The sequence below is a fragment of the Triturus cristatus genome, chromosome 1_2, assembly GCF_964204655.1.
Source record: "Triturus cristatus chromosome 1_2, aTriCri1.1, whole genome shotgun sequence".
NCBI lineage: Eukaryota > Metazoa > Chordata > Amphibia > Caudata > Salamandridae > Triturus > Triturus cristatus.
The window spans coordinates 444174243-444462600 of NC_140580.1; the positions used below are offsets into that span (position 1 = coordinate 444174243).

Consider the following 288358-nt stretch of genomic DNA (forward strand, 5'->3'; position numbering starts at 1 on the left):
GCATGGCAAAGAAGGAACAGATGTCAGCAGGCCGAGGTAGCACCTGTATAGGCACCGCACATCAATTCCAGTGCAGATGGTGTCGACTTGGAGCCGATCTGTGCCACCTACCTGCAAGCAGAGGTACTGCTCAAGATTTTCTAGATCTAGTCTGATGCCCGAGGAATATTCTAAGGTAAGGAGTCTGTGGCTAGAAGTCTCCATCGGAGAATGTGTGGCAAAAATGCTTTAAATAAATCACAATTTTAAAGCATGATTAGCAATAATGCTGTGCAAATAGGCCAATGTGAAAAATAGCATGGCAGTTAGTGATCTTAAGTTGTCCTGTGTTAGAAGTGTGCAATTGGACCACCTCATTTTTAGGGGAATGTTTTTTAACTAAAAGTATTCCAATGTCCAGCAGTAAGTGGGAAGCTACTCGCATATGGCATGGAACAATTTGAGAGCTGGTGGAACTTTATGATTTACAAAGAGGGAAATGTGGAAATATGCATGGTAGTAGTGCATTATACAGGGGACAATGTGTTAATGTGCATGACAGTGTGTTGTTACATATATGGAAATGTGGAAACTGTCAAGGCAATGAGTTCTTTATATGATCTGGAAAGGTGAATAATGACATTGTGATGTATGCTTGACAGAGAAGAGTGGGGGCAATGTGTAAACTAAAATTGAAAAAATTACATTAAATCCTGGGCTAATGTGGAAACCATCATCATCAATGTATCTCATATTACTAATAACAGGCATTTGCAATGCAATAGGTCTCGCAGTTACGCAAGTGTGAGCTATTGGCATTGTAAATGGCTATGCCTTTTATTTTGGTTTTGGTTTTTAAAACCTAAATAAAAGACATTGTCATTTACAATGACAATAGCTTAAACTCGCGTAAATGCGAGACCTATTGCATTGCAGATGCTTGTTAATATTCTGTACAAGCGTGGTGGCAGAAAATGGGTAGTAAAACCAGAAAAACAGACATTTTAAGAGAGCAGAGTTAGAGTGTTGGTGGTGTTATGGAAGAGTCCATATAAAGTAACTAATCTCCACGTAAAACTTGGGAAATTCAGTTTTGCATATGAAAGTTGTTTTTCTACGTATTAAACACATTATAAATTGGGCTTATGCTAACCTAGGCTGTGTTTACACTGTCCTTCATTTTGCACCAATGTCACAATATATCATGTGATAACTGCTGCCGTTCTTCTTGTTCTAAATAAAGATTTGTGAGATTCACACTAACTAACAGTGAATGTCCCCAGAGGCTTTCCTTCACTGCACCTAACCAATGATGTTTCAACGGTCCCAGGCTATCGTTCTACAGTGTATCAATTTGAATGCTTGAATAAACCATGAAAATGACCGCAAACTCAATGTATTACTACCATGAGAGAAACTTTGAATGTATTCTGTAGTAAAATTTTTCTTCTTACTCGTTCCCTACTGTTGCATATCCTGAGAAACATGTACTCATGTAAAATGCATAGTTGGAAGTCCTATAAAAGGGCACTTGCATTTCTATGTATAGGATTCCTTATCCCACACCTTTAGAAGGTGTATCTATGCAGGATTTTACTTAGAACTGCAAGGGGTTTTCTGTACTTATGATGTGTATGCTTTGCTACTAAAATCTCTCTCAGCATGTTCTATGTAAACTACCTATTAATTATTTATAAAAAGCTTTAAAACGACAACCATTGTCTGTCATTCTTACAAGAATGTTTATCACCTGCGACTGTGCTTAATCAAGTCAACAAAAGTGACTGCTCCAGCCGGGGAGTACCTAAGACCATATTGGGACTACACCGCTCCCAGTCCTAGTCCTTGTCGTGCCCCGTGGGTTGGACTTTAGGATGTTTGTACGTCAAGACATATATCTATGTATTATAAATCGGAGCACAATTTTCATAATTGCCATTTGCTGATGGACGCACCAATTTTATGTCACCCTTCGTGTGCCCCCCCCCCCCCCCAAAAGAAAAACACATCTACAGGCACACCACTGATGCAAAACTGTCAAGAGGTCCCTAAATCTCCAGCATATTTTAGCTGTCCTATTGGAGTTTTAAGAATATACTTCACTTAAAATGCAAAAACAGAATTCAAACTGTTTTGGCTTATAAAAACGAATGACTTTCTGGTGCTTTCACACATGACTAAGAGTTACTTGGAAGATACATACATTTAGTAAAGGTGAGAGAGCATGGGCTAAAAGTATAGTCCTCGTGTGGCCAGAGTATTTCGATCTCGACTGACCCTTGTTCAGTCTTTTGGAAGCTAATGTAAATGTTTGTTGGTTTTTTATTAATTAGTCAAAAAAGAACCACATGGGTATTTATTTATTAGGTCTTTTAACGACGTGACAATAATAATTTTGGGTTGTAACAGTATTAAAAACCCTCCTTTTCACTCCAGTGTGCGACTGCACTAGGTGTTGATGGAAAACACATACCTATTTAGGGCAACGAAATATAAAAGTTCACCCCTGTAAATGAATGGGGGTTGCACTTGGGAATTCGTGATACTGATTGTTTACATGAATTGAAGGGCAGGTTCAGTTCCTAGCTGACTGGGGTACAATAGTGTATTTAAAAAAGCAAAGAAGGAATCGGAGCTACAGACTAAGCAGCAGCCCGAACATGTCAAAGATGACTTGGTTGACAGATAAAAACTGTGCTTGTCCCATGATCCTAGCTTCTGCAACACTGTATAAAAAGCATTTGCAATGCAATGGGACTCGCATTTATGCGAGACCTATTGCATTGCAAACAGGAGTGCGGGCGGGCGAGAAGGCACGGACTGCGGGAGGGGGGGGGATTACAGGAAGAAAGTAGTGTTCACAATCTAATCGAAGTAAAGCGGCCAGTAGCCATGGAAGGACACAAATGACGACATGGCCTTCATAAGGAGGGACTAACAAGCCTAAAGCCAATCTGAAGGCAGCATTTAAGATACAAGCCAATGTAAAAGATGGGTGGAGAGTGGGCGGACCTTCCACTCCATACTGAATACTGCATGCCTCTCAAAGCAAGCAGCGCATGCGCACTGCTGCTATAGGCTCGACCTAAAAATAATATCAGTTCCAAGTCTATTAATAATACCAATAATAATAAAGTCACTTTCTATAAATCGTTTTTTCTATACTGTGGCAAACATTTGACGTTTTTGCTATACTTCACTATTTCCCACATTGAACTATCAATGGAACGCATAGATTTTTAGTCATTATTAATGGGATGGATTTTAAGCATTATTTCACAACCTTTATTATCTTATGATGAATTATAGAATCTCCTGACTATATTTATGGGTATACCACCTGCCCACAGTAACCAGCATTTTGTTAAGATGGTTATTTCATGCTTAAAGCGTTTTTTCTATGTTGGTTTTCTATATTTATTATGAATATATCTTTGGATATTGTATTTTATTAGAGCAAAATAACGAAAATAATTGAAGTAAGAAAAATATATATATATATATGGCTCCCAGTTCGATATCAGTGGTATTGTGCATTTGTTTTATATGTATTGAAGGGGTGCTTGTAGATGAGAATTCGTTAGTCTCATTTTGAATGCAGAATCACTAAATGCAATATTTTGATATGGTGTAGCAATGAATGTATATGAAGCATCTTAATTAACGTTATTCTGTATCACTTGCAATATAACTGCAGAATATAGTGGATTGCATTAATCAGTCAAAATTGATATTTTGGAATTTGTTCATATAGAGAAATTTCAAAAAGCACAAAATGAACTTCAACTTACAGCCACAGGGTCGAATCCAGGATGGTGGTCTCATATTTGGCAGACACCTAATTTATTTAAACTAAGGAATTATGAAATCTAGTTTAGATTGCATTCATTGCTCACAGTAGGTATCTTTAGTATCATTCTGTGATTTCCTTAAATCTGAAATGTCCTTAATTGGAGTAGATCCCCAGACATCTCTCTTCTGCTTTAGTTTGACCTTATCCTCGCCTTGCCCTTCTGATTCGTTTTGGTGTCTGTCTGCTGCTGTTTATTTCCTGTTAGCTGCTTGTACTGTTTCAGACTCAGTAACTACTCCTTGTTTGTTTGTGCCGTGTGTCCTATCTGTACCGTCTCTGCTTAACTGCTCCTTTTTGCATCCTTTGTTCCTCCTACTGCTCTGTTTTGCATCTTAGTCTCTTCTGTCAGTTTTTGCCCACTAACTTCTTCTATCAATCAATTTTTCTCACCTTGCCGCTCCCCCTCAACTTTCCTGCTTTAGAGCTCCTCCCACTCGCCAAAGCGCCACTTAATGGAGGCTGCAGAGTGAACGCGCCAAAGGACGCTTCTGTGTCCATCTGCCCCTGGACCATGCCCTACGTCTGGCCCATGCCCAGTGCAAGGCCCACTGGATTAAATGACTACCTCAGCTACACCACTGACAAACCCCATCTGGTCAACCCTGGTGCCGCCACAAATGCTGTTGCCGAGCCGCTCTTCAGTCCATGGTGGGCCCCTTTGCCTGTTCAATTTGCCACTTCACATGCTTCCACTCACTTGCTCCCACTGCCCACACACACAGCACTGCTCATCTAGTCAGAACTCAAGACCCGCAATCACACAGCACCACACACCCACCCTGCACAATACTCACTCACATGCATGATTCCCAACACACGCTTACTTGATGAGCACTCCACCGAGATTTGGGACACACATCAGAAATACAAGGTCCGGCACTCAAGTGGATAGCTTCCTTCCTCTCTGGAAAAACACAACGAGTCAGGCTCACAATGTTCACATCAGAACTCAAGGAGCTCTTCTGTGGAGTCCAACAGGGATCATCACTCTGCTCCTCACTTTACAACATGTACATGACTTCTCTGGCCAACATCATCAGATACCACAGAATCAACATCATCTCCTACGATGAAAATACCCAGCTCATTTTTTTTCTCTCAGACACTACCGTCACCATCAAGAGAAACTTCAAACAATGCACGACCAGCTTGGCCAATTGGATGAAAGAAAACTGCCTCAAGCGCAACACCGACAAAACAGAAGTGCTGATCTTCGGGAATGAGAGCTCAACTTGGGACTCCATGTGGTGACTCACTAAACTCAGACCCACGCCTACCCCAACTGACCACTCTAGGAACTTAGGCCTCAACCTTGACACCAACCTCACCATGAAGACCCAGGTCAACGACCTCATCTCCTCATACTTTCACATTCTCTACATGTTATGCAAAATGTTCAAATAGACGTACCATCACGCAGGCCCTAATTACAAGCAGATTGGACTAAGGCAATGCTATACTGGCATCCCAACTCATCTTCTTCACAGACTTCAAACCATACAAATCGCCACCACCTACTCATCCTGGACCATCTGCTCCAATCCCACAACACACCACTGCTCAGAGAGTTCTACGAGCTCCCCATCTAAAAGTGCGGCCAGTTCAAACTTCTCAAACACGCATTCAAGTCACTACACAACACTGTACCCGCATACCTCAATAACTGGCTTAATTTCTAGCAATGTCCCAGGCAACTTTGCTCAGCATCTCTCTCACTCGTGCAGCCACCTCACATCCATAGAAGCACAACGGGGGGTATAACCACCTCCTACTAAGCCGTCAAATGCTCAAACAGCCTCCCCCCAACACATCAGGGCCTCATCCTCACTTCCTGAATCCTGCAATAAGCTGAAAACCTGGCTTTGCAATTTGTTTTCTTGCTGGACCATCGAGACTGCCTTTACTTAGGCAATGCATCCCCACATACTTACTCTCACCTATTCAGCACCTGGATGCCCTCATGGGTGACAAGCAGTGCTCTACAAATCCACCTTACATTACATTACAAATGTTTAGAAAGTATTTGCTGTTAGGAGTAATGGTACAACTTGTCAAATATTTTGAATTTTTTTATTTCACAGATAGTTACTATACAGAGTACACATACTTGAACACATAAGGGTAAAGAACTTATCACTAAAAGAGCTTATGAGAATAAACACTGTCCATCACTTTACATGTGGATACATATAAATAGTCAATTATAAATAGCTGTTTGGTCTTTCCTATAATTAGTTTCCAGTTCACAAATAATACACATTGCAGAAAACCATAGTGCTTCCTTATGTACAATAACTTAACATGAACAAAAATGAAGCAAGGTTTGAAAGATCTCTAGTGCCTACAGTTGAGGAGAAGGTTCTTTGGCAAATTAGGTTTCTTTCTGTGCTGCCCGCTTGGTTTTGCTGCTGCCTAGAAAGTGGAAGTAAAGGTGAAGTCCATCAACGGGGTGTACAATGGGGACAGTCTGCATTTTAGGAAAGTTGGCAGTAGCCAGTTCCCACCTTGCAGTGGTTACCAGTTCAATGGCAAGTAATTTGAGGATGACCTGGGCTAGCTCCTTGCCAATGCAGCTTCTGGCACCGCCTCCAAACGGGATGTAATTGAAGCGTCCTGCTCTGCCCTCATCTCTGTCTGGACCAAATCGGTCTGGGTCGAACATTTCGGGGTTCTGGAACACTTGTGCAGTCTCATGAGTGTCTCGTATACTGTACATCACGCTCCAGCCTTTTGGGACCTGATAACCCTACAGGAGAAAAATATGAATGATTAACATGTACGCATGTATGCATAAACAGCAATCATATACATAATCGTGATGAAAATAGCATCATGTGGCTTGTATATCATTCCACGATAGACATTAAAACAATAGCATCCTCTCAAACATTTCAGGTTTAAGACTCGAATTTTAAGTGAATATGTTAAGAAAATAATTTCAACCAAATCTCTGGGTCCCCTGAGGATCAGATATAACATGGAGTAAGAAGGGTTTCTTCAGTGAACATTGGTTTTAAGTACTTAGGCAGAGCTTTGTGGGCTGATCTATATGAAATATTCAGTGGTTTCCACCTTCTCCTCACACTGAAAGTGGAGGTTTTCACATCATGTAGTCCTCTGAGCTGCAACAGGAAGCTGGGCAAAAATGAATTTTTGCCACATCCTCAAACATCTATTCCTTCTAATATGCATAGAATAAAAGGTACCTGCTATAATTATGATTCTTATAATTTTGTAACCAAAAGAAGCCGTCTTTGAGTTCAGCTTGACAACGATTAATGTCACGGTAAATACTCATGTTTGGTTTTACAGCCCCACTGCTAGATCCCTGATGCAGAGCACAGCATTTTTGGATGAAGGGACAGCCCAACTTTTTTAGCATACTAATTGCTTGGAAAGTCCTCTTTCCAGAAGGTGTTAATAACCGGCAAGTAAGAGCATATGCTCTCCTGTTTCCCCTATTTACACTGTGGGCTTGCAATATAAATTTTCTTTAACTAAACAAAATTTGTAATTTTTGTTTTTGAACTTTTTGCCACAAGCATTTGATAACTAGATTCTATTTTGTGTGTAATTGTTAACCGTGCTCTACAATCTCTTTTTCATAATAACAACTAAACATACCTTCAGCTCCTTTGTACTCTTGTGTCCTTCGCCAATTACTTCAAAGTTAGAAAAGTGCCACTTCATGACTGGCATGTGAAATATTTGAAAGCAATTTAAAGTTCGGCTACAGGCATTAGTACACCCTCCTGATGTCTGGGACCATCGGTGTATCCAAAACCTGCACACTTAAGCCTTACGTTCTATTCTTTTTCACTGAGCTAAGAAGAACTGAATTGTTTGGCAGGCCCATTTGTTAAGTAATGTATAATTGAGAGCCTATATGTCTAGCGAATTTTCCCAATAATTTTTTTTTCGCACCTACTGTGCCTGTTTCACTCTTAATTTCTGGCTTCTACCTGTACGTGTGAATGTGGGTGGCCGTTACTGGTACTTACCATGTTGTCCGGACAGTATTGGCTTGCTAATTAAAACGAGCCCCTTGAGTAAAAAGCACCATTACCGTCACTGATGGCATCACTAATATGGCCAGTACAGACTGACGCCACCAATGTCAGGCGATATCAAATGTATGTGTATTTGCAGCCTCCTATCATGTCATGAATGAGAAGAGGACAATGCGTCCACCTACTACATGTCTGACTTTTATTTTTCACCAAGGTTTCTGGACACTGACTAGCTGTCGCTAGAGTTGTTTTTCACAAAAATGATGAGGATTCCAGAAATGGAATCAATATCAAGTGATTATTCTATTAACTCATAGCATGGGATGGTGGACTAACTTTTTAGGTCGAGCCTAGGCAGCGTTTGCGCTGTCTTCTTGAGACATGTTGTATACACTTTGTGGGCTTACGTTTCGTCTATTGCTTTTTATTTGTAAGTTTGATTGTCCTTTAAAAAGGCTTGCTTACTAGTGGTTAATCTTTTCTCTTTGTCCCTCCTTGTTGTCAGTTGTTTCCAACCACAGAGCAGCCCCTAACTACTGGTATATTTCCACTTTGATGCTTATGTGTGCGTGTCTGGGCACTATTTTCTTTGTTTCTTCCTAGTCTTTGTCAAAGCTTCCCTTTTAGTGGGTTCCTCGTGACAGCTTAAAGGCATTGTGAAGATTCTTTGTATTTTGTTTTTGTTACGTCGTAATGTGAGCGTGTGTTGGCAAAGCATTGTAAAAAAGCTTTGTTTCCTATCGATTACCATTCCTGTGAAGCTGCCTTAGCTCAAAGGCATCATGAATCTCCTTTGTATTTGTAAATCTCCGTTGTATTTTTTATTGTTACATCCTAATGTAAGCATGTGTTTGTGAAGCGTTAAAAAAGTATTTGATTCCTATCGATCACCATCTCGGTGAAACTGCCTTCACCCACCCCTCCCATACCCTCCCCAATCCCATTTTCATCCCCCACGCTCTCCCTGTTCCACCCATCCTCGTGTCTGTTTTTTCTCCCCCATCTACTTGAGCCCTTTTCTTGCACAGAGCATATAACCCCTTCCTGGCAAGTGGCAGACATTTCAGGGCCAGATTATCTGGCTGGCTTTCTTCCCTTCCCCCAGGGGAGGATCCTTCACATGCAGGAACTGGCAGGGCTTCATTTACATTTAATGGCCATTGCATCCCGCAGAAATGCAGTCACACCTCAACCTTGTGCTGGCCCTGCATCCTGTGCTGCCTGCCCACTGGCTTCAGAGAATTGTGCTTCTCGTTTTTTCTACACTCCTCGTATTCTTGGCACAGCCGCATTAACCCGTTCCCATCCTGCAGCTCCTCTTCCCAGACAATAATATCTCTCTTTGACTCATGAGCAACAGGGGAAAGTTAACTGTACATGAGGCCACTTCAGTGACACACATGGAAATAAACTCTTCGGCAAACTACAGAACTAGTGGAGATCACAAATAAAGCTCATACTCATTGTGACCTCACCGGAGTATGGCTGGATGCTCTTTTAATCATTGATCAAGCATAGTGCCATTGTGCTGATACAAGCTTAAAAAATCCCCTGCTCCTATTTGTTATTCACAGCGCTTGCTGCCACAGATCGGCAGCTTCGTAGCACTTGTGGAAACAAGGAGTGCTCGCTCAGAACCCCTCCAAGGCAGCATAGCTGCAAAGCTGTCATGTGGGCCAGCCCAGCCAGTATTTTTAGCTAACACTCAGCATGCTGGGATTTTCGGGAGGGAGCATACCTAGGATGAGGAAACCAAAACTACAAGTCCCAAAATCCAAATGTTCTTTTGGCTTAAAAGCCAAGACCATTCAAAGGTGTCACATAAACCTCTTGCAATATTGTGATTACTTACAGTACACTATCTAAACTCATTCTGAACCTGGGGGCACAGCACTGCTATTGGAATATATTACAAACTCAATTGACAACCTGGCTAAAGTACAAGTTACAAGTATGTTTCTCCACCACTCTCACCCCCTCCTATTGAGCAATTTATGATACAGAAAAACTGATAGCATTATACATTGATCTCTGGAGCGGAAGCATCGACCCAGTGAACTATCTTTCCCTTAGAGCCTGCATGCTCCAAATGCACTTCGTGGCACCAAAAAGCAGTAAGTGGCCATGGTACCCTGCCGATTCCATGGTACCAACATCGGGTTCCTTATCCTGTGTGACGCTAGTCACACAAGGTGTTGTGACTAAGACCACAAAGCTGACAACTTCCCCCAACTTTATCTACCTCTGGCATTGTTTTATGGCACTGGATGCAGACACTGAAGACAGATTTGGCTCCTGCGCTCATAAAGTCGGTCTATTGTAGTGCTCAGTTGTGCCAATCGTGGCATTTCAAGGCATAGAAACAGGAAATGCTCATCCCAGCTCCCCCATCTTTGCGCTCACAGATACAACTCACTACTTCCTCGTGTCACTTTAGTAAAAGACATCTCTCCTCCTGAATATCTGGCTGTAAACATTTCACCACATTACAAACTGCATCTTTCACTATGTTTATGTTTGCACTGAGAGGCTGGACACTGACAAAGCCAATAGGTATTTCTCTGTTTTCATGATGAAGATATGCATTGTTAGCTCGGTGTAGCCGCAGGATTAATTACTCCTGCACAATTGGTATCCTGTGTTCATCGCATACACAAAACACACTCTGTAAATAGCGTATCATGAGCTCAGTGCAGTCAGACAGAGACTGTAATCAGTGTATTATTTATAGGGTGCTCTTAGCACGGTCAGGCATAGGCCACACACACTGGAATAGCACACACGCACGCACACACACACACACACGCACGCAAACGCACACACACACACACCTCTTCAATCCGTGGCGGCAGAGCACCCAGGATAATGTGCTGCATAGCTACACACCTTTAAGGTCCACAAGCCGGGACCTATTGGCTATGCCAATGCTTGTTTTAGATTTGAAGTAGAAAAGCATTTCCTCCAGATTTCACACAATTGATCATGGGTCTTAAAGCCTAGGTATTTACATATAAGAACACTAGAGGGATCCTGTAAAAGATCAGATCTTAGATGCTATGCACATTGGTTTAAAAACAATACGTTTTAGCTACTGGGAGCAGTGGGATATAAATGCTCCTTTTTTCAGGTCTGAAGCATTTTGGATTCTTTACCTTCTAGAAATTGCTTTTTCTTAACAGCCAAATTTTTATTAATTTATTTCTGTATTCGATTTGTTAAATAGAGCACAGAACGCATTAAAGACCGACATATTGCTTTAATAAAAAAGAAAGGCACAAAGTGGTACAAGTATAAATTTGGAGACAGAGAGCTTTGCAGAGAAAAATGCAAAAATTATACAGCCAAGAACTAGACATAAGTAAAAACAGTAATTTTTACTGTTGCTTAGCACATATATGACTTTCCAAAGTTTCAGTCATAGACCAGACTCTGATTCATTTTTGTGGAGCAGTGTGGTCGGTGTGGGGAATGTTATTTTTAATGAGTTATAGTTATGTTATGTTCTGTTCTATATATTAAGTGCTCGCACACCAAAGGTTTCATGGTGCTAAAGAAGTGTGTTAGTGAGTGCTTAGGAAGATATGAGACAGTTCAGGGTATTGAACCAGGGATCAATAAGAAATGGCCTGTTTGAATAACCACAGTTGTATGGCTCTCCGGAAAGTAATAAAATCCGATTCAGTCCGAAAATGGACTGGAAGCAGTGCTTAATTTGCAAAACAATAAGTGCCAATGCCCTTGTCAGAAGTCCACTGAACCTTGCACCACCCATTGCCCCTGCCAGCGCTGCCAATGACACTACCAACACAACTACTAAACAGCACACTCTTACAAGTGTGAAAATTCAGCCAATGGCAGGCCCCCAAAGCGAGAACAATGACTTGGACAGCCTGAATTAGTCATTTTTAATGCATATTGAATTATTAAACAAGTGTTGTTGAGCTTATCTCTACATTAGACAGACAGCGCCACCATATGGCAGACGGTCGTTAATGCTAGTGTTGACAAGTAGGTGCAGAGGACCGGAAACACCAGCTCAAATTAAGCACTGACTGGAAGAGAGGTCCATTACATAGAAGCTAGCACTGAGAAACCCTATACTCCATACCTGTGTTTGTGAAACCTGGCTACTGCAAAAAGGTTTGCTGGGGAAGATTGGACTACCCACAGCAGAGTATTTCTGGTAATCATTTTAGCTACAAATTGGGAAGTCAGTCCATGCAGGGCCTTACAGCCCACACAACAGGTTTAAAAGACCAAGTTACTTACCTTCGGTAACGCCTTATCTGGTAGAGACTCTATCTAATCACAGATTCCTTACCTTAGAATAATCGCCAGGTGTCAGATTAGATCTGGCATTTTTTAATTAACAGCACTACTGCTGCACGCCGGTAGGTGGCGTCATTCAGCACCGCATGACATCATTGCGTCATTCATGCCAGAAGTGACATGCGCAGTGCCTATATAGACGCCACCCCAGCGTGCTGACATCACTTTCTTATTGTAACTTTCCACACCAGAAGCGTGGAGCCACGAAGAACATTGACCACTGATGCGTTAACTAGAGCCCTCAAAAAGGAAAACACCCCTTAACTCTGAAATCCATCAACAGAGCGGGGAGGATGGGTGGGTCAGTAACGAATCTGTGGCTAGACTCTGCCAGATAAAGTGTTACCGAAGATAAGTACCTTGTTCAACTGATAGAGACTTCTAGCCGCAGATTCCTTACCTTAGAATAGATAACCAAGCAATACTTCCCCGGAGGTGGGCCAGCCATACGGATTAAACTAGAAAGACCTCTAGGACCGAACGAGCCAAGTAACCGTCATGCCAGAACTGAGCAACCAGGCAGTAGTGCTTCGTGAACATGTGCAATGCAGTCCACATTGCTACCTGTCAGATATCCAGGTCAGGAACTCCGCAAGCTAACACAGTGGTCATAGCCTTCGCTCTGATAGAATGAGTTTGCAAGTCTTCAGGAGGTTACTTTTTGGTCAATGTGTAGCAGATCTTTATAAGGAGAACCATTTATTGTTTCGGCATTCTCTTCCCTTTCTTGCCTCTGAAGTAGCCCACGAAGAGTTGATCGTCCACTCGGAACTCTTTTGTGCAGTCAAGGTAGACCGACATCACTCTTTTTGGGTCCAGCCGATGGAGTCTCTCCTTCTTTAGAGGGGTGAAGCAGAGCATAAAAGGTAGGCAGAGTGAGGGACTAGCGTACATGAAAGGGAGTTACCACCTTCGGTAGGAAGAATGATTTAATGCGAAGGACCAGTTTGTCTGGATAGATGGTAAGGTACAGAGGATGTGCTGATAGTACCTGTAGCTCACTGATCCTCTGGGCAGATGCGATCGCCACTAAGAAGGCCATGTTTTTTATTGTGAGAAGCCTGAGTGGGCAGTTTTGTAGCGGCACACATTAAAAATGTGAAAACTAAATTAAGTTCTCACTGTGGCATACTGAAGGGTGCAGTTGGAAACGTGTTGGATGCCTTTCAAAAATCTATGTAGAATAGAGGATTTTGAACAGGGATGGCTGATCTGGCACCTGCAGAAATGCCGATATGGCAGAAAGATAGCCTTTTTAACATGCCCAAAGCAGAGCCCTGCTGGGCTAATGTAAGAATGAACAACAGAACCTGTTAAACAGGTGCAGAAAGAGGGTCAATCTGTCTGTCTGTACACCATGCTATGAACTTGCTCCAACGGCAGGAGTATACCGTTTTGGTGGAGGGAAGCCTGGCTGCCAAGATAACATTGCAGACTATAGGTGGAAGAGCAAAAGCTGTCAACTGTCACGGCTCAATCTCCATGCATGAAGGCAGAGTGTTTTCAGGTTTGGGTGCAGAACCCTGCCCTGCTGCTGCAACAAAAGATTCTCCCAAAGAGACAGCCTCATTGGAGGATCCATACTCCTGCTCAACAGTTTGTAATACCAGACTCTCCGTGCTCAATCCAGATCCACAAGAAGAACTTGGGTCCGGTTGTTCCCCATCTTCTTGGAACTCTGGACAGGCGTGTATTGGCAGAAAGGCATACAGTAGGCCTGTGCTCCACTCAAAAGTGTCTCCGAGCATGAGCAGCCGCAGAAACTCCAGTATGTAAAAATGCTGACACTCCAGTATGCAAAACTGCTGACATTGCACGTTCTCAACAAAGGCAAACAGATCTAACCAAGGCTCTCCCCTTTCTTGGCAGAGACCTTGTGCCACCTCCACATGGAGACACCATTCATGATCCGATAGAAATTGACAGCTGAATTGGTCTGCCCTGGTGTTCTGAGAGCCCATCAGGTGTTGAACCACCAGGGATTTGCACTGACATTCCAGCCATGTCCAGAGCCACAGTTCCTCTCGACTAAAGGTCCACCATCCTGCCCGCCCCGTTTGTTGTAATACCACATGGCAGTAGTGTTGTCCGGGAACACCTGAATCAGATTTCCACTGATTGAAAGAAGAAAGGCCTTCCATGCCATCCGGATTGAGCGGAGCTCCAACAGGTTGATGTGGAGTCCGGATTCCGCTGGAGACCAAAACCCTCTGATCTCCACCTTTCCCAGATGGCCACCCCAGCCCAGAAGTGACGCATCTGTCACTACAGTCAGCTATTGTTGGGAAAGGGAGAGGGGTCTGCCACGGACCGAATCATGATTCTTTAGCCATCAGTGTAGGTCTTTTGCAGTTCCCCAGAGAACTGGACCATGTCAGAGTGATTGCCCTGATGCTCTGTCCACTGGAACTTCAAGTCTCACGGCAGTGCCCTTGAATCCCAAGTGGCAGGTGTCACAAGAAGGATACAAGAAGCCCTGAGGCCCAACAGCCTCAGAGTCAGTCTCACCGAAATCCAGGATAGAGGCCGAAACATCAGTATTATAGCTTGAATATCCTGGACTCACCACTCTGGAGGATAAGCCCAAAATTGCACTGTGTCCAGAACAGCTGAAAGGCAGCATCTGAGAAGGAGTCAGGTGTGACCTCGGCATGATAATAGTGAACCCCAGTGAGGGCAGACAGTTCGTCGCAGCCTGAAAGTGGGAGACGACTGCCTGGGGCGAGCCCGCCTTCAACAGCCAATCGTGGAGAAAAGGAAAGACTGTAATTCCTGACCTCTGCAGATAAACTGCAACCACCACCATCACTTTCGCGAACACCTAAAGGGCGCTTGTGAGGCCAAAGGGGAACACGGAAAACTGAAAGTGTGCTTGGCCGACCCTGAACCACAGGTAACGTCTGTGGGCATTGCACACTAACCCCAGGTTCGCAGGGGAAGGGAACTAGAGGCTTGTTAGGGTAATAGGAGACGGCCTGCCTCCAACACAACTTAATACACACAAAAGGGGCCGCTCCTATTAGAATGACCCGGAGATAACTGAGTAGTGTTAAGTGACTGTGAGTGTGGACATCTCACTAAAAGTTACGGACTGGCCTCACACACCACCTGGTGTCATGCTTCATCATCGGCCAGTCCTCGCCCTCTAAAAACTTGGTTTGATAGAGGGCGGGCATGCACCTGACGACAGGGATGCACTTCTAACTAAGTGGGGCCCAAAGTGAATAAGTGAGATTAAAAGCCATTATAGTAACCTCATTCTCTATTTAATGATTTAGGAGACTATATGGTTTATAAAAACAAATGTGCGGCGCAATTGGGAAAAATTATTATCCCCTCGCCGTATAATCATTGGTCTGGAAATGGGTCGACATGTTTCTGCCTAACGTCAACAGAGGTACTCGGCATTCATCAGGACCTTAGTTTTATACCAAGAAACGGGCTCCACTCTTACCAAAGTTATGGTTAAATGGAATCAGCTGTGGAGGGACCGTGGTCACTCTCTGCTGTATATAAATGGGTCAGAAAAGTACCCTACAGCCTAAACTCCATATACTCCATGGGAGGGGGAGTAAAGGAGAACCCCTGTAGTCAAACTTTCATCAAGGTGCGTTCTCCACAGGATCACCTACTGTATACCGCACTCCTCCCTGGTCACCTTTACTCCCCCTCCCATGGAGTATATGGAGTTTAGGCTGTAGGGTAAGAGTGGAGCCCGTTTCTTGGTATAAAACTAAGGTCCTGATGAATGCCGAGTACCTCTGTTGACGTTAGGCAGAAACATGTCGACCCATTTCCAGACCAATGATTATACGGCGAGGGGATAATAATTTTTCCCAATTGCGCCGCACATTTGTTTTTATAAACCATATAGTCTCCTAAATCATTAAATAGAGAATGAGGTTACTATAATGGCTTTTAATCTCACTTATTCACTTTGGGCCCCACTTAGTTAGAAGTGCATCCCTGTCGTCAGGTGCATGCCCGCCCTCTATCAAACCAAGTTTTTAGAGGGCGAGGACTGGCCGATGATGAAGCATGACACCAGGTGGTGTGTGAGGCCAGTCCGTAACTTTTAGTGAGATGTCCACACTCACAGTCACTTAACACTACTCAGTTATCTCCGGGTCATTCTAATAGGAGCGGCCCCTTTTGTGTGTATTAACGTCTGTGGGCAGGCAGGACATGGTTGGGAAAATAAGCATTGTGTAAGTCCAGTGATACCATCCAGTCCCCGGTGTCCAAAACAGACAGGTCTTGATCAAATGTGAGTATTTAGAATTTCTCCTTTTTCAGAAAGAGATTGAGAAGGCACTGGTCTAGGATGGGATGAAGGCCTCAGTCCGTCTTGGCCACCAGAAAGTAGCGGGAATAGCAACCATGATCTACTTCTGATGCTAGCACCTTCTCTTTAGCTCCCATGGCCAAGAGAGCTAACACCTCCTGATGGAGCAAGGAGAGGTGGTCCTCCGTCAGCTTGTTTTTAGTAAGTGCCAGGCAAAGGGGAGAGTGTAGCCTCACTAGACAAACTGCAAAACCCAATTGTCAGATGTTATTGACCTCCAGTGGTACAGGTCATGGCATATCCTGCCGCCCACCCACTGGATGCCCTCAATGGTCGGAGAGCATACTCAAGGGGTTTGGAGGCTGTGGCTGCCAGGGAGGTGGTGGACTAGCTTTACCTCTGGCTGCCTCTCCCATGCAGTTTGTGGGAATCGTGTCATCGGCCACAAAAAGATTATGTGGTTTGCTGGCCAGGATGGCTGGGTGTGTAAAGACATGTTTGGAAGCCCCTCCCCTGGCCACAAAAGGGGCGGAAGGTGGACTGGGGTTGGCGAAGGGCCATGGAAAGGCCCAAGGACCTGGCCATAGCTCTGCTGTTGATAAAACTCTCTAATGCTGAGTCAACCTTCTCTCCAAACAACCAAGAGCCATCAAAGGGCATGTACATGAGCGATGCTTGGACATCAACACAGAAACCAGTGGCCAGGCAGTGCGTCTAAGGCACGCTTCCATGTTCATGAACGAAGCTTGGACATCACCTGAGTGGCCAGGCATAGCGTCTAAGAGCCACCGACAATTAAATTGCTCTGCCCAGTGAGTCGGTCGTGTCCAGCCAACATCATATGGTGAACTTGATTGCATCCCTCCCATCAGCAATTGCTGAGAGAGTATGGCTCGCGCCTCTTCCGAGACTATGGGCAGCACTTATGCAACTGAGTCCTAGATTGTATGGCAGTATCGCCCCAAAAGGCATGCGATGTTCAGTAAAAGCAGTGCCAGGCCATCAATAGAGAATATCCTCTTTCCAAAGGTATTCAGCCTTTTGGATTCCATATCCAGTGGAGTGCTAGAGAAAGCACCAGGGTTGACTTTGGAGGCGGAGGACTGGACCTCCAACCTCTACGGGTTGGGTGAGAAAACCAGGGTCCCCTGAGGTGGGGTGATGGCGGCGGGCAATTGTTCTATGCACAATAGCCTCTGTGCAGGGCTTGGACTAGGCCTTGAGTAGGATGTCAGTAAGAGCTTCACTGAATGCAGGTCACGGTTCGATATGGGCGAATCCCGGCTTAAGCACCTCCTTTAAGGCGTTCGTCTTGATTGCCACACTGAGGGTAGGGTAAGGTCTAGGACCTCAGCCGCCCTCCGCACCACCATTGTGAATAAGGCACTCACCTCTGTAGCCACGGTAGGGAGAGAGACCAAATCAGTGTCTGGGGAGGTGTCCAGTCAACTGGCGTCCACCAGATCTTCAAACCAGTAGTCCTCAGAATATTCTAAATGATATCCATAAGATTCTCAATCATCAACCAGGACTGTCATATGAATAAGGCACTGTCTCCAATATGGGGAGTCTGCCCCCGGTTCAACTCCATATCGGAATCGAGAATGATGATGGGGCAGTGCCACCGCTGAGCATCAGTTGCAGCGGCATTGGAGGGGGTGTCGGGGAAGGTCGAGGTCACTCGACTGGCGCCGCTCCATAAATGGATTCTTGGGACCTGACTGGTGCTGAGGGCGAACCCACCAGTAGAAGACCAGTAGGGGCCCTTCCCGGAATCTTAGGACCCTAGGGCCCTCCAGAGGGGTCAGCCCACCTAAAAATGAGGTACAGGGCCTCATAAAATTCTTTAAGCTGGGCGGGGGTCAATCTGGCTTCTAGAAATTCAGGAAGGCGCAAACATGGCCCAGGTGCAGGCTCCACAGCAGAGCAAGGCCCTGTGAGCTGATGGGCCTGCGACTCTTCCGAAGACTTGTGTGAGGAAGTTGAAGACCTCTTCAGCTTCTTCTTCTTGGGGTTCTTACCCGACTTCTCTGACTTTGGGTGGGATGAAGATCGTTGGGTCCGACTTCGTAAGCTGACCTGAGACCTTCCTCACGACCGAAACAAGGACCGTCGTGCAGTTGATCAACTACAGGGAGCGAGGAGCTTGAAGGACTGCTCCCTCAGCACCTTGGGGTGCAAGGTGCAGCAGTCCTCGTATATCTTGGCATTTTGGTCTCGCTCATGACACCAAGCACAGACCAAATGTGGGCCCATCAACCACTTGCCTTTCTGGTGGACATTCTTTACATCAGGAGACAAGATCTCAAAAATCTTTGACAAAAGGGTCAAAAACTGACTGGGGGTAGCTCTTCTCTGGATCTGCACTACCATGATTGCTTTGCATGAATCAAGCGAAAAGCAAGGGAGTAAATTCTTGGTAATCAACAGGAGAAAGATACATTTTGAGACACCAGAATTGATCTGGGGTTTCATAAACAGCTGTTGATCAACAAGTATTCACACACTCTTCACAGATTCCTTAGGGGTTGAGAGTGGTCCCATCTCCGCAGGCCAATAATAATGGGTCCATAGATCAGGATTCTTATTCATCACTACTATTTCTATCTTGTGTGTGTTCAATTTTAAGTAGTTGTTCCTCCTCCAAATACAGATGAATCTCATGACATCCTGGAACTTTTGTTGAGTGACGTTGTTGCCATCCAGGCAGAGCAAGATCTTTGAGTTATCTGCATGATTATTTAGCCTGCATCCTCTCACAACCATCTTTCTTATCAAAGGTCTGATATAAATGTCAAATAGATGAGAAGATAGCTCAGATCCCTGAAAGACTCTGCATCTCACAGGAGCTCTTTGTACGAGGAATGGGGAAAGTTGAACTGCTTAATTTATATCTTTTAAATGGGATTGCAACCCATACATAGCAAGTTATTCCTGCTGCCTGGACACATTTCAGCAAGATGTTATGATCTACTGTGTCAAATGCTGTGAACAAACCTAGCAACTCAAGGCCAGAAATTCATCCCTTATCTCAATCAGCTCTGACATTGTCAATTACGGACAATATACAAGTCCCAGTATTTTAGCCTGGGTGAAGCCCAGATTGTACAGGGTGTATATAGTTTGGGCCATGCAAATGTGTGCTAATGTCTTGTGCCACGTGCCATTCCTGTAGTTTTGCACAATAAGGCAATAAGGACATTTGGCGATAGTTTTTCAGAGTAGAGTGGTTATCACTAGGTTTTTTTTAATAAGGGGATCACGATAGCTCTTTTAGAGTCCTCAGACCCTTCACTGAGGATGAGAGAGGTTTTGACGATTCAGAGTAGGGGTTCCATAATTACTTCTGGTGGACATGGGTCGAGAGGAGACCCTGATTTAAACTTGGTTATTCATCTCTCCAAGAGCTCATTGTCAATAGGTTTGAACTCAGTGTTGTGCACCTAATACAGGTTATTATTAAGAGAGGCAACTAGTGTTTATGTACTTTTAGCAATGTTTTCTTTGATTGGGTTTCTTTTTATTTTATCAATAAAAACAGATTTCATTTGTTAAAGCGTACGTGCAAGAGTTTTAGAGGTTGATTAATCCTATCTGCAGTGAAGACTTGATGCATAATTTAAAAAAAAAAATGTCTTTGGAGGGTTTTTGAGCATCACAAACGTTTTTAGAATAAAGTTAACTGTTTGTAAAAGTTGATTTTTATACTGCGCCATACCTGGCTTTACTTCGTCCATCATAATTTCGATGCCCTTGCCTTACTATGCGTCTTAACTGTAGTATGGCCTTTACTAGTTGACGAGTGAACCAGACTGCCGAAGCCTCTCACTGAGTTACTCAGCTTCTTACTTTTGGTGCATGTAAATTGCCAGCCTCAGTTATCCACAGCAGGAATTCTTTTCAAGCCTTATCTGTAGACGTTCAAAGAAAGCTTTCCTTATGTACTCATAGCCGTTAGCGAATAGTTCTGAATTCGGAGTGACTCTTATGGGACAAATCCAGCGTGGCTTGTTCAAATTTAATAAGAGAGTGGTCTGACCATATATATGCGATATATCAATGTTGGCAATGTCACCGTTAAGTTTCCGAATCATGCTCAGTACATGGCCTTTGCAATGAGTTGGATTTTAGTGCGCTGGCGTAGTTGTAAGGAGTTCATTAGCTCCATAAACTCAAGCTCTGAGTCCCACGCTTGAATCATAAGCCTTATAGTTGGAGTCACAAATTACTTTACTAATCACTTAATTAATTTTAAGTGATTGATCATTAATGAGCCACTTGCTTCATAAAACTGGGTAGAAAAATCACGCATGAAATAAGGACGAATTATGGTGTCTACTATTAATTATTAACTAGATCCAAATTGAATAGTAACATATGATACCATAACATAACATAACCACACATGCAACATTACAGGAGAGGCCACCCCATGCAAGACTGTTAGCAGACATCACCTCAGTGCTTCAGGCAGGATTACATGCAGAAATGTAAAAAAAGGATTTATGAATTTAGATTGCCTTAATGTGTGTAAGAGATAACAACCTCAGCTTCAATGCCCATGGCAACCAACTATGCATGATTTATCACTCAAATATCAACTTTAGATATATTTTGGAAATTCAACCATTTTGCTTCAAACATAACATTAGGAGTTCTGAAAAATACACATTTTCACCACAAATTCTCACTTTTCCTTTTTTGTATACATATATTAATTCAACAAAGAAAAAGCTTTTAATTTAGTAGGCTGAATGCCCACAGGTGAACTACTTACTGATAGCTGGAGAGCTACCAGTAGCTCGTGAGCTACTCTTTGGAGAAGCTGATGTAAGCAAACGAGGGGGTGGAGGGAGGTGTAGCCAGCAGTGAGAGAGGCAGATGGAAGCAGCGTGATGGAAGATAAGCGAGCATGAAGCAAGGAAGACGGGGACTGAGGGAGGCAGGAGCCCAGGTTTGAGAAACAAAAAGACGGGAGCAATGGAGGCAAGTGTGAGACGACTTCTTGAAACGAAATGCAAAAGGTAATGGGGACAACATAACTTTCCACGAACCGCCATGGGTTTAATGGACCTTGAATAGTTAAGTAGCAACCCCGTATACTTGGGAAACTGGGTACTTAATCTAAACCTAAAGCATAGTGAGTCCCTTGGACAGATGTGGCCGGCACCAATCTGAGGTGGGGGCGGAGGCGGGAGGGGGGCGGACGCCAGAGGTAGAGGGGAGGACAGGGGAGGACGCAGGGGAAGCTGCTATGCATAAATTAAATTTAAAACGTACCTTTTCGCCACTTCCTCGCCCGTCTCTCCTCTGATGTCCTCCCTCACCCGGCCACAGGAAGCGCACCCAGGCTCACAGTCTGCCAATCACAACGCTGCCTTAGCAGCGTTGTGATTGGTCTGAGCGCTGTTTTTCTGCGCTCAGACGCTGACTGGAGGCCTGGGCATGTTCTCCACGTAGAACATGCGAAGTGCACAAGACTGCTCTGGGCGGCCCACGAGGGCTGACCAAACAGTCATTGCGCACTTTAGGAGGATGCTACCACTCTTCCCCTGCCCCCGCCCCCTCATGCAAATCTGTGGGCAGAGGTAGGAGAAAATAAAATTATAATAACGCGAGTTATTATCATTTTATTTTCTCTGTCTTTCTCTGCAAAAAAGCAGAGTGGCAACGCTACTCCGCCTTAGTGGAGGAGCCGCCACTGCCCTCGGAGAGAGCCATTAACCTATGTTGTTCTTGTTATTATCTTACCGCTGTTATTTGAAAACAGTAAGAATACATTTGTATGAATTTAATAAAATGTTTGTTTTTTTCTTTGGTATTGTGTTTTGCCAAGAGAGTAGAGGCTAATAGCTCTCTCTGCTTTGGGTTTAGATGGGTTAAATGGACAGCCTATCGATTCAATGCAAAGCATGACACACACATGAGAGTGAGTTGGGTGACACTGACCCTAAGTCTACTCTCTCATTGGAGGTCTATGTATGCAGTTATGAACTGTATGTAGTGTATAGACCTCCCACACAACTAAAGAAGTCTGTGGCAAGACCTAAAAAGGTTCAGAAGAACATTATGGTCTGGATATAGGTTCCCATTAGCCAAAGGATTACAGAAAAATTATTACCTCGCTAAACAGGCAAGGTAAAACAGCTTAGGCAGCCAGGAATGAGAAATGACCGTTAAAAAAATGATTTTACTTTTACTTTTTAATTAAGTGAAGTGAAAGGATCCATACTCTGAAGGAGTGCGGGATACTCATGGGAATAAACACTATTTCAATGGTCGACTATATATTTGATAATAATTATCTGCTGGAAAAGGCATGATCCATTTACAAAATCTGTAATGATAAAAACTGTTCTTAGAGACAGGAAAAATTTGGGTATCTAGACATGAAGTGATATTCACCATTACACCAAAATTTCTCTGTGCTTTCGCTATGAGAGGGCAAAGGCCCATTTTCGTGGGCGAAGGATCAGGGGCGCACACTGGAAAAACTATCAGTAGTACCTCAGTTTTATTAGAGTAATATTTAAAAGCATTTGTTTACATCTGCTACTATATCAGTTGCACAAATTAACAGATGGAAGTAGCAGATGTAGAAATAGTTGGTTCTTTTAAATGTATTAGGCTTTGTTTATAGTTTACAGAAATAAACAAGCACTGGTTAAGACAATAGGTCTGGTGTTGTCTGCCATACTTTTGGCTCAGTCAATGCTTGTTTTGTAATGTTATACACCAAGCCGCGCATACCCAGTGCATAGAGGCATGAGACAGGGATGCCCTTTGTCCCTTATAGTATTTGTTCTGGCTCTGGAACCACTAGCATTACAATTACGTAAGGGAGCGAAAGATTGGGGAATCCAAAAGTGGCATACAAGCCTTGTCGCTATATGCAGATGACATTATTGTATATGTAAAGGATCTCCCCGAGAACATAGCCCCCATAGCTAACACTTTTTCCCACTTGGAGAGAGTATCAGGACTGACTATCAGTGCCAATAATTCTTATGTGTATTTATTTCAAGACTACCAGCAGCTCTTGGATATAACGTTTGGTGACCAGACACTCCCAATAGCATGGCACACTTTTAAATATTTAGGGATCCAGATTTATAGGTCTGCCCTGAGCCTACTTGAAGGCAATCTCCAGAAAGTGATGACCTCCCTGAGATCCCAGGTTACATTCTGGACTTACCTCTTACCCACAGTAGCCGCTCGGATAGCAATATCCAAAATGGTGATGCTCCCGTGCATATTGTATTATTTTGTTAATCTCCCTGTCCTGATTCCCGCACACAATTACACAGCACTAGATACACTACCGATAGACTTGATATGGGGAAAGGGCCGGAGGAGGGTTGGACAGCCAAAATTACAACTCCCAACAAATAAAGGTGGTCTTGGGGCGCCAGACTTACGAGCATACTGCTTCGCCAGCCAGTTGCAATGGTTATCGTACTGGTTGGCAGGCAGAAACCTCCATGAAATAGGATACGATATCTCCGAAGTACCAAGAGGCACACTACAGACGCTTCTGTTGCCACCTGCGCGGGTCCCTCCTGATGTGCCTCTGCTGCTCCGCATTGCTCTCATGTATTGGAAACGCGCAATACACAAAACATACAGTACCATATGCACTGACTATACCACTTCAGGGTATTCCCACACCGAACGGCATAATGACGACTCGCAGAATATGAATGTGGGAGGAAGCGGGGGTAACAACAGTGAGTGCACTGTTCAGGGACGGAATGCGGCTTAATCACAAGGACTTTGTTCATGTGCAGGGACTCCCAAAATCACTGTTCCTACTTCTCGCACATGTGATGTGGTGGGCCAGAAAGCACTGGGCTCCAGACAATGTCGAACCACCAACACATGAACTGGTGCACGCCCTACACCTGATGGGTAATGGAAGACACTTAATTAGATGGTTGTATAGAGGAACACGTACGCATGCAGCGATATCTCTCAACCCATTAAGGAGTAAATGGGAGCAGGAGCTAAGTAAAGAACTACCAGACGAGGAGTGGGAGGAAATGTTGGCCTACCCTAAAAAAGTATCCAGAAACACAAGATTTAAATGTATACAATATATGATTCTGCATCGGGCGTATCTTACACTGCATAGGTTACATGAGATGTACCCACGCATTGCCCCGGGTGCATAGAACCAGATGCAACACTGACAAATATGATTTGGGCGTGCCCAACTCTATCAGAATACTGTACGGGAATAATTGGGGACATTAATCAAGTGATTGGGGGAACAAGACTTGGATCTAAGACCTTGATCTAAGTGCAGCCTTCGACACGGTCAGCCATGCCACTCTGCTGAACCGTCTGCATAACATCGGTGTCGGAGGCGACGCTCTAAAATGGCTGGAATCATTCCTGCATAACAGATCATTCCAGATCTTTGAGGGGGACATAACATCAGTCAGAAAACCCCTAGACTGTGGAGTACCACAGGGCTCCTCTCTGAGCCCTGTGCTCTTCAATGTCTATATGAAACCATTGGCTGGGCTCGTCGAACCATCAGGCATAAAAATTGTATCATATGCCGACGATACCCAGCTAGTGGTTTCACTGACGCAGGAAAGCACCGGCCACACCTCAGGAAACCTGATGAACTGCCTAGAGGATATAAAAAAGTGGATGACAGGCTCTTCATTAAAGCTGAATGGAGACAAAACGGAGCTCATGCTCCTAGGCACTGCTTCACCCACTTTACTCCCCTCCATGTGGCCTGGATGTTTGGGCACACCTCCCATCCCCAAAGAGAGTGTAAAAAGCCTGGGAGTATGGCTGGATAAAAACCTCTCCTTCTCCACCCAGGCCACTAAACTTTCCGCTATCTGTTTTGGCTTACTTAGAACACTAAGGAAGGTCCTCCCCCTCCTCCCAATGGAAGCAAAACAAGTGGCAGTTCAGGGCCTGATCCAGTCCCGGCTGGACTCAAATAACGCTCTGTATGTGGGGGCCCCAGAGCTGTCCATGCGAAAACTGCAGGTCGTCCAAAACTGCGCAGCCCGCACGTTGCTGCAGATTCCGAGGACGCAGTCTGCAAAACCTGCCCTGGTCGCCCTACACTGGCTCCCAGTAAAGCAGAGAGTGGCATTTAAGGCACTATGCATCGCCCATCGAGCTTTCTGGGGGTCTGGTCCAAGGATCCTTAACAAACTGGTTACTCAATACCATCCTAACAGAAACCTCCGATCTACGGAAGCCTTTCTAGCCGTAGTCCCAAGAGTGCGGAGAGCCAGGACCGGAGGAAGGATGTTCTCCTTAAACGCCGCGAAGATGTGGAACACACTCCCGCTACAAATCAGGTCCAATCCCAACTTACTCTCATTCCGAAAGCAGCTGAAAACTTACTTGTTTGCTAGATCCACCTAAGCTCGTTTCCATTACTCATCAGTTCTGTTTTTTTTTTACGCCTTAGCGCTTGGACGCCCATTGGGCAGCAACCGTGCTTTACAAATCACAATACAATACAATACAATACAATCTCTTGAAAGCTGTATGCTTGGGGATTACCGTAGGCCCAAATCACAGAAAGTACAGCAGAGATTCGCTGATTTGTTTCTGTTATCAACAAAACAACTCATAACGAGCCGTTGGAAGTCATCGACTCCACCCAGTATACATGCCTGGCGGGAAGATGTCATTAGATGGGGGAGGGCCGAGAGCGACTCTATACGCAGGGAAGAGTATAGAGGAAGGCTAAAGACACTATTTTCCCTGGAATGGAACGCACTACTGGAAGCTTTTAAGGCACTTGACATACAACCAGAGTAGGGGTATTCTTCATTTTTGTTTACATATAGCGCAACACAGGAAATTACCGTGAGATATTAGGATGCACGGTCAGAAAGTAAAGGCCTGTCCACAAAATTAATGCTGGGTGCAGCTTTGGTAGACTGCGCAGACTGTGTGTAAATGGACATACTCCATCTACGCTCTGATGTTCAGAATAGTACTTTCAAGTCCTAACTCTGATCTGAGCGCCCAAAATACACGAAGTATACATAATGTGTTACGAACATATCTATCCAAGTACCAAGGGGGTGGGTGCGGGAGTTTATTTCCTTTCTCTTTTATTTTATACAAGTAATTTGAAAGCAGTGTATATAGCACTTGACACTTGGGATGAAATGCACTGAGACATAATCATTATGTAAAGGTATATATTGTAACGTTCGTTATATGTAATGTAATAACATGAGTATCCTCACGAACTATGGGCCAGATTTATAAGCCCCGAGCGCCACTTTTGCGCCGCTGTTGCGTCACTTTTGTGACACAGCGGCGGCGCAAACCCAGCGCCATGCTGCGGGCTATTTACAACGTGACGCATCTAGGGAGATGCGTCACGTTGTAAAGCTTGCGCCACATGTGGGCGTACCTGTGCAGGGGGGGCGTTCTGGCGCAGGAACGCCTCCGAAAAGTGGCTGAGTGAAATCTACAAGATTTCACTCAGTCACATTTGAGCCCATGCTGCGTCAAAACCCTGCGCCTGCTTGAAGCAGGCGTAAGGATTGACGCAGCATTGTAACGATAGGGCACCCCCGAGCCTTGCTGGAGCTGCGTCGCTCTTGCGATGCAACTCCAGCAATGCGCCGCCTTACGCCTTCAGATGCGTCACGCATCTGTTTATCCTTGCGCCACGATGCGCTGCATTGTAAATGTGGCGCATCTGTGGTGGCGCAAGGGTAAACTTGCGTGACGCATATTTCCTGGCGCATCCATGCTGATTTGCAGGGATGCGCCAGGAAACATAGATCTGCCCCTATGTATGTATTAATCTTCGTGTTTCTTTCTTCTTAACTGCCAAATGTAATAAAATGTGTTTTTTAAAAATGCTTGTTTTGTAATTTTTTTTGTAAATCCATATTGTTTGGGGAGCTGCTGGACCCTCAAAATATGAAAAAATATTGGCTAAAAGCTAAAAAATAAAATTGGGTTTAAAAAGCACACATTGCCATAGAAGTTTCTGGTTTTAAAGGGAACTACTTTGTGTGCGGATGTATTTCATGTAAAAGAGAAGAATTCTGTCACTCGCAGCAAAGTTAGCCGGTGACTTAAGTGGGATAACCCATTGTCCCATGCAGTATGCCATAGAGGGATGGAATACAAATGTGAATGACACAACAAAAGATCAATGGAAACGTGGGCTGGCTGACAGCCCTTCTAAGTTTATCATATATGCATAATTTTAGTAAAATCAAAAGGTTTGGTCTTCCCATCACTGAAAAGAGTGACTTGTATTTATGCAAAAAGTTCACCAGTGGATTCATGTTGTCAATATGAAACATTGGTGTCAATACAGACCCCTCTGCATGCAACAGTTGATACATCCAGCTTGAATAAACTGATGTACTCTATGTGAATGAAAGCCCCTGGATTCCAGCCTGGGACAGGCAATCAAATTCAGGGGACGACTGAATGTGTTGAATGCTGCCAATAAATTAAGCAAAATCGCATATTGTCAATACTGCAGCCTTCACCTCCAGCCATTGGTCGTCAAGACCTGATAGGCCCTTCAGTTCAATGTTAATAGCAGGCTGGAAATTGGTTTGGAATGGGTCTAAAGTATTGTAGTCCTCAACATGAGTCTGAAAATGTGTTGTAGCTGCTGGTATCGGGGGCTTAAAAGGATAAGGCACCTGAAATATTTACCGAAAATTGTCCACATCTTTTGGGCCTAAAGCAGATTTTTCAAAAGAGGCTTCAGTACTATACTTCTATGATCCTGAGATACATTTCTAAGTAAAGTTAATCTATTGTACAATCAGTTTAAATCATTACAATACTACATATATCATATCATTATACTGTAAAACCAATACACAAAACGATTTCAAGTTCACTTAGAAATATTGGGATCATGTGACTGTATCAAACTAATAACAATCAATATAAATAAATAAAAATCAAGGTAATTGGGGGGTCAAAACCAGTTAAACACGCTTTAATCGCTTCATGACATTTCTGTACATTTAAGCATAAAAACATTGGTCTTAATTGCCTCGTCAGTATAGTCAGTTCTTTATGTAGTCACTTTATATGAATCATGGACTCCTCCGTCAAGGCATGAGCAATATTTAGAGTCCTATTCACCCTTTACTCTGCTGTATTGAAAGCCTCTAATTGAGAACAAGCAGAGCCTTAATCTAATTAATGTTCTCTTTTGTTTTAGGCTAACTGATGCATCAATATATTTTGTCTTGAGTTAATTTCAGTGGCCTTGATGGTATGTAATACATTTGAGTTTAAGCGATTCGGTGGCCCCAGCATTTATTGTATGAATATGGATTTATTTGTCACATTTGCCACATAATCCATCATCTGCTGCATAAAAAGCATATTTTAAACCTCAAAAAATGTTTCTAGCTCAAACAGATCAAAGTTACTAAAAGCACTGCGAAATGAGTGCACGTGCAGTCGAAGGCCCTTCTCAAAGGTTATCTGGTCATCTTTCAGTTGCTTATTTCTGTATTTGGCTGGTAGACTGGTACTTCTGAGGTGAAATCTTTGCCCAGGCAGTATTACCAAGTGATATTACAAAATAATGAAGTGATTCTATAAATAAATGTGCCGCATTATGCCACATAATTTGCTTTTCTTGCTGCATATTTTAGTCAATCCTGCCGCATAATTTGGTGCTTCCATGCCGCATATTTTCAGTGTCTCTGCACACCATCCATCACTGTCTCCTTATTTGCTAGATCTTCACGAAATTATATGAGTTTAGCTTGCATCACCAATAGTTATAGATTCATAAATTAGTTAAGAAGTAAGAGCTGGCTAGCTACCATGTTTGCGCATGGTAATGACTGAAAGCGCCTTAATTAGCTTTGCTAAGCATAATTCAATGCTAAATGAGTTGGATGACTAGGCAGTAGTAGTTTAGCGATTAAATAGTAGGAACATGATCGTGATAGCTTGTTTGAGTGATGGCTTAGGTGCTGTGAGTACATGTGTAATTTATTTTACTTCCTAATTGGTTTATGTCCTTATCATATGATTTCAATAGATTGATTGACTATATTATACAATTAGCTCTTCCTAAAAATAAAAATAAAAATCAAGTTGCTCTAAGTTAAATTGGGAGGCGTGATCATTCATGAATCGATAATGATATGTTAAAGAAATTATTTGCAAATAAGTCTAAAAAATATTCATTTGTCTAATGTCGCAGACAAAGAAGACCTAATTAAGAGTTTCCTCTTTCAAATCCGTTTTTCAGAATTTCTTTCTGCCAAACACGTAGAAAGATAATTTTTAATCTCCTTTTTTTGTAAAAGAGTGATGATCGGTCCCTCGGATTTAACACTTGTACGATATTTTGGACACATCTTCAAAATTAAATGTTATTTTTTTATATCAATGTACATTTAAAAGAGGGTTACTAAGTACGCTGTACTACCTTAATCCCAGACACGGTTCAGAAAATGTTTCTTTACTGTGACATACTGTGCAGTGCTCTATCAGTTGACTAAATGGGTACTCCAGTTGAGTCAAGGGCACCTATTTTGCCTTTTTAACTATTTCAGAACTTCTCTTGACATGGAGCATTACATCATGTTTTGGGCCAAGTGTAATAGTAAGTGGCTGAACTTGGTCTATTGCCCTAATTAATCAACTGGGTACAGAAGCATGGATAACAGACTAAACACGGGATGCGGAACTGGTGAAATCTCTCAAAAGATCTGCACCAGTTATAGGTTTAAATGAAGGTTCCTATTTTTACACTGCTGGTATGAAAAATGTAGTAATGTAGTCTCATTTAAATGCTCACAAGGTGAGTTTTCTATCAAATACAGATTCCACTATGCTAGTGACAATCAGGCACATGCATCAACCGTTTTTGCGACCGCAAAGGGTGCAATTCGCAAAAATCGGCCGTTTGCGCCCGCCAAAAGGGCTTTCGTGATGCATGAAAGTGTAAAGCACTCGCAATTTAAGAAATCTAAATTTTTTGCAATTCTTTAAATTGCGATTGTATTTAAGGAATCGCAATTTGCGATTGCTTAAATGCAATGCAATAACCACTTTTAAATAGCGATTTCGCTATTTGGGGCTGCAAATTACCGAGCAATTGAACTGGCCGGTAATTTGCAAAAACGTTGAAAAATGTTAGTGCATTTTTCAATGTTTCATGTTGCACACACACATGCCCTTGGGGCATGTGTGTGAGCAACAATGGTGCACATCATACTTCCAGGGGTGCAACAGGGTGTCCTTTTGACACCCTTGCACCCTTGAAATTGCATGCGCAATTTGCGAGTACCTCTTGGTACTTGCAAATTGTGCATGCAATTTCCCATTCATTCCTATGGGCCTGTAGGCTCATAGAAATGAATGGGGAGCCATTCCTTAATTGCGACTCGCAATTTGCGAGTCGCAATTAAGGAATGTTTAGGAATCGCTATTTTTATAGCAATTACTACATGCATAGGCTTTTGCGAGTCCTTAATGGTGATTCCTTAATAATCGCAATTAAGGACTCGCAAAATCATACCTTGATGCATGTGCCCCAATGTCCTTTTGTGAACACACCATCCATACTTCTATTTAAGCTTTGCTTCATTTTTCAGAGATGCAGTTTGCTTGTCTGCCCACTGTGGCAAAAACAAAAGTCTAAAGTTTGGTAAGTACCCGTCACACTCTCCTTGATGGACACTTTCGGGTGGTTCTTTATTAATATATCCACACCTTTCGTGATAACACTGTGGCTCATACAAACAAATTGTTGTACCCATTTCCTTGATTGAAATAGATCGATACACTGTTCCTCAGTCAAGTGAGTCTCTTGAAGGACAATAATGTGGACTGGGGAGTCCCTTAAATATTGAAGCAATCTTTTTTGCCTCCCTTTTCACCTGCAGACCGTTTATGTTCCATCATAGGATTCTTATGGGGGATACCATATCATAATTCTCCTCACCCCCTATGTCTTGATTATTGTAGCCGATCCCTTCATAGCTTGTGGTTTCTAACGGTTCTTAAACGGTGGTGTTTGAGGACTTTTATTTTGAGTATTTTCCCCAAATGCTCCCCACCCCGTCCTTTGTCTCCATCCCCACCCATCCTACCCTAGGAGAACCCCATGGCCTAAGCCTTCCTCATGGCCTAAGCCTTTGGAAACGCTACACCCAGGGTGTACACTCTATCAAAAAACAGAAATCGAAGTATGAGAGCCCACTAATTCTCTCTCTATGTATATATAAACAGAAATGTTCAGAAAGATTCCAGAATTACAGCAGTAAACGGTCAGACTAATCACCCAACTGTCTAGCTTCTGCTTGCTATTCTCGACTAACACTGTTTTGACTGATAACCCTGATCCGCTTATCAGCCTCCTTCTGTCCTCCAAAATTATACATCTTATTTCTGTTCACGACTTTGAGGGTAGCAGGGAATGTTAGCTGAACTGTGGCTCCTAACTTTCTTAGAGCATCTATCCTCTTACCCAGCTCCCACTGCCCATTAAGCATGATCCTAGAAAAATTTGACCTGATTTCAAAAACTACCCCATCTACTTTTAACGACTTCTGTTTCAGCACACTCGAAATAATGTCTTCCTTTAAAGTGTAGGTCTGAAAATTTACCAGAATCTTCCTGGGTTTGGTTTTATTAGGGGTTTTTCTGAAGGATCACAATGCACTCTTTGAATATCATTCAGGACAGCCTGTTCTACATGCTCAGGTTGTCCCCTCCTTTGATTAATCTTACCAAGATGGCTTTCAGATCCTTTCTATCCAGTCCTTCCAGGACATTTTAGATCCTCAGGTTATTCCTCCTTTGATTATTTTCCAAAGACTCTACTTTTGCCTGACATCCCTCTTTGTTTGCCTTCAAGAGACAGATGCTTTCTTTATTTGCCTTGACTGCAGACTGCAACTCTTTCACCACTCCCTCCAGGGTGGCAGTCCTACTTGCCAAGTCATCCATTTTTTTCTCTAAAATTTCACAATTTCCTCAAATCTCCTTTTGATTCACCTCTGAGACTTCAAATCTACTCATAATCTCTATAGAGAGGGCATGAATTATAGCTTCTATAGACTGGCTGCCACTGCCTTCCTGGTACTATAGAATTTGAGGTATCCGAATTCTCCTTAGGCCTAATCCTAGTTTTTTTGGAGGGGGGGATCTTGTTACAATGGGTCATATTGACAACTGCGTAGTTGCATTACCCTCATCAAAAGCTTCAGCCTCCAGAACTTGAAACCTGTTAGGGCTGGTATAGCTCAAAGAGACCACCAGGAGTCATGCTGTCAGCAACAGGGAGCTTATCCAATCCTCCCAATTTTGCCATTGCCTCCTGCAGTCTCCCCTGGGACCCTCTTTCACTGCACCTGACCGCCTCACTCAAAACAAGTGTCTTGGGTAACATTTTAAAATATGTGCGCAATGAGGGGGTAATCTTTACCTTTTGTGCTGGGTCGCTCACTCTTGAATGTTTCCCCCTCTCAGGATTAGATTTGGCACTGGGACCAGGCTTTTTAACAATGACCAGAGCTTTGGATGAGCTAAGCACGTTTTCTGGCTCCCCTGTGCTCGCTGCCTCCACCAATTTACATTGTGATGATGTTTTATTATATTGCCTTTAAAGGTGCTTCTTAGCGATTATTTGCCCTGTACTGTCCCTTACATCTATGGGCGCCACACTTTTGAGATTCAACTCCAAGTCCCCCTTGAATCTCTGCTCCCTTACTACACTGTTTTCCTCATTCCTTCTTGCAAAGAATAGGTCTGTACATTCTGCAACTGCTGCAGCCTCTACCTCTGGAGGCGTTTCCTCAATGGCTCTCCACTCGTAACTGTAACTTCCAAGTTTTGAAGTGACGCCTCCTCCTCCCTCCCTCAGAAGGAGATCCTAGCTGCAACTCTCCGCCCTCTGCGGAGCCTGAGTGTGGCCCTAGACCAGCACTCTCCCTCGAGACTTGCAGTGGCCACTGTGACTGCCACCGGTTTAAGCTGCATTGAGACCATAAATGAAATCAGAAAATGGCACAAGTACTCTTAACATGAGGTATGTGTTATAAATAGGCTGTCCGGTTTTAGGTTTAAACCTATAATAACTGATAAAACCCCACTGAAAGAGAAATAGCCATCACCAGTGAAAACATATAAACACTGAAAAAACACCTGCACAACCACTAACTAAATGCCATTCAAAGAGTGAAAAAAGAGAGCGAAAGAGTAATTTTTTTCTTTCTGCATCGGCCAATACAATGAACCATTGTTATACAAGCTAGCGGCAAGAAAGACTGGACTAACATTATTCTGTTTGAGTTTTTTTGTTTAGGGATGCCACTAAAATATTGTTTCTTCTTCCTTTCATTTTTTTCAGTTTTGTGGTCTTTGGTCTAAAGATGCAGGGTTTAGAAACATGTTTTAGGTCTTGTTGAATTATTTTATACACTGTAGAGAATCAGGAAATATCAAAATCGTATTTGATATTTTGGCTCCGTTTGGTTCTTTCACTGATTGGTATAATGGCATGGAATCTTTCCCAATATGTGTCATCACATTTACCCACAGAGAATGCGTAAAAATCATTGATGCATCAGCCCCCAGTTACTAGTGAGTCAGTATTGATAGTAGGTAAATTGCCAACACCTCAGGCTTTAAACATTCAATGCAAGGTATAGTGGCAAGTTTATGTGAAAAGAGTGTTATCACTAAGCATCTGGGATAGGAGTGAAAACATGGCACTAGACTTTTGGAAAACATGGAACACAGTGTCACTTGGAATGCTCTGCAAAAGGTTCTTTCCAAGTTCAACAAAGACTGGAGTGATATTGTTTGTATTTGCAGTGATTCAGCTACGTATATGAAAAAGTTGTGTGATGACCTGTCAAAATCGAAACCTGAGCTGAAGTTCTTCCCTGGAAGAGATCCTTGCCACTTGTTAGATAGTATACTGAAAACATATTTACAATCTTCAGAGTTAATGAAGAAAGCTATTACCTTTTTAGTCTATTCTTGTGCACTGTTTTGTGACGCACAGGAACTAAAACGCAAATATTTCACATTTTGTGCTTTGTGTGGCATCAATGAAAGTCATCCCAACTGTGTCACTTAGATGATGGTTCTCGGTCCAATGCTTTATTATCCATTTGGCAACCGTTTGCAGAATTTCTGTGAGTGATGATGCCAAAGGCAAGAAATGTGAGGATCTTTGGTCACATACTGATAGTGATGTGAAAAAAGTACACTCTACTGCATTCTTAGATTTTTACACGAAAACATAACTGCTGTAGTGGACATAATAAAAACATTTGAGTCTGAAAACACCCTTGTCTGCCAAGTGTTCAGCATCATTGGTGTAGATGTGAAACATCTCCTTGAGACGATTAGGCTGGGTGACACCTTTAGTGATTTTGGCACTGCAACATGTTCCATGTTAGAGTGCTTGCCACTTGGTAAGCACAGCAATGTTGAAGAGCAATTCAAGAACTTTTATTTAACAATGTATGAGAAATAGCTTGCAATGATGCATAGAAATGTCCCTTCACCAACCGTGGCATTTGAAGTCAATGAAACCTCACTGTTGTACTCTGTACAAGTTCTAGATCCCTTCCAGAGAGGGGAATTTCCTCCGTAGTTTCAAAAGTGCTGCCACATTTTTGATTGCTTCAATAACTCTGATGGCATGAGCGCCCAGTACAACGCAAATGTTGCAGAACCTACCCTGAGAATCGCAATCTTCAAGTGCACCAGTATTGGCATGGAAAGCTATGTAAATGGCCAGAGTTAAAAAAAAATTGTATACTGGTTGTTTTGGTATTGCCCATCTCAAGTGCCAATGTTGAGAGGGCCTTTTCACAGAAAAAAAGTTGACATTGGAAGGCAAGAGGGAGCGCACATGACCAAAGACTCACTGAATAAGTATTCTATGGTTTACTTTAATAATTAATTTGCAAACATTTATTTGGACCTCATATACACTATATGTACACTGTCTATATACCATGCGCTATCAGTCCAGCAAGCAAGCAATAATAAAAGCAAAATGTTCCATAAACACCGGAAAAACACTATTTATGTTGTTTTTAATGGTGTGAAAATGTGTAAGTACTGATAACCACTGTTTTTTTAAGGTATTGAAATCACTTGAAAACACTGAAAAAAACCCACCAGAATTTACCAAAAATAGAAACTGAAAACAGGAAAGCCTAGTTATAAAGGAGGTTTTTTTCCCAAAAATTTGAGTCGTCTTATCTCAACATGGGCTTCTCCTTAGTGCAAATGTGCTGGTCGCAATGTTCTCTCTAATCTAACACTGGCGGGGAGATGGGTCATTGCTAAACTGGCTGAGTCTGACCAATTTTATACAATTGTGGGTTATTATAACACCAATATAGATGGCATGAAACTACTTAAGGTTATGTTCTCAAATCTACTACATTATTCTGATCCCATTATATTGGCAGGTGATTTTAACGTTGTTTTAAATAACTTTTTAGACAGGTCCACGAGAAATAGATCAAGTACTAACAAAAAAATGTCACCATTGATTAAAACCATGATGAAGCAGTTGGGGCTGTGTAATGCATAGAGAGAGGGGGCAGGACAAAGATGAGGATTTACCAACAATAATATAAAATATGGCCATCAGTCAAGAACTGACCATTTTTTTTATTCACCAGAGTTTAAGGAAGCAGGTTCAAGACGTTCTTCATGTAGGGGCTCATATGTCAGACCATTCAGTAATCTTTCTGGTTCTGAATCCAGCCATTAGGGTGGTTTAGAAGAGGTGGACAATAGATCGTACACTTCTGCAAGATAAGGAGGCTGTAAAGGTACTCCAATCTGAAACAGAGGAGTTATTTTATATTAATCCAGGTTCAGCATCCTTAGACATGGTTTGGGTCAACGTTAAGGCTTTTTTAACGAGTCAAATTACCAGCTTACTCTCCTTCAAGAGGAAAGACTAGAATAAGGAGGTCAATGATTTGTGGAGGTAGAAGGAAAATTATATGTGAACTGCTTGAGGTTGATAATTTACAGCTTAAATATGAATATAAAAGATCTGGGGGTAGAAGAAATAGGATTTGGATATCACTGGTGAAGGGTTACAGCGTGAGGGTAGTGGAAGTAGAATGGTAGAATGATATGTATGAGTAACAGGAGTTAAAGCTTGCCCCATGATTACGCCTAACTGCTGCTCTTTGTACCTCGATTCCAGGTGTAAACTATGGTATAACAAGGAACCCGCTAACCACCCCTTGGGCGTGTCAGGTTTTTACTCTCTCTTCTTGAAGATAAGGGCCTCCACAAGGTTAAACCAGTGGCTGGGAAGGAAAAGGATTGCATGCCTGTGTGACTGGAGATAAAGAATTAGTGACTGTAGAATTGTATCTGTACTTTTTGATACTAATTTAACCTGGAGGTACCAGAAAGAACATGTGACAAAAGAGATAGCAGTGAATATACCTTTTTTGCCAAAGTTTAATCAAATGCTTGGAGGCCACTCAATCGAAACACTTATTAATGTATGCCATGCAAAGATAGTTTCTATTAGCCATTTATGAGGCTTCAATCTGTGGTTTAAATATTCTTTAAGGAGAGAACGTTGAAAGTAAGGATTTGAAGGAGTTGCTATCTTTGAGAAGTGTTTTGACAATTGAGGCAATAAGAATGGCACTGAATTTGCTACAACTGGAATATTACATTATATTTCAAATATTGGCTTTTTCGTTCGAGGGAAAGAAGGCAGCCATGATATTGCTTGTGGGACATTGATAATATGAAATTAGTAATAAGGTGCAATTTCCAACTATCAAGACCGTTTAAAAAATGCTGGTTGATATTCAGTTTGATGAAGAGATGTGCATCTATGGTTTTGTGGACATTGATTATTGCAGATACAAACAATGACTTTGTGAGTAAAGTCCAGGGGACCAGTTGTATTTGAGTGAGAAACTTCATGGTCTTCATATGTGTCTGCAAATCTGCGGGGGCGACAAATTTATTTGATAGGGATCCCCTTGTTAAAGAGACTAAGATAGTTTATGAAATTCATGTTCTCTCATTTACCAGTCCTTTACGTTTTGGGAGCTGGATGAGGGGTATATGAGCAAGAGAAGAAGAGCACAGTCGGTCAAACTAGATGGAAACAAATGAACATATGATGCTAGCTTGTCTAATGTCTTTTGGCATAAAAATAAAATTTTGAAAAATATATGTTAATGATGGATTTTGTACTTGTACATAAGTTATAAATGTTATGCTTGCCGCATGGTATGTGTTTTAGCAAATGACTTCTAGAAAGCAATGCATGATTGCTTGAATCAGACAATGGATTTTTTCATTCGATGTCATCATTTTAAAGACAATTGGACTAATTAACAATTATAACTGGACTAAATAAGACAGACTTTACACAAGCATCCAACTTAATTAAGATACTTGATTATAAAGATATATTTTACCAGTGCACTGTAATAGTCTGATTTTTGGGGTTGGCATGTCCAACAGCTTTTGTTCTGAACAAATACACATAGAGTTGCCTTTGAGACAAACGTCTTGAGAAACTGGTTGCTTTTTTTTTATTATTCACCAAACGTCTGCTGTTAACGCCATGCAGAACAGTATAGGGAATAAAGCTATAAGGTACAGACATAAGAGGTCCAGAAAGAGGCAGGTGGAAGAGATGTGTGGCACAAATAGTCTGCGCACATTTGTGCATATCTCTGTTTACATCTATTAGCACATTAGCCGCTTTGCTAATACTCATTTAACTCTCAAATGGTTTAACAAATGTTAGCTTAAGGTTGTCAGTTTAAAATCAGCAACAGTGTTTTATATTTAAGATCGTGGGCATGAATACCTTCAGTTCTTTTTTAGGGTTTATTTCTTGATACCTACAAATAGTAACTGTAAGTTGAACTCAAATCAACTTTTGAAATTCATCTCAATCGAAGACAATGGATGTATAATGTAGACACTACACAGTTGTAACTATGTGACTGGTGGAGCCCGCACAAAGTTCGTGCCCACAAGCATACAATTGTCAGAGCACCTCGTCTCGAACACAAGAGAGGTCAGCTGGCATGAGGTGAGATAATCGGTATTTACGCTGGACCATTTTCCTTGACATAGTAAGTACTTGACTTCTGAGCTGATCCTGACATCCAGATTGCCACACTGGATCAACTGGGTGTATACTGGCATTAAAGATAAATCGTACCGGTGCTATCAGAAAATGTAGCATTTGGATTAAGGACTATGGCTATCTCAATTTGTGACTATAGATCTAGTAACAAATAATTTCTTTCATATAAAGATGCCACACAGTATTGCAATGTTCCCACTAATAGAGGGTAAGCCGTAATATGCCATGTATAAGTGTGTGGCTACGGGAGCAGCCTACCCCTGCCAGATAATGAAGTAAAGAGTAGCCTTAAATAGGGTAAGCAAAGACACACTAGCATGCATGATGACTGCCACAATGCTGCATCTATGATAAGCATGTTGTGTTCGTATGTGTGATTTACAGTACCACCGTATCACGTATGCTGTGTAATTGAACGTTTTTTTCATGCTTCACCACCATCCCGGCATGTTGGATGGTATTTAATTGTCTAAACTTGTGTTTTTTTGGACCCTAGGTCTTAAAATTCAAATAAGGAAAGGTAGGAAATTGCAGTCTTTCCATTATATACATATTTATATTAACATACATTCATAGAATTAGAGTGAGGGATCCTCTTTGCCATGAAGAATGCCCCTGATCAGTTATCCGACTCTTAGAGCTGGCATAAACATGCTGGCACCTTCAACGGATGAAGGGACCATGGTACCCCTAAACATCCAGACATCCAGTAATTTGTTTCTTCACATTTTAATCATATCTGAGGTACTACATAATACAGGATATACATGTAGTATACCTTACAGCAGGGGTCTTCAAATTGATCGGGGGTAGTGGTGGGGGGGGCCAGGCTGTGGTCAAAAGAAGCATTGTGCTGATAGCAGTGCTTTGTTTAACTCTGAAAACAAATGACCAGTTGTCAGCAACTCTGTAATGGGCCATTTTGATAAGGTTTTACATAACTCCAATGTTTAAATAAGTCTAGACATGCTTAAACATTGCAAATTGAATAGAATAATTGTGAAAGATTCTGAAGGGGGGCAATGATTTTGTTTATACTGGGGGGGGAAGCAGCATTAAAAGGTTTGAAGACAACTGCCTTAAGGTATTTTTAATATAAACTTGATCCCAGAACTGGCCAGGAAAAGTATATATCTTAAGAACTTCCCCGTTAATATGGGTCGAATCTGCCTTGTAGTACCATCTTACCTGGGCAGGATGAGGTAGCCAATGATGAAGCTTGACCCATTACATGGGTGACACCACCTCATCCATAATCTTTTTTTGACCCAAATGGGGTCCAGTAACGTGGAGACAATGAGTTAGGAAAGGAATTACCAATTCCGTCAAAAGATTCACCGCACTCGTTGTGATTTATAATGGCTCTCAGAAGAAAGTTCAGTGTTTAATCCTCCCTATCTCTCAATGAGATATGATGAGACTTTTGGAGAAAAATCCCATCCAAAATAAAAACCCACAAGTGTTTCAAAGCATTAACACAAATTAAAAAGCTATTTCTCCAAGAACTTGAAATTACTTAAACATAATTTCAGCATCAATTGATTTTTTCCCAAATCAATTCAAATTAGTACACCACTAACCACATTTAAAAAAAAGCACCACGGGAATAGGGAGCAGTGGTGTGGGTGGCCAGGTATCCGCAAAGTTTGATGCATTTTCTTACCCTTGTATCTCGATTAGTAATAATGTGTTACTTTCAGCGGTATAGTGGGAACCCGTGGAGTCGATATGAATCAGTGGCAATTTGCTAAAAGATGTGATGCGAAGCCTTTTGGGAGTAGATAGCACAGGAAACAAAATGATGTGGAGAGGACAAGAGGTCTGCAGGCATTCACCAAGAACCTTTGGTAAAGAGGAGTGAACCTATCTGCCTTGCTGAGGTTACTGTGCTGTGCCTGATTTTACAGTGTCCTGATATGACCAGTGGTACGGGAAGCTAATGTGAAGGCTGAGGGTGCACAGTCCAACATTCCTGCAGGTTCTCATGGAGGAAATTAAAGGGAGGCACGTCTGACATAGGAGACAAGTAGCGCTTCTAAAGTGCAGTGATCAGGAATGACAGGAATTGCAGGGTAACCACTTTGAAGTGAAGGAGAAGAGCTACTGGACTCTGAGAAACAGAGAAGAAGAATATGAAGGTTAGCCCGATCTTTGGTCTAGGCAGTGACCCTTTTATTAAACCTCACAGTGACCACGAGTGGTGAAAAAGTGGAGGTGAAATTGAGATTTTAAAGGGAGAGAAGCCTGCTCCAAGAGGGTCCTAAGGGCGTGGGACAGAGAGACTACATGCAGATGGAAAGCTCTTGACCAGCCAGACGGGTGCTATTCAGGGGCGGCTCCTCCATTTGACCAGAGAAGCGTCGCCCCGTAACTCCCAGAGCTGAAAAATAAAATGGTAATACATTTTATTTATTACCATTTTATTTTTCAGCAACCCATCACGAACTTAGTGTCAGGGAGGGGCGGGACCAGTGCTGCCGAGTGGCAGCAACAGGTAGCTGTGTGCTTTAAAATGTGCACGCCTTCTTGGCCGGCCGTCTAGGGATGGTCAGCCAGACATGCAAATTTTAAAGGTCTCTAACCTAGCTGTCTTAAACAACTGGGTTAAAGAAAGTGCAGGCCTCCCGTGCTCTTAGGAGCACTGAGAGAGCCTACTTTATCCAATCCTGCTGCTGCTCTCATGCTGTGAGAGCAGCGCCAGGATTGGGTAGTGCAGTTTCCTGGTCCAGAGCTTCCAGGAGGAGAGAGGGAGGATGAAGTCGCACTGCAAGTTAGAAAGGTAAGCCAATTTTTAAAAAATATTGTGCGCGCCACCACCCTCAATACAAGCCAGCCGCCACTGGTGCTACTGAAGTACATTAAGCCCTAAGACATTAGCAGAGACAGGCATCCTCACCCGTGCCCCTTTTGGACTCAGCGTTTGAAGATGAGTGATGGATGGTGCATTGGTGGGGAAAATGTCAACATTTTGGAGCAAAGTGAAGTGAGCAGAGGCAGATAATTTCGTCCCACAAGGAAAGAATGGCATCCTCAGAATAATAGAGCATTGCCCAGCAACACCGACCATCATCGGCTATTAATTAAAGTAAATAAAACCTTCTCATTCAGGATAGAAGGCTTAGAAAACGCTGTATGTCAAAATAAAAAAGAGGGTAGAAAGAGATGATCCTGGCAGGGTAATGGACACACTAGAATTGGATAATAAAAAAAATTCAATATATGTGGACAAAAGTGCGTTCTGCTCTCGGGCCTGGGAGGAATGTCCCTGGGCCAAAATTAATATTCACTGATTCTCCTAGGATTTAGGGGGAAATGTAACCTCCAGTTCTATGGTCATGAACTATCGATGTTCCTGCACTTGGCTCCCTTAACTATAAAAAACAAGCATTTGCAATGCAATAGGTCTCGCAGTTACACGAGCTAAAGCTGTTGCCATTGTAAATGACAATGCCTTTTATTTATGTTTTTAAAACGAAAACAAAAATAAATGGCATTGTTATTTGCAATGTCAATAGCTCAAACTCGCGTAAATGCGAGACCTATTGTATTGCAAGTAAATACGAGCGGCAGTTAATAGAATAGGAAGCAAGAGGAGCTTGATAATGACAGGGAGGGAGCGAGCGACTACCAGTTGGGCAAACGCCACCAGGTGAACGCGTGCATATGTTCTGGGCTACATGCGCTAGTTAAAAAGAAAAAGCATATGTGGGGGCATGTATTGTTGCGGCAGGGTGGGGTATCACAAAAGCAGAAGGGGCCTGATAGAGGGAGAAAAAAAGTAAGAAGCGAGTGAAGAAAAGCGAAGGTAAATACCATGCGGCAGAGAATACAACACGAGGGACTTAATAAAGACAGGGAGGGAGCGAGCGACTAGGAGTTTAACAACACAAGCAGAGCACGTGCATATGTGTTGTCCTGCGTGTGCGTAGACATGGAAGGAGCGAGATTAGTGTGAACATGAGGATAGGTGGCAGGACATAGTGCGGGGCACAGGGACAGGCACGGCGAGGCCAGAACATGAGGAAAGATGGCAGGACAGAGTGCGGGGCAGAGGGACAGCCAGGGCGAGGCAAGTGTATGAGGATAGGTGGCAGGACAGAGTGCGGGGCAAGGGGACAGGCACGGCGAGGCAAGAACATGAGGATAGGTGACAGAACAGAGTGCAGGGCAGAGGGACAGGCAGGGCGAGGCAAGTACATGAGGATAGGTGGCAGAACAGAGTACAGCACTATTGTGTGTTGAGGCGGCAAAAGTGAAGAAAAGCAACAGTAAATACCATGCGGCACATAATAGAACACAAGGGACTTAATAAAGACAGAAAGGGAGCGAGCGACCAGGAGTTTAACAACACAAGCAGAGGCAGAGCACGTGGATATGTTTTGTCCTGCGTGCACGCAGACAAGGAAGGAAATCGGTGAGTGTGAACATGAGGATAGGTGGCAGGACAGAGTGCGGGGCAGAGGGACAGGCACGGCGAAGCAAGAACATGAGGATAGGTGGCAGGACAGAGTGTGGGGCAGAGGGAAAGGCACGGCGAGGCAAGAACATGAGGATAGGTGGCAGGACAGAGTGCGCGGCAGAGGGACATGCACGGCGATGCAAGAACATGAGGATAGGTGACTGGACAGAGTGCGGGGCAGAGGGACAGGCACGGCGATGCAAGGACATGAAGATAGGTGGCAGGACAGAATGAGGGGCAGAGGGACAGGCACGGCGAGGCAAGAACATGAGGATAGGTAGCAGGAAAGAGTGTGGGGCAGAGTGACAGGCATGGCGAGGCAAGAACATGAGGATAGGTGGCAGAACAGAGTGCGGGGCAGAGGGACAGGCACGGCGAAGCAAGAACATGAGGATAGGTGGCAGGACAGAGTGTGGGGCAGAGGGAAAGGCACGGCGAGGCAAGAACATGAGGATAGGTGGCAGGACAGAGTGCGCGGCAGAGGGACAGGCACGGCGATGCAAGAACATGAGGCTAGGTGGCTGGACAGAGTGCGGGGCAGAGGGACAGGCACGGCGATGCAAGGACATGAAGATAGGTGGCAGGACAGAATGAGGGGCAGAGGGACAGGCACGGCGAGGCAAGAACATGAGGATAGGTGGCAGGAAAGAGTGTGGGGCAGAGTGACAGGCATGGCGAGGCAAGAACATGAGGATAGGTGGCAGAACAGAGTGCGGGGCAGAGGGGCAGGCACGGCGAGGCAAGAACATGAGGATAGGTGGCAGGACAGAGTGCAGGGCACAGGGACAGGCACGGCGATGCAAGAACATGAGGATAGGTGGCAGGACAAAGTGCGGGGCAGAGGGACAGGCAAGGCAAGGCAAAAACATGAGGATAGGTGTCAGGAAAGAGTGCGGGCAGAGCGACAGGCACAGAGAGGCAAGAACATGAGGATAGGTGGCAGGACAGAGTGCGGGGCAGAGGTACAGGCACGGCCAGGCAAGAACATGAGGATAGGTGGCAGGGCAGAGTGCAAGGCAGAGGGACAGGCATGGCGATGCAAGAAAATGAGGATAGGTGGCAGGAAAGAGTGCAGGGCAGGGCGACAGGCACGGCGAGGCAAGAACATGAGGATAGGTGGCAGGGCAGAGGGACATGCTCGGCAAGGCAAGAACATGAGCATAGGTGGCAAAACAAAGTACGACACTATTGTGTGTTGAGGCGGCAAAAGTGAAGAAAATCGAAAGTAAATAACATGCGGCAGAGAATCGAACACGAGGGAGTTGATAAAGACAGAAAGGGAGCGAGCGACCAGGAGTTTAACAACACAAGCAGAGGCAGAGCACGTGCATATGTTTTGTCCTGCGTGCGCGGAGACACGGAAGGACAGAGATCAGTGTGAACATGAGGATAGGTGGCAGGACAGAGTGCGGGGCAGAGGGACAGGCACGGCTTGGCAAGAACATGAGGATAGGTGGCAGGACAGAGTGCGGGGCAGAGGGACAGGCAGGGCGAGGCAAGAGCATGAGGATAGGTGGCAGAACAGAGTGCGGGGCAGAGGGACAGGCACGGCGAGGCAAGCACATGAGGAAAGGTGGCAGAACAGATTATGGCACCATTTTGTGTTGAGGCTGCAAAAGTGAAGAAAAGCGAAAGTAAATACCATGCGGCATAGAGTAGAACACGAGGGAGTTGATAAATACAGAAAGGGAGTGAGCGACCAGGAGTTTAACAACACAAGCAGAGGCATAGCACGTGCATATGTTTTGTCCTGCGTGCGCGGAGACACGGAAGGACAGATATCAGTGTGAACATGAGGATAGGTGGAAGGACAGAGTGTTAGGTCAGAGGGAAAAGCACGGCGAGGCAAGAACATGAGGATAGGTGGCAGGACAGATTGCGGGGCAGAGGGACAGGCACGGCGAGGCAAGATAATGAGGATAGTTGGCAGGACAGTGTGCGGGGCAGAGGGACAGGCACGGCGATGCAAGAACATGAGGATAGGTGGCAGGACAGAATGAGGGGCAGAGGGACAGGCACGGCGAGGCAAGAACATGAGGATAGGTGGCAGGACAAAGTGCGGGGCAGAGGAACAGGCAGGGCGAGGAAAGAACATGAGGATAGGTGGCAGAACAGAGTGTGGGGCAGAGGGACAGGCATGGCGAGGCAAGAACATGAGGAAAGTTGGCAGAACAGAGTACGGCACCATTTTGTGTTGAGGCTGCAAAAGTGAAGAAAAGCGAAAGTAAATACCATGCGGCATAGAGTAGAACACGAGGAAGTTGATAAAGACAGAAAGGGAGCGAGCGATCAGGAGTTTAACAACACAAGCAGAGGCAGAGCGCGTGCATATGTTTTGACCTGCGTGCGCGGAGACACAGGACAGAGATCAGTGTGAACATGAGGATAGGTGGCAGGACAGAGTGCGGGACAGAGGGACAGGCACGGCAAGGCAAGAAAATTAGGATAGGTGGCAGGACAGAGTGTGGGGCAGAGGGAAAGGCACGGCGAGGCAAGAACATGAGGATAGGTGGCAGGACAGAGTGCGGGGCAGAGGGAAAGGCACGGCGAGGGAAGAACATGAGGATAGGTGGCAGGACAGAGGGACAGGCACGGCGATGCAAGAACATGAGGATAGGTGGCTGGACAGAATGAGCGGCAGAGGGACAGGCACGGCGAGGCAAGAACATGAGGATAGGTGGCAGGAAAGAGTGCGGGCAGAGTGACAGGCACGGCGAGGCAAGAACATGAGGATAGGTGGCAGGACAGAGTGCGGGGCAGAGGGACAGGCATGGTGAGGCAAGAACAAGAGGATAGGTGGCAGGACAGAGTGCAGGGCAGAGGGACAGGCACAGCGATGAAAGAACATGAGGATAGGTGGCAGGACAAAGTGCGGGGCAGAGGGACAGGCAAGGCGAGGCAAAAACATGAGGATAAGTGGCAGGAAAGAGCGCGGGGCAGAGCGACAGGCACAGAGAGGCAAGAACATGAGGATAGGTGGCAGGACAAAGTGCGGGGCAGAGGGACAGGCACGGCGATGCAAGAACATGAGGATAGGTGGCAGGACAGAGTGCGGGGCAGAGGGACAGGCAGGGCGAAGCAAGTACATGAGGATAGGTGGCAGAACAGAGTACGGCACTATTGTGTGTTGAGGCGGTAAAAGTGAAGAAAAGCGAAAGTAAATAACATGCGGCATAGAATCGGACACGAGGGACTTAATAAAGACAGAAAGGGAGCGAGCGACCAGGAGTTTAACAACGCAAGCAGAGGCAGAGCGCGTGCATATGTTTTGTCCTGCGTGCACGCAGACACGGAAGGAGAGAGAGAGCAACCGAGCAGAGCCGTATGCTAAAGACAGAAAGTGAGTGAGCGACCAGGAGTTTAACAACGCAAGCAGAGGCAGAGCTCGTGCATATGTTTTGTCCTGCGTGCGCGCAGACACGGAAGGAGAGAGGGAGCAACCGAGCAGAGCTTAATGCGTGCACATCTCCTGTCACCCGTATGCGCACATCTGCTGCGTCTTCTGCTAAACCGTTAGACGTACGCGTGCACATGTCCTATCTTCCACACGCGTGCACATGTCCTATCCCACTTCAGCCAACAAACCGACAACAATAGAGCTCGCCAAGGCGACGGCGCATGCGCTGTGTCGCTAGGCGAGACCTAAAGAGACACGCTTTGATTCACGTTAAGAAGAAATTTCGGTTCCTAGGAGTGAAGGCAGAGCTATTACAACCAGTTGAATTGTGATTTATGTATAGCAAGAGGGGTTGTATCTTCTGGGATCCAAAACATGAAGATATTCTCTGTGACACAGTCTCTGTAACACTGTGAGAAAGGTGAATGAGGGCAAGGGATATGCCAAATGAGGGTATTCACTGTGAAAGCCATTTCACAACTAAACCTCTTTGCTGTTACACGTTACCCCGAATCGCTGTTTGTTTAGTAAAGTTGGCACTAGTTTGATGATGGACGACATGATACTGGCTACATTATATCATCAGTCTGCACAAAAATGTGCCACTATAATTTTCTGATTTTTTTACCAGGAAGTGTTTTAAGGGGACACATGTAAGACTTTAATATGCAGATATTGTTCATCTTATCAGAGTTTATCATGATGTTGTTAAAGAGTTTCATATGACCAAGACTGAGTCCCACCATGCCTGTGTCACTGTTGCTTTGCATAAAAACACTATGAATGGATTAAAAAAGTCATCATAGCTATTTACAGATTAAAAAATAAAAAACATGCCCCTCCCTTGATCTCATGGTCAGAAATATTGGAATCAACTGACCATTCAGTAGGCAAGATGGGGTCTGAAGGAAAGGGACTATATTTGAGGTGAAGCAAAAAAGATCCGCAGATGTGCAGTTAGATGTGTTGGACATTCCCCAAAACATTGACTGAAATACAACAGGTGATCAAGGACCAGGCACTGGAAAAAAACCTCCTACCAGTGATGAACTTTCCACAGAATATTATGCTACTTATAGGTCTCCTCTGTTGCTGTCAATATTTGTCGAGGCACAGGAACATTTACCTTAGCTGCCACTAGTAGAGAGGATATAATAGTGGCTCTCCCTAAACCCTATCAAACCCCTTAGAGATGTCATTTCAGTCGCTCTTGATGTTGAACTCATAATTGAAGATATTAGGGAAATTGCTAGCAAACAGGATTTCCCAGTTATTGTCTGCTTGGTTCACCAAAACCAATTGGTATTTGTTTCTCATAAACAAATTGGCAAATGTCAGGCACCTTTGTCATGTAATGGATGACATGACATCAGAAGAACACTTTCCGGCAGTGGTGTCTATTGACATGAAAAGGGATTTGATACTTTAAACTGTCAATACTCATTGATCATATTAAAGATGCTGGAATTCAGAGTAGGAACAGTTGTTTTTGATCTGACTGCTGTACTCTAACCCAATATCAAGGCTGAGAACTAGAAAAGTTATAACAGACTTTTGGTCAACAAGTCATGGAGCCCATCAGCGGTGTCCGTTGTGTCGTATTCACTTTGGTGATGGAGTCCCTGGCAGCCAACCTCCACCAGGAAGGAGTTCATAGGAGAATTAGGATATAGGAATGTGTTCATATGATTTTTCTGTACATGGACAATGGATTGTTATATCTGAGGAATGTTGAGAAGTACCTAACACCATTGATGAATACTCTCACTCAATTTGGTACCATCTTGGGCCTGAGGATCATCCTAAAGAAATAGTGCCTCTACCTTCTTTAATCACACTGGTAGAACTAAGTATTCATGAACCACCTACTTTAACCCTGAACTGGGAGCAGACTATCTACCACTGCCTGAGTATTCAGATATTTCATATGAATTCTGAGCTTATTAATGGTAATTTCATGAACGTGTTAGCAGTAGTGTGAGCTTTCTGGAGACATCTTCTCTTTTCCTCTTCCTCTATTTATTTGTAAATATACTTGTCAGCCTACCTAAATATTTGTACAGAGATTTAGATGCTGTAATCTCCTCTCGTGAAGACGCAGACGCAGGGTGTCTGTGTCCTCCATGCAAACTCTACTTATCGCTGGAGGATGGACTGGGAGCCACGGAGCTCTATAATTTAGCTACACGGCATCAGCGAGTGGCCAGATGAATAGCAGTCACAGATACCCAGAAGGGTCCGTATATATTATGGGGCAACTCAATATGGACACAATTGTTTGCAAATCAATGCAAACCCATACAGATATTAATATAGGACATACACCTGGCTGCAAACTATTGTAATTTTTATACAGTGGTTACAATCAACAGATGCAATGACATGGCCATGAACAGGAATTAGAACAATGGAATATTTGTTTGACGGCAATACATTACCTACATTTTAGAGTGTGCACCCGACGTATGCCATTCCAACAGAGCTTCTACTCTACACTTTCTTCATGGTGAGCCATTGCACAGGCGGTTTCTGTCGGTTTCCTAACCATATCTGAAATTTCAAGCTGATGGAGGCGATTCAAGGTACATACTATGGTCAGATCTTACCTTAACAGGGTTTTGTGAACCAAGTACTGATTTTATGTGTCATTTGACAGGATGCTTGATAGAATGTACTCTTAAATTCTGCTTACTAGGGCTTATATTCAGAATTTTAAAAAAACATGTATGTAGATTTGCCGATCTGGTCTTAGCATTAGCTCAAGTAACGCTCCTCTTGATGTGGAAGTCTTCAGATGCCCCACAGTTGGCCCAGTGGAGAATCAAATTCTCCAACGGAGCAGAAGCTGTTGCACTGCAGACTACAACTGCTGGGGAAAGGCTGCAAGTGTGACACTGCAAGACACAATACTACTGAAAGTAACTGAAAACACCATAATAGACCTCCTAAAGATGACAAATGACAATACTGCAGTGTAGCATTTGAGAGACCGACATAGGTACAATTTAGGAATCCGCCCAAGCTGTTCCTGTAAACTTTAATTGTCAAATAGCGCATACAGCAGTTTGAGCTTGTGTTTTGCTTGCATGTGATTTCTGCTGTGTATGATAATTTGATAATGTAGGCTTCCCTCATTTTCCAAACTCTGCTGATCGTGAGAGCCACCTGTGGATATCTGGCTAAGGATTGGTGGTCCTCTCAGCTTTTCTGTATACCACACAAACTATATGATGTGCAGCACAGAGATATATGTTTGGAATGATCAATAATGACATGAAAGCTGCCTGTCCCATAAGACTTCTTTTTATCTTGCTCATTACATGGCAGCGATGTAATCACCATGCAACCTTTACTCTGTCTATTAATGATGCACCTAGCTGTTTGGTCAACTGCGCAAAAAAGTAATACAAATATATATTTTTTAAACCTACTTCTACCCTTCCATCAATACAATGGCAATGCAGTAATTAAGGGGCTTTTCTTGGAATCTCTGTTAAACAGGAGTGGCCAGAGGGAAATCGGAGAGGGAGCGGCAGCTGCATAACAAGCCCAAGCAGTCCCTGCGGTGCAGGGGGGGCAACCACCTCTTTACCTCTTTAGGGGCCTCCTACCCTTAATTTGCCTCTAATTTAGACCAGGGTCAATGGATATCTGTGAGATATAGGAAACTCCAGGGCCCCTCATCACATTGTGCGGGGGGGGCTTGATTTTGCGTTGCACCCCTGGGGAGGGGCTGTCTCAGATGGTATGGCACAGCAGGAAAAAAAGTGCTGTTTCTTCCGCAAGGTCTCTTCCTGTGTTATTCCTATCAAGAAATAAGAGGAATATATGGCCTGTGAGTTTATTACCTATTTAATTACCCTGTTCATAAGTCATTTAAAAATCACCTATAAGAAGATGCGACCTTTATTTGACTTAGAGGCAGTAAGGTAAGCTCAGTCTCAGTCAATACATCAGGAAACCTATCCAAGGCATTTCCAAAAGCAATGGAGAAGTAAAGCAAGTTTAATATGCGTTTTAAATGCAATTTAATGTGATCCCCCATCTGTGGTTTCGGCGCAATTTTACAATTTCCATTTCCTGAACTGTTCAGACATCAATGACAAGCAATGTAGTGGCTTGTCTTAGGCTGCCACAGTTTCTACAGGTAGGTAACATTTTTCTTTATTTGAATGTCCTCCTTATACATATAGTTTCTGGTTTATCCTTTATGTGTTCTGGTAAGGCAAACACATTAATGCAGATCAAAATCATCACATTTAAAGATGTAAGTGTATTTTAAAGCTTAAAGAAAAACATAGGCCTTTTATGCAAAACTGAGCAGCCAAAAAGAGTTAATGTGAACCCAAGATTGATCATTGTTGATGTGACTTCACATCTGTTACGCGGGTGGTGAAAGCGTCATAGGAAATTTGCCAGAAAGGAGTGGGTTTCTACGATGTGTTCATACAGTTTCTCAATCTTTACTTTTTAAATACAAAGTTAATGATGAAAAGGACAGAAAAATGCTACTTGGAACTCCTGAAACAACACTGAAAAAGAACACATAAAAGGCAAGAACATATGTTAAATACTATGGACAGTTCATGATAACCTAAACATTGTCTACGTCTGAAACCCGGTAAATATACTTACATCTAGTTCAAAGGTCTTCAGTGCAGTCCTGTAGCCTCCAGAGACTGGTGGGAGCAACCGAAGGACTTCTTTCACTACATGGTCCAGATAACGCAGGCTGCTTATTTGCTCGAGGCTCAAACTAAGATGGCACCTGCATGATGGCCCACAGGTCTCGCCCACTGCACGGCTTTCCTGCCTGTTGGAAAACTGCATTGATCCATCTTGCCCACTGTTCTGTTGATTACAGTTATTATTCCTGTTTGTTTCCTCCTCTTCTTTTGGAGCTAAAATGTTTTCACTGACCACAGGCTGCAGATGACTTCCCCCGTTATTGCACGATATGTTCTTCTGAGACTGCTCTATTGGAGTCCCTTCCGGATGCAAAAGCGAAGGTTGATGATGGTCGCCTGTTACCAGGTCTTGTCCTTCACTCAAACAAGTTCCTAGCGATGGGTGAATGTAAGCAGAACCTTTAGGGCTAAACGGGGAAACGTGGCACAGGCACTGCCTGCTTAGTCCATGAGAAACCAGTTCCTCTCTGATTTGGTCTATAGCAGTGGGGTGCTTCAGAAGAAGAAGAATCAGGGAGGTGCTGGCACTCGCGGTGGTGAAGAAAGCCGCAAATATAAGTTCAATAGCAGACTCCTGCAAGGAAAAGCCCATGTGTTAGTGTCAGGAGATGTTATTCCACATTCCATCTATAGGTCACATTTTTGTCATGCTTACTATTTTCACAAGTGAAATAGCACAAACCTTGTTGGGATTCAAATATTTTGCAATATTTAGATGAAACAAGTTGGGTAGATGGCCCTTCAGTAGAAGATACTATGGCAGGTTAAAGGCAGACCTGTTTAATGTTTTTGTTGGCCCGGAAAGGCCATCATACCGTCAAGCTGGATTATAACACTGGAAAAGCTTTGAATCGGGACATCCTCCACCTCCACCTTCTTCCTATACATGCAGGTAGATAAGGTGACGATGGGCAGGGAGGATGGGAAGAAAAGGAGACCTGCGAGCCATTCATGGAAAGACAACTCCATTCCCGTTAAAAGAAGGTGAGCGCTCATGAACTGAGCAGGGATTCAAGCTAGTCTGGATTAAACCCAGATCAGTTGACTGGGGGTGAGTGCTTGCAATGTTCAACACTCCGTCCATCATCCCCTTTGGCTTTGCTTGTTCGCCCTAAGTTGGCAGGGTATGCCCAGACGTGGGTCCCTTGCTCACTTTGCCACTGGATTCAAGCTAGCTTGGCTGATGACGGCTGATTAGCCAGAAACTGGTCCCAGGATGCTTGTTTCCGGTCCAGGGAAGACATTGCTTGGTAGTTCGGGCTGGACTGTTCCCATGAGGCACAGGGGCAGACTGATTTGCATATGGCCATGTCTGAACTGGGGTGGCGGAGTGAGCTAACGAATGATGATGGATTAAACCCAGATCAGTTGACTGGGGGTGAGTGCTTGCAATGTTCAACACTCCATCCATCATCCCCTTTGGTTTTGCTTGTTCGCCCTAAGTTGGCAGGGTATGCCCAGACGTGGATCCTTTGCTCACTTTGCCACTGGATTCAAGCTAGCCTGGCTGATTACGGCTGATTAGCCAGAAACCGGTCCCAGGATGCTTGTTTCAAGTCCAGGGAAGACATGGCTTGGCAGTTCGGGCTGGACTGTTCCCATGAGGCACAGGGTCAGACTGAATTGCATATGGCCTTGGCAGTTCGGGCTGGACTGTTCCCATGAGGCACAGGGTCAGACTGATTTGCATATGGCCATGTCTGAACTGGGGTGGCAGAGTGAGCTAAAGAATGATGATGGATTAAACCCAGATCAGTTGACTGGGGGTGAGTGCTTGCAATGTTCAACACTCCGTCCATCATCCCCTTTGGTTTTGCTTTGTTCGCCCTAAGTTGGCAGTGTATACCCAGACGTGGGTCCCTTGCTCACTTTGACACTGGATTCAAGCTATCCTGGCTGATGACGGCTGATTAGCCAGAAACCGGTCCCAGGATGCTTGTTTCCGGTCCAGGGAAGACATGGCTTGGCAGTTCGGGCTGGACTGTTCCCATGAGGCTCAGGGTCAGACTGATTTGCATATGGCCATGTCTGAAGACATGGCTTGGCAGTTCAGGCTGGACTGTTCCCATGAGGCACAGGGTCAGACTGATTTGCATATGGCCATGTCTGTACTGGGGTGGCGGAGTGAGCTAAAGAATGATGATGGATTAAACCCAGATCAGTTGACTGGGGGTGAGTGCTTGCAATGTTCAACACTCCGTCCATCATCCCCTTTGGTTTTGCTATGTTCAGGATGAAGGCAGAAAGAATTGCTGGAGTGGGAAAAGACACTTGGCGAAGAGAGCCACACCACTGAGGGGAGTGACACAAGAGACAGAGATACCAGTGTGCACAAGCTTGCCATTAATAATAGGCAATGTGTTGTGTGATCATGTTAATAAAATAAAGCATAGACTCTTCATAAATCATTTAAAAAAATTAAGTGACAGTTGCGTATGGTAGATATTTTTAAGCAGTGCTTCACAGCTCTTTAACCAGGTTTACAATAAAAACCTACAAAAGCTAGAATGTGGCCATGATGCAGGGTTTACCTGGGCACCCTGATGCTATCACTGAAATCAATGCATGCCCCGGTTTTAGGAGTGAGGGGTTCTGTGAACACGCACTTTAATTAAATATTCTGCATGCTCACATTTCCCTCTGGCAAAGATCAGTTCAAGTTAGTTAATTGTTTTTAGGCATTCCCTGCTGTGCTGCCTCGCATCGCTCATGTAGCACAGCGGGTAGCAAAGAGCTCCAATCAGTGTTCAAGGACATGTCAAAGAGCAGGTAGGTTCATGGGCCTACATCACTTTCCATTCCATAAAACACCACTTTGCAGTTTTCCGTCAACCAGCTTTAAACAGAGGGTGTCAAACATGTTATTTTTAGTTCCATGCATAGAGAATGCAAATAACTCCCTCGGAGGTGCCAAATTTATTTATTTATCACCTTGCCTCGCAGAAACACAAATTAAAACTTGCCGGTCTTGGTTTCATAATTATTTTTAGGTTTCGCCTAGACTGCGCATGGGCTGTCTCTACCAGACTTCTGTTCACATAGAGTGGGCTTATAGCCCAGGCCATAGCTTACCATTTGTTAGCTTTAGCGTCACTCTTATTTCCTTTGTCCCCGTTTGTCATGGCATGTGTGGGTCATGTCCTCCTTTTGTGTTTGGCCCTCTCCTGGAGCATGGACCGAGTACTTGTGTCCAACCACTGCTCAAGTTTTTGGACCAACTTTTTTGTGTTCAAGCACTACATATGACTGCTTGTGTTTTCAGTCTGTTTCCCAAATCCCCGTCCATGTAGCTTCTATTCCCTCTCACCGCCTCCCATTCCATGTTGCTTTTCTTTCCTCCCACCCCCTACCCTGTACTCTACACCACTGCACTCTACACCACTGAACTCTACTCTGCACCACACTAAGCCACTGCACCCTACTGTACATCACTGCACTCTACTCCACGCTGCTCTGCACCACTCTACACCACTATACTCTATTCCACTGCACTCTATGCCTCCCCTAATCTACTCTGCACCACTCTAATTTACACTACTGCACTCTAAACTACTACACTCTACGCCACTGCACTCTTCTCTGCACCACTGTTCTCTACTCTGCACTACTCTATGCCACTGCACTTTATGGCACTCTACTCTGCACCGCTCTACTCTAAGCCACTGCACCCAAGCCAGCTCACTCTGCACCCCTCTACGTCATTGCACTCTATGCCACTCTACTCTACTCTACGCAACTGCACTCTGCTCCTACACCACTTTACACCACTGCACTCTATGCCACTGCATGCTAAGCCACTGCACCACTCTACTCTATGCCAATGCACTCTATGCCCCTCTACTCTACACCACTCTGTTCTACACCATGGCACTCTACTCTGCGTAACTGCACTCTACGCACTCTGCACCACTCTGCTCTGTCACAGCACTCTACGCCACACTACTCTTCACCATTCTACTCTATGCCACTTTTACTCTACTATACTCTCCTCTATGCCTCTACACTCTATACCACTACACTCTATACCACTACACTCTATGCCATTCTACTCCGTGCCAGTCTACTGAACTCTACACCAGTGCACTATATGCACTCTACGACAGTCCACTCTACTCTACTCCACTTTACTCTATGCTACTCCACCGTACCATGAGGGAGAGACACATGTAACATAGGAGAGCCTAATTATCTTTTACTTTGGGCTTCCAAAATCTTCCCAAATGTAGCAAAGCTTAAACCCTCTTAATCACTGAACTTTCGTTTTGTCTTTCTCTTATAATTCCGTGGATGTGCGGTATAGGCTTTCTACATAGGTGTTTCCTACCACTGTGGTCCTTTTCCATGACCAGGGTTGGGCCAACGTTAAGTTTTACTTCTGTATGACCTGTCTTGGTTTTTGAGTTTGAAAATCAGGATACCTTGTTATGAGGGTGTGGAAAAATGAAACTGCAAAGATATTTTGAACAACACACATTTTCAATATTTCAAACTTTCACATTTACATTGCATTACATACTTATATACTCTAAGGAACAGGGCCATATGTGGAGGGCGGGGTTTTAAGAGTACAGGTGGTACATGTGGACTGTTGCAGGGGTGAGCAGTAGGATCAAGTGGTGGGGTGAGCAGCACGTAGACCTCTTTTAGTTTTGTTTCTCTCTCTCTCTCTATGAGACAAAAGCATAAAAGATACCCTCTAGGCGTCTTGTCATTGTAGTAAAGTTATTTTTCATTGCGGTATACCCCAGTCATTATTTGTGGCAAACTGATGCCTCACTGTAAGCTCACAAGGTGTTCTTTCAACTCGGATATCATGTGGCACAAGAAAGGACACTGGCAATATTAGGTCTTGATTTAAATGTAAATCAGACAAAAGTTTAGAAATGTAATGTGGTAGAAGATACTTCTTTATAATGGTAAGTTGTAGAATTGTGAGTTCAAGAAGGACATCCGTTTGCTTTTTTTCCAATTATACTCAGATATAAATGAAGACCTTTTCCCGAGCCAGTTCTATCTTACTCTATCCAGAATGAATATAGAGGGTGGGCTATGTATTCTCCAACCCAGATAAGTGTCTAGAAGGGCAGACCTACAAACTCTTCAGATATTAGCCCATTTATTCTGGACAGTCACGCAAGCCAAACGACGACTTGCACGAACAGTGACTTAGCCTGAACCACGCATGTGCATGGTTCAGGCTAAGACGGTAAAGTGTTCGGGATGTGCAGTCCTGATGAGCGTCAGAGGAACAGGAGAGGTAAGAGGGCTTTGGGTGTGTGTGTGAGGGGGGTTTGTATTAGTTTTTAGGGGTGGGGGAGGTTGAGATCGTTTTCAGGGGGTGAGGGGGTTTGTGTTCGTTTTTAGGGGGTGGAGGGGTTCGAGTTAGTTTTAAGGGGGTGGAGGTTCGTATTCATTTTAAGGGGTTGGGGGGTTTGTGATCATTTTTAGGGGGTGGGAGGGGTTTGTGTAAGTTTTTAGGGGGTGGGAGGGGTTTGAGTTAGAATTGAGGGTGTGGGAGGGGTTTGTGTTAGTCATTAGGAGGTTGGGGGGTTTGTGTAAGTTTTTAGGGAGTGGGAGGTGGGGGTATGGGGTAGATTTTAGGGAGTGGGAGGGGTTCAAAATAGATTTTAGGGGATGGTTTACCTATCATTCCTTTATCACGAAATTTGTGGTAAAAGAATGCGTGGTAAAAAGAATCGTTGTGGAGACGCGGTCGTAGTACAGACCACGTGGTTTAGGCAGTCGTTGTTGAGGAACTCGCTGTTCCAACATACAAACCACTTCAATACTACTATTTAACACAGGATCCCATGTGACTGCATGCCTCCAAGGGCACAGTGCTCCAGTTCTGGGTGTTTGCTTTCAAGTTGATCTACCTAACAAACCAGGAAACAGTCATTTGTATGAGAAAGGCCGAGGCTAGACAGAAGTACTGCCTCCAGGAACTTGGAACCATCTGGTAGCCTTCTATGTAATATGTCATGTCTGCACTGTCTAACTACCCACCTCTCTATTCACAGTCTGGTTTTGTCACCAAGCTCTGAAAACGTGTTGGGCGCTGTTATTGATATGATGATATCAAAAACATTTAATTCTAAGAAGCTCACCTACTGCATTCAAACTACAAGATTGAAAGCAGAGTATGTCCCCAGACTAGGCAGGACAAGACAGTCATGGATCACTCTGAAGTCTTCTGATCCTGGCACAATGCATCTCTCTGTAGGCTGACCACCCAGGGAGACGTGTCAACACACACTTAAGTGGCAGCTTTGATAACCATCAACAAAAGTTACCAGGCATATGGAGTACGTGTACCTAGGTACTTCCACAAAGGGTAGGCATTAAAAGAGCTGCCTGTTAAGGACACCCACCGAAAAGAGCTGCTGAAGATGCTCCAGAGAGGAGCTAGTCTGTTCTCAGCAACAGGAGCTACAGAATGCTTCAGGCACCGCCAGTGGGCCTTTGATCCTGTTGGTCATTCATTTCTCTCTTGCTTACAGACATGTGAGAGTACCCCAGTGAGATGTGAACTGGAGGGAGCAAGCGAAGAAGAGGGAGACAGAGAGAGGAGGGAAAAAAAGGAAGAAGGGGAGAAAGAAAGGGCAAGAACAGAAGAATTAAAAGCAAGTGGAAAGGGTGAAAGGAATTGATGAGAGCTGCCTGTGAGTGAAAGAGAGGAAAAGGTGTGTGCATATGATAGGAATGAGAGAGCAAATGAGAGGGTGTAAAATGGAGTAGAGCAGGGGTACCCAACCTTTTCAGTAATAAGAGCTACTTATGTTAAATGAGGGCCATCCCCGGCTACTAATGTTATTAGTATTGTAATAGTGACCACATCAGACAAGATTACATTAGTGGTCACCATAGGCACGATGAGTAGCAGTGATCACCTCAGTGCATCAGGCAGTGTTGCCACCAGTCATGTTAATAAGCCGGTATCGATTTGGAATGCCTCTACATGGAAAGACATAGCCATAGCTGCAATGCACTTGGCAGCAATGTATTAACATTAGTAATAAGTCTCTCCTGTGCCACCTGACTTATTACTCAAATATCAGCTTTAAATATATTTTTACAATTATGAGGTTTCAAAATCCACGCATTTTTGTCTTGAATGCACACTTTTAAATTTTGGTTAACATAGACTAATTAAACCAACCAGAAGTGTCTAATTTAGTAGGCTGAGCTACACACAGGGGAGCTACTTACAGGTGGAGAAGCCTGGAGTAGACAATCAGATAGTGGTTGTCCCTCCACTGGATTTCACTAGCTTTTCACTCAGTTCAGAATCATCCATCTCACATACAAATCAAATGCAAAGTCTGGTCCATTTTTTCTGCACATATCACCTCAACATTACCTTTTCCTAACAAGATCACATACCTCGTGCAAATATCTGTCAGTCATCGTTCTATGCCTTGCTTTCCAACCTCCAATTTTAGGAAACAGTGAGATAGATAGATAGATAGATAGATAGATAGATAGATAGATAGATAGATAGATAGATAGATAGATAGATAGATAGATAGATAGATACAAAAACAGGTGCTCTGTAGCGCTCCCAAATATTCCACAAGTCTCCCGTGCCAGATAATAGAAGTACGGTTTTATTCGGGAATATTTAAACACAAGCACAATTGAAAGTTTGATATTCCCAAATAAAAACCTTAACTCTTATCTGATAGATGAGACTTGTTGATTATTTGGGCACGATACAGCACCTGATTTTGTTAGGATGTTTTTCGGCATCACACGCCGAACCACAGGTCACTGAATCAAGTGGGACAGCTGAAACGCGTTGTTTTTGTGAGCGATTAAAACACTCGTAACATCAGGACGGTGTGCTGCCTCATTCCTGTGAGTCTGAACAGCTTTTCGTTATTTGTGGTTACCGCTACCACGGCAGACACCGGCACATTGGGCAGGATTGTGGCGTTTGGGGGACACTTATTTGGAATATATATGTATATATAGATATATATATATATATTTAATTCCTTCATGTTTGCTCTGCAGCTTTTCTAATGACTGACTTCAATTTTAATTGCACTATTGGTGGTCCTAGCCTCGTAAGTGTGGAAAAAAATCTCTACACTGTCCTGTATCCTCAAATATTAGCAACAATAGACCTTCTAGAATGTTGCTTTGTTGGAGGATGTCTACTTGGGTTTTAAGACTTTCTATGACATCATCCATCAGCTCGCCTTTAAGTTTTATAACTTCCTGCTTTGCATTTTTTTTTTAATTAAGAGGAGCACATTGAGATGTTTGCATACGATTTACTGATTTACCTTTAACTCCTGCATGGTAAATTCTTTTCCTTGTTCCTTGGCGCTGTTGATCATAAAATCCAGAGCATCGCTGTACTCTTCAGAATCACTTTTCTGCAGTTTTTCGGTTATGGCTTTCTCCATGTATTCATGCAGAGTGTTACGGGCTTTAATCCCCTTTGAAAAAGCAGAAAGGCATAGTTTATAAAGTCATGTCAGATATGGAAACAATAATGCTCAGCACATATTAGAAAGAACAATGATCTGTCAAAACAAGCTAATGTTCGCCTAAAAGGTTCCCTTTTCACTTGCTGATTACTCCTCAATTGCTGCTATGCTGTGTTCTTGTTGTATTTTTATGTAACTGACATCATTTTTATGCTTAACTGAGTGTGTTATACTCAGTTCTTTTTTGTACTTGCACTTTGCGGGGCTGTTCCTCCCCGGGTGGCCATCTTGTTCAGCCACACGCTCCCTCCAGGCAGCGCTCTAGTCGCTGCACACCGTCCTGCCTAATCTCTACTTAACGGGCAGAGAACGGACGTGCAGCACCTAAAAGGTTCCCTTTTCACTTGCTGATTACTCCTCATAAGCTCTGTTCTTATTCTATTTTTATGTAACTGACATCGTTTTAACTGGATTAACTGTTGTTTGCTGTCGGATCATTTTTATGCTTAACCGAGTTTGTTATACTCAGTTCTTTTTTGTACTTGCACTTTGCGGGGCTGTTTCTCCCTGGGTGGCCATTTTATTCGGCCACACGCTCCCTCCGGACGCACCAAAGGCAAGCCTGTCTGCGCCCGAACAGGACCGTGGCCACAACCCATGGTCAAAATAGAGGGCACAGAATAAGTTATTCCTCTAATCAGATTTTGGAATATCGTAACATATTGATTCCTGAATGCACTTTAATCCACCCCTCTAATAGGGACTTTACTTGTTTATGCTGCAGCTTCTCTTTTCAAACAGCGAATTGCAAAGATTCGAGTACGCTAACCGTCAACCTCACTACACTACAGGTAGACCACCCCCACCCCCCAAAGCTGTGGCTCCTCAGTCAACAAGGAATTTACCTTTTTTAGCATCAATTGCCGCTCGCTCCCTAAACATAAAGCGGACATTTTTTACCTTTTCGCTAGTAAACAATCGGACGCAATGTTTCTTACCGAAACATGGCTGCACATGAGCTCTGTTCCTGATATAGCAGCAGCTTTACCGTTTAATTATGCTATAGTCAGAAAAGACAGGTGGTGGCATTGCTATAATTTATAAGAAGTCCTACCTGTGCAAATTTGAAAACCTGCCATTTACTAGCTGTTAGACAGCTTAATTTAAGCTTGCCCTGACTCCTAAATTTACCTTTCCAGGCATATTAGTGTATCGTCCTCCTGGGCCGTCTGGTCTATGGGTTTCATCCTTTTTTGATTTAATAACCCTTTTTTTCTCATAAATGCCGCCAATTTCTCCATCCTGGCCGGCCCTAACTTACACTTGGATGATTCCACATGTACGAATAGCGCTACTTTTATCTCTGATCTGGCAGCATTGAATATTGCACTTTGCAATTCCGGTCCCACTCATGTGGCCGGCCACCTACTGGACTGTATTTTTTCCAGTTTACCCAACATTCAATGCCTACCAGCTCTTCCCTTATGCTGGACTGATCACTTTGCGATTGGCTTCCGTTTTGAGATCTCAGTGAATTTACCTGTAGCCGTACCTAGCATTAGGAAATCTAATAAAAACTGGATAAAATTGGACATTGAAGCGCTCAATACGATTTTGTCATCTAACACTCCTATTATCAAACAGGTGTCGGTCACTTCTTTGGGTGTTGTCCAAAAGTGGCTTTTAAATGCCATTGATATCTGTCTCCCTCCCTCAATTAAGAAGATGAATAACTACCGCCCCCCTGCACCTTGGTTCACTGAAAACTAAAAAATTGAGAAAACTAAATGCAATGCTTTGGAAAGATGCTGGAGAAGGAACTATGTGTCTGATACCAAACTTGCATATAAAAGGGCAAAAAGAGAATACCATACTCTCTGTAAGTCAGCTCGCACTGAATATGTCTCCTCCACCATCTCCAGCGCACTGAATTATTCCAAGACATTATTTAAAATGGTCAAAGAACTGTCTGGCTCTGAAACTCAATCCATCCCCCTTCTCTGAATGTGAAGACCTGGCCAGGTTTTTCCTCCATATGGTGGAGAAAATATACTCTGAAATGAAGGGCATGAAACCAGGTACTCCCCTTCAGCAAACACCTACATCTTCTTCTCAAACCGCTAGAACCATTTTTCACAGAGACAATAGGATCTCTGAATCCATGGAAAAACTGGAAACCCGGTATCTACTAGATATGAGCTCCCTCAAACGGCTTTTAGCTAGTATTAAATCTGGCTCACCTAGTGACCCTCTCCCGATCTCGGTGCTCCAGCTGCTTGAGTTGCCTTCACTCATGATAATCATGGAACTCTTGAATGCTTCCTTACAGGAAGCAACGGTTCCCCCAGAGTGGAAACATGCAATGGTGCTTCCTCTTCTGAAGAAGGCTAATGCTGACCCTGATCAACCCTCAAACTACAGGCCTATTTCATTGCTTCGGACCTTCTCAAAGATTCTAGAAAGGCATATTAATCCACAGCTAACTCAGTTTGTCGAATCACAATTTTTTTGTGACCCATCTCGGTCAACCCTTTTTTGAGTCACGGAAAGGCCGCAACACCATTTAGATTCTGGAGACACGGTGGCCCTTATACTACTTGATTTGAGCGCAGCCTTTGACACGGTGTCTCACACCGTGTTAGTGAAAGCCTTATGATCTTTGGGTGTTACTGGGCCAGCACTCAACTGGCTTAACTCTTTTCTCACTGACCGGACGTTCCAGGTTTTCTCCCCAACGGCCAGTTCTGATACTCATTCCTCTCCCTATGGGGTACCCCAGGGCTCCATTCTTAGCCCTTTATTATTTAACGTGTATGTCAGACCTCTGGCTGACACTGCAGAGGAGGCTGGGTTGTCCCTGTTCTCCTATGCTGACGACACCCAGATTATCTTCTCTCTCTCTAAGGAGAGGGTGTATGAAACATCTGCTCTCCAGTTGGGGTTGAGTAAAATTGCATCCTGGATGCAGGCCAATTTTCTCAGACTCAATGGAGAGAAAACAGAGGTTCTGATTCTGGGGAGGAATAAAGATCTTCTGGCCTACTGAAATGGGTGCTCTCCCTCAGCCCTCTTGCCAAGTTCGCAACTTAGGCTTCATCATTGATGATTTATTATCTATGAGACAACAAGCCGTGAAGGTGGCTGCAACTTGTTTCAGTATCCTAAAATGGCTTAAAAAGATTATTTGCATGCTGCCCAGTCCTACCCAGAGAACTGTGGTCCAGGCTCTTGTCACCTCTAGACTGGACTGCGGCAACATTCTTTATCTAGGGACTAACAAGGATGTGACACGCAAGTTACAGGTGGTGCAGAATTCTGCCGCCAGACTGATTTGTCAGGTTCTCAGAGCTGCCTCTATCTCTGGCTCTCTGCGTGACCTTCATTGGCTCAGGGTAGAAAACCGAATCAAGTTCAAAGCCCTGAGCTACATGTTTAAAATCAAGTCTGGAGTGGTCCCCCAAAACCTGCAAGCTCTGGTCCCCCCTTATTTACCTTCACGCCCCCTCCGCTCTGCCACCCAGGCCAAATTTTCGGTCCCTAGAATTAGACTGTCACGCATGGGCGGTCGATCTTTTGCCTGTTTAGGTCCCTCCTTATGAAACTCCCTCCCCATGCCGCTCCTCAATGAAACTGTCTACGAGAACTTTCATAAATGCCTAAAAACTTGGCTGTTTAATCAATAATCTCTCCCCTCTTTCTGTTCCTTTCAGGTTGGCGCCGGGAAACACTTTTTGGGTAGCTGATGCGCCTTACAAATCAAATTAACATAACATAACAATAAGCAAGGAGTTCCTCGTTGTGGGGAGGAGGGGGCTGACTTTAAGCACATGTTTTGGTCCTGTGATGCTTTAAGCTGCTACTGGGAGGGGGTTGTCGGCTGCCTGGCCCAAGTGACGGGGCGGGACCTGCGGGTGGAGATGGGAGTTTGTTTGTTGCTATGGTTCCCACACACGCCGCGCACGAAAACCACAAGCAAGTTTTGCGATCTGGGGTTGGTGGTGGCCAAAAGAGAAATTACCCTCCACTGGAAGTCAAAGACGGGTCCCAGCTTCACGAGGTGGAGAACGACCTTTACCAAGTGGGCGAGTAGCGAGGGCACGCTCCGGCTGCAGCTTGCGCTTCGGGGAAGTGATGACAAGGCTCTGGCCATGGCCCGGGCATGGGAAGCGCTAGTGGTAGACCTCCAAGGGTGGGGACTAGAGGAGGAGGGGGACCCTGAGGCACTGGAACACCCGGCAGGAACCTAGGGGTGAGGAGAGGCTAGCTGATTTGATCATGGGGGCCAGGGGCTTTCCCTTTCCTTTTCCTTTCTGCTGGGGGCCTGATTGTGGTGGTGGTGGGGGGTTCGTGGCTCCTAACACAGCTACCTCTGAAAGAGGTTTATCCTGGTATCGGGCGTCTCGGCACACTGACATGTGGGAGGGGGGGGTGAGTTCATTTTGGGGAAGGTTTGGGGACAGTGCATTGGTAGTTGGAAGTGGCCCGGATTGAACTTGGACATAGCACTATTTGCCGATGGCGGCCACTGACCTGATTTACATTGTGTATGTCAATTGTGATTGAGTAATGCAATAAAAATTGTTTTTGCAAAAAAAAAAAACAATAAGCAAGGAGTTGTCTTTTGTGTAAGATTGGAGTATATACTTGCTTATGTGTGAAACTGCTTAAAATTCTAAAATTCCATGAACAATCCACAAAATTATGCTTTTATTATGAAATGGGGTTTGTCTGTATCTCGCATTTTTTAAGTGTGATTTTTTTACGCAATTTGCTTGCAGTTGTGCATAGTGTGACAATTTGAGAAATCAAATGTTACAAATTTTGCACAACATGCAGTTGAGGAATTTCACAAATTATGTCCTTGACTATGATACACTACACATCAAGATTATTTTTTGCAAACCTATGAACATGCAGGGGCTGCTCCTCCATGTGGACGGAGGAGTTTTGCTCACTGCTTTCTCGCGAGAAGCAGAAACATAAAATGGCATTATGAATACCATTTTATGTGCCTTTTTCTCGCACAGCGAGAAAGCAGAAGGGTTTGGTTGGGTTGGGCAGCCCTGATTTAGGCAGGGGAGGAGTGGCTTGCGCCCACTTTCGTGGGCGCTGACTGTTTGGTCAGCCCTAGGGCCAACCAAACCAGTCATGCACACTCTCCGTGTTTTTTGATGTAGGCTGCATGCAGCCTGCATGGAGAAAACGGCCTCCCTATAGACGCTTGTGCGGTCAGCGTCTCAGCCAATCACAACACTGCCATTGCAGCGTTGTTATTGGCTTAGGAGAGGGGAGGGAAACTGCCTGCATGGCTGCTTCCTGTGTGGACAAGAGGATGCAGGACGACACAGGACCAGACAGGAGCAGGCCGCAAAGGTAAACATTTTTATTTTAATGTATTTAAAATTAACCCCCTGCATATGACACCCCCCCATGCGGCCCCCCGCCCCGCCCCCACCCCCCGAGTCATGCTGGCCAGATTTCAATTTTCCTACATGGAGGAGGAATGCGAGACGACACCTCGAACTAATAAAGAACCAATGACCAAAGAGATGTTGAGAGTCCAATAATATGGAAACTAGTGAGCAGGGGCCTGTGATTTGTTCAAAAAATCACATCAGAATCTGTCCTGTTGGGAACTAGAAGTGTCATAAAGTAAGCAATCTGGTCCACAAGTACTTGTGCATGCTTTACATAAGATTGCATTATATACTGTGTAATGGGCTAGGCCTTTCCTGGACGTCTTCATTATCTGGGTGGTGTTACAATGGAGAAAAAAGGAGAGTTAAATCAGAGCACTGAGATTATAGGGAAAGGGAAGATTACTGCACAGACTATTAAAAGAAAATGAGTGTGCCCATCAGTAACAGAGGCTACGTTTTCCACAATTTAATTCCTTTGACTATCCAATAGCATAGGCAATCTAATGTAAAATGGGTTTGGCCTTTGCATAGTGCATGTCCACAGAACAAACAAACATGAGCGCCCACACACAAATAAAGACACCACAGATGCAGGTTTCCATGAAGAGAGGAGCAGTACACACACCAACATTGTTACAGGTACCTGTGCACAGACAGACGCCACATTTAAAGAGCATTGATGGATGAATGGTTGTTTTGGGTTGTTAGGTGGGTACTGGTGGATGGATTTTGTGCTTATGGTGTTGACAATTTAACATGTTTCCTTTCACTTCCATTTAGGGATTTTATTATGTTGCAAGTGTTCACATTTGGTTACAACATTGATACAAAGCTGATGGAATACAAAAGTTAGAAAAGTATTTCATCAGCTACACACAAATTGTTCTTTGTTTTTCAGTGTGTTGAATTCTTCCGAAGTAGGTGTATTTGAAGAACCACGAGGTAAGATTGATACATGTATGTGCATTTACTATACTGGTTGCCCAAAAATCGTATTTTATTAATACTGAATTGTTTATTATTAGCAGGACATGCTCTGAATCATCAACACAGAAACCTTCAAGTAACTCATTATTTAGAGATCCTGCAAGAAGAGAGTGGCAATCTTGAAGACAACCGATACATAAAGGTTACACACAGCAGCCGGTCCATCAGCGTTCCTTTTCGTGCGAAGTCCCACACCCTAGCTCACTAGACCTCGATTCCGTCATAAGCATCTTGGAAAGTCTCAACAAGTAGTTGCAATGTCCTCAATTGATAAAGATATACAAGCATTTTAATTTGGACCCCAGGCGAAAGGTATTTTGGTAAATTTTTATTGAAAGAGGCGTGCTGCTTCTTTTGTTCTATAAAGCATATACTGCTAATAGCACACAAGTCCTACCTATGTTATAAGTTAATGACCTTGTTGGAAACTTTGATACTTGTGCCACCTCATAGGACATTGAGGACAATGATTCTGCAGCTGTCTGATATGGGAGTTGGAAAAACCGTATTTGGAACAGGCCAAAGTGTGATTTTGGAATCTCCTGAAATGTGATTTAGAACTTGGAATGTGATTAAGATAAATTGAGACAACTATAGGGATAGTTAAACTAAAGTGAGATGCTATATTTTAAAACATAACATACTTTTTTGCAGCAAAAAAGACACTAGAGGAAAAAATATCCATCTATTACAATCGCCTGTGTTTGTTTACCAACAAAGTCCTCCTTGGTATTCATAATACCGTTTATAAAACTACAATAAGGAACACAACAAGTGCAAATGTCTTCTACGTCACAGATATTATCATAAATATGTCGTCAAATACGTTAAAATCTAAACCAAATCCTTTTCTTTAAAGAATAATTGGTCACTGTGCATGTGTGTTTAATCTTTTACACTAATTCAAACTATCTACTTTTTTTCCAATTTTGTATAATAATTTATTCAGCAGTGAAAGAGCCTACATAAATTTAATTTTGAGTAACCTTCGTGTTATGACTCCTCCTACCAGTCCTCTCAATTCTTTTATCAGGAAGCAAAGTTATTCATAAATAAGATTAACTTCCAAAGGAGAGACATCCAGGGGCTGGGCTAAAACATATACTACACGGTACCAATCCCCTGGCCACAGTTGCTATACTGTGTTGGAGAAATCCTACTTAATGATTTCTGGCACGATATGTAACTAACGTAAACAAAAATATCCTATCTGCTTTACATTAGAAGCTAACTGGATCCTTTTCACCTTTGTCACGATCTTGTGCTATTTCTCGGATGTGCTCAGGTTGCCTGTCTTTCAACATATTCAATCCTACAGATGTAATTAACGCACCTATGTTTCCACAACATTCGTCGTCCAGAATCGGTTTGTCTAGAAAAGATGGCCATAAAGAAACTACTTCCCACTGATAAGTCAACTCTTGTTCAAAGAAAAAGAAACAAGATGTCCCTCCATCTGTAGCTGTTCCATCCAATCACTCCGCTCTCTTTCCAAGCTTCCTAACTGTATGTTATTTTCTGACAAAGATTTGCATTATGTATCAAAGGATTTCCTAGAGAGATGAGGTGGGGGACTAGGAGCTGGATGAGAGGGCCAGTGCCAGTGCGCCTTGATTTATGCCACAAACAAAAATTAGGGCTACTGTTCCTAAAGAGAGAGCGGAGATTCAGCAAAGTTTCCAGCCTAAAGAATCCAAAGCTGGAACCCCCGTACAACAAAATTACTGAAGATCACAATAATACATGGCATGCAGTATGAGAAAAGGACATTTCATTGTGTAAGTGGCACAAGCTTTCATAAATGTGATGCCACTGTGCAAAGAGTGTAGATTGCCAGTGTAGCAGTCAACTGTTTGATACACACAAGAGAGATCACCATAATGAGTGCTACTATCTCATAAGTGGTCACTGTGATAAAAATGATCACAATATTAAAAACAGGAGCGTGGTTATGTTTCCATTACTCTCTTGTGGAAACTTCTCTGAAAGAAATTCTAAATGTGAGCTACTCTCATAGATTGACTTGTTCCCTACCAATTTTCATGTTGTGTGTGTCTTGTATATGTATTTAAGTGTCTGGAAGCCACTCCAGCAACAGACGAACATTTTGGTCCACAATAATGGACATTCTGGTCAATAAGACGCTTATACCAGGAACATAATAATTCTGTCTCCTTTTTCTCTCCTGACAGGTTGGAAAGCCAACATCAAAAAGTAGGTACCACTCAAAGGGCACCACTTTTGACACATTTGTGGGGTAGGAAGGTTCACTTACTATTTCTGTCCTGACGAAGGACCACGGATCCTCCTGACCACTAGGGGCGCGAAACATGTTGACTGACTAGAGTTGGACCCTAAAGAGGGAACTCACATCAGACTATCAAGGTACGTTATGACCCCATTGGTAGCATTTACCTATAAAGGTTTTTTATCTGACAGGGTGGTCCAGGTATTAAAAGTAGTTGGCGGCCTCCCAGACCAGTTTTAACCCACATCATCACACATGAGATACCACCCCACCTAGACTCTACCTTTCATGCATCATGCGGCATACCAATAAAAGATCTCCTCCAAAGTGACCCTTCGGGGGACCCGTTGGGCATTGCAGCGGCGGCCCAACGAGAAGCAATAACCCTATGATGAAGCATAACATCCCTTTGGGATGTGTGAGGGCAACATGAAACAGTCATGTTGACTGCCACCTTGCATATGCCTGAGTCCTGCACAACCTGTCGATATCTCTTTCTCTTTAGGAACAGTAGCCCTAGTTTTTGTTTGTGCAGATTTGGATTATTCTAAATGACCTGGCTATTTCTGCAGTTTTTCCACAAAAGATGTATATCACTCAAAGCAATCAATGTTTTGGAAACATGTCTTTAACTCTATTGCTCATATAGCCACAGCTGGGATATCACTAAGTCATCTGATGTACAATACAATAATGTCTTCTCCACAGCTAATGGTGTCTGACGGCATTCAATATAGCCTAAACCGTATAGTGAGTATTTCAGGCAAGGACACAACCCGGTATATGCCTAGTCTGCTCTAGGTCAGCGATGGAATGAATAAAGGATGAAAACTCTTTAGACTATATTTTCATTACAAGATTCTTATAAAATACATTAGCAAATCCATTTTCCCTGGCTGATTTTCAACCATACGTTTGCTTGATTACGTCTTGTTTGCTTTTTCATAACACTAAAACAAAATGTTCTTAATAGATCAAGGAAAGACCTGTAATGGCTATTTTTCTTAGAAAATCCTATAGAGCGTTTCATGAACATTTGAGGGTTTCCTTATTTAAATTTGTATTTAATCACATGAAAGTTCTTTCAATATCTGCAATATCCACACAAATATCCCATTTCCAGAGTTGGAATCTCAGCAATGTAGTTCTGCACTTTTTTACATATATACCACCAAGCCAATAATATATTACCTTTGCTTCTTTTTCATGGTCTCTTTGAAAAGCAGAGCTGCAATTTACATTTCAGCACTCAGACATATGTTTGAGATCTCTTTTTCATTCTTAACTATATGGGTAATGTGCTAGATAAATTGTCACCTTTCTACTAAAAAGGTTTGGCCCTATCTAGGCACTCAAGAGAGATGGTGGGAAACAAGTTGACTCTCTAATATATCTGCCATGTGGTAGTTAAGGATTTTCTTGAAATAAATAAATATTATCTATGGGAATACAGTAGACACAACCATAATCATTTGTTGGGTCTCCTGTCTTTTGATATGCATAATTGGAGAAAGAGGCTTTGGCAAAGGGCATGCCTGGTCTTGGGTTTGAATCATTAAAGTGAACTAATTCATTTTCTATTCTGTGTTAGTTTGGGGAGGATAGGTAGGCACTCGCCTGTTTAAAGCCTCCTATCATGCCTCCAGTAGTTGTATAGAGCCTCGAATATATGCTCTTCACATGCTCTACTAAGGGCCAATATGTGAAAATCCTATTCACTTTTATCACTTTGAATTAAAGGCCCAAGCTTTGCTCTGTTGGTTGGATTGACCTCTGAAGTCTCCTTTTTGTGTTCTATTTTCAGTTCCCAAACTAAGCAATTTCCTTTACAATCCCCAGTTCTTTAGTTTACACAGTCCCGAAAACAATGGGAGTGATGCAGAATATTGTGCTACATCATATTACAATATAACAACTGATGCATTTGACACAGTCATAAGATTAGTAGTGATGCCGCTGTGATCTTCTGTAGTTCCATATAACACTATTAACATAACTTTTTTAACACATTAGCATCTGTCCTGCACCAGAAGAAACGCCTTGGTCTAATAAAGCTGGCAGTGGTTTTGTATTTACATTAGTGTAATTAGACAATTTGTGGACAGTGGGTTCCAAACTGATGGTACCTGCATGTGGGAGGGGGGGGATTAAAAGTCGATCTGGCCTTGTGAGTTTGTGGGTGTAACTAGGTTGTGTGTTCGTCCTGGTAGGGTGGAGAGGTGGCGAAGGGAGGGAAGAAGGGGAAAAGAGCTAGCTTGTGCCGACATGGGTGAAGCGGACAGGGGGGAAACGACTACGGCTAAGTATTTAGTTAGACATTTGGAGGATCCGGGTCAGTGGGAGCATGGTTCAATTTTGATTCTATGAACGTTAGATACATTTGCCAGCCTGGGGGATTGATGACAGTTGGGTGATTTATAAAGTTGCCATGTGTCAGCTTGTGTTCCACCACTAGTGCTGCATGAAGGTCTACAATCCATGCATGTATATGTGGTGCTGTGTTTGACTTCCAGGACATACCCAGCTTACCCTTGGCAAGGCCAAGTGCCAGGTGTAGATATTTGTTGATGGTTTTGCGTCTTGTGTTATGTTTTTTTTTTTTGCAGAGTTTTATATAGTGCGAACTTGACCCGAATCCATTCGGGTATCAGAGCGCTTTACATAGCACCAGTTACGGTACATCATTTTTTGTTAGGCACGGGGAGATTAAGTGATTTGCCCAGAATCACAGGATGTTCATCTTCATTACCGAGACTCAAACCCAGTTCCCCCGGTCCGAGGTCGAGCGCCCTAGCCGTTAGGCCAACTCCTCTCCCATCCTCTTGGTTATGCCCAGCAGGAAAGTGAGGGCCCTGCTCTGTATTCCTTGTGTCCGTGGCCTCAGAGAGTGTGGCGGCCACCTCATTTCAATATGTATTCAGCTGAGGGCATACCCATACTATGTGTATAAATGTGGCTTTGGGGTTATGGCATTGTGGGCATATGACAGGAGAATTCGCCTACATTCATGCCAGCCTTTTTGGAGTGAGGTATGTATGGTGAAGGTAATTAAATTGGGTGTATTTAATTCTGGCGTTTGTGGATATTATCTTCGGGAACCCTATGCCTGTATCCACTATTTGTCAGCTAATGAGGTTGATAATGCCGTTTCCTAGTATTCTCTAAGGGGAGCTAATAGGGGTACGGTATCTGGTCTCAATGAGTTATATATCATGGTGATTGCCCTCCTACTCGCGCCGTCTGTTTGTAATGTTTGGAGTAAACTGGATGTTTAGGTTTGTCGTGTGTATTACCCCATGTCCTAAACATCTGGGGTGTGAGTGACGCATGTAATAAGAATGAGCCTGGGGATATGCTGTAATCGTCTACTAGAGTTTTGAACTCGCTGAGAGTCGATCCTAAATTCACACTTAATCTTGTGCAGTTGGGCATTCGCATGTGGGTAAACTCAACTTTACTAGTTTATTGCCCTTGGATATCCTCAGAGACAGCCACACATGGAAGAGTTTATTACATTTTTCTCCCCAAATTGTAGTGCCCACCTTGCTACAGGTATGTGCACCTCTATTAATGAGCAGTATTACAGATTTTGAGAGCTAAACCATGTCAAGTCCAAACACAGGGTAAGAACAATATTGCACTTCCGTCATCTACCCTTTTGTGCTTCACAATCAAAATGCCTGTTTGGTATCTTGTTTATACATGCCCCCTCCTACATTCTATGTAAAATCATTGAGGGCAGTGGTTGCTTTCAAATTTAAAAACAATTAAAAAATAGGCCATGTGCATTAAGGAATACTGCAGGACTGTACTCTTGCTTGAATATATATCTGCATCGCTGGCTGCACAGTCCATTGCAATTCGATCATTAAGAGCCTTAAAGCTCAATTTCTTTGATGCCTGGTACATTTCCTCCACTGATACTGAATGTCTTTGAGGTTAAACATAGTGCAATGCTAATCTAAACCATATTTCTCCTTTTTAGTGATGCTACTGGTCCCCACCCTACATAAACAAGTTTGCTTTGAAATCTCCATAGATTACTATGTAATCAGAAGAAACTATCATCACTGGAGATTTCCATTCTGGAGCGGAATTAACCAATGACAGTGGAACATGGACCTTGGCCACACAACTGTTCTTGTCACAATTTAAGGATAGGCAAGCAAGTTTATCATTGTTACTATAACTCTGCTTTGATAACCGAAATTACAGCTACCAGTATCAGTAAACCATTACTCGATCTTCCCCATTATTACCTTTTTTTTACTATCTTCTCTTAACTTGAAAAACTGCTAATTAGATTTGAGCCTACATTTCACGTGTCCTGAGTTCAACTAATTCGATTCAAGAATCACACCTTTCAAGAAATGCCTTCATATCCTAGCAAAGATCAATGAAAATTACTTACTTTTGGATATTTGTGTATTTCTTGTTGGGCTTTTGGGTACAGAGCTGACATATATTGATCAGAAGCAGTGGTCTGTATCTGACATTAACAAGTTGGTAATCCACTCTCCTACTAACGGTGATTTAATAGCTTCATCTCTGGATTCTGCAGGATTATTTACACGTCTCTTGGGTCACTGTTCTTATTTTATTTATGTAATCATAAGGTGATCCATCTCATTCGTAAGTAGGTCCTTTCTCCTGTATGTGTTATGTAATCTGCCGCCTAGCCCATTTGACACTCTCTTATAACATTCTCACTTACTTAAAATGGTTTGCAGAGGCCTGCGAGGTATTTGGGTGTTGAACCTTTCTTCAGATTTATTCCTTAGTCCTCAATACTCTTTTCTGTTTAAATTGATTAATATGGTGGAGAAACCATGTTATATTTTTTATTATTGTCTTTTATTGAGCGCAGACATATCACCCTGTTGCGGTATTATGGTGCTGTTACGAAAGCGTTAGCAGATATTAACCACAGAGTTAGGGATGCTTAAAACATCCAAGTCCATCCAAGGTCCGTAATGGCCCGTAGGTGTGTTGGGAGCTGTTTCCACAGTTGAGAGGCTAAGTAGGAAAATTATCTGCCGCCATTTCTAACAGTTCTGGCCCTATGGGGGATCAAGAGATGTTTACCTCCTGGACAGAGATTCCTTATTGGCGTATACCAATTAAGTTTTTTCAATAAGTACTGTGGCCCATTTCCATGTAGAGTTTTGTGTGTAAGGCAAATAAGCTTGAAACATGTTTGTTTCCTTATTGGTAACAAGTGTAGGGTTTTTTTAAATGGGGGAAGATGGAGATCGAGGTGGAAGGTGTAGTACAAATCGCGCTGCAGTGTTTTGCACCACTTGGAGCCTGGTATAAAGTTCCTCCTTTATGGACGCCATTACGGCGTTTCCATAGTCCAGGCGACTGATTATCAATGACTGTACCAGGGATTTCCTAGGCCCCAATGGAATCCATTTAAAGATTTTTCATATATTTTGCATGATGCTGTAGCAGGTTACTAAAGTGTTGGTTTACCTGGTCCTTCATAGTCAGTTTGTTATCAATTATAATACCTAGATTCCGTACTGTTGTTTTTGGGGAGGGGCATGGTCCGAGACTGGTCAGCCACCAGTCATCCGACCAGAATTCCTGTGCTTTTCCAAATAATATCACCTCAGTCTTGGGGGCTTTAAACCATCATAGGTACCAGAAGTTAAGATATATATGTTAATATCTCTACTTTTGTGCACTGAATTTCCACTGTTCTCCAATGCAGCCGTCTCATCTGGCCTTAGCCCCTAACCCCCCCCCCCCGCCAAGTTTAAGAGCTCTAAATTGTTGGGCTTCTGGGAAACGAATGAATGCAAGTAACCTAGGGCCAGGTGTGCTAACATAGGAAATACCGACTTCCAAATTGCGATTAACTATGAATCGCAACTAGGAAATTGGTATTCCTAATATATGGAATGCTTTATTCCCAAATAACGATTCCTAGTAGGTCCCAATCGACCTACTTCATGAACATTAACGAGGTAGGTCGTAATTTGCCACCCAATATGAATGACAGCCATCACAGGGACTGTGGCTTGCTGAGGTCAGCAGATTACCATGTCTGTGATAGCTTTTTAACAAAGCAATCTTTTATATTAAAAATGCAGCCTGTTTTCCTTAAAGGAAAATGGGATGTGTTTAAAAAGAAAACAATGAAACTTTGAAGCTTCATTTTTTAAGAGTAGGCAATGGTCCATGGGCAGTAGCGACTGCTACCGGACCCGGGTGGTGGGACGGGGGGATGAAAACAACCACTTACCAGTGACGGTAAGCCGGCAGCAGCATCTCCTCCGTCCTCTTCTTCCTGACTCTGGTCCCGCATCAGGTTGCAGGAAGCACCTGGCTCCCAGTCTCTCGATAGCCAATCACAGCGCTGCAATGCAGCGTTGTGATTAGTCCTAGCAACGTGGATCGGCACTCAGCTAGGGAAGGGGGGCCTTGGTATGTTCTCCACGCAGGTTGTAATGCAGCCTGCATGGAGAAGATGCGAAGTGCGCATGAATGTTTGACTGGCCCGAGAGGACGGGCCAAACAGTCATGTGCACTTAGGAGTGGGCAAACCACTCCTCCCCTGCTCCTCTGCCGTCCGTGCAGCCCCGCCCCAAATGCAAAGCTGCAGCAGAAGGAAACATAAAATGATAATAATGCGAGGTATTATCCTTTTTTAAGTTTCCTTTACTTCACTGCTGCGAAGCAGTGGGGCGACGCTCCTTCGCCTTAGCGGAAGAGCCACCACTATCTGTGGAACCACTGCCTGCACTTAAAAATATTTTTTCAACCGTCTCAAACATTCCAAAGGGGACCCTTTCCCATTTGTGACTGGGTTACCAACACTTTTAAAATGATGGTAAAGTAGTACAGTAAAACAATATTACATACCATATTGATTCGGGATTTGGAAGGGGCGCCCAAGGCACGGCTTTTCCTAATGCCAAGTCGCAAATGCAAATTGTGATTAGGTAATACCTTACGAAAAAGCATTTTCTCGTCACAAGCGGCCCGATTTAGCAAATCAGGCCATTTGTGACTGGAAAAATGCTTTGTACATCTGGCCCCTAGATTCTACATCATTGTCCCTATAGGCCAACCATCAGACTGGACTATCCATTATTCTCTTTAATACTAAATTGTATTATTAGCACTGTTGTTACAGTGCTGCATAGTATTGCTCTACAATTCTCTTATTGGACATGATCTATGGGCCTATTGTACATGATCTATCGACCTATGTACTAGCTAATGTATGACGTTTTACAGTCCCTTTACATTTTTCCACTACAAGTTATGATTTTATCTTTAGCACCAGTAATGTTTCAATGTTCAATATGTTGAAAGCAACATTCAACATATTGATATTCAGTTGGGACAATTACAAACTCTAGATTAGTTCATGCTAGTCCAGTAGTCAAAATATTATTAGCTGGTATTCCTATAGCAGAGTCCCTGTTACCACTGTGCCTGAATAAAGCCAAACTGCCATCACATGTGCTCTTCTATATACTGAGAGACCTACAGATGATATACTACCACTAAGGGAGTGCCGTGTATTGGTGTCTGAAATTTTGAAGTAACGTAGCACTAGTTGGTATCTGCTGTAAGGGGCTGTGGCAATTGGCTCCCTCTTTTGCTTGATGCACCGCAACTTGATTACAATATTACATGTCATTACTGAGGTTACATTGTTATGTGCCGTGATGTGCAGTCGCTTTTTGTACATCATTTCTGTCACGGCAATGTTAACTTGTAGTATTGGCAGAGAGTGTTAGGGTAGGCGTAGTTTCCATGCTACCATAAGTTTCACTGCCTTGCAGAACCATAGTTTGAACATTCTCTGCCAATCTTCTTATATTGCTATGTGTGCCCGTAGAATGCAAGTTCTTAGAATGTTATACGTTGAAATGATACTGTTTTCAATGCGCTGTGCTGGTGTAGGTAACGCTTGCTGTGCGTCTCCGTAACAGAGTAGCCACAAGAATAAAACTTACTTGTTAATACGCTTTGCCTCCAGAGTTTTACTAGATAACTGTAATGTTGTACCCAGATATAATGTTAGATCCAACTACTAGCCTGGAGTTTTTGGGAAACTAAGGGGCTCATTACGATGGCGGAAAAATAGCCACGGCTGGCGGTGGCGATCGTTTTGCCATCGTCATGAGATTTACCCCCTGCCACATTATGATGGCATGGGTATAGCAACGGGCGGAAAACTTTTCCGCCGGTAGCAATCGTCACGGTTGCCTGGCGGAAGGGTCAGCATGCTCACAATGGTGGCGGAGCCAAGCAGGCTCCGCCGGCACAATTATGATGCCGGCGGTAGCCAGCCTTTCCATGGCGGTTGAACCACCATAGAAAGGCTGGCGGAGAATGTCTTCTGGGGCCCATTGCGGGCTCCCCTTGTGTTGGGGGGAGGTGTGGGTGCACTGGCATTTCACTGCACCAAGTGGCAGACACAGTGTAGTGCCTGCCACGTAGTGCAGCGAAATGCACAACATGCTCCTTTCAACATCGCGGCGGTGCTGCTGTCAGCAGTCACCGCTGCAATGTTAAAGGTGCGGAATCCGACCGCAGAGGTGGAGGTCCCATCATAATTGAATAGGCGGGACCGTGGCACGCATGGCGGTTGGACCCAATCACCGCTACGGTGGCGGGCGGAGAAAATCCGACCGCCACCGTAATGAGCCCCTAAGCTTGGTTCACAGTTGGGGATTGTCCAGATTGGCACCCAACAAATAAAGGTCTAAGGCAGATGTTGGCTGAATGTTTTATGCCGATGATGGTGACTTTCTTTAGCTGAAATTTTTCATAAATTGAATTTTGCCTTCGGGTTATACAGTGGGGGCGCCCTTTAGTCCTAGTACTACACTTTATTTAACCAATGAGTTGCACTTTTCAATCACCATGCATTTTTGTACTTTTAATGTTTCATTACCCTTTTTCTCAGTGGAAGGACAAATATCCCTTGTAAATATAAAGAAGGGCCAGTCAGTGGTAACCACTTAGGCATTTGGTAGTTATCAACTTTTGGTTGAAACTACGTGTGGCCTCGGCATTCAGGGTTGATTTTTAGATCTAGCCTACTTCAGGTGGTTAGGAAGCTTAGTTTTGCATTGCTTGTGACATCTGGCATCTTTTAAAACCATCTAGGTTTAGAGCTTTGATTTCCAAGTTGCCACATCCATTCCCCATAGTTTTCATGTTATTTGGGCCACATGTATATTGCTTCTTATGGTCTTTTTCTATCAGTGAATCTATGGATTGGTAAAAAAAAAAACATCATTAAATTTTTTTTCTGCGCTGGGGTGCTTTGGTGAAGAGTTCCAATGCTGGACTGGTTGAAGACCAATTAATTGGACAAGCTGTCTTTATTTCCAATATTGTGCATTGTGAAGATCCCTGACTGCCTATATGATAATTTTACCCCTGATTTTGGAAGCTCCAGACTGGCCCCTTACATCATAGATTTTTTTATTTATGTTTTGACTGCTATTATCAAATCTCTCTATTTTGTGTGGTATTTCTGGCGAGGAGGTGAATTTAGTCCAACTCGTAAGTGGCATACTGTGTCTTTTTACTCTAATTAATTTACAGTTTTCCTGCATATCATTTATACCCATGCCTGTAGGCCCATAGGAATGGATGGAGTCACATTAGCTAATAGCGATTCGCAATTTTAGAATCGCTATTAGCTAATATTGAGGAATCGCTAATGTTCTTGCGATTTCTACATGCATAGGCATTTGTGATTACCAAATAGTGATTCCTTAAAAATCGCTATTTGGCCCTCGCAAATGAGGAGTTTGATGCATGTGCCCCATAGTCCCTTTCTAGCTCGGCGTGGATGGCACTGCGCTAATCCTATGCTTAAAAACTTTGCTAGAAAAACAGACGTTTGAGGTGAGCAGTTTCAGCGTGTCGATGGTGTTGTGGGGTGCTCTATACAGAAGCTTCTTTCTACCTAACCGTGAGAACTACACAGAGTTCTCTTTTTTTTATTTTACATCATTTATGCGCTACTCTAAACCTGAGACCTTATTGCTTTGGCTTATACTGGGTACTCCCTTCTGTCTGGACCAAGGTAAACCTCTCTGAAGAGCTGTAATGATAGCAAAACATGTTTCAGGGGTTGCTTTTTTACATTCCAGATTGGCTTGGATGGTATTTTACCAATCCAAAACTGTGATACTGTGCTTGGAGTGCTAAATGGCTTTTGTCATTTTACAGCTTGGCACAAATGGCATTTGCTAATCCTATGCTTAAAGACTTTGCTGTAGAAATGCCAGAAAAACAGACATTTGAGGTGAGTAATTTCAGATTGTCGCTGGGGGTTGTAGGGTGCTCTTTACAGGTGCTGCTCTCCACCTAAACTTGGGAACTACCCTGAGTTCTGTGCTTCTTTTTTGTGTATATATATCTATATATAGATAGTCACTCAAAAAAACAAAGGTTACATAGACGTTATAATGAGGCTCAGACTTTACATGCACAAAACCATGGAAATTCAGCAGTAATAGGTAACTTAAACGTATGCCCCCTGCAATGCTTTGCTTATGGACTCGTATATTACATCACTCATGACATGGTCAGTGACATCACTGATGACATCTCAAATGACATCACTGATGACATCATCCACATGACCACTCACACACCACCTCACATAGCCAAACAACCTCTCATACACCCTCTTACTCATCCATAGAGACGCTCTGACACTCCCACTCACATACCCATTCACTCACACATACAGCCACTCACACAACCACTCACTTACCCATATACCTACTCACACAGCCATTCACTCACCCATACAATCACACACACAGCCACTCACCCATCCACTCACTCATTCACCACTACAGCTACTCACACACCCAGTCACTCACCTATACAGCCTCTCAACAGAGCCACTCTCACACCCACACAATGACTTAAATACCCATCCATACAAGCACTCACATGTCTACTCACTCACCCATACAGCCACTCAGTCACTCTCCAATACAGCCAATCACACACCCACTCAGTTACCCAAACACCCACTCAAGCAGCCACTCACTCATCCATACAGCCTCATATATACCCAGTCACTCACCCATACCATCACTCACACAGCTACTCAGTCACCCATTCAGCCATTCACAAACCCACCCCTATAGCCACTCACCCACCCCTATAACCACTCACATACCCACTCATTCACCAATACAGCTACTCACACACCACTTATTCACCCATACAGCAATTCACACACATACTCACACACCCAAATAGTCACTCACACAATGATACACACAGTCACGCAGCCACTCACATAATATATGTTAGAAATAGCATCACTGATTAGTAGTACACAAAATATACTAATTTAACTTTTATAGTACCTTAGTATATATGTTTAACACTCATAAACCTTTAGAAAGCATGAAGTCATGAGTGGTCACTGACCATGTCACGGTGATGTAATATGTGAGGTCATAAGCAGTGCATTGCTGGGGCGTAAGTTACAGTTAGCTCAGGTAACTATAACTGCTGAATTTCTATAGATTTGTGTGTGTAAAATCTGAGCCTAACTATAACGTCCCTGTAACCTTTGTTTTTTTTCAGTGAATTTCTACTTTTTTAAATGTTATTTCCTAAATATAACATCATTGGAAGCGTTGTTTTTTTAGTGAATTTAGAAGGTTTCTTAAAAATTGTGTTTCCTAACTGTAACCTTTGAGAGTGGGTGTGTGAGTGGCTGTATGAGTCTGTGAGTAGGTGTGTGAGTGGCTGTATGGGTCAATGAGTGGGTGTCTGAGTGTCTGTATGAGTGGTCCTCTGGGTCTCTGAGTGGATGTATCAGTGACTGCATGGGTGTGTTAGTGGCTGTATGGGTTTTTGAGTCATTAAACAAGGGAGAGGGCCTCTTCCCTGAGCCTCTAAAGGCACCATGGAGCCCACCCCTGGGGCCTATTACTTTAAGGGAGGGGGCCATGTGGCCCCCCTCCCAGAGTCATTAATGGCCTCGGGGACCCCATCCCTCAGGGCTAGCTCAGATGCTATGTACTGGGGAGCCCGCCCCCGGGACATAGCAGTTTCCCTGTGTTTTCTCTCACTTGATGGAAGCATATTTGAATTTCCCACCAAGCGGGAGCCAACACCAAGTCTACTCCCAGTAGATGGGAGCTTCGAAAATGCTCCTGCCTGCTGGGAGCAGACTTTTGATCTGTTTCTCTGCCCGCACTGAAGCAGGCAGGGAAACAAATCAAAAGATTGCCCCTGCCCAGAGGGTGCATCATTAGGAGCTTCTCCCTGCGGGCAGGAGCAATGCTGGCTCCCACTGTAGGCAGGGAGCTGATGGGGGGTGCTGGGGCCTTGGGGCTTACCGTGTGGCCCCCAATAAGAGTATAGTGGGTGCCCAGAGTGGGTGCCAGGGCACCCACCTTTAACTGTGAGGGCTCCAGGGGATGACGTCCCGGGGGTCGAAATCCTCCTAAGGAGGAGGGACATGTGCTCCATTCCTCCTAAAAAAGTAAATCAGGCTCCAGGGCAAGTGTTCCTGGGGCACAAATAGGCCCAGGGAGGGCCGAAGCACGTGCCCATCGCGGTCATCAGTAAAAGAGCATTAAAATACCAAGAACTTAATGCAATGTTATTAGGCATGACGAGGTTCTGTCTTGAGAATAACATCTTCACGTTTGCAGGACAATTGTACCGACAGAAACGGGGCACTGTGATGGGCACGTGCTTCGACCCCAGCCTTGCAAACTTGTTCGTAGGCTGGTGGGAGAAGCACATGGCCTGGGCAGACCAACAGGAACAATGGGTCGAAAGAGTGGCCCTTTGGGCCAGGTATATCGACGATGTATTTATTGTTTGGAAAGGGTTCTAGGAGGAGGCTTTAACTTATATAGCCGCCTTAAATCAAAATGAGCCTAATCTGATATTAACAGCCACTATGAGCAGTACAATGGTCTCCTATTTGGTTCTAGAGGTGTACACGGAAGGTAAGAAATTATTGACTAGATTGTATCGGAAACCGACTGCCGGCAATTCCATCTTGCATGCAGGTAGCCAACACCCCAGAGCCCTGATCAAGAATAAACCATTTTGGGAATTATTGAGCCTCAAACACAATTGCGCTAACGAAGATGAATATCTTCAGGCACAGAATAGCGCAGTTAAGAGATGTAAAAGAAGAGGCTACACAGATGGCATACTACATGAGGCAGTTAATAAGACAAAACTGATCAGTAGACAAAAACTCCTAGAAGGCAAATCCAAGACACAACAAGGCAAAATCAAAGAAACAGGGACTATCAGGATGATCAGTAACTTTAATGAGAAGTCTGACAAAGTATCCCAGATCTTTAGGAAGAACTGACATATAATTCGTACTGATAATGTCATAAGAAAAGTGATACCATTACAACCACAGATCACTTATAGACGCAGTACTTCGATCAAAGATCATCTTGTTCACAGTCACTACAAAACTACTTCGATCAAAAAAGAAATTTGTAGGGGTTTCTTTCCTTGCCTTAGGTGCAAGGCCTGCAAATTTAGCAAAAAGGTCACAGAATATGAATTTAAAGTACAGGGTGCTAGCAAATGTAAAAAGATAATGAAATTATTGAATCGCAATTCTGATTATACCATCTATTGCTTAGAATGTACCTGCCCCAAAAGATACATCGGCAGCACCATACACCCTGCCAAAAAAAGAATACTTGAGCACATGTGTGCTATCACCAATAAGGACCAAAGTTATCCGGTAGCTCGTCATTTTGAGCGGAAGCATAATAGTAACCAAGATTTATTGAAGTTCTTTTGTATTGACCAAATACAAAAAGACGAAAGAGGAGGCGATAGGGTCAAGAAGCTGCGAAGTCTGGAATCAAGATACATTGTCAACCAAAACTCTGGTTGGCCTTAACAATGAAGAAGGGTTGTGGGTCCATCCACATAATATAGCAGAGTGGTCAGAATGACAGAGAAACACACTGTGGTCCCCCCCCCCTATTTTGCACTTTTGTCACTTTGCCCATTCAGGGCTTATTTACTTGAGAATGAGATCTCGCTCGGTTCTTGTCTTTCAATATGGATAGTGTCATACTGAGCTAACTAACATGGTTGCCGATTGGCTTTCCGATTGAATTGATATTTATCCTCATTGATAGGATTAGGACACTTCCATATTGTCTGTTTGATTAGATGCATTTGCATAGCATATTTGCCTAACGAGATCTCTATATCCCCTCTCCCCTCTTATCATGATCTAATGAACTAACACATTCGGCTAGAAAATTGTAATGAATTGCATATATTATATTTCTGAGGATGTTTCCTATATTATTATTTCTTAACATATATTGGCGTACATCTGTATTGAATGCTGTGATTTCTCCATACTCTAAAAGATGGCCGCCCAAAAAAGAGAGGAATGCATTACCTGTTGAACATCTTCGCTTTCCATGAATTCGAATGTGAGATGCACTTCCTATATGTTTAAATATTGTTTGTTTAGAATACGCAACTGACATTGAAAAAGGCGTTGTTGCTGAAACGCATCTGTCAGTACTCCGTGATTTAGCCCAATAAATCAACGTATTTACTTTCCCTTGGAGTGCCTCCATCTTTATCTGCATGGTTACGGTTGTTTGAGTGAGGTTTTGACAAGGCTCACCACCGCGTTGGAGTGCACACGGGATGCGAGGTGCGGCACATGGTGAACTTTGTTTTGAGATATATATATATATATCTCAATAAAGTTCCACAAGTTACCCTCAAGGCAGGGCGCACTCACTGATCGGCGTATTCATAAGAGCCAGGGAGAGTCAGGCACATCCAGCGTCTGCAGTGACCTGACGCGTTTCGAGTATTCCACCCTTAATCATAGGTCTCTCTGCTACACAGAACTGCCAACAAACATGGTTTCCAGCGATCTCCCTTTTATTTCCTCAACAATCAGACTCAGGTGAGTAATCCTCAAATTGCATTGTGGGACTGGAAGTCCAAAAAATAACTCCCAAGTGGGCTGAAGGCAGTTTTTGCGTAAATATCATAAATCCATCATGGTTGCGCCAAACGAACATCTCTCAAATAAAGGCATACGTCTGTAAGTTCCGCTCCGCTGGAATGGCTCCAGCAGCAGAGCCGCCTGCTTCGCGGCGGTGCATCCCTCGGCCGGGTCGGCCGTATCAATAAAGTTCCACAAGTTACCCTCAAGGCAGGGCGCACTCACTGATCGGCGTATTCATAAGAGCCAGGGAGAGTCAGGCACATCCAGCGTCTGCAGTGACCTGACGCGTTTCGAGTATTCCACCCTTAATCATAGGTCTCTCTGCTACACAGAACTGCCAACAAACATGGTTTCCAGCGATCTCCCTTTTATTTCCTCAACAATCAGACTCAGGTGAGTAATCCTCAAATTGCATTGTGGGACTGGAAGTCCAAAAAATAACTCCCAAGTGGGCTGAAGGCAGTTTTTGCGTAAATATCATAAATCCATCATGGTTGCGCCAAACGAACATCTCTCAAATAAAGGCATACGTCTGTAAGTTCCGCTCCGCTGGAATGGCTCCAGCAGCAGAGCCGCCTGCTTCGCGGCGGTGCATCCCTCGGCCGGGTCGGCCGTATCAATAAAGTTCCAGTTCAGGGCTTATTTACTTGAGAATGAGATCTCGCTCGGTTCTTGTCTTTCAATATGGATAGTGTCATACTGAGCTAACTAACATGGTTGCCGATTGGCTTTCCGATTGAATTGATATTTATCCTCATTGATAGGATTAGGACACTTCCATATTGTCTGTTTGATTAGATGCATTTGCATAGCATATTTGCCTAACGAGATCTCTATATCCCCTCTCCCCTCTTATCATGATCTAATGAACTAACACATTCGGCTAGAAAATTGTAATGAATTGCATATATTATATTTCTGAGGATGTTTCCTATATTATTATTTCTTAACATATATTGGCGTACATCTGTATTGAATGCTGTGATTTCTCCATACTCTAAAAGATGGCCGCCCAAAAAAGAGAGGAATGCATTACCTGTTGAACATCTTCGCTTTCCATTAATTCGAATGTGAGATGCACTTCCTATATGTTTAAATATTGTTTGTTTAGAATACGCAACTGACATTGAAAAAGGCGTTGTTGCTGAAACGCATCTGTCAGTACTCCGTGATTTAGCCCAATAAATCAACGTATTTACTTTCCCTTGGAGTGCCTCCATCTTTATCTGCATGGTTACGGTTGTTTGAGTGAGGTTTTGACAAGGCTCACCACCGCGTTGGAGTGCACACGGGATGCGAGGTGCGGCACATGGTGAACTTTGTTTTGAGATATATATATATATATCTCAACTAGACTTCACAATGAAAAAGTCAGTGCACTCCCAAGATGGTAATATTCAGTAAAAATACTTTTCAATCAGCATCAGCAAAACTCGCCATGTTTCGGCATCCGCCTTTCCCATTGATTAAGAGTATTTCATATCAAACGTGCTTTATACGTGAGTTAAATGTATTAAAAACAGATAACAGACTATCCTGGAATTCTGAAAAACAAAATAGAAGCCATCAATCTAAAATACCTGGTGTTAACAGATTGGCCAACAGGCCCTGACTGCTTCGCCATTATGGCGGACTTTGGGGTTGAAGATGGGTTTGCGTGAGGCACATAAATTGAAAGGGTTTGACACAGCTCTAAAAATGTACCTGTGAAAGCTGCACTTATTGGGAGTTCTCTCGGTGTGCTTATGTTGGAAGGAGGGCACTGGAATGATATGCTATCAGATTAAGTAACTGCAAATTACTTTAATGGCAAGATTAATTTGACTGATTATCTTATTTAATGATTGACTGAGTGAATGTAATAAATGCAGCCTTAATGCAATGGAAGCTGGCTAAGAGGTTTCTGTTGTGAGCAAAGTGAGCAAACCCAACTGTCATAAGAGTGGTTTGGAAGAGGTCTTACCCGAGAAAGTTTTGAAAAATAGAGGACAAACTGGTGCATTTCAGAGCAAATGCTCCTGCCATTTCAGAGCAAATGGTAAAGACAGATGAGGCATGGGGCAGGGGCAAAAGCTACACTCAATCAATCAATCAAGAAAGCTTTATTTGAATGTTTGAGCAAAACAATCATAAAAGCACAATATAAAGAAAAAAAAGTCTTTACACTTGTTCATTAAAAACATTTTGTGAGTAAAATAGTATTAAACTTAAGGAGCTTTTGATAAGAATTAATCAAATATTGAACAGTTGTTTCCTATAAAAGAGAGTTTTTTTTTCAAGAAAATAGTGACACTATAAATTCTGTACTCATTTTCTGTTCCCTCCTTAGAGTTGGTCAAGTCAGGCCAGGATTCTAAACCCACCAGCATGAACTATTGCTGGATCCTGACACATTGGTCCAGTAGAGGGTGCCTCCTGCATCATGGTTGCCTATGCTCAAGTCGTGCACATAGAGGATGCAATGTGTAGAAACACTGCACCTTTTATATATCACAAGGCAGACCACGGACATTCAAATCATGGGGTGTACTGTTTGAATATTGTAAGAGCACTTATGTACATGGCTGGGTAGATGAGCATCTGATGGGAACAGTATAATATACTGTTGACAGGCAACTTCTAAAAGTGTGTGGTTTCAGTCCACTTTTAAAAGTCACCTGCTCTATCAGTGTATAACCATTAGTATGGCATTGCAATGCTGTTGTCTTCCAGGACCTTCACTTGAAACTCCAGTCCTAATTAATTTAAAACTAGTTTCATCTAAAATAACATTTCCTCACCTGAGCCATAAAAAGAAGATGGGCTGACACATATGTCACTTACACGGTCTAAAATGAAAAGATACAATTATGTGGTGCCTGCTCTTTTAAAGCACAGCAGTCAGCAGCCATTGTTCATTACAGGGAATCCACACAATTGTTAACCTGATGTCATAGGCCCAACCACAAATTGATGGTTCATGTACTAGTCATGTGCCACCCCAAGCAGCAGGCAAGGAATAATGAACAACCTTGGATACAAATCAGGCCATAGCCATGGCTATTCCTTTGCAGTTAATAATATATTTTAAAGCATGCAGTACAAAAAGCCAGTGTAGAACACAGCTCACACCGTGACACAGCTGTGTACTTGCCGCACCTCTATTTCTATAGGTTAATTTCTATAGATTTATTTTCAAATCAAGTTTATAGCACATTGCAGCGAGATAGATAGGTAGATAGATAGATAGACAGACAGACAGACGGACGGATGTTCGGACTCGATGATACAGAAAAAGTATGGTCTACATTATATTCCTCTGTATCGCCATCCTTTGAGTCACTCGAGTTGCCTCTCAAGTACTAAGTTGTCATATAAAGAATTTTCACGTAGGTTTTGCTAGCAATAGTGAACACACAGCATATAAGCATTGGTGTGACAGAAGGAGAAACCCCACAATGACATAATCCTTGGTATTCTGTCCCTAAGCAGTCATGGGTTTTAGCGTTTACAGACAACGGGTAGATCACCTGAATGATATTTAACCTTACTCAGAGACATATGCCGGGGCCTATTCCTGCCCCTAGTGGTTCGAGTTGGAAGAACCACAGACCCGTGTTACGATGAAAGGCTTGATTTTCTATTTAAATAAAGAAAAATAATCATCCTAGGTACATACTGTCGGGGCTTTAAGTGGGCCGGGTCGCACCAGCAGTCTTTTAATGGAGGACTTAAAACGGGTCTCTATCGAGCTCTGTTCTGTGCCCTGGCACAGGAGGTCCTTTTTTCCCGGACTGCAGTGAGAGCAGATACATCATGTGCGCTACTCACACTGTTCGCTTCTCACTAGTGGAGAAGTTACGGCATGACGTCATGCCAGCTGAGCGTTGAAGGGGAAGGGAAATCCTTTAAAGAGAGTCATTTTCTCTCTGGGTTTCCCTTCTCTTTTTGAAACTCAGGAGCAGCAACATAGTCATGATCTCACCAGGGCTTTGAGTGGAAGCTTTTCCAATATTATATACAAGCCATAGTTGCTGCTTATTTATCTTATGCAACTAACAACCATTGACAAACCCAATAGACCTGACTTGTTGTAGGTATGATGTTACTTGTTGTATCATATATCTGGATGCAATGACAAAAACAGCAAAATACAAGTCGGGCGGCACACTATGCTAAACCCAGAGTTTTAGCTTATGTGTTTTTAAGCCATCTCCTTAATTGTATTGCCCATGCCCCTTCGAGAGACCCCCCCTAGTTTTTCATCCCACTTAAAGCCCTGCATACAGTGCATAATTTTAGAAGGCAGTTTATGTTTGTCACAAAAAACAATTGCAGTGCTGGGTTCTTAAAACCATTTACTGGTGTGAGACTGATAGGTAATAAGAAAGGCGTCAACTGAATGGATGCTGATATTAAACCTGCATTAATAACAATAAACTTGCACTGATATTACCACAATCTTCTCTTCTTTTGATTCATGTGAGCATTGTTATTTTCACAACGATGACATTGCTGCTTGTACCCTTTAACAAAAAGACGTGCCCCTGCAGAACGCTAGCCTTAGTCTGTTTAGATTTATTGTGGCTTACTTTAAGACCTTATGCAACCAACTGACTGCAAAAATGACATCTCTGTTTCAGATCTGATTACATTAACTACATTCATGTTTCAGTAATAATGTCGGTAATCCTACTTTTGTGTAAGTTAGGTAGTGTGTCGCCGCCTCCCGGCAGTCCTCCTGCTGCTCCTGTGCTGCCTACCTTTCTTAATGCACGCAGGACTGCTGATCTATTCGCACCCGTAGCAGCCAATCAAGTCACTGCTCTCATGCTGTTTATATTAGTAAACAGCATGAAGGCAGCACCAGGATTTGCAGAAGAAGGTGAACACAGTGCTCCAGAGGGGACCCAGGGGCTGCGTTTATATTTCCCTTGGCTCCCTGAAACAGAGCTAATGGCTGAGGCCTGAAGTGCGCATGTCAGCCTGGTGAAGGACAACATACTGGCCGGCCTGACATGCGCATTTCACTTAAGTTGCACGGACACCTCATCATGCCACTAAACATGATGGGCCACGCCCTACCCGACACAAGAAGAGAGCGTTGCAGCCCTGTAACTCTACAAAGGTTCATATGGGGTAAACCATTTTAATGTATGAAATGTGAGGTAGCTTGTACAAGTTTTGTGGTGGTTTTTGCGGCCAGGGAGCAACGCTGCAGCACTCCTATTGGTTAGCTGCCGCTGCCTTAATGTTTGCTGAAGTTGGGTGTGTAAAAGCACAATCTTGCAGATGGACCATGTAGGGCTTCTACTTGAGAGCACTGAATCCAACCATGGCCTAAGCAATTTCTAAAATTATTTAGATAAACAATACACAAACATACAGAAACAAGTATACATCAAAGAAATACGCGAATTATGAAATATATATTTCAGAAGCAAAAAATATACAAAAATCAAAATTAAAACTTCAATGGGAAGGTCTGAGCGTTTCAAAATGTATTTTTATTTCTAAAAGGTGATGCGATATTCTAGGCTCCATCATAATAATACTCACTTTTTTTGCTTCTAATGCCTGATCTCTTTTTATCAGCGCATACCAGTGCTTTAATTGAGCCATCGAGCATCCATACTTGATTATGTTTGTTGCACTTGCGCTGCTCGCAAGAATCAAGCTAAGTATACCTACTTCATTTTCAGCAATCAATTTCACATTCCTTGACATTTAGAGAGCATTTTAACATTTTCAATTTTACGTTTTGATTTTCTGTGTATATGTACTCTATTAACCTGCTCATATTATTTGTCAAAACAATTGCTGACCCCTAGAATAGGCTTAACAAACCCCCAAGGATCGCGGACTCTGGGTGAAGAACTGCTGCTTTTGAGATTTTATGCTAAATAGAGAGTGTATGGCATCCATCATTATCTTTTGAGCAACTGCCCCCTTAAAAATATTGGTCATTAATATTGCTCATTATTCTCAGCTGTTAGGCAGCGGTTTCTTGGCATACATCTGCAAATCACCAGGACCACCAGCTTAGTTTAATCTTGAATTTAGTAGGCGAAAGGTCCTACTAAGAAAGACGTTAAGGTCTGTACCGTGTATAGTGTTAACCCACAGACGTTTCTTAAAAGCTGCTCCAATCACATGTAACAACATTGGTGACTGCTAGTCGAGCCCAATAACCAAGCCTTTCTTGTGCTGAAACGTCATCTATACAATTTACTATTTATTTTATTCCGAAAAGAGGCAGAATACATAAAAGTGCAACTAGACTGCAAACTATTTAAAATATTTGAATACTGCCTCCTTCAGGTTTTTTAAAATCATCAAAACATATAAATCATTTACCAAGCTGACCCAAGGGTAGGATATGTATTTATTTCACAGTTTACGTAGCTTGACTCTACCACATCAGATGTCGGTTTGCAACAATAAGGTTGGGATTTCCTTATGGACAAAAATGTATTCAAAAGTACCATGAGCATCCGAAACAGGGAAGAAAGCTGCAAACCATAGAGCAAAAAGAGGGAATAAATAAATTTAATTTAGGCTAGACGGATAAAGGGTAGAAGAACAGAATTGGGATCAAGGAAGAGGACAAGTAACTGGGCAAAATAGGCAAATGGGACTGTGGGGGAGGCAAGAAGAGACCTGGGAGACTAGAGAAGGATGGGGATGGCACAGTAGATGTGGATGGGAAGAAGTGGAAAGGCGCTGTTGGAAAGAGTGCGAAAGAGAGAAATGGCGAAAAAAGGTTACTTTTCAGAAGAGTTGCGCAAAGATTACGACGGCGTCTAAACAGGAAGGATTACAAATGTTTAGTGGAACTGTAAGAGTTCTTGGCGTCTGTGGTCTTCATTTACCATCTATCAGTAGTTCAGGATTAAGTAAGCATATGATTCTATTTCAACTCTTAACCCAACACAACACCCACATTGTATATATAATTGTATATAGTAATAAGATAAACAACTAAATAATAAAAGAAACAACAAAAATTAAGTGGTATCCCGGCCACCAAACCTGATGAGGAAGAGCAACACCTAATTAATAGTTATTTAGGAATATATGTCTTCAAAGAGCTTCCACAGTGCCCCAAATCTGTGCACTAAAATGCCATTACGAAGTCACGTTTTGTCTGCTTGACCATTCAACTTTAGATTTCTAAGCTGGTTGTCATACCTTTAGCACGGCTTCCTTAGCAAGAATCGCTGTTCTAATGCCGAAGTCTTCCAAACACTGGTAAGGACCCTAAAGGATGCCGGCTAGTGGAGCCTTGGATCAGCTGTATCCTTTCACAAACTTCCCCCTGTACTATGATATCCATTCAGAATGCCATAATGTGTCAGCGTGTCACAGGCCTTACCCGGAAGAGAACTGATGGATAATGCAGTCAGTCACATGAGCGGTACTACATGCTTGCTCAACCTTTGGGACAAAGGTGAATGGTGTGAGATGTTTTATTTCTATAATGCATTGCACAATAGGATGAATTCTAATCCCATTTGCACCAAACAATGATAGCACAGTATTGTTAAAACTGCCGTTCTTAGTCATATGTTTTCATTAACTCTGAATTTAGTAAGAATCTGATTTTAGAAAATAATCTGCATGTAATAAATGTTTATGTAAACTTTAACCTTTAAAAAAGGGTGGACTTTATAGTTAAACTTTGTAGAGGATTCTATTGATTTGGTATTTACATGGAACTTTCTATACCGCGTATATAACACTTTGTGTACTGTATTATGGATTTTTAAGGATGTACTGTAACATTAACATATGTTCGTAGGCCTCAATCAGGGACATTGCAATAAAAAAACTAGATACAGGGGAACATGCCTGAAATAGAAATACGTGTGGGATACGTGCTCAAATCATAACATGTTTTGGACCTCTACATCCCCATCCCACTAAGTAGCCTCCCAGCAACCATGTTCCATTCTTAAGTGCCATACTCAGCCCTACTGCACCACTAACTCGATACAAGCACTTGAAAAGCCATTAGGTTGCGCCATTGGGACTTATTGGCTTTGCCAATGGGTTTTAGTCATGCTGCATAACATACCTGCTGCTGTACAGCATACCCAACTAATTTTTAAAAATGTTGACACAAATGAGTTTTTCCTTTAGTAGGCGTGCGCACCTAAACCTGTGTTTTAAAAAAAATATTTTGTTACCGATCCGAGTTGAATTGGAAACTGGGGCAGCGAAGCAAAATGGGGAACATGGATGGGAAGGTAAGCAAAACAGTGGGCACAGGCAGGTGAAGAAGCAACACAAGGACAGAAACATCACAGGAACAGGGAAGCACACAGAAGCACAGGCTGAGACAGATCAGCATATAGAAAGGTGGAGTAGAGAAGAATATGGCAAGACAGAGCAACACAGAGATGGCGGGAAAGTAACCAGTGGCGTAGGAAAGGGGTGAGGTGTGTGCGGGCCGCGCCGGGTGTCATCACTGAGGGGGGTGACAAAATGGCAAAAATATGTGTTTTAAACACATATTTTTGCCATTTTGTCAAGCCGGGGGTGACAAGAAATCTTCCGCACTGGGTACCACCTGACCTGGCTAAGCCACTGGAAGTAACACAGGGGATGGAAATACATTAGCTGAGAAGCACATGGCCAGGCAGAGCAACATAGAAACCGGAGACTGGGGCAGAGAAGCGCATGGCAAGACAGAGCAAACACAGAGACATGGGAACAGAGAAGCACACAAGGGCAAGCAGGAAAGCACATGCACTCTCGAAAAAATTAGCACCAAAAAAATACGAGCAGTGTAACAACACAGTGATGCACCCATGCTCTAGGACCTCCACAATTGGCTACTGATGTACCCCTATTAGTCCCTAGTATATGGTACCCAGGGCATATGGTGTACCTACCCCTATCTCAGAAGCATCTGTCTGGACAATAAAGGTTTTGGATTAATCAGGAATTTGCGGGATGGGAGCAGAGCACATGGCCTGCTTCAGGTCATCAGATGTCTTCTGACAGCTAATTGTCCACTGAACTTTCTTATGCATCCTTTGGGAGGTGAGATCATTAAGGGGAGTCACTATGAGCCCATGTCCCTTAACAAACCTCCTGTAGTACCCAGTCAGGCCCAAATAAGCTCTGATTTGAGTCTGGTTAGTGGAATCAACCCAGTACATTATGGTTCAGATTTTGCTCTCCAGTGGCTGAACCTGGCCTCCACCTACAAGGTGGCCCAAGTACACAACCTTGCTCTGCACTATGTGGCACTTTTTGGCCTGGATATTGAGCCCTGCCTTTTTCAGGGCCTACACAACATTCTTGAGGTAGACCAGGTGAATTGTACACTGTTCCATTCAATACCTTATTGTCATTTCATTCACTACACCCTGACCCTTCCCTCCTGGGGCACTGCTTTGAATATTGTGTTAACAAATGTTATGAAATACAGGCTGCTCAGTGTGATTAAATAACACTGTGCATTAAGAATACTACGATTCTGTGTATAACTGTGTATGTTTTTTTTCTTGGTTCTTTAAAACACAGTAATTCATACATTTTGGACCATTCTCCATATGTACTGTTCTATACCCAGGTCCCATTGACGCTATTTGGGTTTACCCTTCTAGGTAACTATACCTGGGAATTAGATGGGCATCAGCCCTAGTGACTGCTTTGAGACCTCTATAGTCTACACCGAACCTCCTCTCTCTCTTACCATCTTGGGTGTGAGGTTTTGGCACAATGGCTACAGGGCTAGCCCAAGGGCTATCTGAAGGTTCAATGACCCCCATACTCCAGCATCTTCTGGACCTCAGTCCTGATGCAGTCTCTGACATGCTCATGCTGTCTGTAGATTTTACTCTTGACAAGCAGACTGTCACCTGTGTCCACTTCATGGGTACACCAGGTTGTTTGACTGGGAGTCAGAGAGAACAAATTGGGAAACTGATTGAGGACTTGCCTACAATCAGCTCTCTGCTGGTCAGTAAGGCTGCCTGCCAAGGCTACCACATCAACTGACTGATCAACAAGGTCCTGACAGAGGAGATCAGGTAGAGGGTCACTCTCTTCCTTCTGTCCCTCATCAGTTTCCATGAGCAAGCTCATGTCAGCCCTGTCAATAAAAGGCTTTAGGCGGTTCACATGAAGAATTCTGTGAGGACTTCTTGGAGTGCCTAGGTCAACCAAGTAGGAGACCTTACCTTTTTTCTCAAGGATAGTGTGGGGGCCACTCCAGTGTCTTGGAGAGCTGCTGGGGCCACAGGCTCCGACACCCATAATTTCTGTCCTGGCTAGTAAGCAGTCAGCACAGCCTTTTGGTCATGCCAAACTTTCTGAAGCCCCTGGCTGACCTCATTGTGTTTGCTGGCCATCTTCATGTACTCAACCATACATGAGTGCAGGCCAAGGACATAGTCCACAACATCCTGTTTAGGAGGTTTGAGAGGCTGCTCCCAACCCTACTTAACCAGACACAATGGACCCCTAACTGGATGTCCAAACAGAAGTTCAATTGGGCTGTATCTCACTCCCTTCTGAGGAACCTCTCTGTAGGCAAAGAGAAGGAACGGGGTAAGACATCCAATTTCCGCCTGAGCTTTTCTGGGAGTCCCATGATCATACCGTTTAGGTTCTTGTCGAACATTACAACAAGCCCATTGCACTGTGGATGGTAGGGTGTGGTAAACTTGTAGTTTACACCACACTCTTTCCACATTGCAGTTATGTAGATAGAAATTAAGTTTGTAACTCTGTCTGACAACGCCTCCTTAGGGAACCCCCATTCTGGAAAAGATTCCCAGAAGGGCTCTAGCCACCACAGGAGCTGTAGTGGTCCTATATAGAATAGCTTCTGGATACCTAGTGGCATGGTGCACCACCACTAGTATGTAACTGTGTCCAGATGCTGTAGGAGGGATTAAGGGACCAACAATGCATATCTCTATCATCTCAATGAGAACCCCACCCACTGGAAGTGGAATTAAGGGGGACTTTGTAGTGCCACCTAACTTACCACTGGCTTGGCAAGTGACACAGGAGCAACAAACCTCCATGGTATCTTCAGACATGTGGGGCCAGTGAAAATGAGGGACAAGCCTGTCGCAAGTCCTGCAAGGGGAATGTCATGTGCCAGGGAAAAAAGAAAACCCACGAACTTCTGAGGTATAAGCAACCTCCTGGTGGCACCAGGTTTGGGGTCTCTACACTCAGAAGACAGAAGCCCATCTTCCCAATAGATCCTATGGGACCCACTGACACCCCCTACCTCCTCAACAGAAACTTGCTGTCTGAGCTGTTCAAGTTCCTCTAGGACAGTTCATCACAGGGGCTAGGATCCTCTCACTCAGGAGACTGCTCTTCATTGGGAGTCTGGGAGGAGGATCATTTCATTATCCTTCTTGTTATTTCTCTTAGGAGCTAGCTGGTCCATTTTCCCAGGATCCAGAGCTCCCTCAGTACCTAACTGTTTGGATGAGCCCTGGTAACATCAAATGCACTGGCAGAGATTTTCATCATCTCTAAATGTGCCCTGACCTCCACTTCATACCAGGTTGAAGTGTCAAAGTCATGCTCAACAGACAGTTCACAGGTAGGTCTGGGGAACCACTACTCTTTTAGGGCCATGGTTATTTAATTGCCCTGGTTCTAATTGAGTAGGGTTTCCTTTGTATTTGTTACAACAGTATGAGCCCTGGATAATTAGAGATGCTATTATCAGAGCTCTTATATAATGAGGTTGGTGTCCTAATGTGTTGTCGCACTACGTGAAACCAAAGGGACAAGTGTATTTTGTCTTACAGGACAAGTAGATTTATGAAGCAACCTGTCCCATGGAGAAGTAGATATAATATTCCACACTCCTGTGTTGATTTCAGTTGACTAGCCATTAACCTTACCAGGCCAATACCTGGTCAACTAGCTACTTCAAACACAAATGGACTGCCCCCTATAAACATAAAGTTGATTCCGCATGTAATCAATGTTCTTCTCGGACAAAGCCGGCCGCTATATCTGAATAGAATATTTAATGCAAAACATCTGCAAGTATTTTGGCTTTTTCCCATGGGAAAAACTTTCTTTCTGTGGTGGCGAAAAAAGAGAAGTGCATATATTTGCTTGTGCTGACTGATCTTAGAATAAATGCAAGATGGAATTTTCAGCTGTTTTACTGATTACTCTCAGAAACCTATGTGAATTACAAATAAATTGTAAATCTGCCCCCGTGGGAGGTAGAAATTCAGTGGTGCAGATTTCCAAATATGGGCCCTTTATGGCAACCTTTTTATATAAGGGATAAAGTTCCTCCTGTTGTACGTTATAAGGATATTGCAAGTCATTGAGGAGTTTCATAACCATATAGAGGGATGAGGCTAAAGGCCACATTTCTTTTTATGGTTGTGAAACTCCGAGGTGACTTGCAATATCCTTATCATGTACGGGAGGGGGTACATTATCCCATATAATACATGATCACACCATCACCTTTCCCACAAACCATTTAAAACCTTAGTGTGTAACTCTTTCAGAAAGAGAGAGCATGTTTGCAAACACGAAGAATAAAAATAGAACCCCTAGTGCAACTCACATCAAAAACCTGTTAGCTATTTGTTGGAAACAGATGTTAGAAACAGTTCAATAGTCATTTAGAAAAAAAAGCTGTAGTAACTCAGAATGTGTAGAAACATGCAGAAAGATTATAACTTTTCTATAATTATCTAAGGAATGCAAAAAAGAATCATATTCTTTCTGCTAGTCATTGTAACTCAGAAAGACAGAGCAGAAGAAAGAAAAGCAGTGTTTCATTTCTGTTGCTTTAAACAGTTGCACCGTCACCTGGCCTGCCCTTCACCTCGCTGCAGCCATTGTGACGTTAGATCTCGACTGCAATAACTCATTACAGTCAAGTTCTGATATCTTTTCTTTATAATCGGCGGCTGAGTGCGTCACTAGTGACTGATTATAAAGATATTAAAGAGGTGCATTTATACAGGGATTGCAGAATTCCATGTATTATATTTACATATATATATATATGTGTGTGTGTGTGTGTGTGTATGTATATACATATATATATTCACTTAAAAAACCATAGGTTTCACACATGTTATAGTTAGCTGGACATTTCACTCGTAAAAAACCAATGAAATTCCCCCGTTATAGTTACTGCAGGCAACTATAACTCACGCGACCGCAATCCTCTGCTGATGACGTCAGATATTACATCACTGTATTTAGACACTTATTTACCCATGTCTTCTTCCATTAATCTTTAGCTATACATATTTTACAAATATTTATTTTTCAGAAAGACACATATGTCATCAGTGATGTAATATCTGACGTCATCAGAAGAGGATTGCGGTTGCGTGAGTTATAGTTGCCTGCAGTAACTATAACGGGGGAATTTCATTGGTTTTTTACGAGTGAAATGTCCAGCTAACTATAACATGTGTGAAACCTATGGTTTTTTAAGTGAATTTGCAAGGTTTTTTAAATGCTAATTCGTAACTATAACGTGTGTGAAACCTTTGGTTTTTTCAGTGAATTTGTACGTTTTTTTAAATGCTAAGTTATGTTTTTATTATTTTTATTTTTTTCCAGGTTTTACACCGTGCGCGCACCATGCGCGTTCTGTGGGCGCTCGGTGCGCTTCACGCACCGAGCACCCACGGTTCGCAGTGCTCGCAGGGTGTGCGCACCTCGCGATTTAAAAAAAAAAAAAAATTGTTTTTTTCTCCCTTGGGGGTCCTTCTGTGACCCCCTGACCAAGGCTAGGGGGTCAGGAACTGTCCACTCTGCCCCCTTTTCACGTTCTCCACCTTTGTTTTTCACCCCCTCACACTGCGAGAGACAAAATGGTGACCGACACTTCCTGGTTTCGACCGATTCGAATGTTGACCGACATCTAACAACCAATCAGAATTGCGCTCGCGCACGGCAGGGTGCGCGCACAGTGCGCGCACGGTGCGCGTGTATAGATATTGATATGCTTTTAAATGCTATTTTCTCAGGAAATACTGAACAGATTTACACCAGACCTGCAAAAGGCACTTCCTTTACCTTATGGCTACCTCTCTGCCAAATTCCACGTAATTCTGTTCAGCCGTTCGTGCTGTAGCTGCGACTAAAGGTCCTATGGAAAAATGCATGGGGAAAACGCGTTTTGGGACCCCCCCTTTTTCTCGGTGCCCACTTGACGGATCACCCCGAGACTTTCAGGGTAGGAGCTGAACGGAGCGCCCCATTAGTTTTGAAAATTTCGCGAGGATTCGTCAACCGGCGCCAAAGTTATTCAAAATAGAATTTTGAGATTTCCTATGGAAACTAGGTTGTAACTATAACTATCTACTGGCGACCGGCAGTAGATAATATACATATATATATTATGTATACTAATAAAACAATATACAGCTTGTATCAGCTACGACATCGTGTCTAGGAGAAATATCTTCGTGTAGTGTATCGCTATAGCATCCATCTAAGCAATACATATCCGTAAGAGTCAACAACGAACGCTATTTTTTTAAGCAGAGGGGTGCACAGTCACGATTTTACATTATAAGACCCAACATCATCACTTATAAACAAATTTATTTCCCACACAAAGGTGATATGCAATGTTCTGGTGTGCATTTGGGTATTTCTATAAAGTAGTTTCCAGTATGCATTACCAACGGTTGATGAGCGTGGGATATCCTGAAGACTAAGGGTATGATTCCGATATCGACAGACCGGTTACTCTGTTAAAAAGGAGACGGATATCTGGTCTGCTGAAATATAAATCCCATAGGATATTATGAGAGTTATATTTTGGCAGATGGGATATCCTTCACCGCTGTGACGGAGTAACCCGTCCGCCGAAATCTAAATCAGGCCCTAAGTTTGTAAATGCAGGATATATGGCACGTCTTATTTTTATTTAGAAGAAGTTAATTATTGTGTTCAAGTTGGTCTATTATTATTGTTCTGTTTAAGAGCTTCCAAAATGGTATCCAAGCATGTTATTGTTACTGGTTTATTGAGTTTCTTGCATTGTCTTGCTAGGACCTGGATTTCTGTGTAAGTCCATTTAGTTAGTTTACGTAGAGCTTGGTTTCCAGTTTTGGGCTATCAGCCTCTTGCCCGGAATGAGTACCAGATCTATGAACTTGGTTTCATATTTGCATATTTCTGGGCAAGAGAACAAAATGAGTAAGAAGGCCATCAGGTTTAGGGTCTGTATGATGTTTGTGACTTCATCGATAGTATATAGTACACCCTACCAAAAAGGACCGAGGGCACCACAGCATATAATGTCAAACTTAACGGTGGGCCCAAGTTGAGGATTTGCTCCCTGCAGAATAATCGATGACCCAGATAGAGATAAAATGTTTGATGGTAGCAGGAACTGTCAAATAAGGTAATGTGCCCAACTGTGTCACCTGCCAAAGACCATGGTGCATCCTACCATGGCTCCATGACTACCCTGAAAACAGTCCCTCCAAGCTCTGCCCAGACTCCATGACTCCTGTCAGCGTTTTTTTTCACTCCCTGGTCTAGTTGCTCAGCAGACTAATGCATCCACTGTCGGGTTTTGTGTTAGACTCCACGGTCACAAAGGTTCAAATTACAGTGGGTCCACTTATTCTTTCATTCTCTCTAGGTTCATAAAATATGTACCAATATGTTGGGTAACAATGAACATCTGTTTCCTGTTAACAGCACCAAGAGACTCCAGCTGAGATGAACATGTGCTCTACGAATACACAATTATGTTAAATGTAGTTTGTAAATCTTTGAAGATGAATTCTTCCTATCGTGATGTCTTCTTGTTTAAAATGTCTAGATTTAAATTTGTATGGCGCTTTGTGGTTATGGATAGGATTCATTTCCACTTAAAATGTGTTTTTCATTTGCTCATATTGCTGATACGTTTGGAGCCATTTGATGAATCACCAAGAACTCCCAATCAAAAAGCAGAAATCACAAAAGTTTTGTGAAAATCCCAAATGTGCAGTTTTGTGAAAATCCCTCTGGGGTGAAGGATGAGAGAGGGTCTCAAAAGTTATATTTTCCTATTTTAACTTCCATAGGAAACTTTGCTCTCTGCTACAACCTATATCGCTGAACAGAATTACACCAAATTTGGCATGAACCCAAAACTTTACTTAGAGGTGTGTCTGTGCCAATTTTAAGTAAGGCCATTAGGTACTTTTTTGAGAAATTTGTGTTACAAAAAGGTGTCAGGTGGACTTCAGAGAGCTAATGAGAAAAATACTTTTCTGTAATTTCATCATTAATTTGCAGATCTGGATCCTTGAATCCTCCAAAGATATTACATTTGAAAAATAAACAAATCAAAATTAGAAGATTGAGCGTTTTTCCCTTTGCCCAAGCGTGGGATTTGGGTATCAAGAGAATCTGATTGTTAGGCAACAACTGAAATCTGAAATTTTGTTTTTCACTTCTTAAACCATTGCAGGATTCCAAACAGCAAAGCCTGCATCCCGCGGAAACAGGGTCAAAGGAAGTATAATGGGGATAGGAGCTTATACCCTGACTCCCAAAGAGGATGATCCCCAGAGGGGCTCTTACTGTTTCTCCTCCCAAAAATCCCCAACTTTTCTTGTGGGAATTGACAGTAGATTCTGAAACTGTTTTTAAAATTCAATATCCTTTTTTGTAAATCCTGATTAAACCAACAAAAGATTATCAATGCAACCATTCATGTCAAAGACCGTGCACAATGAGCACTGTGGACACACAGCCAAAGGCCATGTGAAGCAGGTTTTGGGCTAGTCGTCCGCAGAAGTTTGGGCTCCGGTCCTTGCCTTGTGGCCAACCTCCACTTCACATGGTTATCATAGGATAATCATGAAAAATCTTTGCTAAGGATAATATGGTTTCTTCTGCTCCTAACACTTTATCATATGATTGAAAAAAGAAATCAGAAATTCCCTTTAAAAAACACAATTAAAGTAAAGTTATAGCTACAAAACCAAACCAGATATCTCTTGAAATTGGGCGTTATTGTTAACTACACAAATCATAACTCACCTAACCCTTAAAACCATAACTCTCCCACCAAAGACACCTCAATATATTCAGAACAATCAATTAAATAAATTACTAACCATACATCATTAACCACACATATCCAAACAAATGGCATCATATCCATATTGATGTCATCCATAATGTCAATGATACGATCATAATTAATGTCACCAGTTATGTATCTATATCATTTGTGATGTCATCTGTTAACAGCAGCATCATGGACGATGTCAGCAGCCATTTTATCAGTGATGAAGTCAACGATGCTTTTTGCGATGTCCTCAATCATGCCATTAACATGGCACAAGTGAAGTATTATGTGAGGTCATAAGCAGTGCCTGATGGGGGTCACAAGTTATGGTTTGTTTACTGAACCATAACTGGCAACTGTCCGCACTTTTTATGCTTTGTTTTGTAACCATAACAATAATTTACATGGAAACGTGAACCCCAATTGTGGATCTACAACAACTTTGGCACATACTTAGCATATCCAGTCATGTTCTGGCTTTTCAAATTTCATGTAGTTCCCTGCAGCAGAAACAAAAGTTAAGTAGGAAGTCCAAAAATATGTATTTTTCCATTTTAGCCCTCGTTGAATTTTTTGCTCAAAGCTGCAGCAAAAACCACAGAACAGATTTACACAAACTTGGCACAGAAGTCGACCTTTACTCAGAAAGAGTGTGGTTGTATGTTTGTTGTAAATTCATTTAGTAGTTTTCAAGATATTAACCTTTGAAAAGGTGTCAGGTGAATTTTAAAAGGTTAACATTTTATCATATATTGACAATTGAAAGGACATTTTTTGGGTGTGCCTTTAACTTTAGCAGTTTTGGAAACGCTTAGGGTGTAAGGATTGCTTTTGCTATTTTGAAATGCATGCACATTCATCAAGGGGTAACCCGCTGAAAAGGGATGGGCAAAAAAGTGTTACTTTCTTAATAACGGCGGTGCAGTGTGGGGAATCTGCACAACATTTGGCAGGAGTTTAAAAGAATGAGTTTTACTTTGGTGTGAAAATGCATCAAAGGGGAAAAGATAAAGGGGGAAGTGGGCAATAACATTTTAATTTGCTAATAACGTTTAGACAGTTTGATGAACATGCATAACATGCAGCGGTAAGTTAGCAGGTTACACCCATTGTAGGCATTTCAGGTTTTCGGTAGATCCAAAATGTAAGGAGCAAGTTAAATAGAGAGGTGTAAAATATGTTTATGTTTTATGTGTTAACAACTTTGGCACCGTCTGATGAATCTGAAAGAAATTTGGTACAGACTTAGCATTTTTACCTGAATCTTGATGTTCTCATTTTCATGCAGGTCCACCAAAGGGGCTCACATTTAAAAAGGGGGGGGGGCCAAAGAAGTAAAGAATTTGGCACAGTTTGATAAATTCACATAAAATCTGTTTAGCAAGTTTCACTTTCTATTGGTATGTCAAGCTTTGAGCAAATTCTTCAAAGGGGGGGATAAAAAAAGAGAGGGCAATAAATATTAAATTTACTAACAACTTTGCTGCTGTTTGATGAATTTGTATGAGATTGGTCTGACAGTTTGCAAATTAAGCTTAATGCAAGAATATCTAGCTTCATGTAGATGAGACAGGGGGACAAAGTTAAAGAGGTGGGTCAAAAAGGCAAACGCCAACCCATGCTACAAACGGCCAAAGGCCTTGCATAAGTTGGCTTTCTGCCATGCAGCTTTGGCATCTCCTTCTGCACATGGCCGAACATGTGCATAGCAGGGATAGTCCGCCTGCAGCTAACTCCTGCTACGCACAGTTGAAGGCAGTACATGGCACAAATTCGCATCAGATATGGTGTGCATTGCGTATCATAACTGGCGAATCTCAGTACTTTCATTCGCTAATCCATCTTTTATGTATGTTTTTTTTCCATTGAATGAAAATATATATATATATATATATATAGCCACTCTGTAGTTCTAGTTAGAATTCCCAGAGATAGAAATTCCTCTGACATTTGCTTACTAATATCTTTGCCACCGTTTGACAAATTTCCATGAAACTTTGCAGACCTATTGCTTTTTCTACATTTGCGGTTGGTGCAAAGTTTTTCAGGGATTTATTAAGGAGGTGCAAAGAAAAAAGGGGGTCCCAAAACACGTTTTTCCACCAATGCATTTCCCATAGGCTCTGTACTCAGGCGGCAAAACGGCTGAACGGATTTTCTTTACATTTGGCAGGAAAATAGATTATGGTGTTTAAATGGTCCTTTTAGCTATTCCATGAGAATCCATTCAGTCATTTTTTTTAGTAATAAGGGACAAAACCTTAATGATATATTGGGCTGCGGAATACCGTGGTACATGACGAGAATAAAACTAAAATTATTTGGCTAATCATTGCTCTTACAAATGAAAGGGCAGGCATATTGTTCTGAACACACTTTATGTGGGTTATGTGTTTCATTACAAAATCTACAAAAAAAGTATTTTTTCCATGTCTAGGAAGACCTAAGCCAGTTTTACTAACTTGGGACAGGTAAGAAAAATTCCTTTTATTTAAAGTATATATTGTTTTAAAAGCTTAAGAAGCACAATAGTACTACTTTGAGAGTACAGCTGTACTAAAAAAGTTTTTTTTTAAATACACCATTGTACTGCATGCTATTGCACTCTACTCTATCCACTGTGTGGTACTGTACTCTGCGCCATTGCACTCTATGTCATACCACTGTGTGCCATTGTACCCTGCACTACTCTACTCCGCAGCCCTGTACTCTACATCACTGTACTCTATGCCACTGAACTGTATGCCACTCTACTGTATGCCACTGCACTCAATGCCAATGCCTTATACGCCACTGCACTCTACACCACAGCACTGTGTGCTATTGTACTGTACGCCTATGTACTCTGCACCACTCTGCATCACTGTTCTCTACGCCACTGCACCCTATGCTAATGCACGCCACTGCACTCTATGCCATTACAGTTGTGCCTTTACTATGCACTGCTTATACCCTTTCATATTACATCACTTATTCTATGAGAAATCATAGCATTCATAACAACACTTATAACATCTTAAATCACATCATTTGTGAGAACATGGCACATGGTGACTGGTGAGTTATAGTTAATGTAGTGTGGCTAGTGACTTAACAACACTGTGTACAGAGGTGCGTGAGTTATAGTAATTTGAAGGTGGTGAGTAAATTATACATTCAAGCTATAACTTTAGAATTTCTAATTTTTCTCTAATTTGTTTGGTTTGTATTTGAAAGAATAAATAAAATTAAAATAATGTGAAGGTAACGCATATTCTATAAATATGAGGCATAACTAGAAGTTTAACATTTTTAATGCTTATGTATTGTAAGTTGGTTTTGTATAGAAAGAATATATACATTTTTCCTAATTATTTTTAAGCTTTAGTCCTTAGTTTTTTATTGAATACACACAGACACACACACACATATATATATATATATATATATATATATATATATATATATATATATATATATATATATATATATATATATACACACACACAGAGAAAGGAAGAAAGAGCGGAGCGAGAGAGGTAGAGAGAGATAGATGTGCAGAGTAGAATATGCTATTACGATTTTTGAGTGGTGGAGTCTTGAGTTGGTCATGATGCCCCCTGCCTCCCTCAACAATGGTAATAGATAGCATAGTATGGTAATAGATAGCGCAGTATCTATTATCTATTCTATCTGCTAATATGGGTTATGCAATGGCATTTTTTCATGTCTTTTTGTTTTTAGAAAATGGTATTTAACCAAAACCAGAATGCAAGGTGTTAGCATATTACACAATGCAGATCTGCATTTATGGTTTACGCCATGGTGCTTTGTAGGGCACAATGGTTATAAACCATTTCACCACGACCGAGATAAAGGGGGCTAAATCTATGCAGCGAGATACAAAACAAATCGCACTGAAGAGGTCATACGACTCTTAGCACTGCAGAGTTGTTTCCCTCAATAAAGGTATGTGTATTAGCACAGTTGCTCTAGATAACACGAGTGTATCCCTTCTATTTTCAGTGGTATGGGTCATGGAGGACCTCAGATCCCCACTGGAGGCTGACGACAGCCCGCAGGATGGCTCGGTGAGTTGAACATTGCTGGTAAACCAGCAGTGATCTGCAGGTTACAGGTTCGAATCCTGGCAAGTCCCCATCAGCCTTCCAGACTTCCGAAGATTACTAATTTATACTAAAAGTAATACCTGTTTATCACAGCAACTGTGGCGTGAAAAGTTAATTAAAAATTATGATATACATCTCTTCATGCATACTGTAAAAGAGAGCACGTGGAAATATTATGTGGATGAAAGCAGTGATTTAAATGGGCAGATCCTCTCGGGCACTGAGTGCCTGCACTTCTCTTCTCAGCAGAGGTCCAATATTTTTAATGAGTAGTAATGAGAATATTGCAAAGAGGTACTCGGGCGTCGTGAGTACTCGCCCGTCTGCATTCACCTTTCAAGCACTGGATGTCATATGCAGCACCGCGGACACCACACACCGGAGGGAGTCACATTCATTTTTCCTGTGGAGCCACAATCTAAGCGCATGGCGCCTATTTGTCACGGAGCACATTCTAACAACATGTGCAAACATGAACAGCCCTTTAACTGCATGTCAGCTCGCATGCCGCAGCTCCCATTCCCTGTCAGAGAATTACTTTTAAAGATAATACAATGTGAAACACATTTCATAAAGAAAATATATAACTGCAGCAACACAAGTGTGCTGTCTTACAAAACTATAAATATAGGTCTCTACGGGGGCTCAAGCCTCAAATTCACACCACTAATCAGCAAGCACAGTGGCCACAAGAGCAAGTTCGAACTCTCCCGCCTCCAGAACATCCGCCAACCCTTCAGGACATCATAAGGGCTATAGGCACACTCCTTATGGCCGGACTGGATTATTGTAGCCTGGTGTATAAGGCCACAAAGAAACTCACTGTCATGCTGAAAAGAGTCACAGTCCCGCAGCAGAATCATCTGCGCTTCTAGAAAGTGGACTGCAATAAATCAGTTTTGAAAGCTCTCCATTGGCTCCCAGTGGAGTTCAGGACACAATTTAAGCACAGCATTCTGCTCAGTTCATACTTGGCAAAGACCCGGGATTTCTCCAGACATTGGCAAGCTATGCTTCAGCCACTAACCTGTGATCCCCTCGTGGCCCGTTCAATTCAATAGGAATCTAAAGTGCGGCTGAAGACCCTTGAGGGGCAGGAGGTCGAAACTGTTCAACAGCTCCAGCCTTCTACTCTGATTGTAGGCCTTCAGTTCAGGAAAACAACTGAAAACAAAGCTTTTCACCCAGGCTTTTAATTAGAGACTGATATCACCCACGGGAACGACCTAGGAGTGTCAGATCCAACACTCTCCCCCTCCCCCATAAAGTCAGATTGAACCCTAACTCTCAGGTTTTCAGAGATTACATTTACATCCTTAGTTGTTTTCATTCCAAAACTTTGAATGGCCCTGTGTGTTCTGCACGCTTTTTAACACAACAAATAAATACATATAAATGCACACATTTATAGGATTGTTTTGTTTCCTCTCACACTTTGTATGTTGCACTTTGTAGCATTACAAGACTGTTTTATTCTATTCTGTATTCTGCTTGGTATGTAAGGTAATATATTTTAAGGAGATAGTTTTGTATAAAGAAAGATTCTCGTAGGAAATGTATTCTTTGTTTTATCTTCACTGCATAAGTAGGAGTTCCATATCATAAAAATAAACTTAAACTTGAACTGCACACACGGTGCTGGTTTTGTGGGTGTTAAAATGACTTTGTGTGCCCATAGTTAAAGAATTCTTCCCACTCGTAATCCAGACTAACTCATCTTCAAAAGGCCACCAGGCCAGCAGACTATGCTCTTGAACAAATCCATTTCTGCACAGAAATCCTGATTCTGCCAATGAATCTTCTCCTTCAATATCCATAATGCCCTCTTTACTGCTTTAGGGGAACCCTGTAAGGTAGCAGCTGGTGAATTCTAACAAGGAGTGAAATGGACTACTTTAAGTATCTGAGATAAGAATGATGATAATGGTAGGGTGGTGTGTCCCTTTGTGCTTGAAGTGCTTGTGTAGATGATGGTATGTGAAAACACTGCCACAGCTAAGCCACTCTAACCTGTAGGTAGCGATTGTAATGAGAGGTTTCCCTGGAAGCGACCAGTGAAGCAGAATGACTCTAGGAGCTTCAAAGGTGGTGGGCTGGATCAACCAGGGTTTTCTTGTACTACATCTCTTTTTCCTTCCCTTAACTGTTCCCTTTTGTTTCCTGTTTCGACTGACAATCCGAAATTTAAACACAGGAGGATAAATAAATTGCTCTGATCACACAACTTTGGTCGCGTGTGGAAGATGAAATTAGGACACACGTCTCCTGCTTCCAAAAGTCATACAAGTATAGAGTGACCTGGCGTCTCAGATTTGATGGGATAGTCCCCGTTTTTCACTAGCTGTCCTGGCAGATTTTAGCAAATTTGGCTCATGTCCTGGATTTCATAGAGGGTTGACTAAAAACGGCGGGAGGCACTTGTTCCAAAGCAGGGCTGGTTTGCAGCTGTTACAAGAAAGCAGTATAAAAGGTAAAATACTGGGTTTAAAAACTGCATTTGACATATTTTCTTAGTGTCCCCCCTGTGTTTCTATGATGATGAGCGCTGTGATTCTGTGCCTCTCTCAGTTGATGTAAATATATAGACCTTCTATTTTTGCAAAATGTACTGGTTTTTGTTTTTCAAAATCTGGTCACCCTACACAGGTAGCTTTCACTTCATATCTCTTCCACCGTAGAGCACAGGGGGCCTTATTAGATCAAGTTGTGCACTACTGCAAAAAACATAAATCAAGAACATTTTGCTGCTCCCTCGCTAGGTAAAAATAACATAATCGCTCCATGGATTCTTTGTACACTAGAGCCAAAAACGGACTGTACTGATTTACATTATTTTAACCACCTGTAAATAACGGAGAATATTATTGTTAGACCTGGCATCCTTGGAAAGGCTTCCCCTTAACTTTGAGCCTTTAACCTTCCTCTTTTGCCGACCTCGTTTTTGCTAGCCTTAAGACTGTGTGCACTTTACCACTGCTAATCAGTGCTAAAGTGCTTGTGTTCTTTCCTTAAAACACGGTAAAAATGACTTGTACCCAATTGGCATGTTTAATTTACTTATAAGTCCTTAGTAGTCATTCATAGTAAAGTGGTACTACCCGTGCACAGGGCCTGTAAATTTAATGCTACTAGTGCCCCTGCAGCCCAGACTGTGCCACCCACTTAAGTAGCCCTGCCAAACTTGTCTCAGGTCTCCCATTGCAGCCTGTGTTTGCAGTTTTTAAACTGCCATGTTGATGCTGCATAATAAACCTTTTGCCAGGCCTAACCCTGCCCTTTTAATACATATTGGTCACCCCTAGCGTAGACCAGGACAGCCCAGAGGGCAGGGTGCCATGCATTTAAAAAGTGTGACATGCATTTGTACGTTTTACATGTACTGGTGGTGAAAAACTCTTAAATTCGTTTTTCACTACTGCAAGGCTTATCCCTCCAATAGGATAGCATTGGAGTAACCATATTATATTTAATAAGTGATCACTTTTTAGTGGGGGCAGGTAACCAGTTAGTGTCTGGTGTCTTTGAAATTGTAATGAAAAAGCCTCTCTGATGAGGAAGTTGGATTTGAAATTAACAATTTTGAAGATGCCACTTTTAGAAAGTTGGCATTTTTCTGCCTTAGTTGCTTGGTGTCTGTAGCCTGGCTCTGGGTCACATGTACACAGCACAAGCCACAATAGAAAAAGGGATATTTTTAAACATCCATGCACCGTGTGGCAGGCACCACACGGTGCATGGATACCCCCCAGGCCAAATCAAGGAGGCCTATGGAGGACGAGGGCTCTGCTAGGGGCCCCCAAAGTCATTTCCGACAGCCTTTCTATGACGGTCAGATGGCCATAAAAAGACTGTCCGAAATTGACATCCTAATCCCGACAGTAGTGCCTCTGCAAGCACTGCCTCCATTGCAGGGATTAGGCTCTGACCGCTGCCCCAATGGGCTCCTTGAGCCTGTTGGAGGCGGCGGTCTTTACCACTGCCTTATGCGCTCTGACTGCCGGTATCATAATCCAGCGGTCAGACCAATGCCCTAGATGTCAGGCGGACCGCCAATGATGGCCTGTCGCCAGCGGTCCGCCTTACATCATAATTGGGCCCTATGTGAGGTGTTCCTGCACCTCTTCAGACAGCCTTTGTGCTCCCTTACCACATGAGGTGTTCTTGCACCTCTTCAGACAGGCTTTCTGCTCCCTAACATGTAAAGAAAAAAATGTTTTATGGCTGACTGGTTGGCCCTTCCTTCACTAGAGGAACATTAATGTATCATCTAAACTGTTCCTGTTTTTTCTGTTTCTTGAAGCAGAGTTGACGTGACTTCCTCCTCGTTCACTTGCTCCTTGCTGGGACCTCCCTCCTGTGTTGTCCTACTTGCATTGGCCTCCTTTTCAGCTACCTCAAGAGGCTTCTTTGTTTTCATATCACCTTATTTCTCAAGATGTTTGTTAGTGGCCATTCCTCCTCCTCATGACAATCTTTTCCAGTCACACAATTTTGCCTGTTGAGGTGACCTTGAGGAAGGCATATTATATATGGTCCTTGGGTAGGGGAAGTGTTTTGCCAAAAGGATAGAAAAAGTTTATTTATGACTTACTAGGCAGCAGAGAACTGGTCTTGGTAAGTGGGGTAACACCTCCAGCTGAAGTGGCAAGATGAAAAATGACTCATAGTAATAAGATTTCTGACACAGATCACATGGACAGAAGGGTGCAGTGAGGACAGTGGAGGGAAGCCCCTACCTTCCGTAATCCACTGAAGGGGATGTCCAAGGGCAGGCAGAAGAGGTTCTCCACAAGCGTCTCGAAGGTCTTTGCGAGGTCCAGGAGCTCGAGCTCCCCCAGGCGGAGTCCCAATAGAGTGCGGGCAGCAATGCGGAAGGTGAGTGCTTTGGTCGCTGAGTATGCAGACACAGACCCCGGCTCCTCGCACCAGCCCTGCAGCTCGGTGGCCACCGCCTTCTGGATCCGAGGAATGTAGCTCTCCAAGGCAGAGGCACTGAACACCTGGGCCATGACCTGTGGAGGTGGTGAGATGTGGAGAAAGTACGATGAAGAGCAAGTGAGTGGAACGAGAGCTGGAGAGTTAGCAGTGGAGACCGGAGTGAGATGGGTGAGGAGAAATAGGAGGAAACTGAAAATTGTATTATGAGACAAGGCAATATTAGATGAGGAAAGGGAAGAGTTATATTAGAACACAGATAGAAGGACACGTAGAAGACAGACACATGAAGAAGGGATGAATCACATGTATAGACAAGAGAGTTACATGGGGTGATGGGAGAGACAGATATGGAGAGAAGGCAGTGTTAGAAAGGGAGGCGGGAAAGTTAAGTGTGGAGATGAAACAAATTGAATGAGAAGACAGGAGGGATAAATGAGGAGACCGGAGGGTAGGATGAGGAGACCGGAGGATAAATGAGGAGACCGGAGGGTAAATGAAGAGACCGGAGGGTAAGATGAGGAGACCGGAGGGAGATGAAGATGCAGTGGTAAGGTAATATGAGGACACCGGAGGGTGAGATGAAGAGACCGGAGGGTAAGATGAGGAGACCGGAGGGAGATAAAGAGGCAGTGGTAATATGAGGACACCGGAGGGTGAGATGGGATATGGGAGAAGTAACATAAGGGGATGGCAGAAGTAATATGAGGAGACGGGAGACAAACATGAGACAGGAGAGTTGGATCAGGAGATAGTAGAGCTAGATAAGAATACAGGGCAGCGACAGATGATGAGACATGGAAAAGCAATAAGGGTAATAAGGAGGATCAGATGAGGAGATAGAGGATAGTTAGATGAGGAGAGTTCAATGGGGATACATAGACAGGTTACATGGGACAGAGGAGACCAAGATGGGGAGATAGGAGACTTAATAGACTTGGCAGAGTCAGACATGGGTCAGGAGACGTTGTATGGGCGAATACGAGATTTACATGAAGAGTCACATGAGAAGATGAGTTAGTTAGGTAAGGAGACAGTGTAGGGTCAGATGAGGAGTCACTGGAAGTTTCACTGGGAGAATGAGAATTTGGTGACGATATGAGAAAGTCTTATAAGGAGAAATAAGTGTTGGATTAAAATAGGATAAGCAGATGAGTCACTGGAGAGTTAACTGAGGAGACGGGAGTTATATAAGGAGAAAGGGTAGAGATAGATGAGAAGACAGAGGGAGTTAGGTAAGGAGTCAAGGGAGAGTCAGGGGACAATCTAAAGGCCGCTTAGATGTAGAGCGACGGGAGAGTCAGCTGAAGAGCGAGCAGAGACTGTTGATGAGAGAGTCAGCAGAGGACAGCAATGAATCACTGGAGGAGTGAGTTGGGGAGTGTGAAAAAAGGTGAGTGTGAGAGTTAGATAACGAGGCAGGGAAGTGTTAAATGAGGCTACTGAGGGAATTCACACTACTTTCTAACGAGGGTGGGAGAAGGTTTTGGAAGTTCACCTCATCCTCCCCTGGAACATGTACTGTAACAGAGAGGACGCCTCTCAAATTGGACTCTTGTTAGTCCCATTTCCAGACAGGTGAAGGGAAATAAACCTTATTTTTAAAGGACTCTCATCCACACTTCTGTGTGGCATTCTTATCATGGAGTCCTTCCCGGTACCTCTAGAATTCCCAGGCAGGCTCAAACCCACTTTGAGAAGAGGCACTTTAATATTAAACTTTTTTTTTACACTCTTGGGAGATCTAGATAAGGGGTAAAAACGCCTAGAGGTGGTCCCCTATTGCCTTTAATTTTGGCACACCTTTGGCAATTTAAAAACAAAGCAGGATGTATTTGGGGCGTTCTATAGCCCTACATCCACTGGTCATCATGTTTTAGCCAGCTCTTCTCTGCCCATTGAAGTGTGGATGAGAGTTCTTTCAAAAATATTGTTTATTTCCCTTCACCAGTGTGGGAATAGGACTAGCATGAGTCCATTTAGGGAGGCGCCCTCTCTTGTATAGTACATAAAGGGAACTAAACAAAAAGAGAGGATGGAGGGAGAGTCACACACGGAGAAAGGCGGGAGATAAACGATGAGAGAGTGGGGGCTGAGTGAGCAGACACAGGATGTCAGGCGAGGAGGTGGAGAAAAGACAGAGCGCGGATCGAGGAAGCCTGCAGCTAGCCAGGCGCGCGCGGAGCGAGCTGGAGTGCGGGCTGTTAGGCCGGCAGCATTCCCGGGGGGCCTCCCCAATCCCGGGGAGCTCCAGTGCCGCAGCAACTCGGGTCCGTCTCGCCCCGTCCGGAAAGGGACCCTACCTGAGTCAAGGGTGCGATGCGGGGTGTGCTCTGAACTCACGTGGACCGGCTGCCAGCATCAATCACGACACCTGTCCGGTGTGTGCTTAAGACATCCCAGTTGTGGTATTTTAGGTGTCAAATGAAGCTGGAAAGCACGAGCTTGGGCTAGGTGTGGTGTCACCCCCGTGAAGGACTCTCTCTCAGACTCTCCGTGAACTGACCTCTCTGGAGCCTTCACTTGGCAGACGTGGTCTGCAGTCTGAATGTAGGATCACCTGGGACTGGGACCCCCTGCCGAGTTGTCCTATCCTCTTCTCTAAAGCCAGCCCATCCCTCGGAGGCCCCCGCTGACTCCCACCAGGGACTTCGTGGAGTCACTCTGTAGGGTCCCGAAACCAACCGTAATCATGGGACCCCTCGCCCCAAATTCTAGAGCCTCCTCCGGAATTTACAGGACCCTCCCACCGCCGCACCCTATCTCCTGGACTGTGACAGACCCCACTGCACCACACCACCCTCTCCCTAGCACTGGGAGTTTCCCACAAGGCTCTGGGCCCCGGTCCCCTATCACACATCGCTGTACACACTTCTTGGTCACCACAGTAATCCGACTCCGCTGTCCTTTTCCGTTCAAGGTGTCTGGGACCCTGTCTGTGTCTCCCCCCCCCCCCCCCCCCCCCCCACACACACGCACACGCAGACACCACCGTTCTGTGGGCGCCTCTGCCACGCGCGGTTCCCCGCGCCGCTCACCTTCCTCCGCTGCCGGTGCTCCTCTCCCACACAGTTGACCAGGGTGTGCGGGCCCAGGATGATCTGGGTGCTCTGCGGCCACTGGCTGCTCACCAGGGAGTGCTCCCCCAGCAGCAGCCTGCGCACGTTCTCCGCCCCCGTCACCCGGATCACGGGCTTCCCCAGCAGGTGGGTCTTGAACACGTTGCCGAACTTCGCTCTCCGGGAGCTGTGGAAATCCGAGCCCTGCAGAAGACAAACACGGTGATGCTTCTGGGCGCTAGCGTGCGCTGAGCAAAGGACATCTCTAGACACTCCGCCGGGACATGTGTGGGGCTACCGAGGCTGCTGTGCGCTAGCGTGCGCTGACATAGGACATCTCTAGACGCTCAGCCGGGGCATGTGTGGGGCTACAGTGGCTTTTGTGCGCTAGCGTGCGCTGAGCATAGGACATCTCTAGACACTCTGCCGGGACATGTGTGGGGCTACAAGGCTGCTGTGCGCTAGCGTGCGCGGACATAGGACATCTCTAGACGCTCAGCCGGGGCATGTGTGGGGCTACAGTGGCTTTTGTGCGCTAGCGTGCGCTGAGCACAGGACATCTCTAGACGCTCAGCCGGGGCATTTGTGGGGCTGCAGAGGCTTTTGGGCGCTAGCGTACGCTGAGCACAGGACATTTCTAGACGCTCAGCCGGGGCATGTGTGGGGCTACAGTGGCTTTTGTGCGCTAGCGTGCGCTGAGCACAGGACATCTCAAGACGCTCAGCCTGGGCATGTGTGGGGCTACAGTGGCTTTTGTGCGCTAGGTGCGCTGAGCACAGGACATCTCTAGACGCTCAGCCGGGGCATGTGTGGGGCTACAGTGGCTTTTGTGCGCTAGCGTGCGCTGAGCATAGGACATCTCTAGACACTCCGCCGGGACATGTGTGGGGCTACAAGGCTGCTGTGCGCTAGCGTGCACGGACATAGGACATCTCTAGACGGTCAGCCGGGACATGTGTGGGGCTACAGAGGCTTTTGGGCGCTGGCGTACGCTGAGCACAGGACATTTCTAGACGCTCAGCCGGGGCATGTGTGGGGCTACAGAGGCTTCTGGGCGCTAGTGTAAGCTGAGCACAGGACATTTCTAGACGCTCAGCCGGGGCATGTGTGTGGGTTTACAGAGGCTTGCAAGCTCCCACTCGGAGCGCTGCTATAGGGGGCATGTGGAGTCTTCCAACACTCACCCGGAGCACGTGCAGGGCAAAGAATGTCCATAGAATGTCCCCGAACGCCCATCCAAGATAAGTGCAGTGCAAAATAGTATTCCAGGCAGTTAGTCGGGGCACGTGTGCTGCTAAAAAGCCTCCCAGGCACCCACGGGGAATGAACAGCGCAAAATGTCCCTCCCGACGACCATCCTGGCGTGTGTAGGATAAAGAGGGCATTCTGTGCAGTCGCCTGGCATGTGGGGCACAGGACACCTCCAGAAGCCCACCCTAGGCATGTGTGAGACTGACAGGGCTTTTTTACACTCGCTGGAGGAACTGCTATGGGTGGCATGCGAGGATCTTCAGGGACCACCCCACCACGTCCCTGGGGCACTTGTCGGACAAAGGGGTTGTTCCATGCCACCCAGGTCCCTGCTGTACACGACATATAAGTGTGGGGCAGGCGGTAATTCACACTACATGAGACAGGCAATATTGCATTTAGACACTTTCGAACCTTACACGTTTGCAGCGGTAAATGCTCTACGATACATAGTACACCCCTGCGCCTACGACTAATTACACACAAGACGAGCCACACCATTCGAAATGGCATAGGTATATACGTGCAAGAAGAATTTACTATGCGAGCCACGTTATCAAACGCTTCAGGTAAATCGTAGAAAGTTGCAATTTACAGATACCATCTCAACATGTTAACTTATCAGAACTCGGACGCTTAAGATGAAGGGGGGCAGTAACCCCCCTTTAAGTCTGTATGTTGCACTGACACCTCACGGTATGCTCCGTGTCCACCCAAAGCTCTCTGAAGTAACCGCGAGGCCACACGCAGCGCTTTACAACCACACTTACTAAATACACAAACAATTTTAACCAGAGCCGTTAGACAACAGAAATGACTTCATGCCAGACATGCCGTTCTTGCAGGCGTCCTTACCTGTACGAGCCAGTGTAGGGTCTCCCCGAAGAAGGGCCAGCCCATGGACCCCCTGGGGAGGGGCAGGGGACACTCCCTGTCCCTGGTCCTGCTCCACCTCAGCACCCAGAGCTGGCGGGACAGGGCCAGGAGCAGCAGCAGCGAAAGCACTGAGGTGGCAGCGCCTTCAAACAGGGACAAGTAGCTGATCTCGAGGAGAAACATGTTGGGGGAGCTGCCAGGGGAGGGAGTCTTCTACCGGGGGAAGGGTCAGGCTGGAGGCACGGAACCCTGGCACAGGACACGAACCCCTGGCCCCACTCTCAGCTGAAGAGCCTAGACTGCGAACAGTTACTTTATGGCCGAGGAGAGGCTTTTCTTGGGCAGTCGTCCCGTTGACACTGGAAGGGGTCACGTGCGAGACGACGGGTCCTGCACTTGAGGCAATGTCTCTTCTCTCAGGTGAAGGGCTCTGGCGGGAAACCGGTGCAGCTCTGTCAGGTGAGTGGCGCGGACAGGGCACCTTTGGTACTTCTGCTAGACGAGTAGCCGCTCACAGGATGCAATGGGCGAAGGGCTCCGAATGGGCATCAATGAGTCCTCTGCCAGATGGAGGACCTGTACTGGGCATCAGCAGCTCCTCTGTCAGGTGGTATCAGTGGCTGCGCTGCCAGGTGCGTGTTTACAGTGGAGACCCTCACGCAAGACGCCCGCAGCTGCTTAACGGGGGTCTGAGGTCCTGGAGACGTCCAGCCAGCATCACAGGTATCGGATCTCTGCAGAGAAAAGGACGAAGAACAGCGTAAATAAACCAACGGAGTGAGCCCCCGAAACAAGCCCCCGAAAGGGCACATCTCTGCCGTGACTGCTTCAGGAAAGCGGCCGCCTGGAAGTTCTGCACACTGCTCCAGGCGCCGGGTAGCTGCACAGAAGCGCACTCTTAGAAACTGTGCATTCATCAAAGCGGACTACTCGACCCCGAAAACACCGGAGCTGAGGAGACCTGCGATCTTGTGCGTTTACAAAGCTGATTTGCGCCCGCTGAAGAGCTTCGGTGCACAATAATGCACTGCACGTGCATGCAGACTTGGTGAGAAATAGTGAAACGAGCAGAGATTGGTATTTTAGGATACCGCCCTGTTCGCTTCACATTTCATGTTGTACGAATCTCAGAGTTGTTTGAATTCAATGTGTTCTTTCAAACTCTACTCAGCGAATACGTGTGTGAGATTTACCCAGGGCAACTAACGCATGTGCATGTGTTAATCTGGAGCATAGTGCGGTTTCACTCGGCTCTCAGAGAGGATATTAAAAATTTCAATAATGTCAGAGGTACATATTAATGTACCGCATGGGTTTGGTTGGAATACGTGCACAATGCACAGCCAGCAGCAACAGGTTTAAAAAAAAAAAAAAAGTTCCTATAAACTTTACGAGTGTCAGTCGGTCCTAGTGACAGTCTGCGCGTGAGGCGGAACGCAGTCCCCGCCTCGGATGTGTTGTATTGTCTAAGTATGTTTACCGAGAGGGGCTGCGTCACCTCCCAGCACAGGTACACCGCGGAAGGGGCGCTGCTCTCACAGGGGCTGCAGAGAAAGGATGCATAGAGAGAGAGAGCAGCCACCCAGAGAAGTGAGAGGGCGAGGCACAGAGAGAGAAGTTACGGAGACAGAGGGACAGGTCAGAGCCAGCAAATACTTACACAGAGATAGAGAGGTGCGAGGAAAGAAGACGCAGAGGTGAGGTCCGAGTTAAAGAAACGGAGACCAAGAGTAAGGAAGACATTGTATTGTTTGTGATTTTGTTGATGTAAATGATCATGCTATTGATCGAATACATTATATATATAAGGAAGACAAAGGAAAGGATACAGAGGGCGAACAGAGAGAGAATCATAGGGGCAGAGAGAGACAGGAGGAGAAACGTGACCCAGAAAGGGATGCCCGACTCACCAAGGCGGGAACGAGTCCGGCTCCGTGACCCCTCGGAACTCTGCGAGTCTGCGTTTGCTGAAGTTTCCCCGCCTGTGGTAAATTCGTACATATATATCGGCGCTCTATAGGGTCCCCCTTCAGAGGGGGTGACGCGCCTCCTGCATATTTAAGGAGCCTGCAGAGGAACGTGATTGGAGGTAGCGGACTGGGGTATTGAAGGCAGGAGCGTTAGGGCTGAGGAGAGGGCTGCGGTGACAGGTCTGGGGGTTGGGCCTGCAGACCGACCCCCCAGGGCAGGTAACCAATGGCGGCCCGGCTGCAGGCTTACACGCACCCTGCCCCAGCACCCGCACACGCTCTTGCCCCTAAAAACCAATAGGACCTGCAGGGGTAAACCCGAGTTTAGGGGTCATGACAGGAAATCCATCGAATAACCGGCAACTCCAGGGCAACTCTTTACAAATATCATCTTTATGTATGTGCAGAGATGAATAGACGCACCCAAGGGCCGAGGATGGATGCAAGCGAGGCGCACTGATGGCCAGACACCCACCGACCCTGCGTCTCAGTTTCAGGTTGCTCTGTGTAACCCAGTCAGGCCCCAGGCCAGCGAGGGAAGTTTCTGCGGCGAGAAGGGACCCTGGTGGGAATGTTTCAGACCCGAGAGCCCGAGCGCTGCAGCTCTGCAGTGTGTCCCCGAGACTCGTCCTGCCAGACTGCAACATCCGACGTCAGGCGTGAAAGCTAAAAAGTGCAAAGGAAACACAACGAACTACGGACTTGGTGCTGAGATCATTGGTGCTGGTCGAATATATAAGCGTTCATGTGTCGCCCTCAATGGATACGGCATCAGAATGATCATTTTTGAATCTAAAGAGCGGCTCAGTGAATGCCGCGTTATATCACCCCAGGTGATATAAGATAGGGGCGTTTTATATGTCTGGCTTTGAAACACACGACTGCTTTTCCCTAACACCATTCAGGCTATATACACACACCGCTAGCGGGGCTTTTGGGCCGCGGGCTCCACTGGTCTGCTAAATTGTTGTTCACATTGTGCTTCCCTTCATCACTGCATAGGGCAGTGGGGCAGAGCACTCTGCCCACTGTCCCAACTGGCTCGCTCGCTTCGAATGACTGCATAAGAAGCCCGTGCAAATTGTTCGCAGCCACCTAAATAATACTTTTCTTTTCCATGCACAGCTGGTTCAAAGTTTACATTTTTATTTTGTTTTTATTCATATTACATTAAAATACCGAATGTTTATTTTGCCTGCACTGGTTTTTAAACCTTATGTTCTAAGGTGTTCAAGGACGATTTTGTGACCTTGCAGGTGCCGGCAGCTTGAATGCTTGTTTAGAAGGTGATTCATTCTTTTCTACTACACAAATAAAATAAAATGTAGAGTGCACGTGAAAGACTTTAAGTTTAAAAACATTCCTAATAAAACAGTGCAGTGGTGAATGTTTTTTAATAAAAGTAACATTTTTATTGCAGGTAAAAAAAGCAGCCACGTTTAGGTGAGGGCATATTGCTATGCTTTCCTTTTTTATTTTTCTGGCATATGCTTACAATAAAAAATAACCATCACTCTAGCTTGCCAAGACCAGATCTGTGGGCTATGCCAATGCTTGTTTATTCATTGTATGCCACACAATTATGAATGTAAAAAGCACAGCAGCGGGATTGTAATGCATGTGTCCGTTTATTTCAAGACGGAAGATAACGAACCACTGCAGGATAGCCTGCAGTCGCATATGGGTATATACATGTAAACTATAAAGTTTTAAATTCGTTTTTCTGTTCGTAGTTTATTATCATTATGTTTAAAACACGAAATTCCCATGTGAAATTATGGGTATAAAACACTACTAATGAGTTTGGGCTCAGGCAGTAGAGCTTGGGAATACAGGGTAGTAATTGCCTCCTGACGAGCTCTGGACCAGCACCTGCGCGCCATGAGAGGTACTCTACCTGTTTTTACGTTACTGGCAGTCCACGCGGCACCCCTTTACACTTACCTGCTCCCTGCTGACGAGAGGCAACTACCTCGAAACACGTGTCCAGGGATGGCTAATGCGACACATACACTTTTTTTCAACACTGTGGCATAGGCGTACTCGCCGTCGCCACTACAATGACCAGAGTTCCTTGGGGTAACATGCTGGTGTGACGAGCAGTGTGCGGCCAACTGGATTTGTTTTATAAAGGCTCCCTTGAGCCATTCGGGCCGACGAGCTCTGGACCAGCACCTGCGCGCCATGAGAGGTACTCTACCTGTTTTTACGTTACTGGCAGTCCACGCGGCACCCCTTTACACTTACCTGCTCCCTGCTGACGAGAGGCAACTACCTCGAAACACGTGTCCAGGGATGGCTAATGCGACACATACACTTTTTTTCAACACTGTGGCATAGGCGTACTCGCCGTCGCCACTACAATGACCAGAGTTCCTTGGGGTAACATGCTGGTGTGACGAGCAGTGTGCGGCCAACTGGATTTGTTATATAAAGGCTCCCTTGAGCCATCCGGGCTGACGAGCTCTGGACCAGCACCTGCGCGCCATGAGAGGTACTCTACCTGTTTTTATGTTACTGGCAGTCCACGCGGCACCCCTTTACACTTACCTGCTCCCTGCTGACGAGAGGCAACTACCTCGAAACACGTGTCCAGGGATGGCTAATGCGACACATACACTTTTTTTCAACACTGTGGCATAGGCGTACTCGCCGTCGCCACTACAATGACCAGAGTTCCTTGGGGTAACATGCTGGTGTGACGAGCAGTGTGCGGCCAACTGGATTTAGTAATTGCCTCCTCAAGTGTCCGAGATCTCCTGTCAGCAGCAAATGCACTAACTCTGATTTCTCGAGGTAATGCCTGTGCTGCAGATGAAAGGGAATGTTCGAGCTCTTTTGCTTTGGTGCAGGCACATAACTGGATCGGAGCCGACTCGTACAGGTCTACGGACTGCGTTTCCGACTGAGCAGTTACGATGTCGGATTCGGACAGCCTTTCCAAATCGGTTGTTCCAACACAGATCGGCTGTCGTAATCTGACTTTGGGGGCCTGTAGCAGGCCCCCATTCACCCTGCGCCTTCGAATGGGGCCCCTGGGGGTACCCAAGAGACCCCATTTCCAACCATGCACAGTGTGGCAGGCACCAAGGGGTGCCCGCCACAGGGTGCACGTTTTTTCCCAGCCACCATTTTCTTCAATGGGAGCCTGTGTATTCAGTCGGAACACAGGCTCCCATTGAAGTCAATGGGGGTCCGACCGATTCGTATTTGTAAGCATCGTAATCGGTCAGTTGGACTCCCCGAATCCTATTAGGTCAGAAACCATTCCAAGACAGATTCGGTCAGAATGCTTTCCGACTGACATCATAATTGGCCCCTTAGATAGGATCCGCATAGTAGGAGTACGCTTGATTACTGTCATGTATATATGCCTGCATATATTTGCTGTTTTAGCACCATAGGAGAATTCCACCTTCTATTTACTCTGTTGGTGCTTGTAATCTCTTATGTTAGCTTCTGTCTATTGATTGTTGCAACACATATGTTTTATACTCGAATGACACTGGTTTAATAAATGCTTATTGAAAACGTCCCCAATGTTTATTTTGTGTATGTCTCTGAGACTGAGTGAGCACGATTGACTGAGCAAAAAGTACTGTACTGTTTCCACGATCCCTGAAGGATCAAGGGTTGTCATGTTCAATGGTTCCAAAAACGATTTGCTCCTTGGTAAGGTTAGGGGGCTTATAGTGGCACTGTGAGCTAGCTGGCCTATATGCAGACATATACCGTGGGGGTGTCCGGAATCAGTCTAGACACCAATCCCTTAGTTTATGTTGTCCAACAAACGCACAGATCCTATGTATTTTTAGGAACTACACAACAGTACTACCATATGTGCAAACCATACTGCTAACGTTCATACTGTGTGGCCTAAGACTGTCACCTGAGCCCATCAGTCACACTATAGGATTAGCTTCTTAGACAGTAGTCGTCACTTACATCTCTTCCTGATTCAAAGGCTCGGAGCAGCGAGTAGACGTCACCTCCTGCCACAGTTAGCATTCCATACTCCCCACGTCACATCCGGGTCCCTCTACATGCTGACTACTCTATCTCCTGGTATTATACCTAATGTGCCATTTTTGTCACATTTTATGATCAGGCGAAGTCTACAGTGACATACGGTATGTGGTTCTATAGATGAATGTGGTTCTATAATGTTTAAGACACATTTAACAGAGCAGACTAACAACATTATATGTCTAAAGACAATCTGCGCCTCTACCTGCTGCACAATAAATATGAAGCTTAAACATATACTAATCATTTTGACGATCTCCCTGCATCTTTTGGTCAGACTACATTTCTGCATTTTGAACATATAGTATGTCATTCAGTCACACTCTATGTGTCACCTGTTAACCCCGTTACTAAGTACACACAACATTAGTTGGCACTGGCCATCTTGCTCTATCCCGAGTACACAGAGTCTCTTTGTGCTTAGTATATTTAACCAGCACTATGCTCTTCAAAGATGGTCTAATACGTCAACACTGCTCCCCCATATTCATTGTATATAGAATGGTGGGTTATTTTGTTTTTCTAAGACGAACACAGCATGTTCTTTAATTATTTCCTGATGTTACTTGACTTGTACATGCTCAGCATCCCACAATTGCATCATCAATAACAGTGATGTAATTGATGATGTAATTGTTGTTGCCAGATGGGATCTCATCATTGATGTGTGTATGTATGTGGTATCACAAACCTAGCCAAAAGGCAGCAGAGCACTGCGGAGTGATGTAATTTAAATTGTAATCACTGATGTCATTAATAAAATATGAGATGTCATCAGAGATGTCATGAATGAGGTCATAACCAGTGCATGGCAAGATCATGAATTATGGCACGTGTAGCTAATTGTAACTGGCCATATTCAGAGTTTTATTTGGTGTTGTATCATAACTTTAACAGTTTTTCAAGGCTCCTAGACACGTTTGGGAATTAGTGTGGGGTATAAATTGCGTTTTCATTTCATTTCAACATATATTAACTAAAACATACAAAGGTTAAAGTGACAATAATAGCATGTGAAAATGTCAGACAAAACATAATATTTTAAACCCTAAAAACCACTGAAATTCACCAGTTATAGTTAACTGAAGTAACTATAACTGGCCCCCTCGCCATGCTCAGTGTTATCAATGATGTAATTTCAGATGTCATTAGCAATGTTATCAATGATGTCATAGAACAGGGGTTCTTAACCTGTGGTCCGCTGACTCCTAGGGGTACATGACACCTACTCAGGGGGTTCCCGACTATTAAGAAAATGAAATAATATGAGCAGATTATTAAAGTATATAAATATACAAAGCTAAATAAAAAATTCGAAAGTTTTTAACGCTCTGTAAATGTGAAGGAATTTGAAATTGGAAGCTAAAAATAAAGTTGGTATCCTCATCTTGATTCCTAGGTGCAGCACAAGTACTGTAAAAAAAAATCAAATATGGACGATTGACGGCCTCATCTGAAGCAGACGTGCTAACAAAAAGAAAGAATGCATTAGTAGCAAAAAAGAGATTGTGATATGCTAGAATCTAGAATATATGCTAGAACTTAGAATATCGTTTTGCCTTTTAGAAATAAAACTACATTTTCTCATTGAAATTACAATTTTGATTTCCGTATGTTTGTTTTGAAATTAAATGCAATATTTCATAATTGTGTATATGTTTGATATATGCTTTTTTCTGTATTGGTTTGAGGTTCAAATCATAGGAATTGCTCGGGTGGGGTCCCAGGCTTCCAGTAGTGATTCAGTGGGGGTTCACAGATGTAATAGGTGAGGTCATAAGCAGGCAACGGCGAGAGGGCAAGTTATAGTTACTTCATTTAACCATAACTACTGAATTTCAGTGGTTTTTAGAGTTTAAAATGTTATATTTTAACTGACATTTTCACCTAACTATAACATGTCTTTAACCTTTGTTTTTTTCCAGCAGACTTCTGAGGTTTTGTTTAACCTTAGGTGTTGGAAATGGCCCTTTTTAGCGTGCTTTCCCTCGACATTTTGCCCCTCCTGGTTTTCCACTGATCTACGTGCTAGTCTTCGGACTTTGAGTTCTTTGACACTGCCATTCAGTGGCAAAGCGCTGTGCTTGTCATATACATACTGGGGATTGGCTGATTTAAGTTAGCTGTAAGTCCCTTGTCCAGTGGTAAGACATGTATACCTAGGGAATTTACCTCAAATGCTACTCATGTGGGCCTGTAGTACTTACTGGTTGTGCCATCCACCGAGGTAGCTTTTCAAATGTACCACAGGTCTGCCATGGCGGGGCCTGTGTGTGCAGGTTACTGTTACTCAACTTGGCATTTACAGGCTACTTGCCAAAGTTCTTCATGTCTCTCCCTACATTTCAGTACTCCCTGGGTGCAGGGTGCAGTGTAGGGAAGAGGGAGGGCATGTGCATGTGTGCACTACATGCCCTAGTAGTGAATAACATCGGATGGTGTGTTCAGTACTGTGAGGAATGCTTCTCGCATTGATTAATATGCGGAATCTGTGGAAAGGCTATTGAGCTGTATTTCCTACTTGCAGAAAAGTAGCAGTATGGTATTTAGTATTGATGGATTAGTAATGGCAAATCCTCTCTGTCAGTGAGAGCGGATTTGACATTACTAATGGGGAAATGCCATTTTGGGAAAGTGGGCCTTTCCACATCTGGTTGTTGGGAGGACAGCTACATCTGTGCCTTCCTGATACACACCAAATACTAGGGGCACTGAAGGGAAACTGCAGAACTCTGACTCTGAGGGGCCTACCTGCGATGGATAAGAGGGGGTGGATTTGGCATCTTCATTCCAAGGAACAGGATCCTTGCCCTACTAAAGATATTGATCAAGCCTCCCCGGGTAGGATGGCAGACTGGACTACATTTAGAGTGGGCCTATGCATTTCAAAGGCGGCCTTTTGAACTGATCTCATCTTCGAAGGCCATTGTGGGTATAACTACTGGGGCACTGTCCTCAGGAGTTTAGAGACACTTTTGTGATTGGCACCATTCTACCCTGGTTCAACGCTGGGACATCAACAAGAGAAATCATTGGGGCAGGAGGGACTGCAACGGGATTATCCGCAGACTTGTGGTGCCCTGGGGCTTGTTGTGCTCCAGGAAGGGGACTATCACTTGGTGGATTTTTGCCTGGATGTTGCTGGCCTGAAGTCAATCACCTCCTATCATGACCCGGTGCCCTAAGCTCTCCCTAAGGGCCAGTTGGCTGGCTTCTTGTCCAAGAGATCTCAGGGACAGAAAGGATCTCCCCGTTTGTACACGATCGTAAGGACCAAACAGGGTGCAGTGGAATCCTGTGGAAGTTATCGTCGTTTGGGACATGGACCGTCCTGACGTATGCAGTAATCACACTGTACAAAGGAGTGTGCACGTAAAGATCAGCAGCCTACCTGTGGTGTCGTAACGTGAGGAGTTTGAGGAGTGCTGGGGAAGTCGCCAAGTCCAAGGGACCTGAGCTTGCAACTGGAAACCTTTGCTAGCTTGCACTTCGTAGCATGTGGTGTCCGAGGGGTGTTGGGAACGTTGCAGAGTCCATGGGACCCAAGCCAGAAGCCTGGATTGTCTCCGACCTCTGGATCGGGTGGACAACAGTGCCTGACATCATAGCCTTAGTCTGAGGTCGCCGGCTCACTCTCCCCGGACTCGCGCCACAATGTACTCTGTTGTTGGTAACATCAGGACTGGACCAGAGTGGTCTCATTGTGCCTTGTGTGCACCCACAGCTGGTTGCCTGGAGCAACTGCGGCTCAAACCTCTGCCTGGGGGGGGGGGGGCATTTCTTCAATTTGGAAGCATGCCAGCTTCCGGTGTCGCAGTCTTTTGCCTACAGGGTGGGGGGGGGGGGGATAGTGAGATCGCACTGGTGAAGAGGCCGCTGGGTGCCTTGACAGCCTAATCTGGATGGACGAAACCAAGTAAATGCTTCCTTCACTTTAGGTGGGCCTGACGACCGAATCAACATGTCTCAAGTGGGTGCAACGTGTATCGTTGGCTGGTGTAGTTTGAGTGGCTGCAGGACTGAGTCTTGAGGTGTAGTCAAAACCTGTGATTTCTTGACCATTACAAGCTGAACGGGGTGTGCGATATTTGAGAATGTAGTGTTTGATGCTGATATGCTAGCGGGAAAGTGGAATACATCTGAACAAGCCTGCATATATGTTCTGTCAGTTTGATGTTGGAGGGATAAATTGGAACGTGAACACCTCGGTAAAGTATGCACATGGGTTTATGTCGCTTTCGAAGCTGAGGGGATAAGAAGCAAGTGAATTTCTATGAGAGGCACAATTATGTTCATGCTGTTCTGCTGCTAATGGGAGAGTTTGACAATTGCATATAACTGTAAAGCATATATCCAATGTGTATCTCGTTTTGATTTAAATATGAGGTGTAATAAAAAGACCAGTGTTTTATACATACAGTGTGGAGTCTTTTTGTAGTGTACTCAGTGTGTTGCAAGGCCGGTGCTGTGCCATTACTTTACACTTTGACCCGGACGACAAGCCTGACTACTCTGCGCTGAGTTTTCGAAAGGGTAAACTCCGGTTATCTAACAAGGTCTCATATTCATCCTATCTAAGACAGTGGATTCTGTCTGGCTTCGGTGTGTTCCAGCCAGCCAGAAACTGCTGAGTCTAACTTAAAGTAACAATACAAAAGGGGTGTTAATTGAAGTAAGGCAGATCTATTAGCTTTGTCAAAGAGTACAAACACCAAAATATAAAAGGCAGAAGTATTGGCTTCATCTAAAAGTCACCACAATATTTTACTGATAACCATAATCTACCACACATGGCAATGCATAATAATAGTTCACATAAATATTTGAAAGCGTTTTTATTGAAAACAAACAAACATGAGTTTGAGTGTTGGAGGCCACAAATTCCATTGACAGGACCAACCACAAGGGATCTCCACTCCAGCTGAGGAGCATACAGCTTCAGCTCAGGCTCGGAGTGCTTTAGAAAGTGATGGTAAGATCTCCTGGGGTCACCTATTCAATGACTCAGGAGACTTAGTGCTTAGACTTAGTGCAAATTTTAAAACAACGTTTCTAGGGGGAGCTGCTGCACTTCCTGTAGGCCCCTACACCATAAAAAAAAATAGTGGAGTGTCTGATGCTTCTAGAGGAACCACGAGGAGCCCACAACCCGTATAAAAAGCCTTATTAGGGCATTATGGGGTGCTTCCTGGCAGGAAGAAGGAATATGAAATGAGCGGCTTCTCCACTCACTTCATATTATACCTGCTTACTCTAATTATTTTTTAATGCCGGCAGAAGAGTCAGCAATTCTTTTCTTTTCATGGATGCCCCAGTCCCACTTGGGGCACCCACAACATTTTCAGCTGTTTTCAGCTGTTGTGGGAGGTCCAAGGCCCTGCAGTCCCACTGGCTTCTCCACTTTGCTCCCATCCGGATGGCAGAAGCTTTTCTTTTTGCTCCCACTGGAGCAATCCTGGGTCCCCCAGGGTAAGGAACAATTGTGTCCCATAAGATGTGGGCCTGGGAGATGGGGTTTCCAGGACAATAACATGGATCGGAAGGGGGATACATGACCCTCTCCCCAAATAAATTTGCTGAGGGCTCCAGGGGATGAGTTACCAAGGCCCATAACATGACTTGGGGAGGGAGTTCCCACACCTCCATCATCAAATAAATATGTAGCAGGCCCCGGGCAATGGGGTTCCTGGGGCCATTTAACGACTTTGGGAGGGTTATTGCACACTCCCCTCCCAAGTATAAATAATACAGTGACCCCCTGGGGCCTGGCCCACCACAGTATGAATCAGATTTGTTTTTTTTTACAAAGGTACCGAAAAAGAAAATAATATTTTGGCCTCTGGGATCCCTCCCAGATCACTTGACTGGGGGTGAAAGTTTGATTTGCTACTCATTCCATCCATCATTTGTGTGTCTTTTGCTTTCTCACCCTAAGTGAGCCGGGGTATGCCTAGACGTGGGTCCCGGGCTCACTGTGCCACCGGATTTAAGCTAGTCTGGCTGATGAGGGGGTGATACCCTGAAACCGGTCCCAGGATGCTTGTTTCTGGTCCAAGGAGGACCTGCCTTGGCAGTTCGGACTGGATTGTTCCCATGAGAAACAAGGTCAAGACAGATTTGCATATGGCTGTGTCTAAAGCGGGGTGGCATAGTGAGCAAAAGAACAATGGATTTAACCCAGATCTCATGGGTGGGGTTGAATGTTTGATTTGTTCCGCATTCCTTCCATCATTTGTGTGTCTTTTGGTTTCTCGCCCTAAGTGCGGCGGGTATGCCCACTAGGGTCGAGTCTGGCTTTTCTCCAAAAAGACGGACCCATCAAACGGAATGTCCATCAAGTTTGCCTAGATATTCGCCCGAGAAGCCAGTTGTTCTAAGCCAGGCGTGGCGCTGCAAGCCCACTGTCAATGAAATCGCTCTGCCCAGCAAATCAGTCGTGTGAAGGCCACACTTTATGGTGAATTTCGCTGCATCTCTCCCATTCTTAAACGCCTGAGAGAGCACAGCCCGTGCCTCATCCCTCATCCGGGACATGTGACAGCACTTGTGCAACCGCCTCCCAAAGGGAATGGGAGAAACGGCCCAATAAACATGCAGTATTCACCAACCGCAATGCCAGGCTAGGGGTAGAAAACATCTTCTTCCCAAGTGATTCCAGCCTCTTGGATTTCCTATCCGGAGGGGCGGAAGGGAACGTGCCCTGGGAGGTAGAAGCCTGCACCACCAAGCTTTCAGGGGTGGGGTGTTGGCTGAGGAAGTTTGGGTCACCCGGAGCCAGGCAATGGCAGAATGTAATTGTCTTTTCCACAGGAACCCCTGTCCTAGGCTTATACTACGTGCCTAGAAGGACATCAATAAGTGCCTCATTCAAGGGCAAAAGGGGTTTAGAGGTGGAAGTCCCAGGCTGAAGCACTTTGGTCACGGGATTAGTCCTGACCTGCACAGAGGGCAACTCCATTTGAGGACCTCGGCAGTGCTCTTGACAATCATGGCATAAGTTACTCCCTCCTCCGTAGCCACAGTTGGTGGATGGAGCATGCCAGTATCTGAGGAAGTGTCAAGTCCACTGGCCTCCCAAAGTTCCCCATACTTCATCTGCTATGCAGAAAAATCCTGATATTCTAAAGGGTCCATAGACCCCTCCCAATCCTCTCCCGAGCCTAAACATCATCAAAATGTTCAGGTGACAACATAGAACCCCTGGGTTCAATCGAATTGGCGTCACAGAACGCCATTCAGAATCAGTGTCATCGGGGAAAAGGATAGGGCTGGAACTACCGGTGGGCACCGGCAGCCCCAAAGTCACCGACTTCGGGTCCAACGCTGGGGAAGGTCGGGATGGCATGACTGGCGCCGTCCCAGATCCGTGATTGGATCCCTGAGGCTGGAGCCGACGGCGTCAAATACGATGGGGCGCCTTCTTACCCCGCGGGGCCCAAGGGCTCACCAGAGGGGTGGGCCTGCTCAAACACGCGGCACATGGCCTCATAATATTCTTTCATTTGAGCGAGGGTCATTCGGGTTCTCGGATAGGGAGGTAGGTGCCAAGCCGACCCTGACTCCGGCTCTGCAGAATCGTGCCTAGAGCATCGGTGCTCCTTACCTCGTTCGTTGACGGATGACAGTCGAGGCGAAGATGAAGTCCACTTGGACGACTTCTTCTTCTTCCTCTTCCCTGAGTGTCCCGATGACCTCGAGTGGGACAAAGAGGACTTGGGGCTCCGGGAGTGATCTCGCAGCCTTCTCTTCTTCGAACAAGACCGGGACCTTCAAGGAGTCTTGTTTGATGGTGTCGACTGCCGGACCGCAAGGAGCTTCAAAGCCCGCTCCCACAAGGCCTTTGGAGCCATGGCCCGACAGTCCGAGCATGACTTTGAGTTATGGTCGCGCTCGATACACCAGAGACAGATGAGGTGGGGGTCAGTTACCGACATCAAGTAGTGACAGGCACAGCACAGTTTCCTCGAAGGCATCCTCCCACACGATGAAAAAAGTAACAAGGTCGACAAGTAGGGTTGCAGAGTTCAGTTGGCATAGGTGTGGAAGACTGACCAACCGTGCTTCATGCGAGCCATCTCCCCTTTGTCAAGTGTCCAAGAGCATCATGGGTTTCCTGACTCTACAAGTTCGCCAACTGATTGTTCAATGTCATGTCTTTTCTCGCCTTGACTATTGCAACAGTCTCTACCTGGGCACCAAAAGATCAGTCTTGAACCAAATACAGGTTGTTCAAAATGCTGCTGCCAGGCTTCCTTCTACCTCCCCAAATTCTGTACGGCCTCTCATCTTCTAATCAAGCTCCACTGGCTCACTGTTGAGAAGCGCACTAAGTTTAAAGTGCTATGCATCTCCCACAATATCCTCTATAAACAAGGAGTGGGAATACTTGCCGCTCTGATGCAATTTTATTACACTACGAGAGCCTTACACTCAGCAGACTTGAATCTGGCCTCTATACCGCACCACAGAATTGCCAGAATAGGTGTATGCTCTTTTTCGTGTTCCTGTCCCCAACTCTATGGAACTCCTTGCCGTCCTCTCTAAGAAAAACTCAAAAACATTTACATTTTTGGAAGTAACTAAAGACCTGGTTGTTCTCCTTAGCTCAGCCTGCCATCCTCCTCTGCCGTCATTTTACCTGTGACTAGGGCCGGGAAGCCCCCTTCTGGGTGCAGCAGTGCGCTTTAGAAATCTTATTAACATAACATAACAACATTGGTCATTCAAGTTCTTCTCTATTTTTAAAACATTCAACGTTGTAATGCACTCCGAAATATAAGTCACATTGTGCAGTATCTCACATACTCAAAAGCATTGGTCATGCGTGATCTATGACCGATATACCATTTCTTATTCTGGGACGCCCTACAAAAAAAACAGAGTTTGCCTTTTATCCATATTGAGGGTTCCTTTTTAACAACTGCATAGCTATCTGTCAGTTAATGTTAGTGGTATGACATAATGCAACCCCAGAAGCAAAATAAATTGCTGAACCTATCACTTAATTTTAGGCACTTAATTTTAGGGGAAACAAGTCAGTCATTTAAACTAAAATGCATTAAATAAATCAGAGCTAAGTGACTTCTATCACTTTCCATGTTTCCTGTGGTTTAAAATATTGCTTGTAGTATTCCTCCTTTCTGTTCAAACACACCACTTTCAATGTCTCTAGCTCAGATTTCATGAGCAGCATTTTGTCACCTGCGTGACCGACCAATAAGATATATGCCAAAAAATGGAAGATGTGGTATTTTCATCTTCTTAGAGCCAAACCATGTGAGTACCCATAGACACTAAACTTGAGCAATCAGCTGGAAAGCTGATGATATAATTAAATAGCCTTGAGGTCCTCAGTTTTGGACTTCTTGAAAATCGCTATTATTATCTCTGGGAAGAACCTCTGCAAACTTCTGTATTGTTTCCCGCAGGGGATCTGTCGAATCTGCCTAGTAAAGCTGTTTTTGTAGTGGCCTTTATAGAAGTTGCTGAAGGCAGGCAGCATACTTTCTCCTTTTTTAGCCGAGCCTTTAACTCTCCTTATCAGGAGGGAAAGGTAAAGAAGTGGTAGAGTACATCTTCTTAGCAGCCACCATAATCAGAGAGGCCGACTGAAGATCGACTATTAAGAAGAGAAGGCCCTTCTCTGGTTGTCTATATTTCTTCAGAAGATGACATGTCGCTATATTAGTCCAGACTTAAGCCAAAAATAACACCACTTCAGACTCTATTAAGGTTGGAACCAAGAGCAATATGCACTTTGCAGTCAATGTGTTGTAAACTCTAAACAATTACTGTTGTTTTAGACTGAAGTGTTGCATCTCTAGCGTGGACAGGTGTGGATGTTATCCACTGGTAGCACTAGCTGAAGGAGAAGTGTAAAGATTTTGAAGGTAAAATATGCGTGTTGGTAGAGCAGAGTGCGTCAAGTGTGCATTCTTGAAAGTAGGTAGGAGATATTCTGTTAGAAAGATGATGCTTTGGAGTGTGCCCTCTTCTAGATGAAAACTCAATTAATTATTAAAAACTATAGTGTTTCATAATATGTTCAAGACTTGGACTATGTAACCTGGGTGTACATATTTTAAGTCTAATTAAAGTCCGGTGTGAAGATGTTTTAAACTTATGCGTTTCAGAAGGAAACCTTTTTTGGAGACAGAGGCTTCTGTGGTGCTAAGGCAGTGTCTGGGACCTCGTTCTAGTAGTTTTTGTGGAAGAGCTGGTACCACGCATGCCAGGATGACAATGACCAGTATTTTTCTTCTTGAAGGAGAGTACACCTGGGAATATTCGGTTTATGAATTCAGCACTAGAGGTTGTTGATGTCGAGTGTTTTGCAGATGTTGAATATTTTGATATTAAATGATTTGTTTACATGAAATTGCTTAATGTTGAAGGGTGTCTCAATGCTGAAGAAGCTTTCAATGTTGAATATCATTTTATTCAATGCTGAATTGGTCCTCGATATCTAGTAAGAAGCCACTGTACATGATTTTGAAACCCAATACCTCATTTTGGACCAGGAGCGATGGACTTTGGCATCTATGCAATTGTTTTTGGCTCTCCGTGTGTAGGAGTCCTCACAGGAGGCCAAGTGGCTCTTGGGAGAAGGAGCTTCTGCCTCAGGTATACCACACTGCTGTGACTGCTCTGCTGTTGCCTACTGGAATCTTCAAGCTTCCTCTTGCCTGCAATGAAGTCAAATCCCCTAACACTCGTTCAATGCAAGACTTTTTTTTATATAATAACCACATTCCACTTATGTCTGTGAGTCTAGGAGTCAGACCACACAGAGTATGGAGATCCTTTTCCCCTCACAAAGGATAGTTCATGAAAAACATGAAGTACACAGTGAGTATGTGAGGAAAACACCTCCAAAATAAAATCACTGCTGTCACAAAATGCAGGAAAGATAACACTATCTTAAAGGGCATCAAGTGAAATCAGTTCAAAGAAGTTTTGAAAGAATGTTCTTGTCTTTCGGTAAAAAAAAGGGTAGAATCCAGTGCTCAGTGATTCTGATGATATGAGACAAAAAAGAAAACTGAAGTAACTGTCTAAAAGTACCATAATGATGTTTATTTCCATTTTCCTGACAAGCAACAGGCAAGCAGCAGAAGTTGCCCAGAGGGTCAGAGGACTCAAGATTGGGGAATAGAGCAGTTGTTCAGTATACCAGAGCGTGGGAGCGCTGTCTAAATTGCACCATTTTCTGCCTACCATTGACAAAACCAACAGGGCCGGTTAGTCCCCGGCCACGAGAACAAGGAGTGGCTTGCAGAGGGGGCCACAGGCGAGAAGTATTGTAGTATTGTATCGTCTTGCAGCACCATAGACTTGTCACTGCCTTGCTGACACCACACCCCATGCACCATTGGCATTGTCTTTGTGTGGAGTGCTGAGTGTGAGCGCAGCAGAGGGTGCAGCTGCGGGGGTGGCGGCCAGCTGTAGGGCTCTTGTAGGACTGGTTTGACTGGCAGGTCGGGTAGCAGCATTGGTGTAGTATCAGATAAAGGGGTTTTAGCGAAAGCCAGCATAGTGGTTCCAGCAGGAGAGCCCTGAAGGGAGTATAGAATATAGAGCAACCAGTGTAGAGCGCACAGAGTGACCAGCCTGAACTGGACAGAATTGGACCACAGCCCCTGGACCTGAGACCTGAGATTATATTATATCATTATCCATCACGCTTTGCCAGGACGGACCCCTGCGATTGCGCCCTGCTCGGATGGCCTGTATGTGGAAAAGATTTGGGACAGTACAGACCCATTGAAGGGTGAGGCAGCAGTCTCTACAAGAGTTCGTTGCCGGAGAGACGTTTTCAGTGCTATTTGTCGTGTTACTCCTGTGCTTTTTCTTGGAGCTCGTAGGCCTATGCCATGAGGTCAGGTCGTGTAGGGGACAAGTTCAACTTTACATTGCAAGAACAGCTACAAAAAAGGCACAGAGTTGCTAGGAAAATGCTAACCCGCTCCCAAAACGATAACTCACAGGCAAATGAGACAGCCCTTGATAACGTATCGGGCAAAACCGGGCCAATCTCAAGCACGGGGGACGCATTGAAGGCTGTGGGGCAAACTCATAACCAATTCTCTGCTGGGGGAGGCAGGGGGGCCCACTCGTCCCAGTCAAGTATTAAGGATTTCTTAAAACAGAAAGGTGGCGCCCAAAGTGAAAGTAACTGTGATGTCAACTTGCCCCCAGCATTGCACATTTTGAATAAGTTGGGTTTACCAAAAGACCTGGCAGTTTTTGAGGACCCTGTATCTCACAGGGAGGAGCAGAGAGATAGTGGATAACAATCATCTGGTCCTACGCAATCAAACTTAAATGTAACTGTGGCAGAAAAATCGCCTTAAGAAATGGTAGTTATTGTCCAAGTCCATACTGTTCCAACTATCGAGAATGTAAATGTGATGTCTACCCAAATGAAGACGCAGCCTGGATCAAATAGTGTACACCAGGCAGAGGACACTCTTTGGGACATATCTATCTGGAATAAGCTCTCAAATGTTAGTGATGCTTCTGTTATCTGTATGGGGGATATGTAGGTTTATCCAAGTGTCTCAAAGTCTTCTGATACCTCGGTTGCCCGCGTCTGGGGCTGAGAAGATATGTGAGAGCCTAGATTCGCCTATTTTTGAGATAACAAATGACAAGAATATTTAAAGTTTATTTGGCCCAGGGACATGTGGTGATGATCAGATATTAGATGATCATTCAATTTTAATTCCTGTAAAAAGTGAAATCACAATTGGTCAACAGGGTGTACAGATCTTAGGTCAAGCTGATCACTGAACCCTCCTGATCCAATCATAGGTCAGCCTGATAACTCACTGAACCCTGCTGATCTTTCGTTCCTGGACAAATATGACGTTTCACCTATTCTTGATGAGCGCCCTACAATAAATAAAAGCGCGGATGATATTGGTGTGTGGAAAGGTTTGTTAAATACAATGAACGTTATAATAAGTGTACTTGATTTCTATTCAAATAAACTTGAAATTCAGGTGGAACTTTAAAATACTTTAGCAGTCTATGTAGCCGGTAGTGACACAAAATTACAAAACTTGACAGGTTTGGTGGTTAAGGCCCAGACTGAGGTTAATGACCAATTGATAAGATGCACATGTTCTCACATTTTGGATAAGATGTCCAATCTCCTAAAAATAGTAGGTTCACTTGTTGATGAAGTTAAAAAAACAGCAGGGAATCCAGTCTTGGACAGAACTCTGGTTTGTAATAAGAAAGTGGGAGTTAGTGTATCTAGTGCAAACATGAAGCAGCAACAAGTCCAGTTAAATGTGTGTTGTGATAACTCTAGATCTCCAGAGGAGGTTGGTGGGGAGGCTGAGGTCAGTCTGGGTTCAGGTGTACATATAGATGATGGTCATGTTTCCCACGGAATCAAGAAAGTCAAGTCAAAAATGATTGCTAAATCCCCATGTTCAATCTCCGGGGATAGTCTTAGTGATTGCCCCCCACTATCCAAACGAGCAAGGAAAAGGTTGTGGAAAGCTCAGAATAAGGCCAGGAGGCCAGTCGCTTCAGTAGCCACAGCAACTAAACCCAAGGATTATTATCCGATTTTTAAACCAGCTATTAGGAAATGTTTAATTCAGGATGGTGCTGAAGAAGGTGTAGAATCTTCTATAGTTTTGTTGTCGCCATTGAGATGCAAGGATCAGGTATCCGCAAATGGTAGTAAAAATGAAGTTCCCAACCCCAATGGTATAATGAAGCCGGATGTGGCATGTATTAGTAAGGGAGGGGAGACTAGGTCGGACAGCAAACCCCAGGGGACTAGGTTCGTTTCCCAAGAACAAGTAGTCGATACCCTTAATCGGTCAAGTACAGTAGAAATGTTAGAGCATACTGTTACTCAGAGCTTAACACCACCATTTTCTTTTTCAAATTCCTCCACTTTAGCAAAAGATAGTAAACCAAGCCAATTAAGCTCCCTATGTTACAGACAGGATAATATCTAACAATTGGGATAAAAAAATAGTAATGCAACCACTGTATGAATCTCAGGGGTCCCATGATAGTCTCAATTGGAGTCTAATTTTGAAAATAATTTCAACTATTCCTGAATTAGCATTTATTAAAACTACTGATTTGGTGTCAGTAAAGTTTAAACAAGAACAGCCAAACATTCTTCGAGAGTCTACTATTACAACTTGGTCCTCACATGATATTGTTACTAAGATCTTAGGATCAAGTCAGTATTTTATGGAATGCGGCATTAAGGTTGAGATTTGCACCAGTGTAAATTATCCCCTGATTCTGGAGGTATTGACCCTTAAGGCGGATAAGGGTGGCAAAACAGTTGAAAGTAAGAAGCCAAATATAGTACTTAGAGACGCATCGGGGCCATCGGCTAATCAATCTTGCAGTTCTGGTCTGCTGATTACAAATTCCCAAACAGGGGGTCGACTCTGTGAGTGGCTACCTAAAAATAATGTGCGAATGGAGGACTGGTCTTGGCTTCCAGCAACTTTGGTAAAGGTGCCCTGTGGAGATAGTAATTGAATGTCCGTAGCTATGGATACTAATGCAAAGCAAATAAGTCTATACTCCTGGAATGTTCAAGGACTGAACCATCTACTGTCTGACCCCGATACGATATTATTTTTAAATTCATTTACATTTTTAATATTTCAAGAAACATAGAGCAAACAAATCACTCCTTTGCTTGGGTTTAATGAATACAGTATCCCGGCAGTGAGAATTAATAAAGCAGGCAGTGCAAAATGTGGCCTGACGTGCTACATTGCAGTTGACATAAATTTAGTAGTGGATGTGGTGGACTTTAAACCTTTCCGTGCTCATGACGGCCTGGAGCCGTCATGATACACAGTGGGCGTGTGCTCATGACCGCTCCAGGCTGTCATGACACATCTCCCCGGAAATCCCTCTGGTGCCCGCACCAGAGGGATTCCCTTTACACCAAAAGAGCCTCGGGAGCTGGTGAAGAGCTTCCCCAGCTCCCGAGGCCCCCCCTGGTTTCCCTGAAATGACGATCGGCGCGCATGTCGCACTGACATCATTTCACTCAGGCTCATTTAACTGTAATGAGCCTAAGGCTCATTTCAGTTTCAGTTTCTACGTGCTCAGGGGGCTATTTCAGCCCCCTGAGTATGTAGAAAGACGGGAGAGGTATCGTTGGAAAGGGGAGAATCTCCCCTTTCCAACGGTACCCCAACGTTTGGATCCCTGCTTGGGTATCGCCACAGGCCCTTGGGCAAGGGCCTTTGTTCCCCCCAATTCAATTTGGTAAAATGTTGTCTTTCTGCCCTCCCTGGTGAGCAGATGGGGGCAGTAGCCCAAAATCTGCCCCCCCGGGGGGGCAAAAAGCCCACTAGACACCAGGGATTGTTTTAGCATATAAAAATAAGGGTGGGGGCTGCCCAAAACGGGCATGCCCATGCCCCCACCCCCGCAATCATTACAGTCTTTCTGCTCCCCCCAATGCCCCCACCCACCTGCCACCATTACAGCCTTTCTGCCCCCCCCGGGGGACAGATGGGGCATTGGCCCCTAATCTGCCCCTTTGGGGGGGCGGAAAGCCCACTTGACGCCAGGGATTTTTTTTTGCGCAATTTTATTTAGGGTGGGGGCTGCCCGAAATGGGCACGCCAATGCCCCCACCCCCTGCCACCATTACAGCCTGTCTGCCCCCCCGGGGGGCAGATGGGGCCATAGCCCCCAATCTGCCCCCTACGGGGAGGCAGAAAACCCACTAACTGCCAGGGATTTTATTTTGCACAATTTGTTTTAGGGTGGGGGCTGCCCAAAACGGGCATGCCAATGCCCCCACCACCATTACAGTCTTTCTGCCCCCCCTGGGGGGCAGAAAGCCCACTTGACGCCAGGGAGTTTTTTGCACATTTGTTTAAGGGTGGGGGCTGCCCGAAATGGGCATGCCAATGCCCCCACCCCCGCCACCATTACAGCCTTTCTGCCCCCCCCAGGGGACAGATGGGGCATTGGCCCCTAATCTGCCCGTTCGGGGGGGGGTGTGGAAAGCCCACTTGACGCCAGGGATTTTTTTGGCCGGGGGGAACACTGGGTGGTAGGAAATTTGTGGATCCACGTAGATTCCAGAACTTTCCCACACAGAAATTTGAGAAAAAAGTGTTTTTTTCAGCTAAATTTGAGGTTTGCAGGGGATTCTGGGTAGGAAAACGTTAGGGGACCCACGCAAGCCATACCTTGCTGGATTCCCCCGAGTGTCTAGTTTTCAGAAATGTGTGGGTTTGGTAGGTTTCCTAAGATGGCCGTCGAGCCTGGGGCCAAAAACCTCACTCGCATGGGTGGTTCAAGTACCCGTGACAGGTAAGGGCCCAAAACGTACTGATGAGACATCAAAATGACCTATCACAAAACAACCTGGTTTTGCAAGGGGAGTCACCTAGGTTTTTGGCCCCGGGCTCGGCGGCGATCTTAGGAAACCTCCCAAACCCACACATTTCTGAAAACTAAACACTTGGCGGAGTTCAGCAAGGTATGGCTTGCGAGGGTCCCCTTAAGTTTTCCTACCCAGAATCCCCTGCAAACCTCAAATTTAGCTGGAAAAAAGGACTTTTTTCTCAAATTTCTGTGTGTGAAAGTTCTGGAATCTATGTGAATCCACAAATTTCCTACCACCCAGTGTTCCTCCAGGTCTCCCAATGAAAATGGTACCTCACTCGCGTGGGTGGGTCAAGTACCTGCGACAGGCAAGGGCCCAAAACGTATTGAGAAGACATCAAAATGACCTATCACAAAACAACCTGGTTTTGCAAGGGGAGTCACCTGGGTTTTTGGCTCGGCGGTCATCTTCGGAAACCTACCAAACCCACACATTTCTGAAAAGTAAACACTCTGGGGAGTCCAGAAAGGTATAGCTTGCGTGGGTCCCCCAACGTTTTCCTATCCAGAATCCCCTGCAAACCTCAAATTTAGTTGAAAAAATATCTTTTTTCTCAAATGTCTGTGTGGGAAAGTTCTGGAATCTATGTAGATCCATAAATTTCCTACCACCCAGTGTTTGCCTAGGTCTCCCGATAAAAATGGTGCCTCACTCGCATGGGTGGGTCAAGTACCCGCGACAGGCAAAGGCCCAAAATGTATTGAGGAGACATCAAAATTGCCTATCATAAAACAGCCTAGATTTGCAAAAGGTTTCACCTGGGATTTTGGCCCCGGGCTCGGCGGCCATCTTGGGAAACTTCCAAACCCACACATTTCTGAAAAGTAGACACCTGGGGGAGCCCAGCGAAGTATGGCTTGCGTAGGTCCACCAACATTTTCCTACCCAGAATCCCCTGCAAACCTCAAATTTAGCTGGAAAAAAGCACTTTTTTCTCAAATTTCTTTGTGGGAAAGTTCTGGAATCTGTGTGGATCCACAAATTTCCTCCCACCCAGCGTTCCCCCAGGTCTCCCGATAAAAATGGTACCTCACTTATGTGGGTAGGCAAAGTGGCTGAAACAGGAAATGGCCCAAATCGTATTGCGGAGACTTCAAAAGTACCTATAACAAAACTACCTGGTTTTGGGGGGTGGCACCTGGTTTTTTGGCCCCAGCTTGCCGCAATCTAGGGAAACCTACCAAACCCACATGTTTTTGAAAACTAGACGCCCTGGGGAGTCCAAAGAGGTATGGCTTGCGTGTATCCCCCAACGTTTCCCTACCCAGAATCCCCTGCAAACCTAAAAATTAGCTGAAAAAAAATATTTTCCACATATTTTTGCGAGGAATCACAGTGTTGGCACAAATGTCCTACCACCCAGCGTTCCCATTGATCTCCCGAGTAAAATGATACCTCACTTGTGTGGGTGTCCAAAGCAGAACTGGCAAAAAATGTATTTTAAAAAAAATGCAGCGCTTAGAATTCTCGGTGCTATACTCTAAATCCCTGTTTTGGGCTCTTCCTAGTCACAGGCCTTTGACTCACCCACACAAGTGAGGTATCATTTTACTCGGGAGAACAAGGGGAACGTTGGGTGGTAGGACATTTGTGCCGGTACGGTGATCCCACGCAAAAATGTATAGAAAAAGTGATTTTTTTTCAGCTAAATTTGAGGTTTGCAGGGGATTCTGGGTAACAGAACCTGATCTGAGACAGTCACTGCTCAGTTTTTGGCTCTGGGTTCGTCGGGTTCTTGGTGAACCTACAAGTCCTATATATCCCCACAACCAGGAAGGTCCAGCGGATGTAACGGTATAGTGCTTTCAAAGAGGTGTCATAATTAGAAGAAGTTACATGTGAAAATATTGACACAAAAGGCGGATTTTTTCAGCTAATTTTTAATTTTTCCTATATTTACTGTTAGTTTCTATAAAGAAACCTTGAAGGATCTACACAAATGACCCCTTGCTGAATTCAAAATGTTGTCTACTTTTCCAAAATGTATAGCTTTCCTGGATCCATTATTGCTTTCATACCCATTTCTACCATTAACTGGAATGAGGTTCAAAGCACAAAAATAGCAAAAATAGGCAATGTCTCAGAAAAATACCAAAACTGTGTAAAATTTGGGGGTTTTCTGACAAAAGTCTGCTTGTCCCTGAAAGCTGGGAAGATGGTGATTTCAGCACCACAAGCCCTTTTTTTATACCATTTGCAGGGAAAAAAACAGATGCTTTCATCTGTAGCCCTTTTTCGCATTATTCCCCAAAAAAACAAAATTTAGCTGTATTTTGGCTAATTTCTGAGTCCCATCCAGGAGAATCCACAAACCCTGGGCACCTTTAAACTCCCCATGATGTTGGAAAAAAAGGCCGCAAATTTGGCGTGGATACCTTATGCGGCCAAAAAGTTACAGGGGCCTAAGCGCGAACTACCCCAAATAGCCAAAAAAAGGCTTAGCACAGGGGAGGAAAAGGCCTAGCAGTGAAGGGGTTAATCTGGGTTGGCTACAATGTCTTGTGGTAAACAATACTGATTCAAGTTTAATTATCCTCAACATGTATCTAAGTGCCAGAAAAAATAAGTCTACGCAGTTGTATATCCTGCAAGAGGTTTTAAGCACATTAATAATCCAGCACCCAGATGCTGGCATAATAGTTTCAGGTTACTTTAATTTGCAACTAAGTTGGTTTTCTGGTGTAAACTGAAAGACTGATGGACTTGCAAAAGAATGTTGCGACATTATGTCTGAGGCTGGGTTCAGCCAGTTAAAAGAAAAATCTAGGTTCACTCCCACTTTTAAAAATTCTAAACAAGGATCAATTAGTGATTATACATTTATATCAGACAACTTAAGACCAAAAATGTCTGAATATACGCGTCCTGAAAGTGATCATAACCACCAGATTGTAACATTTATCTTTTTGGTGAAGTGTCATTCGAAACCTAACGAACTTCCCAATATGGCACATTCTGCATATAATCGAAGAGGTTAGTATGGCATTTAGCTAAAGAGGAGGAAATTACACAAGCAGCTAAAGCACTAATTAAGGAATGTGACCAGTGTGTGCAGGGGGAAATGAATATGATGGGGAAATGAAACTTGATTACAACGTCCCTGGTGGGGAAATTTGTAGCCCGCAAGGCTAGAAAAATTAAACACCATTTGAACCCTCAGAAAATATGGTTCTCCTCTAAGCTATTTAAGTTAAAGAAATCGCTTAATAAAGCTGTTCAGGCCGTATGCTCATAGATTTTATAAGATCTATTCTGTGTATAAAGAAAATTTGAAGGAACTGAAAAAGATTTATAAACAATAAGTCTGGAAAGCTAAACTTAAATATCAATCTGGGCTTTGGAATAGTTTATTATCCGCCTCAAAGCAAAATAATACAAAAAGATTTGGGGCAGTAATTAATATGCTTGAAAGGGGAGGCTGTAGGGTTTTTGCATAAATATATCAGAAGCCAGTTGGGTAACTTTTATTGCTAATTTGTATGGCTCATCGGACCAGATGGTAAACCAACCAGACATGCAGTTTGACTATGAGGAAAATAGTATATTAACAACTGATTTTCGGAGTGGTGGGTGTCAGGGTTTGACTACCACAGCCCAATTCAATGATTCTAGTCTTGACCCAAACCTTGATTTAGAAGTTTTCAGTTGTAATGAAGTATTGACCTTGTTACGTGGAAATGGTGCCCCTGGACCTAATGGGCTACCTAATGCCCTGTTCCGTGCCAATGTCGACATGTGGGCTGGTATTTTGTATAAATTATTCAGTGAAGTGTTGACACTGGAGATTGTGCCAGAATCATGGCAAGGTAGCATATTGCAGCCCATTTATAAAAGCATCCCGGTCGCCAATCCTGCCAATTATCGATTAATTTTGTTGACTGATGTGATGCAAAGGTGTTTGCTTCCATTCTGTTGATAGAATTGGAAAATTGGGCAACGCAGGAAAGCATTATTCCATTTAATCAAACTGGTTTTCGGAAAGGCCAATCCTCCACTACCAACCTGTTGGCGCTAACATTACTTGCTGAGTGGGCTGTCTTAAATAAACAAAATGTATGCATTGCTTTTATTAATTTAAAGGCAGGCTTCGTCTCTGTGCCACGAAATCTGTTATGGAAAATATTGTTAGATCGGGGCATTCCAGGTAACTGTTGAAGGCTATAATCTTTTTGTATACAGATACTTTAGGTTCAAGTCAGGTTGGGTGATGATAATTCCTTATCAAGGAAAATCAGAACATATAATGGTTTAAAGCAAGGCTGTGCTCCCTGTCTTTTTAATTTATTTTTATCAGATCTTTCTCAGCACTTGGATTCTATTACTGGACATGTTCCTAGGGTGTAGTGGGGGTACAAATCAGCTACCTTCAATATGCTGATGATACTATCCTCGTGAGCCATACTCCTATTGGCCTACAAAGACTTATTACCGCCTTTGATGAATATACACAACAGAATGGCCATGAACTGAATGTAAAAAAAAACAAAGTCATGAAAATTGGTTCAGTTAAACAGAAGTTCAATTCATGGAAGGCCAGAGCAGGTCCAATTGAAGTTGTTAAAAGGTATAGATACTCAGGGGTGGTGTTTGATAATGGAGTATCCTTCAAATTCCATTTTGAGGACCTAAGAGCCAAAACTGTGACCTTGATTCATGCTTTTAAATTTTGGAAAAAATCACTGAATTGTCAATCGTATGACTTTATTCTTAAAGTAATTTAAGCTAAATTACAACCAACCCTCATATATGGCACACCCATTACTAGAGGGAAAGATGCAAAGGTCCTGGATCTATTGGTAGTCAAGGTCTTCAAAGCAACTTTTGAGATTGCAAATTCAGTGTGCCAAGCAGGAATAAGATCAGAGTTTGGTCTCCAGAGACAGTGCCTGGTATCAAAAGGAGCTTTTCTGAAATGTATGGTCACTTTGTCTTCATTAGCCCCTGCATCCTTGGTGAACATTTGTTGGTTAGAAATAGATAAGTCTTCCTATGCTGCTAAATGGAGATCTTATATTTTAACCTCCCTAAGAGATATTGGTCTGCAAATTGCACTGCAAGATCTGAAAATACCCAATTTTAAGTTAATTTTAAAAAACTTATCAAAGCTGAATCCTCAAACTGGACAAAAATGCATTAGTAGGGAAAAATTATGCATGGTTTGTGATAAATTCATACGAATTCCTACGCATTCAGCCATATTTGACTGCTTATTTTTCAGCAAAGTTTAAAAATAGTTTTTTAAAGGTTACGTATGGGAATAAAAGAGGGCACACAATCATGGCTCAAGCAGTGGCCAGACTCTAATTGTGGACTATGTGGATGGGCACAAGAAACATTAGTACATATAGTGTGTGTGTGTGCCCCAAGCTGATTAACATTCGACGTACTGTTCTGAAACCACATTTCTTGAAGAGTGGGGTTAGATCAGCTCGTCAGGCTTTAATTATATAATTATCTGACAAATCGATTCTGTTATTATGTCAATTGGCAAAAATGTTAAGTGCAGTTGAAAAATGTCTGATAAATAAGGTTGAGCTTCATTATTTTAATGGCTCTGGAATCTAATAGTTTACATACTGTTTATATCCTGTATATCTTAGTGATTATGCTGCTAGGGTGATAACTAGAATTGTAACAATAGAAGTTTCACCGTTACAGTAACTTTTGATGCACTTTATCATTGTTTTAATATGATGGACGTTGCAAGTACTGCATGTTAGAACTTTAAAATGCAACATGTGTAATATTCTGCTGTAGAAACTAATGAAGTATTTGTTTATGTATTTTATTCTTGTTGTTAGATACAGGGAATTAGTATGTTGTGCACGCTGTCACTTTAAACTGTAAAATGTGCAATATTATGTTGTTGTAATGTTTGATGTAAGTGATTTGATATTTTTTGGGGGTGGATATTATTATGATTGTATTGGTAAATGTTTAAATAGTATATGTGGCACAGTCTTTAAATATTATGTAATGTGAAGATACTTTGATTGCAATTATTTTTTATTAATCAAGCAATAAAGATTATATATATATAACACAAAAAAATACACTCTTATTCCGAAGGAATTAGTGGCAACAGATCTAACCCTTTCGTTTGTCACATTTGCATGTCCAAGGTGTCACAAAGAAAAGATACGATAATGCATTTTCCAACGTTTATTGAAAAGCTCTAATCTTTTTAAATAAAACAAGGACTGTGATTATCAGAAAGATGAGACACATCATTGTTATAAGCATTATTAGAACGGTGAAAAGCACAAACAGTTCAACCATATTAATTTTTCATAATGTTTCTAAGGTTTCTCCTATCTATCACTAATATCTCTATGCTAAAGAGAGCATGTCAGGAGCACCCATCTGCCAGACCTGTTGGAGAAATCTAACCACATACCTTGGCACTGAATGTCAGGAAGCTGGCCTCAGTGCATTAACAAATGCACCCATCTAAGGGTGCAGGCCTGCACACTTCTCTTGCATGGCTGTATTCCTTCTCTGGATGAAGGTCGAGGTCAGCAGCTCACAGCAGTGTCCAGCATGACTTCGGTGGGGAGTGAAGCACCTCTCACCGAATTCAGAATGGATGCTGTTTAAATAATAATACACCATCCTTTTCTTACTGTGACAGAATTGCAAAACAGCGTCTTTAATTAGTCTGGGGAGAAAGAGTCGTCTTATATGAGCAAAAATAAAACAAGGCATCGTGTCCTGGAATGTGCATCCCTGGAACTGAATGTTCAGACTGCAGGGCGATAATGTCTATCAGAAATAAATGCGAGTGAGGCACATTATCGTATTAGGGAACACATTTGCAAACCATCATTAGAAAAAGATGCTAAGTTAAAAAAGAGAGCTGAAATGGAGGCTAAATGTAAGCTCCACAACACCATCCCCTTGGTCGGAGAGATGACTTTTACAAATATAAGCAGTAGTAATGACAATATCTAAAAGGCCTTATTGTTTCATAAAAGCACTTTAACAGTATAAACAGATATAAAAGCTATAAAATCCTAAATTAAAAAACCAAGCAAGGTACTAAAAAATAAAAAAAGAATTTCATAAAACCAAAAAAGTCCAACAGTATTCGAAGGCAACAGTGGAAGGAGTGCAGCCTCCGAGGAGGAACCAGATGTCAGAAAACCTGACGTTGAAGCAGCATCTGGCATTGGCAAAGGTGGCTCATAATAAGAATCTTGCAGCAAAGGGAGTAGAATCATAGACAACACAAGTAATGCAACCGCAAAAGGCGCCAAGCTGATTTATGTCCGGATACTGGGACAATTGCCCAGCAAGGCACAAATCAAGAGTACACTCGAAAGAGCACCATAGGCAGTTTGGAACCACACAGACCGAAAGGACAGGGATCAGTTCTCATTCAGTTCCAATAACGAAGGCTCTCCAAAATACTGTATCATGTGTTGACGACACAGGAGGCCGTGAATTCGTTCCATCACCATACAGCCTTGTTGTGGGCCACCCACAAATATAGAACCAAAATAGCAACCGAAAGGAATAACACAATCAGAATGCCTTCAAAAACAATTGAAAACAACTAGTGTATAAAAGATGGAATAACACCAAGCACAGTCTGAAACGTAGAATCAAATCCAGACCCAATAACTTTAAAAAAGCGCTACTCCAGTGGTGTTAGAAGCATTGAAAATATGGTGTACTAGCTCACCGAAATGTGGCACCAATTGAGTACAGAATAGTGATTGTACCTCAGACGAGGAACGTGTTTTTGGAGATAAAAAGTTTCTTGGGCAGATGTTAAAGCCACATCTTCTTGAAATAATAAGGCTTTTAGTCTGCTTGATTTATCAAAGCTAATCTGTGAAAAAGGGAATGTTGCACACAACGTCACTTTCTTGGTGGACTGTGTGGGAGGATATAAGATATTCATACAGCAAGTCACATCCCTGAAAATAGTGACTACATATTAGGAATCACCTTGTTTCTTGACTTCATTGATGTAATGGAAGGGCTATATGTATATCATTGTCATACGATGGAATTGCTGTAAATGCCTGTGTTGCCTTTGCTGAAAATAAAAATTGGTTAAAAAAAGGGACACCTGGTTTCATCCTGCTTCAGCTCTTATCATTTAAAAATAAATAGCTCTCATTGTAAAGCAACAAAAATTCAGACTTTATCAATGGTTCAGGAAAACACTACAAATAACACGCAACATTAGCTATGGACTCATTACAAACTCCATGAAGTCTCTTTATAAATGAAGGAGTGAGAAAAGAAGTACCACACTCATATAGACTAACAAAACCCTCTTTGTTCTCGTGCACACATACGTGATGAAAAGGGAGAAATCAAGCCTTGTGTAAACAAGCATTTACAATGCAATGGTCTCTGCATTGTTAAAGTTAGAGCTATTGGCATTGCTCATGACATTATTTTTGTTTATGTTTTTGTTTTTAAAACACTTAAAGTAGGTAGTGCAGGCAATTAAAGTGTGGCATACGCTGACCTTTCCCCTCACCAACCTGCCTTTCACACCAGCTTGTCACAGTCTCGCCACTTTTTCATGGCATTTCTTGCCTCTCCTGCTTTCTCTTCTCTCTCTCATTTCTTAATAATCATGCCAAATTCCCCTCTTTCTCCCACCCTTGTCCCTCACCAGGCTGTTATTTATATCCCTCTATGCTCAGTCTCTTTCTAAACTCTTTCCATCTTCCTCTGCCTTACATCTCTTCCTTTCCCCTGTCTTTTCCTGCCCAAGTTCTCTCTAACTGAATGGAAAAGATTCAAAGACATACAGATCATTAGCCTAATATATGGGCATTAGGCAAATGGTGAATTGATTCTCTCAGTGGACGACCAGAAGACGGACCCAATAAAAAAAAATTATGTTGGCAGTCTATGTATATTAAGAGTTTATATGAGGATAGTGTGTTCACGTATTACAGAATTATGGAATTTATGCCCTAAAATATCAGTGATTTAAAAATGTGATTCTATATTCTCGAAGCGGTTGATATGATTTATAAAAGAGAATATGTGTGGACAAATATGAAGCAAAAATCCAATAATAATTGCGATATTATTGTTGACACATAATTTTGGTATTTATCCCTCGCAAGTCAAAATCCTTTTGTTTAGACAAGTTCTCTCTAAGCTCCAGTCCCACCAGGTGCTGGTTAAGTCAAGGGCGGACCCTCAGAAGGGAAGCACCTGGAAGTGGCGGCTGCACTGACGGAGCATGATCACTGAAAAGATCAGATGGCATGTGGTTGAACTGTTTGCACTTACAACTTGGCTCATTTTTTGCTTGAGGGGTAGAGAAGCACTTCAGGCCGAGCCAGAGCCAGGTATGTGGATCAAGCCAGGCTCGAGCCCGCAGGGGCTCACCCACCTCCAGGTGGCAGTAGGATCAACACCAGGCACACAGTTGCAGGACATCAAGTCCTGATAATGTGTTTTGCACTCATGCAAAATATATGTCGATTTTAGTGTGAAGTAATGACCAAAAGTAGGTCCATTGTGTCAAATGCAGAATCTTTGTAGTATTATACTTAGTGTCGCATTAGAAGTGACCCATTAACAAGCCACACTAATACTGCATGTAGTATCATTGATACAAGGTGATATTGCCATGCTGTTACTGGGCTATTATGAGTTGTGATGACATCTAGAATCAGGAATAACATGATTTTAGCAAGTGGGTTTGCACCCAGAAAGACCAGGTCACTTGTGATCCCATTTCAGTCAAAAACAGGAGTTTTCAGACAAAAAACTGAGTTACTAGACCACTAGCAATGGAGTTCTTAGAATACTCAAGTTCTAGTCATGGGAGCTGATTACAAGGGACCCTGCAATAAGGTGCGGTAATACTGCATAGGTTATTATGGATAATCTGCAGTATTCTTGTGGGATAACGAGGAGTTCTTAATTCTGGAATGGAGAATAAAATGGTAGGAGCAGAGCTGCTGCATGAACTTCCCCCAAGTGTACCATTTTCTTGAAAATTTCTGCGAATTTTTTGCAGTTGCATACCTGCCTGGAAAAATTCGGGCACTTGCAGTCCTGGTTTCCTATTTTTTTGTGTGCTAACATTGGGATAAGCAGCTTACTTGGAATCACTCAGTGTCATCTTAAGAGTTTTTGGTGCCCCCCTCCCCAATTGCTCTCTCCGTTCAGAACAACTTGGAATCTTTTCACACATTTTATTTGCTAATTCATGGCCACACAATGCCAACAACAGTGACTTGTGCTTAAGCTTTCAGGATTGGGGTCGCATAAAAACAGCTGAAATATGTTTTACTTTTACCCAGGTTCCCAAAAAATCCTTACAATGACACTGCACAGAGAGAAAAGAGTGAGAGTTAGAGGTAGGAAGAGAAAGGGACAGTGCCTGAGATAAACACGTAGTTAAGGTGAGACAGAGAAAAAGTTCACGTTTCTGTGGGCCCTAGGCAAGGGTTTACTTTGCCCATGCCTCTAAACGTCTCTGGATCGCCCCCTCTGGTTCTTTTTTGTAATTACAGTATAGAGTTAATCAAAGACGCATCTGCTCACCAGGTCCAGGTGGTTGGGGAACTGCTTGACCTTGCCGGGGTTGGCGTACTAGTTGTTGATGGCGCTCTGGCTGCCCAGCTCGCGCTCGGCGCCCGCCAGCGAGGCGTACTCCGCCCGCTGGGGGCTGCTGGACTTCTGGCTGACCTTGATGTAGAAGAAGTCCTCGCTCTTGCCCATCTTGGAGCTGGACTTGCCGTGGCTCGACTCCTGCGAGAATCCGAAGCGCAGCAGGCCGTCCGAGTAGGGGTTCAGCTTCTTGAGGTGGTATGACTTCCGCAGCTTGTACTGGGAGCCGCGGCAGTTGCGTCTGTTGAAGTTGTGGCTCGAGATGAGGCTACTGACGCTCCCCGTGGCTTCGCGGCGCTGCGGGCATGTAAGTGGCGCGGATGGCCCGTTCACGGAGCGCGAGGGGGCGCTGAGGCGGCCTGTAGCAGATTGCGATGTTCCGAGTAGCGGTTCAGCTTCTTGAGGTGGGACGACTTCCACAGCTTGTACTGGGAGCCGCGGCAGTGGCGTCTGTTGAAGTTGTGGCTCGAGATGAGGCTACTGACGCTCCCCATGGCTTCGCGGCGCTGCGGGCATGTAGGTGGCGCGGATGGCCCGGTCACGGAGCACGAGGGGGGCGCTGAGGCGGCCTGTAGCAGACGCCCATCTGTCTTCAGGAGCTGCGGCCCTGAGGAAAAATCACAACAAAAATCACAACAGCAGAAAGACGTGAGTGCGAGAAACGCCACTTGGGGATGAGAGACTGAAGGGTGATCAGGACCAGAGATAAGACACACAAAGCAGCTGAGAGCTAGGGGCGTAAAACAACTCTCGCTCCTGTTCCACAGCAGTAGAGGAAACATCTGAACACCGCCGCCTTTCTCCGAGGTCAAGCAGAAATGCCTCGGAGAAACGCAGTGGCGTTTTTGGATTCGGGGGCGTGTTTTCCTTTCTCTCCTCTTGCCATTGGCTGGAATGTTTACATTCCAGAGGAGAGAAGATTTGAAAAAACACGCCCCCGAATCGCAAAAGGACGGGGCTTGTTTGGAGAGACAAGCCTCTTCTCCAATGGCTGACCAGCATTTAAGAGGCCAGCCAATGGAGAAGAGGTAAAAAAAGGGGCGGGTTAAAGCCCCACTCCAAAACATTAAATCTCGGAGCGAGACTGCGCAAGCGCAGCCTTCGAGCCGAGACCTAAAAACGTGCACTTATCTCCTCATATCTGCCCACTGAAAAATGTCTAAGACATTACATGAAATTAAACGTTGAATGGGGAGAGAAATGAAACTGTGTATAAGCCAGACGGCTGATGGGGTATCAGCAACAGCAAAAGGCAATTTCTCTAAATGCTCTATATTAAGCATAGTGTAGGTTTCTTCTTTCCTAGCCATAATTTGTTCTATGCGTGTCAAATTATATGGCAAAAACAATTCAGTTGCATTCAAATATTTCCATGGTATTCAATTTGATTTTAAATCCTGCAATAGCCAACTCAGTTGCAAAATTGATCTCAACGAACTCAGGCCATGTTGAAGCATAGACATGTCATTTTGTATGATATCAAATGCAGATGAAAGAATATTATTCAACAAATAAAAACGTGTTGACAATGTGGTCATCTAATTTTCAACAAATGCCAAAGCTTTTTCTAATTTTTCCGTGTCAATTTGTCTTAACTCTTCAGCAGCTTCTTGTTGAGAAATTTTCAAAGTTTCATTTTAGGTGGTATATATATGTATATATTTCCACAATCGATAAATATGACGATCACGCTGGGACTTGTTCTTCACCAGACCTTATTTAATTTAGTTACGCGTTTCGCCTGTCACAGCAGGCTTGTTCGAACAAGCCTGCTGCGACAGGCGAAACACGTAACTAAATTAAATAAGATCTGGTGAAGAACTAGTCCCTGCGTGATCGTCATATTTATCGATTGTGGAAATTTGAACGTTGGCGCGCTTCGCCAACAATGGACGATCTGCCCGGGGGGAGACAGAAGAAGCAAATATATTGAAATATATGTATGTATATATATATATACCACCTAAATATTTATATATATATATCATCCAAGATTGTCCAATAAACAAAGACGCACTCAATGACAGGCGAACAAGCCTCAGTGGCAAGGTTCTTTATTTCAAAGAAACACCAGTGCTTCCGGATACTTCCGTGGCCTTCTCCCTACGCGTTTCGGAGCTCCTTGCTCCTTGATCACGGGACGGCTGATTTGCAAGCAGATGCACTCAGGTGAGTCTCATTATAGTCGGTTGCCACCATCTGGTGGGCTCTCATTATTAATGCTTCCTGGGACTCGTAGTTCTTCGTGCTAACATAATACCCTTCAATGGGTTCTGCATTGAGTCTTTGTTTATTGGACAATCTTGGATGATATATATATATGTATTTAGGTGGTATATATATATGGTTTGTTATCTAGCCCCCAAGGGGGCCAAATCCCGGGGGTAATGAATTTAGTGTAAAGGGGGGCCCAGAGGCGCCCCTCAGCCCCACCACCCCCCGGTGATTTTTTAAATTATGTATGGGAGGGGCTCTCAGGCCCCCCCAGCCCCGGGGACCGCCACCCCCTGGGGCTTATTCAAATTGGGTGGGGGGGCTCTCAGGACACCCAGCTCCGGGGACCGGCACCCCCAGGGCTATTTCAAATTAGGTGTGGGGGGCTCTGAGGCCACCCCGGGGACCGCCACGGGGCTTTTTACAAATGTTGGAGGGGGGCCGTGCGGCCCCCCTCCTGGAGCCTTGTACAGGCCCTGGGGACAGCCACCCCCCAGGGCCGGCTCCTACAGTGTCCCGGGGTGACCACCCTGCAATTGCAAACTGCTTTGCTTCATTGAAGCGAGAGCAGGGAAACCTGCTCTCGCTTCAATGAAGAAAAGCAGATTGCTTTTCCATATGGGGAGCAGCATGTTAGCTGCTCCCCATGTGGAAAAGCAATGCCGGCTCCCGCAGGAGGCGGGGAGCCGGTGGGACCGTGGGGGGATTGGGGACCCCCAATCGACCCCTACGGTGAGGGCCAGCCCCGGGGGATGGGGTCCCCGGGGCTACCAGTGGCCACGTGGCCCCCCTCCCCCATTAACATTAAAAAAAAAGGCCGGCCCCGGGGGATGGGGTCCCCGGGGCATTGAAGTGGCCTGAGCTCCCCTCCATAAAAATAGGTAAAAAAATTGGCCATGCCCCGGGGGATGGGGTCCCCGGGGCCCGGAATTGGCCACGGGAGGGGGGCCACGCGGCCCCCTTCCCGAAAAAGAAAGGATTTCAGTAACATTTGGGGATCAGGCCCTGGGGGATGGGGTGCCCAGGGCCCAAAAAAAGTAAAAGGAAGGGGGGCCACACAGCCCCCCTTTAAAAAAATAAAAAAGGCATGCAATCGTCCCTAGGCCCCGCCCCCTCACAAACACACTCTGCAAACGCACCCTGTGGCGCATTTTAAATTGGGGAATTAATTCCCCTTCAATACTGGGGGTCCCTGGGGGCCAACTAGCCTACCAGGTACTTCCAGTAAGCGCCACAGGGCTGCGTTGCAGAGTGTTGTAAAAAGGGGCGTGGCCTCTGAACACCTCTCTGCAACGCAGCTCCCTGGCGCATACTGGAGGTACCTGGTGGACTAGTTGGCCCCCAGGGGACCTCAGGATTGAAGAGGAATTTATTACCCAACTTAAAACGCGCCACAGGGCGTGTTTGCACACATGTCATCAGTGATGTCACTGACCATGTCATGAATGATGTAATATGTGACATCATCAGCAGTGGATTGCGGGCGCGCGAGATGTAGTTAGTACAACTAACTATATCGGAGGAATTTCAATGGTTTTGTACGAGTGAAATGTCCAGCTAACTATAACACCCCTAAAACCTATGGTTTTTTCAGTGAATTTCTAAGGTTTTTTAAATGCTAATTCCTAACTATATGAGGCCTGAAACCTATGGTTTTTTCAGTGAATATATATATATATATATATATATATATATATATATATATATATATATTCACTGAAAAAACCATAGGTTTCACACATGTTATAGTTAGCGGAAATTTTACTGATAAAAAACCAATGAAATTCCCCCGTTATAGTTAGTGCAGGCAACTATAACTCACGCGACCGCAATCCTCTGCTGATGCTAATACTGTATTTAGACACTTATTTGCCCATGTCTTCTTCCATACATTTTTAGCTATACATATATTACAAATATTTTTTTTTCATAAAGACACATATGTCATCAGCAGAAGATTGCGGTCGCGTGAGTTATAGTTGCCTGCACTAACTATAACGGGGGAATTTCATTGGTTTTTTATCAGTAAAATTTCCGCTAACTATAACATGTGTGAAACCTATGGTTTTTTCAGTGAATTTGCAAGGTTTTTTAAATGCTAATTCCTAACTATAACGTGTGTGAAACCTATGGTTTTTTCAGTGAATTTGTACGTTTTTTTAAATGCTAAGTTACTTTACGCCATTCGTGGCGTGCGCGCCCACTTAACGCAGTTCGTTCCGTGCGCGCACAGTGAGCACGCGGTGCGCTTCGCGCACCGCGCGCCCACTTTACGCAGTTAGTGCCGTGCACGCACGGTGGGCACGCGGTGCGCGGCGCTTCGCGCACCGTGCGCACATGGAGGACATATGATGCACTTCGTTTTGAAAGGTAATATTTTAATTTTTCGTATATTTTATAAGCCATGCACAAATGGTGCCCTTCGGGCACCATTTGCACACGGGGTGGAGAGAGTGTGGATAATTTTTTTTTTTATTATTTTTTTTTTTAATATTTTAGTTTATCTCATCTCTAATAAGCCATGCACAATTGGTGCCCTGCGGGCACCAATTGCACACGAGGTGGAGACAGTGTGGATAATTTTATTTTTTTTTAAATTTTTTACCGTACGCGTACGGTAAGCGTAATCAGCGAAATTACCGAAAAAATAAAAATTCTGTTTTTGGCCTTGGGGGATCTTTGGGGACTCCCTCAACATGGCTATGTGTGTGGGAGCTGTCTAAACAGCCCCTTTACATGTTTTTGGGCTTTATATTTTAGAAATCACTCTCAGTGCGAGAGAGAAAATGGCGGCCGCCGCTTCCTGGTTTCGGCCGATTCGAATGTTTACTAAGATCTAAGAGCCAATCAGAATCGCGCTCGCGCACGCCACCGTACGCGTACGGTAAGCGCACCGTAAGCTGGCTCAGATATATATATTGATTTAAAGGCTATTTTCTCAGAATCTACTGAACAGATTTACACCAAACCTACAAAAGGCACTTCCTTGACCTGAGGACTACCTCTCTGCCAAATTTCTAGTAATTCTGTTCAGCCGTTCGGGCTGTAGCCCTGTCTAAAGGTCCTATGGAAAAATGCATGGGAAAAACGCGTTTTGGGACCCCCCTTTTATCTCAGCCCCCGCTTGATGAATCCCCCCGAGACTTTCAGGGTAGGAGCGGAGCGTAGCGCCCCACCTATTTTGAAAAATTCGCGAGGATTCGTCGACCGGCGCCAAAGTTATTCAAAATAGAATGTTGCGGATTTCCTATGGAAACGTGGTCCTAACTATAACTACCTACTGGCGACCGCCAGTAGGTAATATATATATATATATATATATATATATATATATATATATATATAGCTCTGTGGCCCACAAAAAACCCTGTAAATCCACACTATCAGAAAGAAGTGAAAAGTGGACTTTAACTGCTGATCATGTGGAATGTTCCAACAATTGCTAGCATAACTTTCCTATGCTATAAGGTGTAACTACTCCAGAGAGTAACAATGGAATATACTGGGGATCTTTAAAAAGGGCATTGCTGCCATTGGTATCAACGTGCCATAATTACCACCCATCTGAATTAGAAAGTGACGAACTGTAAATTGAGCTGTACTTCTGTGAAATGAATACACTATTGCCAATTATCAAATTTCCCAACAGAGTGACTGCTTTGCATATTTACATTTTTAGTATTGGCCAAACCAGGAGATGTAGTCTGATGTATTGTTTTGATTAAAAAGATCATTTGGCAAAGGATCAGACAGGCCCTACATAAAGCATCAGTGCAATGAACCTGCCAGCGTCATGTACCCCAAACATATTTAAGCTCAGTATTGTTATTCCAATACTCTTAACCCTTTACGACAAGTTGTGAAAAAAATGAATCTTAAGAAATCAGTTTTGTTTGTGTAAGCATATTTTTCTTTGCTGATAACGGTGTAAGCTTGTAATAATTTGAAACCATGTCTGTACTCGGTAGAGACATGTCCAGAAAAAACAGGGAACTTCTTTAAATAAGTTTTACAACTACCTACAGATGGTGTCAGGCAGTTTTCCCACTGTGTATAGTTAAAAACAGCACGCGCAGTACTAGCTTTGTGTAAATAGTGATATGCATAATGATGGTAACAAAACAATTCACCATAATTTTCAGAATTCAAATACAAATCCTCATTCTCAAATACAGTGTATAATTCTAATTCAGACAGCATATTAGAAACAGTCATAACATTCTATTCATCAGAAATTTACCCTGCGGTAATAACGTCATTTATAGCAACATTAAAAACATATGGAATTTGGAATGTCATAAGGAACTTTATCCCAACCACTACCATCATGGAACGGGAATGCAGCAATGTTCACAGGTACACGTTTTTTGGGACTTATGTGAAGAAGAATGGGGCATAAGCACCTCAGCTACCAGTTGTTGGGAAGTATGATCTGGGAGATAGTGTCAATTCAACAGCATAATGAAAATTGTAAAAAATCCAATCTAGAGGAGAAGAAAGAATAATGAAAGGGAAATTCAACATTAGGACCATGGAGGAACCAGGTAAGTCTGTTTCAGCCAAAAGAAAGTGGAAGCACACCATCCCAGGAGTTATATGAAGAGTGTAAAGAAGAATCATCAATGTTGACAAAATAACCAGAGACAGTCTGAGTAAAAACAGGGACCTCATTGGGCAAAGGAGAGCAGGTAGGCACCTCAAAAGGTGGTTAATAGTATATCATTTATTTTCAAGGATTAGCAGTAGAAAAAGGCAAACTCACATTTGAAACACATCCTGTGTTTTCTCCATTAACTGGTACGATTGATAGTTCAGCATCTGAAGACCCCAGCTGGGGCGTAGACAGATTTGAACTACTTAGTGCATGTAGAGAGATTTAATTCAGGGTAGGGAGAGGTGACAAGGAACTGCCCAGAACCCCCATGGCCTACTATGGAGAACTGGCCATATGGTGTAACTTGATTAAATCAATGGAAACTTGTAGTTTCTTTTACAACCAGCAAGCAGTGGGAAAATCACAGTTTGAGTACCTTGGACAGCAAGGACAGACACCAGTGCATGGTAGGACGGGCCAAATTCTTTTTTAATCTGCAATCTTCTCTCTGACTAGATCCCTAACTTTAAGAATCCAGCCAGAGACTGCTGGTTGTTTTTTCACTTCATCAGTGGCAGAACGTCTAGAATTAAAATTTGAGCGCTCTTCTCGGAAGTCTTGTAATTCCTGTAAGACAGCGAAATGTTCATTGATGTCAAAGGACACGTTTCTAGCTACTATGACAGAGTTATCAAGATCTGGAACAAACATTTGGGCCCGGAAGAGTACCTCATAGTGAGCCCGATCACCCAACGACCTTCTAGGCAGATTATTTAAAGCTCTCCAGACTCCATACAGGTGACAGATCAAACTATGACTAGAACCTATTACTAGAACCTATTACTCTAGCTGTTAAGGACTTCTTTAAGTCATAGTTCTTCTGTTCCACTATCGCATTTCTATCAGGATGATAGGGGGTGGAATAATGCACATCAACACCCAGTGTGCCCATAGTATCTTGGTAAGCCTTAAAGGCGAAAGCCAGTCCCTGGCATAAGTGGAATGCTGCCACTGCATATGTACAGATGAAGACTGGCAAATCCCTAAAACAGTTTCAGCATCAGCTGATTGCTGTGGCTACACCCATAGAAATCAAGAACAAGAATCAATAGCCACTAAGATATATTCAAAAGCACCATCTGAATGGAGTGGTTTGCACTGATCTAAGTAGACACACTGTAATGGCTTATTTGAAACTAAAAGGTGTCTGCGATGGGCATGCAATGGTGGAACTTTTAACTATTTGACTAATGTTGCAACTAACAACAACGTTCTTAATCTGTTTGTAAAGACCCTGCCATAAGTACCATTTCTGTAGTAAAAAAACTGTAGCCGCCACACCAGCATAGGCAGACCCAAATTCCTCATGTGCAACTATTAACAACTCTAACTGGAAGTCCCGGTTGGGTATCACGCGATCACCCACCTTGGGAATTCAGGCCTAGGGAATATATTGAGTACTCAATAGATAGGAGTATTTTGCTGAACAGCCTTTAGGGAAGGGCTCATCACTAGCTCAATCAGTGACCGCAGCCATTATGTCATCATCTATCCTCGTATGTGAACGAGTAATCGCACCTACTAAAACAGTCTCAACAGCCGCCTTGGCAACATCATTAGCCAATGAATTCCCTGCAACGTGTAGCCCAGCACTTTGAATACTACTGTATAAACTACATGAGCCAGTGGCAAGGCATCCTTTAGGGCCACCACCTTTATCCATAATAGCTTATACTTAATAGCCTTTACTTTAGAATCAGCGAATCCATTCAAGCACCTATAAGGTAAATTATCATTAAAGGCCTGGATGCAGTGATAGGAATCACACACTATAAGTGTGGGGAATTCTGAATCCGTATTCTGAAAAGCCTGAACCACAGCCAAGCAGTAAAGTTACCTAAGGTTTCTATATATGTTTGTTGTGCCTGAAATACACCGTCTTTCATGACACTTTTTACTGCAGCACATGAAGCTGAGTACGTGAGCTTAGTATACCAACGGCGGTTTGCGCTGAACCATCAGTATAGGTTATGAAAGCATATTCATCTAGAGGCAAATTTTCACTAGACAACGGGTATTCTTATTCGTACTGGAGGTATTCCTGTGTTTGCAAAGTAAAGTCAAAAATATAATATACATCAGTAGTTGTCAAGGAAGTGGCCCACTGGATCCAGCTAGGTTGTAAGGCTTTCGAGTTAGGAAGGCTAGCCTTGGTGACAGTGTCTGAGGCTGGAATAGGAGACACCACAATTATGCTTTTCCCCGGCGCCAATGGATGTTCCTTCAGGGCATCTTTTTGAACTTCAATCAAAAACATTTCTGTCAATGCAAAATGCATTTCTTCTTTGGAACATAAATGGGATCAGCTCCGTTTCTCCTTCATTGAATAAAACATATGTGACGCCACTGTAACCCACAATTATGTGGAGTACTAAATCGGTAGTGTTAACACAAGTATGTGAAGTGTTCAGACTCAAGCATGTTTGTAAATTTCTGAAAATAATAGTATGTTCAGGAGTCCAATGTTTACTAGAAAAATCAGGATGAATTAAATTGTACAATGGTTTAACCCATTGTGCATAATCTGGTATATATGTTCTACCAAGGTTGAGAAAACCTAAAAGCGATTGAAGCTTTTTTAAGGTATTTGCAAAAGAGCACATTTCATTAAGAAATGTGGTGCTAGGACTTTGCCTTCCTTTGATAATTCATATACCAAAAACAGGACACTGAAAAAGGCAATTCTACATTTTGGAAACTTGAATTTATAGCCATAGTCAGCAGATCCCAGAATAATAAGATCCACCCTGGCCCAATGTGTGTTCAAATCATTATCTGTGAGTTAAATGTCATCAATATAGGACAACGCTTCTGAGTCAGATTCTTGTAAAATTTACATTACTCAAGTAGTAAACAGACCTGGACTGTTCTCCCTTGTGGGAGCCTACAAAACCTTCCTTGGACTCCTAGCACTGAAAATACAGATACATTATGGCTTTCAGGTACTATATTTTCAAAGAAATGCCATTGGAAATGTCCAATATAGTTTTGTATTTTGAACGAACAACGTTATTTATCAAGCTTGTGCTGTGGCAATTTTGTACAGCAAAAGTCAGTGTATGACTGGCTAAATGTCTATAGTCTAAGACTATACGAACAACGTTATTTATCAAGTCTGTGCTGTGGCAATTTGTACAGCAATTCTCTGTGTATGACTGTTTAAATGTCTATACAATAAGAATGATCTTGTTTAAGCACGTAAAAGAGTCACAATCTTCAATCACACACTTGATATTTTAATTGTGAAGGAATCTCCTTAACGAACAAGTTACATACCTTCGGTAACGATGTATCTGTAAGAAACATTAGTTAGTTAGATTCCTCACCTTAGAATATCCCCAGGCGTCAGGCTGGATCCGGAAAGATTTTTGTAGCAATACCCCTTGCGCATCGGTAGGCGTCATCTGCGGCTCCGCGTCCGTCGTCGGTATCGTGCGCCGGAATGACGTCGTCAGAGTACTTAGACGCCGCCCTCGCGCGCTAACGTCAGTTCTTGTACATAGCTTTCCGTGCCAGGGACGCTGAGCCATGCAAGAGACCGACACTGGTGCCAAAAAATCTAGGGCCCTGAAAGGGAGAACCTTAACCCTAGATGTCGGTTCGCAGAACGGGGAGGCTGGGTGGGTCGGTGAGGAATCTAACTAACTAATGTTTCTTACAGATACATCGTTACCGAAGGTAAGTAACTTGTTCATCTGAAAGAAACACGTTAGTTAGATTCCTCACTTTAGAATAGATACCCCAGCAATACCAACCCCGGAGGTGGGTCTGCGAACCAAGATCACACCAGAAAGTCCTGGAGAACAGAACGGCCAAAGCGGCCATCTCTCCGGACTTGGCTGTCCAGGCAATAGTGCTTGGCGAACGTGTGCAGTGAAGCCCACGACGCCGCCTGACAGATGTCCTGCAAGGGGACTCCCCGTCCCAGGGCAGTTGTCGCCGCTGTGGCCCTGGTGGAATGGGCTCTCAGCCCAACAGGAGGGACCTTTTTCGCCAAGGAATAGCAGAGTTTGATACACAACATGACCCATCGCGAGATGGTCCGCTTGTGCACAGCTTTACCCTTCTTAGCACCTACATATCCAACAAAAAGTTGGTCGTCCACCCGGAACTGTTTTGTGCGGTGCAAATAAAAGGACAGCGCACGTTTTGGGTCCAGACGGTGGAGCCTCTCTTCATCTTTTGAAGGATGCGGAGGCGGAAAGAAGGTGGGCAGCGTGACAGATTGCCCGATGTGAAAGGGAGTCACGACTTTAGGGAGAAAAGAAGGACGTGTCTGGAGGACAACCTTATTCGGATGAACCGAAATGAAGGGAGGTTTAGCTGATAGAGCCTGGAGCTCACTCACCCGCCTAGCGGAGGTGATAGCCACCAGGAAGGCAGTTTTCAGAGTTAGTAGACGAATGGGACAGTTGTGAAGGGGCTCAAAGGGAGCACACATCAGAAAAGTGAGAACAACGTTCAAGTCCCACTGAGGCATTACGAATGGAACAGGAGGGAACATATGAGTAATGCCCTTGAGAAAACGTGAAACAACAGGGGACTTGAAAAGAGAAGGCTGATCAGGAAGCCTTAAGAAAGCAGAGATTGCAGCAAGATAACCCTTTAGGGTGCCCAGAGCAGAGCCCTGCTGGGCCAAAGAAAGAAGAAAGAGGAGAACCTCAGAAAGAGGGGCAGAAAGGGGATCCACAGCCTTTGCTGTGCACCATGCCACAAATTTGTTCCACCGGCAGGCGTATACCGTTTTTGTGGAGGGACGCCTGGCTGCCAGAATGACATCACAGACTTCAGGAGGCAAGTCAAATGGCATCAACTGTCGCCGCTCAATCTCCACGCATGGAGGTGGAGGCTAGACAGGTTCGGGTGGAGGACCTTCCCCTGTTGCTGCGACAGAAGGTCCTCCTGAAGAGGCAGTCGTATCGGGGGATCGATGGACATACTGAGTAGCTCGGGATACCAGTACCTTCGTGCCCAATCCGGAGCCACCAAGATGACTTGGGCCCGGTCATGCCTGATCTTCTTCAGCACTCTGGGCAGAAGTGGTATAGGCGGAAAGGCGTACAACAGACCGCAACTCCACTCGCGACGAAAAGCATCTCCGAGCGAGTGCCGCCTTGGAAATTCCAATGCGCAGAACTGCTGACATTGCGCGTTCTCTTCGGTGGCGAATAGATCTAACCAAGGCTCTCCCCACTGCAGAAAGAGACCTTGTGCCACGTCCGAGTTCAGACGCCATTCGTGATCCATCATGCACCGGCGGCTGAGTTCGTCTGCTCTGGCGTTCAGAGAGCCCGCCAGATGTTGAACCACTAGGGTGATACCCTGATGTTCCAGCCATGTCCAGAGGCGCAGAGCCTCCTGAAAAAGGGTCCACGACCCCACCCCGCCCTGTTTGTTGCAATACCATATGGCGGTGGTGTTGTCCGTGAACACCTGCACGACACTTCCCCGGACAGAGGGAAGGAAGGCTTTTAGTGCAAGTCGGATCGCCCTCAGCTCCAATAGGTTGATATGGAGCCGAGTCTCCGCCGGAGACCAGAGTCCTCTGATCTCCGCCTCTTCCATATGGCCCCCCCATCCCAGGAGGGACGCATCCGTCACTACGACATGCTCTGGTTGGGGTAGGGAGAGGGATCTGCTGCTGACCCAATCACGATTCGTGAGCCACCACTGCAGCTGGTTCGCAGTGCCCTCTGAGATCAAGACATGGTCGGACAGGTTGCCTCGATGCTGGGCCCACTGAAACTTCAGGTCCCACTGCAGAGCCCACATCCGCCACCTGGCGTGAGGTACCAACAGGATGCAGGAGGCCATCAGCCCCAACCTGACCGAAACCCAGGATAGAGGCCAGAAGATGGAAATTAGGGCGTGAATGTCCCGGACCCGCTGTTCCGGCGGATAGACCCTGTACTGCGCCGAATCGAGAACCGCCCCTATGAAAAGGAGCTTCTGGGAGGGACTCAGGTGCGACTTCGGCACATTGATGGAGAACCCCAGCGAGTGCAGGAGGTCGGCCGTAGTCTGGAGATGGGAGACGACTTGCTGGGGCTAGCCCGCCTTCAACAGCCAGTCGTCGAGATAGGGGAAGACTGGAACCCCTGATCGGCGCAGATGAGCTGCGACCACCGCCATCACTTTCGTAAACACCCGAGGGGCACTGGTGAGGCCGGAGGGAAGCACGGTGAACTGAAAGTGCTCCTGACCCACCGTGAACCACAGGTAACGCCGGTGAGCCGGCAGGACGGGGATGTGGAAATAAGCGTCCTGCAAGTCCAACGCTACCATCCAGTCTCCAGGGTCTAGGGCAGCCAGAACCTGAGCTAAAGTGAGCATCTTGAACCGATCCTTCCGGAGGAAGGAGTTCACGCTCCTGAGGTCTAAGATCGGGCGTAGGCCCCCTTTGCCCTTCTTGGGAACCAGAAAGTAGTGGGAATAACAACCACGACCTACTTCTGGACCAGGAACGCGCTCGACGGCCTCTTTGGCCAAGAGAGCCGAAACTTCCCTTCGTAGAAGATGCAAATGATCCCCCGACATACGGTGGTTCAGCGGCGGCATGGCTGGAGGAGTCGTCTCGAAGTGGAGGGAGTAGCCCCTTCGGACGATTTGCAGCACCCACCTGTCCGACGTGATGGAACGCCAGTGGGGCAGGTGATGGCGAACTCTGCCGGCCACTGGCGTTGAATGGGCCTGAAAGCTCAGACTAGGAGGACTTTGAGGCGGATGCTGCTGGGGTGGATGTGGACTGACCGGCACGTTGACCGCCAGTACCGCCTCGGCGGAATCCACGTCCGCGACCGCATGCAGGTTGGTTCTGTGGCCGGTGGCTGGGCGGAAGTGAGGAGGCGCCCCTTCCTTGGCCACGAAAGGAACGAAAGGCGGAAGTTTGCGGCCGTGGGGCCGAAAGACCCAAGGTCTTGGCCGTGGCCCGGAAGTCCTTGAACCGAGCCAGCGCACTGTCCACCTTCTCACCAAAAAGGCGAGTGCCATCAAAAGGCATGTCCATGAGGGAACTCTGGACATCCCCCGAAAATGACGTGGACCTCAGCCAGGCGTGACGCCGAAGCGCCACCGTGGTGGAAATCGCCCGACCCAGCGAGTCCGTGGTGTCAAGTCCACACTGTATGGCGTGCCGTGCTGCATCTCGACCGTCAGCAAGTGCTTGAGTGAGTCGTGTCCGGGCCTCCACCGGGCACAAGGGCAGCACGTCCTCCACCATATCCCACAGAGAGTGGGAATAACGGTCCAAAAGGCAAGCGGTATTTAAAGACCGCAGCCCCAAACTCAGGGACGAGAACAGTTTCTTGCCAAACTGTTCCAACCTCTTGGATTCCCGATCCAGAGGAGCGGACGGGAAGGAGGATTGGGAGGTTGAGGCCTGGATAACCAGACTCTCGGAGGTGGGGTGTTGGGAGAGGAAACTGGGGTCGCCCGGAGCAGGGCGGTGGCGCCGGTCAACGTTCCGGTCCACAGGAGGAACTGTGGCGGGCTTGGACCAAGGGCCCTGCAGAACGTCCATGAGGGCCTCATTAAACTGCAGCAGAGGCTCAGTGGAGCTTGCTGTCGGTTGAAGGGCCTCTGTGAGGATGTTAGCCCTCAAGGCTGCACCCTCCTCCGAGGCCACAGTCAGAGGAGAGATGAAACCAGCGTCCGGGGAGGTATCCAGACCGCTGGCATCCCCCAGTTCGTCTGCCCAGTCCTGTGAAAGTTGACCCTGGAGGGCCATAGGGTCCTCAGACCCCTCCCAGTCGCCCCCATCATCCGATTCCTGATAAACAGGAGGAACGATCGGAGCCGGACGGTAGATGAAACGGTCATCCATCGGCGTCGGGAGCGGCGCCGGACGGCGCCGTGCCGGCGTCGGGTCCGGACAGGGGCTAAACCAGGGAATGGCGTCGTCCGGAGACGGCGCCGGAGGTGAAACCGGTGTCGGCGCCGGCAGAGGAGGCGTCGTGAGGTCGACCGGCGCCGACCGAGATCCAGGCCTGGATCCCTTGGGGACCTGTGGCGTCGGGGCCGGAGCCGTCGACGGCGCCGGGGCCGGAGCCGCCGGCACGCGAGGTCACCCAGTCGAACCTGCGGGGCCCGAAGGCGCGCCTACAGGCGTCGACGGCGGAGCCAGGCCCCTCATGGCCGAGAGGAAGGCACTGACCTCCGCCGGAGTCGCGTCAGTCCGAGGGACCGGCGGGTGTGGGGACGGATGCGGCTCCTGCGGCTCCGACAGAGCCGCGGGGGCGGGACCACCCTGACCCTCAGCCGAGTCGCGCGACCAGCGAGGGGAGTCCGAAGAGCGATGTCGTCTCTTGGACTTCTTGGAGTGCTTCGACTTACCCGAAGACCCCGACTTGCGATGACGATGGCTGTGGCTCCGCGATCGGTCCTTGGACCTCCTTCTGGACCGGGACCGAGAGCGGCGCGGAGCCAAGTGCCGAAGCTCGAGAAGCTTATGGGACCGCTCCCGCCTAGCTTTCGACGTCAAGGCCTGGCAATCGAGGCACGACTCCGCGTCATTTTTGGCCCCCAGGCAATAAAGGCACCGGCGATGGTGATCCGTCACCGACATCAGGCGATGACAGGTGTCACAGGCCTTGAAGCCAGGCATCCTACCGGCACGAGAGTCGAGTCGATAGACCAAAGAAGTCAAAAAAAGTTAGTCAAAAAATGATTAGGGGTAAGCTCTTCCCGGATCGGCGCTTACTGGCGCGGAAAAAAGAAGAACTGACGTCAGCGCGCGAGGGCGGCGTCTAAGTACTCCGACGACGTCATTCCGGCGCACGACGACGGACGCAGAGCCGCAGACGCCGCCAACCGACGCGCAAGGGGTATTGCTACAAAAATCTTTCCGGATCCAGCCTGACGCCTGGGGATATTCTAAGGTGAGGAATCTAACTAACGTGTTTCTTTCAGATAGGGCGTTTAGTTTAATTTTTAATAGGGTATTGTGCTTGCACCTACAGACAGGACCTTATAGGTATAACATGATATGGTGAGTGTCTATCCCAACCCACCTGATTGTGATATAAAGCTGCATCCTGTGCAATAGCCTATTCTGCAGCATATGCTGCTTTAACTTCCTTGGGAACAATAACAGAAAAGGAAGGAATTATAGCATCCTCCCCTTGTGGGACTTCTCTAAAACTCTGGCGGCCACTCTACCCCTCAGCTAAAATAGAACGTTGTATTAATTAGTTAATTTCTACCAGAATATCACTTTAATAGTACGTGGTATGTCAGCCTAAATTTGAATGTCCAAATCATAAAGTATACAAGGAGGGCTGAACTGCTGATCTGGAGTTTCTACTTGTACATGGTCATTATTCGGTCTCACCACCAGGAACTCTTGAAGAGTCTGGTGAACTATTTTGACCTCTGCGGCACTGTCGAGCAGAATTCCTGTCCATGTCAAGCTCCAAAGAGCAGTTCTGAGTATTTTTGGCATATTTAGCAGAAATCCCAGCCACTTTCTTCTTTTTAAATTGAGCTTTTTGTTGTGGAAGGTGGAAGTTTCTCTTCCTTTTTATGATGAGGTCAGAACAGCGCTGCAAGTCCTTTTTTAGTTTCACATAATCCTCATGCCTGCTATTGCTTTGTCCCCCTCTCTCTGACGGCTTGTCTGGAAAGGAACGAGAAGGACATGTATCAGAATACTGATACCTATCAGGCTGTTTAATAGTATCACTGTTACATAAATTGTAATGTTTTTGAAAGACTCCCGTTAAGAAGATCCAGTCCATGGTTTAGCTTTAGCTTTTTTTTTATCCCAGTGCTTTTTAGAAGATGCAGGTGCCTGCTTGGTAATTTGGGTATCAGATTTGCCTTTAGGTTGTAGTTTATTAGACCTGATTCCCAAACTATCATGACCTATAGATGTATAGGTTTCAGAAATTATTTTAGGGAGCTCACATTACTGATCTGTTTGGGAAACTGAAGTGAGCCATTGGCATATCGCCAAAGAAGCGGCCTCCCCCTCAATATTACTTAAAATAATTGAGGTCACTGTGGCAAAATTGCCAATAGGTTTCCAGTTCAGGGACCGTCCATGTTCAGTCTGAATCTGTTTTAGGGCTTCAGGTAAAACAGCGATTGAAGGAGTACCATGAGTAATGGTGTAGATTAGAGAATATACATTACCCCACGTATTACACTCCTCAACTGGGGAACCATACTAAGTAGAGGACACATAGTGAGAATAAAAAATGTATCTTGGGGTCCCGTATGGGGAAACACTGCCTCAAGCTAATTTGTATTTTGTGCAATCCAAAATGGAATTTCATCACATTTGGTAGAGACGTTATCCATAATTGCATTTATCGCAATAGGACTAATTGCAGACACAGTTAACTAAGCCTGACTAGCTTGAGGATCCCTTGCTCGGGCAGTAATTAATGTACGCATAATATACTGCATCAGATGTTGATACAGCCTAGCCAAATGATTCAGGAGAGCAAGTGTATCACGCTCGTTTAATGAGTGTGCATTAGGATAAGGCATATAGCTTGCTAAGACTGGCCAGGTGCCCCATGATTACTGAGAGGGGCCAATCTGACATTTTGAAGTGTTTGTGGGAGGGCAACTTGGAACCAGTTTTGATGTTCCTGGTAGGTTAATGGTATTTCAAAATATTCCTAAGGTCTATATTGATCTGTAACTGCAGCCTCAGTGTGTGTGTGTAATGTCAGTCAATTGGCATTGACTGCAGTAAAATCAACCAAGGAATAAAAAACCTTCACAATTATAAACTTTGTATGCCTCAACCATGAAGGTAACTTCTCCACCACCATTGGCAAGCCCATATCTAGTTGAATGGTTAGTGACTGCTTGTCTGAAATTAACCGCAATAGTCACTGGTTACACCATACTTAATTAATGAAATTCAAAGCAAGGAAAACAATATAGGGGACAATTATTTAAAAAAATCAAGCTTGATGAGGGGGCGTGGTTTGGACGCCGGAGAAGATGGCGGCTTAGCGCATCGCTCCTCCCGTGGCAGTGAAACATGGAGTAATTTGGGAGTCACAATCAAATCCGTGACTAACGAGAATGAAGACTTTGGCGATCGGAGGTTAATGTCTACCTCTGGGCTGAATCTGAGACGCCTAGGCAGTTCAGAAGGCGAGTTTTAAGCAAGTGCCCTGGAGACCGACCACGAGCGGTACACGCAGCCGTAGGATCCGGCTGGTCCCCCGGGCTGACGCTGGCACTGTTGCTGCCGCTGCCTCCTTGGAGGATCGGAGGAGATCACGCCGTCACCACACCAAAGAGAGAGTGGGACTGAGTGAGGGTCTGGATTAGGTGGTGCATATCATCCCCGACATGCTGGGTAACGCCGATGTGCGGAGCAAGCAAAAAGGCGGCGGTGGGAATCTCTGAGGTCCCTCCGTGTTTGTCGGAGTGCGAGTCAAACTTTAATAAGAAGGGAGGCCAGCGCGGGATTGCCACTGGAGCGTATGAAGGGTAAAATACTTTATGGCTACCATATATATCACCCCCGACGTGCTGGGTATTGCCGGTAATCGCCGATGCATGGAAGAAACAAAATGGCGGCTGTAAGAGTTTCCGAGGCTCCTGTGTGTTCGTCGGAGTGCGAGGAAGGCTACAATAAGAAGGGAGGTCAGCGCGGGATTGCCAGTGGAGCGTATGAAGGGTGAAGTGCTTTATGATTAATGCTGCAAATAGGTGCATCGTATCACAAGTAAAGAGCTGGATTGGTGCATGGGGTCGCTCCTTCACAAAATGGTGGCAGTGACGGCGGTTATCGGGCTCCTCTCGGGTCACTGAAATCAGCAGCTGAGCTTTTGCCATTCACTTATTCAGTACATGGAGTGCATGGAGTACGTAAGGAGTACTATTGAAGGCAAGATGTACTGCACAATGTATTGCTGGTAACGCAGGTGTCATGGCTCTCTAGATGTGCATATGTGCCGGCTATGCAGCAAATGTTGATCTGTGAGAGGCTGTCAATGAGGGGATGGCAGTGTGCAGGAATATGCTAACACGAGATGAAATTGTAATGCAGTGAGATGAAGATTGGACGCACCATGTCCACGTTTGCTGTGCGCGGGATCTGAGCAGTACATGGATCACAGGAAAATTGCAGAGAGGGCACGAATGGCTCGGATTTGCTGAGCGGATAGGTTAATCACGGAGAATAGTGGAGTAAGAAGGTCTGAGCATAATGAACGCGATGTGATAGGAGCACGACAACACCGCACCGCACCCCATGCACGACATGCTGGCCACAAGTAGGGCGCTGATTTCTACTCTACAGTTTTAAGTCCCTAACCACGCCGCCGTCAGCGGTAGGAGGGGACCGGTAGAAGTACCCCTGCCGAGGTGAATATCTTGTCAGTGTGCATTTATTGTGTCTGGTGGAGGGTTCCTAACCAGGAGCTGACTGGGCCTTCTTAAGAGTTATATGGTTTGGTAATCGAGTCAAGCGGCTTCTACAAGTGATCACAAAATGGGGGACAAGGACACAAAGAACCTGAAAAGACTTAAGGCTGAACCCCCTAATCCGATCTCACCTATCAAAGGTAAAAAGGATGTGACCGATACGATGGACATAATACTGAATAAACTAGAAGAGGTGAGGGAGATTGCGAAGTCCACAAAGGAAGAAATTGTAGCTATCCGTAAGGACATCCGAGACACTAATGCCAGACTTACAGAGTCAGAATCAAGAATCGGTCATCTAGAAGATTCAGAGGCCAAAACCTGTAGCTCTCTTAAACACCTACATATCTCCACAGAACAGTTGTCAAGGAAGCTGTCGGAATTGGAGGACAGAAATCGGAGAGGGAACCTACGCATCTTTGGTATACCGGAGGGGTCAGAAGAGGCATACGAGTCCTGTGTCCCATTTCTGGAGGCATGGTTCTCGCAGGCAACCAACCTTAACTTTCATCACCCATTTGAATTTGATAGAGCTCATAGGGTTCCGGGTAGGATCATGCCGGGTCAAAAAGGTCTGCAACCTATTGTTTGTAAACCCTTGCGTTACCAGCATGTGGATCAAATACTATCCTTTGTGCGCAAAAATAACCACGTTCTATGGAAATCCAGTAAGGTTTACATATCACAGGACTATAGTAAAGAAACTGTCGATACGAGGAAAGCCTTTCTTGCCTTACGTCCAAAGTTGAAGTCGCTGGGCCACCAATTTGGTTTTGTAGGTCCTGCAAGGTTCCGTGTCTTTATCAAGGGTTCTCTGCAGGTCTTCACAGATCCACTAACGCTCAGGCACTTTCTGGAAGGAGGCGAAGAGCTACATATGGATACATCATCGTTGGCCTCTGCTTCCTCTTCTAATAGGATCCCTCTCTGACGTTTACGTAGCAGATTATTGTGTCATTATGTCATTTGTGGTCATACAATGATGGGTCCTAATGTATTGCTAATGCATTACTGTACTGTTGCTGTACTGTTGCACTGTTGGGCTTTGTTCATGGAGAAGGGGGATACAGTAGTTCTATCTTATGGGCTCTTATGTAGTTTGTGTCTTGTTCGAATGCTAATCACTAATCGCTAATTGGTATGCACTAGTGGTCCCCACCAGTCAAGAATTATGGAGGTGCACCTAATGCCTTGCTTATAAGGGGATTTTGCATTGTATTGTATTGAGTCCTTTGGGATAGATGGGAGGCCCGTTCGGTTGTTCCTTCTTGTTCAGTGAGGATGTATAGTTACTACGGTTAGTGAAAGTAGAGAACCCCACCAGGGGATGGACCAATTGCAGCTATGTTTATATCAGTTAGTTGTTACTTAAACAAGTGCTATTGCTTAATGGATGCACAAGTTATGTGCTGTTTTGTATGTTGGGTTAGCTCCCGAATTGTCAACATGGATACGACTTGAGTCCATGGGAGGGACACTATTTTTTCCGTGTCATCATGTCTACTAGATTATTTCGGGGTGGGGAGGAGGGGGAGGGTGGTTTGGGGGAGGGAGGATGGGAAAGGGGGATAGGGTGGCATAAATGTTTGTTTTCTGTGTTAATTTTCTTTTGTTTTGTTGTTTATGCTGTCATGTTCCAATGCATACCAGATCCGACATCATTTTACTGCCAATGCCTATGCCGATTGTACTGCCATGGCCCCGATAGAATGCTCTATTGCGTTGCCTATGCTGACACCTCTCGACTTGTGGTTGTCTCACTTAGCCAGGTTCAGGCCAGATGCTGCTTTTACCTTCATGCCAATGCTGTGATAGTTGGGATGTTTTTGGAGAGAATGAGGGGAGTCCATATAAGTACATATAAGTGCAGTTTATTAACAATTCACTATGTTTAGCTATTGAATACCTATGTCACTATCCACAATAGACACTCCTATAGGCGTAACAAGAGTGAATAACTTGAAAATACTCTCTCTCAACGTCAAGGGTCTCAATCAGCCCGTTAAGCGCCAGAAGGTCCTGGATTATTTACGTGGGCAAAAAGGCGATATTGTCCTGTTGCAGGAATCTAAACTTGATGCTACACAGTTTCATACTCTCAGGAATACATTTTTTGTTGAGGTTGCAGGGTCAGAGGCGATAGGGAAGAAAAATGGGGTCCTGACATTGATCGCAAAAAAATCTAACGTAGATTTGCTTTCCACCACTACTGACACTAAAGGGAGATGGGTTACGGCCAAGTTGGCTAAAGATGACACTGAATTCTATGTCACGAATGTCTATGCTCCTAATACATGTGATCTGACTTTTTGGGCCGTCCTGTCCAAACAATTCGAGACTATCCCTGATTCAGCCATATACATTCTTGCAGGGGACTTTAACCTACCATTTGACCCAGTATTGGACAGAGATTCCAGATGCTCTTTTCGAAGCAACAGATCTCATAAGGCTTTCACTAACCTATGTACCCGGTTCCACTTAGTAGATACATGGAGGTTGCAGAACCCTGAAGGGAGGGACTATACCTTTTACTCTCCTCCACATGATTCATTCTCCAGGATTGATTATTTATTCATTACAAAGAATGGCATTCCCAGAATAGAAGAAACATCCATAGAACCAAGGGTTTTATCCGATCACTCATGTATCTCCCTGTCCATCTCCAACGTCAAATCTTCCACTCAACAATCAATCTGGAGGTTAAATGAGGAGGTCCTCGAAAAAGAACAGCATAAGGCAATGATCGAGACCGCGATTAGACAGTATTTAGAGCATAACAGTAGGGGAGACACTACTGACTTGATTCGTTGGGAAGCGCTAAAGAGCACGATAAGAGGGGTCATTATTTAAATAAAATCTGCCATAAACAAGAACCACAATAAAGCACAGGAGGCTTTAGAGGGTGAAATTGCCGCACTGGAGAAGAGACACTTGTTTGATAGGAAGGAAGAAACACTGAATAAACTAGCCAATAAGAAGTACGAATATAACAAAATAGTAAGTGAAAGAGCGGGGATTTGGTTAACTAGGAGGAAACCATTCAAACTATGTGACTCAAATAAGGCAGGGAAGAGCCTTGCTGCATACCTCAAATTCAAAATACAGAAAAATATGATAAATTCCATCAGGGATTAGGGGGGGGACGACTCACTCGGACCCGGTTAAGATAGCAGAGGTATTCAAACAATTCTATGAGCAACTTTATGCCAAAAATACAGAGGTAGTAGACTCCAAAATCGAGGGCTATTTGGATGAGTGTAATCTTCCCTCCCTCTCTACTACGGATCGTGATGACCTTAACGGTCCCATCACGCTTCACGAAGTCGAGATGGTCATTAAGTCGTTAAAATGCGGTAAGGCACCCGGTCCGGACGGGTTCAATGCTAGATTCTATAAGGGCTTTTCCTCACTTATATCACAACCACTTTTACACCTATTGCAAGAAATCAGCACTATAGGGGAGGTGAAAGGTACGCTATCTGAAGCCATCATAGCGGTGCTTCCAAAAGAAGGGAAAGATCCAACGCTCCCAAAGAATTATAGGCCTATCTCACTCATTAATCTGGATTGTAAGCTCCTAGCCACGATTCCGGCTAATCGACTCCAAAAGGTCCTGCCCAAACTGATACACGCCTCACAGGCGGGTTTTTAAAAAAATAGACTGTCCAGTGATAATACCAGGATACTAACACATGTACTCGAAAAAGCAAAACTGTTATCTACCCCCACTGTTGCAGTCACACTTGACGCCGAAAAGGCATTCGACAGAGTAGACTGGAACTATTTGAATGCAGTCTTAAATAAATTCAACCTGGGCCAATTTTTTACGAAGACGGTGATGTCTCTATATTCTTGCCCCTCTGCTAGAGTTAGAGCTGGAGGTTCATTTTCCTCCGCGTTTCAATTGCACCACGGAACCAGACAGGGGTGTCCCCTCTCCCCTTCACTGTTTTTATTAGCCATTGAGCCATTTCTCTATCACTTGAGAGCTAACGATGGTATTGCCGGAATTCCATTTGAAGACTGTATAATAAAGCTGACTGCATATGCGGATGATGTCTTAATTGTATCAGAAAGGGCGGAGGAGGCTATATCGGCCCTCATTTCTACCATTGACGAATTCTCCAGGGTGTCGGGATACAAGTTAAATAAAGATAAAACAGAGCTTAAATTGTTGAATAATTTGGGTAATAGAGAGGTTATGGGGAACTCTGGCCTGACGTGGCAACCAGGCTGCTTTAAATATTTGGGGCTGGAATTTGATAAAGATCTAATCACAACATTGGGGGTTAACGAGAGCTTGACTCTGAAGAAAATATCTAAATTACTAGAGGGATGGTCACCGAAATTCCTTTCATGGTGGGGCAGGGCGGAAACTTTAAAGATGATGGTGACCCCATTGGTAAACTACCTGGCGAGTATGCTACCGATGACCTTCTCGGAGGCCTTCTTGACAAAGGTGGATAGGCTATTTGGTGAGTTCATGTGGCAGGGGAAGAAACCCAGGATATCGTTGAAGAAGCTACAGCTATCTAAAGGAAAAGGCGGCCTGGGTCTTCCTAGCTTCAGGAATTATCAGACGGCCTTTCAAGGAAAACAGGGGTTACAGTGGCTGACTGAAGACGCGGACTACACTCCACTGTGGATTGATATTGAAAAATCCCTGATTGGTAACGCTCCTCTTATAGCATTGCTCTCAATGGATCTATCCCATCTCCCCCACTCCAAATACATCTTACTAAACACTAGAAGAGCACTTCTGAGGCTTGATCAAACTCATAATGTAGGACTACTGTGGAGGAAGTCTACTAGGGTGTCCTTATGTATAATCCATCACTTAAGATGGAAGGGAAACCTCTGCAGTGGAGGAGTTGGTCTAAGAGAGGAGTTAACCTGGTGAATGACTTATTTGAGGGGGGGCATCCTTTGCCGTTCTCCTCGCTCCAGGCCAGCCACAATCTGTCACCAATGGATTTCTATGACTTTTTGAAACTCAAAGTCATTCTGTCTACTCGCTCCCTCAACACGAATGACCCTTGGCTTAAGACTCATGTCCCACGACTTATGAAGTCGGGTCATTTTGTTTCCAAAATTTATAAGTTGCTTCTCCCTGCCCCAAGGAAGGCACACAAGAAAAATGAATCCAAGTGGGAATCTGAACCCAACTCTACCGGTTTAGTATTTGACTGGGATTTGATACATGCTGCTGCCCTAACGAATAAGATCTCCCCGATTCTAGCCCAAACCAAATACATGCTCATTAATAGGACATACTGGACGCCAGAAAAACTCCATAAACTCCATCTGAGGGATAGCCCCCTATGTTGGAACTGTGATTCAGCGGTAGGAGACTTAGCTCATATGCTCTTTGGTTGCTCTGCGCTGGGACCATTCTGGGGAAAAGTGTTTAATTGCATAGATCATATTTTCAAGGTCAATTCTAAAAGAGAGTTTGTCTATGTTCTATTGGGGGTGTTGGATCAGGAGCTTCATAATGACAATGATCGTCAGTTGTTAGATATCTTGCTTACTCTAGCCTGTAAGGTAGTACTGTGGAAATGGAAAAGCGTCTCGGAGGTCTCTTTCAGGATTTGGCAGGAATGGCTCTCGTTTCGAAGAGGAGCTGATAATCCAGCTCTGCACTCCTCTCCGTGGCGTGCTCCCCACAAGAGGCTATGGAAAGCCCTAGATAGATCTTTGTTCTAATTTGACCCACCCTGAATGGAGGATACGGAAATATGGCTGATAACGCTATGGAGTAAAGGGCGTGGCGGATTACGGTATGGGCATTCGGGAAGGTAAGACACATGAAATAAGGTATTGACAGTTATGGTGCTCACTCAACATAGCGCAATCGGATCTTGGTATGCTGAGTGTGGTTTCATGACATATCTTAGTTTAACTTAATTTAATTTAATTTCATCTAATTTGATATAAGTTAGTCCATGTTACTCGGACGTGAGGGTCTGAATTGCTGTCCTGACCTACTGATTTTATTACTATGTTTATAGGACTATGACTCCATATATGTCCGTGACGGGTGTGACTCATATATAGACTTGCCAGTTCTCAGGTACTATCTGTCTGTTTTGTACTGAGATTTCATATGTCATTTATTGTATGTCTTTGTCATTTTTCTATTTCTTTTTCAATAAAAACGATTTGAAATAAAAAAAATCAAGCTTGATTGACCTACAGATATATATATAGTAAGTAATCTTTATTGCATGATTTAAAAAGAATCCTTTGCAAGGTACAAAAGATAAAATTATGACACTTAATAAAATTAATACAAATATAACACTTATTAGACTAGCCTTGTCTTCCAAAGAGGAGAGTTTTTTTGCGCTTATTTTTGCTAGCCTTTTGAACTCCTACAGACATAAATAGGTGCTTCCTCTTAAGCTGAGGATAAACCCTTATTACCATGGACGTCTCTTTATAAGATAATAAACTAACCTTGGGCCCATGCAATTAAACTACTCAGGAGATCCATTAAATTGGAAACAAACCTCAAATGTTGGTGGCTCCATGTTATACTGTTCCTACTAATTTAGTAGGTCTGTGTATTAGGCCAATAACATTTCATAATATAGAAACTGAGCTTCTTATATAATCAGTAAATATTGTTTTTTGGCTAGCTCAAGATACCACATCTAAACCCCTAACCTTTCAGAATTATAGATGTTACTGGTAACCTCGAACACGACCACTCTGATTACCAAGCGAATCGTGGAAACAGATCTAACCCTTTCGTTTGTCACTTTTTGAATTCCCAAGAAGTTACAAAGAAATGATACGATAATGCATTTTCAAACTTTTATTGAAAAAGTTCTAATATTAGTAAATAAAACATGAACTTCAATTATCAGAAAGATGACACAACATTGTAATGAGCATTATAGGATTGGTGAAAAACACAAACAATTCAACCATGTTAATTGTTCATAATGTTACTACAGTTACTCCTATCTATCACTAATATCACTATGCTAAAGAGAGCATGCCAAGATACCTATCTGCCAGACCTGCTGGAAGGATCTAACCTCATACCTTGGCATGGTGTGTCAAGAAGCCTGCCTCGGTGCACTAACAAATGCACCCATCTAAGTGTGCAGGCCTGCAAACTTCTCTTGCACAGCTACCTTTCTTCCCTGGATGAAGGAAGTGGCGGTTCCTCCATGGGAACAGAGGAGCACTGACCCCTTCCTACACTGCTGCAGAAAGCTGTAAAAATAAAATGGTAATAAATGGATTTTATTACAATTTTCTGCCGAATGGAGAGGGCAGGGCGGGGCTAGTGCATCATTGCTGCTGATTGACAGCAATGACGAGTTGCCCTTTCACTGTGAATTGCGCATGCCGGTTTGGTCGGCTACATTTTTACGGCCACACAGACATGCGTAATTCAACCTCTCCAACCCGGCTGTCATAGACAGCTGTGTTGGAGAGGAGGCACAGACCTTCAGTGCTCTTCAGAGCGCTAAACCAGTTTGTCCAGCCAATCCAGACACTTCTCTCATGCATGATGATTGATGAAAGCAGCGCTTCACTCGCCCGCTCGCTGCTCCCGCTTCGATATCACGGATCAGCCCGCATCTCTGGATGCCTTCCACTTGTCACGGTCCGATTGCGTTGGACCACAGTAATTCTTCAACGGAATCTGAACCCCGCGTGGATTGCCAGCCACGCTGATCAAAAAGGATCACGGTCTTTCATGACCTTGCTTCATAACCAACCCACACTCCAGTTGGATCTTATACCACATAGGTAGAAGTGACGGTCCAATCCTCGAGGACCCACGTAACCTGCAAATTTAGTTCCTCCACCTATGTTGATAGCCCTGTACTCCCACTGTGCAGCACTACTCCAAATAAAGGAACCCTGTCCTGATGATGACCTGGAATTGAACAGGTCGAAATGCCATTGACTATCCAGCGTATACTCAGCATCATTGTGGTCTACTTAAAGAGACTCAACGGAAAAAAAACCTGATTGTATATAATCCTTAACATTTTATTGACCACTATTTCTGTATATAATCCCTGCGCCGCTCACACTGTTTATCTCACCCCGTTGTGTCACTGCGCCGTTCACTATCACTAGCACATTCAGTGCACAATTGTGTGTTTTGGTTACTTTTACATAAACTGTATTGTAGTGCTTTTATAACCACTTACAAAGAAAGAATTTACCTCTTACTAAATCTTTTTGTGGTCTCCCTTCTTTCCCTTCCCTGAGTGATTGGTACTCTCCTAGTACTTGCTCCCCTCAAATGATCACCAGTTGAGACGTTGTTTTCTAGTTACAAACTGCACCCGGGTCTCAGCTGGGTTAACAGGTTTACTCCTGTCCTTCGACTACATTGGATTCAATAAGGAGCTGCAAGACCTCGCGCTGAAGGAGTCTGGAGCTGGCCGGAGACACCGAGGACAGGCTAAGAAGGTAAGTGAAATTGTTTATTTGTATGTTTCATTTTACTTATATCGACAGACCATTTTTATGGGTCACCAACCGCCACTGGACGAAGGTCAGCGATACCAGGGCTGCATCTCGGTCATAGCAGTGTCCAGCATGACTTCAGAAGGAAGTAAAGCGCCTCTCACAAATTCCGAATGGATGCTGTTTAAATAATAAAACACCATCCTTAACTTACTGTGACAGAGGTGCAGAACAGCTTCGTTAATTAGTCTGATAAGAAAGAGTCTCCTATGAGCAAAAATAAAACATGTGATTGTGTCCTGAAATGTGCAGCCCTGAAATTAAATGTGCAGACTACACAGTCTATCAGAAATAAATGAGTGTGGCACACTCTCGTATTAGGTAAAACATGTGCAAACCCCCATTAAGAAAAGATGCTAAGTAAAAAAAAAAGAGCTAAATGAAGGCTAAATGTAAGCTCCACAACACTTCAGCTCACTTTTGATGTTTCTGTCTGGTTCTTCAGTACTGGGATGCCCCTTAGGGGAGCCAAGCGCTTTATAAAACACAAACATTTACTTAAACATAGTATTGCAAGATGCAAAGAATGTCTTTGACCTTGTGAGCTGGGAATGCCATCCTAGAAACATTCGCCTTTCCTTGTCAGCTCTCATAGTCACTGGAGCTTTTGTGGTAAGAGTATTCTTCACTCGAGCACAGTTGGTATCGCAGTTCTTAGGAGCACCAGTCAGAGGTTCTTTATGTTTTTGATCCTTTTCACAACATTGACTAAATTAGAAGTGTACACAGGTGACAATATTCCTAAAAGCAGACAAAATACTGAGTGCTCAGTAGAACTATCGTGCATACAAGGTTTGGGAATAAAAAAACTCAATCTATGCAAACCTTTTTACTGTTCATTACCACCATGAGGTTGAGGATTGATGGATTTTGAGAATGGTATGCATCAAGGCTCAAACAACATTTAGGGACCCAAGCAATATTTAGGGATTTTCTTTCTATGTAATTTAAACGTCACCACTATTGAAGAAGGTTAAGACACTTCTGATACGCTGGCACGCATTACCAATTTCAATAATGGGCACAGTGACATTAGTCAAGATGTCAATGTTTCCACGTTTTATATTTCTATTTTTTAGTCTGCTGTGCTACTTACAACCCAAATTTCTCAGTTACACCACATGATCTCAAGCTTTTAAGGATCCATTGCTGATCACAAAGCTGCTAGAAACGACATCTTTGTAGGCAAGAATTTTAGACTTTTTAACTAAGGTCTCCAAACATTCTTCCAGGTGCACTGCACTTTTTCAATAACTCTTTTGGAATACCTGGAAGTATAGAAAGAATATGATCTACCCTGTTTGTTAAGCTACCCTGGTGGGCAAGAAAGGTGCGCTTATAGTTACAAATCCTAATCAAGGGTGAAAATATTTGTATAGACTTCCGCAGAACGTACTGTAGCTTCCGTTTCTATTAAAAAAAGAAATAGAGTGGCCATTGACTTCATCATCAATATATGGGTACTTTAGTCTACCTCTAGGCCTGCTCCAGTAGGAAATCATCCTCCTCTCTCAGGCAACATCATTGTGAATTACTCTCTGAAGAAAACTAAGGAAAATCATTATGCAGAACCAATGGATTCTGTTGGTACCCGCTCTATACAGCATTTTGTTCTTAATATTTTGCAGCAACACCTAGGCTATATGCATTATCATGTGAAACTGTTTCTCATCATTTACACTCTGCACAGAAACCGGTTGAGCTGGGACCATCAACTGTACATCCCTCAGCACCCGGGGAACACATTTATTCTGGATTCTATCTGAATATTGTCTCCATTCCCACTTCCAGTATCCAGTTTTAACCGCAGAAATGAGAAGCAATGTTCATCTTCAACATTTCAATATTCGCTTTCATTCCAGTATTATTCACCATTCCTTTTCCACAACCTTGAAGCTCCATTTCCCATTTTCACTCCTTGCATTGAGGGCATTCCACTCATTCCAGCATTTCCAGTTTAAACATAACCCAAACCTAACTCATCAACTGATTATAAGTACTCCTCTCAAATTGCTTCATTTACGCAACCATCAGCTTCTCTTTGATTTTCTTTTGCTTTGCATCAAATCAATCAGTACTGTATTTGGCAAGCTTCAAATCTCAACTATACTCTTCGTCTGCCAACACATTTCACTCTGCTGTATGTCATTACTAAGATTCGGATGCTTACCAATAACAAAAACACAGATAAAACCACTAACACCATGTTTCTAGGGATCTTCAACTCCAGTGTGCTTCTTAAAAATGTGCATACGCCTCTCATAATAAGCATGCATTAACTCTTTCAGTTCTTGAGAAGTTCTCAAAATCTTTGTCCTATAATATCCTTTTTAGGCACCCTCTTTTCCAAATATTCAATCATCGGTTAATATTTATGAGCTACCTCATCGGAATGAGCATAATTAGGTGCAACACTTGATGGTTCATCAGTTAGCCAAGCAGCAGCACCTTTATATTTAAAAGTAACTAGGAGCCACAATTTAAAACAATAACTGTAGTGAGTTCTTCCTGCATACGTACATACATTGTTAAGTTAGCATAACCACGTTAAATGTTAGAAAGCCATCTTTCTGCTTTTGCACACGACACTGCGTTTACATGTTATTTCTTAAACAAACTGCTGACTCGAGACTTGCTTCACACGAGAGCAATCTGTTGTTACCATCCCAAGCTCTGCGCAGCGACCTTGGTCTGTACATGGTGTGACAAACAGTCTGGATTATTACACAATGCATGTTTTCCACTCTAGGTTGATCGACCCACTATTTAGCCATAATACACGCGCAGCTGCACATACCTGAAAGTTGGTGCTTTTAATATCACAGACATCATGTTTATTATTCAGACCGAAGACGAGCCTTCCTGCGAGAAGACTCCTGATGCTCCTGTGATGTGATTTCACTAAGCTGATCTTTGAGGTATGGGGTCCCCTATTCAAGCCTAAGAGACCTTCTATTAGCATAATAATAATATTAGCTTCTTAGTAAAGGGAAGGTGGTAGTATCCACTGTCATTATAATATGATCACCCCTTTTATATTCTATGGTATTGTAACTATGTTGCTGGTTTTGATATTAATCATTTGTCTGCTTGTATTAGCCAAAGTACTGCATCTTAGGACACGTGGTCTATAAAAATAAACTCTTTTTATTTACACCGTGTCTCTGTTGATTATTGTTGTGGACTGATGTGAGAATAATATACGAACAGGTACTTCCGATTCCCACCATTCCTGAGTATGTACTGAGTCGCGTGTTCTGGGTTGTCTTTTCATTGGGACCGCCGAGCTAAATCTCGGATAACGAATGGGACACTTATGCTAGCCGGATACTGGGTTCTGGGTTCTGAGGTGAGTTTCTGGTACACCACAACTCACTGAGGTCCTGGGGTTCTACGCATAGTTCTGTGTATAAGCAGAATCCCTGCAACATGGCGCACCTAACGTTTGGTCTATGAGTTGAAACGCCTTAGTAGTGCTTACATTTAGTCCACAGCACCCTCATTCTTGTTTCCGGATAACAAGTCTGACGGATTTTTAAACCTACCTAGTTCTATTGATATAGGTTCCTTCAAGCTTGATTATTAAAAAGGTTATTGAACCCTTGTGCTACTGAATACTTGAAGTGTAGCTTGTCCTTATGGCGATAAATATTGCGGCGCATAGCCGTGCGGCACTGAAACGTCACTTGACGCAGTATGGAGTGCCAGACGCGGGCATGGACGTCATCTTTGTGGTGGGAGCCGATGCGGCTCATCCCTTTGAGTTATTCTACTCTTGGGTGACGATTCCGGCAGTCAGTGGTAATGATAATACATTTCATTCTTACACGGCCACTGCCGTGCCTGCCGCCTATGCGCCGTATAGGACACAGGAGATACCAATATCTGCTTGGCAACATCAGATTTGGTTTAATGGCGCCCTCCCCCATGTGGTTATACCGCCGAGAATGGGCCCTTTATCAATTGCGGGGGCCACTTGGCCGGTACTAGCCGGATTTACGCCTCATCCCCGTTACCTCACGGTGACGGTGGATGAATTGCGTGTACTACACACTGCCCTTATAACAGTATATAGGGCGTTAGTGCAGTATGTGTCGCGCACTGTGCAGGCGGGGGCGCCTGTTAGTGCGGGACAACCTAGTGATCGTCACGCGGTGGTCATTAGTCCTGTTATGGTTAATTCTGTTATGGGCAAGCGCCCCCCACAAGGGATGATTATCCTTTTTGGCTTGCTGAAAAATTTGACCAAATAGAGGCGGTTTATCCGCATACAACTCCTGTGGAGAAACACAGGATCCTCACCATTAGTTTGCCTAAAGACTTAGTTCCCCATATGGATGATTGTGTTTCCTGGGGTAAGATTTTTGCTGCAACGTACGCGCAGTGCTTTGGCACTCCGTCTATGTTACAGCTGCCCTCCATTATTAAACAGGTTCAGGAGGACCATGGAGCGGAGTCTGCGATAGAATTGGGGATGCGGCTCCTCGGGGATTTTGGCCTGGTGGCTACCATGATAATGGGAAACCTTAAGGGTGATGCGTTGCACTTTCAGGTTCGTAATGAACTGAAGAAAGTTGCTGAAGAGGACAAACCGCAGGAATTTGCAAAAATAATCTCTGAGGCATATCGAGATTTGGGTCGTAGCTCTTTAGGAGTTAAGCCCGTGATCAAAAATCCCGATTCTAAGCAGCAGGGTAAGGCAGAAACTCCTGGTAAGGATGGCCGGCCAGCTTTTCAAAAACAAAATTGGCGGTCTAAACAACAGGGAAAGCAGCAGCAGCAGAAACAGGGCTCTCGGCCTGCCTCTCCCATTCAGTCAAGTAGTGAACGCACTTATGATCTGCGCGATCGTGCTACTATTAAGTCTCCTGATAGATTTCAGGTTTCTGAACCGCGTTCTCCTCGTTCTTCACAGGAAACATCGGCTACACAGTCCGGTGGCGGAGGCGGTGGCAAAGGTCGGGGTGCTCCACAACAGCGTGACCAACCTCGACAGACTGAGGGAAAAGGCAAGCAGGACGAATTTGCTCGACAAAGACCCCCGTTTCAGAAGAAGAAAGTGGCGGCTCTGACGGCAAAGTATGCCTCAGATAGTGCGGACACAGCTTCGGAACCGGACATGGGCGCTGACGCTACTGGACAGCGCGGCGGAAATTACCATAGTCCGTCAAGCTCTGCGTCCATTTCTGGCGGCGTCAGCAACTGATGTATTGGTTACTGTTGAAACAGCTGACACCAGAGTGGCTCCCCCTGACAGACTTTATGAAATAGTCTTATTAATAGAGGGTGACATACAACGTACTATAAAAGGGATTTTTTGGGATAATCTGACCACCACCTATGACATCCTCCTAGCGGAGGCAGATTGGCCCCCAGCCTTCATTTTGGAAGCTCCTAAAGGGGAGGAGAAAATCCTCCCGTCCTTTGCGCACACAGTGCCTAAGGACCAGGCTGAAATGTACGCTGGGGAGTGGGCGCTGGCGCTTGCGCCAGCGGTGTATCGTACTCAGGTGGGTTGGGACCGATTGTCCCCCTGCCATGAGATTCCATTGCGGTCTATGCCCCAGCCACAGCCCCAGTATCCCATGCGTCGTGAAGCTAGACCCCACGTCGCGGCGATCCTTGAACAATTGGAATATCAGGGTGTAATTGAAACTTGTGTGTCCCCTATGAATAACCCTTTATTCACTGTAACGAAGCCTGACGGCTCGTACCGTTTAGTTTTGGATTACCGGCACCTAAACTCCCATTGCCGGACCTGCGCGGTACAAAATACACATAGCTCGGCTCTAGTCGACAGTCTCGTGCGTAAAAGATTTAAAACGACACTTGACATTTCCAATGGCTTTTTTAGCCATAACCTGTCCACACTGAGTAGCCAGTGGACAGCGTTTACTTCGGGCGGAAAACAAAAACAGTTTACCAGATTAGCCATGGGGTATAAAAATAGCCCTGGCGTCTTTTCCGCTCGCGTGGTTTCTCTCTTAGAAAGAATAGACCCCGAGGCATACTCCTATGTTGACGATATATACCTCACGGATGATGAGCTGTTGCCACATCTGTCTCGAGTCGACAATATTATAGTGAGTTTTGCTGACTATGGCTACAAATTCAATTTTGCGAAGTCTCACATCGCGGAATATACGGTGTTGTTTTTGGGCTACGAGCTCAATAATGAAGGAAAGGGGTTAGCTCCCCACTTTCTGGAGAAGTGCGCATGCTTGAGTGCGCCTACGACACTAAAGAAATTACAATCTTTGCTGGGCTTTCTGAATTTCGGCCGTACGTACATTCCTGATTATGCCCAGCGTATCAAGCCGCTTTACGCCTTGGTACAACCTACATTTTCGAAGTCTAGCTGTCAGCTGGAACATTCTAAAATTTTACAGTCTTTACAGGCTGACCTTCTTGCTTCACAATATTTGCTGACACGTGATAACCACACTAACCTGGTAATACGAGTAGTGCCAGGCGCCGTGGGTTTCACGTATTTGACGTTTAATGAGGGCGATACCGTCCCCATTGCGTACAAATCCCACTTGTACACCTCTGCTGAATTACGTTTTTCCGCGGTCGAAAAAGTTCTGACTGCTGTACAGATGGCGATCCTTAAAGAACGCGCACTGTCACATGGGAAACAGATTCTGGTTGTAACACCCTATCCTGCCTTAGAAGCAGTGACAAAGGCAAGTGTACCAAATTCTAAAGCTTTGCATCCTCGGTGGATACAATGGGCCACAACACTGACGTCGCCAGACGTCACCTACATCTTTGATGCCTCATTACAGACTCAAGAGTTCTTGCAGTATGAATTCGTTCACCCGGCACCTCTGTCTTTGCGCCCGCTCGAAGAATACCATTGTGTCATATACACTGACGGGTCTGCGCAGCCCGCGATTGGATCGAAGCACGCTTACTCAGCGGCTTGCGCAATTGTCGTAGGTACATTCGTAAATGGTGAATTCCAATCTGATGCAGTGCATACGCAGTCATTGGGTGATTGTACCGCGCAATTGCCGGAGCTTCGGGCTCTAGTGCTTGCACTGGAGTTTGCTGATCCCCGGGTCACTACTCTTATAGTGAGTGATTCCTTCTACTGTGTCCAGTCCTACAATGACAATTTACATTTCTGGTCTCAGAATGATTATCGAGACACAAAAGGTAGCACAATTAAGCATAAAACGCTTTGGGTTCGAGTGGCAGACTTTAAAGACCGTCTCCCTCTCGTGAATGTTATTCACACTCTTGGTCACCAGCGACTTGGTGTCCATGCTGTCGGCAACAGCTTGGCTGACGAGGCAGCAAAAACAGCAGTGGCTACATACTTAGTGGCAGCAGTTACCAGATCAAAAAGTAAGATTGATGATGACATCTTGGCAGCTATTGCTGCCACAGAAAAGGGAGGCGATTACCCGAAGGGTTTTCCTTCTCGTTACATTTACCATTTAAGTCCTGATAATGTCCCATTAGTGAGGATTAACGACGTTGGTGACAGAATTATTCCCAACGCGGACTGCAGGCCAGCACTGATCTTGGCTGCACATGAGGGGTTGGCGTCTGCCCACGCCGGTGTGTCAGCTACAATATCTCTGCTACAACAACGTTACTGGTGGTTTGGTTTATATAAACAAGCGCGCGCTTATGTTCTTGATTGTGACATTTGCCAACAGATTAAACCTTCTACTGTTGCGCGCCCACCACAGACACAGCTGTACATCTCTAATAAGCCATTTGGTTGTGTTTATTTAGATCACTGCGGTCCTTTTTCCTCTGATACTGCGTACAAGTACATCTTGGTTGCAGTGGATTCGTGCACACGTTTTCTATGGGTATGGCCACAAAGGAGTGCTGACTCGCGGACTGTCATCAGGGATTTGCGTGTCTTTGTGGGAACTTTTGCGTGTGGTACCTTCCATTCTGATCAAGGCCCTGCGTTCGCCTCTAAGGCTTACAAGGAGGCTATGAGAAATTTGGGGGTCCTAGTCAAATTTTCGTCCCCCTACCGACCTGAGGGTAATAGTGTGGTGGAGCGAATGAACCGTGACTTAAAGCAATCATTGACAGCACCGAGGAGCCTAGCGCGCATCCAAGATGGTCGCGTGAGCACAGGGCTCCCCGGACCCTTTCTGCTCCTCGGAATTTATCCTGAGAATATCCTGACGTGGTTTATGGAATTTGGGAGATGAAGACCAGCTGAGCATATATCTCTTTTCAAAAATCAAATTGGACCGGGGAATCCTGAGTTGTCGTCGTCGGAACTTTTGGGACCCACCCGACGGAGGTGACCGAGGTGAAGGTGACCCGTGGGGCCGGGCTGCAATTGAACAACAGCGGCTTCAGCGCGGTGCCAGTTGCCGATCCACCACTTTCGGTTTCGGTTTTGGACTTCAGGAGACCAGCGGGCGGGTGCGCTCGGGGTGGCGAGGTGCTTCCTGGGCCTCTGCACGAGGTTTTCCTCCACCTGCCACTAGAGTGCCTATCGCCTCGGACCCCCTATACCGACATCTTGTGGTCTTCTGGCTGGTGCCCTTACACCTCTTGATTGGAGGTCCCCTTGAGTGACCGTGTTCACATGGGGGGCAAAGGGGGTCCCGAGGGGCGCAAGACCAAGGCTTCCCTCCGCGGGGGAGCGGTCCAGAGCAATAACATGGACCGCTACACCCAGGGCAGGGGGTCCCCTGGCGCTGCTGGCCTCCCCTCGGATACTGCGGGGGGGGGGCACGACCGTCTCTACGGAACTTTCCCTGCAGGACATTATGGGCGCCATTGATGGCATCAGGGAAACCATCGCGACGCAATACGAGGCCCTGGCCCGTAAGATCGACACTGTCGCGATTGATGTCACCCTGATCCGGGCCGACCTCTCCAAAACTAACGAGAGGGTCCAGGCTCTCGATACACGGACCTCCACCCTCGGTGCGGAGGTGTCGGATCTGCGGGCCGCGCTTGGAGACATCAGGGTGGTCAACGATCATATGGCCCGGCGGCTTGAGGACTTCGAGGGACGGGCCCGACGCAACAACATCCGCGTCATAGGTGTACCGGAGTCCTCCGACAGCCGCCCGGTTGACCTCGTGATCGAGGAACTTATCCTGAAACAGTTGTCCCCGGCTGGCCTAAGTAAGTTCTTTGCCGTGGAGCGGGCCCATCGAGTTCCGGGCGGTCGGCCACGGCCGGGGGCCCCCCCGAGGCCTATCGTGGCCAAACTGTTCCACTACAGGGACCGCGACGCTATTCTGCAGGCCTCACGGACCCACGGCCCGGTTCGTCACGAGAACTCGACCATCAATTTTTATCCGGACTTCACGCAACTGGTCCAGAAACAGCGGATGGGATTCCAAGGGGTGAAGCGTCGTCTCCGCGAGCTGGGCCTAAAGTATTCGATGCTCTACCCTGCAAAACTCCGAGTGGAACATGGGGATCGGACAGTCTTTTTTGACTCTCCTGTGGCCGCAAGTGACTGGCTGGACTCGCTGCCGGACGGAGGTGGCCTTCCCGGACCCTCTGCGGGCACCGCTGGTGAAGGGTCCCCTTTAGAATGACTTTTGGTCCTTGATTTTGTCGTTTTGCACTGTACAGTTGGGTCTGATTTCTTTTGTATATTGTGTTTCACCAGGACCAGTGAGGGGGGCGGGCGGGGACGGGTTCCTTACCTCCTCTGGGGTCTTTTCGTAGAATGGGGTTAGTGGGGCGACAGGCACACTGCAAGTTGGGGGGGTTTTTTGGCCCGCAGGGGTGCAGGGTGGGGGGAGTTGGACTTGGGGTGGGGTTGGGGGGGAGGAGGGGTTGTTTTGCTGTGTGTTTTTTGTTTATAGGGCGAGGTATTGATTTTTGTCCACATCTGGGAACTGTGCTGCAGGCCGGGGGACCCTTGATCTATTGGGGGGGATGGGGGGGGACGGGTTGAGGCTTATGTCATGGAACGTCAATGGGTTGGGGGACCGTATCAAGCGGGGTGTAGTACTGCAATATTTGCGTCGTTTGACTCCTGATGTGGTGTTTCTCCAGGAGACGCATCTGGTTGGCAATGTTTGTCATGCAATGAACAGGGGGGGATACCGCCTCGTGGCCCATTCTGGTTTCACAACTGGTTCCAGGGGGGTGGGCATTCTCCTGCGGACCTCACTTCCGGTGGAGATCACTAAGATAGTCTCGGATGACAGAGGGCGCTATGTGTGTTTGATTGGGAGGTGGGAGGGGCAGCCCCTTACCCTGGTTTCAGTCTACGTCCCCCCGGGCCTCCAGAACTCCACCTTCACTGACTTGGGTCGAATGCTGCTTGACCTTCCGGACAGCCTCCTGCTCATGGGCGGGGACTTTAATTCTGTGGTTTCGGGTGAACTGGATCGTCACCCACCAAGGACCCTCCCCGCTGCCCAGGCATGGCTGGGTGGGATGTTGGAGACCTTCGGCCTGGTGGATAGTTGGAGATTAATGCATCCGACCCAATGTCAGTTCACCTTTCACTCGGGGGTGCATGGGAGTCTCTCTAGGTTAGATTACTTCCTTATGCCCGCGGCGCAGACTGGTCGGATTCGAGAGGTCAGGCACCTGGCGCGGGGTATCTCCGACCATTCTCCGCTGTGGCTTCTTTTTGACACCGGGTCGCGGTCTGCAGGGCGGATCGCTCCCATTAACCCATGGTACCTGCGAGACCCAACGACTCGTGACAGCCTGGTTAAGGCTATGGACCAATACTTCCTTGATAACGAGGGGTCGGTGTCGTCTGCAATGTCCCTGTGGGAAGCCTTTAAAACCGTGATCCGCGGACACGCCCTCTCCCAGATAGTGGTGGCTAAGAAGGTCAAGAGTGAGGCAGTGGTGAGGCTGGAGACTGACATCTCGGGGCTGGAGTCGGCCTTGGAGGCGAATGTCACTCCGGACGGGCTCCATGCCCTCAGCCTGAAACAGTTTGAATATAGGTCCCTGGTCACTGACGCGGCCAAAACTATGTATAGGGAGCAGCAGGGTCGACTGTACGACGCCGGGGACAAGGCGGGAAAGTTGATCGCGTGGCTGGACAGGAAGGAGAGAGTGAATCGTGTGGTCCCGGAGTTGCGTGCTGCGGATGGTGTGTGTGTGACTGAGCCGGATGAGATTGTGGAATGTTTCGCCGACCACCTCCGGGCTGTGTACTCCCCAGTGACTGACAGGGATGAGGACGACTCTCGCCTTCTACTGAGGGATATTGCCTTGCCCGGCCTGTCCGTTGAGGACCGTGAGCGGCTGGACGCCCCCTTGTCGGCGGATGAAATAGCGACCGCGATCCGCTCCCTTCGCTCGGGCAAGGCTATGGGTCCCAACGGTCTGCCCATTGAGCTATATAAATTGCGCCCTGATAAGCTTGCGCCCTTCCTCAGTCGCATGTTCTGTGAGTCTCTTGCGGCGGGTTCCCTTCCGGCCGACCAGCGTTTGGCCACGATAGTCGTGATCCCCAAGGAGGGCAAGCCGCGAGACCGCTGTACTTCTTACCGGCCTATTTCACTGCTAAATGCAGAGCCTAAGATCCTGGCGAAAGTCCTTGCCAATCGTTTGTTGAGCGTCGTGTGCGATCTTATTCATCCGGACCAATGCGGCTTCATCCCGCATCGCAACACCGCTCTTAATTTGCGGCGTCTTCACGGCGCCCTTGCCAGGGCGGAGCTCCTCTCCGAACCGGCCGTGCTGGTTTCTTTGGATGCCACGATGGCTTTTGACACCATCGAGTGGCCATTCCTCTGGGCTGTCTTGGCTAAATTTGGCTTTGGGGAAGGATTTATTGGCTGGGTGAAGCTTCTTTACACGGGACCCATGGCTCAGGTGGTGGTGAATGGGCGGGTCTCTCGGCCCTTTGCCCTCGGCAGGGGCACGAGGCAGGGATGCCCGTTGTCCCCTTTGCTCTTTGCTCTCGCCCTGGAGCCACTCGCTGCTTGGCTCCGCTGGGAGCCCTCGCTTAGAGGGATCCGGTGGGCCCCGGGCTTCGAAGACCGGGTCTCGCTGTATGCGGACGATATTCTCCTGTATCTCACCTCACCGCGGCAATCGCTCAACGTCCTCTTTGACGTTCTGACTTCCTTTGGGAACAACTCGGGTCTCACGATCAATTGGTCTAAATCCTGCGTCTATCCTATCTCCGGTGGTCCTCCTCTCCTGCCGCCTCGGCTTCCGATCCAAGTATCTCTGAGCGGCTTTAAGTACCTGGGGATATATGTTTCGCTGGACCCGGTGGCTCGCTATGAGCAGAATCTCTTGCGTCCACTTCGGCGATTGCGGGAGGACACGGCCCGGTGGTGCAGGTTGCCCCTGTCCCCGCTGGGTCGGGCCGCACTGTTCAAAATGATGTCCCTTCCCAGGTTCCTCTATGCACTCCAGAACTCCTTCGACGTCATCCCAGTGGCCTACTTTCGGGAGGTGGAGAGCCTGCAGAGGAGACTGGTGTGGGACGGGCGGGCGCGTATTGCTCTTGCTAAGCTTACTCTCCCCTGGTACGACGGGGGCATCGCGCTTCCCGACATTCGCAGGTATTATTGGGCCTCGCAGCTTTCGGCTATTAACCATGCCACGTATGCGCCTGGCTTGAATCCGGCGTATGAGATGGACAAGTTCCTGCTTCCCGGCGGGAACTATAACAGGGCACTTTACTCCCGCTCGGCTGGCCGGACCCTTACGGGTCCTACTAAGATTGCGGTGCGGACCTGGAGGGCTGCCACTGCGGCCACGGGCTGGAGTGAGCGACTAACATGTGCTACTCCTTTGTTTGCCTCCGATCGCCTGGGCAGCCTCTGGACTACGAAGGGGTTTGACCAGTGGGACACGATTGGTATCAGCAAAGTGGGAGACCTGTGGCATAAGGGCGCGGTTAAGACTTTCGCGGTGCTTCAGGCCGAGTACGAGCTTACGGACAGGGAGTTCTTCCGCTATGCCCAGGTTCGACACGCCCTGCTCTCGGTCTTTGTGGAGGGGACCAAGATCCCGGTTTCCTCGCCCCTCGAGGACCGCATACTTGACGGACATGTCCCTGACAGTACTATTTCTTTAATTTATAAAAAACTGATCAATCATCGGGCTGACCTCTTTGTGCGCCTTCGGGAGGCTTGGACGGGGGATGGGGTGGAATTGGACGACGAGGACTGGCAGTCTGCACTGTCGTCTCCCAAGGAGGTCGCCATTCCAGCCCGTCTCCGGTTGGTACAGCTTAAGATTCTTCACCGGGTGTATGTGACGGGTCCTCGCTTGGTCTCGATGGGATTTTCCGACGACGGGCTCTGTAAGCGGGGTTGTGGGCTCAGCGCCACCTTTCTCCATATCCTGTGGGAGTGCCGCGAGGTGGCGGACTACTGGCGCCGGGTCCATACGGTTATGGGACAGGTCACTGGGGTTGTGCTGCTGCCGGAGGTGCGTCGCTGTGTCCTGAATGTGTGGGAGCCCAATGATTACAGCGCGGCTCAGACTCGGTGGGCGGCCCTGGGGAACATGATTGCCAAGAGAGATATAGCGCAGCTTTGGGGCGCCCAGCGGCCGCCCACCGTGTCAGTATGGAAGGAGAATATGGACTGGTGTATGTTCAGGGAGAAGACTGTGTATGTGGCCCGTGGTAAGCCGGGGGCATGGGGTAGAATCTGGGGGCAATGGAATGCGTATCGCGGGGGTATCTGTACGCCCCCCCTGGTGGACACCGATATCGCCATGTCCCCCTGACCCTTGACGGTTCCTGGCACCTTTTGGAATAACTACATATGGACGTTCATCTCCCTTGGCCCCCCCCCCCATCCCCAGCCTCCCGGTACTCCTTCCTTTTGCCTGCTGCTTAATGGTCTGAACTGGAGTTCCCCGGAGGAAGCCTGACCCGCACTGTTTGCCCTTATGCCTCGCCTTTTGTTTTTCTTTTAGTTTTTGTGTCTGTTGGACTTAAGTCTCCTGTTCCTTTAGAACTATCCGGAGCCACTGCGGGGCTGAGCCCCGGGAACTGACTGCAGCCTTGATAAATGTATATTTCATTCTGTACCTAGCGGCCGGCCCTGGTGGTTGTAGGCCCGTGCTTGTAACCGAATTATTGTTCAATAAAATTTAAAAAAAAAAAAAAAAAAAATCATTGACAGCACGTGTTTTAGGCACAGGCCGGAACTGGCTAGCCCATTTGTATAACGTCCAACGTGCACTTAATAATCTCCCTAGAAGGTCTCTGGGTGGGCGGACCCCGTACATGATGCTCTTCGGAATCAGAATGTTTGTCCCAGACCTTGATGGTCTAGACATGGCGGCGTCGACCGCACCCTTTGACGTAGATGATCACTGTGCTGTTTTACAGACTCTACAAGAAGCAAGAGACACTCTTTCGAAGGAACACTTGCCCTCCACATCTGAAGCCGAGGTTCAGGTTCCGGTAGTCGGCTGGCTACCCAGAGTTGGAGACCTGGTCCGTGAGAAGGTGGAGAACAAGAAGGAGTTTGGCCCCTCTTATCGTGCACCAGTTCCAGTGCTTGGAGTGCAGGGTACAAGAACAGTCATTTTACCTCCACTTCCTGGTCGCAAAGAAAACAGGTACATCTCTATTGACAATGTCAAACTTCAGCGAGTGGCCGATACTTCTTAGTATGACTCCAGCAGTTTCATGCCAGACGATGCAAAGAAATTCAATGTTGGCTCTTGCTTCTAACACCTTGCCTGAGGTTGCCATTGAGATGCAATCTGTTACTGATCCCTTGTTGATACCATCGGCTGGTGGTTTGCCCGAAGAGACTGAGTATGCTTATCCTACACGTGGTCCCTCACCTGTTTTACAATCTACAGCACTTGGCCAGTCCCGTTTCTCCTTTGACACTAACTCATTACCCTCAAGCCCCCCATCAAACATTGCTGTTTTTTTCAGCTGGTTTAAGAGACATTTTTTGATTGCCCCTTGGACATACATCTGGTTGATACTTTTTACTATTTTTTTGTTTATGTCAATTGGATTTGTAATAGTTTTTTTCCGTCTTGTGGATGGCCACTATCTGAGTGAGAGATCGACAATTAGACTTATCAATGGAACTTTGGCCCCCCACTCCTCGTCCCACATCATGAAAAGGGACCAGACTTTTGTGAATATTACTGCCTGGCCCGTCTTGGATGGAATCGCATGGGATGCTGTTAAATTCCAAATTCATGGGCCTACAGAGGTCATTAATGTGCCTAATGTTTTTCGTGTTTCTATGGGTGATGTGGTTAGGCAGAACATACGTTCTGATGATTGGGATGTACACGCCATTGAATCACTGTTTTCTGATTTGAAATATTATGCCGCTTTTGATGCTGAAGATTTATATGAAAATGCGGCTAATTATGCGGAACAGTATTGTTTTCAACATTATGGCAATCACTTCCTGCATAAAGCAAATACATTTAGAAATTTTGTAAATTTTACCCAATGGGAACACTGTCCTACTCCCGCATTCGGAAGTTCACAAACCCTAGTTAACAAGTATTCTTATTTTACCGATTTCAGTGTTTCCAACCCGGCAGCGTTTTATTTTAAGGTGCTGCCTGAGTCTGCCGCAAAGGTTCGACTGACACACACAAAGTTGCTTTATTCCAAGTCCTTTATGGACGAGTTGTCAATCAAAGGTTATGATCTATGGAAGGCTACTATTGATCTAAAGTCGGTTTGGGGTTCCAGACCGTGGCAGGTTCAGGGTACAGAGGCTTTACATCGTGCCTGTCTTATACCAAATCATATTTTGTTTTTAAATTCATCCATCTTCCAAACCACCTGTTTTGGATTGGCTACTTCTAAAAAATTAAAGTCACCTTCTGTGCCGGATTTGGGCGCTTAGCCCAATTGGGATAACCACACAGATCTATCCCTTGCTGCTTTGCAATCCTTAGTTTCAAATACATCTTTTAATATTTCGAAATTTAATAGTGAGGGTTGGTTAGTTTGGCAAAGCAGTTCAGACACCTGTCAAAGGCGTTTTCTGGGACTGAAACCGGGGTATACTCGGGAACGCGTAGACCCTCGGTTTGAGTCGTCACATACTGTAACTACATACTCTGTGGGCAAGTTATGTCAATCTTGGCTGCGACATTCCACCTTGGCGTCTGTCAAAGTTCATTTATCACAATTACATGACAAAATAGATTTGAATGATTTTGTTAAGGGTCCTGTGGGTGGCAGAACCAAAAGGTGGGCGTATGCTATTTACAACGAAGTCTGGAAGTTGTCGCAGATTGAGGCGGCTTCCAGATTGAGAGCTATTGACCAAGCAAACATGGAGAAGGTTTTAGCCGTTATAGATAATAGCATTAGCACTCTCTCTTCTAGGATTTATACATTAGATAATATTGTTTCTTCTGTTGTTGATATTGTGCATGATGATATGTCTGTGTTATATCATGGTCAAAACCAGTTGCGTTCTGTTATGCAGTTTGCATGGACATTACAGACGTTAAAGGCAGGGAGAGTCCCTTGGGACTATCTGAACACTACATCGTTATTCCTTCCCTTTAACCTTACTGACAAGCAGCGATTTATGTCCATGAAGGATGCTACATATTCATTGTTACATATTGAAAAGTTAGAACCGTTGCCTTTCTCTGTAGCGGAGATCAATTCAGCTACGTGGTTAGTACACGGATTGATAACTCTCCCTTTCGCGCTTTTTAAGTTTACGTCTTGTATGAAACATTATGCTTTGGGTAGATATGAACCGCTGGGCACCGCTTTCATACATGAGGTTTGGTCCCTCCCCTTTACGTATAGATGTACGAGGGACGGGACTGAGGTTTATTAGAAAGGCGAGGAATGTACCACGACACCAGACCATTCCTTGGTATGTAGGCACATTCAATTACACGGCGCATGCAATGTACAAGCCCCGAACTTGGCCTGCGTCCTACGAGGTATCCCAGTGCCTGTGATCACACCTTCTTTCACGCTGCTTGCAAACGGTAGTTATTTAATTTTGAATAATGAAGCTTGCTGCGGGATGTTAGTGGGAATCCCGTACATAGTAACTGTCTCGCAGAAAGTTGTCTGCTGCAATAATGTTCTCTTTCCACCCCCGCATGGGCGGCTGGATGTTTCTATCTGGCCTTCGATTCCAACCTTGAAAGCAGAGTTCAACAAGTTGAGCCGAATAAGAGCTCTATTGTCCCAAAAAGAGGTGCCATTGACTTCCTCTCGTGAAACATTTGTCCTTCACGTTGCTAATACGCGCACTGAGGTACAGGCGCTTCTGAATACTGACCTCCCCCTACATTTCGGCTCTTTGATCCAAACTATTTTTAATGCCTCGTCCACGACCGGCCTGGCTCATTTTTTTAAACTTGTGGGCTCGGGTCTCGTGACCTCTTTCAAAACTATTTTTGGTGTGATTCCGGCATTTATTCATTCGCTTTTCTCGAGCATCTTTGGAGGTGTTCCGCTGCTTCTGGCGCTAGTGGCAGGTGTGCTGCTTTTACTTTTCATACTCCGGAATGGCTGCTCCTTCTGTGCCACACGAGCGCCTGTCCCGCCTGCATTTTCTTTGTGATAGGATGCTTGACTTTTATGGAACTCTGCCGTTGGCGACCTTAAGCCTGGCATATGGATTGTCCTTCCGGTATTCCTATTTCACTTGTGTGCAACCTGTATTTCACTGCCTGGATTATCCCTTTGAATGGCCTTTGGATTTGTGCTTGACCAACCTGGTGTCTCCGGTGCCGGATTTCGATCGACTGATGAGGCCCTTAGTGTCTCACGAGTTGGCCTGTTCTGGTGTCCGGATTATGGCCTGTGGTGCGGCGCATGGTATCCTGGGTAATTGGGACATCTCAACTGCTGCCTACAACTTCTTGGCTATGAGCTATTTGGAGGAACATTCCGGGTGCCCTCTGATCGTGCTAGAGGCTCCGATGGTTGAAGAACACGTATGTTCCTTTTCGTTGATGGATTGGATGGCTGAGACTTTCAGTGGCCCTGCAAACGATTTTTTGTTGGAAGCAGTGGCCACATATGCTGCCTATACATTCATGGATTAACTGGACAGTCGTCCTTTGCGCCTATGCTACTGAACAGCACCCTGGCACAACATTTCTTTTTTCCTTCCTGATGGTCGTTTTGAGTTTTTTTTACTTCTATTTTTTTCAAAAAACACCCAAGTTTATATTTTTTGTGGTTTCGGACTTTGGCGCATTCTGAAACTCTGCATTGGTTACGCCTTGTTCTGCTCTGACGAAACTGAACTCTGCGTTCTCTCTTTTCTTGCATATTGGATAGTGCTTCGATCAAGGGGGCGTGTAGTGAGTTCTTCCTGCATACGTACATACATTGTTAAGTTAGCATAACCACGTTAAATGTTAGAAAGCCATCTTTCTGCTTTTGCACACGACACTGCGTTTACATGTTATTTCTTAAACAAACTGCTGACTCGAGACTTGCTTCACACGAGAGCAATCTGTTGTTACCATCCCAAGCTCTGCGCAGCGACCTTGGTCTGTACATGGTGTGACAAACAGTCTGGATTATTACACAATGCATGTTTTCCACTCTAGGTTGATCGACCCACTATTTAGCCATAATACACGCGCAGCTGCACATACCTGAAAGTTGGTGCTTTTAATATCACAGACATCATGTTTATTATTCAGACCGAAGACAAGCCTTCCTGCGAGAAGACTCCTGATGCTCCTGTGATGTGATTTCACTAAGCTGATCTTTGAGGTATGGGGTCCCCTATTCAAGCCTAAGAGACCTTCTATTAGCATAATAATAATATTAGCTTCTTAGTAAAGGGAAGGTGGTAGTATCCACTGTCATTATAATATGATCACCCCTTTTATATTCTATGGTATTGTAACTATGTTGCTGGTTTTGATATTAATCATTTGTCTGCTTGTATTAGCCAAAGTACTGCATCTTAGGACACGTGGTCTATAAAAATAAACTCTTTTTATTTACACCGTGTCTCTGTTGATTATTGTTGTGGACTGATGTGAGAATAATATACGAACAGGTACTTCCGATTCCCACCATTCCTGAGTATGTACTGAGTCGCGTGTTCTGGGTTGTCTTTTCATTGGGACCGCCGAGCTAAATCTCGGATAACGAATGGGACACTTATGCTAGCCGGATACTGGGTTCTGGGTTCTGAGGTGAGTTTCTGGTACACCACAACTCACTGAGGTCCTGGGGTTCTACGCATAGTTCTGTGTATAAGCAGAATCCCTGCAACATAACTTCAGATCAGTCTACAACATTTGCAAAATCATATTCAACCTATGAGCCTCCCTGTATCACCCTTCATTCTCTTATCTCATTTTGGGAAGTTTGTAGTAAAGGCATATAGAACAGCTCTTGACCTATGCACATGCACTAAATTCCCTCCATGTACTTCTTTCAATGGAAATTCTAAAAATGTACTACTTCTGAACCGCTGACCCACCCTTTCACATTCCTTCCTGTCTCTTTTACTTTCTTTTTACTTGTTGGTCCTATCTTCCATATTTCTTTACACTTCAAGTCACTCTATTCCATTGTTTTTTAAGTATATCTTTAATGTGAGCTCTAACCAATTCCTTTATTTCATCATGAGTCAAATCCATTTTATCATTCTTTCTCACATTTTTCATGTTACTTATGTAACTTCACATTCATCAGCTAATTCTTCCAACCTATTGTGTGCTCCATTCACACTTTTGGCTGCTTCTTTGATTAAACAATGTATTTCAATAATCGGTTTAAATAAATTGTCCCATTTAACACTTTTTCAAGTTACATTTTTAAAAGTCCAACACTCGTAGTTCTCATTGCACGAGCATCATCAATTACAACTGTAGAAACAGGTGTATCATCCTGAATTCGAGGAACTGCTGAGGCATCTCTGCTAGTAGTCAGAAAAGTTGTTAATGCAGTCTCAGGTGAGGCACCAGCTATTGTACTCTTAACCACAGATGTTGCTAGTACTTGTGCCTGGACAGCCATACTATCACCTGCGGAAAGTATAATTGGTACTTCACTACGGCCAAGACCAGTTACCTGTTTTTGCATTCTATCAGTATATGGAGGAGGTCTGGAATTCAAAAGATTATTCAGAAAAGTATCCCTCTCATCGGACTCAGGATTCTGTTTTTTCCCTCCACAGTCTCCGTCATCTGTCTCTTCGACTATTGCCAGGAAGAGTCTCACTCCTTCCATCGTATCCGCCTCTCCAGCACTTTTCCTGTTGGCCCCATTTGTTTTCTAACCATTGCCTAAATGAGCCTTTCATTTGCTTTGTCAATTTCTTTCTCAGTGGCCTTTTGATGCCATTTGTTCAGTGCCTAATTCTGTGTATGCCTAGATACAGCTTTCTGCCATTCCTAGTCTGTTTCGAGAAATCCAGGTTTCTAATGTTAAAGTTACCCTCTAAAGGAAACTGTACGTCTTTATCAGAAGCAGAGAATGCATGCCATTCAGAAATCAAGACACATGTATAAAACCCTATGTCTGTCATCATTTTGTACGCAAACGTTCTTTTGTCAGGTGATTTCTGACCCTGATTAGAAGATCAAACAAAACTTTGTTTTTTCAACACAGCTTTCATTATTTTCACTCAAAACAATCCAAAAATCACACAAAAATAAATCAGCGAACAACCACCAATTCCAGTGTGGCTCTGTCAAAGGCCACCCTTTAACAGTGCGTCTCTTTCGGCAACCAGCAATTGGCAGTGTGGTCTTTGTGGTGGTGTCTCACAAATCCCAGGGCCACTCCCTGGCTGATTAACCAATCACAGCATGGCTTCTCCATGAACGAGGAAAACAATTGCAAAGTCCTTTTCTAAAAGAATTAACTCTAAATAAACAACATAGGAAGGAATAAGCATGATAAAATAAAACAATTCTCACAAACAACAGAAACAAGAGAAGCACCCTTTCGCTACCGGTTCACCTCAATTCACACTAGGTAAACCCCGGTTGAGATGCGCTCTATCCTGGCTAATGCATTTACTCCTGTGCACTCGGGGGCAAAAGATATCAACCTAGATTAGACAAAATCTCCTGAAAAGGAAAACTTGTTAATTCAGAGACACTCATCCGTCTGTATGTGGTGCCTTGCAAAACATACCACTTTATGCAGACAAGTAAAGCACAAAAGCTTGGATTTTGGCGAATCTGATAATGCAATCAAAAATAAAATCGAAATCTTTATAGCACAAAATCACAAGTAAGTATGATACATCAAAACAGCTTTCAAACTACCAATTTAACCCAGAATCAGCATTCCATACCTCACATATAGCATAACAATCCATCTCGTAACTTAAAACTTCAGCAACACACTGTAAACACATTAGAACAGTCATCAAAACCATTCAAATGTGTTCACACTAACACTCCAAATCGCTCAGAAACAGCACTGCAAGTCCGGTTTCTTTGTAAAGCACAAGTTACTTACTTGTGTAATGATATATCTGTAAGAGACATTAGTTAGTGATAGATTCCTTACCTTAGAATATGCCCAGGCGTCAGACTGGATCCGGAAAGTTGTACGGCTCCCCGAACGTCGTTGGCGTCGTAGTTGCCGAGATGACGTCGCTGGAGCTACTTAGACGCGCCCAAGCACGCTGACATCAGTTCTGTACACGACTTTCCGCGCCAGGAATGCAGAGCCATGCAAGATACTGACTACTGGTGCATTGAAACTAGGGCCCTGAAAGGGATGACCTTAACCCTAGAAATCAGTTCGCAGAACGGGGAGGATGGGTGGGGCGGTAAGGAATCGATCACTAACTAATGTCTCTTACAGATTTATCGCTACACAAGTAACTTGTGCATCTGAAAGAGACACGTTAGTGATAGATTCCTTACCTTAGAATAGATACCCCAGCAATACCAACCCCGGTGGTGGGTCTGCGAGCCAAGATCACACCAGAAAGTCACGGAGAACAGAACGGCCAAAGAAGCCACCTCTCCGGACTTGACTGTCAAGGCAATAATGCTTCGTAAAAGTGTACAGCTAGGCCCACGTGGCTGCCTGCCTGACAGATGTCTTAAAGGGGGACACCACATCCCAATGCAGTAGTAGCTGCTGTCGCCCTGGTAGAATGGGCGCGCAACCCCACCGGGGGTTCCTTTTTAGCCAGAGAATAACATGCTTTGATACACAAGACGACCCAGCGGGAGATAGTCCTCTTGTGTACAGCCCGGGCTTTCCTGGCGCCTACGTAGCCAACAAGAGCTGGTCATCCACCTGGAACTGTTGTGTGCGATTCAAATAAAATGAAAGCGCCTGTTTTGAGTCCAGATGATGGAGCCTCTCTTCCTCTCTGGAAGGGTGTGAAGGCGGAATGAAAGTGGGCAAGGTGATAGTTTGCCCAATGTGGAAGGCAGTGACAAGCTTTGGCAAGAAGGAAGGATGAGTGCGAGGCACAACCTTTTCAGGATGAACCGACAGAAAAGGAGGCTTACAGGAAAGAGCCTGGAGCTCACTCACGCGCCTAGCGGAGGTGATGGCAACCAGGAAAGCAGTCTTCAAAGTTAATAAACCACGAGGACAGTTGTGAAGCGGCTCAAAAGGACCGCACATCAGAAAAGTAAGAGCCAGATTCAAGTCCCACTGCGGCATCACAAATGGAATAGGAGGGAAAAAGTGAGTAATGCCTTTGAGAAATCTATTAACAACAGGGGACTTGAAAAGAGAGGGCTGATCAGGAAGCCTGAGAAAAGCTGAAATTGCAGAAAGGTAGCCCTTAAAAGTGCCCAGAGCAGAGCCCTGCTGGTCCTGAGAAAGAAGGAACAAAAGGACCTTTGAAAGAGGGACAGAAAGGGGATCCACAGCCTTTGCTGTGCACCATACCACAAATTTGTTCCACCTGCAGGCATATACCGATTTAGTGGAGGGACGCCTGCTGCCAGAATGACATCACAGACTTTCAGGAGGCAAGTCAAACGGAATCAACTGTCGCCGCTCAATCTCCACGCATGTAGGTGGAGGCTGGACAGGTTCGGGTGGAGGACCGTCCCCTGTTGCTGCGACAGAAGATCCTCCCGAAGAGGCAGTCGGATCGGGGAATCCATGCTCATACTGAGTAGCTCGGGATACCAAACTCTTCGAGCCACGTCCGGGGTCACAAGAATAAATTGGGCCCGGTCGCTCCTGACCTTCTTCAGCACTCTGGGTAGAAGTGGTATAGGCGGAAAGGCATACAATAGACCGCAGCTCCACTTGTGACGAAAAGCGTCGCCAAGTGCCGCCTTGGAAACTCCAACACGCAGAAGTGATGACATTGCGCGTTCTCTTCGGTGGTGAATAGATCTAACCAAGGCTCTCCCCACTGTTGAAAGAGACCTTGCGCCACCTCCGAGTGAAGATGCCATTCGTGATCCATCAGGCACTGGCGGCTGAGTTCGTCTGCCCTAGCGTTCAAAGAACCTGCCAGGTGTTGAACCGTTAAGGAAATGCCTTGACGTTCCTGCCATGTCCAGGGTCCACGATCCCACCCCGCCTTGTTTGTTGCAATACCGCATGGTGGTGGTGGTGTTGTCTGTGAACACCTGCACCACCCTCCCCTTGACAGAGGGAAGGAATGCTTTCAGTGCAAGAAGGATCGCCTGAAGCTCCAGAAGGTTGATATGGAGCCGGGACTCCGCCGGAGACCAGAGGCCTCTGATCTCCGCCTCTCCCATGTGGCCATCCCATCCCAGGAGGGACGCATCCGTCACCACTGTGTGCTCCGGCTGGGGAAGGGAGAGGGATCTGCCGCTGACACAATGCTGATTCGTGAGCCACCACTGCAATTGTTGTACAGTGCCCTCCGAGATCTGGACGTAGTCGGACAGGTTCCCCTGATGCTGCGCCCACTGGAACTTCAGGACCCACTGCAGAGCCCGCATATGCCATCTGGCATGGTTGGTTAGCAGAATGCAGGAGGTCATGAGGCCCAGCAGCCTCAAGGTCATCGTGACCGAAACCCAGGACAAGGGCTGAAAGATCGGAATCATAGCCCGAATGTCCCGGACTCGCTGTTCGGGAGGATAAAACCGAAACTGGGCCGTGTCCAGAACCGCTCCGATGAAGAGGAGCTTTTGAGAGGGAATTAGGTGCGACTTCGGCACGTTGATGGAGAACCCCAGTAAATGCAGGAGGTCGGGCGTAGTCTGGAGGTGGGAGACGACTGCCTGGGGCGGACCGCCTTCAACAACCAGTCGTCGAGATAGGGGAGGACTGAAACCCCTGATCTGCGCAGATGAGCTGCGACCACCGCCATCACTTTCGTGAACACCCGAGGGGCGCTGGTAAGGCCAAAGGGGAGCACGGTGAACTGAAAGTGCTTGTGGCCTACCGTGAACAGCAGGTGACGCCGGTGGGCCGACAGGACGGGGATATGAAAATAAGCGTCCTGCAAGTCCAACGCTACCATCCAGTCTTGCGGGTCTAGGGCAGACAAGACCTGAGCAAGTGTGAGCATCTTGAACTTTTCCTTCCGGAGGAAGTGATTGACGTTCCGAAGGTCTAAGATGGGACGCAGGCCTTTGTCCTTCTTCGGAACCAAGAAGTAGTGGGAGTAACAACCACGACCTACTTCTGGCATCGGAACGCGCTCGATGGCCCCCTTGGGCAAGAGGGTCGTAACTTCCTGCTGGGGAAGTGCCAAGTGATCCCCTGACATGTGGTGATACTGAGGTAGCATGGCTGGGGATTGTCTCGAAGGGGAGGGAGTAACCCCTTCGGAAAATTTGCAGAACCCACCTGCCCGACATGATGGTGCACCAGTGGTGGAGGTTATGGCGAATCCTGACACCCACTGGCGTCTGGTGGGCCTGAAACACCAGACTAAGAAGGTTTGGAGGCATGGGCAGCAAGGGGGGTGGTGGACTGACCTGCACGCTGGCCCCATGACCCGCCTCTGCGGGTCCCACGTCTGCGGCTGCGCTGAGACTGTCGCTTGCCAGGCTTGTGGCTCTGAGACAAACGTGCTTGGGCGCCCCTTCCTCGACCACGAAATGAGCGAAAAGCAGAAGAGGAAGGAGTGCGTGTGGCCGAAAGACCTAAAGACTTGGCTTTAGCCCGCGAGTCCTTAATACGCTCCAACGCGCAATCCGTCTTATCGCCAAACAGGCGAGTGCCATCAAAGGGCATGTCCATCAATGTGTTGTGGACATCCCCAAAAAAGCCAGTTGTCCTCAGCCAGGCGTGGCGGCGTAGCGCCACTGTCGTGGAAATCGCCCTGCCCAGCGAGTCAGCAGTGTCAAGACCACAACGGATCGTGAACTTGGCTGCGTCTCTCCCTTCAGCAATAGCTTGGGAGAGTACTGTCCGAGCCTCCACCGGACACTGAGGCAGCACTTGCGCAACCGTATCATACACAGATTGGGAATAACGACCCAAGAGACATGCGGTGTTCAGAGACCGCAGTCCTGAACTGGCGGAAGAAACAATCTTCATTCAAACTGCTCCAGTTTCTTGGATTCCCTGTCCGGTGGTGCGGAAGGGAACGCGCCTGGTGACGCAGAGTTCTGGACCACCAAGCTCTTAGGGGTAGGGTGCTGGGAGAGGAAAACAGGGTCGCCCAGGGCCAGGCGATGGCGTCGGGCCACGTGCTTATCCACAGGAGCCGCTGTGTTGGACCTGGACCATGTGCCCAAAAGAAAGTCCGAGAATGCATCATTAAAGGGCAGCAGCAGATCCGTAGAAGAAGACGCCGGCCGAAGCACCTCTGTCAGGAGGTTAGTCCTGACAGCCACGGTAGGAAGCTCGAGGTGGAGAGCCTCGACCGCCTTATGCAACACCATAGAGTAGGAACCACCCTCCTCCGTAGCCACAGTAGGAGACAGTGTGCCAGGTTCAGGAGTATAATCCTAGTCACCTGCATCCCCCAGATCCTCATCGCAGTCCGGGTCTAACTCGCATTGTGCTGCGAGAGGGTCCTCAGACCCCTCCCAGTCCTCCCCGTCCTCCACAGCCTGCTGAACAGGTGAAACATAAGGAGGTGGGTGAAGAAAGGGAAAGAAATTCCCAAACGGCGTCTGAATTGGCGTTGGTCGAAACCCTTCTAGCACTGTTTCCACGTCGGGGAGGAGGCCAGAGACGCCGTTGCGGCGCCGTCGATGCCGGTGGAGGTCATACTGGGCCAACCGACATGGGCGGGGATCCATGCATGGCTCCATGGGGGTCTCGTCACGTCAGGGACGGAGCCGGCGACGTCGAAGAACGAGGACCCCCAAAGCGCACCGGCGGGGCCGGATGGTACGAAGACATGTGCCATGGCTGACAAGAACTCCTGCATCTGGGCCGGAGTCGCCGATAGACCCGGAAAAGGCGGGTAGGCCATCGGCAACTGCAGAGGCTCTGCCGGAGCCGCAGGGGCGGCGCCACCTGCGCCCTCGGCCGCGTCACATGACCGGCTAGGGGAAGGCGAAGAGCAATGGCGCTTCTTCGACTTCTTGTGCTTCACCTTACCTGACTCCGAGTGCGAAGACTTCGTGTGGTAGAACGGCGCGGGGCCGACTCCCGGGCCTCTAGCCACTTTCCCACAAAGTTTTCGGAGCCATGGCCCAGCAGTGGGAGCACGACTCGGAGTCGTGGTCGCGCCCCAGGCAGTAGAGACACTCACGGTGTGGATCCGTCACCAACATCATGCGGGGACAGGCCGCGCAAGACTTAAAACCGGGCATCCCTATTCACCTGGAGCGTAAGTAGTCAAAAAACAGAGACAAAAGTCCAAAAAAACTCTGTCAAAAAATGACTGTTGGTACCGCTCTCTCCGGATCTGTGCTTGCTGGCACGGAAAAAAAGAAAGAACTGACGTCAGCACACGCTGGCGCAGCTAAGTAGCTCCAGCGACGTCATCTCAGCAACTATGACGCCAACCACGTTCACGGAGCCGTATAATGATGTCAACAATGAAGAATATTTTAATACATGACCGCTTGACTGTGTTCTGAGGAGTTTGTGGGGACAGTATGTGCACAGGGTGGGGAGAACTGTATGAGTGACAGAGACTGCTTCCATCTTTTTATATTATTATTCACTCTAGTCTAGAACATAGTCATTTACCAAAGGTACATGCATGCAGGGGACAGACACATATATAGTAGCAGCACCGAGCCATATATCGGACATCAACCATGCAGTCAGTAGATGGAGTCCCCGCAGTCCCAATGAACAGGCTAACATTGGGAAGAAAACCGTATACCCACTCTGAAGTACATGCCACTCAAACTTTTGCATGCTTTTTGGCACTTGCATATCTCTTTTTCGGCATTACAGCAAAGGTTCATACCTTTTCGCCAGGTAGATAACGGCGGAAGGTTTGGTGACTGCCAGTGCTAAGTGATGTCCTGTTTAGCCACAAGATATCCAATACCGGTAAACAGCCCATGTTGTATAGTATCTAGCCAAAAGAACAGATGATGGTAGGAATGCTGAACAACGCAAACATTCACTCCTATCCAACCACCCGTTATCACCAGAACCCTCATCTTGGGGTTCAATTCCGCTGCTATGTGCAGCATATGTGTAATCTGTGCGTGGACTGTGGCCCAATAGGCCTTTATAACAGGGCAGGCCCAAATAACATGATAGACGGACCCTATGGGGGGTCACCACATCGTGTGCAGCTAGGTGAAGTTGTGCGACCCATCATCCAGAGACTATCTGGGCTATAATATATACTGTGAAAATAGGAAAATGTAATTGGCCGGAGATTAGAGGGTATGGCCAGTGTACACAAACCCATCTTCGCTTCTCGTCAGTCCTCATCATCGAGCTCCCCCAGATCAGATGTCCAGCTCTCTCTGAATTTTAGGAGAGAGTCTGAGGCATTGAGGAGAAATGATCGGTATAGTCGGAAAATTCCCTATAGACCCAAAGGTACCATTGTCACTTTCATGTCCAGGGGGTTAGCTTCCCGGATCTCCGAAAGTAGCTCTTTATATGTATGAAAGGCATGTTGCACTTGCAGGTATCTGAAGAATTAGGAGTTATATGGGTAGTATTCGGCTTTGAAGATGGTCAAAGGAAACAATGTGGTAATCTCTATCTGGTCCAATCCCCGGAACCCCTGCAGGTGTGTTTCCCGTTCCGGCTATGTCCCTACACAAAGAGGAGCTTGCGCATTGATTGTGTAAGCGGTGCCCTCCAGCATAATAGGGGGATTTTGGAGATCTGTGGTCAGGCATGCAGGGGGTTTATTCCCTTAGAGTGGGTTGTAAACACCTCAGTTCTTGAGCATGTGTAGTTCAAGTCGCCAAGAAGAGTCGTGGAAATCTCGGAACAGCCAATCATTAATCTGTACTGCTCAATAGGAGAGGGGGAGATCAGGGGCGCCCAGGCCCCCTTGGTAGGGGGGAGGCATAGCACTTACTGTGGGAGAATCTGTGGTCTTGAAAGCCCAGTAGAACATCGTAGCAATGGATTGTATATCTGTGAAGATAGAGGGAGGGAGAACAAATGGGTAATTCTGCAATACATTTAAGAATCTGGGCAAAACCTACATTTTATATAAAGCAATTTGGGCCAGTAGATTCAGTGGAAGGGCAGACCAATTGTTAAGATCTGCGCGTGTGCCCGTCAGGTTCAGTGCAATGTTGAGGTTCCATGCTGTTTGTGGATCTGATGCAATGTGGATGCCAAAGTACTTGAAAGGGCCAAAGATTACCCTCAATCTAGTTTCAAGCTGTGACGGGGGCGGAACCATCAGTTGTTTCTATTGTGACTTATTCAAATTAGCCCACAGACCCGCCACATCTCCATAGACTTCAGCATTCTAATAAGTTGTGGCAAGGTTGTCTGATTAGCAGTCATAGCAGCATATAGTTGGCATAAAGCGCCACTACATCCTTTTGAATCGAGATCCAGGAGAAGCCTTAGATCCGATTTGCTAGGGATTCGATCACAATGGAAAAGAGTAATGGGACTAGAGGCATATCTGCCTTCTGCCACACTGGATAGGAAAGGGTGTGGAAAATGTACCATTGACCTGGACTCTTGCTGTAGGGAGGTCGTACAATGCCTCAATTAGGGCGAGGAATCTAGTCCAAAGTTCATGCGTTACAGTATTTGAAATGAGAAGGGCCAATGGACAGTGTCAAATGCTTTTTCATAATCAATGAGGAGGGCAACAGGGCCTTTTAAGTGGTCGATGTGGTAAAGAGCAGTCTGGAGTCTACGTAGATAATGATATGGGCTCCTACAGGCATAAAGCCATTTTGATCTTCATGGATCAGCGTTCTGACTGTGGTAGTAAGATGCATGGCCAGCATTTTCGCTAATATTTTGGATTCTATATTTAACAAAGAAATAGGCTGGTCAGGATGCACAGAGTGTCGGTGGCCTAACTGGTTTAAGGAGGGTGGTAATGGTGGCGGCCCGAAGGTCAGGGAGGAGAATTTTTGGACGACCTGCCTATTTGCAGAGGAGCAGGTGAGGGGCTAGAAGCGAAGAAAATCTATATATAATTCAGCCAGGAAGCCGTTTGGGCCACACCTTTTACCAGATGGAGCCACAGAAATGGCCATCTACACCTCCATTAGTGTAAAGTGTTTGTCCAATGCAGAAAAGTGGGACTGTGACAATTAGCAGATCAGGAAATCTGCAGCTATTGGATGAATATGTTACAATAATGGTAGAAATGTATAGCTATAAAGTAAGCAATAATATTCTGCAAACATGTCCGTGATTTCAGTTGAGTCGGGCGTGAGATGTCCCTCCAGAGTCTAAATCGCCGGGACAATGAGGGCGCCTCTCGCTTCTGGGATAGCCAATAAAGTAGTTTGCCAAATTATTACAGTGCTCATAGAGCCGGTACTGAGATATGGAGGTGGCGGTATGGGCCGAGTTTAGGAGTCTGCGCCTCAGTGTCTCACAGAGGTCTTCTAAGTGTTGCACGTGAGCCGTTGATGGTGTTGCCCTAACGGATTCTTTCAGAGTGAGTATCTGGTACTCTAAGAGAATAATGTCTCGTTCCCTGACGCGTTCACATCCGCAAACAGCAGCTAGTGCTTTGCCTCAAATCACTGCTTGAATGCCACCCACAGACATGGTGGGAGGCCCCGTGTGTTAGTTTAAGTCAAAATATTCTGCAATAGCATCTCTCAGGAGGTCTACCAGGGTGTCCTCAGGAGAGTTAAGGCGGAGCTGGTGAGTAACTGCGGGTAGGGAAGAGAGAGAGCGGGGAGGTGGAAGATGGACGATTAAAGGGGGGGCGCGAGTGTGTAGCACAGGTTTCTTTTACTGTATGATCCCATCCCTCACGTATCATTTTTCCCGATTGGTTGTTGATAGTCTGGGGAAATCCTGGACCTTTTATTCCCTTCCCTTTTTCAAGTGCACAATACTGCCCTGACCTGCCCTCATCACAACTTCCCCTACCCACAATAGAACCACCTGTCTTGTCTTACGACATTTACCAAACACTGAACGGGTGTGGTGACGGACAAAACACCGCCTACGGGCTTATTGTTTAGGTGACTGACGGCTCCCTGTTTTATTTCCTCTTATGAGCCTCCGTGGGAGATCCATCGACCCAGGAGAAGACCGGACGAAAGGGAAGCCAGCCGAAGGCGAGGAACCCCACGAGAGAAAGGAGACCCGGAAGAAAGCCGAAAGTACCCCAAGAACATTATTTGCTCAAACCACTGAAACCTTGAATAAAAGCTGTTGACTGGCCCACTATATACAGCTTCCGCGTCTGTTTATCCGGCCCGCCCTCCCACAGTTGGTGTCAGAACTGAGATTCGCCGGAGACATAGAGGCTGTAATCGCCCGAATGGCAGAGAGCCAAGAGAGCTTGGGGAAAGCGATGGTAGAAGAAGACCGGGGGAAACTGCAACAAGTCATTACCGAACAAGGCCAATCTCATGACACCGCAATTGGGAAGCTCGCAGACGCCCTCGGACAACAAAGGGGCCCGAGTTCACTTCCATCAATAATCCTACAGAAATATGTATGCGGAGAAGACCCTGAATACTTCAACAACTTCGAGAGGATGGCCCTGGCAGCAGCATGGCCAGCAGATAAGTGTGGGCAATATCTAGGACCTTTACTGTCCGGGGAGCTTCAAGCATCCTATCAAGTGGCAAACATCCTGGGAGTGACCCCACATGCAGAAATAAAACAGTGCATCAAGGAACGACTAGGTGTCGACGACAAAACGTACCGGCTGAGGCTCAGACAAATCAAAGAGGGCCCTCAAGAAACCCTCAGAGCCCTATATTTTCGAGTGAAGGATATGGCCAACCGTTGGTTGAAACCAGCCACTGCCACCAAGGAAGACATCATGGCTAAAGTATATTTGGAACAATACCTATCCTCACTCCATCCTCCCATTCAAAAACTGGGTCAGACAACATGCACACCTCACCCTAGAGACAGCAGTGGAGATCGCTAGCGCCTACAGCAGAGCACAAGATGCACCAAAGGGACGGGAAAAAAACTCCTTGGGGAGCAGGGACATGCAGGGTTCATCGACCTCTCCGACATCTGCTTATTCGAAAACCCGACCCTGTTACAATCATCCCAAGTCCTCCTGTGTTCAGGGCCCCTGGACCTCCTGTGTTTAGAGCCCCTACACCCGGACCGCAATGTTTTAACTGCGGCGGACTGGGTCACATAGCTCGCTTTTGTCCACAGAAGGATGAACCAATGGAGATAAGCATTGCTAGGAATTATTGCTGTCTCTCCCAAAATAAACAACCACCCCGTTACCGATGTGGCGTAACTGTGAATGGACAGCCCATGACAGCACTAGCCGATACAGGATGTCGGCAAAGTGTTATACGTCCTCAGGATGTTGCACACGAGCTCGGAATAGTTGCTGGGACCGTAACCATACAGTGTGTCCATGGGGACACAAAATTATACCCCACTACTCATGTACGCATACAACATGCTACTGACCTCAGGTCTGATTTAAAAGTTGGCCTCATTCCTCGACTGCCAGAACAGATCATACTGGGAAATGATTATCCGCATCTATCTGAATTACTCATGGAATCAACTCTGGACGAGAAAGAATGGTGGACCGTTGCTCCCTTTTCCCAGTATGAGAATCCAGAATGGCCGCCCTCCAAAGCCAGAAAAACCAAAAACCAAAAACAGAGAGAGAAATGAAAACCCATAACTGCCTTCCCAGCCCAGATAGAAGAGAATCCGTGGGAGAAGGACAGAAACTTCCACGCAGCACAGAGAGAGGAGCCAGTCTTACAAGAAGCCTGGAACAGAGCCCTGAACAATGAAGACCCTCTACACGTATGTCCCTACTTTTTGATCAAAAACAGCCTAATATGCAGAAAAGCAGAGTCCACTGGTACCCCTCAGTTGCTGGTCCCCACCCCGTTCCGGGAAAAAGTCCTCTACTTGGCCCATAGTCATTTATTTGGTGGACATTTCGGGGAGGAGAAAATGGAGCAGTTGATATTGGAGAATTTCTATTGGCCTGGTATATATAGACAAGTGAAAATGTATTGACTCGTGAATGCCCATATGTCAAAAAAACAGCATATATAGGCCACCCAGAGCCCCATTACATCCACTGCCCGTAATAGATAATACTTTTTGTAGGATTGAGATGGATATTATAGGGCCGTTGTTGCCTTCACGTAGCGGGTGCTGTTATGTATTGGTCCTAGTGGACTATGCTATCCGTTTTCCGTAAGCCATTGCTTTAAGACACCCAGCTGCCTCTAGCATCGCCAATGCTATGATAACGGTGTTTTCCCAAGTAGGATTTCCGAAAGAGATCCTGACGGATCAAGGGACCCCGTTCGTATCGAAATTGCTGAAACAAGCGTGTACCCAGTTGGGTATCAAACAGATACTAACGGCGGCATATCATCCCCAAACGGATGGTCTGGTCGAGCACTACAACGCTACCCTTAAGGCCACATTAAAAAAACTCCTTGCTCTTGAGTCTAAGCAGTGGGAAGACATGTTACCCCTGGCTTTATATGCGACCCTGTGCAAAACCCAGAAAAGCACAGGGTATTCCCCATTTGAACTACTGTATGGCCACCAACCCCGATCCTTATTGGATATGGTCTGCGAGACATGGGAGACAGAGCCAAATAATACCAAACCTCTAGTAAAGTACGTGGCAAATCTTAAAACCCATCTGGAACAGATACGAACCATAGTCCGGAATAATATGGAGAAAGCACAGAAAGCCCAAAAAGTGCAATATGATAAAAAAAACTAAGAATAGGTCCTTTGCAGTGGGGGATGCAGTATTACTTATGATGGCCTCCTCAGATCATAAGCTGTTAGGACAATGGCAAGGCCCCTACATTGTACTAGAGCACCTGTTACCTATAGACTGGAACTCGATAAGAACCAGGGAACCTCCCAGATATACCATGTTAATCTCCTGAAATAATGGGAGGGACCCCTTCCGTCCCTGGTCAGGAACGTAGGAAAACACATTCCCTTATACTGCCAATGTATTGATGATGAGCTGCCCTTCTACTTAAAAGACGGACTAGTCAATACCCTACTGCCCCTACAGGATATATTCTCTCTGACACCCGGGAAGCCCACATTAGTAGAACACTCTATTAAAATCATTCCAGGGAAGAAAGTACGTCTCCGTCCTTATCGCATACCGGAGGACCGTAGAAAACCATCCGAGACGAGGTGCAACAGATGCTACAGATGGGTATCATAGAACCATCTGCAAGTGAGTGGAACTCACCCATCATTCTTGTACCGAAGCTGGATGGCTCGGTACGATTTTGCATCGACTTCCGGGAGGTAAATAAAAGCTCTGAGTTCGACACCTACCCCCTCCCAAGGGTAGACGAGTTGATTGAACGGATAGGGAGAGCCAAATATATCAGTACCCTTGATTTGTGCAACGGGTACTGGCAAATCCCCCTGAGAGCCAAAGACAGAGAGAAAACAGCGTTTTCTACCCCTGACGGCTTGTTTCAGTTTATAGTGTTACCCTTCGGGTTGCACGGAGCACCAGCTACCTTTCAGCGGGCCATGAATCTTATCCTACAACCCCATGAAAGATACACCGGGGCTTACATAGACGATATTGTCATCTACAGTGAGACATGGGAACAACACCTGACACACCAATACAAAGTAGTCCAGGCTTTGGGAGGTCATGGTCTTAAAATCAACCCTGCCAAAAGCCATTCGGCCGCACAAACGGTGAGATACCTGGGATATCTGTTGGGAGAAGGAGTCATTCGACCCCAAAACAACAAACTGGCCGCTATAGCCCAAATACCCTTTCCACGTTCTGCAAGAGACCTTCATGCCTTTTTAGGATTACTCGGGTACTATAGAAGGTTTATACCACGGTTCTCCCAGATAGCAGCCCCTCTCACGGACCTGTTGAATAAAACAGTAAAGACCGAAGCTAGGTTGAAGGACTCCAGCCCGAAGTATCCTGTGCCTTCGAGATACTGAAGGCATCCCTGACCTCAGATACAGTGTTAGCTAGCCCCGATTACACCTTACCCTTTGTCCTACAGACTGATGCCTCAGACCAAGGGTTGGGGGCGGTCCTATCCCAAAGAAACAGACAGGGGGAAGAAAAAACAATACTGTATATAAGTAGAAAATTGCACCACCAGGATAGAAATCACCCGGTCATCGAAAAAGAAGCCCTTGCTATAAAATGGGCCATTGACTCTTTGAAGTATTACCTGGAGGGACGTGAATTCACCCTACATACGGACCATGCTCCCTTAGAGTGGTTGGCACGCAAGAAAGGGAATAACGAAAGGGTGTTACGTTGGTTCTTATCCTTACAGCCCTACAGTTTCCAAACCAAACACCGGAAAGGAACTGAACAGGCGAATGTAGACTTTCTGTTCCGTCATCCTTGTGAAACCACCCCTACTGGAAGGACAGCAAGGCAAAGGGGATGTGAGAGGGTGCCGATCAGGACACGCCTTTTGGCTGGGATGACACGCCACATTAGCGGTGATGGATTACCTGTAGTGACCGCATCGCGGAATCAGAGCCCCATCGCAACGTCCTCCATAAGGGTAACCCCACCCCCTGTCCTCTGCCCATACAGGAACGAGACGCTTGTGACTCCGCGGCGGAAGGAGGAGGGATTAACACCAGAAGTACTACTCAGCAGGAAGCGAAAAGGACTGAATCCCACGACGAAGGGCGCAAATGGGCCGGAGAGAGGAAGGAGTTGCGAAGCAGAGGAGACGTGGAGGAGAAGGTTGTTGAATCGAGGGAGGAAGAAGAAGAAACCAGAGAAGAAGACGAGAAGTGGTGTGAAGAGTGGTGGTCTCCACAGGAAGAGGCTGGAGAGCGGCCGCAACTCAGGAGAGTTGCGGCAGAGCCGGTGAGTAACCGTGGGCAGGGAAGAGAGAGAGTGGGGAGGTTGGAGGTGGATGATTAAAGGGGGAGTGCGAGTGTGTAGCACGGGTTTCTTTTACTGTATGTAACCTGATTGGTTGTTGATAGGGCGTTCCGGGGATATCCTGGACCTTTTATTCCCTTCCCTTTTTCAAGTGTATAATACAGCCCTGACCTGCCCTCAGCACAACTTCCCCTACCCACACTAGAACCCCCTGTCTTGTCTTATGACATTCCCCAAACACTAAACGGGTGTGGTGACGGACACAACACGCCTACGGGCTTATTGTTTAGGAGGTGACTGATGGCTCCTTGTTTTATTTCCTCTTATGAACCTCCGTGGGAGATCCATCGACCCATGAGAAGACCGGATGAAAGGGAAGCCAGCCGAAGGCTAGGAACCCCACGAGAGAAAGGAGACCTGGAAGAAAGCCAAAAGTCCCCCAAGAACATTATTCGCTCAAACCACTGAAACCTTGAATAAAAGCCGCCGACTGGCCCACTATATACAGCCTCCGCGTCTGTTTATCCGGCCCGCCCTCCCACAGAGAGATGAACACCGCCATGCAGGTTCAGAAGCTTCACCTCCCAGGACCAACGGAGTTCCATGGCTGACTAGGTCCGGGCACCACCCAGAGACGGCCGCTGATTCACCTTCCAGTCGGGGGCCGGCTCACCTTGCCTCGGTTCTCCTGTCTTAGTTGCACAGGAAACACCTGCACCACATCAGGAAGGTTGTGGCAGGTCCCCACGCAGCCTCCCCGGTATGTGCCTGTAGTGAAAGAGGCTCTCTTGTGGTTTGGCACCCTATGATGACCTTCAACTACCACCATTTTAACTGACTTTAGTGTGTTATTTTACCCTAGAATGGATATATGAGACGGTCCTGCATATGCCTGCTTCTCTTCTTTCTTGTAATCTTGCTGTCTTTCAGTGGGAGCTGTCACAGAGTAGAATAGTCTTGACAAGAATACAAGGTGTGGGATGTGCATTTGAAAGCGTGAGAGAGAGAGAGAGAGAGAGAGAGAGAGAGGTGTGGAACGTACTCTTTGGTTTCGAAGTGCAGTGTTGTGAGCGCTGGTGCACACATGTATTGTGTTGTACATTGGTGAGAATTATGAGCTCTTACTATTGGCTTTGACATGGCCTCATGTCATCTTGTTTTCTGACTTTGCCTTGCTTCAAGCTTTTCTGTGTGCATAACAGTGCCTGCAAGTTGTTTGGGTTATGAGAATTATAAGTGCTTACTGTTGGCTTCGACATGGCCTCATGTCTGACTTTGCCTTAATTCTGCGTGCACAGCAGTGCTTGCGATTCAAATTCAAGGTCTTTCTGCTCTTCACTTGTTTTTCGCTCCTCACTGACCAGAGTGAACTGGATATTATCTGTAGAATGTGCAACTCTGCCTTGAAGTCAAAATACGGGAGCTTGGCCAGCCTCCGTCTTGGCCTTGACACAGACTGGTACAGCCAGCTCGGTTTTTTTCAATGAGAAGGGGGTGAGGTTTTCTAGAAGCTTAGCCTCACGTTGAGTAATGGTATTAAAGCTGGGAGCCTTCGGGGGCCAGATGGAAGTTCAGAATGGAGTCCCACGCACATTTTATGCTGGAATACCTTAAAGCAGGAGTCATGCCATCGGGGCTTAGAGTCAGAAACATTCCTGCACTCTTTGTACAAGTACGCCAGTTCCTGGAGCGTTGGTCGCACATTGCGAACCGATGCTCCAGGGACTGGATGATACTCATTATTGAAACGGTCAAGGAAATGATAACAGTCCTTAACCAGGAAATTGCAGAGCTAGAGGAGAAACTCAAAACTAACACCAGTGTAGAAGAAGGTAAAAACAAACTTCTAAACATGAATCAAGAACTTCAAGAATTTGAAGACTACCTTATAAAGAAAAAAACAGAAAAATTAAAAAAGGATATAAGGTGGTTTTCACAAGAAAAAATCTACCCTTATTTACAGAGTAATTTCTTCCAACAGGAAGATTTGGAAGCAGGACAGATGAACATGTACCCCAATAAAAGACAGAAAATAGTCACCTTCTCAGATACCAACTCCTCTGACTCAGACCATGACAACGCATACCTAAATGATGAGTATGAATACAACCCCAGAAACCGTAGGGGATCCATACACAATCACCAACAGTATGGTCACTCCTCTTTTTTAGAGCAAGGCAGGGGCAGGGGACGAGCAAGATTTCAAAGACGAGGCAGGAGCAATTACCACCCAACAGAGCAAGTACATCCACAGCCATACATGAGAACGAGGAATCAACAATATTGGAAGTCGTAGCAGGCAGTGACGCAGAAAGAGAAATCATACCTATATTCAACCTCTCAAGACACCAACTAACCAATGCTGAAAGTACGCTACTTAGCAAAGGTCTCTCCTTTGTCCCTAGCACTCCCCCGGACATTTTCACTTTAAATAAAGACTTATTCTCCTTTTTTAGGAAAGTCCGCCTACAAAAGTACATGTCAGATCTAATACCGATAGAAGAGGAAGAAAATTGCTCTGGTTGCAAACCACCATCAAACTTTACACCAACTCTGGAAATGGTGGGACCTGAAGTTGCAATATTTGAAAAAACAGTAATTAAAGAATTGGAGAGAGTCACCAAATTCATTCGAAAACCAACTCCAAACCTAACAAAATCTGAAACTACAGCTCTTAAAGAACTAGCCAGGAATAATTCCATCATAATCAAACCCAGTGATAAAGCAGGAGGTATTGTCATCCTTGACAGTGACAACTACTCACAAAAAGTAGAAGCAATGCTCAAAATACCAGAGCATTATCAACCAGCCCGTAGATCAGTTTTGAAGGAACTACAGACAAGAATAGAGACCAGCACGTCAAAAGCTTTTAGAGATGGCTATATTTGCCAAAAAGAACTGACTTTCCTAAACAAAAACAATGCGACTACCTCGACACTATATGGCGTTCCTAAAACCCATAAAGACACACGGGACCCCCCGTTGCGTCCTATCATCTCGTCTATTAACTCGCTTACAGAACCGCTGTCACAATACGTAGACTCGTTCCTTTGCCCTCTTACTAAACAATATCGGTCATACATCAAGGACACAGGCCACATGATTGCAACTGTGGAACATATGCCCTTTAACAAAGAAAGCCAACTTTTGGTAACATTAGATATAGAGTCTCTCTATACTAATATACCCCAAGACCGAGCACTAGAGGCTGTGGAAACTCTGTTGAACAGAACACAGGATGAGAGACCCAATGCTTTTATCTTGGAATGCTTAGACATAGTACTCCATCATAACTACTTTGAATTTAAAGATCAATTGTATAAGCAAGTACAAGGCACTAGCATGGGGGCTTCCTGTGCACCGAGTGTAGCCAATACGTATATGGGGGAGTTTGAGTTAAAACATATCTATAACGAAATCGCTCCCTTTTACGAAAATATTGCCACCTGGCACAGGTTCATAGACGATATCTTCTTTATTTGGACAGGAACTGTAGAGGATCTTAATCAATTCATTGATTGGCTTAACCACAGCGAATACAATCTAAAATTTACCGCACACTACTCGCCGGAAAAGGTGGAATTTTTAGACATATGGATAAAAAGCGGCACTGGAAACATAGAAGTTAGCCTTTATCGTAAACCTACAGCCAAGAACACCATTCTACAACACACTAGCTTTCATCCTTCCTGCCAAAAAGATTCTATCCCCTTTGGGGAATTTCTTAGAATCAGACGCAACTGTACTAATTTACATGATTACAACAAACATGCAGAAGATCTAAAGAAAAGGCTCTTACTTAGGGGCTATCCCAAACGCCTCATCAAGCAATCCTTGAAACGAGCTAAATACTACAACCGTGACAGCCTTTTTCTGGGCCGGGAAAAAAATCCCATGGAACGACTTGTCTGTGTGGTTAATCACACTAACTACAATCAGAAAGTCCAGCAAATACTGAACAAGAATTGGAAAATTCTTAATACGAATGAAAACAGCAAATCTCTTGAAAAACCTATAGTGGCTTTCAGAAGAAATGCCAACCTTAGGGACAAGCTAGTACATAGCAGAATGCGACAAACTAACATCCGATTGGTCCAAAGCACAATAAATGGATTACCTGAAATTCAAGGCAACCACAGATGTGGCACATGCCACGCTTGCCCCACAGCCATCATAACAGACACATGGGCATATGGAACCAGAGGAGGTAGGCTTAAAAGCCACACAAACTGCAGGAGTAGTAACATAATCTACCTCATCCTCTGTCCTTGCGGTTTAGGTTATATAGGAGAGACTGGCCGTGAATTCCGTATTAGACTCTCGGAGCACAAATCGGCCATCAGAACTCGAAAGGAACATGCCCCGATGGTTCAACATTATCTGGAACACAACCATGGGGAACAAGATCTCAAATGGCTCATTTTAGAAAAGGTAATTCCAAAATCGGGCCAAGACATGCACAAAGTGCGAAAAAACAGAGAGACCTTTTGGATATTCCATTGTGACACTGTCCGCCAAGGCCTTAATGAGGAGATTATCTGGATAACTACATAATAACACACTTATGCAGCCTGCCCTGTTTGCATACATTATTCTGTTTGACACCAGCCTAGCTTCTCCCTACGTACTCAACTTGTAGGCATTCCCTTTAGTGAACCCATTGGAATCTCGCGCTTCTCACTTCTAACCAACATGTAGATGTCAGGTGACTCTACCAAATTTTGCATCTATGCCTTTCACCTTCAAATATTACATCCTAAGGCCCTCCCTGTGGTCAACAGGTGAGAAACCACCTCCCACTCTAACATGGCGCTGACTTTGCAAATGATATTTGCAGCCATAAGCTGGGCGTGATTCGTAATAGTATCTTGGTTGCCCATAACCCACACGTCCTTAGAAATGAATGTATGAGATGGATGTAATACTTATCACGTTATATGGACCACATACGAGAGATTCTCGTTGTGACGTCGTGACTCGTATTCAGAAAACAATGGCCGGATGCCAATCTTTATGCTATTAACACGTCAACTTTATTCGCTTTATTTACAAACAGCTCACGTGCTTTGCTGCCTCTCTACGCAACCTACTCCATAATTAGTAAGATTAGAACTCCATTCCAAGATGGCGCCTAGATATCTACTCGGTTATTAGCCACATATTTAGCGAAGGTCCGTCGTCTCGTGAGACTAACAAACTGTTTAAAATCCGACATTCCCACAACACAAGGCGTCGACTGCTGGCGATGGATGCTCCACGGCGTCAAGGCGAACTCAGGTATGCTCCAATATGCTTGCATGAAGTTTCTGTCGAGGTCACCGTAGGCCGTTACACTTCATGTTAAACTCTAGGCTTCTAAAACTCTGCCGTGTAGTACTCCTGCCTCTTTAGCGTCCTCTAAAACTTCCCCGATGTTTAAAGGCTACCATTACCTCTCATCGCATATCACGCTGAACAGTGAGACTAGCGGTAATACTATCTTAAAGATTTTCTGATAATAACCACTTGTAGAGACCGTTTTTGTCTGGTCTAACTTATCGCCTCACAAAGTGAGAACGTTACAGTCACGTAAAAAATGTTTTATGACCGACTAATGTCGCTCCAGACATTCGTTCAGCACAACATTTAGCTATTAGCCAATCCTGGAGACCTGATAGATCCGGGCATTTAACCCAAGAGATTAAAATAAGTTCTATACTCCCCCAGCATCACTTCCATGGTCTATCTCAGTAAACATCGCACACTATCACACCTTGTAAGTGCAATATATAGAAAAATTACCGCTGCACCCTTATGTCTACTCCTAACTCAAAATGCTATGTAACGCTTCTTTCCCTTCACAGCGCTATGCCGTGATAGGACGCACCTATCTAAAACAAATGATCTGCTCATGCATCAATAGAAAGAAGGAGCGCCTGAATTGCTGCCTGAACATTGAAACCACTTTGTGAATAGGAAACTAAATACGAGGTACATGACTGACCTACTAACTACATACTTCTACTGCAACCAATCACCATGAGATAGTGTGATATAAAAGCTTTCTTTCTTGTAGATTCACAGCAGTCGTTTCTTTGAAAAATATCGGAAGCTGTCCATACATATCCTTGAGTGTGAACATATGCTCACATTCAGACCTTCCAAGGTAATTAGGTAGATATTTTGCTTACAGCCTGCTGAATGCCATTATAGATCGATTCTTTGATTAAGTTTTCAACCTTCTATCCATTTCAGATAAACCCATCATTTGTCTCTTCTAGACAAAATAGACTTTCGTGGCTAAAGACCCATATATCACCTGATGAATTTATAGGTAGTCTCCGTGTAAAATTTTTTTTTTTTCTTTGACCTCTTCACACCTATCTCTTGGGACACCACTTTCAGAATTCACTTTATTTTACTTTATTTTATTTTAATGCTATGCACAAATCACCAATGGGTCGTTTCTGCTGCCCCATACTTCACCCCAATATGCATGTTCCCGCGCTCAAAAACTCCACATCTAAAGTGCATGATAGCAACCATTTTAACTTAAAAATTCATTTTCGAAAAGAAATTAAGTGTTTCCCGATCTACTGTCAATTTCAATTCCTTGTGCTTATCTTACAGACACCCAGACATACTTTTTAACTATCCCATTCGCTAACTCTGGCAGTTGGTCCTGAAGAAGGTGGTTCCCCCACTGAAACGCGCGTTGACCGTGAAATTGCCAATATCAAAGATATTGAAAGCCAACATCCTTTCATTTTCTGTCAACTGGAGAAATCTGACCAATTTAAAGTTTTAGCTTCCTTTTTACTATCCTCCTTACTCTTTTCTGTTTGAATGCAAGTATGAAGTATGAATGAATGCTTTTTTATATTGTAGATGTCTAGGATGTCTTTTTTCACAACTGTTCCATTTGTAAAAATGTTTGTATCCCAAATCATGAGTGTAAAACCTAACAAGCTTTATTTTCTAAATTATGTATAAATCTTGACAAGACGAAAAAAGAAAAAAGAAATAAAAAATATATTTTGTTGATAAAACTGTAGTCAATTGGATTCTATAAAAATGTTGTGATAATATGAAATAAATGTATTCTTGATTAGTTAGATTGGGAAATGCAGAATCTGTAGAGATCTATTGGAGAATCATACAGGCCGGTTTAGAGGTTCATACTAGATATTTCTTTGCTTGCTCCCTCCTCTAGGGCCTTAATTTAAATAGGGAGACCCTCCTCTCATTATTGTTATTGCCAGATGGAAGTTCACCACAAAATCGACTTATTGCTGTGGAGGTGACGGAACTTGAGTCCTGATTGAAACTCCTTCCTGGGCTTTTGACGGGCTTCCCAAGCTTGAGTTGGCAAGGATGATGCAAATTCAATCGGTGAGGTGTTCCTAACCATTTTGTATATATTTTCTACTCTTTGCTACCTGTACATACTGCATTTTATTCTAATTGTTCATTGTAATTGATACTTGGGAATCTTCATTTACTGATATAGTCAGCCTGCCTTTTTAAACACTGCATTAAAAAACTTGTGTGTGTTATTTTAAAAAGCACCTGAATTTGTCTTTTCGCCTCCAGAGTGGGAGTGCTGTGCAAACGTGTATTATTTAAAGGTGCAGTGGTAAATTTGCCTCCCAGGTGGGAGTGCAGGGTGTGGGTGTGTCCTTTTAGTGAAAAGCACATTCATTACAGTGCCAGTATTTGCCATGTAGCCGCTACTCGTCTCAGCTGCCACTGTCACCTGCTCAGCAAAGTCGGATCAGGTGGGTGGCTGCAGCTGGCACACTCCCGGGACAAAGGCTGCTCGTCAGGGCAGGCACCAGGACCGCGGCTGGGGAAAAGGTCAGCGCATGCAGACACCCTGCTCGGCCCACACTGCTGTGTTGCCAGCCCATGCGGCCTGCCAAGTTCTCGCCTCAGAGATGCTTTCGCCCCCAGGCTCAACCCCAGTGTCACACGACTTAAAACTGGTGTTCGCCTTCAGCTAATCTCCTGATCGGGACCAGGATGGCGCAGGATGTTAGGCGCCATCTTGCCTCTCTGGCCTCTGGCCACACCCACCAAGACTGTTTCCATGTTAATTAAAATGGTGATTTGCACAGAAATGTGGTCTAACTAAAACACATCAGAATATACACTTCTTTACATCATAGGAAATCTGTTTTAAAAGCAATTGTGTTAAATCAGTCTGTACATGTGAAATTGTATGTGTAAATGCATATTGTGCATTGTTAATGATGCCCAAAAATATAAATCTATAAAATATGTAACAATGCCTGTTGTTACAACTATCTGTTGAATGTTTCTCTTCCTTGTGTAGACAAACATTGCTTTCAAATTACACAAGTCATTCAAGCTGTTGTCATTTTCCAAAATTTTCAAATATTTCCTCATAATCTGTGGGATTTTATTAGTTTGGAATAAGGTAATAGTTTAACACAGCTTTGATCATGTTTTGCACATTTTTTACTGGCTTTTGATCTATTTTTCATAATCTTCTATTTTGCTTCTTTAATTATGCCTTGAGTGTGATTGTTTTAATAGAATGTATTTCACATTTCCACTTCCCTTAGTTGATATTGTTCCCTGTCTGATTCTCCCGAGTAATTGACTAAAAGTTAGCTTTTGCATCCAATAAACTACTTTTATCTGTACCTTTCACATGTAAGTCTATGACAAACTTCTTACAGCAGATATTTATCTTTAGGACTAAAATGGTTACTTCTGGTGGTCCTGCACCATGATACCCTTACGGGTGATAGTGCGCTTTACAAATACACAGCAATATTCAGTGTGAATTTGATGGTGTAATGGTGTGCTCAGTTATTCTCCTAAGCTTTAAATGTATCTTCTATGCCACTCCACAGACTTAATAAGTCATCATATTACCCTTGTTGTAATAGGTGGCCTTTTCACTGTTGATTTTACAGTAGCACATTAGTTTCCATATGGTGTATGAAGATGTTTGCATAGCTATGGGCCATACTTATGGCATCAATATTAAACTCTTAAGGGCCTATCACGATGTCGGGCGGACGCACCGTCTCGGAAACAGGACCGACCGACCTCCAGTCGGCGGTCCCGACCTCCTCATTATGATGTGACAGCACATGGTGCAGTCGCATTCCGACATTTCCCTATGGGAGCATGTGTTACAGCCGTAAACCGGCCATAGTACATGCTCCCATAGGGAAATGTGAGGTGGTGTAAATCCTTGCACCCCGTGGCAGTCACCTCAAGGCGCCTGACATGGGGTGCAGGGGGTAACAGGGGGGCACCAAAGGTGCCCTCTCAGTTACCAACTGGAGACCATAAAGGAAAGGGGGCCCTGCTAGGAGCACCCAAACAAACTTTCTGACAGGGTTTCCGTGCAGAGAGGCCGTCATGGGAACCCTGCCAGAAACCATGCATTGTAATCCGGCGGCATAACCAGCTATCCATTTGGATTACGGGCCAGTTCCGACTGGCCAACGGGCTCCTTGAGCACGTCAGAAGCTAGCCGGTATGACCGGCCAGTTTCAACTTCAAACGGCTGAATCAAAATCAGCCGGTTGGAATTGAAACTGACGATGTCGGTCATAAGGCCTCCGACCTGACATGGGAGACCTTACAACCAAAATCGTAGTAGGCCCCTTACTGTCTGAAAATAAAATGCACCCCTGAATATGAAACAGGAAAGATATAAGATTTTATGGAGTATTTCTATAAAGACAACTACTTTTTTTCAAGCTCTTGATGTTCTAGAACAAATGCTTCCACCGAGTTCTTTACTTCCGCATGTGAGATGTTTCCATAAAGATTTATTACATCACAGGAGAATAGTCTGCAATCATTAACTACTGTATAATCATCTAGTTTTCGTAGTATGTCTCATGTGTACTTGATTAGGTTTGAGATAGCATGGCTCTTGTCCCTCAATGACCGTCGTACTGCAGTGTTTTCAAGTTCTTATGTATTTTTAGCACTACATTTAGTACTGCAATCATTCCTTCTGTTTGAACTAAGAATTGTTTTTCATAATCATCAATCCATACATTTTGGTGGCCAACCTCAATTAGAAACTCAATTTATTTACTGCCAGGGTTGGATCCTCCAAAAGCCTTAAGTATTGTTGTAAGGACGTAGTGAAGCCCCCGCTATACCAGTGGGAGTTAGAATATCTTGCTCTTGATGGATTGTAGTTGGCTTTGATTCGTGAACCCAGGTAAAAAGCTAATAAATATTGTAGAATAAGCTACCATGGCAAAGCTGTAGTGTGGGGCTAAAGAGATATCAATGGCCCAAACACTTGACAAAATTAAAGAGAATTGATGAAAATCGTAAGTTTAAACAAGTTCAAGGCCAATAGAGTGAGAGAACGGGAAAAAAGAAAAGACCAACAATTGTAAATAAGAGACAAAGATGGTCAGAAAGAAAGGAAGCCAGATTGAACAAAGTAAGGAAAGGGCTCACGATGAATGGAAAGAAAAAAAAAGGAGAGAAAGAAAGAAAGAATAGGAAAGACAGATGAAATAGAAACAAGGAATGAATGGAGGATGTAAAGAGGGGCTGTAAGAAGAAAAGAAGGAAGGACCAAAGAAATAGAAATTGAACATTAGAAGAAGGGAAAGACTGAATAAACGCTTGCAAACAGAATGAAATAAGAAAGAAGAACAATTTGGAAAGAAGGAATGAGAGATGTTGGAAGGCAGAGGATAGGAAGGAAGGTCAATGGAAGGAAGGAAAGAAGAGACAGGCAGAGAAGATTTAAGGGAGGGAGAGAATAATGAAAAGAAGGGGAGAAGGCTGGACAGGAAGATTAGAAAGGAGGGAAACAAATGAATGAGGAAGGTGAAGAAGGGAAAAGGGAAAGAAGGAAAGTAAATGAAAAAAGAGCTTAAACAAGGACAGAAGACAGCAAGATGGTGAGACAGAATGAAAGAATAGACAGAAAGAAGTATTGAAAGGAGAGTAGAAAGAAGGAAAGAAAGAATGGTATAAAGAAAGAACAGAGAGGAGGAGCCTAGCGCGCAACCAAGATGGCCGCGTAGGTGCGAGGCTCCCGAGGACCTCCGCGACCTCCTGAATTAATCCTGGTGATATCCTGTCCTTGTTGAGGGGACTGTGTCGGTGAACCCGAGCTGAGGCGCCGCCCGTTCTTTGGGCTCGAATCGGACCCCGAACACCGGTGGGAGCATCGATTGAAGGTTGCGGCCTTCTCCTCGCCGGCCCCCCGGATTGGAGTAGTGGGGCGATCCGGGGACGAAGTGAATAACAACGGCGAGCGGGGCTGAGCGACTCGCATACCCCGCACTTTCACTTTCGCTTTTGCGCCCTCCTTGCCTCTGGCGGGGTCGGGCTGCGGAGCGGGGTGCGGTGGTGTTGCCTTGTCCAGGTGCCCGGCTGACCCGCCGGCGGTGGGTTGACCCGCTGCCCGGTGGTCGCCCCCGTCCCCCCCCCTGACACCCGTGATTTGGTGTGGCGGCCCGTTTGGAGATCTTGGCACGACGGTGTACGGGCCAGCATGTCCACCAAACAAGATGGCGACCGGGCGAAGATGAAGACAACCCGCCGTGGCACGGCGCACCAGGCCAATAGTATGGATCGCTATACGCTCCAGAAGGGTTCTCCGGAGACAGCGCGGTCATCCCTGGTGGGCCCGACGGAGGCACCTGCCCAACCGGTGGATCTGACCCTCCGGGACGTCATGGGCGCCATCGCAGAGATGAAGGCCTCGGTGGACCAGCGTTTTGATACCTTGGCGCAAAAAATTGACTCGGTCCTGGTGGATGTGGGCCTTGTGAGGGCAGACTTGTCAAAAACGAATGACCGAGTTGACTCCCTGGCCCACACCACAACGAGCCTCACGACGGACGTGGTGGCCCTCCAGAAGGAGGTGCGCCGGCTTGGCCAGGCGAGCGCCCTGATGGACCGGCGACTGGAGGATTCCGAGGGTCGGGCCCGGAGGAACAATGTTCGCATTATTGGTGTGCCGGAGGGCCGAGAGGCGGAGGCGGCGGATCTCTTTGTGGAAGAATTGATCCTGACCCATCTCCAGCCCCGGGGGCTGAGTAAGCTTTTTGCGGTGGAGCGTGCCCACCGGGTCCCTGGGGGCCGCCCTAAGACCGGTGCCCCGCCGCGGCCTATTATTGCCCGGATTTTTAATTTCCGGGACAGAGACGCCATCCTCCAGACCTCCAGGCAACAGGGACCGGTCAGGCTGGACAACATGGATGTACACTTCTACCCAGACTTTACTCCGGCGGTCCAGAAGCAGCGACAGAGCTTTCTCGGTATTAAACGTCGCCTAAGGGACCTAAACCTCAAGTACTCAATGCTCTTTCCGGCTAAGCTGAGGGTGGAGGTGGATGGCCGTACGCACTTCTTCGACCGGCCCGAGGCGGCTGGGGACTGGTTAGATACTTTGCCTGGAGATCGGGGCGGGGGGGGCTCGGCTGGCGGGGAGGGCCCGCCGGATCAGAATTGAGGGGTGACTGTATAGGCCTTGCTCGGGATATTACTCCTTTACCATATATTGCTTTTGTATGTTCCCCTCCCATGGAGGTCGGGTGGGGTCTGCTGGGGGCTTCCCTCCTCCTCTGGGGGACTAGTTAGTACTTAGCTATGGGGCGACAGGCACACTGCACTTTGGGGGGGCTGTCTGGGCTCATGCAGGGGTGCAGGGAGGGGGGAGTTCTGTTGGGACCGGGGGGTGGGGGGGGTGTGTTGTTTGTTAACACCGCAAGGCAAACCCGCAACTGTTTTGTCGTTTTTAAGATGCTCGGTGGGGGGCGACCGATTGTTTTGACGTATCATGGGGGGTAGGGATTTGATTGTGTTGTCATGGAATGTTAACGGCCTGGGGGATAGGATTAAACGTGGTGTGGTCCTGCAGTATTTAAAACGTATTTCACCAGATGTTGTCTTCCTGCAGGAGACACACCTTATAGGTAACACCTTTCATGCAATGAATCGGCGGGGATATCGTTTGGCGGCCCACTCCGGCTTCACTTCGGGCTCGCGGGGGGTGGGCATTATGGTCAAGAACTCGCTCCCGTTGGAGATTGACGAGGTGCGCCATGATGAGAGGGGACGTTACACTGTTCTGGTGGGACGAATGGAGGGTAGAGTGTTTATCTTTATATCAGTGTACGTCCCGCCTGGGTTACAAGCCACTACATTTGCGGACCTGGGGCGCCTCCTTCTGGACCTTCCGGGTGGCCTGTTGGTGGTTGGAGGGGACTTTAACGCGGTTGCCTCTGGGTCTATGGACCGCCATCCCCCTAGGGACCTCCCCCGGGCACAGGCGTGGCTGCCCGGCCTTTTAGACACGCTGGGCCTGGTGGATTGCTGGCGCTTAAAGCATCCCGTATTGCAACAGTACACCTTCCACTCGGGGGCCCATGGTAGCCTCTCGCGGCTTGATTACATCCTTGTCCCGGCGGCCCATGCAGGGAGGGTGGGGGAGGTGCGCCATTTGGCACGGGGTATCTCAGACCACTCCCCATTGTTGTTGCATTTCGATGTCTTCCCGAGGGGGGATGGCAGGGTAGCCCCGATCAATGCATGGTATTTGCGCGACCCCACCATTCGTGCCGACTTGATCAAATCCTTACAGCGCTATTTCGATGAGAATGTGGGGTCGGTCCCGTCTGCCATCTCCCTGTGGGAGGCTTTCAAGGTGGTTCTTAGAGGGGAGGCCCTCTCCTTTATTTCCAATGCCCGGCGGCGCGAGCGGGAGGAGGTGACCCGGGTTGAGGCCGAGATTGCAGAACTGGAGGGTGACCTGGGGAGCGGGGTAACAGACGCCAAGTTGCATGTTTTGCATTTAAAGCAGGCGGCCTATCGGGCCCTCGTTACGGAGGCGGCCAGGGGCCTCAGTAGAGAGCAGCAGGGGCGATTGTATGATGTGGGTGACAAGGCTGGCAAATTGATTGCGTGGTTGGACAAGAGGGAGAGAGCGAGCCGCGTGGTGCCTTTGATTGAGAGCGTGGATGGTGTGTGCGTCACTGAGCCGGAAGCCATTGTCTCCTGCTTCGCGGATTATTTCCGCGAAGTCTACTCCTCGGTTTCTCCCTGCTCGGAGGAAGATTCCCATGCCTTGCTTCGGGACATCGCACTGCCCTCCCTTACGGTGGAGGACAGGGATTCGCTGGACGCCCCTCCCACCTCGGACGAAATTGCCTCGGCTATTCGTTCGGTTGCATCCGGCAAGGCCATGGGCCCCAATGGTATTCCCATTGAGCTATACAAGTTGCGCCCGGATGTGTTGGCGCCCCACCTGCGCGCGATGTTCCTTGCGGCCCACTCGCGGGGCTCCCTCCCGCCGGACCAGCGTCTGGCTACAATTGTGGTGATCCACAAGGAGGGGAAGCCCCGTGAGCGGGTCACATCCTATAGGCCGATTTCGCTTTTGAACGCGGAGCCCAAAATCCTCGCCAAGGTGTTGGCCAACCGGTTGGTTGGCGTGGTGAGCGATTTGGTCCACCAAGACCAATCGGGCTTTATACCGCACCGCAACACGGCGCTTAATCTGCGGCGCTTGCACGGGGTGCTCGCGCGTGTCCCATTTGTGCGGGAGCCGGCCATCTTGGCGTCCTTGGACGCCACCATGGCGTTTGATACGCTCGAATGGCCATATATTTGGGCGATGCTGGCGAAGTTTGGGTTCGGCCCGGGTTTCGTCAGCTGGGTCAAATTGTTATATTCGGGCCCGTTGGCGCAGGTGGTGGTGAATGGGCGAGTATCTGCCCCGTTCGCGCTGGGGCGGGGCACGCGACAGGGTTGTCCCCTGTCCCCTCTCCTGTTCGCCCTGGCCATGGAGCCCCTGGCGGAGTGGCTGCGGTGGCACCCTTCTATCCGTGGTCTCCGCTGGACCCCAGAGCATGAGGACCGCGTGTCTCTCTATGCTGACGATATCCTTTTGTATCTCGCCTCCCCGCGCAAGTCACTGATCGTCCTGGTTGATGTTCTGCGCTCCTTCGGTCGCAACTCAGGCCTGGTCATCAACTGGGCGAAATCCTGTGTCTATGTGCTCTCCGGGGAGGCCCCGGTCCTGCCACGGGACTGTCCGATTCAGATTGCCTCCCAGGGTTTCCGGTACCTGGGTATATATATCACTCTTGACCCGGAGGCCCGCTATGAGCGGAACTTGCTGCCCCCCCTCCAGCGTCTGAGGGAGGACGTGGTGCGCTGGCGGCGTCTGCCGCTCTCGCCGCTCGGCCGAGCGGCCTTATTTAAAATGATGTCCCTGCCGCGCTTCCTCTACGCCCTCCAGAATACCATGGACTTGGTCCCGGCACGCTACTTTCGCGAGGTGGAGGGCCTCCAGCGGCGCCTGTTCTGGGACGGGAGGCCGCGTATTGCTCTGGCTAAATTGACGCTCCCGTGGTACGACGGAGGGGTCGCCCTCCCGGACATCAAACGGTATTACTGGGCCTCCCAACTAGCTGCAATTAATCATGGCCTTTACGGGCCCGCCTTGAACCCGGCATTCGAGATGGACAGGACGCTTCTGCCCGGTGGCGATTATAATCGAGCGCTCTACTCTGGCGCGCCCGACTCCCGTTTGACGGGACCGACGCGTGTCATGGTGCGTGTCTGGCACGCGGCTAATGCAGCTATGGGGTGGAAGGACCGTTTGACCCGAGCGTCTCCGCTGTATGCATCTGAGAGGTTGGGCTCCCTGTGGACGTCGAAGGGCTTCGAGAAGTGGGACACGATCGGAATCAGCACGGTGGGAGATCTCTGGACGAGGGGGGGATTCAAAACCTTTGAGACGCTGCAGGCGGAGTTTCAGCTGCAGGGCAGTGAGTACTTTCGGTACCTGCAGGTCCGCCATGCGCTGGGCTCCGTCTTCCCGGATGTTGCATCCATTCCGGAGTCTTCCACCCTGGAGGACAGAGTGCTAGATGGCCATGTCCCGGACAGTACGATCTCCCTCATATACAAAAAATTGATTAACGATAGATCGTGTCTGCTGACCAGTCTCCGCGAGGCTTGGGTTGCCGACGGCTGGAGCTGGACGACGAGGATTGGATTTCCGCGGTGGCCTCTCCGAAAGAGGTGGCCATCCCGGCTCGCCTTCGTTTCGTCCAGCTCAAGATCCTTCACCGGGTCTACGTGACGGGGCCAAGGCTTTTACGTATGGGTTTTGCCGGTGATGGAATGTGTAAGCGTGGCTGTGGTGCGTTGGCGACTTTCATGCATATACTGTGGGAGTGCCCGAAGGTGGAGCGATTCTGGCGTGGTGTGCATGAGGTTCTACGAATGGTTACGCGTGTCACGCTGCTGCCTGAAGCGAGGAGATGCTTGCTGAATGTCTGGGAACCAAATGACTACTCAGTCCCGCAGGCGCGGTGGGTGACTCTGGGATACATGATAGCCAAGCGTGATATTGCCCAATTGTGGGGATCCCAGAGGCCCCCTGCGGTGTCGGCCTGGAAAGAGCATATGGATTGGTGTATGTTTCGTGAAAAGGTGGTGTATGTGGCGAGGGGTAAGCCTGGGGCGTGGATGAAACTCTGGGGCCCCTGGAACGCCTACCGCGGGGGTATTTGTGAGCCGCCGCTGCTACCGGCGGCCTCGCCGGCTCCGTCTCCCTAGATGGCGCCCCTCCCTTGGCCGCGGGCGCGCGGTCCCCCAGTCCCTGATCTACTCCCGTCCCCCTCTTCAGAATTTTGCTGCTGGTGTGGATCCCCCACTTATGGAGCACGTGTTGTCACTTGGATCGAGGGTTGCCTTGCGGTTGTGGTTTGTTTATGTTGTTTTGTATTAAGAAAATGGAACCGTACTGTGGGCATGGAGCTTGGAGACCTGCACCATTGATCACTCCTGTTTTCCTACTGTGCACCGCTGAGAAAATTTTTTGCTGTATGTATGTAATATGCTTTTGATGCTCTAGCGGCCGGCCGGGTGGTTGTAGGCCCATACCTGTAACTTCTATAAACTGCAATAAACGGTTTCAAAAAAAAAAAAAAAAAAAAAAAAAAAGAAAGAACAAAGGCAAGAATGAAGGACATAAAAAGAAAATTAAAAAATGATGAAGAATGAAAGAAAAACATGGAAAGAACAAAGGAAAGACTGAATGAAAAATAAAACAGCTGTTACAGGATATTCTTTTCAAATTTCACATTTTCTTATCCCGGGGAACAATTCCCACAGGTCTCAATAGAAATGGTATTGCACGCTCACTGTGGTTGCTCATTCAGTGCCTTGTTTTTTTTTCAAAGTGGGGGTATTGTACTTTTCTGGCTAGTCCTTTGTATAGTTGTTCCTCAATTGGTAGCTGCAGATTATCAATGTACTAACTCTTGTACACGAGGACAATAGCTAACACTTTATCTGCTATAATACTACTATTTCCTAATTTTTGGCTAGTTGAGAAATAACTTTCCATTCAATTTGTTTACAATTGCTGTTACACCATTTAAGGGAAAATAAATTTTCTGGATGTCCTTTATTATTGTTTTCCATAAATCTCAATTGTCTTTTTTAATACTGGTGCTTCTTGTGTTGATCTAAGTTTTAATTACCTTTGTACATCCTGTTTATCATGAGGTTGCTGTTAAAAAATGCATTCCAATGTTGTTTATGAATGAATTTATATAGTTTGATTTTCGTTTCAAATACTCTGTAGCAAGTTTAGTATGGAAGCTGACAGTTTTTATTTAGGTAAATTTACAACTATGTTATCTTCTTCTGCCTGGTGATCTATGAGATTTTGTGTCGTCTCCAATTCCTTCGTTTTTCCACCTCTTGGTGTTTTGTCCTTGGGTTGGTCTAAAAAAAAATGGTTACTTGAGCGTGTGACCTCTAATGGATTCTATTCTAAATTGTCTTGGGTACTCTCTTTATTTATATTACTCCAATTGGAACCATCTGATGTATCTGATTACATTTTAGATTTTTGACCTCCTCTGAAAAAAACTTTACTGCCAAATAGTATACCATCTCATGCATTGACTTTTATACTCATACGTATCTCTTCTAAATGTTTTCAATTTACTTTTTCAGTCTCCTTCTTCGGTTTCACTACAATCTCATCCATACTTTCACAATTACTGAAAACTCTACATTGTGCATCTGTGTTAATAGCCCAGTTTCAATCAATTTGATTTTATAGTCAAATTTATCAATAACTTTAGTTAATTCTCATACCATTAGTAAAATCAGGCCATCTTCACACTTGTTGAGACTCATATTCCATGTAGTCTTCTTTCTTTGCACAGTGTAGGTTTTAATGGTATACTTAACCCAGGTTGTATTATTTTACCCTTATTGCATGCAGTTTTTGACGCAAAAAGCGTCTAAGTCTCTGTTCAAACTTTCTTAAATTGCTTTCTTTGGTAGCCTTGAGAGGGGTTCTTGTAAATGTTTCTTTCATTTCTTCAAATATTTTTTTTTTTTTGTTCATTGGTAAAGTCTACTGTTTCTGGCATTTTTGTGGTGAGCGTATTTAATTCTACATATGACATTTTAAGTGTGTATTTGAATCTTTCACTTAAAAAATTCTTTAATGTGTGAACTCTGCATATTTCGCGAATCTATTGTCATCCAAAGATCATCATTTTTATTTATTGATTTAGTGTTTCATATAGCGCGATTGTGACCCGTTACGGTATCAGAGTGCTTTACAGCGATAGCAAGTTATTTACAAGATTCAACAATAACAAGTTAAGTACAAGATTGGAGCAGGGGATCATGAGAATACTGTGCAGAGATAACAAGCTATTTACAAGAAGTAGGAGTAGGCAATCATGAGTACACTTGGGGGAGAGAAAACAAAACATTGGCAAGAGGAGAGGGAGACTGCACAACACCAGCCTTTGCCCATTAAAGTGACAGTGAGGCAAGAATAATGCAGAGTGGTAAGCAACGACCATGAAATAAGAATTACGTGGGTTACATATATGAAAACACGATTGGCTAACACTGGTAGAGTTCAAGTATAGAGCAATAGCAAATCGCTGGGCTGCTGAAACTGTAGATGCACTGAGAGAGTTTAAGGTAGGAATGTACCCACTAGGAAAGTCTTCACTTCCTTTTTTAATCTTGACAGATATGGAATTCTTCTGATGTAGGGCGGCAGCGAGTTCCAGATTCTGGGTGCAGTCCCAGAGAAAGCTCTGTTGTATGTTTTCTTCTTCCAGAATAGGGCTGGTTTCAGCACAAAATCCTTGGCACACCGGGTGAACCTGCCTCCTCCAGAAACCACGATTTTCTGAGCAAGATATGCAGGAGACTTAGAGTGTACCGCTTTGTAAGTGATACAGGCCAATTTGAGTTGGATTATGGCTTCGTACGGAAGCCAGTTCAGCGCCTTCAGGTGCGGTGAGATGTTGTGGAATTTTTTTTAGTCTGTTAGGAGTCTTGCGGCTACATTAAGACAGGCTTTTAGGGGAGCCGTTGAGGTCTTGGGTAGGCCAGAGAAGGTTGAGCATCCATATTCGATCCTAGAGATAATGAATGCATGTACTGCCATTTTAGGTTTCTATAGTAGCGCGGGTGAAACCTGGCATTTTTAGCCAGTGTGTTGATGTGAGCTCGCATATTCAGGTTTTTGTCCAGTGTGATTACTAGTGATTTGGCTGCATCCACTATGGTCGGATGCAGTTCAGTGCGGTGATCAAATTGGTTCATTCAAGTATGTCAGGGGAGCTTTTAGGAGGGGAAATTAGTAGGAATTCAGTTTTTAGCGAATTAGGTTTGAGCTGGTTGTTAGCAAGCCATCGAGCAGTCAGTTTTAGAGCCTCGTTCATTGTTTTGATCTCCTCTAGGGATTACATTTTGATGTTGTTCTGCTCGATTTTCCCGGCCTTCTTGTGTTAACAAGTGATTGAATGTGACTTCAGTCTCTTACCATTCAAGCCTAAGGGTTAGAGTAGTGAATGGAGCCTATTTACTAGGCACTTCGACATGATTCTGTGCTCTTCCCCATAGATCAGGGCTTGCACACATAGCCTAGGGGATAGGTTCGTTAGTATTAGGGATAACCTGTCCTGTAGTGAGGGTATTTCATGAAGCTGTGCTGAATTCAGGCCTGGTAGGCCTCAAACGGGAGAGACTCCATCTTTCTTTCTGCTCCGGCAGCTTGGGATTCTTCTAGGTCAAGAGTAATGTTTTAGTTATGAGGTGTTATTCGCTTGGAGAGAACCGGTTCAGGCCGGCCCTTATCGAAGGATTGTATTTTTCTTCATGCCGAAGACACTACATCAGGCCGGCCGGCTGGGAACGTGTCCTTGGTACGGGGAGGTACGAGAATTTGGTGGGCGGCAGGTTACGGGCCGGAATTTTCCATGAGGAAATGCACCTCTATATTAGTGAAAGTCTGAGGCAGTTACATGTTCAGTCTGTAGGCGGCATCCAGCCGTTAGCAGTAAAGCTACTACTTATTCCAGGGAAGACAGACGCCATCTTGAAGGCGGAGAAGAACTGAGAGACAGATGCTTTCCTAACAGAATAGCCAGAGAGGAGAGAGTAGCCAATAAGGAAGAGGTCCCAGTGACTCGGAGAAGGGTGATTCCAGGCGAGCCGAGGCACAGACGAGAAGGGAACCTAGATGACCACTGAGTGCAGGCTACATACTACTAAGGTGATGTCGACCCTTTCTTATTAGAGTGTATAACTTAATCTTTCACTTTTCTTTGCAGGTTATGTGTTATATCGTAATGTTATGTGATTGTGTATGTAATGAGTAATAAAGTATCCAGTTTGTAGTGAACCGACATGTGATGCGTGTTCTTGTATAAGAGGGTAGCCTATTCTTCTAGTCAGCTGTGGCTACATGAACAGATGTTAACCCTGATCAGGTAAGTGGTAACTGAATAAAGGAAAGAGGAGCCCCTCGAACCTGAGAACAGGCTATGCCCGAACTGGCAATCCTTGTGTGATCTGATGAATAGTGAGACTGATTCCCTTTTTGTATGTTATGGTGATCATAGGATGAACTGTCGTCTGAGACTGCCGTCTAGGTAGAGAGGTCTGGATTCGTAGGGGATCGCGAGGCCGCCGATTGTGCTGATACTGTCGTATGGGCAGAGAGGTCTGGGTTCGTATGGGACCGCGAGGCCGCCACTTGTGATACTGTCGTATGGGCAGAGAGGTCTGGATTCGTAGGGGATCGCGAGGCCGCCGATTGTGCTGATACTGTCGTATGGGCAGAGAGGTCTGGGTTCGTATGGGACCGCGAGGCCGCCACTTGTGATACTGTCGTATGGGCAGAGAGGTCTGGATTCGTAGGGGATCGCGAGGCCGCCGATTGTGCTGATACTGTCGTATGGGCAGAGAGGTCTGGGTTCGTATGGGACCGCGAGGCCGCCACTTGTGATACTGTCGTATGGGCAGAGAGGTCTGGATTCGTAGGGGATCGCGAGGCCGCCGATTGTGCTGATACTGTCGTATGGGCAGAGAGGTCTGGGTTCGTATGGGACCGCGAGGCCGCCACTTGTGATACTGTCGTATGGGCAGAGAGGTCTGGGTTTGTATGGGACCGCGAGGCCGCCACCTGTGATACTGTCGTATGGGCAGAGAGGTCTGGATCCGTATGGGATCGCGAGGCCGCCGATTGTGCTGAGACTGCCGCCTGGGTAGAGAGGTCTGGGTTCGTATGGGACCGCGAGGCCGCCACCTGTGATACTGTCGTATGGGCAGAGAGGTCTGGATCCGTATGGGATCGCGAGGCCGCCGATTGTGCTGAGACTGCCGCCTGGGTAGAGAGGTCTGGGTTCGTATGGGACCGCGAGGCCGCCACTTGTGATACTGTCGTATGGGCAGAGAGGTCTGGGTTCGTATGGGACCGCGAGGCCGCCACTTGTGATACTGTCGTATGGGCAGAGAGGTCTGGGTTTGTATGGGACCGCGAGGCCGCCACCTGTAATACTGTCGTATGGGCAGAGAGGTCTGGATCCGTATGGGATCGCGAGGCTGCCGATTGTGAGGTCTTGGTATACATAGTAGGAATCCCCTGTCCTTAGGTGATAGATATATGTGGTTGCAGGATTGTAAATAGGTTCTAGGGAGAGGGTAACGTTCTGGCTGGGTTAGTGAGGCTCTGATGAGCGGGTTCTATCTGATCCGAAAACCCAAGCAGAACAGATGTAGATCTGGGTGTCGTCTGCGTACATGTGGAAAGAGATGTTGGCGATACGTAGAGTTTCAGCTAATGGTTCCAGAAAGAGGTTAAAAAGAGTTGGGGAGAGAGTTGAACCTTGGCGGACACCAATCGTAATCGGTAAAGGGGAGGATAGATTACGATTAACTAAGAATCTTTGAGAGCGGTGCTGTAGTTATAAATATTGTTATACATTCTGTGTATTCATAAATAACTTGACTTTGCTCTTAATTACTCTTTAATAAAGCTTCTAACTGCATGCTGCAAGCTTTTGCACCCCTGTTATTTTTTTGTTTTTTTTCACAAATAAATTAAATATTAAAGTGCGCAGAAAAACAATTAAGAGCTTGTGTACTTGTGTTATGAAGACAGACAACCATATTTATATGTGGAACTTATGATAAATGTGATAGTTCAGGGTGCATCAATATGCTGTATTAAACAGTAACTGAGAGAAAAGTGAACCTATTTATCTGCTGACATAGAGGCCTTTCGGAAAAGTGGGAGCTGACTGTTCCTCATTCTGTCTTCATAACTGAAACAATTGAAAGCCACGCTAGTCTCTTTCCACCACATTGTTTCTTTATTACCCTTAAATGTTATTCCCTATCACTAAAAAAGATTACGTTGTCTGGGAGGAAATTCTAGAAGGGCACTAATATGCTTCCTCATGTAAAACTAGAAAGAGCATGTGTCTGGGATCAAAGGAAAAGTACTAGTGCTTGTATGGACAATGGCAGACAGAATGGTAATATGGGTGGGCCGATTTGTACTTGGGCTGTAAGGGTCACAACCTAACAAGTGCTTCATCACTTTCACTATTGAATGTGCAGAATGACTGTCTGGCTAGAGTCTAAGCAATGACCCCAATGGGACTCGTCTAGCTCGTGAAGGTCTGCCTTTACGCGCCTTCAGGAGTATGACAGGACTTTGGGTGCTCAAACCAAATTCAGAGGTTTAGCATACCTTGGCACAGAACCCAGGACCCCACTCCACTCTGCCTGTTGCAATACTCATCGTGGTGGTTGTGTCCATGAGAACCTTCACCAGCCTTCCCTTGATGGATGGCTGGAAGGCCCTCAATGCCTGGTGGATGGCCCACAACTCCAACAGATTTATGTGGAGCTGGGTTTATGACAAAGACCAGAGTCCTCTGATCTCCACATGCATTTGTCACCACTGTTAGTCTAGGTGGGAAAGGGAGAGGGGTCTGCTGCTGGCAGGTTGCAGTCAAGCTGCCACCGCTGCAGATCTCATGCAGCCTCCTCTGAAACCTGGGTGGAGTTCAACAGGTTTCCTTAGTGTTGTGTCACTGAGACTACAGGTCCCACTGCAGAGCCTGCATATGCCACCTGGTGAAGAGGATACGCAGGATGCATGAAGCCAGCAGCCAAGAAGCCTCAGAGCCACTCTCACCGAAAACTTGGTCTGAGGCTGAAACATTGAAATCATACCCTGAATATTCTGGACTGGTTGTTACAGAGAAAAAGCCCAGAACTGTGAGGTGCCCTGAAATGGAATGTGTCCAGAAATGCTCCTATAAACAAAACCTGACCTGGTAACGTCTGTGGAACTGCAGGGTAGGCACATGAAAGTATACGTCCTGCAGGTACAAATTAACCTTCGAGTTCCCGAGATCCAAGGCAGACAGAATATGGGTAGCTTAAGAATTTTGAATTTGTCTTCCATACAAAGGCATTCAGAGGATGATCTTATATAGGATGAAGGCCTTTGTCCTTCTTCGGCACAAGGAAATACCGGGAGTAACAACTAGTCCTTCTCTAGGGTCCTTTGGAGAGCATAGCCTGCATCTCTTGCAAAAAGATGGACAGGTGCTTCTCTGAGAGCTGCTCTGATGTGGTTGGAACACGTAGCAGAACGGCAAAGAAATGCCCCGCTGAACAATCTGGATGACATGTCAGACATCATAGTTTGCCACCCTTGGAGAAATGTTTGATGGGACGTGCACCACTAAGTGTAAACTAAAGTGGCTCGGAGGCTGATGTCACAAGGATAGGGGACTGGGAAGGTCGCTGTCCCTGGTGACCTTCATGTTGTACGGTTGATCACCGTCCCTGCCATGAAAGGCCAGAGAGGATTGCAGCAGAGATGAGGAAAAGAGGTGCTTGGCATTGGCTGTATGCTAAACATCTGGAGTAACCATGGTAAGACAAACTCATGAGAGAACTGTTTGGCAGGTACTGGAAGGCTCACAGAGAGCACCTTGACCAGGATTTCTTGGTAATGCTCTTTGGGTAGAATCAGCGTTTTGGTCAAAATTATGTCACCCATCAAAAGGCATATCCATGAGGGATGCCTGCACATGACCAGAGAAAGCCTGAAGATCTCATCCACGTGTGGCAACTGACTGCTCACCCTAATCGATAGGGTCCAGGGCAGCCCAAATCATTGTAATACTTTGTTGTTTATGGTTAATAAAAACCTTTACAATCCAAAACAGCAGGTGAGTTTCATAAAACAGAAATAGATTAAGCTGAGAAAAGTTCATACATGTTACAACAATATTATATCAAGTTGGACAGAAGCGTATGAACAGCAGCTAATTATTTCTCGATTTGAGCAGCACAACCATGATTAAAGTGCAAAAGCATTAGGACGGACATTTTTACATAAATGATGTGACAGATTAGATGCGACAGGTGGGATCAAGTGAAATGCTCAATCAATTAGGTAAATTGTCCACTTTCGTTTTTATGCTGCCTGTGTTTTACTGCAAAAACAGCGAGTCTTTTTGTGGGTATTCACACCTAATTAGATTGGCCTCAGCTGCAAAATGTTCTGTGACCTATGTATAATGCCAAATGCGTGGGTGCTAAACACACTATTTAAAAGAAACTTACCACAATTACCTGAACAATTTTTTAAAGAGGCTAGATTGTAGAGTGTTCTAACTCATGGCATCTTTGCTTTTGAGTAATTATGAGCCATATGCTATGGAAGGGATGAATTTTACTCCTACGACCTGCAAAAGATGGTTTGTTGCAAGGTTTTGAATGCAAACAACAATTTGTTTGCCTTTGCTTGCCTAGTTTGTAGTTCAGATGGCAGTCTAAATGCACTCCGAGATATTTGTAAGTTGTGACCTGTTCCAGAATGTAACATAGGCCCTTTGTTTTGTTATAATTAAGGTCCAAACGCAAATTTGTGGTGTAGTCCAGTAATTGAGCAATCAACCGCTGCAGGCCTATCAGAGTTTTACTAAGTAGAACAATATCATCAGCATATTACAAGCTTCTAATTGGTTCGTTGCCCAACTGTGGGGGGGGGGGGGGGGGAGTGTCTCCCTGTACTTAGCATAGATGGTTCTCTAGGTCGGTTGCATGGATGTTGAACTAACAGGGTGCCAGGATGCAGCCCTGCTTTAATCCATTGTTAGTGAAGATTTGATTGGTAACGATTCAGCCGTCTACTAGATTTATTTGCACCCATGTATTTGAGTAGAGATTTATAATTGCCTCCGACAATTTTGCAGGCACTCCCAATTGTGCCATTTTTTTTCCATAATTTGGTCCTTGGGACCTTGTTGAAGGCTGCTTTGAGGTCGATAAGACAAACATAGAGTTTGCTGGTTTTGATGATGGACTGCTCGACCAAAACGGTGGTTGCTGTAATTGGTTGCATCCTGACTATCTTGAATAGTTTGTGTCAGGGAGGCCCTTAACTTTTCAGTAATTGTCAGCATGTGATTGTTGGCAAGATCTCACTGACCAAGTTCCAGAGGATGTGTGTATATCATTCTAGTAGGTAACTTGTGTTGACCGACCCTCAAGAAAGGATGGTCACTGTTAGAAGGTGGTTCTGACACTATGGGCCGCCTGGATTTTTCGCTTGTTGAGCTTTTACTGTGGGGGAGCCTCATAAGTTGGGACTCACCCACAGTGAACTCAGGATGTAAGAGACTGCATGGGGATTTTACTGGTGTTCCCCTGGCTTGACCAGGCCACTGCGCAGCAGCTGGAGTAAGGGACACTGGGCTGGTTACATGCAGACACGTGTACATGCATGTGCACACGTGTACGGGCTGCGCAGGGGAGATTCCTAGCGTGCGCAGTCCAGGAGCAGCTACAAAGTGAATGGTGTGGCAGGACTTATGGAGTATTGGGTGGTGACCTGGAATAGGCTTTATACACTGAAAAGAAACATGCCAGGGAAAGTCAGTGTGTTTTACTGTGTTTTCACTTCATTATTCCCCTATGGGGATGTGGGGCCCATGGCTAGATTAACTTTCGTTAGGCCTACAGATTCCAGACACGCACTTAAGTCCAATGTAGCGAATGTGAAAATAAGTATTCTGCAGAGTCCAAAGTCATATGTGTACTGCTTTTGGGTCATCCAGAACTGTCATATTTATCTGAGCCAGCCATGACCAGACCCAGGCTGAGGGCTAACCTCAGCTGGATGGATTGATAACCTTTCTTCCACAAGCGAGGGCCTCCTCTCCATGAAGAGATGATGGGTGGGGTTACAGACTCATCCATCACTAGGTGCCAGGCACCAGGCTGCACCAAGGAGGGAAGGAGTTGGGTTTCAGAGGCCATGTGGCCATAGACACTGGACGACGCCATTTTTTAACAAACCCAGAGGCTGGACAAGAAGGAGGGAGCAGGGGCAGGGACGTGATGTGTCGCTGTTTGACCAACACAGACTTCCTGCCAGCCCCCTACTCAATTTTTAAAAAGTGCTTGCACAGGAAGAGAAGCTCACTCTGGGGTGTGGTCTGCTGAGGCTGAAGGTGCTGGAGCCTGGCGCAATGGGCAGTTGGAAGGAGAGACCCCCTGACTGCCCTCAGGACCCTAACAGCACCAGGAGAAGAGCCCAGGACCGGTGCGCAGGAGCAGTGGCCTCTGCGCAGAGAGAAGAGAGGCCACGGAGGAGAGCCAGGTGAAAGTCTGGCGCAGGGAGCCAGTGAAGACAGCACCCTGCTGAATCAGAGACCCCGTGGGCGGAGGAGAGTGTTCCCAGTGGCTGGGGCTGGTAAAGAGGAGCATGAAGCGCCCCATAATGCCTCGCCAGGCATTTGGAAATCTGCCGTTTTGGTGCTTTGTGGCCCCCAGAGGAGGGGGGTCACCCTCACTTGTGAAAGGGTGCTGGGGGAGCTGCTGGAGAAGCGCTGTCTTCCCCTCTCCCCCCCCCCCCCCCCAGCACGAATAAATCTGCTGTTTTGATGCCTGGTGGCCCCCAGAGGAGGGGGTCACCCTCATGTGTGAAAAGGGGTGCAGGGGGCTGCAGGAGCACCGCAGCCTCCCCCAGCATAAAGAAGAACAGTCCACACATAAGTTTCATGGGGCATCTGAAAGAATAACCCCTCAAGGGCTCAGCCAGCCTTTAACACCTTCTAGGCTGGAACTTATGTTCTACAGCTGAGGGTGTACTATGAAGTGCATCATGGAGTGAAGGGCTGAGTTGGGGATGTCTGGAGAAGGGCATCCCCTGGAGGTGAAGTGGTGTAATTGCACCGAAATGCATTTACTATTGGTTATTTCTTTTTAGGTGGACTGAAAGTCACATGTGTAAAGTGAAGTACCTGTGTAAGGTGATGTTCAGCTAAATGGAGTTATGTTGCTGGACCTTCCTGCTAGGGGGTCTGGTTGTATTTACGCAATCCCATGCTGTTACCTGTGATTCCTTTTAAAGTGAAGAGGCGCACTGCAGGAGAAGTGTAGTTGCCAGGAGTACTTCTTTTGAAGGGACTGTAAGTCACATGTGTAAGGAGATGTCATAAGCCAAGTGGGGCTATGTTGCCAGATAGTCCTGCTAGGGTGTCTGGCTGTATACGCGCAATCCTGTGATTTCATCTGTGATGCCTTTAGGGGCTGTAATTGCAATGCATTCAAATGATCAACCAAGGTGATGAGTACTGTCATTCTAAAGTGTGCGTAAACATGGATTCTTGCTGCTGCGCTTAGGTGAAGTCCCCCAGACTGCCAGCCCTTAAGATATGGAGGTGCATACTTTATGGTCAGTAGGAGATGCTCAGTCAGGGTCATGCGTCACCAAGGCAGGTTTACCCTTTTTTAATGCTTGTTGAGGTAATTGGGTGGGTCGCCACTGGGATGGTGCCAGTGCGAAGGGCCGTCGCTCCAGGTTATGTTCAACTATCTGCATTGGGAGCAAGTTGATGTGCATACATGGGAGTGGTGGTACTAGACCCCACCCCCCCTTTGCGGGAGGGGTGGAGATGTTATGCAATGTCACAAAGTAATTCCAACAGCTTATGTATATTTGTAAATTGGTGCATAGTATTGAGTAGTGTGTGTGTTTAATAAATGTACTCTTACTTTTATAAAGCAAAGTACAGACTGGACAATCAATTATAGAGTGTTATTTTTGTGCACCTGCAAATGGGGATTACTAGCCCACACCACCTCCCTTGAGTAAGCCTCAGACTGCTCTGCAACGCTACCCTCTGAGAGTCAGGCGCTACAATTGGGTGTTTGGTTCCCAGTGAAGGACAAATGTAGTCATGTTATTTGTGCAGACCTCACAGATGCTGCCTCGTTTTCCAAGTCACACAAAACATTTGTTTCCCAAATGCCACAATTCGCTTTGACTCCCTGTGTAGAGGAGTCGGAGGAAATTAATTGAGATTTACCTTGCTGGTGGACCACGAAACTCTCTGGAGTAGTGTGTTGAGTCAAAAAATCAGGGTCTCCTGGCATTGGTCATTAGCATCTGACTAACTGCCTATTCACCAGTGGGCAAGAGCAAGACTTAGACAAGGTGTCCATCGAAGCACCAATTAAGGCTTGAATGGAAGTAAGGGCTCAGAGGATGCCTGTCCAGACTGTAAAACTTCAGGAAGAATGTAACAACATTAGTTGTAACCTCCACAGAAGGAAGTTGTAGATGCAGAACCGCAGCAGCATGTCTTATCACTACTGCAAAGGAAGCACTTTATTCTGCTAGTGGCCCAGAGAGGGAACCAACTGAGTTTCAGAGGAAGTATCAAGACCACTGTTGTACTGTAAGTGGATACACAAATTCTCATCATCGTAATGGGGGAGAAAATTATCCCCATTATCTCTATTGTCATCAGCTAGTGTTGGAAACCTCTGATCAGCCAGGAACTGAAAAGCTGATGGAGCAACTGTCAGTGGTTCTGCGGTAGAGGAAGTGTTTTATCAGAATGGGACTGTGTGGGGACTGGGTACTTTGGAATTAAATTGGGACACAACCTCAGTCTGGGCCAAGACAAGTTCAGATCTGTGACAGACATCAGCATCAGTAGAAGCTTCCCCTTCAGCGCAGCCAGTGCTGACGTCAAAGAGAATGGCGCAGGCCTTGGCGCCAAAGTGGAAGTTGACACAGGATTCGGTGCGAAACCTGAGGCTGGTTTGAGAGGCACAGATGTCGCCAAGGGGGGATCCGCCTGTAGTAATCCTAATGGAGGACCTTGCAGACCCTTAAGGCCCAAAGGGGTGACAAAGGGAATCAGAAGAATGCCAAAAATGTGCAACATGCCCTCCCGAAAGGCCTAGATCTGCTGTGGTATCGTCGATGACTCAGGGAACGTGGTGTGAATCAGGATCAATTGTAAAATCGGTTCCTCAATCGGAGATTGGGACAAGAATGGGTGGCACGATCACGTCCCTGAGAACAGAGTGGTGGGATGAAGACGAGTCCCGCTTGGCCTTCTTGTGTTTCCACGCCTCAAAGCAAAGAGGACCTGTCACAGGAAGTGCCTCGAGAGCGTGAACGAGTCTGCACCCAAGACTTTGAGAATGGAACAAAGTCAACATGGAGCCACACAGTGACACATAGCGGCACACTGGAGAGCTGCTGAGAAAGCTTCTGGATCCAGTTTGGCACCTGGGGATATTTTAAAGGTGAGTAATCTACTGTTAGAGAAATAATTTTCACGCACATCTATTACCCCTGCTCCTCAATCACATCACTAGGTGCTCTTCCTGAAGATAAGCGCACCTCCTTGGTCACACACTAGACACCTAAACACTTCCCACACAGGATCAGAGCAGGTGCAACAGTCTTTGTATGCTCGCCATGCAAAAAACGCCCTTTGATGCCTCACAGGTTGTAAGAAGCTTAAGTAAATGATACAGTACAATTCAATACATTACTCACACTCATCCCTTTTCTTAAGGTATTAGCTGTGCAGTCCCATTGGGGAAAAAAAGGAATTATGCATTGAGGCTTATTATGCAGGCTGCGCAGATGAGGGTGTAGGAATTGTTTTGAGTTGTACATTTAGAGTGATTCAATTTAGGGCTTGACATTTATTAACATATACATTTCAAAGACACACACTTTCAGAGAAACATACAATACCAGGTTAGAACTTCAGACCTCAAATTTTTATTTGAAAATTGGCTCAAAGTAGAAGAAAATACAAATGTCCTGTGCATAAAGAAGACAGGCCATGGAGAGCAGAAACAATTGGAGAAAGAGGTCCAGTGACCTCTGGTGAGAGAGGCTCTCAGTACACTTTTGCGAGAGGAGCTCCTATATATTGGGGTTAGAGAACTTCCTAGTACTTTCAATACGTTGATTTGAGAGGGGCTCCCAGTACAGTGTGATGAGATGGGGTCCCAACATCTTGAGGCGATTGGTGTTCACAGTCCAGTGTGGTGAGAGGGGCTCACATTAACATGTGGGAGTAGGACTTTTCATACACTGAGTTGGGAAGGACTATGTACAGAACGGTGGGAGGAGCTTCCATATTTTGAAGTGGGAAGGGCTCCTAAGACATTGTGTTGAGTAGAGTTCCTAACACACAGCGGTGAGAGGGGTTACCATAGCTGGTGGTGAGGGAGGCTGTCAGTAGGAGGTGCTGAGATAGGCTCTCTATATTATGATAAGAGAGGTTCCAATGACTTGGTGATCACAGGACACCTAGGTCATAATGGTTAGAGGAACTCCCAGAACATAGTGGTTAGGGAGGTTCCCAGCACATAGGGTGAGCAGGGTTTGCAATACATATGGTGAGAGGGGCTATCAATATTTGGCAGCGAGGAAACCTTCCAGTACTTTGTGGTTAGAGGTGCTCACCTGTACATGGAGGTGGTAGTGCCTCCCACAATTTGGTGGTGACAAGACCCCCATTACATAGTTGTAAGAAGTGCTGCAAGAACATGGTGGTGTGGGAGATTCCCAGTAGATTTGGTGAGAGGGGCTGCCACATCTGGTGGTGAGGGAAACCCCAAATACAAGGTGGTGACACAGGCTACGAGTACATGGCAGTGTGGCGAGGGAGTCTCCAAGTACAAGGTGGTGACGCAGGCTACGAATACATGGCAGTGTGGCAAGGGAGACTCCAAGTACAAGGTGGTGACACAGGCTACGAGTACATTCTGATGTGGCGAGGGAGACCAAGTACAAGGTGGTGACACAGGCTACGAGTACATTCTGGTGTGCCGAGGGAGACTCCAAGTACAAGGTGGTGACACAGGCTACAAGTACATGGCAGCGTGGCGAGGGAGACTCCAAGTACAAGGTTGTGACAGCCTGCGAGTACATGGTAGTTAGGGAGGTTACCATTATATTTTTGGGGGAAGCTTTCCCAGGACATTTTGGTGAGAAGACCTCACAGTACATTGTAGTGAGAAGGATTATAGTACATTGTGGAGACTGGGGCACTCAGTACACTGTGGTGGGAGGAGCTACCAAATCATTGTGGCTAGTGGGGCTCCAAGTACATTGCGATGAGAGGCATTACCAGTACATGGTAGTGAGAAAAGCTCACAGTACGTTGTGGTGAGAGGAGCTTCCAGTGTATTGTGGTGGGAGGAGGGGCTTCCAATAAATAGTTGTGTGAGGGTCTCAGATTTGGAGGTGAGTGATTGTGAGGGAAGCTCACAGTTCATTGTAGTCAGAGGGTCCTAGAACTTTGTGGCAAGAGGGACTCCTAATAAGTTACAATGAACAGGAAGGGCTCTAAGTATGTGGTTGTGAGAGGAACTACCAGTATATTGTGGTAAGAGCGGCCCCTACTCCCTCAGTTCTTTGGGTAGGGGCCCTCGGTACACTCAGGCGAGGGGCGCACCTGCCTTACATTCCTGCACCGAACATGAGAATCCTTGGTTTGAATCCTACACCAATGCCCGCGGATTGATTTGATCTTCTCTTAAAATGCAGAGGCTCTTTTCATACGTGCCAGAGTAAGACATCCGTCACATCGAAGCAGCCAGGCGAGCTCTTTCGGATTCTTAAGGTAGCGATCAAAAACAGAATAAAAAAACACTATTCATCGTTTAGAGGGGGAGAAAATGTAAATAGTGCATTACTCAAGAAGAGCACACCGCATTCCAAACGTAAGTAACATATTGATTAGCATTTCCTTTAAATAAAAGTATTTACAGGCAGCGTCTTCCACATTCAGTTGCACAGTTCTGTGTTTGCCTCGAATAACCCAGTATTGCCCTCGAGTGAGACTGCCGAGCCCCTTGGCTCTTTCGAGGCTTTCTTACAGTGAACTCGAGGAAAGAAACAAACTGGCAGGCAGTGTTGGGCGATCAATGCCAGTAGGCCGCGCTGGGGCACCTTGCAGTTGATAACAGTGCGGGGAGATTTCTCAAAAACGCCGTGCACTGGTGCACGCAGCATACCGACTGTGCCTGGCGCGGGGGAAGGGGGAGCCAGGCAGGCTGAGCTGCAGTCCAAGGGCACATCTGCTGTGCGGGAGGTGGGCTGCGCTGCAATGCACGGATCACGCCTGATGTCCGGAGTGGGGGCACTCGGCGGCGGGCCCTGCACGGCCAGCTAGCTGTGCTGGGACATCCCGTTCACAAGGCTCCTGAGCTGCTTCACCACCGTCTCGATCAGCTTCTGCTTGTCGCGATCATTCTTCCGAAACTGGGCGAAAATGTTGTTCTTTTTGTTGGTGTCCTTTATCCTGTGGAATGAATAATATATGGATTATTAAAAGGAAGGTAAGTCCATGCCTCACGTCTCCCAGACACATCGCCGGTCCCTGTAGTCAGTCCTACGGCGGGTCAAAACTTTCAACCAAGAGGACAGGGGCGTGCAGGCAAGCAGCACTGTCGGCGCTTTCCTAACTCCCTAAACATCAAAATGAGAAACTAGGCATGGGCGGGGGGTTACTGCAAGCTGTTTACACCCTCACTGTCCATGCAGGTATTACTCCCAACCGACATGCGAATAATCACCCAGCGGGCAACATGCAGAACCACTACACAGAATACATACCCTCGGTGTACCCTGCGCGGCACACAAAAAGCAAACAAAGACGTTATCAGTTGCAACTGCGTGCGGGCTGCACTTGAAGCACCAAACGTATTTACAGGACATATTTACCAAGAATATAAATAATCGAGAGCACAAACAAATGTATTTCACATTGCCCTAGGTCCCACAAGCGTGGATACATAGCGGGTAATATATAACGGTAAGGTACAGGGGGGGGGGGGGGCGGAGAGATAGGGAGGGTGTGTAAATTTCACCAGAATCCTTAAAATGAGGAAATTGATTTATTGAAAATAGTAAGTGAAATACTGAATTATATCGTTTGGTAGCCTGAAGGAAAAAAAATAGAACATGTTTATTATGCAGTGAAGGCTGAATAATTAAAAAAAATACTATTTGCTTAGTTACACGAACAGCAGGTTGATTAAACAAAGAAAAATCTAAAGCTGTGCAGAGGGGTTTGGGTTATGACAACGAACCCCGTTTCATAGGGGCCATATATGAAAGGGTCCTGTGAGAGAGAGAGAGAGAAAACAACAACACAGGGGATGAACTTCATCCAGTTAAGTAAAGTCATATCGAACAGGTTTCTCAGAGTATCTCCCTGGGCACTCTTTGTTGCATGGAAGCCGTCAGGCAGGCAGCGGTGCTTTTCTCGAGTCAGCGTCGCTGTACGTGGTCATGACATGGAATTTTAAATCGCACTGCCATAATACCTATGTTACTATGTGCTTAAGTTGAACAGTTTCTCTAAATTTCATGTTTTTGGGCCACATTTATTTTCACTCACTGCGCTCCTAGGAACAATTGGCTTTGTGTGGTGCGATCTGCAGCAATACACCATAACCCGTAACACTACTCACTTCTCCAGCAGGGTGAGGGCAGTGCTGGGGTTCACCCGCAGATATTTGGAAGACGGCTGCCCATAGTCCGCTAGATAGGTGGACCAGTCCCACACCATGAACAGATCGAGGAGCTGTAGACGAAGGGGACAGACACGTGAGAACTGTACGAACAGAAACACAAACCTGCATTCACAGAACACTGAATGACGAGCATCTTGAATAGCATGCACGAATCGTACTTGAAAAAACACGCATCAAATGTAAGCTCTGCAAGGCACGTTTTTTTCTCATTTCTCTTCCCCATTTTACAGTCAAGGGCTTGTGTTTTCTGGTCTAGTCCCCTCACCACAGCGGACAGGGTACAGCATAGGAGCACTGCGGCTGCCGCTGCTGCCCTGAGGGTAACATAAAACTAAAATATTGCAGTCTACACAAAGTCAACAAGAGGGGCAGATGGGCACTGTGAGGTAAAGCCTCTTTCATGTTAGGGCTGGAATGATTTCTCCACATCACTCCCTCTCTCATACCACCTTATATTTCAGTCACTCACAAACTTAAAAGGAGCCGCAAACTTGCCACCACAGCCCAGTGTGCCAAAACGGGCTGTGTATGGTTTGTTGCCTAAATATGCGAGCCATGGCATATTCGTTAAGCATGGGAAAGGCCTTCGCCCTTAGTCGCCTGGATTTCATGTAATCGTTTTTTTTCTCAGAAATTTAAAGCAGGGCTTCCCATAATCCCAATTAAAAGCAGGGAGCCCCCGCTGCACTCTCCATGGTGACAGATCTCGGCGCGCGCTGCCCGGGCCCTTTCAAGACCCCGCTTGTTACTTCAGGGAGCCATGTTTGTAAAAACAACAGGAAAAGCAGAGACGCATCCATTACCGAGCGGTATTGGATTTGGGGGGTTTAGAGGATGCTGGTCAATATATAAGTAATCTTTTAAAAGCTAATGCTGCGTCGAAACTGCAACAGCAAAGCCTTTCCTTATTCAACTTTCAAGCCGTAATCCCATCTAAGCCATTTAAACCCCACTTCCTATCCTCTTTTTAATTGTCTAAAACTGTTAAATACTTTGCCGGCTCCCTGCACCAATTAGGAGCTGTGCTATGCAGCCCCACGCCTTGTTATTTCAATTGAACTCTGTGCCACAACTATTTGTTTTCATTTAGTGGCTACAGCCGGAGCCGGGCTCGTTTTAGCATTAACTGTTTATTCCACACACTGCCACATAACTGGCTCCCACGTGCACTGCAACGAGAAACAATATTCTTTGCAGGCTGTCGGACGTGCTGTTGACACCACAGTTAAGCTATTCGAGGAGAGAGAGAGTTAAATGGCCGTGTATACCCTTTTCTAAATGGCGTTGAATGAAGCCTTCCTTTCCCAAACTAACGTCGAGGGGCACACTATGCTGGTTTCTTGTGTAGCACGCCACGAGAGGCTCACGCGCACGCCTTTGAGGCTTGTGGTACAGACCTCGACCGCAACGTACAGTTGGGGCACACTGGGATCAGATAGTTAACGCTGCGAACCAGCGCCTTGGGGCTTCCAACCCCGCATCAAACGCTCTCCGGATTTCAGTAGAGCCCCGCTGGTGAGCGCGCCATCACTCAGCCTGCGCCCTCACACAGCACTGCTACACCACATGTATGTCACCGGCACAGGGCTCAGGCAGGAGCTACATTCTGCAGGGTTTCCACTCTTGTCTTTTGTACAGCTTCGGCTTTAGGGCAGTGCGGCCGCACTGGGCGCCGACCTATAGAGGGGGAGCTGACCTCAGGTGGGGGCGCTGTGTTTAGCAATAACTTATTATTGGGGAGATGAGGGCCATTTTTGTCTAGTGATACTGGGAGAATCCCAAGAGGGGTCATGGGTGTGGGGGCGCCAAAAATGATTATCGCACAGGGCGCCAGCAGCGCCTGCTTTTGTATTATTATTAACTGGTGTCATTCTGTATAAGCGAGTCAAGGCGTGCGCAGTCGTTTCGCCTCCTGGCAGCAAATACACGAGTGGACGATTCGCCCTCGCTGGTCCGACCCGGAGGTCGCAGCCACCACAGCACCAGAGGCGACAGTTTCTGCGTGGAATCCACTGTGCAGATCCCACAGCAGGGAACGCCGCCCACCCTGTTCGTGCACAAAGATTCCTATCGGTGTCTCTATTCTGGACTTAGATGACTTTTTGCATGGAGATATTGAAATGTTTTGAAATTGCGTTCTTACAACACTTAATACAACTGACAAGGTGTTGACACACATGCCATGTCCTCAACTTCTAAATATTGTGAATCAAAGATCAGATTAATTTTGTAATGAAGACGCTGTTCTATTGGTGACTTGTAGAACCGTTCATAGGTACAGATCCTATGTTCTAGTGCACTGGGCGAAACCTAATTTTGCGCTCGCTCTCTCGTCTTTAATTATGAGTGTGTTAGAAACTTTGGAGGGGTACAATGAGTTGGGGATTGCAGGGCCGGCCGGTAACCCAAAGCAACCCTGACAATTTTCTTGGACCAGCCCTGGGGAAGCACTACCTGGCCCCGGGAGTCAAAACGCTTCCTTGTCCCGGCATGTTTACAAGATGCCTTGGCCCTTCCTCTACGCAGAGCCGGGATACTAAGATGGGGAGAGCTAATAGTAGAAAATGAGTTAATCCCATGGCAGTGTTTTTCCGCTTTAACCAATAACTCGATATCAACATTTAAGTATCTGCAAATCCTCCGTTGGACTAAATCAATCAGTAATGAAATAGTTGAGAACGGGGACTTGGTAAAAGCAATACGTATAAGATCAATACAAAAGGAAGTAGCAGCATGGTAGTGGCAAATGATCGAGATTGGAGACAAAAAAATCGAATTTATTTACAGAGAGCTGGAAGGACATGCCGGGAGATGACCTCGAAGCCCTCGGGCAAGTATCTATGTCTACTCTCTGGTCGTATGTGAAAGCTGCCCCCTTAAAAATAAATCATCTCTTTACTGTCCATAACGCACACTGGACACCATTGAAACTTTCCAAACTGGGGAATGGAGTGACAAAAAAGTGCCCGAAGTGTGAAGACATCAACGTAAATGAGGTACACATGTTCTGGCAATGTCCTTCGATCGAGCTCTTCTCAGATCACGTGAGTAATATTATCTCTGAAATTTTGGGCAGAAGGGTTGGGCTAAAAGCGTCTACAGTTATCTTTGGGATTATTGCAAGTGAGACAGAAAATTTAGCTCTCTCAAGAAACCAAAAGGCACTCCATTTTGTTCTGATTCTTCTGGCACGAAGGGAGATCTGTATTAAATGGATCATACCCATCCCACCCACTAAATCAGAATGGATAAACTCAGTCCAACGTATTTCAATTCTCGATCGAGCAAGCAAAAGGGTTAAAAAAACAACATTTGGGGACTTATGTGATAGCTGGTTTACAGTTTTTGCCTCCAACTCCTCTGTGTTTATTTAGTCTGGATTAATACATCTCTTTCACTCAGGAATTTACACAGTTAGATTTATTTCTCACGGTTATATGTCTTTTTCTTCTTTCTTTCCTTTTTCTTACTTATCTTCTTTATGGACACACTAGGTTTTTAAGAAACACATTTATTATACTCAGTGGTCCAATGATTACGATTTTGCTCGTTTAGCCGAAACAATGAGAAACTAGGTAAGGCTAGTTGTGAATGGCCTACAGAAAAGGAGGAGTTTTGGTTAATACCGATAAACCCTACTGAAAATAGTGCCCGGGGGTCTAATCCACCTACCCTTCAATGAGAAGAGACCGGGTTTTTCCTCTTTTCATACTGGGCTGTAGTTTTCGGCTTGACCAGCTTTACATTCTTGAATTAAGAGCATATATTGTAGAATGAGGACTAAAAAAACAACAACAAAAAAACCCCGCTTCCTTGCTGCTTTTGTTATTGGGGGCCAATACTACAGCAGCACTGCTGAAAAACTGTCTCTCCACTCTTCCAGCCTCCCGTGGAAATGCCTGATGCCCGGTATGGCCAATCCGGCTCTGGGGAATGTTAAGGGGGTCTACCAGAAGAAAACCAAAACGAATGAGGACACGGGTACCAGCAGCCTCCCTAAACAGTGTTTAAGCACACTTTTGTTTGGAGCTTAGTATAAGGGAGAATATGACAGGCAGGTCCTGTGCCCCTCCGAAGGGCAGTGCCCTGGGCCTTGCTCACACAGGCTCAAGGCCGGTCCTGGTTACAGGCGTATAGATAGATCAACAACCGGTTTGTTTCCCTGAGGGCTTCACCAAAGGCAATGAGAGCAAACCTCAAGCTGTCTGTAGATTTAACGGATAATCTACTGTAGCCATTTTTGCTACACTAGTAACAAGAAGCTCTCGCTTCGCAATTAGGTGTGGTTGTACCATTGCACCCGAGGCAATAATTTCAACAACTGCGTTTGTAGACAAAGCATTTTTCTGTGTACTTCATTTTAAAGCCACTTCTCAGCTTTTCTGTCTCATACTAACATCTGCCTGTTAAAACCCGAAGCTTAAGTCCATGTGACCTTGTTCTACAAACTTCTAAATTTGGTTAAATGTGTGTATTGGTCTCCACCCAGGGAGCTCTACTGTACGGAAAATACCTGGGAGACTTCTGACCGGTTCTGTGATCACTTCTGCACCTTGATAAATACATTTTGCAGACTCGTGCCAAACGCCAAGCTCCAACTGGATCCTGAAGAACCCTGTAATGCTTTTAATGTCCCAGCACTGTGGAAGCAGGAGCACAAAAACAGCAACCTATAATCAGGATAGGCTCTTGTACCTTGGGACATCCTACTAGGTGTGATCATACTTGCTCCTCTGGCATTAATACAATTTAGACATTTGATCACTGAAATTTGTGAAATATTTACTTTGTGAAAAGAGAGGAAGCTATTATGATGGTTGTTTTAAACATGTTACCAGCTCTGCAAAAACATGCATAACATCTAATTAATGAGAGGAACCAAGCATGTTCTTCAAGCCTGTGCTGCCTAAAAATCTGAAGTCACAACCCTTTAGAAGAAAGAGCCTCGAAGCAAAGAGACCAACTCCAATCCATAATATAACCCCACGCACCATTTGAGTCTAAAGAGTAAAAACTAAGAGAGGATAATTTACATTAAAGGAACTAGGGAGAAGAGATCATTAATAGATATCCCAAGCTAGACCCAAATGTCCAACGACTCAGTCCACAATGAACAGTAAAGGAAAAAAAGAGGTATACTTCTGTATATTTGAGTGTTCCAGTCAGATAAAAACCTAACTCCAACGAAAGGAACCTTCTATCGATGATCAACGTAGCTTGGCACCCGCAGGAAGAGGTCTGATGAAATAACAGACCATAATAATGTATGCACTGCCGGTAGGGCTTCTAGAGTGCAGCCCACATCACAAGACTGATGAGGAGCATGGGTGGAAGATACTACCCCATCCTAAATAGGCAATGGTAGGGCGCCGCAAATTAGGAAGAAGAAAAGTGGGTTTTTACATTTCATTTATCACCTGCATTGCTGAGAAACCAATATTAGAGATTTAAAACTGCTAACTGTGTGTGTAATAAAAAAAAGAATAGAGTTCAATCAGTGTGAGAAATTTGGGATAGGACAAAGTGTCACTGAAATGGAATAAAGCTCCTCGTTTACTAACCAGGCACAAGCGTGCTCCCACACGGGCGTGCACACTACATATGTTCACAAAACCCAGGTAAGTTGGTAGAGAGAATCAATGTTTTCCAGACAGATCTGGGATAGAACAAGTAGTGCCAACACCATGCAACCCTTAAGCAGAAAGGAATCAACTACCAATATGACATACAGATGTCAGAAAAAGTAAATTAACTACGGAAGAGAATATGGGAAGACGTATTGCAAACAGTTCCAAAAGATAAGGAAGCCATTCTGGAAAGAAGAATAAAGAAACCATTATGAAACTCATGCCAGGCCTCTGATAGGTAAAGAGGAACAAAGGCTGACATTCGCATGACCTGACCGGACCAATGGAAACAAAGTTCAACCTCAAGAACATTGTCTAAATAAACATGTCCATCCCCAACACAACAGGGGTTGTTCCAACAACGCATAAAGAGGTCCATCAGATCATTCAGTCCGCAAGAATACCAGACAACATGAAAATAACACCCCCACCAAAGAAATACCTAGAAAAAGTGACTTTACACCCTGCTCATTCACAGGAAATTCCAAAAGCTTTCCAGAACGCCAAATCGCAACTATGCTTCACAATCTCGGAGGAACTCCCTTTGAATGGAAATCCACGATGACAGGTAAAACTGCCAGAAACGTCTTTAACTTCAGTGGTTATGAGTGGGTTCCTCCATAAAAAGCTAAGATGTATTTCTGAAGACTTTACCCACCTGCAATATGTAAACAAAAAACGTTGTAGCACTCAATTAAATAAACAGTTTTTGGTAGATCCTTCGCACACTGCAATCACTGAGGATATCAAAGAGGAATCTGAAATAATTGTTTCAATCAAAGAAGGCACTTCACATTTTGAAAAGTACTTTTTTATTCATTTATACCTTCATTTATTAAAAGTTCAAATAAAAGTAATTTTTTACAAACTGAATTTGCTTTCAAAGTGGCTAATCAAATTAATCAAACAACAAATTCTCTATTTGTTTTGGAGTATGGGTAATTCCTTCATTAGAAGTTTAACTTTAGATTCTATGTAATAAACAATATTGTTAGCATTACAGTTCACAAGCTTTCCAAACCTTCATGTTTTACCTCAAAACATCATCTATAATTGCTAAGATTTTCTTACTACGTTCAAAGGTCTGAAAAAAATGATCACTTTGCAACGTTGGCGTTCATTCTAGATCACGCCAGTCCAGTGTGTTTGATGGCATTTATAATCTCCTCTTCTGGTTTGATACATGTGCTGGGGAGTAATAGCGGCAGTATTTGTCCTGTGGATGTAACACCCACCAGGAACCGCTAAGGCAATAATCATCTAAAACATCAGAAATCAGGTTGAACGGCAGTTTAAGACCCTATGCATTATACATAGGGCAATCAATAAAAAGAGGCCCCTTACTGTTAAGACCTTTAGCATCCCCATATTGGCCTGGTAAACTTCTTAGGTCCTCCTCAGCTCATCTAATGAATATTCATAGATCACGATGGGGTGGCCGTTCCACTCGGTTTTTGACACCTAAGGTCTGGAATTACCTTCCTCTGCAACTGCGCCTACTGAAGCATGAACTGTTGTTGTGTATAGATATAGATTCCGTATATAGGTTTCACGATTTATGCCCTTATATAGGTACAATTCATATTGCCCTTATTTAGGCATAGAAAATCCAGCCCTTATTTAGACATTGTCCATGCTAACCAAATACAGGCATGGTCTCCTACATCCGTCAATCCACGTCACAACGAGTTCATGGAAAACCAGACTCTTAAGCCTTTAGGAATTTCCCTTGCTTGGATATTGATTTCTCCAAGAACTCATTTATTATGCATGAACATCTATTCCTTAGGGGTTCATTCATGACGTTCCGATGCCCAACTTTTACGTCAATACAGGAATTCCTAAACACCTTCAAGGTATAAATATACCTGCACTTGCCCTGGCAAACCACGGTTCCGGTACGGTCCAGTTCGACTGCCTACTTGCGGTTCGCCACAGCAAGTTCGGAAGGAGATCGAGTTCCCGCCTGATGCACTGACCAGACGCTGTCATCCTCCTCGCAGAGAATCCAGCTCCAGTGTTTCTGACTCCCCTTGCGGGGTGTTAGATATCGAGTCCCGGAAAGAGATTCCAACCTCACACATTCTAAGGTATGGAGCAGACTAGAACTTAGATAAACTTTTGGCAACTCTTGGCAAAACTAAAACTATAGCTAGCTATACTTTAGAAAACAGCACCTACTTCTTTCCTCATACTACACTTAGGTTAGGTACACGGGGGTAGAACTATTTAAAAGCATCAAATAAGTATTCATATTTTAGCCTGTGTAATTTATGTATGTATTTTATGAATATATGTCATAGCTACAAACCATGGCTATTGCAGTATTTTTTTATCTAACTGCTAACCCTGTATGTATTGTACTTCGCATCCTGTCTTACGATTGCAGCAGTTCATATCTCTTGCATGAGAAATAAGACTGTTCAATAAACCCCTTTTTATTGAAACGCCCGTCTCTCTATTTCTGTGCAACTCTGTAGAAACGAAGCATGAACGATTGACTGAGTGAAACTGTTATCTGTTGTTTCCACGGTTGTGAGATTGTTCCGACTCAAAGGGAAACAAAGTTGTCATGTTTATGCGGTTGTCAGAAACGAATCCCTTTTTGTTTATTCGAGAAGTTTCTAGTGACCTCTGAGTTAGCTGGCACACACAAGTAATTAAGTTTAATGTACTTGATAGAGACATACTGACCTCAGTCCTATGTCAAAACTAAAGTATATATTATTCCAATGCGCAGAGCCTATCAGGGATATAGGAACTACACTACATGGCGCCCAACGGTTTGGTAAGGCACTTATTTAACGCTAGATACTGAAGTAACTCAGACTTGCTTTTCTCAGAGACCCCTACTCATAATACTCCATAAGACGTCTGGAGTGGGTAGGGATAATATCCGCCATAGCTGAGTAGGACGAAAATCCTATGTATTAGCTGTTTGGTTTGTTCAACGTTGAAGGATACAGTGTTCCAAAATATTGTGCACCTTATCTTTGTTCCCTTGAAACTTGCTCTGCATTTTTCATTTCAACATGTCCGATAGCGACACAAACACCGTGACCGGTGGGGCTGTAGCCGACCAAGTCGCAGCAGCTTTTAATCGTACAGGTTTTCAAGAAACAGACGAGGATGCTATAGAGCCATCACTCTAAAACTTATAAAACATGGCCTAACACTAAGAGGTGGTAGAGCAGGTTTTGTGATAGAGGCACATGAATCTCACCAGACAGAGGTATTCTATTAATGGATAGTAATCCCAGAATCAAATCCAGTAACTAAAACGTTTCACTTCTACAAAGAAGATGAACCACCTGAGGAATATATTCCTTTTGAGGATATTGAAATTCCACTTACATACCAGGAGCATGATCTCTGGTTTAAAGGTGCCCTAAAACATTACAATCACATTACCAGGCTCGGTCCACTAGGTAGACCAGGAGCAACATGGCCGATTTTAGCCGGCTACACACCTCATCCTGACATTGAAGAAATGTCAGACGTAGAATTACTTGCTCAACTCAAGGAGTTGATCAAAATCTACAGACAATTGGTTCAATATGTCATGCGGACTTTCACAGTCCAACCACCGTTAACAATTCAAAATCCAGCCCCTTATCAGGGGAATAGACAAAAAATCACTCCACATTTTTTACTTGCAGTCATGGGTAAAATGCCCACAAAACGTGAACAAATTCCGTTCTGGATACCTCAGAAAATTACTCAAATTGAAGCGATATTTCCCAATACCAGCCCTTATGAGAAACATAGAATTCTAACAATCTGTTTACCAATGGGGATCACACCACATCTGGAAGACTGCACCACTTGGGGCACAGTCTTTGTTGCTATCTACCCAAAAACACATGGTGTTCCGTCTATGGCAGTAATACCTGATGTCCTGAAACAGATTCAAAACGAATACGGGTCAGAACCTGCTCTGAATTTAGGTATGAAGTTACTTAAAATTTTTGACCAGGCCCCAACAGTAATATTATCTAATATTAAAGGAGAAGCAGCATCAGTGGCAATCCGCCAGAAATTAAGGGAATTTGATGTAACAGAACAACCACAAGAACTAGCCAGAATAATTGAAAAATCCTATGAAGAATTAGACAGAGACAGTTTGGGAGGGAAACCAGTTAAACCACAACTGTCTGAAAGTCTTGGTAAGGTCTTTCCTAAAAACAATCCTACCTCTTCTAAAAAGAAGTGGGAAAATAACAAACAACATTCAAAAGAGAATGATTCTCAATCCCGAGGTAGGTCTCCTCAAAAGGAGCCCTCTGAAAGGAGGTATAATAACCTCAGGAATAGGGATAATTTGAGAAAACCTGACAGGTATCAAGATACTGATACACGTTCCTCTCGTACCTTTCAGATATCATCACAGACATCCGAAAGAAGAGGACGGTCAGAGAACAAAGAAGAACGCGGAAAGTCCAAAGACGATCAACACGTTCAGAAAAACAAACCAAAACCTCAATTCTCCAAAAAGACGGTAGCAGGTCTGAAGATAAGACATGCTGAGGATTCTGAGAACACAACTCAAGAACGGAAATGGGCTCAGACAATGTTGGACAGCAGGCAGAAGTTACAGTAGCTCGCCAGAACCTGAAGAGGCTTCTGGAGACAGTGGACTTGAATAAGGACATTCGAGTTGAAACTGCAGATACCAGGGTTAGTTCTCCGCATAGGTTATATGAAATAACACTCCGGATGAAGGGAGACATACCAAGAAAAGTGAAAGCACTCTTTTGGGAGCATCTTTCAAGGGGTTATGATATACTTCTAGCAGAACAAGACTGGCCACCAGAATTTGTCAGAGAGTGCCCACATGGCGAAGACATCATTATGCCAGCCTTCGCCAACGATGTTCCAGTACACTTAAAATATACTTATGCCAGGAAATGGGCAGTGGCGCAGGCCCCAGCATTATATAAGAATAATGTAGGATGGGATGAGGACTCACCCCACCACAAAATCCAGATAAAAAATCAACAAACTGCACAAAGGAAGTACTCGGTTAAGCAAGAAGCTAAAAAACAAGTCAGGGAGATCTTAGATCAACTTGAATACCAAGGGGTGATGGAAACATGCACCTCATCAATGAACAATCCTTTGTTTCCTGTCTCCAAACCAGACAATACATATCGTCTAGTTTTGGATTACAGACACCTAAACTCTTGTTGTAAAACATTTGCATTGCAAAATGCACACAGTACAGCATTAATGAATAACATTGTACGTAAAAAGTACAAAACCACATTAGACATTTCAAATGGTTTATTTTGTCAAAATATTGCACCTGAAAGTAGATATTGGACCGCTTTCTCAATAATGGGGACCCAGCGTCAATTTTGTCGACTCCCACAGGGCTTCAAAAAACAGCCTGGGGTTATTCTCAACAAGAGCAAGAGTTACTACAAATTTATGATGACGAGGCATTGTCATTTGTCGATAACATATATCTGACAGACGATGACCTGGACAGACACTTGAACAGGGTGAACCCCATTATATTGGGCTTAGCCTCTGAGGGTTACAAATTCAACTTTAAAAAGTCCAGAATTGCCCATTTCAACGTCCTTTTCCTAGGATATAAACTATCAAGTGAAGGCAAAAGCCTGGCAGCCAACTTTTTATAAAAAGTGTGCGCTGCTCCAACCTCCAAAAATGCTGAAAAACGTACAGTCGATTCTAGGTTTCCTGAATTTTGGAAGAACATACATTCTAAACTACGCAGAGAGGGTTAAACCGCTCTACGAATTAATCAAATCTGATTTCAAAGCCACAACTTGGACACAAGAACACACAAAAATCCTGCGTTCACTTCAAACAGACATGTTAGCAACTAAACACTTGCAAACATGCGTAAATGTACGCAACTTAGTGAGTGACCTGAATCATTCCGGGTCAATGTGGATTCACCTACTTAACTTTTAACGAAGGTGAAAAAGTACCAATTGCATACAAATCACACTTGTATACACAAGAAGAAATGAAATTCACTTCTACAGAAAAGATTCTGACAGCAGTTCAAACCGCTGTAGGAAAAGAAAGAGCCCTAGCACAGGGGAAATGCATTATGGTCGTGACTCCTGTACCAGCCTGAGAGGCAGTTACTAAAGCTAGCATTCCGAATGCAAAAGCTTTACATCCAAGATGGATACAATGGGTTAATTCTCTTGCTGCAACTGATGTTGAATATGTTTTTGATCCTTATTTAAAAACACAAGCATTCCTGCAATACGAACACGAATGTCCTCTGCCTACTGAAATTCTCCCTCTTAATCAGTATGAATTTATAATTTATACTGACGGATCTGCACAACCCACTACGGAGAGTAAACAAGCTAGTGCAGCATGCACGATCGTTAAAGGTTGTATGCTCGATGGCAAATTCAGACCAATGGTCACAAAAACGCAATCTCTAGGAGATTGTACAGCTCAGCAAGCTGAACTACAAGTATTCAAGATGGCACTTGAAAACATGGATCGCGGATTCCCCACACTCATTGTGTGCGATTCTTTTTACTTTGTTCAATCATACAATGAATATTTACAGAATTGGCTTCAAAATGGTTTCAAAGATGCAAAAGGTGGCACAATCAAGCACAAAACGCTTTGGGTAATAGTAGTTCAGTTGCGAAACGGACTACTAAACACTCACGTGATACACACGCTGAGTCATCAACGTGGTGGTGTTCACGTTGAAGGGAATTCATTGGCTGATGAAGCCGCAAAAGGGGCTGTGCAAACGGCTTCCGTAGCTGCAATCACTCGTTCAAAAACGAAAATAGACAATAATAATGCTGGCTGTCAATGCTTCAAGCAAAGGCAGCGGTGCAGCGTTACCCAAAACATTTCCAATCAAATAGTCATATAATTGATGCGAACAATGTTCCGTTTGCTCGAATCCCTGGAGTGGAGGATAGGGTAATACCAAACATGGAACATAGATTAGGACTAATCCTAGCAGCACATGAAGGGATCACCTCTGCCCATGCAGGTGTTTCCGCTACAGCATCGTTATTAAAACAGAGATACTGGTGGCCAGGCATTAGGAAACAGACCAGGAATTATTTTTGGAATGTGAAATATGCCAGAAGATGAAAGTCTCTACTGTGAAACGTCCTGTGCAGACGCCCCTGTTAATTTCAGATAAACCATTAGCATGGGTTTATGGACCACTGCGGTCCCTTACAAAGGGATGGTAACTATAAATATATCATGGTCGCAGTGGATTCGTGTTCTAGGTTCCTATGGATGTGGCCTCAATGCTCGGCTGACGCTCGAACTGTTATGAAAGATTTGCGAGTCTTTATCGGCACATACGCAATTGGCAAACTACATTCTGACCAAGGTCCTGTGTTTAGCTCTCGAGCTTACAAAGAAGCCGTTGCCAGTTTGGGCGTAGCATTGCGTTATTCTTCTCCATTCCATCCTGAGGGAAATTCTGTTGTGGAAAGAAAAAAACGGGACATAAAGCAGTCTATAACAGCTAGGGTATTAGGTTCGGGTGGTGGGTGGGTCAAACACCTTTATGGGGTCCAGCGCGCACTTAACTTACCAAGAAGTTCTCTAGGGGGTGTCACTCCATATGAAGTTCTATTTGGAACTAGAATGTTGGTACCGGACCTTGATATGCAAGGCACAGTGATGGAAAATAAGAAATTTGATATCAAAGATCGTTTGGCTGTTTTACAGGACTTAAATGAACTAAGAACGAAACAAAGCAACGTGCTCCTGAAGCCAACCATCACTGGGGAAAAACCGGCCGTCCCAGCAAGGCCTGTCTGGATCCCAAAGCTTGGTGATCTAGTCAGCGAAAAGATCACGGACAAGAAGGAATTTGGGCCTTCTTCCAGACAACCAGTACCTGTCCTAGCAATCCACAGATCAAGAACAGTACTTTTGCCGCCCCTTGCTGGTAAAAAGGAGAAAAGATTTGTGTCCATCGAAATGATCAAACCACACTATGTGGCCGATACTAAGCAGTAGGCCAAGTGGACTCCGCCAATGTAGCAGACACACTCCTCTAGCTACAATCCAAGAGGTTCAAACTGAGAGACTCATCACCTTTGAAGATTCTGCAGTGAGAAATAAAGGACTAAGCAACAAAGCTATGGAACTTGTCCCTCTTGAAACCCAAATAACAGTTCGTCCTGATACACCTGTCTACAACAAAGTAACAAGTGATCAACTGGTTCCAGCGAATTCAACAAATCCTGATGCAATTCCAACCATTGACAGAACTGCCTCTGGCTATATCATGAACTTTTTTTTTTTTTTTTTGAAACCGTTTATTACAAGACTCAAAAAAATATACAAATATGGGCCTACAGCCTTCCGGCCGGCCGCTAGCAATAAAAGGAGCATACGATATACATTTATAAAACACATGGTGTTGCGGCCAACCATGCACAGGAGATAACATCGTTGCGAGCCACACTATCCAGACCCCACTATACGGTTCCATTTTAAACTTAAAGAACAACAAATACAAACAAACCCACAAGGCAATCCTCAATCGGAAATAGCAACACGTGCTCCCCTAGAGGGGGGATCCTAGCCATCCATAGGAATCTCAAGAGGGGGGGGGGAGAGATCAGAACTAGGGCTGGGTACACCTAATGCCCAGGTACCGGGGGGGATGAGTTGGCTAAGGGGACGGGGCCGGCGACGGATCGGGCAGTAACGGTGGAGCACAGATTCCCCCGCGGTAGGCGTTCCAGGGGCCCCACACTTTCACCCATGTCGCAGGCTTACCTCTCGCCACATACACCACCTTTTCCCGAAACATGCACCAATCCATATGTTCCTTCCAGGCCGAGACAGTCGGGGGCCTCTGGGATCCCCACAGCTGGGCAATATCACGCTTGGCAACCATATACCCCAGAGTCACCCACCACGTCTGCGGCACCGAGTAATCGGTAGGCTCCCACACATTCAACAGGCATCTCCTCGCTTCGGGCAACAGCGCCACATGCGTGACCACTCGCAGCACCTCATGCACACCACGCCAGAACCCCTCCACCTCCGGGCACTCCCACAAGATATGCAGAAAAGTCCCCAGCGCACCACACCCACGCTTACACAAACCGTCCTCAGCATAGCCCATACGCAGGAGCTTTGGCCCCGTCATGTAGACCCTGTGGAGTATCTTGAGCTGGACGAAACGAAGGCGAGCCGGTATGGCCACCTCTTTCGGGGAGGCCACCGCGGAGATCCAGTCCTCGTCGTCCAGCTCCAGCCCATCGGCTACCCAAGCCTCACGAAGGGCAGTCAACAAGTCTGAGCGGTCGTTGATCAGTTTTTTGTAGATCAGTGAGATCGTGCTGTCAGGGACGTGTCCATCCAGCACTCTATCCTCCAGGGGGGAACACTCCGGGATGGAGGCAACGTCCGGAAAGACGGAGCCCAGCGCATGCCGGACCTGCAAATACCGAAAGTACTCGCTGCCCTGCAACTGAAATTCCGTCTGCAGCATCTCGAACGTTTTAAATCCTCCCCTCGTCCAGAGATCCCCCACTTTGCTAATGCCTATTAAATCCCACTTCTCAAAGCCCTTCGAGGTCCAAAAGGAGCCCAACCGCTCAGATGCGTATAGTGGTGACGCCCGGGTCAAACGGTCCTTCCACCCCATTGCAGCATTGGCCGCGTGCCACACTCGCACCATGACACGCGTGGGGCCCGTTAGGCGAGCGTCGGGCGCGCTAGAGTAGAGCGCTCGATTATGGTCACCACCTGGAAGTAGCATCCTATCCATTTCAAACGCCGGGTTTAAGGCGGGCCCATATAGGCCCTGATTAATCGCAGCTAGCTGGGAAGCCCAATAATACCGTTTAATATCCGGGAGGGCAATCCCCCCGTCATACCAGGGGAGCGTCAGCTTAGCCAGGGCAATACATGGCCTCCCGTCCCAGAACAGGCGGCGCTGCAAACTCTCCACTTCGCGGAAGTAGCGTGCTGGGACGAGGTCCATAGTGTTCTGCAACGCGTATAGGAAACGCGGCAGCGACATCATTTTAAACAATGCCGCCCGGCCTAGCGGCGAAAGCGGCAAACGCCGCCAGCGCGCGACATCCTCTTTCAGACGCTGGAGGGGGGGAAGCAAGTTCCGATCATACCGAGCCTCCGGGTCCAGAGTAATGAAGACACCCAGGTACCTAAATCCCTGCGGGGCGACCTGGATCGGACAGCCCCGCGGGAGGATAGGAGCCTGCCCAGAGAGAACATACACACACGATTTAGCCCAGTTGATGACCAGACCGGAGTTACGACCGAATGAATGCAAAACATCAACCAGTACTATGAGTGATTTACGTGGGGAGGCTAGGTACAAGAGGATGTCATCAGCGTATAGGGATACGCGGTCTTCATACTCAGGGGTCCAGCGGAGACCACGGATGGAAGGCTCCCACCGCAGCCACTCCGCCAGGGGCTCCAAGGCAAGTGCAAAGAGGAGCGGCGATAAGGGGCAGCCCTGCCGTGTGCCCCGGCCCAGCTCGAACGGAGCCGACACTCTTCCGTTCACCACCACCTGCGCCAATGGGCCCGAATACAGCAATTTGACCCAACTGATGAACCCTGGGCCAAATCCAAACTTCGCAAGCATCGCCCAGATATATGGCCACTCAAGCGTGTCAAACGCCATGGTGATGTCTAAGGACGCCAAAATGGCCGGCTCCCGTATGAACGGGGCACGTGCAAGCACACCGTGCAAACGCCGCAGATTAAGGGCTGTGTTGCGATGGGGAATAAAGCCAGATTGGTCCTGATGAACCAAATCGCCCACCACGCCGACCAGCCGATTGGCCAGTACCTTGGCGAGAATCTTGGGCTCCGCATTCAGTAGCGAAATGGGCCGATAGGATGTAACCCGGTCCCGAGGTCTCCCTTCCTTGTGGATGACCACGATTGTAGCCAGACGCTGGTCCGGCGGGAGGGAGCCCACCGAGTGTGCCGCCAGGAACATAGCCCGGAGGTGAGGTGCCAGCGTATCCGGTCGCAACTTGTACAACTCGATAGGGAGACCATTCGGACCCATGGCCTTGCCGGAAGCGACCGAGCGTATGGCGAGGGCGATCTCGTCGGAGGTGGGAGCGGCGTCCAACGACACCCTGTCCTCCCCGGAAAGGGACGGCAGCGCGATATCACTGAGCAGGGCACGGGAATCCTCTTCCGAGCAGGGAGACACCGGGGAATACACCCCATGGAAATAATCCGCGAAGCAGGAGACAATTTCTTCTGGCTCAGTTACACACACACCATCCGTTTTCTCAATCAGCGGGACCACACGATTCGCTCTCTCTTTTTTGTCCAACCACGCTATAAGTTTACCAGCATTATCACCCACATCATACAGTCGCCCCTGTTGCTCTCTACTGAGGCCCCTGGCCGCCTCCGTGACGAGGGCCCTGTAGGCCGCTTGCTTGAGTTGGAGGACATGTAATGCAGCATCTGTCACCCCACCTTCTAAATTCCCCTCCAACTCGGCTATTTCAGCCTCCATCCGGGTCACCTCCTCCCGCTCGCGCCTCCGGGCGTGGGAAATAAGGGATAGGGCCTCCCCTCGGAGTACTGTCTTGAAGGCCTCCCATAGAGGTACGGCCGAAGGCACAGACCCCACATTCTCATCAAAATATCGCTGAAGGGATTTAATCAATTCAGCGCGAATGGTGGGGGCGCGCAGGTACCAAGGATTGATTGGGACCACCCTACCCTCACCCCTTGGAAAGACATCAAAGTGCAGTAGGAGCGGGGAGTGGTCCGAAATACCCCGTGGCAAATGGCGCACCTCTCCCACCCTCCCAACATAGGCCGCCGGGACAAGGACATAGTCTAGTCGTGAGAGACTACCATGGGCTCCCGAGTGGAAAGTGTACTGCAGCTGCGTGGGGTGTTTTAAACGCCAGCAGTCCACTAATCCAAATGTATCCAAGAGGCCGGGTAGCCACGCCTGTGCCCGGGGGAGGTCCCTAGGGGGGTGACGATCCAAAGACCCAGATACCACCGCATTAAAATCCCCCCCCACAACTAAAAGCCCCCCCGGAAGGCCAAGGAGAAGGCGCCCAAGGTCCGCAAAGGTGGTCGACTGCAGCCCCGGTGGGATGTATACTGACACAAAGACAACCACTTTGCCCTCCAGTCTTCCCACCAATACCGTATAACGTCCCCTGTCATCGTGGAGCACCTCATCAATCTCCAACGGGAGCGAGTTCTTCACCATGATGCCCGCACCCCGTGAGCCGGACGTGAAGCCCGAGTGAGCCACTAGGCGATAGCCACGCCGATTCATGGCGCAGAAGGAGTTGCCAATGAGGTGTGTCTCCTGCAGAAAGACTACATCGGGCGAGATTCGCTTCAAAAACTGCAGGACCACACCCCGTTTGATCCTGTCCCCCAGTCCATTCACATTCCAAGACAACAAAGTTAGTTCCCTACCCCCCATCATATACAGAAGCCATCATTCGTCCCCCGGAGAGCACTTTAGAACTAACACAATAATACGTTTGCCTTGTGATAAAAACGAACAACACCCCATCCCTACCCACCCACCCCAACAGAACTCCCCCCTCCCTGCACCCCTGCATGAGCCCAAACAGCCCCCCCAACGTGCAGTGTGCCTGTCGCCCCATATATAGTTAGACTAACTAAACCCCCTAGAGGAGGAGGGAGAACCCCCAATAGACCCAACACAACCTCCATAGGAGGGGAACTTACAAAAACTGACGCAGAGTCAAAAGTGGCATCATTTTCGTCCAGAGTGAGGCCCAATATTAGACCCTCAGTCCTGATCCAGCGTGCCGTCTCTCCCCGCCGCCCCCCCCCCCGCCCCCCCGATCCCGATCCCCGGGCAGAGTATCCAGCCAGTCCCCGGCCGCTTCGGGACGATCAAAGAAGTGCGTGCGACCATCCACCTCCACACGCAGCTTGGCCGGGAAAAGCATGGCGTATTTGAGGTTTAGGTCCCGAAGACGGCGCTTGACGCCTAGGAAGCTCAGTCTCTGCTTCTGGACCGCTGGGGTGAAATCAGGATAAAAATTAGCCTCCATATTGTCAAGCTTGACCGGTCCATGCAGTCTGGAGGTTTGCAGGATAGCGTCTCTATCCCGAAAATTGAAAATCCGGGCGATGAGAGGTCTCGGAGGGGCTCCGACCTTCGGCCTTCCCCCGGGAACCCTGTGGGCCCTCTCCACAGCGAAGAATTTGCTCAGCCCCCGTGGCTGGAGATGGGTAGCAATCAGGTCCTCCACAAAGAGATCCGCCGCCGCCTCCTCGCGTCCCTCGGGCACCCCGATAATGCGGATGTTGTTCCTCCGTGCCCGACTCTCGGAGTCCTCCAGGCGTCGATCCATAAGCGCAGTCGCCTGACTAAGCCGGCGCACCTCTGTTTGCAAGGCCGCCACATCTGTCGTTAGGCCCGATGCGGTGTGGGCCAAAGACTCTACTCGGTCGTTGGTTTTGGAAAGATCGGCCCTCACCAGGCCAACATCCACGAGGACCGAGTCAATCTTCTGCGCCAGTGTATCGAACCGCTGGCCCACCGAGGCCTTCATCTCGGCAATGGCGCCCATAACATCTCGCAGAGTCAGATCTGCGGGCAGGTCTGGGGCATCAGGAGGGCTCTCAGGGGACTTGCGCGGTCCATCGGGAGATCCCTTCTGGAGGGTATAGCGGTCCATACTGTTGGCCTGATGGACGGCGCCACGCCGGGTCGATTTGGTCTTTGCCCGGTCTCCATCTTGTTTCGTGGCCATGGCCACCAGTCTCCCAGTCGCACCAGCCACGTCGTGTAGGGCAGGAAAGCAGGGCCACGAGCTCCGGGGGGGCCCCCTCAGAGCAGCGGGGTGGATCACAGCCTGCAGGCAGGCAGGGTCACCCAGCAAGGCCACACCACACCAACACCAAGGGTTCCGCGACCCAACCTCGCAGAGACGACAAGGTGGTGCGAAAGCGAAAGTGCGGGGTACGCGAGTCGCCAGGCCCTGCCTGCCGCTGTTGTTCACTTTGTCACTGGATCACCCCACAGCGCAAATCCGGGGTCCAACGAGGGGACGGCCGCACACCTCAATCGGTGCTCACTCCGGTGTCCGAGGTCCGATTCGGAAGCGGGAAACGGGTGCCACCTCAGCTCAGGTTCACCAACATAGTCCCCTCATCCAGGGCAGGATAATTTCAGGATAATCGTAGGAGGTTGCGGAGGTCCTCGGGAGCCTCGCACCTACGCGGCCATCTTGGTTTCGCGCTAGGCTCCTCCCTATATCATGAACTTTGATACGTTTTCTGAGGATCCCAGCGAACCTGAAACGACGGCAGCACAAAGAACTTTCAAAGAACAAGCAACAGACTTTTTTCATCTCCTGAAAAAGACTTATCTGGTTTCACCATGGATTGAACTATGGATTGTTTTGGGAATATTCTTCTTTCTACTATGGTTAGCTCTGGTAATAACTCTGGGTATGCTGATAAGTGGAAGATATATTCAAATGGACACAGCAAGTAAAAGAGTGAACTTACTTCTCCAGCCACATAAATCATCCCATCGTGAAGCAAGAGACTTGTCAGCAGTGAACATCACAGCCGTTCCTATACATGATGGTATAGTTTGGGACCAAACTGAATATGACGTTTTTGGCCCGTCAGAGCTTTTGAAGATTCCACATTTATTTAAGATTTCATGAGTGACTTTATTACCTCTAGTACCTTTTCTGATGATTGGGACTTCGAGACTGTAAATAACATGATGTCTGATCTAGAGATGTCTACAGTATTCACAAACCATGAATATTTAGAGGGTTCATCAGACTATGAACAAATGTATTGTTATAACCACTATGGTCATCATTTCTTGCATAAATCTGCAACACCTAGAAATGTATTTATGTATAACCAATGGGAACATTGTCCTACACCTCCAAAGGGTAGTTCGAAAACTTTTGCAATGAAATTTCCATATTTTTCAGGCTACAATTTGTCTAATCAAGAAACGTTTTACTTTAAAAATGTGAACAAGACAGGAACGAAAAATATGTTAACTAATACGGAACAGAGTTATTCTGCTGTCTTTATTGCCCAACTGTCTAGACAGGGTTTCGACTTTTGGAAAGACAACATTGAGACAAAATCTGTCTGGGGTGCAAAAGATTGGCAAGTTCAGGGGGTAGAAGCTTTGTTTAGAGTCTGTATCATCCCTGAGCAAATTATGTATTTGAATGACACTGTCCAGCAAACGTCTTGCCTTGGGTTAGCCAAGATTAAAGACATGAACACACCGACCATACCTATACCTGCAAGTAATAGCACTACACGGGGGAGGTCGACGTACATAATATTTTGCATCACAACAGATCAGATCCAGAATGGAAAAAATGGTTGCTCTGGCCCACAGACACAACCAACTGTCAAGATCGATTCCTGAACAAAACACAGGGTTTCACTATAAATAGGCCAGACCCACGCTATGTTCAAAGACAGCATCCAGGGGTAGTAACAACATACAGTGTAGGGAAACTTTGCCTTGATTGGCTACAGAAAGCTACACTGAAGGATGTAAAACAACACTTAACTTTACGCGCAGACCTTAGGGAATTCTTGCTAGGATCAAGAAAACCGCTTGACTGCAGAACGAATACGAGAAATTGATCGTATTAATTTAGAGAAAACTCTCTCTGTAGTAGACAATGGGTTAACGACTGTCGTCCAGAATATATTCATTGGACAGCATTGTGTCTTCTGTCATAGACCTCATGGAACAAGACTTGGTCATGTTGCAACATGGTCAGTCTCAGCTACGTTCTATCATGCTATTGGGCTGGACGCTACAAAACTTGCGTGCAGGCTATGTGCCTTGGCGTTTAATCAACACAATGTCACTGTTTTCAGAATTCAATCTCACTGATAAACAGATCAGACTGGCACAAAGGGGAGCAGAATACACTATGCTGAGCATTAAAAAACTGGAAAAATTACCATTCACAGTGGCAGAAAAACCAGCTACTGAGTGGAACATACATCGTAAAATTACTCTGCCTGTTACAACGAATGCGTGCTAGACATCTGTCTAACGCTCCCATCAGTCATGCCTACGGAAATCAATACTCTGCTGGACCCGGTAACGGCCCATGCTCTGTGTTGTCCCCAGCGGCTACCAATCCTGATGACGGCATTCATTGAGATCTCACAGACGCAAATTGCTACTGCTGAGGTACGAGAAGAAACATCAGGCACGCAGGTAACATCCGATTCGAACATTGCTGATACAACCAATGCTGAAGGCGATAGTTCACATCTATGTGCAGTTAATCTTCTAAACGAGGTATTCCAACTTTCACCTACAACGGTACACAACTTTTGTCTACAGGATTAGAAGATTTCATGTTTTCTCCAGGCCCACACACTGACTTTTGATTCAGGCACACAGTGTTCCGATGAGACTCTGAATTTGGCCTTCATTCTTTTCAGACAAGGGACTAACTTTGGAACTTTTTTTCCTATGAGTAATTTTTTTTCTCCAAATTTGTATTTTTTATTTTTTGGCACAGTAATCTGCTTATAGTAGAAATATTCATAGAGAACAGAATTCTTTGAAAATTTTCCAGGGACATTATGCCACCTTGTCACATCAACAATTTTTGTGTGTTAACCTGATATGACATGGCTTCGGCCCCTTTTCTTCTGTATTTACGAGCCATTTCATCATGTGTATATATTTCTGGTTTCATTCTTTTTAGCATTTCCAATGCACACATATGCTTAGAATGAAATATTGCTTTTAATATGGACAGCACCTTATGCATTGCAATGATTTTGTAATGCATTTTTAGGACATATGTTTTTAGATATGTTTTAGCATGTTTTAGCCGATCATGCAATACTCTCTTTTAGATATGTTTAGTGGTAAACAGACATAATATCGAATTCAAAATATCGAGAGGACAGAATATCGAGTTTTTAATATAGAATGGACACAATATCGAATTGACAAAATATAGTGGTGAAGAATATCGAAAATCAGGTAAGAAATAAAATATCGATTGAAATAATATAGAAGTAAGTAATATGGACAGTCATAATATAGTTGTTAAAATATCGATTTTTTTATAGTGTTTTAAGTGTTAGTATATGTGTTAAAAGTATGTATAAATTTTGGAATGTATGTTTGAATATTTTTAAAGTAATAAATTTTATGTTATTTAATTTTTGTGTAATTTAATTCCGTAGCGGGTTTTGGGTTTATAGGGGATTAGGGTGGGAAGTAATTTAATTATAGTACATTAAATAATACTTTTTAGGAATTATTAATTATTTTTAATTTAATTTTGCGTTTTACTTCTGTAGCGGGTTGTGGGTTTATAGGGGAATAGGGTGGGAAGTAATTTAATTGTTATTAGGTAATTATTAATTGGTATAGAAAATTAATTGGTTGTTGATTAATTATTAATTGGTAAATAATTTGTATTAATTGGTAATTAATTAGTATTAATTGTTTAATTGATAATTATGTTAATTGTATTAATTTATTATTTGGAGCGGGTTGTGGGTTTATAGGGGCATATGGTGGGAATTAATTTAATTGTAAATAATTAATTATTGAAATTATTTTTGTATATTGCTAATTAATGTATTCTTAATTAATTATTAATTGGTATTAATTTTATCTATTAATTTTTGGTATTGGAAATTAATTGGTTGTTAATTATTAATAGGTTATTAATAAAAAAGCATTGGTATTTATAATACATTAGTTATTAAATATTGTGTGATTGGTAATTCATTTTAATATTTTTATTTGGTATTAAGAATTTATTTATTTTTAATAAAATATTAAATTATTATTTTCCCTACTATTGCACTCACTGGAGTGGGAATAGTAATTTTACCCCTACGCTATCCAACGCTTTCCCTACTATTGCACTCTTTGGAGTGGGAATAGTAATTTTTACCCTCCCGCTATCCAACGCTTTCCCTACTGTTGCACTCTCTGGAGTGGGAATAGTAATTTTTACCCCTACGCTATCCAACGCTTACCCTACAGTTGCACTCGCTGGAGTGGGAATAGTAATTTTTACCCCTACGCTATCCAACGCTTTCCCTACTGTTTCACTCTTTGGAGTGGGAATAGTAATTTTTACCCCTACGCTATCCAACGCTTTCCCTACTGTTGCACTCTCTGGAGTGGGAATAGTAATTTTTACCCCTACGCTATCCAACGCTTTCTCTACTGTTGCACTCTTTGGAGTGGGAATAGTAATTTTTACCCCTACGCCATCTGACGTTTTCCGTACTGTTGTACTCACTGGAGTGGGAATAGTAATTTTTACCCCTACGCTATCCAACGCTTACCCTAGAGTTGCACTCACTGGAGTGGGAATAGTACATTTTACCCTCCCGCTATCCAACGCTTTCCCTACTGTTGCACTCTCTGGAGTGGGAATAGTAATTTTTACCCCTACGCTATCCAACATTTTCCCTACTGTTGCACTCTTTGGTGTGGGAATAGTAATTTTTACCCCTACGCTATCCAACGCCTTCCCTACTTTTGCACTCTTTGGAGTGGGAATAGTAATGTTTACCCTCCCGCTATCCAACGCTTTCCCTACTGTTGCACTCTCTGGAGTGGGAATAGTAATTTTTACCCCTACGCTATCCAATGCTTACCCTACAGTTGCACTCACTGGAGTGGGAATAGTCATTTTTACCCCTACGCTATCCAACGCTTTCCCTACTGTTGCACTCTCTGGAGTGGAAATAGTAATTTTTACCCCTACGCCATCTGACGTTTTCCCTACTGTTGCACTCACTGGAGTGGGAATAGTAAATTTTGCCCTCCCGCTATCCAACGCTTTCCCTACTGTTGCACTCTCTGGAGTGGGAATAGTAAATTTTACCCTCCCGCTATCCAACGCTTTCCCTACTGTTGCACTCTCTGGAGTGTGAATATTAATTTTTACCCCTACGCTATCCAATGCTTTCCCTATTATTACACTGTCTGGAGTGGAAATACTAATTTTTACCCTCCCGCTATCCAACGTTTTCCCTACTGTTGCACTCTCTGGAGTGGGAATAGTAATTTTTACCCTACCGCTATCCAACGTTTTCCCTACTATTGCACTTACTGGAGTGGTAATAGTAAATTTTACCCGCCCGCTATCCTACGCAAAAAATATTGCATTTTTGTAATAAATATTACGTTAATATATATGTATTATTATTATTTTTTTACTTACATTAATTATTTATTAATTTTAAACTAATTTAAGTATTTTTAAGTATGTTTCAGTTAATTATATGTTTTATTTCATTAATTTTACATTAATTTTAAGACATTTAAAAAAATTCGATATTGTGACTAACTATATTTTTTACAACGATATTTAGGATTCTATATTTTTGTACTTACCTGTTTGGAGATAGGGCTTCGATATTTTGGCATTCTATATTTTTCCTTCGATATTTTGGCAATTCGATAGTCTTCTTCTCGATATTTCGTCAGTGATCCATGTTTAGTATGTTTGGGATTTAGTAATGTCGTTCATACGAAACTGGAGTGGGTGGTGTGTGTAGATTTAGATTCCGTATATAGGTTTCCCGATTTACGCCCTTATATAGATCAATTCATATTGCCCTTATTTAGGCATAGAAAATCCAGCTCTTATTTAGGCATTGTCCATGCTAACCAAATACAGGCATGGTCTCCTACATCCGTCAATCCACGTCACAACGAGTTCATGGAAAACCAGACTCTTAAGCCTTTAGGAATTTCCCTTGCTTGGATATTGATTTCTCCAAGAACTCATTTATTATGCATGAACATCTATTCCTTAGGGGTTCATTCATGACGTTCCGATGCCCAACTTTTACGTCAATACAGGAATTCCAAAACACCTTCAAGGTATAAATATACCTGCACTTGCCCTGGCAAACCACGGTTCCGGTACGGTCCAGTTCGACTGCCTACTTGCGGTTCGCCACAGCAAGTTCGGAAGGAGATCGAGTTCCCGCCTGATGCACTGACCAGACGCTGTCATCCTCCTCGCAGAGAATCCAGCTCCAGTGTTTCTGACTCCCCTTGCGGGGTGTTAGATATCGAGTCCCGGAAAGAGATTCCAACCTCACACATTCTAAGGTATGGAGCAGACTAGAACTTAAAGAAACTTTTGGCAACTTTAGGCAAAACTAAAACTATAGCTAGCTATACTTTAGAAAACAGTACCTACTTCTTACCTCGTACTACACTTAGGTTAGGTACATGGGGTAGAACTATTTAGAAGCATCAGATAAGTATTCACATTTTAGCCTGGGTTATTTATGTATGCATTTTATGAATATATGTCATAGCTACAAACCATGCTATTGCAGTATTATTTGATCTTACTGCTAACCCTGTACATATTGTACTTTGCATCCTGTCTTACAATTGTAGCAGTTCATAGCTCTTGCATGAGAAATAAGACTGTTCAATAAACCCCTTTTTATTGAAACGCCCGTCTCTCTATTTCTGTGCAACTCTGTAGAAACGAAGCATGCACGATTGACTGAGTAAAACTGTTATCTATTGTTTCCACGGTTCTGAGATTGTTCCGACTCTAAGGGAAACAAAGTTGTCATGTTTATGCAGTTGTCAGAAACAAATCCCTTTTTGTTTATTCGAGAAGTTTCTAGTGACCTCTGAGTTAGCTGGCACACACAAGTAATTAAGTTTAATGTACTCGATAGAGACATACTGACCTCAGTCCTATGTCAAAACTATAGTGTATATTATTCCAATGCACAGAGCCTATCGGGGATATAGGAACTACACTACACTGTTTTTCCGCAAAACCTTGAGAACCAGGCTGTTCAGTGATTAACCCCCTATTGCCACACACATGCAATGTCTGCTGAGTGCTGGCAGGCCTTCGGGTAGCCACGCGCTATATAAGAACTCCAGAGTAGAAAAGCATGACCCAATAAACGTTATAGCTGTGATACAGACATCCAGTCCCAGTGAGGACAGGGTCTTGGGACAAGTTCTCTTTGCCTCCCACTACTACTTTGCAGTAGCAAAATTCACTGAAAAGTCCAGACAACTCTGAGAAAAAACTTGCCCCAGTCGCATTAGGGGCATAGATGGATGCAGAGATCAAGACCATATTAGAAACTTTATTTTAGTGAAGTCATATCTCCTCTCACACAGAGGTCAATCCACTCCCTGAGGAGTGTGTAAGTGAGGACACTGCCGTATGAGAACGGCTGCACTGCATTTCTTCGAGGAAGTGTGCGGAGGTGCGCAGATTATGGGGGCCTCTCAATCTGCTGTCAGTCCATTCCACCCAATTCTGCTTAAATTTCATGGATTCCTGTGTCTAGTGACGTCATTGTGCTTTTTACCTAGATAGTCAAGAGCACTTTTCATTTTTGGATAGTGGCAGAACCGGTTGACATTTAGGGATACAATGTTCAGGATTCAGGGGCAGATAGTAGCCATAAGGACGAGAAGGCCATTCTTATACCAGACATTCACACAGAGTGAATGCCTCAAGACCTAGCTATGCTGAGTGATAGGTAATGTGGTAGGAGGAGAATGCAGAAGGCACTTGTCAAAGCTTGAGGGAGCAGAGTTTGATAACTATTGGGAGAACCCCCGTTTGTAGCTGTTGTAGTAGGGATCACAGATTAAGGGGTCAAGGATAAGGAATAGAGGAGAGGAAAAATATAGGAGAGACTACAGATGCATTGATCCTCCATCTAACAGACTGCACTCTGTGTGTCCAACCCAGACAATGGTGTCTGGCTGCTATAGAGCCCAGCAATTAATTTGGCAATAACAAAGGAAGGCGGATAAGGTCAAGCAGTAACTTAGGAACAGTACTAGAAAGGTTAGTGTAAAGTGTAAACGCAAACACACCGAAAGGGTTGACAGATAATCTTTAACTGTGCCCACTGCAAGGCATGCCAGGCCAAGGACAAAACAAACACAACAACATCAGAAAGTTTGGCCTGCAGAGTGTTGGTATGATGATCACCACACCAGATCACTAATTTCTTCCAGTGTAGATGCATTTGTTTCACAGGGCTTTGGGTGCACAGATGAGATCGACTACTGAAGCCAGCAAATCAAAAACATTAAACCGTCATCACTCAATCTTCGTGCATGAAGATGTAGGCTGTGGAGATTGAGGTGCAGGATCCTTGCCCTGTTGCTGAGCAGAAGGTCCGCCTGAAATTGTAGTGGCATCAGAGGGCAAATGCTCATGATCTCTGCTTACCATACTCTCCTGGCCCTTTCTGGGGTTAATAAGATGACTTAGGCCTGATCTGTCTTGACTTTCTTTAGAACTTGAAGCAAGAACGACAGTGGCAGGAACGCGTACAGAAAACCCATGTCCCACTGTAGTCTGAATGAGTCTCCTAATGCCTTTCCTGGTGGAAACTCCAGTGTGCAGTAGAGTAGACACTGCACATTTTCACTGGTGGCAAACATATCTAACAAGGGAATACCCCACTGGTTGAAGATGCCCCTTGTCTCCTCGGAGTGAAGATGACATTTGAAATCCGTCAGCCGATGTCTGCTTGCATTGAATGACGCTGCCAGATGGTTAGGTGCCAGATCAATGTTCTGCTGATATTTTCCAGAGGGCATAATGGCATAGGTTTCACAACCCTACTCCACCTTGCTTGTTGTAGTACCAAATGGCAGTTGTGTGGTCTGAGACGACTTGCACCAGCTTCCACTTGATGAATGGCAGGAAGTACATTCAGATTATCTGATCGCTCGTCTGCGGTTATTAGACACCGCATTGACTGGCAACTATCATATGGTTGAATTGAGTTTCCTTCCCCATTCTTGGAATTCATACCTTGGTTTCGATATTGGCTGGCACCCTGCAGTACAATAGGAACTGAATTCAGCAAGGAGGCCACCCGGACCTCCTATTACCAACTGCATTGGGTTATTGCCATACCAGTAATTGATGATTCTAATCCTTACTCCCCTGCTAACCTGATGTCCAGGGAAATCAGTTATTACGACAGCTGCCGTGGATATCCCATGTATCCACCCATTGGGATTTGTCACCGCTTGGCATAATATTATTGAATCTAACTACATCTTTGGCAAATTCTCGGTGCCCAGAATCCCGGTCCTGAAGAGACCCCGTACCAAGAGAGAGTCGAAACGTCATCGACTATTGAGAAAAGGATAGTCCCAGAATACTAGAAAAATATTTTAGAATGAATGATTTAATCTGATATCGGAGGGACATCCTCTTCATTCCAATAACCAATCTCCTGTTTTAAATATTGTCACTACAGGTATTTAACTTTTGGTTATGGTCACTCCACTGAGGTCACATAAGTCACATTCTTCTAAAATTTGTAAACATTGTGAATACACAACAACAGTCAAATTTTTTATGTTTTTCATTGTTACTGCAATAAAAAAAGCACACTCACTTTGGCTGTAGTGAAGTTAGTTTAAAAATCTGGTTGAGTCTTACATGTTCTCTATAATTGAGGAAATAATATTGTTTTGTGGTATTAATTGTAATGCTAGCAGACTCTAATATATGCTTGTTTCGCTTAAATCATGCAGGAGATTAATTCATTGCGAATAATGAAGGTTTTTGTCTAAATGAGTTCCTTGTGAACAATTGTTTTTTGGCTGAGACGTCATTCAGGACCAGACCGATCACACAAAGCTCAAAAAGGCTGATGTGGAGCTGACTCTCTGCCGGACTCCAGAGACTTCTGATCACCACCTTTTTCAGGTAACACCACCACCACCTCAGCAGTGATGTGTCTGTCACAACAGCCAGGGAATCAGAGTCTTGACACCATGTGTCCCGACCACTGCCTCAATATTGCTAATCCTCAGCGTGGTCTGCTCTCAGGCAGTCCAGGACAAAGTGAGGCTCGCTTTGTTAGAACTGAAAAGTCATTGGATAAGCGACACCAGTAAAGTGCATTGTAGGCCGTACTACACTGATCAGCATCCTCTGCGCATCTGCAGATGTTACTAGTAGGTCCCTGGAGACAGCCTGCTCACTGCTTCTCCTTGCTCTAGTTAAGGGTGCCTTCAACACTTCTGATGGCCAGAAAACGGGCTTCAATGGTCAACAGCACCATTAGAGAGCGGGTCTGTGGTTGACTCTGCTTCCTCAGAGAGTTATTCTTGAGTCAAAGTATAGCACAGAACAATGCACAGCAAGACTCAGCAAAAAACTGTACGCTTAATCACTCCTTTATCCTTAAGAGCACCAACACATATCACAAAACTTTAATCACAAGCTCTGTATATTTTCTTTATCTACAGAAATCCAGGTGGGTCATTTATATCCCTGCAGGTGGTCCATTGAGCCCACTGGTGTGACAAAGGCCCCATCTTCGCCTATCCTGTGTGAAGTCAGCAGGCCTAGTCAAAGTTAACGGTAGCGGTTAATTTTTGACTGAAGTGCTTCCCCAACATAGTATTAGCACTTTCAGCAGAATTGAATGATAGGCGGGCCTCCTTGTAATGGTTGGCTGCTTGGCATTCTTTTTTGTTTTTCAGAAACATACCCACAATGAGGGGTTGGAAGAAAAAAAATACAATGCCCCTGATGTGCACAGAGTATTCTTTCTGCATATAGGAGCCCCTGCCGATTTTCTCCGACGGGTCTGGGAAGGGGAATTGTGTGTCAGGAAGACCTCCTTAAATAGATCACCTGATGTACTAAAGACAGTGGCTCTGTGGATGATGGGTTGTTAGAGGTTCCAGGGGGGCACAACCACCTCTAAATGGGGTGGGCGAATCTGTGGTTTTGTGGGGCTCCGCTCCACCAAAACATACCATGTGGCCATTAGTGGCCCTTTTGGGGCAAGACAATGAAAACACATTTCCACCCTGGAAAGATGTGTACGTAGATGAAATACACGTGGTGCAATCTTCAGGACTAGATGAAACTCAGAAATGAGCTTGTAGTTAAAAAAAAAGTTGATTCCCTTCAAATTAAAGGAATTAAGATACACCGAAGTGTAAAGAGTACATTTTACCAAGAAAGCCTTCAGCTTTCCAACTCCTCTGACTTGATTAATGGCCACAAGAAAGACTGTTTACAAAGTCAACAGTCATAGAGCTTGAAACATTTAATAGCAAGTACAATACATTAAACAGGAGAGCAAGTTGCGATCCCATATAGGTAGAGTAAAATAAAAGGTGAAAGGTTAAACTATTTCTGAAGCCTTTTCAAGAAACGTGCCTAATAAATTAAGCAGATAGAATATGGATCCCTGTTGAGAACAACAAAAACACTCTTAAGTATCCCATAGCAGTGTTAATAATTAATATAAAGGACATACAGCAGAATAACTGGAACATCTACCATTAAAGGCTGCTGAAATGAGAAGCAAGGCCAGTTAAAAGTAAATTATCTGTAGCCTTGTAAAACCTTACACTGTTTGTGGAATCTAAAAACTGGAGGGACCGAGCTCAGTTAACTCATTACATTGTAACTGTTAAATGTCTTGTTTTTTAAATGTTTTTTGATCATATCCAGTCAAATCTGCTGCTTGGCACGACCTCTGGCCTGGTCCTGAACCCAACCTCCCTGCCGGCACCCATCTGAATTTTAATTTTTTTGGGTGGTATTGCAGTACTCGCCAATCAAGCTTCACCCCTATGGTGACAAAAACAGTCTTCCTATGGAAGCTCTGACTTAACTAGAACTACACAGTGGCAACCAGTGTAACATATGTACATACATTTGTCTGTACATATACATCCATGCACTGAAAAAATGAAAAGGCGAAAGGAATGTTATAGTTGGGTGAAAATATCAGTTAAAATATAATGTTTTAAAGTAACAAAAAACCTGCAATTCACCACTTATAGTTATTTTTTCAGTGCATTTCTCTGTTTTTTTTATGTACACTAAGATATTATTACAATTCCTAACTATAATGTCACTTTAAATGTTGTTTTTTTCAGAAAATGTCTATGTTTCTTTCCAAGAAAGTAGGATGTCCATTGCATGCGTGGCATCGGGTTGGCCGCAAGGCCTGGCCCTTGTTTCTTAACACAGTGGCTGCTATTTTTCCCTCAGGTTGCGGCAAGCCAATCACCATGCATGCTTCAGCTTGCAGATCCAGCGTAGTGGATCTCTGGTGGAACCACGGCGTGAAATATACATACATTTTGAGTCTTCATTTCATAAAAATTACTGAACGGATTTATACAAAATCACAGAAAGCATGCTTTCTGGATCAAAATCTAGCTTTCTGCCACATTTGGTTCAGCCATTTTCTCTGTATCCCGAAAACTGAATGGGAAAAACTTGTATATGGATCACCCCACCTTTTTCTCGGCCCCCGCTTGACGGATCACCCCCAAACTTTCCAGGAAGAAGCTGTGGCAGATGATACTTTTTTTGGGGAAAGTTTTGTGAAGACTCGTTACACAGCACCAGAGTTATTGGCAAACTAAAAAATATTTTTTTATAGTAAAGTGGTCCGAACTATGACTTCTGCCCACCGTACTGCATATATTTGTAAATTTGTACCTATCTACTTATATATCTACTTGTCCACTACGACAGGCAATATTATGAAAGGCTAACTCATCTTCGCCAGTGTCAGTTGGGAGTATCACTTTCTTTGTACTCTCTGATTTTAGGTATCTGACCGTGGAAGGCGCAGACAAGTAAGACTATTTCAGCCTTTCAGTAGTTTAGAGCACATGTCTAATACAGGAACCAGAACGTTTGAAGATTATCTTGCATGGACTTGTATATGTGAGGCAGTCACAGTTGCTAAAGATGTTCTGAAGATTAGAGCGTAAGAAGTTAACAACTGGGTTTCTGGGCTTAGTTATGTGGAGTAATCTGCGACTGGGTGGGTTAACTCCTTGGTGCTTAGGCCTCATTAAATTGTAAAACATTGATGATGAATCTTCACGATATTCATGAGAACTTTCTTTGAAGCATTCATGACTGAAGGTATCAGACTATTCGCTATGTTCTACTAGATTAACTACACTGCAGTAACCTTTTATTCTTTTTTCTTTATTTTTCTTTCATGAACAGGTTGGGGGTGTTAGTGACTCAGTTGCCATTTTCCATACTGGCAATACATTGGGCAGTGCTCACTGGCAGGGAGGAGTCAGTCATAGGGAGCAAAGGATGGGGGAAGGGGCAGATTAGGGTTTGAAGTAGCATAGGGAAGGAGTGTTTGGGACATGGATGGTGGAATATCTATAACAAAGGGAAAGAGTGCTATGTCAAGTTGATAATCAGACAAAGACAAGTGTGCTTTACTAATTATTGAGAATCTTCAGCATATGGTGGAGTCGTGTGACATATGATATGAAGTATACCCTGATAGCAGGGTCTTGTGTGTATGAATTGGTTAAAGATGTCGGTCATTAGAATTACCAGCTGGAATGTGCATGGCTTGACTAACCCTAAAACGAGACAAATGATCAAAGATCTGAGTTTGGCTAAGACGAACATTGTTCGTTTACCTGAAACTCATAAAACCTATAAACAAAGCACGCTTCTTAAGCCGTTGGGGTATGAGTTAATTGTACGTGTGAGGAAATATGAATTTTATGATCAGTTATGTCCCCTATCTTAGACCCCAACGACTCCATGTACATGCTACAAGTACATGTATGTTCCCTCCAGTTCCAGCTATGAAGACGCAAATACATGTGCGTCCAACGCCAACATGTCCTCTTTCAGATCCGCCATGAATGGGTCAAATAGTCCATTCCTAAGTATGATTGGCCACCGACTTTATATGGTTCACTTTTCACGTTTTACAGTTCAGGCGAGTAGGCCCTGAATTCTGTCATCAAGCCTTTTTCTGCTTCTGCCTCTGAAATGCTCCAGCTTGGACCTGCATCCGTATCCATGAACTTTGTCCTACTCCCTGCGCGGCTAACGGTGCCTGACGCGGCCTGTTGCCTGCCAAAAACGGTATTCAGCCTTCAAGTTATCTGCTCCGCTCCTCATCCAATGCATTCCTGTCTAGTAGTTTAGGTAAACATCCTTCCAGCTACCGAGCAAAGGGCTCGGCCTCGCTGTCTTTATGCAAGTAATTCATAGCCCCTGTCACCATGGAAGATTCCTGCCCCCTCGCATCTCATGTAGACACATAGACGCTTGTACATGCACTAACAGTCAGTATAGAATAGATTCCGTCCGAGAGACCTTTCCTTTTGGATAAACCAGTTCCTTAAACAAAGATATTAGATACAATTTGGGATTAGGTTGACCTGACCCCCCAGACTTCTGTCTCCACATGTGGAGCTAAATGTCAATTCCCCTTCACCCTCTAGTTGCACGTCAATCACACGTCATGCGGCTGCGCGCGCATCTCTGCCAAATATTTCTGCTGACACTGCAGGATTCTCTTATGGATCCACCCACTTGTGACATCATTTTAAATGACGTTTCTAGTATACGCCTGTATTTACGCCTATTTTCATTACGTATGTGTATTCTTATCTGTATTATCAGCTGTTACGCCTCCTGCATCTGTCTTAATGCAATGCTTTTCATATATATATTGTTACTTGTCAATAATGTATTGCCTATCCCTTCCTGAACCTTCGTGGTGATGGAATAAGATTGCCTGGTTCGAACCATAATTCCTTTGTAAGGAATAAAGTCCTTTTCAGAACCTCTAATACCACGGATTCTGCCTCTTATTTTGACTGAGTTATTCTTACTAGACTTTACCGCATAAAAAATAGTACAGGTAATTTAAATATTTACCACATAAATTGGCGCCCGAATAGGGACACTTTCTCATCTCACGCGCCGGAGGTGCGTTGCAGGCCCGGTCTCCTGCCACAGCTGGACGGACAAAAACGCGTACCCGCAGGATTTCCTGTATCTCCCTCCGGCCAAGCGGGGGTGACTGAGGCTGCGATCAACACCCAGACGAGGCGGTGAGAAGTGCGAAGTATCCCGACCAGAGCCTAGCTGAGAGAGCAAGATCCGAGGTATACAGAGGCCCACTAGGTTCCGAAGTTCCGAGTCGAGTCGAGTCGAGTCCAGTCCGGTCCAGTTCAGTTCAGTTCCGAGGCCTTCCGTTCCGTGCTACCCGGTGAGTACCGTTGCCGGGGAGGCATTTAGACGTGCACATTAATTTGTGCCGGTCATGACGGGTTTGGGTACACAAATCCGGTCTGCACTGTTTTAGCAGTGTATCTGTACTGTTTAGCAGTATATCTAGTATGTTCATGTATATAATCCAGTATTATCTAGTATTAGTATTATGTCGGTGACTAGTTTTCTTCTAATTATCATTGTTCGTTAAAAGTTAAATGTTAAATGTTAAATGTTTTACTGTGTTCAAAAATTGTGGTATGAATGAGTGTTCATTATTGTGTTTATTGTATTAATTGTGTTCAAGTTCGGTTCAAGTAAGAATCAAGTAGCAAGGTTTAAAGATGCCGTTCTTTTCAAAATTAAGACAGATCAAAACTAGAAAAAGAGTACTCGAAGAAGCTGTTCCCATTCCACCTAGGGACACTCCAGGGTATTTTATGTATCATAAACATGGTCTAGATGCCGTATTATATCTTGACTTATGGGTGGACTACACCAAGGATCTAGCAGAAAGTCAGAGGTGGCCCGCAGCTGGGACATGGGATGCAGATTGCATCATGAGAGTAGAAGAAGAATTATGGAAAAGGAAAGCCAGACAGTCACAGAAAGATGCCATTGAACTATGGCGCAAAGAGTCGCATAGGCGCACAGAGAAAGCGCTCAGACAGGAAGAGAAAAGTAGGGAGAACTCAAATAAAGCCCGAGAAAACGTATTAGTTGAAGAAGGTATCCGAGTAAAAACAGAACAAGTAGACAGACAACGAAACACTCTTATGAATGGTATGTATCCTCTTTTGGCCGAAGGTTTACCTAAGGCCACCCCGGAAATACCGAAGGATTTGCCACCCCCGTTACTCCCGATTAAAGTACATCCCAAGACCGCAAAAGATATTTTCCTTTCCTCCTATTTAGACGATGTAGCTCCCGAATATGTTAATGTTCCACCACACACGCCACCTGTCGATGGTACTCAACCCCGAGATCATCCGCCCCCACCTCCGCAACAACAAACTCCTCCGCACAATCCAGTAGGTCCATCTGTTTCCACCGCTTTTCCTGCATCCACAGTTTCTACCTTACATCCCACAAATCCTTTCGTGCCTAGCACCTCAGAAGGTGCGACAGGAGGTGCGACAGCAATTTTCGCCACGCCACCATCACGAAGTAAATCGTCTCTTAGAGATTTAGCAAACCAACGTACACCCCAAATAGCAACGTCCGACATGTTTAAAGAACATCTTGTAGATTGTAGATATGATCCAGTGCCCGGTAAAAATGACAGAATGCTGCTATCATCACTACGTATACGACGAGCTTCAATATATTTAACGACGCTACCAGGAATGATTAAACATTTAGACAATATATATCGCTTTGTCCAAACAGGGCAAGGCCCTGAAAGTATTGACGAAGCCATGGAATACCAGAAAGCGGATATACAGAGACAACTGTTACGTTTCTTCATAAACTGCTTGATCAGAGACAGAGATAGGTCCGAGGTAGACCAGGATGAAATGCAAGTACTTACCCGATGGGGTCAGAATATATCAGAGGGAAAACATGATAAACAGACATGTATAGTAGCTATGTGCCGAAAGATCCGCAAAGAAGTAGAACGAATACATAGAGCCAGATTGGAGGCAGACAAAACTGAATCAGAGGGAGAGGAGGAGGAAGAATCAGAAATGCCCACAGGACAATTAGAAACGATAGCCTATGTAGGTAGGGGAAGACCTTGTAACAATACCAGATACTTTAATGACCCGATACGTCCGATACGTCCAGAATGTAACAGACATTTTCAAGCCCCTATGTTAAATACGAAGTCCCCTGAACACTTATTCCAGGCTGCTGATAAATTACTCCGAGACCGAAGGGGGTACCATATGCTCGATTCTATGGATGAACAAGAATTAGCCAGGTCAGCAGTACAATGGGCTGACAGTTCTGAAAAATACAGTGATGATGCGTTGGCACACACGTTTTTGAATCTTACCCCAGACGAACAGCGTTTAGCTGGTATATACATGATACAACACCTCGTTATATTATATAGAAGCCAACACTCCGATCCTGGTCCCCTACCTGATATACTGATAGAATTACTCACGAATAAATGGAGAGGTTCAGGTACTGATTTAATTAAAGAAATTCTAGAATATCGACACCAGTACATTGTCTTCGTATGCCCAGAACATGTTTCAGTTCCCCCCAAGTTGGAAAGAAAAACGTACCACATAGACAGACAGAATCCCTTACGCGAAGTACACCCAATAAGAGGTGAAGACAATAATTTTAAACGCGTGTTTGTGTACGCGCCCATAACTAAAATTGAATTATTAGAAATGAAGAAAGTAGTACCTAGCCATGACAAAGACCCAGCAGGTTTCCACCGTGAGATAAAAGACATGTTACTCATGGGAGAGTATACTTATCCCGACATTATGAAAATATTGAAAGTTTTATTGCCTGCCGGTATTTACGAGAAACTCAAAGAAAAGGAATGGGAGGTGGGAGACCAAAAGATAGATTGGACAGCATTAGAAAACGAAGAAAAGGCCCGAGCTGCAGGTTCAGGGCTTGGGGAAAAGACTACAGCATTACCAGGATTATTAGTGCAGGTACTACCACGTTTATTAACTACGAAAAAGGAAGACTGGGGTGCAATTTCAGCCTGTAAACAAAAACAAGATGAAGACACTAGTGATTTCTATTCCCGATTTGAAAAATGTTTTGGTATTAATAGTGGCATAAAAGCAAGTAGTGAGTCGTATCCACATCTGTTTGTGACAAAATTAGTTGAAAATTCCCTGCCCCAAGTTAAGAGTAGAGTATTAAAATTCGAGAGTACTTGGCAAGGTAACACACCGTCACAGATGTTACAAATGTTACAATATCATCACAATAGAATTAGAGAAGAACAAGAACATGAACAAAGACGTATGAAAGACACGAAAATGAAAATGCTTGTTGCTCAGTCAGTTCCAGCTGACGGTCATAAAAAGGGTACGACACAGTCAAATGATTCAGTAGGTCCTGTTAGAGGGACATGCAACTATTGTAAACAGCCAGGTCATTATATACACGATTGCGCAGTTCTGAAACATAATATCTCTACGGGTATAACGAAAGAGAGACCACGTCCGCCTAGACAGGATCAGATCCAACAACAAGTACCTCAGAATATACAGCCTATGCCAGCTGTACAACAGACCGCACCACAACCACAACAACAACTACAACAACAGCCACAGCCTATTGCTGCAACACAAAACACGACACAACAGATGTACCAGTATGCACAAAATGACTATCCAGAGTATCAGCGCTACACATGAAATAGCCTAGAGAGGGAAGTTGGCCTACCCCTTATTGAGGTTCCTGTAGATCAAGAGGGTCCTTATGTACAGAGTCAAGTATTAGGGAAAGACAGAAAGTTTCTACTCGATACAGGGGCAAGCAGAACAACTATCAGTCACAGCGAAGTCCCAGGGGCACCCCTCTCAGGCTCACAAAATATTTCCCTTGGTTTTTCAGGAAAGCCTACTATTAACGAAGTATCGCAACCACTTGCATTTACAGTCGGTCCATTAACACGGACTACAGATCTATTGCTTACGGAATCATGTCCAGAAAACTTGTTAGGTATAAAAACATTGAAGGCTCTAGGAGCTGTAATATGTTGTTCTCCGGAAGGAGTGCGACTCTTTTTGCGTGACTTTAAGGGTCACTACGTGTCTAGAGACATGGATCACCGGTTACAGAATCTACCTGCACATTTATGGGCACAAGGCCCCACTGATGTAGGTTGTATGCACATTACACCATATCGAGTCACACTCAAAACAGGAGTGGTACTACCACGAATACGACAATACAAGTTACCCCCAGATGCTGTTGTGGCTTTGCTGCAAATCATTGACGAGCTCATTGCACAAGGAGTGGTTGTAGAAACGGACTCCAATGTATGTAATTCCCCGATAATTCCGATTCTTAAACGAACTGATCCAAAAGCACCACCCGTATATCGATTAGTTATTGATCTGCGAGAATTAAATAAATGTATTGTACCACAATACCCCGTGGTCCCAGATATCTCTTCATTGCTAACAGCCATAGATTCAGAAGCAACGTTCTTTACTGTAATTGATCTCAAGAACGCTTTCTTTAGCGTCCCAATCGATCCGGAAAGCCAATATTTGTTCGGATTCAGTTTAAATGGACGAAGTTTTAAATTCACACGCGCACCTCAAGGATTCACAGAAAGCCCCAGCATCTATAGCCAAGCACTGAAAAGAGAACTTGACAGTATTCACATGCCAGCTAACACTGCCCTGCTTCAATACGTCGATGATTTGCTGATCACCGCACGAAGCGAACCTGAATGTGAAAAAGCATCACTGACGGTTTTACATTTCTTAGCCGACAAGGGGCACAAAGTGTCCCCTTCGAAACTGCAATTCTGTGTCCAGCAAGTTGTGTATCTTGGGCACTTGCTGTCCAAGGGGGGAAGACAGCTTACACCCGACCGTATCCAGTTAATTGTTAACATGCCGCCACCCAAGACACAAAAGGAGGTACGGGCATTCATAGGCCTCACTTCGTACTGTAGGCAGTGGATCCCTCAATATGCATTTCTAGCGAAACCACTCATTCAGTTGACAACACAGGAGGCAGCGACATCGACTGTCCTCCCTTGGACTCAGGAACATACGCAAGCTTTTGAAAGCTTAAAGAAAGCTTTATGCCAAGCACCTGTTTTAGCAACACCATGTTACAGCAAACGTTTTACACTTTTTGTTACAGAACGTGAAGGTACTGCTTTGTCAGTACTCACGCAGGAACAAGCAGGATCACACAAGCCATGTGCTTATTTTTCTAGTACATTAGATCCCGTAGCTCAGGCTCTTCCTGCGTGCCTGAAATCAGTCGCAGCAACAGCTTTAGCAATCAGACAAAGCGATGCCATAGTGTTAGGACATCAATTGACAGTACAAGTACCACACGCAGTAGAGGTTCTCTTGAACCGGACCCAAACACAACACTTGACTATAGCAAGACTGACGGGCTATGAATTGACATTGTTCCAGCCACACATAGAAATCAGACGTTGTAGTACATTAAATCCTGCCACACTTTTGCCATTAAGTGGAACAGACCCATTGGCACATGATTGTATTGAAGTTATTACTATTACGACGAAACCCAGACAAGACTTGACAGATATTCCATTATCAGATCCAGACCTGACATTGTATGTAGATGGTTCATGCATGAGAACAAATACAGGAGAGTTAGTGGCCGCTTATGCAGTCACAACAGATACTGAAATTATTGAAACGAATTGTATCAATACCTTGTCAGCTCAAGCAGCAGAGCTCATCGCTCTGACACAAGCCTGTATTCAAGCCAAAAATAAGAAAGTCAACATATACACAGATTCACGTTATGCATTCGGAGTCGTCCATGACTTCGGCGTACTTTGGCGAGAGAGAGGTTATTTAACTTCTCACGGTGCCCACATTCAGCACGGTCCCCTTATTCAAGCTCTGTTAGATGCAATACATCTGCCGACTGCAATATCGATTATGAAGTGTAAAGCCCATACAAAAGTGACTGACATTATTTCTCAGGGTAACGACCTAGCTGACAGAACAGCTAAACAGACTGCTCAGAATCAGACTCATCCAACTGACACGACAAAGACAATAGTTCCGACACCAACACACTGCATGACAGTTAAGGATCCCGCCCTTGATGTAATTGACATACAGACACATGCTACACCAGAAGAAATAAAGAGATGGACTGAATTAGGAGGGATCCAAACGGATCAAGGATGGATGACGAAGGGAAAATCTATATGGTTTCTCCCCGACTCAATGGTTCAGGTCATCATTAACACAATACATAGTCCAGCGCAACTAGGAGAGAAAGCTATGCTAGACAGCATTCAACACATTTGGTTCAATAAACACTTGCGAGCAGCAGCTAAACAGAAAGTACGTACCTGCATGATTTGTTGTCAGTTCAATCCAGGAAAAGGCGTACCTGTAGAACAGGGTGGATTTCAACCCCCCGATCACCCTTTTGAAGTCCTCCAGATGGATTATATCCAGATGGAACGATGTCGAGGATTCAAATATGTCCTCGTAGTTGTATGCGCTCTTTCCCGGTGGACAGAGGCGTATCCCGTCTCGGATTACACTGCCCCGACTACTGCCAAACAGTTAGTTCGAGAATTCTTCCCACGGTATGGTTTGCCCCGTATCGTGTACTCAGATAATGGCCAGCCGTTCTCATCCGAGCTAATGAAACATGTTTCACTTCTGTTAGGCTACCAATGGAAATTCCACTGTGTCCGACATCCCGAGGCAGCAGGTCTCGTGGAGCGACATAATCAAACTCTGAAAATTAGACTGTCCAAAGTATGTAGAGAAAAAGGTGTCGACTGGATAGTAGCTTTACCGGTTGCGCTCTTTTACATGAGAATGGTAGCACACTCTCGAACAGGGCTATCCCCGTATGAGGTGATCTTCGGTAGACCACCAAATATGTGGGGGACGCCTATACCTCGTAAAATAACTGATGTTGATTGTAATATGCTGACAGATTACCTGGCTTCCTTGATGTCTGCACTACAATCTTGTCGTTCACAGGTAGCTGCAGCTTTTCCCGATAACACTGAGGTGAAGCCCCATGACGTGGTTCCGGGAGATATTGTACTTGTAAGGAACTTCGACAGAAGGAAACCGCTGGAGCCTCGCTGGCAGTCGCCTAAACTCGTCTTATTGACCACAAGGACAGCTGTGAAGATTGAGGGACGTAAAGGGTGGTTGCACTCGAGCCATATCAAAAAATTTCATGGACTATCATCCGACTTGAATTATCAGCCCTGCATTCCCTCACAGACTGACTCAAAACTCCCCCTGGTTGACAAGACAGAAAAAGAAAACTATAAACTGAAACTAAGGTCTAGCAAGTCAGACAATTTGATTGTTTAAGTCCTCTCCAAGGTGAATCGGTTGAATTTGTCTCTGACATGTATCCTCTAGACCGAAATAGAGAGAGAAATAGACAGAAACAGCTCAAGAAACATGCGTACTGTAAATCACTTCGTAGTCACTGCATAGTGACATTGTTAATTATGTTTTTTCTAAGTCTTCTGATTATCATTGCCAGTATATTATTACACATGTATTACCCTATTTCCAAGCGTGCTTCCAATGCTACTGCCGAACATTCTTTTAGCGAATTACCCCCGCATGAGTTGTCCTATAGATTTGCGCTGCGCAACAACACATTCATTAGTATGTTACATCATTCTCATCAGACCAGCAATGCTACAAATTGTTGGATATGTGGCCGACTCCCTCCCTATCAGAAATACAAGGGAGTTCTGCCCCTCTTTCCGTATCCATTCACACACAATGGCTCCTGTGGAGCATGGTTTAGTTTGATTAATTCCCTAGATTCAAATTCAGTAGTTTATCAAGACAACTGGGTTTGGGGAAACCTGAACCTAGTTTTACTTAAAGTCTGCTACCCTAACAAGGAGGGACTTCCCAAAAGAACAGGAACTGATCTAGAAAATGAAGTATATGGACTAGGTAACTTTACACTTAATCTCATGATCCTGAATGTTGAATCCGAAGCTACACCAATCTTGCCCGCTATGTCAGTATTTCCAGTTAGAGGCGAATTATGTGTAAGAAAGAACGGTTCAATACACATGGGCCATAGTAAATGTATCACTGTAATAGAATTCAATGATAAAGGCAAGTCTACATTTAGAGCTTCTCGTCACTCCTACTTCATCTGTGGTCACACCGCATACATACGCCTACCCCTAGATTGGGATGGTACCTGTTACATTGCATTCCTTCTACCACCTGTTTTCCTAGCCCCGCCTGATTACCATAGGAATACCCATTTAGTACACAATAGACAGCAGAGAGATCTCCCGATTGTCGACTACACCGAAACTGTCAGGCGCTGATTCAGAGCGCCTACCGCACGTTCCGCCATGATAGAACTACGAGGCCCAGAATCCTCGGCGGCACATAGGCGGGGCGGGAACCAGTGAAATACGCGACTCAGGAGCCAATCGAGGCGCGTAATACTGTATCGAGAAGCACGCTGGTTATTGCGGACCGTTACCGAGCCAAGAAGACGCAAGAGCTCGCGTCTGCGGATTCGGAGGAAAAGCGGGATCTGTTCGTGCTACTAAGACCGCCAAAAAAGACTCCCGAGCCGGAGTGTTCGGTTCCGACTCTCGGAACTTCCCCGCGGGACGCTGCGTTAAGCGTCGCCGCGTTCTAAGACCACCGGACTCACCCCGGATGTGGTGAGTACTGCCAAATACCCCGAGCTGGGAGGACTGCGCAGAGAACACCAGTGGAATCCACAGGAGAGAGAGAGAGAGACTACTCGACTTCCGGCAAGTAGCGAGTTGTCCGAGTGCGAGGGCAAAGACTCCGTATCAGTACCGTAGTGGGTGAGGATGCCACGAGTTGTATGAAATGCAATACGAGACTGTTTCGGTAAACTCACGGGGCTGATATATCCGGGACCACGGTGCAAGACATTTGTAATATAGTATCATCCCTAAGGGAAGGGATCTTCCAGGTTCACTGAGGGAGGTGGGTTTTGTGCTAAGGAAGGGCAACGGGAGCAGAAGGAAGTCAATAGAGGGGGTGGAATTGTAGGTGGCGTGTCATCTTAGAGAGTATTTTGCTGTGTTTGGAACAGTATGTTTGAGGTGCCACAGTACACTAGCGAGACCTAATGAGAGTAGGCTATTGATGTGATTAATCTTCTTTTGTTTTTCTCTTTATTACTTTCTCTCTTACATTTCTCTCAGGACTTCATCTTCTATCCTTGTCCCTCGCCTGATTGTTCTGGCACTCTGTGTTACTATAACCAGAGCCGGAAACGTCGGGGGGTGGAACCCTTGTGCCTC

General features: G+C 45.2%; 2 protein-coding genes across 7 annotated transcripts in view; both read right to left on the reverse strand.

Annotated features, from left to right (window-relative positions):
- Nucleotides 1-5913: 5913 nt before the first annotated feature.
- Nucleotides 5914-147441, reverse strand: CYP26C1 (cytochrome P450 family 26 subfamily C member 1). Of its 2 annotated transcripts, none has more exons than XM_085606134.1 (7): nt 147423-147441; nt 114465-115219; nt 112338-112562; nt 109101-109376; nt 59424-59579; nt 51080-51706; nt 5914-6578 (listed from the first exon to the last, which is right to left on the reverse strand). In XM_085606134.1, exons 2-7 carry the CDS (start codon nt 114666-114668, stop codon nt 6204-6206), a joined length of 1863 nt encoding a protein of 620 aa, XP_085462260.1. In that variant the 5' UTR covers nt 114669-115219; nt 147423-147441; the 3' UTR covers nt 5914-6203. The 2 variants fall into 2 exon arrangements, with proteins under 2 accessions (XP_085462260.1, XP_085462259.1); XM_085606133.1 differs by lacking the exon at nt 147423-147441 and adding an exon at nt 116396-116891.
- Nucleotides 147442-240890: 93449 nt separating this feature from the next.
- The window catches only part of EXOC6 (exocyst complex component 6), a 1441232-nt gene continuing 1393764 nt past the window's right edge, over nt 240891-288358 (reverse strand). For all 5 annotated transcript variants that reach the window (XM_085606137.1, XM_085606139.1, XM_085606140.1 and 2 more), the window contains 2 exons: nt 244629-244741; nt 240891-243454 (listed from right to left, as the gene is read on the reverse strand). In XM_085606137.1, the coding sequence (XP_085462263.1) occupies nt 243322-243454; nt 244629-244741 (246 nt within the window). In that variant the 3' untranslated portion in view covers nt 240891-243321. The remainder of the gene's footprint in view (nt 243455-244628; nt 244742-288358) is intronic.

What these genes read in the sequence shown, in the direction of transcription:
- CYP26C1 (XM_085606134.1), bottom strand. Translation starts at nt 114,668, where the DNA reads ATGTTTCTCCTCGAGATCAGCTACTTGTCCCTGTTTGAAGGCGCTGCC. An exon ending in CCTTCAGTGGATTACGGAAG is followed by an intron (nt 59,580 to 109,100) that starts GTAGGGGCTTCC and finishes GCTTTTTCAAAG; the next exon opens with GGGATTAAAGCCCGTAACAC. An exon ending in TGAAGACCTTTGAACTAGAT is followed by an intron (nt 6,579 to 51,079) that starts GTAAGTATATTT and finishes TTTCTCCTGTAG; the next exon opens with GGTTATCAGGTCCCAAAAGG.